General features: G+C 35.2%; 1 protein-coding gene and 1 non-coding gene across 2 annotated transcripts; both read right to left on the bottom strand.

The window, feature by feature from the left end:
* Window positions 1-11,699: 11,699 nt before the first annotated feature.
* LOC149083035 (uncharacterized) lies at window positions 11,700-245,969 on the bottom strand. The gene is made up of 9 exons (XM_089236780.1): window positions 244,184-245,969; window positions 41,697-45,332; window positions 28,082-28,432; window positions 26,504-26,769; window positions 26,323-26,390; window positions 23,637-23,803; window positions 16,132-16,265; window positions 12,899-13,087; window positions 11,700-11,971 (listed from the first exon to the last, which is right to left on the bottom strand). Exons 1-9 carry the CDS (start codon window positions 245,967-245,969, stop codon window positions 11,849-11,851), a joined length of 6,720 nt encoding a protein of 2,239 aa, XP_089092906.1. The 3' UTR covers window positions 11,700-11,848.
* TRNAA-GGC (transfer RNA alanine (anticodon GGC)) lies at window positions 114,759-114,830 on the bottom strand. The gene has a single exon. It is a non-coding gene; the product is annotated as a tRNA-Ala (tRNA).
* Window positions 245,970-246,517: the final 548 nt, after the last annotated feature.

The raw sequence follows: 246,517 nt of genomic DNA, 5'->3' as shown, positions 1-246,517 counted from the left end.
GCCTCAGACGACGGTAGGGGGGGGGGGGTGTCCGACAGGCGGAGCCCAGGATGCTCTTAAGACGATCCTGGCGACAGGTGCATCCGGCCCCCACGTTTTTGGAATCCCAGCACTTATGGTAATGATAATTTGTTTCGTAAATTCTGAATTTTGGCCAATTTTGTATTTCTGAAATTTTATGAGAATTGTGGAAGTATATCCTTCATTTTTATTCAGAATTTTAAACAACTTGCAGAAATAATTCTTAAACTTATTCAGAATTTTCATGGGTGCTGGTATTATCTGTGCCAATTATTTTTGTTTCATCGATTCTGCATTTACATTAGTTCTCATACAATTCCTTTCATTAGGTTCCAATTTTAATTTATTATGAAGTTATTTCTTTCACCAATTTAAAACATTTGTTCTTTAAGACGGGAGAAAATACTTCTAAGGTGAAAAATAAGCATATACTTTTGGTGTAGGAAAAATCTGTAATGTATCATATGTAACACATCAGAGTCTAGTATATTATATGAAAGCAATATATTTAGTATGACTTGCCTGCTGCTATTGTAGAATATATTTTTGCATGTTGCCAAGAAATTTTGTATATAATTTCTTGTACGACCCACGGATTCGTGCCCGAGTGGCATGGTGGTAAGATGCTCGTCTACCATCGTGAAGGTTATTGTCATGGTCCCGTGTTCGAACCCAAGGGAGGATATAGGTAAGATATTTTCCCAAACGAACTCGAGGTGACCACCGATAGACAGCACCTTCACTTCCAACCCATCTCACTAATGGCAGTAAATTGCAATATAGCGATATAGTCAGAGTTGGTGTTTGGTGACCCATGGGAGGTTATTTATATCCCGTTGGATTGAAAATTGTTCATTTATAATTTATTTTCTGTTTTGTCTATTGTACTGTCTAAAAAATATTTCATTAATCTCTTTTGTTAAATCAAATATAATCGTGTCTATACTTTTTGTATGGAAATTTTTCAGCATTCCTGTATATTTTGTAATAACGCTTGAATTTATTTGGAAGCGCCAATTCTCCACCCCCTTTCCTGCAGAATATACAATATAAAATCGGGGATAAAGGACCCTATGTATGGTAAGTACGGCCCTCCTCAGAGCCTAGAGCAGTGGATCTCAGACTTTTGTCACTTGCGGCTCCCATTCCCAATTCATGACTCATCTGCCCCCCCCCCCCGCACCAGAATAGTATGATAGATATTTCTCATTTTTTTTACAACAACAACAATAACAGAGAAAAGGGAGGAAAAAAATTATCAAGAAACCCAATGACCTTTACTGTCATTCACAAATTACAATTTGATATGAATCATGTAAGTACAGCATATAAATAAATAAAAAGGTAAAAAAATTAACACAAGAAGAAAAAAAACAAACAAAACTAAACACAGTATGAATTGATAGGTCATGGCGGCCGCAGGCAGGTGGTGATAATATTCAGATTGTAGAAGAAAAAACAAAAGGGAAAGTCCATTTTAATGTAAAGTAGGTCCAAATGAAGTAAGGGAGAAGAAGGAAGTTATAGGAGGGTAAATTATACACTGCACTGGCTTCCAAAAGTTAAGCACGCGACTGCTTATATAACATAACGACACCACTTTAATCTTCTTGTCCCTCAGGATTGTACGGTCTGTGAGCCATGGTACCTCGGTCGTACAGTTCCTTAATGCGGGACCTTCGGCTCACGCAGGTACTGTCTGCTACGCAAATGTTGTCTTTTCAAGTGATGCTGCAGCCATGAATGTAACAGTTGTCGTCACTCGTCGATTCCACTTCGCCACTATAGCAATTTACCAATCATTAGAAGGGGTGATAACCCTTGGTCGACCGGGCACATGTCTCTAGTCAACTGTTTGATTAGTTTGAAATTGTGTCTATTGTGTCTTTGTTTGAAATTGTGTTTGAATGTTTTCGTAATCGGTATACTGCTATAGTAGCCAAGCGGAATCGACGAGCGACCTCCACAACTGTTACATACCATGGTTGCAGCACCACTTGGTAAGACAATATCTGACAGTACTGTGCGCCGAAGGCTGCGTAAGAAGGGACTGTACTGCCGCGAACAGTGTCTGTGCTCTTCTAAAATTCCAATTCAGAAGGGCAAGATAAAGTAGCATCGTAATGCCATAAGCCCCGTTACGTGCTTAACTTTTGAAAGACTGTGTATGAACCTATTCCATTATTTAATATAGTATTTGATTATTTGCGAATAAAATTTGCATATATGTGGATTATACGACGTTGTTCTCTAAGTAGTAGAAAGTATTCGCAGGAAATTGCAGCACAATGAGACTTGTACAAAAAGAGCCATCTTCTCTGCTTCAAAAATATTGGCCATTGGTAGATGGGCAACATAATAAAGGTGCTCTTTCAGAGAGGTTTCAGAGTATATGTTAGGTAAATGTGTCATTATGCTTAGTCACAGAGCATTTTGGTAAGTTTGATAAATTTCTTTATATAAAAAATTTGTCTCTTTTACCGGCGATTATGCATAGTACCGAAGCGTCGTTGGTAAATTTGATAAATTTCGCTAAATTAATGATTTTGCTAGAGATTATGTATAATACCCAAGCGTTGTTGGTGATAGATCGTACTACATTGTATACCACACATGGAAATTCATACATGTATTATATAATTATGTCGGGGTACGATCGTAAAATTCGTTATCATTGTATAGGGGTCTGACTATATTCATCGCCCATAATAGAAAAAGCATCATTTGGAATTTTTCGCATATTTATCAAATTCACCAATTACGTCAGGGTATTTATTATGTATAATCACAGAAAAAAGTGATAAAATTTCAAGTATTTATCAAATTTACCAACCGTTATTGTGCATAACCGCTGTTAAAAGTGTCAATGCTTTCAGTACTTGTTGAATTTACCAACGACGTTTGTGTACATAGGCGTACGCAGAATTTTCTCAGGGGGGGGGGGGTTTCAATTTTTTTTTCTTCTCAAGGGGGAGGAGGTTTCCGATTTTCCCTGCAAAATAACGCTATAATCTCGGCTTGAACCTCCCTCCACTCTTTGCGTACGCTAATGCTTGGGTATTATGCATATTCACCGGTAAAAGAGATAAATTCATCAAACTTACCGAGACGATTGGTAAGTATGCATAATAACTGATTAATCACATTTACCGTAACATATATACTTCTTTAATATCCAAGAACAAAAATGGAATAAATCACTCGACACACAATTCATTATTTTTTTAATACGTGCACACTTTTATTAAATCAGAAAGCAGTACGGAATGTACGTTTTTATCACAATCAGGCATAAGCCACGGGAATAACATCATACTCTCATTGAGAGGGTTTCCAATAAAAAACGTTTTCTTTAATATCCATCGAATCATACACATAAAGTGATTTTTTTTCTTTTGATAATTCATGCCATAACGTCAACTCAGTAACATACAAAAACAAGCAATAATAATAATAATAGTAATAAATAAAAGTACGAAACAATCGAACAAAACGACGCGACATGAAGAAAATCATAGATATAATATTCATTGTAAAAATTTAGGTTCAATATCTTCGCGAATTATGTGTTGCTTTTTTCTCTCATATATTTATACGCAACTTTCATTCTGATTTTTAATTAGATTAATTGATCGTAATAATAATCATTGTGATGTTAAGATTATACAAGGGGACACACTATAACTCCACACATGTGATTCCTTGAGAAAAACTAATATGGAATATAGTGTTATCAGTTTTTTTTAATTTGAACAATAATTATTGTTTACAAAATTGATCGCGTCGCTTCATCATAATCCAAGTTCACAGAACTTTCACCAAACGTAAAACTTGGAGTTTTTGAAGCTGACAATTATATTGGCCCTAAAAACAAAATCCAGAAAGCAAACCAGTTTTTTTTCTCCTTGGTGTGTGTGTGAGTGCATCTTTCAAAGATTTGCATGTTGCATCATGGCTTTTCACACGATTCTGCAATACATTTATAATTTGATTAATACAATAAGCTTGTTGAATGATATAGATCACATTTGTTGTGATAAAAATCATGATGAATTCCATCAAATCCAGTTTAAAATTTTTACGGCATCTCATTTATGTTATGAGTGTGTGTGCGTGAAACAATATTAAAAAACATATTTAGAACAAACAGTAAAGAGATCGCTTTCATTTTGCAAACTGAGCGCTAAGGGGGAAGGGCCATAATTTTTCGGGAATAAAAACATGAGAAACGAAACATAAGAGCATCTCAAAGGGACTGCGAAATCAGTAGTGCTTAGAACGGTGAAATATTGAAGTCCGTGACTGCTAAGAGAGGCCCAAGGGCTATCAAACCCTTATAAATACGCCCCTGAATGAAACTTGACGTGAAAAAATGAACAAGTTCTGCGTGAATCGTGCAGTCTGAAATGAATTTCTACGTCGTCAAAATATTTCTTGTGAAAAATTAACGTAAATAAATTTATTAACATTTTTAGCTTGATAATAATCAATTACAGTCACAAGGAAATGAAAATCTTCATTGCAATATGTAGAAATTCAGTATGAAATGGACTGGATGAATAACCAACAGGGGAAAAATCCGAAACCACTAATTATTTTGAATATCTCAATTCGTAAATTAAATCAGTTTGATGAAAAGTTTCTGATTGAATTGCTGTTATTAGTTTACTGTTTCCACCAGTCACCTTCGTCCAGCTACCGTTTTTACATACTTCATTGAACCTTTCACACGTAACAGTTTCGATAAAAGTTTAAAATAACTCAAAAAATGGCGCCCTAGTTTATCGATCAACATGTAATCTGATTAAAACGACGGCATAAAAGAAACGATCACGCAATAAACACAATGCATTGTATGCATTGATCGATTGAAAGTGCACACAATGCATACAATGCATTGTGTGCACTTCCTCTTAAAAATTTTGACTTGACAATGAACGAGAAAAAATGACCACATTTTTACCGCAAAGTGTTGAGTTTGCAAAAACAATTTTTCAAGTAGATCCATTTGATCTGGTGATAAATTTGCTTATATAGTGGGTGAATTTATCACGTAATAACAAGGTTATAACGTTACTCTTCACGAAGAAAAAAAGCGCCAATCGTAAAAGAAGACGATGGCTTCTAACGGGATTGTATATTTCAGTTTATTTTCAAAAAGCTGCAACCCTCTGTTAGGGAAAAAATCTGCTTTATATGGGTGTTGGACGGGTAACTGACCGTTACAAAATTGAAAAAATGGCCAAGGAACATTTAAATGTTTGATGACACATCAATAAAAATTCAAAACGTTATAACTCGTTAAATATTCACCTGATCCTGAAACAGAAAAAACATTCCAATATTAGTTTATCATAAGGAATCATGTTTATAATTATTTGGTGGTAGAGTGTCCGCCTTATATATTTACCGACTTACAATCTATTACTCAAGTAATCACAAAATTAGATGTAATTATTAATTGGTTTTTTCCTCATTCATGGCACATCAGACCCAATCGCATCTCAGAAAAAAAAAAGAGCAGTTAATTACGGCATTACACATACATAAACAGTAACACTACGACTATATAATAATTGTAATGCCCAATATCCACAAATGTGCATTGATGCACATATCTAAAAAAAGAAAAAAAAAAGATTCCAAGAGACGCATACACACAAAATAAATCAATGCATTCCTTGTGTCCAGCACTGTACAAATACACGATGTATCATTTGAAAACATGAATGGACATCAAAATTACAACACGAAAGCATATTTATTAAGAAATATATCGATTTCGGACATGACTCGAGATATTCTTCAACGTGATCGTCAAGTCTTATTAAAGAGACTCCCAAAAAATTCTATTATAGTCATTTTAAAATCAAATTTTCTTTAAAAATTTGGTGAATCTCGACGTCTATGAACATCGTTAGGGAAATTGATTTGGATTAGTCATACATAGTTTTAATTATGAAATTCACATATATATATATATACGGTAATTATTGGACTCAATTTCCAAGCATATCCGGCAAAAAATAGCACCAATGCAATGATTAACTTTTCAACGATAATTAACAAACATGCAGCTACATTCAATACATAATGCGGGAAAAAGCAAGTATATCAATAATTCATTACAAACTGTAATTATATAGCACGAGAAAATGGTTCGAAATTCGGCAGTTTCAACGACTAGAACTCATACATTTATTTCAAGTTATTGAGAATCACGTGTGTTTCGGTCATTTCTCAAATCAACACAAAATTCGAATAAAACCTTATTCGAAAAACGTAACTCATACAATGGCATGCACAAACGAGGAGCTTATTTTCAAAAGGGAACATTGCACCCACCCACTTTTTTTCCAAACTTACTTTTCAATGGTTTCTGAAGCTTTGGGATGAGCTCTGTCGGATTACGCAGCAGGGTTTTATTCAGGAATATATTTTTGGTAGATATTATAATGTAAATAAAGTAATTCGTTTCTATCAAAGGAGAACATAACCATCTTGTTTATTCTCTTCGGCCTTTTTGCATCCAAAATGAACATAAGGCGGTTGTCCTTACTTTTTACGTTAAGAATTTTTTTTTTTCTCACAACGGTAAATTTTTCATAAGTGCTTCCAAAGTTGCAATTTGCAATAGAGTCTCTCGATAACGGACACCCATGGAACCAAATATTTTGTCCACTAACGAGTTCTGTTAATGGATAGTAAGATACATTGAGTCCCGTCGACGTAATTCAAAAAAAGTGTCCGTTTGTAGAGGTGCCAGCTAACGGAAGTGCCCGTTATGTGAGGTTCCACTGTAGAATGTTCGTGTTTCCTAATTTGCTTACGAGGGTACTTTCCTTGGCTAGGCGAAACCTTCTGGAATCAACAAGTCGAGTAGAAAGCACCTATTTTTCAGACTTGACTAGCTCCAATTTTCATCAAAAGGAAACATATCCAAAATTAAAATGTATATAATCCCCTTGAATGTTGATCAAGATACACAGTATTTAAACGTGCATCCACTATATGCTACCTGTTAGGCTATTTTCCGCTTTTCCGACGTCTATTCCGAAGGAAAGTCTCGCCATAGAGAGCAACGAGCCTACAACGGTATATATTCAATTATTATACTTCAGTCATAGTTGTAAAAATAGATGGTAGATGGCAGCACTTCATTATACGGAAATTAACTTCATGTTGGGTTTACAACGCGTACACGCACATTGCAATAATTCGTTAGAAGCTCTACAGAGGAATAATATAGACGAGGTGCATATGTGGTTTTAGTAGTTGTAGTAGTTCATTACGAAGGAATGCGTTTTTTACCTCGACCATAAATTCAGTAATTGTGGAAATTTTCCCGTTCGAAAATAAGCTCTTCAAATATGCTCGAGGACGAAAATGGAATGGCGATGCAACAAGTCTCGAAACGTAAAGAACATACAAAGGAAAGCAATAATTAAATATTTCTCAACTTTTTTGCATTTCACATGACCAGTAATTTCAACGTGTTGGCGCAGGAAAAATCAGAACAAAAAATTGTTCAAGCTCTTGATTTACATGACTAGAAATTTTTGTATGACATATGCACATGTGATTTCAATTATATTATGATATTATAGAAATTAGCACTAAAATGTTGAAACAAATTAAGAATTTTGGATCAGCTTTAAGCACCATAGATGAAAATAGAGCTCTAGTATTCATTAAATTTTCGGTGGTATAATATTGACTTGAATGGAATCGGTACGGGCATATTGATCTGTTCGATATAGAATGGATAAAACTCGTAATACAATTGGACCAATATCATGGGAATCAGTTTATATATGATTTTAGATTGGAATAATGATTGTGGTACGTTTGTATAACTCGATCATGAAATCATTATACATTTCTCTATATTATTTGAATGATATTCAATGCAAAATTTTAAAATTGGACCTCTTCAAGATCATACCGTGATACCGAAAGAAAATAACCTACTTGAGCGATTTTTTAACAAAATTAATTTTTTTTCCCATTAAATTATTTTTAATATGCATCAGAAAATTATGCACATATTACTTTTAACATGTAAATTTGTACTATGAAAACGTTTTCTACAGGTGTTGTGGAAACAGGTGAAAAAAGAAAAAAAGTGAACCATAAAGTATCTACTTAGTGTTATTTACAGTCAATTCGCGATAAGTCGAACTCCGATAACTCAAATATCTGATTCGAAGTTTTTACCCAGCCCCTGAGTTTTTTCCGTATATTTTAGTGTTAAAGTTTTCCCTTTTGACTCGAAGTTTCCTTCATTTTAATCGGAGTTTTCGGGAATGAGAGAAATTTAAAAAATAGTATTTAGCAAAATTGAGTTTAGCATTTAGTAATTGAATTTAGCATTTAGTAATTGAGTTTAGCATTTAGTAATTGAGTTTAGCATTTAGTAATTGAGTTTAGCATTTAGTAATTGAGTTTAGCATTTAGTAATTGAGTTTAGCATTTAGTAATTGAGTTTAGCATTTAGTAATTGAGTTTAGCATTTAGTAATTGAGTTTAGCATTTAGTAATTGAGTTTAGCATTTAGTAATTGAGTTTAGCATTTAGCAAGAGAATTTAGCATTTAGTAATGGAATTTAGATTTATTCAGCAGATTCATTTGTCTGTTTGCAAAAAATGAATGAATCACGGAAGGACAAAAGAAAGATAGTCAAAAATCACTGCATTTTTGGACAGAAAATTATTATTTTTTTACACATTTTTTATAATTAGTTTCATTCATAGAGTATCGTGAATGCGTCCGTTTTCCATAGCACGGTAAGTGCGTCTAGTTTATTTCTAAGCATTTTCATTCAATAATTAAATATGACTGAATTAGAATAACTTATCTTCGCGGATTTCTTCATCTCCAATAGTTTGATATGTTTTACGAATACGATATTCGTAAATAGCGCTGTTATTTTAATAAATCTTCCCTTTTTTTCGCTCTGAGATCGGAATTTCCAATAATTCGAACTAACGATGACTCGAAGTTTTTGTCGGCACAAGCGCATTCGACTTATCGATATTTGACTGCATATTGTATCTGAAGATTTTGTACTGCCAAATAATCATTCAGTTAAGTGGTTGTATATTCGCTGGAACAGCTCTAATTATCCGAATTTTTTAATATTAATTAGTATGGGAATGAGATGGGACTAGAGAAGATAATAGTCACGGTTTATCTTATTATTCGGTATCAAATTATGGAGGTCCGACTGTATCAGTTTAACAAGTATTTTCTGAAAACTTGAATTAGAACCACAGATTAGATTTAAAAACAATGGGTCCATAGAGAAATTTAAATTCTTTTTAACAAATAAAATTTTAAAGCAAAAACTATCGCTAATACTCGGATGAATAATCCCCTGAATACGAAGGATAAGATTTTATCCGAGAAAAAATATTTAAATTAACAAATTAAATTTGAAAAAATCCTTGATAATAAAAGCTATGCAATTTTTTCTCGAAATAATGGATAATACAAAGTGGGTGGTTTCAAAGCGTTATATATAAAAACAAAATTAATTTCTACCACACCACTGATGACATCAACAAGAAAAAAACTACAGATAGCAAATGTATATACAGTCGGCCCTGCTTAAACATATATCAACGGTTCCAGCACACAATATCCGCTTAAGCGGGGAACAATTAGATTGTTGTTCAACACCGTTATAATAATTTGTATATTTAAAACTGATGAAGGATCAATATTAATAAAGCTTCTGGAATAAGTCAGACATCAAAATGAAATCACAATTATATTTGAATTAAAATGATCGAGATTTTTACTTTTGATTTAAAAAGTTAGCGCTTTCTATGGGGTGAAAGGAGAATAAAAATAAAATAATCAAATGTTCGTACTGAAGATAATTCAGATACTTCGAGACCAGTATCCACTCTGTCTAGTCTGAGTTTTTCCAAGTCTTAACTTGGCTACATATTTTCCATTAATCTTATTATTTTCATTATTATATTAATCATTATTTTCCAATATTTTATGAAATGAAAGCATCTTATACATAGTGGTTGATGTGTATTAAACGTAGTTGCGTTAACAATAACATTCTATTGAGAAAGCTAGGCATTAAATGAAAGCAAAAAATAAAACAAGTGTACTTATGTCGGTAGACTCGCTCAGTCAGGGAGCAAGCAATTTCTTGCATCACTATAGCTACATTTAATTGCGATGGTAGTGAATGAGCCGTTATAATCTCACCCAGGCCACCCCGATATTTGAGTGAAGTTTCAAACGAAAGTTATTAAATTATTCCATTATTTATATGAAGAAGGTTAACATGGTCTGTATGGGAGAAATTTTGATTCTGGAGAATTTAAAATAAGCGAGGCCGACTGCATTTATGCTTGAAAAAAAGTATGAAACATCCACGCAAAAAAAAAAGAGAATAAATTACCGTCATTTTGTCTTCTATAATAAGGTGATTGCATCGTGATTTTGATATCACTTAAATTTTGGGTGACCAGATTTTAATATGACCAAATTCGGGGTTATAGCCAATTTCCGCCAAATATCTTAAATTCTCGTAACATATTGCCAATGCTTTTGTCAAATATTTCTTATTTATCACCTATTATGCTGCTCCGGTGCGACTCAAAAATCGGTCGGAACGTCCGGTCACGCTATATATAACCATCGCTACTAAGCATGTCATCGATTTAAAACAAACAATATCAATCAATGATTGACAATGTTAATTACATTATAGGAGAAAATAGGAAACTACATATGTTCTAGATAAAATAAGTTAAAAGCGTTCACATAATTTTGTACCCTGGTGTGGATAAATGTAATCATTTCTTCGAAAAATATACTGTATACGTCATGTAGAGCTATTTTATATAATATTATTTAGAAGTCTATGAATAGATTAACTCATAACTACGGAATCGGTATAGTATATAAATTCGAGTTTGAAATTCATTCATACTCATCTGAAAACTACTCACAGGAGTATACCAACAGTAATATTAGATCTCTTAAAACTCGGACAACTATTTATATTAATATATATTTATATATATATATATATATTATTATAAATACAATAATTTTCTAATGTGCGGTTTTTGAATACCTTTACCAATATTTTAATATAATTTAACATTTATCTCTTTTTTTTGTATTTTATCAGGTAGAAAAAGGAGAAAGCTATACGAATCAGTCAGCATATGCGACGCAAAACTAAGTGTAAAGTGTAAAAGTGATCCAAAAAAAGTTCAGATTTCTTTTCAATACAATTTAAGCCGCGGACGCAGTGATAAGAAAACAACGTGTGGTTAAATTACAGCTACTAAAAATCATCGCCTAAATTATCGTCAATTTCCTTTGCGTAAGAAGCCAAAAAATCATTTTAAATGCATGCATCTTGAGAGAGAGATTAAAATAGTAAATTGAACATTCTGTAATATACAGTATATATATATATGTCAGGCAATAATATATATTTTTCACAAACTTTCTTTTGCACTTGGGTAATTGATTTAGGGCACGTGATAGCAGCTCTTCTTGAGTGTGTGTGTGTGTGTACACATAAGTTTTATAGTTGTATGTAGATAAGCGTGACGTCACTTATGTACAAAATGTTATCCGATTTAAATTAATTGCACACCAGATTCACGCATGCGTGGGTGGGGCAGGATAAATGTACAATATTATATATAAACGGCGTTTATATAAATCACTATACGAGTGCATATACGTACAATACAGACGCCAAGACAGACACACGGGTGCTATAATTTTCTTTTGTTTTTTTTTTTCTTGTAATGGGTTTCTTTCTTTACATATAATGAATCAGTAGATGATGTGTTTCACTGGTATTCGAACTCTTTTTGGTGGTTCTGACCAATTAGTCCGCCAACTGTCGTAGTGCTTCATTCTTGAGTTTCTAGGTGGATGTGGTGGAACGAAAGTTGTCTAGACAAATTGATAAAATGAAAAACACAAACAAATTAGGAGCAAATATTAAGCAAATGATCAGGTTTTCAGGGGAGGAAAGTAGTTAACGTTAGTTTCAGAATGTATAAAAAAAATTTCGACGGAAAAAAATTAACATTAGAAAATCATCCGATAACTATAAACATTTTTTTCCCATATTATCATATTGATTCGTTTCGTTCTTTGCAAAAGTGATAACTGATAAGAATACCCAAATGATAACATTATCAATGATTTTAATAACCAGCGTGAATGTATATAATTCCCTAAGTTAACAATCACACACACATCCATCCTCCCTCAACTATAGAGATCATTTTTAAAGTATTAAAATAGTGTGGAGGTGGGCTATAAACTATATTCCGTTAATTCCGTGCTATTCAGAAACTACGGAATATCGTTCAGCAAACCATCGCCATGAATCTACAAAATATTCAATGACAGATTACACCATGCATTTAAAGCCCTGTTTCATCCATCACCAACAGTGAATGTGCTAATCAGTCATCAGGTGTGAATTTCAGTAATCGAAATTGGAGGCAGTGCCACATAAGCAGACCCTTTAAGTGCACACAGTGCCTGTACACAGATTAATAACACAAAACGATTTACCTCTTATCAATCCACCAAATATGTCTGCATGAGGAGGAGAAAAAGAAAACAATGTTTCAGAGATAATTATCACAAATATGTTAATTAATAATTAAAAGAATTATTACGAAAGTTCCCATTCAAACAGCATCGCTTTTCTTAAAGTTTAGATAATAATAATTAAAGAGGGATATGATCAAAATCCCCATCCTTTATCTTCAAATTACTCATACAGTAATGTTAATTAAAAAAAATGGTAATTATCATAATTATTAATTATGCAACGTATCATGTCTATTGGCAGTGTTCACTCACCCTTTTCATTTTTTCGAGCGAGCCGCTGCTGTGTTCCTCGGCGTCATAGATGGCGTCAGCGGCCAGGTTCTCGTAAGCAGCTGCTCCAGGTCCTAATTTGTTTTCCCATTCCCTGGAGTCGACGGAACGTTCCAGATCCTCGTCTAATTTGCTCATGTATCTCCTCCTCATGTGATGGCGGCCATAAACCTACAAAAATGAACCACCATTTCACATACAAGTCCAATATGTGTGTGTGTGTAAAGAGAAGGGTGGGGGTGGGGAGAAAGAATGTGAATTCCGAGGAAAATCTCCATGATCATCACCAGGGGAAAAAATACTGTCTAATTAGTCGTCCGCGGTCTTCCCAGTGAGAGAAAACGGAAAAACAAAAATACAGTTTGAATCTCATTAAGAGATCCACACGTTAATTATTATTCGCCCTTCTTTTCCTCTTACACCGTAAAAATGTTTTTTTTTTGGTACTTGGTATTGAAGAAATGATTATGGTTTTGTCGATTCTGAGAAAATCCAATCATGTGTGATTTGTAAAATTTCTGTGAATCGGAAAGTCATTCCGGAATCTTGTCTCAGAAATCTAAAAAAAAAAGCAATTTTTAACGAAAAATTTGCAGTTTTATTTGAGAAACTTTAGCTCTCGCTAATTAAACTTTCGTATGTCTAACGTATATAGAGGGTGCAACATAAATTCGCAAATAGTTGAGTGAATTGGTATATTTGAATGCGTTTGAGAAAAAAGGTATCACGAAGGTGTCAGAAAAGGCTCACCAAGAGGGATTTATTTTTGGTATAAGAACAAAAATTGTTCAAATTTTTGTCGACGGAAAGCGCTGCACGGAAGCCCAGTGACAGTGGAAGTTCTTGAACCTTTCTTAAATCTCTTCTTAGTCCGAAACGTTTGTAATGCCTCGGTGTCAGTGATTCGTGGCTGAGATAAACCAACTTCCCCAATAGTGTTTGATTCATCAACTAACTAGTTTTACCTACTGTTCGCTCGCGTGGATTTGGTAATCTGAAAATTCTTCCTTAAGGCACCTTTAGGGATTCGATTTTTAAAAACTCCTTCTCAGCGAATCTCTACATATTCAAATAAATCAACTGACCATATTTCATACTCATATATACTTTAGAGTTTCTCCATATAAACAAAAAAGCGCCAGTAACAGGGAAAACTCAGAAATGAGCGATCAATCGTAAACCTTGCATTTTATAGGACTCGGATTTGCCTATGTCCATGACAGGCTTGCCATTTGGGAAGGGGATTAAAAATACACTAGAGAAATGGAGTGTATATATATAGGGTGTCCTGTAAGTGCTAGCGCGGCCTTTATCTCATCAATTGTCCGTCGCAGTGGTATCATTCCGATTTATAAGATGATCAACAGGCGTTCAAAAATTACGCTGTACCACTTTTGAGAGTGAAAATATAGTGTTTAACAAAATAAAGAATCCTTATTTTTATACGCCCCCCCCCCTACGTACTCCAACTTCCAATTAGAAAGTTGTTGCCCGTCTCTCCTACTGCCATCAAAAAAAAAAAAAAAAAAATCCACGTTTTTAAGTGTTAAGAGTCACAGAGATATTCGAATTCGAAAAACGGAGGAAATTTGGGAAAGAACAGCGTTAAATGCTGATAAAAAAGGGGTTTCACGCATTATATAGCCGTTCTTTCCAAATTTCCTCATGATATTAATGGTTAGTGTTGGTATGATGGAATACTAGTACAAGCGATTATGGCTATATCGGCGATTATAGTTGTAGAGAGTATCGTTATACAAGATTTCAGTGTATTATTGGAAAATAACAATATAAACGATAGGAGAGAAGATACGAACACGATCCAATAATTTTCTTTTTTAGTATTATAGCTTAGGGTGAATGAGAGCGGCATCCCAGGTCGCTAAGATACTCGCCTAAAGTACCAAAGGATGTTTAGAGGTGTCGCGAGTTCGATTCCCGGTTCGTCCTTGTCAGAAAACTTTCCAAACAAAGGGGTACAACAGACACGGCGACGTGACCACAGAAAAAGATTGCTACCGCAACGGGAGTCCCACATTGAGGGGTTAGCGCACCAACATATCGGTGAGTATAAAAAAGGCTGCCGTTCGAGGTCGGCAATAAATTGTAGGTAACGGTCCAATTAGCTCTCGTGTACAAAAAATGTCCGTGGTGTGACACAATGTGATCGGAACTTCGGTTAATTCTAATAAATTTGGGTGAACAGTTTTATCCATTCCCCCCCCCCCCCAATACGTTAAAAAAATAAATAACTTTTTGACTTCAGGACTATGTATATCATACATGCTCAACCAATGGTCCGAGGGATAAATGTGGCCCTCGGATTCATCTAATGTAGCCCACAACCCCAAAACCTAATTTTTAGAACTGAGGTGCAGTTCCACATTATTTAGAGCCGTATTCACCGACATGGTTTAAACTGTAGTCACAATTTTTGGATAAGAGATCGACATAGATTGGTTAAAAATCTGAATTTAACCAATCCGTGTCAAAAAATTTTGTCAAAAACCATAGTCTCCCAAACTTTCTGTTCCATCGCCCCCTTCATCAGAAATTTTTTCATCTCATCGCCCCCCAACTCACGTAAACCCATAGGATCCTATGTTAAATCAGTACGTTCTATCGCCCACCAGGGGGCGATATTGCCCACTTTCGGAAACACTTAAACTTTAAACCATGTCGGTGAATACCGCCCTTATTGACTCGAGACACAGTTCCAGAGCATTGAAGTAGCTCGTGGGGCAGTTTCACATCACTCAAGTACCCTGCGGCATATTTACAGGCCTCTCAAGTGAACCGCGGCATATTTACTGATAACTTCAGTGACTCACGTTTCTAGAGCACTCATTCTGCCCGTCGTGCAGTTCCACATCAGTTAAGTTACTCACACCATTTCCGAATGTTTTAAATATCTCGCGACACGTTTTCAAACCAATGAAGTGGCCAGCACTCCCCTGAAGGCTGAGCATTCTTGGTTTAAATACATATTTCTTTTTGGATGCTTGATCACAATATTTTCTTATTCTCTACAATAAATTACGCAAGTTGAACATTCAAAATTTTGTTTTACTTATATGAAGCTGCGGCGTGTTTAGCTTTTCTCTCAAAAAGACTTTTTTCGGATTTTTCTTAAAACTACGGTTTTTTTGAAATCTTAAAATAATATTTTGGTGAAAATTCTACGTGATAATGATGATACTAGAATCTGTACTTACGGTGACAGCCGCGAAAAGCACAATAAAAATGAAAGACGCCGCACCGATCACAATCACCGCTATCGCCCATTGAGGGATCGGAGGCTCGATGTCGGGTTTCTCCGTAGGCTTGTGCAATTTCTCTTCGCTTATCACTAGAAGAAAGACAACAATAATTTTTAGAATCACGTAAATGTTGAAGAAAATGAATGGAAATATCGACACACACACACACATGATAGTAAAAGAAAAGTAGGTTTAAATCGGCCAACAAAATACTTCACAATAAAATTATTGCGTATATTTGTTACGGTGAATGTGATCAATTGGCAACTACGCATAAAAATACGTTATTATGTGTAATTGCCAATCATCTCGATAAGTTTGATGAATTTATCGCTTTTTACTGGCTATTTTGTTTAATACCCAAGCGTCGCTGGTAAATTTGACAAATGTTTAAAAAGTTGTCACTTTTATCAGTGATAACACATTAAAAAATGTGAAAAATCATTTAGCCCGGAGACCCTTGATGCCCTTAAGACGGCCCTGCGTGGTCCGCTGATCATTTTCAGAAAATGGGTTAAAAACATTGAAAAGTGAATAATTCTAAAATTAATGAAAGAAATAATTTCGGAATTGATGAATTTTCAGAAAAACTGAAAGAAATTATTTTAGAATTTTTTAAAATAATTATAATTTCACAGAATCATTAAAAAAAAAGTAACTTATAAATCAGTGAGAGAAATAATTTCGTAATTTCTGATAAAAATTTCTTCGCAGTCAATAAAATAATAATTGAAAGAAAATAATTTTTCCTCAGAATTACTGAAATAAACAGTTACAGAATCATTTAAGAGGACAAGGGACGTTGAATGAAAAATTCTTATTACTGTATATTTCTTGCTAAAAATTCTTTAATGACATTTCAGTATCAATATAATGACAATTTCAGGTCTCTTAGTTTAAAAAAATGTTTCAACAAGCTTGGCGCGTTATTTAGACACCAAAAAGTACCAAACTGGAACGGAGGTTTTTGTGGTGATCTCAAATTTCACTGAAAAGCGTAAACTTTTTTTTTTATTTTACTCTGTGTAGGCGTATATAAATAATTTAGTCCATTTTACTGTGGGATTTTATTTTCATGATAACTTTGGGAAAAAAAGTTTAAAATTATGAAAAATTTGCAAATTTATGCCACAAAAACAGGTTTATATATTTTTTATTCGTTGATGATTTCTCATAATACAAAATGCTATAAATCATTGATATATGCCTAGAGAGCAAAATAAAAAAAAAATATCCTTTTCAGTGAAATTTGAGACGCAGAGAACAAAAAATGACCGTTCCACTTTGACGCCTTTTGGTGTCTAAATAAGGCGCCAAACTTGTTGAAACAAATTTTTTAAGCTAAGAGACCTGAAATGGTTATTATATTGATACTGTCGTTACAGCATTTTTAGCAAGAAATATACCGTAATAAGAAATTTTCATTTGAACGTCCCTTGTTCCCTTAAAATGATTTCAGACTAAAATTGATCTCAGAATTAATTAATGTAATCATTTCAGAGCTAATCAAAATTTATAACTATTAAAGGAAACAATTTCATAATAAGTAAATCTTTAATGTCGTCCTCCGTTAAACTCGGGTCCCCATTGGCCCCCATCAATTAAGATGCCATTAAATCATACATGTTAGGGGCTCGCGGGCTTCGTGGGAAGTTTCAATTTGACCATACTATAGGTGGAGATAGACTTGGAAGTCTGGAACGGTCATTATTGCTGGGGAGGGCACGATGATGATGATGTCAATTCATATATACATGTATACATTAGATCAGCTGACTCCACCTTTGACGCTGTGCGGCCCACCCCCGTAACTCCGCCCATGATCACGACCCATGGGAATGTTGACCCATGGGAAGTCTGAAAACCGCAGAACGGATATACAAACTAGACGGTGATTCCACGAATTTAGAACCTAATTTAAAGTGACAAATATTGTATTAAATGTACAAAAATGGGAAAAAGTACTAAGCAAACTAAATATTTAGAAATAAAAATTAAGGTATCCGACTACCTTTCTCGTCACTTTTTCTATAATATGGTACTAAAGTGAACTTTAAGAACATTTTTTGATGGAAAGTGCCCATAAAAAAAAATGGTGAAAACAATAAACGTCTGTCATTTTCATGCCAATTTTAAGCGAAATTCATGTGATGTTCGAAACACGAACGCAAAAATTCCTATGAATGGAATGTTTTGCTCCTTTCACAGTACGTTCATCTAGTAATGATGCAGGTTACGAACCAACATTTAAGTATTGTAGTGCACGCATATAAGTTACACTCAAATCTGTTAGTGTACGAGTGAATTTTTTGAAATTTCATTCTACGTATCAAGTATATTACTGTAATTAGACAAATATATATATATATATGATAAACGTATGCCCCTCCCCGTATTTCCGCCCATGGACCCGACGTGTTTGAAAGTTTGAAAACCCCTGTAATAAGCTGCTACGTATGCACGAAGAACAAAATGACGGATATCAATTAATGACTACCTTTCTAAAAATTCACCTCTAACTTCCAAGAAAGTTCGTCTTTCTTTAGTTCCCGAAGCGATCAGCACATCACCGCAAAGAAACCTCAATAAACATGGAGATCGTGGAAGCGAGCATTGATTAGATCGGCTCCGAGTGGATACCCCATCAAAGGCACCCGGAGAAAGTGATCCTTCTCATCAAGTCCAGGCAGATCGTTCCTTATTCAGTTCTTGCTGTTGTTGTCGTCTCTCGTCTTTTTATTTCTATTCCTGAGAACAGAAAACTCCTGTTTCTACTCTTTTTTTTCCTTCTTCTTCTTATTTATATGCTTCTGGTGACCGATGGAACGCATTTATATCCCTTGTGGCGCACACAAAGAGGAAAGTACGAGGATGTTTCTTAATTCCCTCGTGGCTTTCGCTACTTATTTGCACACCGCTGAGAGAGCAGAAAGAAATTAAGCCTCGCCCCCCCGAGGATATCGGGTCAATAATAACTGCATCAAGTCTCCCTTTCTATCAGGAACGTTTCTTGCGACTCGGGAAAAAAAGTTCTGTTGCGTTATCAACACAATTTTCGTGCATAAGCAATATACATTTATGACGGATATTTTCTGCACTATCTGTTCTTCAAAAGAAGTATAAAAAGTCCAAATTACTTGAAGTAACTTCGGTCTAACTTGTTTATAACGACACCTCGGATAGAGCATTAATATGGTAATGGCAATTTTTCATTTATGCCAATCCCATAGAGAATGATTTCAATAATTAATATTGATATTTAACGTCAATGAAACATAACATCTTCCGATATAACGACGAATTTTCCAGCATTACCGTATTTGTAATAGCACTTTTTTTTCCCCCCAAAGTTCTTGGAATTAGAGGTCAATCAACGGATGACATGTTGGAGATGCGAGCCAATCTCCCGTTTGAAAAGCAGGAAAAAATTGAAAAAAGTCTCTCCGCAGAGAACTGGCAGACCTACAACCTGATAGTTACGGAACTTGTAAAATTCAAGCATTCATCATCTTCACCGGAAGGCAGATGGCAGCGTCATCGGGAAAATGATACAGGCATAACCCTGACAAAATAAATACGTCAGAGCAGTGGTTCTCGAACTTTTGTCAACCACGGCTCCCTTACCCTAATTCATGGTTCATCTGCAGCTGTCCAGACGAGTTTAGTAGAAATATTCCCTTATAAAATAAAACCACTTCAAAGCATAAAATCGACATTTGCAGCTCGCTGGGACGCCTCAAAGCCGTGACGAACACTTTGAAGAAACACTATACATACACAAGTTTCGGCATGTACCGATTCGCTAGAAATCCGCAGAGGAATATGCACGAGGTGCATGTACAGTTAAGTAGTAATAATAATAGTAGATGCGTTTGTCTGACTCTTTATATCGATAATTACGCAATTAAAAATTCGAGTTGCATAACCGTCGATCAGTTGCTTGCTGTTAAGTTGATTGTTCAATTGCCGTCAGTTTTACGAGGAAACATTGGCAGAGCTTCTAGGAGCTCTGGAACCCCCCAAGTTCCTTGTTTTGTGTATCCATCGTAAGATAAAAGTATAACTCCGGGGATAGAGGTTCACTTGGAAGCCTACCTTAAGGAAGACGTTATAGCAAGGGTTTCCAAAGTGTGCATTGCGGCTCAGAAAAAAAAAGAGCCGCCACACTCCGTAAGCTGGCGATCTTGATACGTGCCTATTCGGTCTTTGAAGTGGTTCTTTGTTAGACTATTCTCGGAGCCGCGGACACATGTGGACTAAGGCACGCGACAGGCGAAAGTTTGAGAACCGCTGCGTTATGAGATCGAAAAGCTTTTATTATCAATCTGACTGCCAGAAAATCTAACATTAGAACTCTCTTCATCAATCCAATGACGAGAAATCTCGCCTAACTTGATGCTTTTTATTTCGGCAATCGTGAAATATTTCGCCTCCTTAAAAGCCTCTGATTTCTGAAACGATAAGCCTAGTTACTGCATTGTAGTTGTTTTTCATGCCCCCTCCCCCAATCTGTCAGGTCAACTGCCAGTGGGCGGAGTTAGCTTGTATTCAAATTTGGATACTAGAAGAAGAGAGCGGTGTTCTTCCTTTTTTTGCCTTCAAGGCAGTATAGGAATATGCGGGCAGTATACATTTTTTTGAAAAGGACAGTATATTTTCTTTTTCTGGTTATTATTATTTTTTGTTATTATTGATCTCGGTGTAGGGGGGAAAAGCACTTATCACTTGCACGAGACCGGAAAAATATTCTTCTTGAAAACAGATGGCGTTTGTGGCAATGCGGATCAGGGTAATTTATAAACGCTTAAAGGGCTAATTATAGTGATAGATTATTCTCTGACAACGTCTTCTTGAAAAATATTTGAATCAGATATCTGAGCAAATATATTTCAATCGAATCTATCGAGCCATTATCATTAACTGCCAATTTTCAACTCGAATGTTTTTCTGCGCAATTTTTAATTATTTTATTGACTTATTTCTCTACATGATGCACTGGACTTCATGTATATGAAACAAAAGAAAAAAAAAATTGGGGTGGACTGCGTCATAGATACGGTCACAAGTTTTGACGTGGATACGTTACGTTCTTTGCGTGGTAGGTACTGACATAATAAGATTGGCAAGATTGGTTGTCTTTGGAATAGCTGACAGACGATACCAATGTTGTCTATTTCGTTGCGAACTTCGCAAGATACAGCGTAAAACGAGTTTGTTAGAAAGCGGACCTTTGTTCAGGTGGGAAGATTTGTTAAAACCGGAGTGGTGTCACTGGAATTGTCTTAAAAGTGCCTATAAGACAACGCCGTTGTCTTTTATTTGAGTTGCGAACCTCTTGAGATAAGGCGTAAAATAATTTTGTTACGAGAGCGGGTCGTGAGCCTGGTGCCCAGACCGGAAGAGGTATTAAAACCGGAGTAGAGAATCATTGAATTTTCTTAATATGATCCACACGTAGACGTAAAAAACACCGATACACTATGAATACTCCCTGAGATATGGGGTGTTTGAAGGATATTGTTACACAACTTTTTGGGGATGCACCCAGTATCGTGATTTAAAAAACGCATTCAAGTCAAAAAGCCGTCTTTATGCTCTTCCAGAACAAACATCCAATAGCAATCAAGCAAATCTCAATAAGGTGTAACAGAGATAATATGCAGGGAATGCAATAATGGCGTCATCATCACTTCATTCCCAGCATCAAAATACTTCCTTTAGAGAGCTAAGAAGTGTTTCGTTGTTGGACAGTCTGTCTGTCTCCGGAATCGATTTCCTCATTATCCTTATCATCGTCTGGACATCGTTTCGAGTCTGGGGAAATATGAGTCTGAAACGACGAACGAGAAATGGGCTTTTGTTGCTGAAACTTCCTTGGAATCGTGCCATAACATGGCACCATTCCAATCATACCATCTTCCCCAAGTTCTTATTTTTTTTAGGTGAAAAATTTTTAAGATCTTTATTTTCATGTATTTCATGAAAATAAAGAATTATAATATAAAGAAATATGAATTTCATGTATCAAATAATGAAAAATTCACTATATTACGCTTTATTCAATTTGACAGAACAGTTTGTGTGAGATATTTTTTTTTTTTTCAACTTACGCAGCAGCTGCAAAATTTGCATTTTTCGATGTGAAATACACGAAAACGAATTAGCAAATAATTAAATTTGAGTAATTTCTGAACTTTTTCTAGCACATTTTAGAATTTCTTTTTTGACGGATTTCACCAAATCGCTGAGAAAACGAAACTTAACATTAAGAACTGATGGTTTATTCTCATAATCATTATAATATAAATATGTATCTTGGAATCTCTCAAATGGTGAAACGACGGTCTTCGCTGAGTGCAGGCTTAGCCGGCCTTCAATTTATCATATTCCTTCCGATTTGTAAATAACCAGATCAGAATCAAATTTTTTTCCCCCATGCCCAGCTCAAAGAGGCTGATTGCTCTGAAACCCAAGTGATACGTTATTATGCCGTGGATCACTTAGATAATCTGGGAATGTGCAGCAGTTAACTTGAGTGATGTTGAACTGCACTGGAAGCTGCTCAAAGTGCTCCAAAACTGTCGAACATGTCACTCAAGGGATCTGTTAATGTGTCACAGACAGCTTTAGTGTTCTGGAACTGTGTCGCAGGTCACCAAAGTGATTTGTGAATGTACCACGGGCCCACTTGAGGGATCTGAAAATGTGGTACGGGTCGTTTAAATGGGAATCGGAATTATCTGGAAATATTCTACGGGTCACTTAAGCGATCTGTAAAAAAGTGCCGCTTAGTTCATTTTTCAAAAATTAGGTTATGACGTGGTGAGCCACGTGAGATAACCCCGCGGGCCTAATTTGGTCCGTGGGCCATGGGTTTAGCGTATGTGGCTTAGAGGGTGGATTGTAAAAGTCGAGTTTTGCAGACTTTTGCAGAAGTGGGGGGAAGAGGATCAAAATTGGCTAAAACTCTACTGATGTAATACTTGAACGGTCCATAATGCCATAATTTAATCTAGATTCTACTAACGCATAATCTAGCAGATTTCGTAGAAGTTTTTCAATTTAGAAATTTCAAAATTTATACAGGGTGATTCAAAAGTCTACGTACAGACTGTAGGGGAAGTAGAAAACACAAAAACAAAACAGGATCATCCAGGAATGTATCACATTTTTTTTCTTTTGTGCATAGCTGTGTATGGTAAGAACTTTGAACAATTGTTGTGAAACTTAACGTGTACACACACACTGTACTCATGTAAAGTATCGACAAATAAAGAGTTTTCCCACCCATTATTGGCTTGTCATTTCTGCATCTCCGTTTATCCTCCAACTGATTAGGTTGGGGTATCTGGTCATATATTTCTATGTGATTCTGTTCTGTTTTTGTGTTTTCTACCTTTCCTAAAAGTTTGTGCGTTGATATTCGAATCACAATGCATATCTTTCGAGCAACGTCTCACCTTGGAACTGCGTGAACGCCGGGTCAAAGAGATATCTGGAGAAAGTGTTATTGACGAGCCGATCGTTGAATACTCGGACCAAGAGATCACCATGAACAGGAAGCGACGTCTTCACCAAATACACCGTGTAATCGACGACTATACTGCGAGAGCCCGGGTAGGTTTCACTGTAAAACAAGAGATAATAAATTATTAACTCATTAAGCTGAGACATTTAATCCATCATTTTAGTTGGAAATATTACGTGTAGAGCTCAATCATAATTTAAGTAAGCCTTATACTGCTAAAAATGATAAATTGCCTATAATCCCACATTATCCCCAATCTCCCTTATCACATTTCAAAACCTGTGTGGCAGCAAGTATGCGAAAATATTTTTCCCATCTCATTAAAAATGGTTTCTTTTTAATCTCATTATATTAAACTGTTCCCACCGCTTATAGACAATGTTCGCAATAATCTCTCGATAATCCACTAACAATGTTTATCATTCGAGGTTTCACGAGTTCTTAAAATCGAGGATATAAGTTCTTGAAATGACGGATAGATAACATACGGATTTGGCGTAGCTAAGGCACCTACAAAGGAAAGTGGACTCATCGTCTGTCCATCTTGGAACAAAACATTTGTTTGTCACTACAAGTGACGTCCAGGTTGTTAAAAATCAGAATAGGGAAAAATCGATTGGTTATAGCGATAATACTGACGTCACCGCTATAAGTCCGCCTAAGGTTTCAAAGTGATCCAATTGTAGCCATCTGGGGTTCACTACAACCCTAGGCTCACTCATCCACTATCTCCGAGTGCAAGTGTGATGTTAGTGCTATCGCTACAGCAAATCGATCTTCCCCATCCTGCTTTTTTTTGCAAGACTACACGTGACTTTGAACAAAAAACTGGTTCTGCCGCTCCAAAATGGAGGCTTTGGGGCAGATTCACGAATCCGCCGGCACTTTAAAAGCCTTAGCTAAAAAAACCACTGCTCCCTATTTTTCTTCTTTTTATTCCTTACCGTCAGCTGTAGAAACAAAACGAGTTTTTCTTTCAAAGATGGAGGACGCGATGAGTCCGTCTTCCACCTCTCTTTAGGTGCCTTAGATCCACTCGTACACCATCTGCTCATTGCAGCTTTTCATTGCCTCAAGTGAGTAATAATGGAATGGTCCACAGAAGGCGGTGGAATCTATATTTATAGTAAAGGATCCCGTGATTTGGCTTCAGTTGTGGGAAATAAGAAAACATATTTCTGAAAAGGGCAGCGATAGAATGAAAACGTTCGGGAAACTCCGATGTGTAGGGGGAAAAAAAGATTTGTTCTTTTCGAAAACACTTTCTTTCTCTTTTGTCTCTATTTTTTTTTAAACAAAGCAGAGACGAAAGGAAATTGAAGTGTCGAAACCGTTGATCCTTGATTGGTTGAAACGAGGTGCCGACTAAAATAAGAAGTGATTGCGATACGTACTGCTGTGATTGAGAAATCGGGAAAGGCGATCAAGTAAGGTTAATAAGGTCGAATTCTCAAGAACCTGGTTCAAATCTGGCCGTGGCCGGCTGAATTCACTTTGGTGCCAGAGTAGTGCTGTGGCAAGATGCATTTCATACGGAGCACAACACGTTATAATAAAGTAAAAGGCTACGCATGTAACATACTACCTGCACTAATCGATTCCGCAATCACAGTAGTACGGGGGAACTAGGAACCTCGTTGCAACCAATCAAGGATCAAACGTTTCTCAACTTATATAGAGGTGCGAATGCTAGCCGGTCTTCCATTTGAAAACGCCTCTCCGCAAAGAGCAGGAAGACCCTCAACATGATAGTGACAATATGACATGAAAATTCAACCATTTACCATTTTACTTCCAAATATGGATGACAAATACAGATGGGAACATCAGCTAGAACATGAAACAAGCACAACTGACAACAGAAATACGTTAAAGTCACACATACACTCAGAACACACATTCCGACATATACCAATTCATAAGAATGTCCGTAGAGGAATGTGTATTAGGTGCATGTGCGGTTGGGTAGTAGTAGTGGTAAGAAGCCCGTCTATCACCATAAAGGTTGTCGTCAGTTCAGGTTCGCAGGTTCGATCCTAGAGATAGAACATAGATAACATGTTTTTCCCTAAATGGACCCGAGGTGACCACCGATAGATGGCACCTTAATTTAGGACCCGACTTAATGGTTAGAAAATTGCCGTAAGTGATATGACCAGTTTTTGTATGTGGTATATTGGGGGGGGGGGAGGATTAGAGTTCATGCATAGGGTTGCAATAAATCCTCGCGATGATGAGGTGAGAGGAAAGAAAACACAGAGAACTGAATGGATTTTTTCCCGCTGACGTGTGGACGAAATGGACGAAATATTTCGTTCGTGATCGTGAAGCGCTTAAAAGGTTGTCAATTGCGGCGATTCTATTTCCTCAATTCAATCGTGCCCGATCCGACATTGCATTGGTGAATAATACCTTCGGTATACCAGAATTTCATACACGCGCATGCGTGGAGAAATTAGAACGCTGGATTGGCCAATCATCTCTCTATTACTTTGCGAGCGAGAAAAAATAGAATGCCGATAATTAGCGCAGCTAAAGTGTTGAATAGATTTCAAACAATCCATTACTGCGCAGTAATCTGAACTGATTAGAGTCGCGAGTTCAATAAGATTACTTACATGAAACCATCTATATCCACTTTCCAAAGACTGCTGCCAACTGGTGTATCCTTGAGTATTTTCTTGAGCTGAAATATTGAGGAGAGTAGGAGGAAGATATTATTCGCTACATCTAATAAAAATGTCAGGAATGTTATCGAACTATCTGCGAGATTTAGAGATGTCTTGGAAGGAAACTTACGGTCCGTTGCATTCGCTGGGATTGTTTCACGTACTCCGGCGAATTTCTGATGTTCAGTTGACTTTTCCACCTGATACCTTTGTCGACGACAGCTGCGGCGCCTACCTTCAGCAAGATTATATCGCTCTCCGGTGTCTCCGTCGAAACGGAAGAGTCGTCAACATGAGAACTCGTGGTAGTTTCTTCGAATTCGGGCTCTTCCTCTTCCTCCTCTTCTTCTTCTTCCTCTTCTGTAGTGGTGGTCGTTGATGGAGTCGTTTGCGGTACTATATAATCAACGACATAATATTAGAGTGATTATGTGGAGTTAATAAAAAACGAGCCCAAGTACCACGATGCTATATAAAATTCCTAATTAACAATTCTAAACATTTTTTTTAAATATTTTAAGGACTTAATTTGCCCCTGTTCGAGTATGAATAATTGCGATCTCCAGCTCCAGTATGTGTGTCTCTCTAACCTTCCAGTGGCAAAAGTTCCCGATTGAGAAAATTGGTTCTATCGATTAAAAATGTTTGTTTTTTTTCCCAATGTTTTTGTTGCCGATCGACTGCTTTTACAAGAGACACCAGTATCGATTGGTGAGGGACAATGTAAGGCTATGGTGTCGCAGGGAATTTTTCTCTAATAGGGTTGTTAATAAATGGAATAGCTTACCCCCCGGAGGTAGTAAATTGTAACACAATTGACACGTTTAAAAAGAAATACGGTAAACATGTTGGGGTAAATCGAGATATCCCTGGAGGGACAGAGCCTGGGCCGCGACTGGTTTGTCGGGGTAAATCGAGAAGCTATCCATTCTTAGAATAAGGCAACCATAAGTATTCTTTATGGGCATTGTATAATATTTTATCATGTGTATATGTTGTTGTATTTGCATTTGTATTTGTATTTGTATAATTTGTGTTAATTGCATTTTTAATTGGGTTTCTGTATTTTTGAAATATATGACAACCATATTTTTATGGGCATCTTTTTATCAGCCACCTCGTTGGGCATTTTGCCTGTTGTGGCGTTGTATTTGTATTTGTATTTGTATTTTCGTTCATGGAATTGATTTTTTTCTTCATGAAGGTGTGAGATTCCAAAATTGATTTCTAAAACTAAAAAAAAAAAATTATCCTATTTCATCATTTGTGTTATAAATTGGATTTTTTTCAAATCGCATACAATTTAATTTTTCCGTTTTTAATTTTCTTAAACAGAAAACATACAGAGAATTATTTTTTCCATAAATTTTTCGGTTAATATCTCTTAATCTCAGACTAATATCTAATTATCAGAAGGAAGAGGGAAATAAAAGGGCAAAAAATTATGAAAATAAATCTGAATCTGAATTCGGCCTGTGAAACTGCAAGTTAGGTTGTATAAAATCGCAAATACAGTAAAAGTCGATATAACGAGAATCTTGCTATAACGAGACATTGATTATCAATTAGGTAATATACAATGAGGTAATTGAACATGAGAAAGTTATGGCGATTGCCTTAGAAATTACACTTTTTAAGTATGGCTTAAATATAATTTTTATGGGAATTTCAAAATATATTTTTTTTTCAGAATTTTTTTATTACTCACGGAGAGACATGTCGAAAACTTCTGTTCCAGCGAAATTGGCTGGTTTCACATTGATTGGTCTGAAACTGTATCGCGTCGTTGTACCAGGTGTCGTCGATGAGGTGATAGATGGTGCCCTTGTCCTATTCTTTCTGAATATCGAAACAGGTTCAGAAACTTCGGATTTTCTGGGCCGTTTTGTCGTAGTTGTCCTAGCAGTCGTAGTCCTGGTCGTTTCCACGGCGTTTCCAGTGATACGAAGTTTAGGTTTTCGGATACGGAAAGATTTAGCCGTCGTCGTGGGAGGAGCCGTAGGCGATGTATCCTCCGAAGTTCCATCCGAAATAATTGCAGTATCATTCGAGAAGTGATCTAAACAAAATTAAAGGTAAATCCAATAATCAACAAAAATTCTGAATTTCTAAATTATGGAAAATTCCGATTCATCAAGTATTTAATAATGCAGTGGTTCTTATAAAATTTTTTAACATTACTTCATTATTTTAAAGAAGAGAATTTTGCATTCGCGAACTATTTCAGAAAATATATTCATTCCCCTGAGATAACCGGGGTTGCGAGATTAGAAAAGATTACGACATGTTGACTGAGACTTAAGTAAAATTGAAATGATGATAAAAATTAAGTTTTTCAATTCTTAAGGAAACATGAAACCTATCAATATTTTGACATCTCATCTTTTGGCTTTCGCTTGTAGGAATGTGTCATGTGGAATTTACGTTCCAAAAGATTCTTTTTCCAATAAGCGATAGCAATTATTTTCCATTTCGATGAAAAAAAAAAACATTATTACCTAAAACCTTTCGTGGTTTGTTTACATTTTTACCTCATGCTGTAAGCACGCCACGCGCAGATTATATACTGTGATGAGTTTGACTCAGGAAAATGTAAAGCAAATTTAATGAAGTGCCACACAAATATTTATATTGTTGTTCGGCTGGAATCAGTAAATGAAGAACTATTCACTGAATATTCACTGCTAAATTTTGAAAAATGTTAAAAAATTGAATACTTTTTTTTAAATTCTAGTTTTTGAATTACTTAAAAATGCCGACGCGTTTGCTAGTTTGTGCAAAGTACCGAGCACATTGAGCTCTTTTAATAAACAAAAAAGAAGATAAATTAACTATCAATCAAATAGCCAAAAAAGGACACCAAATGTATAAGATTGTAAAAAAAATTCTTAAAATACTTTATAGAAACGAGTTATAATTATTGGATTAATTATAATTATTGGATAATCAATTCAATTAATTACATAAAAAGACTAAATTTTCTAACAGAAAACGCATTACCCACGCGGGAATGTGTGTCATAATTCACTGGGGGTGAGGGATGAGAAAAAAGGTTAGAAACCACTGATTTAATGAAAGAAACCACAGTGAAAAATATTACGAGATTACGGAAACTAGATAAAGTTCGCACCTACATAATGTAATTGTACAAAAGAACGGAAAATACCCCGACAAAATGTCCGAACTACAAAACGCGAACAAAGGTAATTTTTATAAAATTAGCTCAAATAAATTATCACCATGTAATTCGGAAAAGATCATTCAAGCATTTTAACTTGTCGTTGTAATCAAGAACTTCCATTTATTTGATGGAGCATGTAATTAGCACGATTGGGAGAAGGTGCATCGAATTATCTCGTAATAGCCATGTTAAAGTTAGCAATAACAATTTTATCTCTATTAGCTCACGATAGAAAGGAAACGAGTTTTAATAGCGCTATCTCGTTCAAAAATTCGGTTTTTTCCCTCCGTAAACCAAAGCAGAGAGCCATTAATATTTCTCCTTCAGGAATTTTCTCATCTCTCTCTCTCCTTCACCCTTGTTTTAATATATGTTTTTACTAAGTTTTGCTCAATTGTATGGAAGAAGGGTAAACGGAAAATGATTTCAAATCGTTCGCTTGATTACGAGTTAATCTCCTCCATGTATGAAGAGGAAAAAACTAGGTTTACATACAAGAAAGTACAAATTTCCTCCATAAAAACAAATTATTTCCTTCAAATGGGATGAAATGCTATTAATTCGAACTTCTCTTTTTTATTTAATAGCTCTTGTAAATTAATAGCCTCTGTAAATGAATATTATTCTGTTTTAACTATATTTTTTCACATATAACTAATTTGCGAAACTCCACGCTTTCTACACGAATTTATAAATCCACTTCTACAACTTTAATGGGCAAAACAAATGATTTATTACAGAAAATTTATTTATATTTTGTAATTAAATGATTGTGGTAATCACAATAAATTAGCCTTGATTAGTTTGATAGTTAAATTAGTTTTGCGTTACATATATATTTTTTTAATTGATAAATGTTGATACAGTCATACCCCGACTTAAGCTATTCAGATTTATGTGATTTTCTGTAAAAAATGGCTGGTTCTTGAATTCAGCGCATTTCGTATTTCGGGATTATAGTTCATATGGAAACACAATGCTTTAATTATGATGTTATACTTAAGTAAAAATATAAGGATCTTCTTAGTCCTTGTCTTGTCCATTCAATCAGAACAACAAATACAGCCAAGCATAGCTGATTTTTTGAGGCGGTAAAAGTAGAAACCTTGAAAAAACAGCTTAAGATCTAAACTTTGCCAGCGATTTTAAAACCGAATTTCGACAAATTAATTTATGGTATCATCACTGACACTATAAATTCTACTGATATCATCTCTTCTTCTGTAAATTTTTGGGGAAGGGTTCTACTTAAGGGTTCTGCATATAATAAAGCATTATTATCCAAAACTAGAATTTCTTCATCTTGTAATTCTTATTTACTTTTTCTTTTTCAGCTTGTTACGTAGAAGAAGATTGTAAATGCTATGTTTTTTAATAATAGGTTGAGTATTCTTGGCTATTTATGAACATCATCACGTCACTCTAACTATATGTTCTTGTTATTTCTCTTCCGTGTTAAGCCTTGACCTCATTTTCCTCTCAGATTCGGCATCATGTCCTTCGGCCATTTTGTGCATCATTGAAATTACACACGCATAGCATGTACAGATAATTATTTACGGATGAATGAATAGAGTTGTTAAGACATGATAATCTTTGTTGTATCTACAATTATTTTTAATTCAGTGAAAGGGAGGAAAAAATGAAAGTAATTATACAATCGACGAAAATTAAGTCCAATATTCTCCCCTTTAAAACTGATCTTAATAGACTTTTATAAGTGGTTTGTAAATAGCGTTAGTTTTTTCAAGTAGTGATTTTTCACACAAAAATCCTATTTTAAACATGAGTTTTTCTAACTGCTTCTAGTATTTTTTGAGAGAAGGTTTTGAAAATTTCTCATATATTTTGAATACAGTAATTTCAATTTCTTGCAATGATAAATTCGTTCTCGAACAAGTAATAAAAGTTCTGAAAATAATTTTTTTTTGTATTTTAAAGGAACGAAAAATTGCACGAACGTTAAAATATTTGATAACACAGACCTACGCAATCTTTACTAAATAGGGAATCTTTAAGTATCTTTGAGTAGGTGTTACGTAGGATGTGGGATATTCCATTTTGTGTCTGCTGAGTCATCACGGAAACTATTGCATAATTTTAAAATTTTTTTGCCAGTTAAGAGGCGGCACAAATTTTTATATTTATTAAAAGTTCTTAATAAATCTATCGACCCTGTTTTGAAGATAAATATTGATGATTAATTTTCCATCTCAGTACTCAGTATGAAAATAATGGAATATATAGTAATCACGCTCCATCCCTGAAACTTATAAACTTATATTGTAATTGAAATTAGAATCGGTCAATCGAAGATTTTGACGTAGCTCCGCATTTGAAGTGCTTTCCCTAGTAACAAAATATTTTCAATTATTTTTATTTTTTGCATTTCAATTCCCTCTTTCATTCTATTTTAGTATGTTTTATTTTTAAGAATTTTTCAACAATTTGAATTTGAATTTATACTTATATTTTCATTTATTTTTTAGCGTATTTCAATTTTTTTTACTGATTTTTATTTTAGCATTTTTTTTTACTTTTATGTCATTTTACATCTTTCTCTCTTTTCTTTTACTTTGCATCTTTCTCTTTTTTATTTTAGCAGCTTTTTTTTAATTCCAGCAACTCCTTGACATGGTTTGCTCCTTCTAATTTTTAATTGCTTTTTCACTTTAGTATTTCTGATTTCAGGGTGATACTATCTCACCAAAACTCTTTACTGCTGTTTTAAAAGAAGTATTCAGGAAATTGGAAATTGTGGATTGGGATGAGAAAGGAATTAAAACAAATAGAGATTTTTCAACCATTTGCGTTTTGCCGACGACATTGTTATTATCAACAGTAATCCAAACGAACTAGAAGAAATGATAAAAGAATTTGCGAATGAAAGTATTCAGGTGGGGCTTGAAAATGAATCTGCAAAAGACTAAAGTTATGTGCAATCCCTTTGCGTTGAAGAGGACAATCTTGCTCAACAACACGGAGATAGAAGTAGAAATCTATGTATACCTGGGACAAGAAATTGCTATGAACAACGGAATTATTAATGAAATAAACAGAAGAATCGGGATTGGATGGAGCACTTTTGGCAAAAACTATTCTGAAGCACCACATGCATTATGCTTGAAAAACGAATGTGTGTGCTACCACCGCTGACTTATGGAGCTGAAACATGGACACTCACAAGAGCAAGACGATATAAACAACACAAAGGAGCATGGAAAGATGCATGTTAGGTATCACAAGGAGAGACAGAAAACGAATCACTTGGATGAGAAGCCACACAAAGGTACATGATACCATGGAAAAAATTAAGCGTTTAAACTGGAAATGAGTTGAACATAATGCAAGAAGACGGGACAACAAATGGACCACAAGTGTCCTAGATTGGTACCCCCGTTGTGTTAAACGTCCGAGAAGGCGTCCCCGCGCAAGATGGATCGACGAAATCAGAAAAGTGGCTGGAGTCAACTGGATGGCTAAAGCATCAGACAGAGTAAAATAGAAAAATTTTTAGAGATCTTCATCCAGCAGTGAATCGAAAATGGTTGATGATGATTTCTCACTTCTTAGTAATTGTGTATTTGTATTTGACCGGTGGTTTTTTCTTGACACGAGTTTTTACATTCCTGGTGTTTATGCTTTCATGCTCAATGTAAGAGCTTTCTTTCCTGCTTTTCAGGGTTGTAGATAAAATAAAATAGAAATAAATAAATAATTTTAAATTTTATAATAAATAACTTAATTAATAATATTTTTTCTAATTTTCTGTATTTATTTGCGATAATTTGCATTTATTCACGACAAATTACAATCGAATTTCCTCATTAAAATAATGAGATAAAAGCTTTCAATCATCAATTGGCTAGGGACGATTCCCGGTTTTAGAGTCGAATTTTTCCTTTTATCAACAGAGTTGTGGATACATGGAATATCTTTCATTTTGCTGTCGTAAAATTCTACAATAGACGCATTTCAAAATAAACATGAAACTCATGATAGTTATAATCGAGGAATTATCCCGCTTTGATGATAACCGTTTGTTTATGAACCCTATTTTCTTTTCCAATAAAATGTTTCATTTTCACGTTATTACTATATTTTCTCGGCTCAGGATTGCTGCATCAAGGTATAAATGATAACTATTTATATAGCTATAGTATTCTTTTTTCTTTCTTGCATGCGGTTTTTTTTTTCATATTTGTGTATACGGGATGATTATAAATTCATGGGAAATACTTTAAGATGTGATAAAACAAGCTAAACAAGCCCCTAAACTAACTAGCATTTTTGGTCACAGAATGTGTGGTCAAATCGCAATAGCAAAGGCGATAGAGGGTCTTTTTTTTAGTGAGTGCACAACGCACTTCACCAAAAGCAAATATCATTTTTTTCCGACGTATTTGCTGCGGCAAGTGCTATCAGTCATGCGAGGGTGCATGACTTCATCATGGTGCAACCTGGGTAACTCAAAATCTACAAGTCATAGCACCGCTTGTCACAGCAAGGATCCAAAGAGAGGCGATCACTTCTCCCAAAAGCTGAATAATACGGGAAAAATTGCTGCATCCCGTATTTTATAGAGAAATAAAACTAAACCTACACAATTAATCGCCTCCAAACATATTTTTCGGGATACCTACCTGGCTAGTCGTTATTTGGCGCAGCATGAAGTTGATGGTCCACGCGTGAATAAAAACAAAAATTTAGGTTAAAAAAATGTTTGGTTTTTATTGGTGCACATGCATTTTCTGATGGGATAGGAGTTTGGTTTTTATTTGTGTGAACACCATCATTATACTGCTCCAAACAATGACACGTAATATAATGTCTTGTGGTAAATTTTGCGTTACCTACGTTGCACCATGAGAAGGCCTACCACATTTCAACCCCCTGCACCCTTGAAAGATTGAAAGCACGTATCGCAGCAAATACATAGGAAAAATATGATATTTTCTTTTGGTGAAATGATGTTGCGCACACTCCCTAAAAACACCCTCTACCGTGTTTGCTATTGTGATTCGACCACACATTCTATGAACAAAAATGCTTGTTTAAGTGCCTTATATTACCTCTTAAAATTTGTCCCACGAATTTAGAATCACCGTGTAGTATGTTTATTTTACAAAAGTTGACGTATGTAAGCGGCGAAAGAAAATTCATTTGAAATCAGTCGAGAATAGAAAAAATAATAATTTTTCAAAGTATGTATATTTTAACGAAATCAATTTGCATAATATATTGCGCTTCACTTAATTTTTTATCTGCAAATAAAGAAAAGTATGAAATAAATAAGCTTTTAAAAAAGCAATTTCAAGAGAACTTTTTTTTTTAAACGAATTGGCAGAATAATGTTTTAAAACTTCTTTTACCATGTATAATACAAAAGAATACTTCCTTATTAATATTTAATAATTTAATTTTTTTAGAGGCAAATACATATTTGAACACAATAAAAAAAAAGTTAGTGTTTTTTTATACAGGGTAACTCATTTCCCAAATTCTCTGGAGAGAAAACATTCTTCTTATACAATTTTATTTCAGTGCGTGGGCTATTATTTAATTTATATTTACTTTGATCCTAATCGGGGAAAAAAATTTCTTTCGAAGCATTTGTGAATTTTTTCCAAATAATTTAAACTAAAAAAAAGTGAGGGAATAAAATAAAAATTATAAATTCTTTTAACCAGTTTTAACAAATATAAATGAAAAAACGCATGCTATCTAAAACCGTGATAGTAAGAATAAAATTTGAAGTAAAAAACTATACTGTAAAGTAGATGATGGAATTTAGCTTAAAAGAAAATAGAGATTTAATTTTTTTTTTTGTTAATTAACGGGAAAAAGAAAGGAGAAACATTTTGCTTTTCTTTCAATTTATTATCTTGTCACCATTAATTGGATTATTTGGTTCAAAATTTAATTAGATATGGCGTCATTTCTCTTTTTTCTTTACAATCTGGATGCCAGTTTGGTGATTTTTCATCTGCTTGAGAATTAATTTCCAGGATGCATTTTTTCTGGCTAATATGGAGTTTTTTCTGCCAGTGCTTTTTTCCCTTTAAATGGAGGGAAAAAAAAGATACATGTTTTCATTATAAATGAATTTTAGAGGTAACCGAGTACGTGAGAAGTTAATTACATGATTTATTGCATGAGTATGTAATTCCCCCAAGTAATTGTTTGCTGGATTTGCATTTTTTGTTATCTGTGAATCGTTAGATATCTGCGACGTATGAACTCCGGCATAATTTTCCCCGATAACTGTCAGAGTGATTGTGAGAATCGGGAGCACCTGTGTACTGTGTAGAAATATATATATAGACTAGAGTCCTTTTGTATACCTTCATGTATCATGTATATGAAGCGCGTCTTGAGAAAGACGTCGTCTCCTTTGTTAACACAATACATATACGGAAAACTGGCTGTATGAAGATACATTGATGCTTTGGGGAAGGAAAATTCATCTCTGCCCTCACGGGGAAACGAATCCCGGTCTGTCGTATGCTGAACGAGTGCTCTATCAACTAATCCATAAAGACAGAATATTCATTTCCCTTATAATACTCTGAATAGTTCTATTAACATTCTGCTAATAACTCGCAAATGACACCAGGGCCACCAGATGGCAACGTATATGTGGAGAAAGACGTCTTCTTTCGTTTGCACAATGTAAACGGAAAACGTATTAGCAGAATGTTGCCGCCGTCCATCGTGCAGAGCCATTCAGCATATACATATGCTCCAATGAGGAGATGTTTTATCTTTATTCTTAGCTTAGACGATTGAATACTTGTTCGGCATGCGAAAGAACGGGGTTCGGGTCCCCATGAGGTCAGGATACATTTTTTTTTCCTACACCATCAATATATCTTCATACAACCAGTTTTCCGTGAACAGGGTGTTGCCTTGAAGTGGGGACAAATTCAGAGGAGTGATCTTGGGCATCAAGAGGAGCAAAAATTGCCATAGAACATGCTATCGCAAACCACGTTAAGTCTGTGAAAGTCGCAAAAATACCTATTAAGAGTGTGACGTCGAATGGGAGAAAAGGGCCAATAATAAGCAGAAAGCACATTCCTTTCCAACCCATCTCATTAATGGCAGTGAATTGCGATACGGCCAAAGTTAGTGCTTGGTGAAGAAGAAGTATGCCTATACAGGGCATGTTTTTATAAATTATACATAGACATTATTATCAAAATACAACTCATAAAAAAAGAGTTAAGAAAAATATCTCCATACACAATATTTTAGTAAATATTATAAGTTCAAATAAACTTTGGTGAAAAAAATTAGACAATTGTGTCGGAACGACAAAAATTATGTGAAAGAACGATAATGTCTCCTGAAATACTGAATACGTGATCGGTCCACTCATGCTACTAGTACTAAACCGCACATGCACCTCGTCTACATCATTCTTCGGAACTTTTATCGAAATGGTACATGTTGGTATAAGAGTGTCCGTGTTGTGAACCTAACGTAACGTTTGTTTCTGTGTAGTGCTTGTTATGTGTAATGTTGCCATCTGCCATCACTTTTTCTAACTATGGTGAAGTCTAATAATTTTCTTTTTGACGAGACTTTTTAAAGGGGAGATTGGCTCGCATTCGTGCCTCGGAAGTTGGTAACCACAGAAAACCAATTTCAGCCGACAACCGCTGTGGCTACGGTGTGGTTTGAGCTACTGCATTCTACCCATGTTGTGTGTAAGTGGTCCGTTGAATTATTTCAGACATTTTCCTGGTCCTTTGGTATAGAAAGGTTGAGAAACGCTGGTCTATGTGAGCATTATTATTATTATTATTTTAATTTTTTTAGCTTTCTCTTATTGATTCGGTATCGCCGAATATAATGGCATAATATATAAATAATTCTGTCACTTCACCTTTACAGATGTATTTGAAAATAGACTGATGAGGTAACCGCAAGGGAGAGGAAATGAATGAATGCTCCGGTCATTTAGTACTGTTTCAATGTCCGATCTATTTTCGTTCATAAGTATACGATATCAACCAGAAACAAACGGCCATTGACGAATGATTGATCTGATCCTTGGTGAAATAGGAATTCTTCTGCTCTTCATTACGATACGTAATGGCCGGTTGCTGACCATTACGGAAGCTTTATCATCCCGACTGTAGTTACCATTAACTAGTGGATTTTTTTGAAGAAACTATCCGAAAATATAAATACAGTAGAAGTCCGAAATAACATACGGCTTATAACAAGACTCTCGCTATAACGAGTGATTTTCGAATAGCTTCGGTTAAATATACACAGAATATTCTGTTATAGTGAGTGGAAATTAAGAAGCAATCATTAGAAATTCAGTTTTCCCTTCCCTGCCTCCAAGAATCGAACATGATGATGCTCATCATAGCACATGGTCCTCGTGAAAATTACTCTGAGGCACTTCTAACAAAGAATGGGCACAGAGAAATGAATTTTTTCAAATAGCATCTTCCTATTTTCGGGCTTTCCCACTACAAACGCGGGATATGTGATGATTAGGGATGCGCAAATTTCGTATCTACGATGTTTATGCGATAATATATATATGCCTTAATATATACGCGATAGATGTGAAATTTGCGTATTTCGACAAATACAAATACAACGCCACAACAGGCAAATTGCCCAACGAGGTGGCTGACTTAAGAACATCATGGATCCCCGAGCCATTTTTTGGAGGCCCTACCTACTACTGCTACACCACACATGCACCCCCCCCCCCCCGCGGAACCCCCCAACGAACCCCCAACGAATCGGTACATGCGGGAATGTGCGTGTACGTGTAGTGCAACCTGACGTAAAGTTTGTTTCTGTATAATGCTTGTTATGTGTAGTGCTGTCATCTGCCCCCAGTTTTTCTAACTATGAGTGAAGTGTTATGGTTGAATGATTTACCGTTGTAGGACTGTTGCTCTCTGTGGCGAGACTTTTTAACGGGGAGACCGGCTCGCATTTGCGCCTTGAAGTTGGGAACCACAGAAAACCAACTTCAGCCGACCACCACTGTGGGGTTCGAACCCGGATCCTCGCATCACGAGTCCGGCACCATAACCACTCGACCACCACAGCGGCACTCGACCACCACAGCGGCGAAATACAGCGGCCACATAAATGCGAAAAATTTTACTTTTCATTACTTCTCCGCGAAATCTCGATAATTTGCAGTTTCAAAAGCGAAAATTAGTCATAATTTCGCTCAGTACTTATACTTGTGACTTGCGTTTCATTGTACGGCAGCTTGACATGCATTTGGTTATGTCATGCTGACTTCAAATGCCACCACCCTGTATTACCCGAAACATGCATAACTTCGGCAACATTAATATATTAGAGCCACGCATACATTCATCAATTCGTTAAAAATTAACCAGAGAAATGTTTACTATTTGCATGTAAGGTTAAGTAGGAGTAGTAGACTCTTCAAATGTAAAAACAATGTTGGTACTTGATCTTTTAAAGGGTAGCGATTCATTACAATGAAAAACATGTCCTAATTTAAAAAACAGCAATAACTATAACTAGAAAAAAATTATTTTCGTTGTTTGAAAAATTTTGCAAATGCAAAAATTTTGATTTGCAAAATGCCAAATTTCCAATTTCAAAATCCGTTTTTTTGTTGTTGTTGCGAAATTTACGTATTTGTGTTGATTTCATTCAACTTTTGTCCCCTCCCAGCGACTGAGAGGCTACGGGACCCGATCTCATAGTACAGAGTTGTTTCAAAATGACTGAAAAAATCACGCTAAAAAAAAATTCCGCTTGGCGGAAAAATGACGAGTCCCTACAGTCATGGAAGTGAGCAGTGATATAATAATTGAGAGTTTTGTTTAGTGATCGACTAAATCGCATTGATAATACTAAAGTCTATGCAAGATGTCCCAGAGATAATTAGCTGCAGCGTCAGAATAGCGCAGGGGTAAGATGCTGGTCTTTCACTATGAAGGTTCCCGTTATGGTCCACGGTTTCGAATCCGGCCGAACATCAGAAACAAGTTCTTCACTCTACCGATCCTGCGGCGACCACCGGTAGATGGCGCTTTTATTTCCCACCCAACTCCGCTGAATGGTAATTGTCGTATGATGATATAAAAACCGGAGTTGGTGCGCGTTAAAGTAGATGATTAACTGCTGTGAAACAAAAAAGTCAATTTCATGACTAAAATTCTGTTCATTCGTTTAATAATAGAACGAAACGATCTCTATAAAACGGTATTTCTCAACCTTTCTGAAAACAAGAACCAGTGAAATGTCTAAAACAATTTTACGGGACATTCCTGTAATTTTCATTTTCCCGACTTTTTTTATGCATTTGTCACGGTATTAATTTAAATTTGTAATAATTACCGAAGTCGTAATGCGCGCTCACATGCGCAGCGTTTACATAATATCAATTAGATGTGATATTTATGGTAAAAATTATAAATGTTCATCTCGCATGTTTGTCCCGCAATTTTAATTACAATCAGTGAGTATGCTTACTTTTGGCAATATTTTTTGATGACAGTTGGTGATGTCCCGTATTTTAAGAATTATTATTTATGACCCCCGTCTACCGTATTTTTTTTCAATGAAAAATGGTCACCAGATCAGTTGAATATATATATATATATTTTTTTTTGTGAAATCCCGTACAGAGAGTTCTGAAAACTGATTTGTAGCAGCCATTTATTTCCACACCCTTCAGCAATTTTAGCAGTAATTAGCAAAATGCATTTAAAACAATAAATGACAAAATTTTTGGCAAAATTTAGGGATATCCCGTATTTAAGATCGATATTTTCTGCATTCTTTCGATGGCATATGATGAACCTAAGTATGAAGGTATAATTTTATTTGAACCCATATAGATATTACTATTATCATTTACAACGGGTGAATAATTTTATCAAGTCTGCCTGCGGACCACCTTTGCCTAGGACTGCCTCTTGACCTGGCAGAAAAAATTGAGTATTCGCTTATAACGAAAAATCCGCTATAAAGAAAATTTTCCTCGTTATTGTGAACTGTAGTTATAACTAACAGACTTTTACTGTACTAGCTAAAAATATATAAAAGTTTGCCTGATGCTACCCACGTGAACAGAATTCATTAGATATTTTTGAGCGCGGAAAGAATTTTCAGGGCTTGGTCCAATCGATGATAGACGACGGGACAAAGGACCTGCCGTCAAAATAATGAAGAAAACGAACTCGAATAGAGAGAGAAAGTGAATAGCTTTCTCTATTGACCTGTAATATTGGGTTCAGTTTAGGGAAGTTCCGGTTTTGTGGAAGCCTGCTTCCGCTCAGGGGATATCTAGCGTGATGATTTCCTGCAGCCGTTTGCAGTAACCACCTACCCCAACCAATTTGTTTCACTTCAACTCACAAATGAAATTCTCTCTCGTGGAATTTCTCTTCACAATAGAATGCATTTGCCGAACTATTTACGGCGATTTCCAATGTTTTCACATTACGGCAGTTTTCATTGTTGATGGAAATTATGACCAGTATGGTTACGTTTGTTACGTTGCAAAGAACATTTTGGGAATTTTAGACATAAATTATTTTTTATTATTATTATTTATTCATTATATGAAGCCAAAAATTTTTGTTCTTTTATATTCAATGAAGATTTTCTGATTTAAAGGGTCGATGAGATGACTAAAAGAAGTATTGTAATAGCGTACTATTCAAGATCTAAGAAACTTAAAATATACAGGATGTACTTAATTATAGTTCACCTATTCAGAGCTGTCTGTAGCCGCGACTATTCACCACAGACCATATATGTATACAAGATGGGAATAAAATTAAGTTAGCCAATCAAAAACGTTCTGGTTTTATGTACTGTATTTGACGGATGCGCTCATTGATTCTGCAACGAAAAACAGTTACAAAATCATTCGATAGAGTACGCTTTATTCCAGTTTATCGGGAGTTCATCTCCATATTTACTCTATATTCCAGCTCTCTGCGGAGAGACTTGTTTTATGTCAGAAAAACCTGAAAATTCTGCGAATAAGTCAACTTTATGCCTATATTGTAATACTTTATTTAAAAGCGACATAGAGAATTGTTCTAATTTTGTTTGAAATAATAGAAATTTTAGTACAATGAATTTTAAAATGTAAATGTTTACTCACTATTTACTGCAGCTGTGATTTCTGATTTGCCAGTTGAAGTGTCTCTAGACGAAGAGTCAGTAGTGTCCGACGAACCCAACGTTGGGATCGCAATTTTCGTTTTCTCAACTATCTTCGTTGTCGTTGGATCGAAATTTCCTTGAGCTTTCTGTGTGTCAACGGATGTATCAAGGTTCGAGGGCGTACTGGCAACAATTTCTTCGTGGCTGTGATCGCGATTATTAAGCTTCTCGTCGATGATAATTTCCTTAGGTGGAGGAGTATATCCCGCCGGCAAGAATTTGCTAATATCTACAGAATCGGAGTCGATGTTGTGAGTCGATTTATCCGCATTTGATTTGCCTGTATTAACGTCTGTCGATGAAGGAGTATAACCCGGAGGAAAGAATTTACTGATGTCTGCTGAATCGGCTGCTATGTTATGCGTTTCTTTATTGGTGACCGACTCTTCTGGGATTTCCGTGGATAAGAGAGTGAAGCCAGGAGGTAAGAATTTGCTTATATCTACTGGATCAACGACGATCTTATCCGCAGTCGGTTTTTGTGTCGTCACTTCTGTCGATCGTGGTGGTGTGTAACTCGGAGGCAAGAACTTACTAATGTCAACAGAATCGACTGCCAAATTGTGAGGTTTCCTATTACTGTCCGACTTACTTGGAATTTCTGTCGACAGGAGGGTGAAGCCCGGAGGCAACAATTTGCTTATATCGACTGCAATATTTACTGCTTCTTTACCAGTAGTCGATGTGTCTGGAAGTTCGGTTGACGGAGGATTGTCAACAGAACCGACTGCAATATTATGAGCTTCTCTATCGGTGGATGTTGACTTACCTGGAACGTCTGTCGATAGGAGAGTGAAGCCAGGAGGCAAGAACTTGCTTATGTCTACCGAATCAACCGAGATCTTTTTATCAGGGGTTGACTTTTCTGGAGCTTCTGTCGACGGTGGCTGTGTGTAACCTGGAGGCAAAAATTTACTAATATCAACGGAATCGACTGAGATAATTGGGGTTGGTTTTTCAGAAGTCAGTGTGTCTGTTTTTTCTGGTTCTGGGGATGTATATCCAGAAGGAAGAAATTTGCTGACGTCGATCGGATCGGGAGCAACATCAAGAGCCACTCTTTCAGGGATTGATTTGTCCGGAATTTGCGTCGATGGTGGTGGTGTGTATCCCGGAGGCAAGAATTTGCTGATGTCCTCAGTATCGAAAGCTATGCTGTGGATTGATGACGCTTCTTTCTCGGGGGTGTGAGTGTTTTGACTCGTTCGTCCAATAGTCGAAGGGTTTTGCCCAATTTCAGAAGTATTCGGCTTTTCGACGATCTCAAGAACATGTTTTTCCGATGGATGTGAATTGCTCAATGTCATAACGGATTCATTAATCTCTCCGGATGATAATGAAGGCGAATCATTCATTATAATATACTCTTCAGACAGAACTGTTTCTTCTGGTTGATAATGATCATGCGTTGTTGGATGTGACGCAATTGTTGATGCATCTAACCCATGTTCATTAACTTTCGAAATCGATGATGGTTGAGTATCCATTGATATTTTAGAAACATAACTGGTTTGTGAAAAGTCTTGCTTTGTTGCTTCAGTACCCGCAGTCTCTTCTAAGTGGCCTGCCGGTTGATCGCCCATCATGCTATCATGGATATCCAAACTCTGTGAGCTTGACTCGATTTTTATAGCGGCCTCCGTGCTGGGGGTACTTGGAACTTCTACGAGCCCCTTTCCAACAGATAAGGGTGCCAATACTATATGTTGCTTTGATTCTTCCGGAACGTTGTCGGTTATTTCTTGCGTAGGCGACGATGACGACTGCTCCTCCTTAATAGAATTCGTCGTGACAACATCGAATTTGTCGTTAGTACCTTTAGTTTCTGAAGCAGCCGTGCTCAGGATGATCTTCGAGGGCACAGATTCGGTGTGTTCTTTCAAACTACCCTCAAACTTGTCTGATTGTGAAATGAATTGTGAACTTGATGGCATAGCAGAGTCCCTTTCGGTGTTCCCGACAGACTCTGACGGTGAATGCATTGAATCAACATCAGTTATTACTATAGCACCTGGTTCTTTAGAATTATCTATCATTTCTGTTTCGGTAGGCTTTTGCGTTGAGACAGTGTAAGATATTTTGGATTCGGAGCTCCTTTGTCCCCGGGAGAGCTTTGTTATACCTGGTGTATTCGCTACTGAAGTCTCTGTGTTCGCAGAAGTGCTCAATCCATTTTCGGAGTTCTCGGTAGATTTTACAGTATGAGTGCTACTACTGATGAAGATTGGGAGGACAACGGTGCTTACTTCGTCAACGTTTTTCGAATCGGTCTGTTTGTTATCAGTGTCTGTCGGTGAGTCATCGGGCATAGTTTTATCTGTCATGGCTGTAGGGTAATGCTCACTGGAGATTTTATCAGTTATCAAAATTGGTGCGTCAGCTATTTTCGTAGATATATATAATGCTTTATCTGTTGGGACGATTAACGTCGTTTCTGTTTGTAACATTGAATCTGTGGATGTTGCAAGATTTTCTGAAGTCAAAATCTCAGAATTTTTTTCAATTTTCGGAGTAGAAAAGCTCTTGGACGTCTCCGGTCCGTACGATGAGGGTTCAGTATCCACTGTACTAAACGAATGAGATACACTCTCTGGATTTTCGTCGTGCGAAATCAATGGCTCCATGGAATAGTTATCGTCAGCCTGTCTTTCAGTCGTAATTTCAGTTTCTGAGAGCATCATTATTTTTTCAGCAGTGAGAACAGTCGAAGATTCTGCTCCTGATGTGAAGATGGATGTTAGTGAATCGCCTGATGTAGATGAATGTAGATTTTTTATCAATAATGTGGTATGTTTATCCTTCGTCGAAACTTCATCATCAACTGGTTTGGTCTCTGTTTTTCCATTGTTTGTGACGATACTCCGCTTAGCAGTCGAATGTAAGAATTCCTTAGAATCTTTTGTTTCGGAAACATCGCCAACTTTTGATGTCGTGCCCGCTCTTTGTGTCGTGTGCGACTTCACAGAAGTTTCTGTTACGTAAGTGCTTGATAAATAACCAGCCCCAGATTCGGTATTTTTTTCTGATTCATCACTGGTGCTTACATCATTTATTCTGGAGGTGTAGTCGGTTTGGGTTGCACCAGACGAAACAGTGGGATCCGTGATTAGTTTGGAATTCACAGTAGTGTAAGATGCATTCTTCAACGTTGATGAAGAAGTTTCTCCTGTGAATACGTCAATCAGTTCCGTAGTCAAATCTCCAAGTAATGTCGCTGGTTCTTTTTCCACCACTGTTTGTTTTGTTGATTTCTGTGACTGAAAATACTCTTTATGAGTCGAATTGAAGATTTCGGTGCTCGATTGACTCGCTGTTCTATCTAGATCTGTTGCAGCTGAGGAAATATTTCCATCTTCGGGACCAGTTGGCAAAGTCCCTCCTGTGACGGATTCGATCTTTGAAGTCACATTTTCATCCCCGTTCGTAACTCCCGATGATTTTTGGCTATTGGGCAAGAATGTCGTTGAGGCATCTTGATCCGTTAAAGCCGGTGGACTTGTCGCATCTGTGTTAGCCTTCGGATCTACTTCAGAAGTATATACGCTGCTGTAGTATGGGGCGATGCAGATAAATACTGGAAGAATAAGAAAAATAAGTGTAAGAAAAATAAATAGCTACTATCACAATTAATAGATCAGAAGAACATTTACGTTTATAATTTCATAACACAAACTATATTAACGGAGTTTCTGGAAACCGTATAATAAAGTGATTGGTTTTATCATTAATTAGGGAATGGTTTTTCGGGCTGTAGCTCTGTCTGAAAAAATTAACTCGACTCTTCTCCTACTCCAGTTAATTCAGACGTTCAGTTTTAATACCGTACTTATTGGTTATCACTTGTTACATCAATGTATTCATGTTTGTGCGAACAGCAAATGCAGCAGTCTCAGGCTCGGTGAAATGGACCCTTCTATATTTCTCGCAGCGCACATCCATCACTAATGCTAACAGGAATAAAAACAGCGAAGCTCGCAGATAAACACGCACCGTTGGAACGGTATAATGGTCACACAAGCGGGAATTAAGAACAGGATAAACAAGGACAGAAAAGAAATATCGGGAAATGCGAGAAAAGAAAAATAAATAAATAAATGGGCGATATATCTCTCGACATTCGATTCCATTAGCGACATAAATCTGCTTCTACTACGAAGTAGTATTTGTTTTTTTTTGCTCTCAGGGTATTTATTTTTCCCTCTTCGTACGGGATTCACAAACATTCGAAAAGTACTTGCATGATACAAAAGAGGGAACAAAAATATAAAATCTTGACATTGATCCATCGGGAATAACAAATGCAAGTAAGACAGAAAAATCAATAAATCCATGTCTTCCTGTCGATCCGAAAAGACACCATTTTCACATCGTGTTTAATTAAAAAGTGCGAATAATTTGATTCACGTCCTGGTTGTCATCCCGTTGGAGAATTTCTGTAATTTTTCGAACACTTTTTTAAATATTATTTACTGGTTTGTTTTGAAAAAAAAAATATTTTTTTTATACTAATTTTGTGATCACTATTTGAATGATTTAATTTGGACATACTTATGTCGGTTGCTGTTTCTGACAGGTTTTACGCAGTTCTGGTTATAACGACCATGCGGTATTGCGACCGTTACATTATAACAACCGGTACGAAAAGTCTCAAAGTTTTTCTTATTAATCTCATGATACTTTTTATCCAATATAATGATCTACTAAAAGACCAATACAACGTCCGCACTCTGCTCCACCACATGTATAAAATGGTGTTTCCTTTTGCCAAAATTTTGTTTGACCATGATCGTTGGTATTAGAAAATTCGGTACATAGGTGCATGCATGTAGTTAATTATTACAATTTAATTGTTATTTTCTAACCAGATAAATCTTTTTTTCTGCAACTGCTTATGAGATAAACAATTAATAAGAAAATTTTTGAATTTTCCGTCCAATTATGAATTCTCTAAAGATTTAAAGAACTAATTTATTTTTCAGACGTTCGATATAATAATAATAAGGGGAGGGGGGGGGGTTCGTTCTCACGAATGTCGAACATATATGAACATATACCGTAAATATTCCACGATTTATTGTTGAGCAGTGTATCTTTGAGAACGGATGCTTAAACGCTTCCTCACTTAAACTTACGTATGAAAATGCTATCGCAGCTAACCACACGGCTGCGGTGCCATGCCCGTAATTTAGGGCCCTGACTTTTGAAAATACACTAAAAATTATATATATATACATACATTGACTACATGTGCTTTGCCCCCCCCCCCCCCGGAAAAAGTTGAAATAACAGCCCTGTGTGCTGTGCGGACAGATGATGATTCACCAAAAAATAATACTCTTGCCATTAACAAAATATTCCTGTAAGGAATTTATTACGGATAATGCAATATCTACTAGAAAGTACTATGTGCTATCACAGACCTTTATGTAAGACTATATGTCTGCCTGGTGCTGTGCCTGTTGTGTGTTTAGTAGTACTTAACCGTACATGCACCTCGTCCGCATTCCTTTCCGGGATTTCTAACGAATCGGTGCATGCGGAGCGTGTTCTGCGTATATGCGCTTACTTGACATTTTTAGGTCATCAGAAGTGCTTGTTTCGTGTTCTTACACCGAAAAAAACACGAAACTAGTTTTTCAGTGTACATTTATCCATCATTTTAATTCCAAGTTATGAAGTATTGCGTATAATTCCACCAGGAACCAAAGGGATTCGATTCCGGTGATTAAAGAGGCCTCGCATCCGAATAACCTCTAGATATTACACGCTTCCCCCCCCCTCCCCCTCCAAAGTTAGCACATAAAGAAGTTTCTCACCATGTTCTTGAAATTTTATTTTCTTTGAAATCCTTTAGAACGACGATATCTACGCAGCATAGTTCAAGTTTCTACCGTTCTGATAAAAATTGTTTTAACAGGAACGCAGACTGACTTTCAGGCTCCAAATATAGACTTTTTGTAGATTAACGTCATTGTCATTTACTTTACGTTCACACATGCAGTACAGATAAGGCATCATCTGGTACTCCCCAATTTTTTGGAAATCCCCCCCCCCCCCGAGGAATATTTACCAGGTGCGTGTACGGTTCAGCAATACTCTTATCGTAAAATTTACTTATTTATACATGGATATTTCATCAAAATAACAATCTGGACATCAAGATATAAATTAATTGTTTTATTTTCATTCCAGAAATCTCTCCCTTCGCCCCCATGATTCACTTCCGAGTTTCATCAAAATTCAATGAGTAGTGAGATCTGAATAGGATTAATTTATTTATAATTGCCCAAACTTTCTACTTTTTGCGAGAATAATGGAAATATTTCAAAATGTAAACGACAAGCACGAGTCCCATATCCCTTCCTCCCGCGTACGTTTCTGATCCCACCAATATGGGTTAGGAGGTAGGGGGGCAGTGATGACGAAATTTTGCTGACAACGGGGGGAGGGAGGAGGGGGTTAAAAATGGCTAAAAATTTGCTTACGTAATACTTGAACGGCCCCTTACATAAAATTCACAATACGCGGAGAAAAACCTCACATGATATTGGAAAATACTTTCTTAAAAAAAATGTGATATCCTTTCACATGTATTCAAAAGCAATTTTTCGAAACGAATTTTCATTTCGAAAACATTTAAACTGGTTTGAAGTATGTGAAAATACACCTAGCATGAAAAACCTTGATATATATGATTACATAAATCACATAAGAGACAAAATACGAGAAGGGGTTTATAGGCATTAGTGGAAGATGAAGATAAAGAGATTTAAGTGAAAGACATTTCTCGATTCATTTCATCGCATTACACTCATTTCAAGTTGTTTCTAGGCGGGAACCAAATCAATAGTCCTTGACAAAAAAAAAGGCGTTGGAATCCGTATTTTTGTTATTAGTAGACACTAATTCTCAAAACGCCCCATTTCCCGCTATTTAGTGCCCGCCCTTGAACAGATATAACTTCGCTTTCTTCATTTATTTATCCATTGAATCATAATAATCGATGACAGCTAATCGAAAACAGCGAGTCATTTAAAATTCTATAGTTCATGCAATTCTAATTCCGATACCTCACTCGGAATTAATGTCACAAAACAACAATTTAGCAAAACAAGTTTTCATGCCAGTTGTTGGTCCAGACTAAATCGATTAAGAATGGAATTCACCGACGGGGAGTCTGGATATATCGATACAAATTTAATTAGAGTCCGTCGCAATCGAAGAGAAATTTCTAAACGTGATTTAGTGAGAAATACGTCGATAATTAAGTGCTGGAAAAGAATCTTCAGTAACATTCATGAAATTGGTAGTAGTTTGAAATTTCAATTAAGTGCTTTATAACATTCCTTTAGCAATTGCAAAATTTTTGTCATTTTTTTATGTATACAGGGTACACAGCAAGCAGAGGGTATGACATTTTACTGGCGAACCGTTGATTGTAGAGGTATACTTCCAGATAGAAAAAGTTTTTCCAAATAACTTGTAGCATTTTTCAAGGGGTTTAATGTGTTTTTAAAATAAAAAAGATAATAAATTGTTATACAGTGAACCCTTGTGCCCCAAAACTCAAGTAGAAAGTTGTTTTCCTGTCTTTCCTGATGCCAAAAAAAATTCAGCCACACCAAGTGCAATATTCACTGAAATATTCGAATTCGAAAAACGGAGGAAAGTTTGGAAAACTCGAACAAATTACTGTCCAACTCGATGGGCAGTAAATTGCTGTAAGGCGATATTCTCCCATTTAAAAAAGTCTCCCGGCGGAGAGCAGGCAGACCTACAACACAATACTGACATAACATGAAAATTCAAGTTTTTCCATCCTTACTTCAGAAAATGGAAGACAGATGGCAGCATGAACACGAAGCAAGCGCAACTCTACAATATAGATAAGTTAGGGCCACACATTCACTCAGAACAAAAATTCCTTCATATGCTGATTCACTAGAAATTCCGAAGAGGAATGTGTACGAGGTGCATGTACGGTTAAGTAGTAGTAGTAGTTATAAGGCCGGAGTTGATGTGCGGTAAAGTGTTAGTAGTACCATTCATAAAACACTAAACCTTGTATCTATTAAAGAATTTCCAAAGATTAAACATCAAAATTAAGCCTGTATTTGTAGGATCCACGGAATTTCTTAGAAATGAAATCAACATCAATGACATTTGTTTTAAGTACATCATCCGTCATTGTTCAGATTAAATCCTTACAAATCCTACGCTCTGATTGGAGAGCGAAGGGGGGGATGTGGAAAGAGGGTATCTCTTCCATAGCATCATGTGGAATTCGCTACTACAAGAATGGCCGCTCTGCCTGAGGATCCAGAAAGTGAAAATACCCCTATAACGACCAAAATCCCTCGTAACGAGGGCCCATTCCATCCGCATTTGCTTCCTTTCTCTCCTCAGAAATGACAAAGGGAAAAATAAATAAAAATAGTTCACCTCGTGTGTGTGTTTCTTTTTTATATAATATGGTTTTGTTGTCCATTTTATTTTATTGCTTATTCTTCAAATGACCATTCACTTCAGTTGAAGTTACGAGTAACGTGATTGGAATAACATTAGGAAATTTCTTTTAGAGGTGAAGTTGTTTTCATCTTGCGTATAAATCGGTATGAATTTGCGTCTACATCCAAAGCTAGATTTCATTTTAATAAGTTGTTATTTCGAAATAAAATTTCCGAAGTTAAAAACCTCGGATTTCAATATTTTACGTCATTTACGTGATTCACGTGTTTGTTTTTCGAATGTTTTAGTTCTAACTAAGCCTTAGAAATAAAAATAGCATTTTTGCAAAAATTAGTTAGCATATAGCGAATTAATTGACGTTTTACTTTAAAGTACTACCGTCAGCACTCAATGCTTACAATGGAAATGAAAAATACAAATTCAAATGTGTTGAATAATATAACTACAAGAATATTTATTCTTTTTCACCACGAAGAAAATCATAATTTTTTTTATTTACATCTGTAGAAGGGCACTTTGTCGGTGTGCAATAAACACTTATTGCACACATCGAATTGAATTTATTAATTAATCTATTTATTATATAATTTTTTGGTCGCAAATTTTAATATTAACGGCGGTACTAACAACTTGATTTGGAAAATATATCGAGAACGGAATAAATCTGGAGGTTCACGGTGATGATGGTCTGTGAATCCCGATACAAAGATAATCTCTATTACAGATTTTTTTTAGGATTGTCTTTTAGTCCGCGGAGTATCCTTATATCGAGATTACATTTAATAGTTCTAAAAATTAAATAAAAACCGCACATTCAAATTATAATTGAATTTGAGTTCACCATTGTTTACGCACAATCTACACCTCACCTTATACTGACGATGCTCATAAGTATCAGTTGAACACAAATTTGCTTGGTACTTAAAACATAAATATTGTTTTACAAAGATGGCGACATGAACCGAAATGTGGATTAACATATAGTAAGGAAAAATATGTTATGCATTCACCTCAACTATGTCCTTCGTATTGCGCCTCTGCAAAGTTGCAACTGTAACTACTTACAATGATGTGTGATATCGCGAAAGTGAATTTTTATTCATAAATCTTCGTCATATTTAAACAGAACTAGCTGTCTCACAATTTTGCTGTGATCTGGTAATCATAGTTATTCAGCTTTCACATATACTTCAAAATCTCAACCTCCAACAACGTATGTAAGGGGTGTTACGGGGTTAAATGTTAGTGGTCAGAACTGAAAGGGTTAAATCCCGTTCTGAGGTTGTTTTAATTTTCCTACTTTTATTCGTATTTCTGTTGGATGTCAGCTACAATGAGGACCAACAGTCAAGAGACCTTTTAGAAATTCACAAAAAATTGCACAAATCGTAGTAAAAATGCATCTACATTCGCTTGATATGCGTTGTCCTTGGATAGTTTGCCGAGATTTCCCATCAATGTGTCACCATCGTACTTATTTAATTGCGAGCACTAGACGAACATCAAACTTGGGACAAGCAGCCGACGGTCGGCACATCAAAGAGATTTGGGCTGCGCCTCCTGGATTTTGTACAGCGAGGGCTATTAAGCTGCGATTGCAACAGGGTTGTGCGTGAGGAAGAAAAGAAGGAAAAAAGAAAAACAAAAAAAAAAGAAAAGAGTCCGGTGTATTTACTTAGAACTCCACGGTCAAAGCGAGTAAACATATGGGGGCGTACTACATTAGGAGTAGGCGTTTGCACAAAAATCCATAGCACGAAATTGTGGTCAAATCGACGAATATGATGAGAGTTCGAGACGTTCCCAATACGGGATGTTTTTTTTAGAATCATTCATATAGAAATAAAATAAATTTTTATCAAAACAGCTTTCTACGCATAAAAAAACTGTTTTTTTTTGTTAATATTTGCCGACATTTAGAAATTTTTGTAACTTTGAATGGGTTAATAAGGTAAAATAACGTAATATGACTTGTTTCCTTTAATTATTGTCCCCCCCCCCCCCATGTTTTTGGACAAAATATTCTATATTTCCATGGGAATATTGAGCCTATGGACATTATGCGAATGACTTCAATAACGTGCACTCATGCGACCAGACATTTTGTCCCTTAAATACAGGCATGTCCTGACTCGGAGGTAAATGAGTTTTCATTCAAAGGGATACCGTCCAGGACACACGTCCCTTAAACAGAGGGTTGACTGTGTGTATATATTGACGAATCATTTCAGGTGATCGATCGTACCATCTCTGAAATAAAACTAATCATAATGAAGAGACAATACTGGAGGAAATAAAAGTACTATGTACTCACAGTGCATACAATCAATGGCTACCGATCAATTGTTAGTCACGGTACAAATTCTTAATTTATTATCATTATCGATATTTAATTCGTGCTACAATAATGAAATCATTATTTAAAAATATTGCAGCTGATTTTTTCCCCCCATAAAATTTTCACCAAAACGGCAAAATTTTACGAACAGAAGGTTAAAATAAATAATAAGGATGCCGTCGTTGATTCTAATTACCGAGCTCGAAGTCCTCATCTTCTCCATCATTGCCTCCACCATAAATTTTTTGCTCAAAGATGGAAATTTGACCACTTAAGAATGGTCAATCTTTATTCATATGATAAAGCTAATCACTCCTTGGAGCTGAAAGCTTTGGACTTTCACTCGTATATCGGAGTGCCGTAGAAAAGACTATAACAGCTCATACCCCTTCCATCATCACTCTGCCAATTAAATGCGGGAGTGCATTAGAGCCACGGTTGGTATAAGAGAATAGGGATAACGACAATTTAAGAGTCAGTGACAATTTACACCATGTCAAAGATGGTGAAAATTTTAGAAAAGAAATGTGGCTGGAATTACATCTTTACCCCGGCGGTCATCAGCCCCCTCCGAAGGTATTAATGGACAACATAAATTGATAATAAATAGATGCTAACTAATGATATGTGACTATATGGTGCAATATATGATAAATGTGATGATAAAGTCGCACTATATGATGAATAAGTTGCTTGAGATTCAACAACTTTATACGGTTAATTAAATCAATGCTATAATTTATAATACTATATGGATATAATGATGAACATATATGTTAATATTGATTAATAATATTTTATTTGAGGTAAATGGGGAATAAAATATGTGTAGTCATGAAGTATTTAAAATGACATATGCAGGGGATCAATGCTGGCAGTACCAGAATGAAGATAATTAGCCATACGTACAAGTACATGTCAAAGCCCCAGAACATTGAATCTGGATATTTAAAGAAAACTCAAAAGCCTGATCTTCGAGATTTTCAAATCTGAAAGTACCAGTATTTTTGTAATTGGAGATTTCACGAAGGTGTTTATAGTCGAAGTTTAGAAGAGAATCGTAGCAGAGTTTCTGGAGAGCTTTTTTTTTGGCATAATCCATGATTGTTCCAATCTTGGTATCTTTGCGTATATTTTTATTTGTGATGGACCTATCTCTACACATTCCGATTCGATTAATTGTACTTAAAATTTTTACAGTGATTAATAATTAATTTATACAAAAATTGCCACGTTTTTAAGACAAATAAATTCAATTGGTCGAATGGTCGACGCGTTTCGGCTCTTCCATGGAGAGCCGTCATCAGGACCCCGTGGTCAGAATACACACGAATGAGTCGTGGAAGAGTGATGTTTACGTCTGGTCGTCCGAAGAGTTCGCCTTTGTATTTGCTGCGTCCGAGTGGTCTTTGGATGCGAATTGGGGAGCCATCTGTTGTAAAGTGTTGAAAGTTTTTTCACGACTGAGGTTAATGAAAAAAGTCGTGAAAAAACTTTCAACACTTTACAACAGATGGCTCCCCAATTCGCATCCAAAGACCACTCGGACGCAGCAAATACAAAGGCGAACTCTTCGGACGACCAGACGTAAACATCACTCTTCCACGACTCATTCGTGTGTATTCTGACCACGGGGTCCTGATGACGGCTCTCCATGGAAGAGCCGAAACGCGTCGACCATTCGACCAATTGAATTTATTTGTCTTAAAAACGTGGCAATTTTTGTATAAATTAAAACCAGGCAAAGTTACTCATTTTTTGTGATAATAATTAATTGGTTAATCGGACAAGCCGAATTGTGTAGCACAAGCTTTCAAACTAAAAATGTGAGTTTTAAGAACTCTCAAATATAGCCCAATAAACTGGAATTTTTTTTTTTTTTTTTTTTGATGAAACACCCTGTCTATAATCGAAAATTATTTAATTTTCTTGTCTGTGTTTCTAGTAGAAAAGCACTCCCAAGCGAGAAAAATTTAAACTCTTCTTTTTCCTATATTTTTCAATTGAAATCCGATTTCATAACACGTAAATTGCATATTTGATTGATTTTTGTGAATTTTTATTGCTCCAATGAATTTAGGTTTATCCTGCGATTAAAATTCAACAGAAATATAAACGAAAGCAGGAAATTTAACACGATTTAGGAAAACAAAATCAAGATTTAATTGGTGCAGAGTTGAAATACAAAAAAGAAGCATACGATTCGCGTAAATGACGTCGAATATTGAAATTGAAAATCGGAAATAACCACTATTCAAATTTATTAAGCCCTATTTCTGGGATAACAACTTATTAAAATGAAATACCGATTTCCACATGTAGACACGAATTCATAGATTGCATAATGTTTAAGGATTTCTACGGAAAATATACGAGGATTTATGGACTCCATTTGTGCATAGTCTATACAGAGTGTAAATTTTCTAAAATAAATGCTTTCTCTAAGATGGGTTTAGAAGCAGTCTTGTTGGAAGATGATGATGTGATCTTACAGCTGTTTACAGTGGCAGAGCACACAAACGTGATTATATCACAAGTTTCCTGACACTCGATACGACACCTAGCATGCATTGATGGGCCAACTAGTGTCGCCACACATGACATCTGCTGTCTCTTTAATCTTCCGCTGTTCACCCGATCTTCATAGATTCATCGATCGAATTCGATGTTAATAGATTACACTTCAAGTGCCATTTTCACAGTTCAAGCAGCTTAAGATAATGACTATGATCATCTAAATTTTTCTCCTGTCAAGTTACTTTTGACTCACACTCAGAGGCGGATAAATGGTTTTGTGCGTATGGGCTAGACGAATTTTTCCGCCATTCTCATATTCTAATCTGATTTTTTCGACCACTCATTTCTTGGATTCACCTCCTTGGATTCACCATCTCTGCCTCCTCCCCTGTGAATACGTCTGTGTCTTCGGATCACTTCCACGCTCACACACTCTCTAGATAACTCTTTTAGTCATTCACATGCTTCACACTGTTTGGGGATCCCCCACATGCTTGAACATTGTTTTGGCCTCCAACATGCTATCACCTAGGTCACTCTTTTGGCACATTTTCTTGTAAAATCTGTGGGTCACTCGTTTAGTCACTCATTGATTTAGTCCCTCACTCTCTGGGTCTAAGCGGATTTATGGTTTTACCACCTTTGTGGGCTATAGATAGATAGATAGAGCTGCTCACAGCCCCGAACTGATGCAAAGCACCTTACTTCCGTTACCTCAAAAGAGGCAGAAATGTATAGGAAAAGTTAGCAAATATTTATAGTGATGGCTCCCCTTGCCCCATGCTCGCAAGTATCGAATCACTCGCGTCGTTCTCCCCATCAAAGCACCCATCAACTCGATACAACGTACAAGCCATTTGACTAAAATGTATATCTGAACCCAGTGACTAGGTAGGAAAATTGTACGTGCGCCCAGTGGCACATAAGAGCCGGAGACCGCAGCTTAAGATTTCACCCTGCAGCGAAGATCAATTCCACGCACCCCCTCCCCATAAAACCAATAAAAGTCAAAATGTATTGTTCAAGTGCTATGCATAGTCTCACCAGTCAGAGATACATTTCAAGAATTCATCAAGTCCACCAGTACTCTTGAGTATGTTGCATAATCACCGGTAAAAAAGTGATCGTTTTCTAGTATTTATCAAATTTACTAGCGACGCTTGGATATTATGCATGATTGCCGGTAAAAGTGGTGAATTTATAAAACTTACCGAGACGATTGCGGTTATGCATATTGATTGGTTATCATGCTTGATTATCGTTTATTTTTATCGATGTATAACATTTACCGGAACATATACGCATTGCAAATGCATAACTCACGGAAAATTCAAGTCAGCAATATTTTTCATGTTAAAAAGAGATATTTTTTCACTTTCGTCGAGTTGATGCACTTGCACATGCGCATGATATGCTCCGTATTTATTCATATTTCTTTTCCCGGGTTTTGCATAATCAGATCATTTTCTCCTTCCCGACCTTTGACCCAGCAGGTGGCTTATGTATAAATCGTTCCCACCCAAAGTTATAATAACGCTGACTCAACTCGGTCACTGACCACTATGGTAGATCGAATAGATGGCCATTAACTTCGAGCAGACTCGTGTCGGCGGTATATGTGCGAATTCCCTATATACCAATGAAATAACTTTATCCCTTATTTTATTGCCTTTGAGAAGAGGAAGAAAATTATAGCACACCGGCAAAGAATATCTATCGATCGTGTTAGATGAGAAAACGGCATTTTTACTATTGCTCTGAGCCTACGAACTACGTCATGGGTGCAAATATTTTACGGTTTTCAGACGTTATTTCGGAAAGGACTATTTTTGAGGGACGTTCAAGTCCTAAATTATTTCTTTGAGGAGCAGATAGGGATAAAAGCAATCAATATCTTACAATCAATGTATTAAACTAGGGGTCTTCAACCAACACCACCTATAGAACATATTCTATAGGTAGTGTTACTTCAACGCATAGCTCACAGTTCACATGCGACCCTTAGAGTTTTTTACCTTACATTTTTTTTGTCCCCTTTCCATTTAAAGAAAATAATTAACATTTGAAAGACGATTAAATTAAAAAAAAACTGGAAATGTCCTCAAGTCATTGAGAGCTACACTGCTTTTGGTGCTTAATCCTCCGGATGCGCCCATCATCCACAGATGATGAGTGTATCATCATTCTGTGATGATTTGAAATGTGTGATTTTTTTAAATGAAATTCTCCAAGTGACGTATAGATGGCGTACGAATATATATTCTAGTTTTTTTAGTATTATTATTTCTCTATCCTCTGACAAGTTTTCTTGTACTGCATGGGATAGGTGTATGTTGTTGAGTTCTGGTTATATAGAGTTCCTCCCTGTCTCCAATCGCTATATATACAGGGTGATTCAAAACTCAAGGTACAAACTTTTAGGGGAGGTAGAAAATACAAAAACACAAAACAGAATCATATAGTAAGTATGAATGTCCGGTTATGCAGAATCACATGTATGACCGGAAATCCCAACCCGATCAGCTGGAAGATAAACGGTGATGCAGAAATGACAAGTCAATAATGGGTGGAAAAACTCTTTATTTAGCGATGACAAGTTTTATGAAGTAGGGAGTGATGGGACGAAAACTTTGGGAAACACTGCTCTGGACTCTAGAGTCTAGACGATGCTATGGGAATTGAAAATAATAATAATTTCATCAGATTGACGTACCACAAATAATCGTGTGAATACAACAAATCAGATTCGTGAACGAAGGCCAATGTTTGAATCACAGACTTTCGATCATTTTCAAGACAATAATAAATGATTAAGGTTCATTCCCATTGACGTGAGAATAGACAGGAAAACTAGGTCAGTGACTTGTGCCAAGAAACATCAGCTTTGCCACAAACATTGCATTGTCACTCCCTTCTTTCGAAACCATTTATATATTTTTGACTTTTCTCTACATCGATATAGACCAAGGAAATTAAATACGGTATATTCATATTCACGACCACCTATAATTTTTTTTTTTTGGTTTTCTCGCGACCGAAAGGTGCTAAGTTATCTGACACTCAAAGATAAGGAAATAAAATTACTCGGTTCGCGTGAACGATGAAAACTCCACCGTCGAAGTTTTAAATAGCGGCAGAGAGACAGAGAGAGAGAGAGAGAAATCCTAACTGTTAGACTCAATTTGCATAATTACCGTTCGCCTCCAGGGAGCCGATAATTTTTCACCCGTTATCGCATAGCATGTCACGAGAACAACATTCCCATCCTCAAGAATTTTGGAGAATGGAAGATCCACAGGAAAAGGAGAAGACGTATCCCTTCACATTATTACCTCTTTCTTCTCAACATACTTTAATCTTGTTTGGCCACTTGAGTGAAGAATGATATTCCCGTTTTCAAGGATACATTCAAGACCTTCAGGGTGAAATGGATATCAACGAAGAAGACTCGCAGCAAAACTACTAAAAAGACCACCGAGAAAATTCTATTTTCTCTGTGCACGGAAATTTTATTATTCTACATGAAGAAGACGAGGTCAGTGGTTATTTTCAGAACCAGTTCTTCCATTAAAAAAAATAAAATGAAATAGTAGAAGAAAACGTTATTGAAAATTCCAGTCATGATAATTTATTCCAGAAAAACGGAGCCCAATTATGAAACCGCTACTCATCAAGTCGAGAAAAGAATCAGTTAACGAAGTCATTTTTCAAATGCCACCGTGAAATTGCATTCGTTTTGTCATAAGACCTTGTGGAATTTTTCTGTCGAGGGAAATTAGCTGTCAAAAAGTTTTCCCCACATTTTAAAGTAAATACGAATTCTTGAGAGCTTCTCAAACTTTAAAGTTTGCACACCGCATATTAAGGAACGGTATTTGTACAACTTGATTCTGTTTGTATTAACCCAGATATACAGGTTGCATAGCTAACAGCTCGCGCACCGCAAATTGCTAAAGAACTGTTCATCCTAGAGGCATAATTTCAATTACAAAAAGTATCCAAATAACGTGCAGACTTCAGATGCATAATTCCTTGTAATATTGCAAGTGGTTGTATAGTTATTAGAATATAAAAATTAACTTTTTATACGGACACCCTGTCCTCATAAACCAAATTAAAAAGTCCCTGCTCTGTCTCTTTTGATTACAACTAAATAAATTTAACTTTTCCAACTGCCAGCTGTATTGAGTTTCATCTGAATTGCACCCAAACTTCCAACACGTTGGTTTCAAAATTTCAGAAATCTGGGGAAAAATCTGGGGTCTATGTTGCAATAAACATAGGACGGACAAAACTTCAATCGGAAAACGTTATACAAAGGCGATGCATGTAACTACTGCCACTTACCGTACATTCATCTCGCACACACGCCTCTGCGGAATTTCTAACGAATTGGTACACGCTGGAATGTGTGCTCTACGTGTATGTGTAACCCTAACGTATTTTTTTCTCTTTAATGTAACAATACAAACATATACATAGATACAAAAAACGTAAAAAACATACATTTTGCGACCGCGAAGGACCCGAAGGTCCTTCTATCAGGTCTACGGGGTAAGAATTTCGAATATCTTTCAAGCAATAGCTTATATAAAGACTGGACACGTCATATCGTTGCTCATGTATTTACGATTTCAGTACACTGCATGGCCTTAATGTTGTAATTGTTGATTTTGTCGTCAGAGTTGTGCTCGTTTTCTGTTATAGATGGTGCTTTCATCTGCCTTCCACATGACGGTGTACGAAACTAATGTAATGTATTTTGTTACACAAATAGTTTTCAAATTATTGAAGTAGTATTAATTATTTTTTTCCAGAAAACAAAAGCAAAATATCAAGAACTAGCCGTTAGTTGTTGAACTAAAATTATAATTTATTTTAATAAATAAATAAAAAAAATCCGACAGTTTTCGACGAGTTGTTTTAACTCACGTTTTTCCCCATTTTGCTTATTCGATCGAAAAGCAAGGACAAAATTAACTGCATATAGTCCATTTCACATTCTACTCTCTTTCATATGCCCAGAGGAAATAAAATTATATAATATAGAGAAGCGGAGTAAAACACAAGCGGAGGTTTTTTTTTTTTAATGTTCCGTTATTTCCCTTATTTCCAAAGAGGCTCAATTGAATTTTTGAAATCAAGAATTAAGATTATTTTCATGAATATTTATTAGAATTATTCAGATTATTTTCGAGTCAAATAAATAGATAGATAGATAGATAGAACCGCTCACACACAACCCCGGACTGATGCAAAGCACCTCACTTCCGTTACCTCAAAAGAGGCAGAGTTGTATAGGAAAAGTTAGCAAAGATTTATAGTGGTGGCTCCCTTTGCCCCGTGCTCGCAAGTATCGAATCACTCGCGTCGTTCTCCTTCTGAGAACAGCCATCAACTCGATGCAACGTACAAGTCATTTGACTAAAATGCATAGCTGAACCCAATGACTAGGGAGAAAAATTGCACGTTCGCCCAGTGGTACATAAGGGCCGGGGACCGCAGCCTGGGATTTCAAAAGAAATGTGGAAAGATTTGTGGGGCAAGTAAGAAGAAAAGGAATTTGGCATGTTCGAGTTGGAGAGATTTGAGAATGCCAAATACACGATATATACAAAATATATATGTACAGCGCCTCAACTGTGACGGGAAACGAAGAAACAAAGCCTCTGTCCACAATGCTGGGCAGTTTTGTTTCCCTTTCCTTTTACGGAATATGCAATGTACACAAGCAGAAAACACACAGCGCTTCCGTTGATAGTGCTGGGCATTCACATTTGAAGCCAAATAAATATATTAATCTCACATATTTATCAAACATATACTTTTTTTTTTTTTTTTTGGTGAATTACGCGTTTTCACTTATAGTGCCCATCATTTTCCTCGATTGGCAATTTTTCAGCAATTTTAACGATAGTTGGCAACTTTACTTGGTTTTGACAATTTTTTGACTGTGATTGAAAACTTTACTGGCCTTGACAAATCCTTTAACGATATACCGTATTCTTATAAAAGAAAAAGGGTTAGGTAATCCTAAGTATTTATCGTGTTGTGTATATTGATACTTTTTACTGTTGAAACTGGCAGCATGGAAATGGCATGCATGGAATTCCTTGGCGGGCCGCATTTGGCCTGGAGGTTGTTCACTCCCCTGATAAAAACATTATCCCCCCCGAATAACTAAAAAATGATTTTGGAACATTTCCTTCTTTTGATATACAAATAAATTATTTTTACTTAAAAGAAAAAAAAAATTCACTTCAGAGGAAAAATTCTCAAATCAATGCATAATTTACAAAAATCCGATTGGTTTTTTTTTTCTCTTTTGCAGTTTACATAAAATTTCAGAAACCTATAGAAAAAAAATCTCGGACAGAAAATATGAGAGTCATATTTTTCAGAATAAATGCTTCAAAAAAATCTGTCAGTCCACGGACATTGAATTCTTTGGGATAGGGAAAAGAACAGAGGAATTCCTCGTATAGAGATAGATACACGTGGACCCCTAGGGTAAGAAGATTTGCTCCGTCCCCTAGAAATGCTGGCTTAGTAGGCCATCGTCAGTGGAATTCATGAACTTCCTCTACCAAAAAATAAAAAAATCCACGAAGTGAACAGAATATATATATACCTGTACATATATAAAGTTTCTTCCCGAAACGAGCCCGCTGCCAAGACGTGACTGAAATTTCAAAATACCCATGGAACGTCTTTACTGAACCGACCCCCGCAGAACCTCACAATCATTCCACTATTACAAACTCAAATATAGAATATAATCAGCCGAGAAGAAATAGTATCAAAACCGTTAAGACCAGAAGTGCCCAACCTTTGCAATCCGCGGGCCAGAAACTCGTATAGGTAAAACGACCCGTATTTTACAGGATATTCTCGTCATTTTTTGATCGTTCCGCCTTTTTCATAAAACGTCCCGTTTTTCACCCTTATTTTCAATGAGGCGTAGTTACTTAGTTAAATGTGTGACGTCGGAAAAAAATTAAGGTTATTCTCATGACATGAATTATTGGCTTCGGACATATGTTTTTTTCTTTTTGACTGTGATTGGCAACTTTACTTGGCTATGGAACTTTTTTTTTGGCTATGCAGTAATTAGCAACTTCAGTTTCCTTTGAAATTTTCTTGGTTGTGATTGGCAACTTGACTAGCCTCTGACAATTTTTTGGGCTGTAATTTGCAACTTTACATACCTTAGACATTTCTTTGCAGATGATTGACAACTTCACTTTCCTTTGAAAATTTCTTGGCTCTGATTTGCAACTTTAATTGCCTTTGTTAACTTATTTCTTGTGATTGTGAAAATTAATTTTTCGGCTATAATTGACGATTTTAGAAGTTCCTTCGAAAACTTTTTTGGCTGTAATTTGCTACTTTACCTACGTCCTGAAAATGTTTTCTGTGGCCATTGGCAACTTTATTTACCTTTGAAAATTTCTTGGCCGCAATTGATATTTTTACTTGCATTTGATAAATTTACTCTATTTAAAATTACTCCATTTGATAAATTTTTGGCGACAGTTGGTAATAACCCGTATAGCTCGCGATCTCCCATATTTTTATAAAGGCTATATTGGTCAGTTTAGAGGCATTTATCGCTTTGGGTGAATTTGTACTCTTACTCTTGACGAACCACGTTCGGCCCGAGGTTGTGCACACTTCGGTCAAGACATTTCTTACAAAAATCCAGCAGCAGTTTTATCGACGAAATAGAAAAAACTCCATAGAGAAAATAATTAAAATCATTATTATCATTATTTTTGGCTATTCTTTTACATATATACACCCCGAAGGCATCCACGGAACCCATTTTCAGTAGGAAGATACTTGTTGGGAACGCCATTTCTATCTCTCTCTCTCATGGAAACAGCCCGAGGTCTTTCTCGAAAACATTAAATGAAGAAAATACGGCAAAACAAGCTTCTGGTCACGGAAATAGGATAGGGTTGTTGGATTATTTTTGAAAAAGATAACACAAAACTGTTCTTGTTGTTGTTTTAACCGCCTTTATATTTCCTTTCTGGTCCGTGAGTGGCAAAAAAAACTATATACCCTTGCTTGTAATTGCTTCTGAAAAATAAGGGTGAAGTTCCCGTGGTGTCACACAGGTTAGAGGTTTCCTCGTGCGGCCTTTTTTAACAGGTTGCTGAATAAATACTCGTTTCCTTGTGTTATATTTTTCTCTTCTTTCGGTGTAAATATACGTGTGAATATTTTTGTTCACTTGCATTACAAAATGGAGGGTGAACGACCGATGCAACCTTAAAATAAGCACTATCGTCATAAAAATATGATGTATTATACAGGGCGGGGGGGGGAGGGGGTTTCCAACATGGGCGGATATGCAGGGGGGCGTGGGGGCATTGCCCCCCCCCAGCGTCAAAGTGCAATCGACTGATCAAATGTATATATGAAATGACATCATTATCATCGTGCCCCCCCCCAGCAATAATGACCATGCCCCCCAAACTTCAAGTTTATCTCCACCTACGGGCTGCGATCAATGGTCCATGAGCCAAATGTGGCTCCCCACGGAGTTTATTGCCGTGGCCCATCGAACTTTTCGAGAAAATAGATATGTTGCATAGAAAAACAATTAAATTCCACAAGAAAAAACATGTACTAAAGGCCACTGAACTCTGCACTTCTCTATTTAGAACTGTGAGGTACTTTCCAGAGTAAATAGTAATGCTGTGTGCATTTGATACATTGAAAGGGCCGCCGTCGTAACGAATTTAAGGACCCGGAGCCAAAACACTTTTTGAGGCTCATGATTTAATACATTTGGAAAAGTAAAATTTGGCATCCACAAAGGGTGCACATAATTATAGAACTTACAGAGAAATATTTTTACAATTACTGAACGAAAAAAATCATAACTGATGAACATTAACAATTAATAAAAAAATAGTTGCTGTATTATTGATAGAAATAGTTTCAGAACGATTGAGAGTAATTTCAGAATTGTTGAAAGAGATAATTCATGAGCAAAAAAATTAAGAATTGGTGAATGAAATAATTTCATAATTATTGAGAATTTAAAATTAAAGAAAAAATAATTTCAGAAATAATTTTAAAAAATCGGAGTGAGTGAAAGAAGTTACTCCAAAATAAATAAAAATTCAAATTTAATGAGCAAATTTCAGAGCAAATAAAAGTGGTCAATAATTTGGGGAACCCTGTTTGTAACGGAGAATACCACAGTACCAACTTGGTGGCCCGCGGGCTTCATGGAATGTTTTAACTTGGCTGAAAGTTTGAAGACCCCCTGGTATAAGAAGTCCTGTAGTTTCGAATTCACCCTTTATCTCATTAACCGATCGTCGTAGAGGTTTTGTTTCAGTTTAAAAAATGCTCAAAATATGTTCAGGAATCACCTTGTACCAGCTTATAGAGTGTCTTGAAATAAAAAATCTAAATTTTTATACGGTCCTCCCATCCTCTAACTTTTCGTTAGAAAGTTTTTGCCCTGTCTCTCTTAAGGCCGACAAAAAAAAACTACATTTCTAAGTGCAATATTCTTATATTCGCTGTGGGACGTTTGAATTCAAAATAGGAAAAAAAAAGTTGGGAAAGAACAGCATAAACTAACGGACAATGCTTCTTTCTCTTATTTATGCTGTTATTTCCCCACTTTTCACTGATTTTCCAAGAGAATTTCAAAAGAGACAGGGAAGCGACTTTGTTATTGGAACTTCGAAAACGGGGGGGACAGGAAAAAATTTAGATTTTTTTTATTTTATCACACACTATATTTTCACTCCCGAAACTAGTACAGAGTGATTCCTGAACACATTTGGAGCATTTTTTTAATTGAATCACCACAACAGTGGTAAACGGCCTCCGGTCCGTGGGACAAATGCGGTCAGCGCGAAAGTTGTTCCTGTAGAAAACAACTGTCTATATGCCCAACGCCATAAAAGCCTATGCTGACCACACTTCTTTCATAAAAAGACGGAAAATCTTGATCCATATGGGATATTTGCCAATTATCGTAAAAAAATTGTCAAATGGAATAAAAGTTGCTAATTAAAGCCAAAAAAAATTATGAAATACTTGTAAGGTTTCCAGTTAGAGCCAAAATTGTCCAAGTCAAGAAAACTTGCCAATTACAGTAAAAAAAATCGTCGAAGCCGTACATTTATGTCATTAAAATATTATGTCCATTCTTATTTTAAAAAAAAAAAATTCAAGTAAGCCTCGTTGAAATTGTGAGGAATTTTCCCGTTGAATATGGGTCACACGATCACCCTATATAAATATACAATTTTCTGTCCTGCGAGCGGTAGAATTACAGTAAAACTGGCCCGCGGACTGTAAAAGCTGTACATACACTCCTGCTCTACAACGAACGGTTGATGAAATAAAGGCCGATTTAGAACTTTACAGGCATCCTGTATGCCAGTGGTATAAAGTTTCCACTTTTCTCAATGATTTTATCCCGTCCAAAGGAAAACGAAAGGGTTTCGTGGGCACTTGTGTTTCTAAAGTGTCTGTGTCCTCTGAAATGAGGGATCACAGTATGTAACATCAAATGTATTTTTATGCCTCTAAATTTTTAGATCTGGAATCCTCCTCATAACATCTTCATTCATTGAAAAGAAGCCGATTTATGTATACTATTTTAAGATAAAACTGATGACCGAAACACTAAACAAACGCGGAGTACCAGTAAACACTATCTTCGAAAATTTCGTGTGCAATTTTTCGACAGGGCAAGTACTACGTAGTGTCATCAAAGGCATACTCAGGATCGACCTTCTTTTGGGGAGACGACATGTCACTTCTTCCTTATTTTCCTTTTGGTATCATCACTATTTTATTATACCACCATTATTTTCCTTTTGGTATTAATCCTCGAGAGATGGTGGTAAGGAAGGCATTCTCAAACAGATGGTTCTTATGAAGAACTCCGTATTCTAACAGGCATAAGGAACCCCCTTCCTGATTTTTTGGGCTTAAAATTTGGAAAAAAAATTATCTATAATTCTGACCTTGTATCAGAAACCCTTCTATTCCTTTGTAGGGCTCAATTTAAAGGCTAAAAGGTTCCTCATGCGCGTTAAGTACAGTACATATAAAATATATAAATTAAAGTTCTATGTAGACAATACATAAATTCTAAAAATATAAAACTTCTATTTAATTGCTATTTAGTTAAAAATTAATTATTAAAAGTTCTTAACACATAAATGGCGTGAAAATTTTCTTTTTCTTAATAATAAAATAAAGTTCAAATTTTTCCTCACAGATGGCACTATAACATAAAAAAAATTGACACGTGAAATCCAAACGGTAAATAATTAATGTTACTTACGAATTTATATTGCATAAAACTACCACATTTAATTATAAGTACCCTGACACCCTTTCTATAGGTTTATGGATAATTTTAGTGAGCGTGTGGCTGCATTAGTAGCCGTAACCTAAATGCAAATTTCAAATCTATTTTTCACACTTTTCTTCGAGGAATCTACAAGTGTGTGTTTGAATCCAATATGACTTTCCTTTCAATTCATCCCGTCATATGCAAACCCTATCATATCAAATGTGAATATCATTTGTTTGAACACATGTTTTGAATATAATTTTCTCACTCGAGTATTCATGACATCGTTCCAGCGCATGAGTTGCTAAAATGAAAGTAAAAAAAAACATCGAAGAATGATTAAATGTCCGTCCACAGACAAAGAGAGTTCATTCCAGCGAGTAATTGAATTTCTATGGAAAAGGACTTTTTTTTGAACAAAACTCCCAAAGACTGGAAACTGGATATAAATCCTCGAATCGGTACCGCTTTTCTGTAAAACTTTCGTAACAACAGTGGCAATTTCGATTGCGGATATTAAAGAAAGCTTCTGTTATTCTTTTTGGTTTCATTCTCTAAACTTCGTGTCAGACAGGCAGATAGACAGACACAAAAGACAAATACCGGATAAGACGCTCAAAAAAACATGTATGTCTGTGATGAAATTTATCTTATCTACAGTGAAGGTCCCTTTTCTGATGAACTTATCGTTTTACGACGGAAGAGACTGTGCCATGAAGTAATTCCCAGAGTTGAATTACTTGAAATTGTTTGATTATATAATACTAAAAAAATTACTTTGAAAGAATCCATTGAACTGAATTTAAAATTTAGTATATTTTGTGTTTTTATCTCACATTTAAAGCTCAATAAGGAAAGCGTATTGTCATTTAATTAGATTTCAAACTAATTTACGTTAACTATTTATGGTTCCGTGTATATATTTACATGGTTAAAACAAAAATCCATTGTACTAATTTTTCTCAATTTCATTGGTATTTTGTAAAGAACATCTTTTAGTACCATTTCAGTGCAAAATACGGCTGTATAAATAAAATACTTTTTTATTTAGATAGAGTTGATTTCTTGTTGGTGTCATTTTTCGATACCTGCTGAAATTTTAATTTCTCAGAGACACAAAATCATCGCACCAAAGTGAGTAGATAAAATTCAAGGCAACAACTTTCCGACTTTGCTAAGCAAAGTTTTATTTGTTTACAGGTAATAGCAATATAAAGGGAAACTATATATTCTAACTTTTATTGCCCACTGTGTAACTTAAAAAAAAATCTAGTCTAATTAACGAACTTGCTGTGCTGATGTATTGTTTCAATTAAAAATATGCTAACAGCACCAATTTACATCCGTTTTTGTATTTTTATAAAATTTCGTAATAAATAATCTTTACACCAAAAATTCTTACACTCGATACTTCTTTATTTAAAACGTGGTAACCTCGTTAAACTCTTTATCGTCCCGATTGCACAAAGTTCTGGATATGACCCTACTTCAAGTATCTATCAGAAAAATGGCGAAATAAGCCTACCGCGTACGCGATCTTCATTCAAAAAATGACTATCCTTCTCCACCAGGAATAAAAAAATGTTTCTTTCCTACTCATTCAACCATTATACCAGTTGAGTATACATACTCAGCATAATCATGATCGAATAGAAGAACAATCTAGTTCTGACAGAAGATACAAACTCATTTTTCTCCGGGAAATTCTCTTGGGAGGGGGGTTATAGAACGAAATAGGTTAAATAAATGCTGCATTCATCTCCATATGTATTGACTGACAATGGTATATTCTATATACAAGAAGATCCGAATTGGAACAGTATCCTGAATTTGTTATTACCTGAATTCTTAAAGAATAAATTCATCGAATATTGATATCTATCTGCCCATAGAAGAAAAACTTGATTATATACTGTATTCTCATTAAGAGATCGTAAAAACATCTTGGATAAAAACCTTTTTTAAATTCAGGAATTGAGAGGAGTTCCGATGGAACTGTCTAATGTGTATTGTAAATTACTATAAATTCTCTAAAATAATAATAATATTATAACGGTACGTTTCATAGATCCCTAGTGAAAGTGTTCCGGACGAGGAACCGTGAATTGTTCAGTTGAAAAAACTGACTATGAACGACTTATTTTTTATCTTACACATGCCTTCATTATAGTGACACAATTGCAAAACAAGCTCTACACGTACCTTCGTACTTTGACCTTTGAAGACCGGACACAACCCGCTTCCCATTTCAGACAGATATCAAAGCATTCCCGAAGGATGGGTGTATCCGGAAAATTTTATTACATACACCGAAAAATTTTCGCTGCAGGCGAAGGCAATAAAAAATAAAATATGCATACAAACAATCGTCCATCTGAAATCATATAACACATAATTAAAATCTAAACAATACTAATGGGCAATCAAGTTATAAACAGGATTATAAAAGATGGTGGTGTATAGTCCATCACATAAAGAATCTAGCAATCTTCAATTAATCGAATGATTGTCAATGTACCCTCGTACTGCCAGGTCTATACCAAATGGACTGCAGTGGATGCTACACATTCAAGTTCCTATCAGGAAAAGTAGCGGAATAATTCTACTCCGTAGATCTTCATTTGAAATGACTATCCGACTGCACCAGGAATCAAAAATGTCTCTCTTCTACTCATTCAGGCATTATATTACTTGAGTACACACTCAGAAATCATGATCGAATAGAAGAACGACGATACACAGCCCCGACAAAAGATACAAACTCATTTTTCTCCGGAAATTCTCTTGGGGGTTCTGAACAAAACAGGTTAAACAAATAAATGCTGCATTCATCTCCATATGTATCGACTAACGTAGATATCTTCCATGCACTAGAGATCCGAATTTAAATAGTATCTTGAATTCAGCAATACCGAATTCCTAAGAATGAATTCATCTAATACTGAGTCTACCCAGAGTATAAAAACTCGATTATTCTCGTAGAGGTTCTTAAAAAGGATCTCAATCGATAACTTATACAGTACAAACACAACTCTTCATATAACATCGAAAAATTATCATACTCAGATAAATTTGATAAAGTACACGACACGACACGGTATTTTTCACTTGTACGTATTATGAACGCTTAATCTATTCTGTCGTTGAGGGGGGGGGGGGAATCGTTTATCGCTCGGATAAAATAGGAAATGAATGTCAGACGTGATCAGAATATTTCAAGGAAAAGAAATGATTTTTCGGAAAGAATAAAGAATAATAATAATAATTGAGGCATGAAATAACTCTATTTGCATTGGCTGTGATCAATGATCCAATAAATCTTATCGAAAATAGAATCTTGTATTAGTGCTTTGTTTGCCTTAAACGCAGTTAAAAAAGACAGGAGCTTGCGAAAGGCCTTCCTCTATATTTGGCAGTTTTTATTGCGGTTATTTGCTCCGGTTAATTTGACATGCATAGACAAAGCAGTCGGTACAATGAGAGGACAAACAATAAAATAAAATAAAAGAAGTACAAAATGGTATCCAGTGGTGCGATAAAACTGCAATGTCCAGTACCCCTTTTATTTTCTTTCACCCTTATATAGTATATAAAACCTATCATTAACATTTCGAAAGATTCGAAAACATGGTATTTTCTTGAAAAATTCATGCTCTGTTTCGTTCGATGGGTTTCGATATTAGCGTCTGGTACGACTGACCATTACCGAGTAAATGCCTGGTGGTGATTTTTCAGTGGACGAAACGCATGGTTAGGAAAAAGACAATAGAAAGAAAGGAGTGAAAGGAGACGTTATGTCACACTTCCTTCTTATGTGTGTGTGCTTTTTGGTATTACCACAAGTATTTATGCTCGAAAGATTGTAAGCAAGGAATTCTGTAACTGAGATGTTTGTTATGAAGAATACATAGATGTTACTATAGTTCCATAACTTCATGCATGTTATCCAATCGCAATTCCACACCACGTTCCGTTGTGCGTACGAGAGTACGTGACTTCGGTGGCACGGGAAATCAGTTTTAAAGGGGAACACTAATTGTTTTATTCCATCATGTCAGATCAGATCAGATCAGAATCAAATTTTTGCCAGGACTTTTCAGGACTTTGCACACTCGAGTATGTCACAAGTTGAGTTGGAGCTGGCCACTGAATGGTCAGAGTCCGGGGAGAAAGGATGCTCTTCTTGATTTTTGTTCACGTAGATTCATTCTTCAAGTCAATAGATCCGTTTGCTATGAACTTATAGGCGAATGTTCACTAATGGCTGGACTCCTTTTTCCATTTTTGCGGAATGCTATACAAACATTTCGGGACGAAAAGGGTGGTGTTGGAATATTTTTTTTTTATTTTTTTCGAACATTGTAGACTTTCTGTGCTTGTGATATTTTTTCAGTTCTCTTTTGTAAACGTCGCAGCCTGGAAAATTGCTGGGACGTCCAATTTTCATGCAATTGTCAGACGATGGCAAGTCGACGCCACGAATTTTACCACACTGTTAGACTTGATGTAAATCCAAGCAATTCACACAAAGCTGGGCGCGACCACAAAGCGTTACATATGAGTATTATAAAAATCCAAAATCAATTATGGCTTGTCTAATGACTAATTACCAAAAGGTCCATGGCATTGTGTAAAAAGTTAATGAAAAAATAATTCGATTGTCATAAACCAAATGCACTTTGTACTGAAATATATATCGTTGCGTAAATTTTTTTGCTGATTTATATCCTAATTAAAATATTAATTTTTTTCCTGAATAAGTTATGAAGAGATGGTATTTTTTCGCCCTGAAATATACTGAGAAATTGACTTTTCTGAATTCCTCCTCCGGCATCCAATTTTGAACTATTTTTTATTATTTGTTACAAAAGAAACTTTATGATATAATAAGTATTTTTAGAGCAAACACTTTTTAGAGCAAAAGCACTTCTTTTTTATGTCAGTTTGATTTTTTACCAACTTTTAAAATGTGTCATGAAATTTACACCCACTCAATGTACTAAATATAATGCTAGTTTATCACCAGTAATGAGATTGAATTATACTGTAGTGTATATAGATGTACACAAGTTGAGATGAACTTGCCTCATACGAATAAAACATTCTTCACGTTGGATTTGCGAAGGAGGAAAAATTTAACAGCACAATAATATCTTCTCTTGTTTCATACGAACATTTAAACCACCAACACTAGTGGGAAATGGAATGGCAATCACATCTCATGAAAGAAACCGAATTCTTCTCTTTCGAATTTCCCACGAGGTTCGACTGTATGTACTCCCAGAACCCTTCATACAAAAGCTGGGACAACCAGACAAAACGTTTACATGGGAACCACCCGATTGAAACAGCACGTCTGGTCACTATCAATATCATATGGTTTTTACCCAGAGTTTTTATGCATGAATCACACTGGAATATGACATGCCAAGGAGATAGTTTCCAATTGATCATTACTACTAAGACGCAACACAGAGAGAAGAAAGTATCATGTTTAGTATCACGAAAGTATATCGTTTTATAATATCAAGTGATAATGCTCAGATTTGTCTTACAGCCAAGTTCAAGACCCAGAAATCGGAGAACCCTTAAACTCGTTAGAGAAAAAGATCGTCGAATTTCTTTCATTCGGAGCGAAAAATTTGAAACAATCTGGTGCGTGCACCTTCAATTTTCGTAAAAAAAAAAAAATTCAGGTGGCTCCTACAAATGGTGTAGCCTTATTCAGACTCTCAAAGTATTTCCGAATTTGGCTATACCACACGTTAATCTTACGCCATCAAATCTTATACGTCAGTAATGCACGGTCATCAGCGTAATATCTACTAAAATTCCTCTCCTAGAGGTCATTTTCTATGTTATTTGCTACACATAACACAACACTATAGTCGTAGGTAAATTTTGCAAAATTTCTGGATCACGTGGATAAATAATAGCCGTATAAGGGAACATTGCTTAATGATTAGGTTTTACCATAAATATTTCAAAATACTTGTTAGTTCTCATCCTCATATTTCCATTTTTTCCCTAAAAGAAACATTAGAATTGACCCTTTATTTACAATTACCTTATCATCCATGTCTGTCCCTAAGTACAAAATACAGAGTGGAAGGCGCGTACTTCAAATGAGACTTTTCTCCCCAGTAGTCATACTCAGAATCTCAAGGCTCATCATGGGGCTGTATTTCTTTTTCTCCAGATATTGTAAGGAGCAAAGAAAAACCAATAAGATAAGCTAATCTGATCTTTGGTAATGATTCACCTCATTTGCCACGAGTGTGTTTCCGAAGATACTGTCGTGGATTTTCCGTCGTTACTAGAGGATAAGAAGGACAAAACATCTTTATTTTGTTTCCAGAGCGTTCGATACTAGTCGAGTATCGGTGATACACACGACTGTATATATACATATACATATGCAGATTTTTCTTCTCTTAATATTTTTACATTGTTTGCATTTGAAAAACGGAATATTGACTCTATGTGATCGTAGACTGTTTTTTCAACTTATATAGCTAAAACTGTATCATCGTTCCAATAACCAGCTACATAACGACACGGATTTATAGTAATAATATGCATGTTTCTTGGTTCCCTATTCACTGTCTTGTTTTCGGTGAATTTCTTCTATTTTTTAACTCCTGCTCCAGAATTCTAAAAAACTAAGTTTAAAAACCAATTTTTCTGTAATCCAGGAGTAGAGAAAAATTTTCGCTTGCGAGTCTTGTTTGTTCGGAGATGAATTTGTCGTTTAGCATATGAATCTGTTTACATACTGAATGAATCTGATAACCTTCTACTGTTTCTATATAAAATATATTTCTTTACAGAAACATATATATTTGCTTGTAAAAAAATGTTTCTCACTCCATAAAATACTTCATTCGAAATTTATTTATCCTGAAGTTATTGAGTTTGGAATTCCTTTTGGACCATTACTGATCGGCTGCCATTATCAGTTTTTGGGACACATTATGTACTTTAATGAACTGAATTTTACAAAGAACATTCACTCACACGAAAAATTCATTTAACTGGCTGAATGCACACTGTGATTATTATTAAACCTCACTTTTCCTGGCATACCGGGAAGAGAACAGACCCTAACATTCAAAAAGCTGGTGTCCTTCGAGTTTTACGTCGTGCCGGCTAATGCGAGGGGAGTACGGTATATTTTCTTCGTAAATTTAAATTATTTAAATGCTTTGCCTGATTATATCAATTTCTTCTCCCATTTTTCTTCTGATAGTTTGAGTAAAACGCAAAAACTGTAGTCAATCCTTACGAACATCGTTTTCGACAAAATATGGACAAAAAAACATGAAGGCATCGAAAACTGCACAGCTTTTATTTCCTAGTTGTATTCAAATCACGTAATATACAAGAAAAAAAAATTTTCCACGTCGATTCATGTATAGTTAACGAGTTATTTCGCGAAAAAATTTTCACGAGTTTTTTTTTTTTAAAACGCATCGAAGTACTGAAATAAAAGTGATTCTTCTCTTCCCGAAGGCAAGAAAAACAACAGATTTTTGCATTACTTCTAACACAGCATTCATGCAGGTAAAAGGAGAGAAAAAAAAAAAAAGGCGCCGCTTCGAACATAAATTTATTCTGTAGCCATCGGTGTGGTGTGAAGAGCTTTAAAACCCTTACCGTCGGTGCTTTTAGACTGGAAAATTCAATCTTTTCGCAAACGTCCGTCGCTCCCATCCGGCAAGGATTGTGTTTTAGCCTTCGGGGCGTCTTCCAATAACCCCCCCCCCCTCTCTCTCTCTCTCTCTCAATATATCTCTGTATGCATCCAGGATCGCTGGTCCTTCTCCGAGCTTAAAAGCTCCCACTACCGTTATTTATATGGATTTGACTTTCACCGAATTCATCTCAATTCGTCACGTTTTCCCGAAGGAAAGCAAATACTAAACTTAGTGCATTTCAGTCGCTCTCCTTCCTTTCCGAACTGAGGCGTGAGAGTTATTATTATTATCCCGGCAACAGCTGCGTCATTTTAAAGAGCATTCCTTCATCAAGGGCATTGACTTCTGAAAAACTTCAGGAAAAAAAAATTGTTATCCCATAAGAAACGCTTTTTGACCATTACTAGCCCCATGAAATAATCGAGCCAATGACACATGGCAAATTGAGAATAGAGATTTTCTTTTTATCGATTAGAACTTATCCGAGGACCTGTTGATCACTTCAAAGAAACCAAGGATCCTTCTTCTCGAATATGATGTAGCCCATACATGCTCGCTCAACCCACGGCCCGCGATCTTAATGTGGCCCTCGGAGTTATCTGATGAAGCCCGCGACCCCAAACCTGATTTTGTGAAAACTAACTAAGAGGCACCGTTTTCTATATCCCTTAAACCTTCATGTCCGACATTATGAAAATTAGAATAAGCAGAAAATTATAACAAATTAAAATAAAAGTACAAATTTAATAGTAATAATATAAATAGTTGTCATGTAAATTATTTAGTAGGTCATTTAGTTTTAATTAAGGACAAAAATCAATGTTTTTCAAACAAGTAGGTAGTTCAAAACAAATGATCTAACGTGGTACTTTAAAGAACCGTCAGGATATAAAACGTTATGACATACACGACCCAGATCACTTAAGCAGCCCGCGGCACATTTACAAATTACTTAAGTCGCATGAGGTGCATTTTAATATCACTGAAGTCGTCCGCTGCACATTCCCAAATCACACCAGCGGTCTGTAGCACATTTGCAAATCACTCAAGCATCATCACTTAAGTGAGCTGCGCTAGAGTTCGGGAGCACTCCAGCGGCCCACGCACATTTCCAGACCACTTAAGTGACCCGCTGTCGATTTATAGATCACTTTAGTGACCGAAAGCGCTGTTCCAGGTCACTTAAGTAGCCCGTGACACGCTTTTAAACCAATGAAGTGATCCATATTCCCCTAAAGGTTGAGTATCATTTATGTAGCCACTCAGGATATCGCCTATTGGGCGGAATGCTATATGAGAAAAAAGTGCTTCGCCGAGATCTGTCCTCAAGACTGTTTCATTGTCTTAAAGATGGTCCTAGCATTCTAAAGCATTTTTGTAATAATAAGTTATTATAATTTCTGCTTTGTTCTGATAAACATCCCGCGGGAGTAAAGGTATTTTATCTACTGCAGGTATGAGTAAAATAGTTTCTAAAAAACTGATCAGATTTGGGGTGGGGGGGGGGCTGTAAATGAAACAGCAATATCCCATGCGTATAACAAAAACGATTTATCTTTTCTGATAGTGACTGGAACCGAGAGCCACATAGGTTCTGTCACGCTAGGTGATGTAATTACATCACCTAGCGTAACAGGTGATCTAATGCTAGGTGATGTAATCACATTGTCACAGAGGAATCAGGTGCCTCCGGGAAACCATTTAATGACCTATATGAAAAGAACCATCACTGAATTCTTGAACAAACCTTATGTAATTGGGCAGGTGCATTAACCCCGCACGTACATCGGCAGTGAACAAGTGTAAAAACAATTTATAATCACAATAATGATGTTAGAGGTAAATAAATAATATAAATCTTCATGATCGGAGAATAGTTCTTGATAATTGATATAATTTGATCAGCTTCGTTCTCTCCTGGGATTTCTATAGAAGATTTATCTTATCTGGTTGTATTTATGCGCCATCGTCTCAACTCTAGAAAAGTCTGGACATCAATGGCTGCATAGCTTCCATGGATGATTCTGAAAGAATCCTCTACTGCTGGTATGGGTAGAACAACATTTATAGGGAGGGAAACGCTGTTCTTTTAATGGTTGAATTTATGAAAGAGAAATCAAAATCGTAGGGACTCGTGAGTGAATATAGAGAAAGAGTATTCAAGTACTTTCCATTCTCTCGCTTCAGTTCAACAACCGTACACGCCCCGATCCATTCGGGCGATTTACTATCATTTTACCTCTGGAAAGATGGTTGTATAGGAACTAACTGTTGTAGACCCTAACAGTGAAGTTGTTTCGTGCGTGTATGTATTCAAGTGCTGCCATCTATTCTCTACAGATGAAACTGAAAATGAATGAATATTCCTTTATGTGCAATTTAAATGTTGTAAAATCGGTTGTACTCGCAGTGGTGAGATTTTTCAAAAAATTAGAAAGACCGACACGCATTTGACCCCTGAAGTTTAAAAAACCATAAAAAATCCAACTTCGGCCGACCACCAACGTGACACCTGTGGAGTTCAAACCTTGGGCATCATCGCTATTCGAGTCCGTCAAAATGCCCAGATTACTGCGGACTGATGAAACCAGTCCCGACTGAAGCCGCAACGTCAGTGGCATTGCTATGTAGGAAAACAGTCTACCGTGATTCCAAAACGGGCAACCATCCAACATGGCAGGTTTTTATTCAAGCAAGCTTCTCGAAGACTAGCATGACATTTCTTAAAGTTACTGCCGTTCAGAAATTCAGTTTTAATCCATACACGCTGCTTCTGATTTCCTGTAAACCTAACAAATTTCACTTCGGGGAATCACAGCTGTATATCCAACTATCCACACATGCACAATACCATTAACAACGAATATTTTGGAGAGCTACAACTTTCCTATGAGCATGCTGGGGAACCGCACTCACGTTAAAACGCGACGTAAAAAAACACCATCATTGATACTACTTTGTTTTTTGCAGCTCACGTACAGAAAACCGGAAAGAGACAATATAACGCTGCAGTAATTCTGATTCAAAATGCACAATCATGCGTATTATATAAGGATATGTTGAAATACGTTTCAACATCATAAATATTACAGAGTTATGCCAGTGATAATTAAACTAACTCAACATTTTCTCACACAAATGTCACCGAATCAGAATCTCAAGATGGAGAATCACGAGTACTCGTAAAGTCTGGACTCTGATCCTAATGATAAGAGCACGTAACCATTAAAATTCCACACATTGCAAAAGCAGCGATGTCCATTCCTGACAAGGAATCGGGTCGGCGACTAATTGTTCGCGGCACATAATTGAAAAGCCTTTTCCCTGTCTACGCAAACGTACTTTCGTGGCCATCCATTTCCGCAGAAGCAAAATCGCGGAACCATCGTGTTACATATTGATCGGACTACACTCAGAGAAAGGTCCCTCGCACGCACGTAGCTGCTTAAGCTATTGTACACCAGAAACTTTTGAACAAGTGCCAGTACAGAACATGTCGTAGCTTCGTGGAAAAGGCTTTTAGCAGGGAATGTAGCGGCTCTTCACTTTATTCTCCACGCATGTACTCCTGCCATTTCGCAAAAGAGAGGCCTCCGCTTTCGAAGCTGTATTCGCTTGTTTAGTATATGTATATAATGAAAGGTCCGTCTCTGTGTATTTCCACGAAGTCTTCGTCATTTTCCATTTAAGACATTTATCACACATTAAGAGTTTTCGAAAATTGAATCTACGCGACGCTAATGGGATGGAAGACTTCCTTTCCCCTTTCGGACTAAATCATTAGCATACACAAGGAAATATCCACGTTCTGAAACCATTTTTGTCCGAAAAAAAAAAATATTCAGTTTTCCAAAGATAGGAAAATGCATGTAGACATGTTATTTTTGATAAAAGAAATCGGAAAAGCAATCCAAAAAATCGATAAAGCTTTGAATCAAATACCCCAAGGGACGTTGGGTCTTATTTCTTCAGCCTTGAGAGCAATTGACTGCAGGGGAATTCCAGTAATTAAAAGGCATAATTAACACCATGAATTGATAATAAGGCGTTTTATCTTATTATTATTTTCAGCTGTATATGAATTTCGGTTATCAAGTTGTGATTCCAAAATAACCTGAAATAAAAGAACCCGGAGTCACAGAATGTTTTGAAATTTTTGTGAATATTCGTGTAGCAATGGAATGTTGTTTGAAGAACGAAAAAAGAAGAGTTTAAGAATTCGCCTCGCGGGAGAAAATTAGTATTTTGTTGCAGTTGAAAGAGCAATACAAAAGCAATAAACGTTTCGGATCAGCGTGATCAATGTGAGAGTATAAAAATATATAAATATGAATAAATAATAGCTAACGTGTCATATTATGTCCTTCGCAATCTGAATATCTTAGCAAACAAAAATTGAAGCTCCTAAGCAACTGAAGTCTGAACATGGCAGGCACAATATAGCATGGCCGTCCATTATTTATTATAAAGTTGTTGTTTTTTTCAGCCGCCTCGTATGTTTTGTCTGTCATGGTCTTTGTACTGGTTTTTTATGTTAAGTAAAGTTGCAGAATTTAGTCACCGAAAGAACATTTGCATGCTTCATTTGTCTCATCCATTCCAGAAAACTCCCTGATTTATTCGGAAATGAATCCCTTTTAACAACATTTACATCAATAAAGTTGCTACTTCGAAGTCATTTTGGAAATGACTTTATAAGAATATTCAGCAGTCACCTTTCTAATATTGCTAGCATGCCGATCAAGACTGTGTTCATGTGATTTTTAGTTGAGATCTGAGGAATATTGCGTTTGACGTACATGTCAGGCATTTGCCCGAAATTAAACCAGCACTCGCAACATATCAGCTGCTGATATGCTGGGAGCTCCGTAGTAATATTGATTCACTCATGGTTAGAAAAATTGATGGCAGAGATGGAAGCACTATACACACAACAAGCATTACACAGAAACAAACTTCACGCCATGTTCGCAACACATACACACACATTCCAACAAGTACCAATTCGTAAGAAATTCCGTAGCGGAATGTGGACGAGGTGCATGTATGGTATAGTAGTAGTAGTTATATTGCTGCTACGGAACAGAGTTGGACAAATCTATTGTTCGATATTGTCAAGCATGTATAATATTGATTCGGCCATGTATTATTTTATGTCGGGCATGCAAATTTTGCAGATTTTATCAGTACTGCTAAGGAAACACTCAGATCTATTGCTCGAACGTGATATTTCGTGATTTGAGTCCATATCAGAATGCAGATGAACATCTCTTATATCATTATTTAATTTTTACTAATTTTTAATTGCTTTCTATAATGATAAAATATTTTCACCCTATCGTCAATTTTTATAGTCCAATTCTTTTTTTCACTGAACAAAACGTCACTTCACTAATACCACATAATTTTGAAACATTTTGATCATTCATTATGAAATCAAACTTTAATTATTATTATTCTGTATTTTTAGTGATTTCATTGCATAAAATTCTTGGAAAAAAATTGTTTATGATCAATAATTTCCATCTTTATGGCCTTTATATCACCAGAAAACTACGTGTCATAAATCTGTGTGCCGCGAGATACACAACACCGTTGCTCAGATTATCAAAAGGTGCTATTCATCATAAGGACACAATAGGTGTTCTCCATCGTATAATAAACGCTTCGGGGACTCGCAAAACTGCTTCTCCAATTTGCATTTAAGAGCCCAGCTGTTTATCACGGTACATAGTCATCATTATAACTGCTTATTGCGTAGATAGGAAATCTGATGGTGCAACGTCTCCGGTGCAGTTCTGAATAATAACATGCTGATAAATGTAAGATTTCGGTTATAATAACTGGCACAAAGTTTGCCGAGAAACTTCATTCCTCCTTATCGAGAACGAAAAATGATCCGGAGTAATGTCATTCGACATTCGTACGAAATCAGTCATTCTAAAGGATTCGATCGATAAAACGACAATACCATGTGTTTCGTTGAAAGACACACGTTTCAAATGTGAAAACCATAGACAATTTTGTTGTCCTTTTAGTCAAAAAGCCTTTCCCTGTGACGGATTTTTTTCTTTCAGATTTTCAGAGAATTTCACGAGAATGAAATAATACTATTGAAACGAAGACTATAAATATCCGAGAGCGACCATGACAACTTATATTTTTTTCATTTGAATGGATGACATTCCAATACACTTCCGAGTCCAATAACGTGGGATATTTCCTCTGCTCTTGAGTGAAACAGACTGATATTACACAGTCACATACACGTGTTTCATGTATACAGTACACGAGAATATATATATACACACATCTTCTTATAGTTCCTTCCTAGCACTAGAAAAACCCTCGCGCCGAATATAGCGGAATAGTTATTGAATTTTTTCACAGTAAAAAAATTTATTCCCTCTTCTCTACATACGGGAAACCATAACAAAGCAGTTTTCGTGTTTGATCAGCAGGCCGTTTTTGTCACAGCAGACAGGTTAACTTCATTTATTCAAGATCGAATCAGATCAGGACTTATAATCAGGGCCGTCTTAAGAGCCTCATGTATGATATTTATGCCGAGTGATCATATATGATCAATGCCGAGTAATATTTCTAAGACTCTACCAGGCAAATTCTTGAAATTTTCAAGAATTTGAAAGAGGCCCATGCCTTAAGACGGCACTGCTTATAATTTCAGGCTGATTTAGAACGGATGCACAGTACACACCACCAGACAAACCGTGACCAACGCTCTGTCCCCTTGGGGGATATAAACTGTTACGGAATAATAACTATATCCGAAAAATTCTCGTTTGCAAGTACGATAACCATACATCGTAACCGTATGGTAAACAAATACTGATAAAACGGGACAACTGTTTTTCTTTAAGGTCTATATATGCGAACTCAGTCCAGTTCACACACATTACCCTTCCAAGGCCCGAAGTAGTATAGCTTCTCGTGTAACTTCGGAATTTGATAGATATGTAAAAGATTGGCTGAACATTTTTTGAGCGCACCAGTCAGACTGGAGATATTGGTCACGGCCATTGTTATGCGAAAATATAATTTTGGTGAATAAAATTTCACTCCTCTCCAAAATGTTTAATGGGCATATTCGTGAAAAATAAAGTGTTTTTTTAATGAAAAACAGGAATAACTTCATTTGGAAAAATACATACTTGAAATTTAAAGGAGTATTTTCACTCCTCAATGAAATTTGGAGGTAACACTTAATTTTCATGCGTGAATCACGCATCTACATGAGTGTTGATGAACACTGGTCATGATATCTGTAAAGAAATCTCATTCAAGAGAAACTCATCGTTATCCTAATTCTCTTCTCGCAATTAAGATAATTAAAATCGAAATCAGAAGAATGGACCAGTAAAATCCTATGGCTTTTTCATTAATTCCAATGCAATTTCGAATTATTAAAGTGTTCGAATAGTTTCCGAAAATTACTCTCGTTCGTTTTTATAAATTACCTAAATTTTTACTTATTAGTTTTTGTTTAATTTGGATTTTTTCCCCATTTTCCTTTACTAATTTAGATGAGAACAATACAGGGAAAAAAACAGATAGAATAAATACGTTTTTTTTAAAATAAAAATTTCATTATTACGGTCTCTTGTACGAAATGAATTGAAACTTTAATTAAAAAAACTCGTAGCCTTCTTTCACGAATTCGTTTAATTTGAGGAAAATTGACTTTTTTTCCCCCGTTTGAAAATGGTAATTAGAATCAATTACTGCCCTTGTTGATTTTTCTTCTATTTTCCTCCCAGCAGCGAGATTGTGTCACAACCTGTAATCAATCAATACATTATATGAAGCTTAAAAAAAATTGTTTTTCAAAGATGAAATATTTAAACGTGAACGAGAGTGAGGAATTTTTACGGGAAAACACTTCACACAGGCACATACACAAGAAACTTTTTCAAGAGTTTCAGATAATCCCTACGAAATATGCCCCGCTCATTCCCGATAACAAAATCCATACTTGATAGACTCGTTGGAATATCCAAGTGGAAACTCCATTACCCCGTATATTTCGACCGAGAGTATAATTTTCTGACAACCTACACTTTTGGAAAATTCTAGAGTGAGGATTAATTTAAATATGTGATACGAGCTCGCATGCATGAGTGAATCTTCATCAAACATCACCGCACAGACGTATGCAAATGATGCATGCTTGACTAGACTATGAGTCAGTGAATGCAGATTCTGTACATTTTTTGTACATACTGTAGAAGGGATATTTTTTAATAGGGGCAAACACTGCTGTGGAAATGCTCTTCAATTTCGTTTACACCACAGAATATATAAGTGCCCCTATTATCAGAGAACAAATATAATTTCCTTTTTCAAAACCTAAGCCGGCGCATTGAAGATAAAAGACAGCGGACAGTCTAACGCAAGTTTTCTCAACCTTTTGGAAAGTACAGGCTACATCATCGGTTCTCAACCGGTGCTTCTTGTGCACTCTCGAAGGGCTCCGCGGCCGCTTGTGGTAAATAGATAAAAATGATAAAAACAGTGAAATTAAAAAAATTATAATTGTGAATATTCTTAAATAGTAAAAATAAATCAGTAACTTTGATGAATAATTAAATAATGGACCTATGGGGCTCCGCCATAGAATTTTTTGCTGAAAAAGGCTCCGCGAGTCAAAAAAGGTTGAGAACCGCTGGGCTATATCATTGGTTTGAAAACGTAACGCGGGTCACTTAAGTGATCTGGAGCAGCTTCGCAGGTCACCTGAGTGATCTGGAACTTCGCCGCAGCTCACTTAAGCCAGTGTCTCGCAAACTATTTGAAGTGCGATCCCCTTTTGACCGTCAAACCGAAAGATACCCAGGCCACATCGCCATATGGCAATATCGGCTCATTGTTCTCACGGACTCTACATTATATACATTACAATCATAACAACTATAAAATCATAATCTAAGTATAAAATCATAATCTAAATATAAATCATAATCTAAATATAAAATCATAATCTAAGTATAAAATCATAATCTAAATATAAATCATAATCTAAATATAAAATCATAATCTAAGTATAAAATCATAATCTAAGTATAAAATCATAATCTAAATATAAAATCAGTTGCGAGATCACAATCTACGTATACAATCGGAAATCAAGCATATAATCCCATATTCCATATTAAATCTCAATTAGAATGTAAAATCCTATGTATCGCATATTGAAATCAATAATAAATCAGATAAAATTCATAATCGATTTCATCCTCAATTTAAATCGTTCGATTTCCACGGCATTATACTGTTCTTGTATAATGACCCTTAGAACCAGAATTTTATCGGTGACTCCCCCCTACATACAAGTGTGAGGGGAAGCCATGACAGGTGGTTGAAGAAGCCATAGCGCAGAGTGCTTTTAAAAAAAGCAAAATGCGGAATAAAGAAATAAAGCTTTTAAGTGAAATGTGTTGGAAAAAAAGTATGACTACCTTCAGAATCGAGAGCAGCCCATAGAACCAGGGCCACCTTAACGAGCGAGCTCATCTGGACATGACCCAGGGTCCGTAACCTACATAACGAGATCTAGTGCTTTTATATTCGAGAATAAGTATGGAAATATATAAGTTGTTGCTTTTCCAGCTAAGTAGGGGTCCCCAGAATATCACTACCTGAGGTGCCATGATGATGAGACGGTCCTGCATGAATCCTTTGAAAGAGGGAAGCTCACTGGACACCTTGAGATTAACTTTGTTTATGAATTTTTTCTTCCATGTAATTTAATGAAAAACAAAATCATGTCAGTAAGTATGACTGACGAGGGAAGGATACTATGGGATTAAAATGTGGTTCAAAGAGAGCCATGGGTGAAAAAGCGATCATTCGCTCAAAATGGTCTTTGATCTTGTCATTACGAATGCACGGTAAGTTCTTTTACTCTAGAACAGAGTAGGTTTGTAAATCCACTGTGGTTCAACTGACATTGCCTGACTCCATTGCATTGCGTTGCCACCATCGAAAAAACTATTCTCCTAATGCACGTGCGAAGAAGAAGAAAGGGCAATAGATGACGTATTTCTATCAGTGTAACCAAAGTATACGCCCATAATGGCTGCGCCATCGCAAGGCAACAGTTGGGAAACCTATTCTTAATATAGCAACTTCGACCACAAAAAATGAGTTTCGTACTCGTTCCAACCGCACGCAAAGTTCCCTTGAATGTATTTTCTACGTGCGTGCAGGTACCTCAATAACCGTGTCTCCACATGCTCTTTTTTTCCGCCATCGATTTCCTTATGGCATCACACACACACATTCGGGGGCAACCAAACCATAATCGTTATATTCCGGCTTCGAAACTTTGCTTCTTAGTGTCTTTTTCGTCGGAAACATATACATTACGTGTTGGTTCCTCAAGTTTATCGAAGAGAAGAAAACCATTGGTGTCTTTTTTGGATCCATTTGGAGCACGATAATTCAGTTTTGGAACTGTAAATAGCTAACATTCAGAAAATGAGATGCCGTGGACGTGAATGGTGCTCCGATGATATACCACGTTAACGTTAATGCAAATAAGATAATGTTTCTGGTTCTCTGGTTCCACCAACTCAGTTACTTAGTGTCGATCGCTCACTCGCAAACTCACCCATTCGGTCACGCTCCCACCATTTGATGATGCACTTACTCACCGGTATTCAGTCACTCGCTCGCTCATTCACTCACTATCTTGTTCAGTCTGTTAACACTCACTCTTTCGCTTGTTAACTCACTCACTTATAATTATCTATTTCCCTAGCTGACTCCCTCACTTACTCAGTCAGTCAATCACTTACTTGCTCATTTGTTCACTCACTTGATCATTTGTTCACTCACTTGATCATTTGTTCACTCACTTGATCATTTGTTCACTCACTTGATCATTTGTTCACTCACTTGATCATTTGTTCACTCACTTGATCATTCGTTCACTCACTTGATCATTCGGCTGTTCTCTCACTTATTCGGTAAGTCACTTGCTCACTCACTTACTCTGCTAGTCACTCGTTCATGGTCCTTCTTACTCAGTCACTCGTTCATTGGCTTTCTTACCTACCCACTCACAAGGTCACTCGCTCATTCCCCCATTTAATAACTCACTCACTCATTGGGCTGCTCACTAACTCATTCGGTGATTCCCTTGCTCACTCACATTCTGTCAATCACTCCTCATTCGTTCATTCATTTACTTCCTCGATCATTCATTCCCTCATTCGGTCACTCACTCAGTCACTCACTTGCTCACTGACTTTTCATCACTCGGTCACTCATTTTCACTAGTGCCAAACTATTGTCAAAATTTTCGTCTTGGACCGTCAATCTTTTCCTCTATAATCGAAGGCAATAGAAATATAATATAGTGTAAATGTATAACACTTTGAACGTAATTTTTCTCAGATTGCAGTTTTTCAGTTCATCCGTAAAATTAAAAAAATAAAAACTGCATCAAAAATTCTGACACTTCACAGAAAATGTTTATTCAACATGTAAAATGAACCTTCGATCACAGAAACTGATCTAAGAAAACCTCGTTCAAAGTGATTTTTCTTCTGTATATGTTACGATAAATGCGATAAATCCTGTTATTATGCATATCGCTGAGCATTTTGTAAATGTGATAAATTTCCCTAATTTTGTCACTTTTTCACGAATGCATAGTACCCAAACGTCGTTGGCAAATTTTATAAATTTCCCTAAATTAATCCCATTTTACTGGTGATTATGCATAGTACCCAAGCGTCTTAGGTAAATTTAATAAGCACTAAAAAATTATCACTTTAACTGGTGATTCTGCATACTACCTGAGCTTCGCGTCGCTGATATCATGATAACGTCGTTGATTACTATACATCATCGGTTTTCAACCTTTTTCATTCAATTTTTAGATTTTTATTTCAGCCTCTTAAGCCTCTTTTTTAATTAATTAATTAAATGTACAAATTTATTTTATTTTCCTCAAGTGTTCGCGGAGCCCCTGAGAAGTGCTCACGGAGCACCGGTTGAGAACCGCTTCTATACATGATAATAGACACATGTAGGTTATTGCATCATTATACCGTAAAATTGATTATCATGATATTCGGGTCCGAATATATTCATGTCACATGCAAGAGTCATTTGGAATATTTTTCATATATTTATCAAAGTATAATAGTAAATTCACTAATCTCACAATTATTATGCATAATCACAGATAAAGGCGACGAATTTCAAGTATTTATCAAATTTACCAACGATAAATGGTTATTATGCATGATCTCCGATAAATTTCTTTTTTTTTAGTTTTTATCAAATTTACTTACGAAGCTTCGGTATTATGCATATTCGCATACGATTGATAAGTATTCATAATAACTGATTTATCACATTTACCGTAACACATCTACACTTATATACTATTTCAAATTTATTTTCTATTTTAGATGGAAAAATTGGCAGATTGGTACGAAATGTTTTGCATTGGGTATGCGTTAAAACGGAGTATTATCCGAAGTCATTTTTGAAAAATTTACTTAAGAGGTCGTGATACGATACCGCCCCCCCCCCCCACAAAGCTTATTATTTATTTAGTCTCCTTGCAGCTGATCTTTAAACTTGAATGCAGGGACGTACCCAGGATGGACCTTTGAAAGGACCATGGAATTCTCTTCAGTGATATTTTGAGTTACTAACCATCAAAAATACGTTTAAAGTAACAGAAATTGATCAAGATTTATTTGATTTCGATATTTTAATTTTTTTGCAAAAATATTTCAAAAAAATTTCTCGATTTTCGATCCGCATGGCCCCCTATGCCTTTTAACTGAATTTCCTTTAATAGCCTTTTCCGAGGTATCCATCACGTTTCAATCAATTTTTTTTTTCCAAGTTCAACAACCGTTCAAAATTTTTAAATTGAGGTTGTGTCGCATGTTTAACTTTTCGTCGTTTCCATGAATTTAAAATCGAATTTGGGCTTCGAAAAATTTGAATAGAGATTGATATAGTCAATGCGTGCACGCATTCAATCTGATTTGGAATGAAATTTAGAAAATAATAACAATAAAATAACGGAACTTATATTTAGGAAGCAATATCCTTGAATATCGATCTTGTTATAGATATGGAAAACATGGAAAATATGTGTTTGATGTTATGCTCGGAAAAAGTCAAAACAGTTCAAAGCCGAGGGACTCGAATACATTTATAGAGGAGAAATTCTTTTGAGAGCATTCCCTGAATCAATGGAGATTTCCAGCTCTCATACCGAGAGAGTATAGCGTTACAATATTTCCATTTCGTGCATTTCTTCAGAGATGTCTTTCTTATACACTTTGCTTTCATTTTCTGTATATCTAACGGTGAATTTGATGAATTGGTTATTATGCATAATCGCCAACTATCTCGGTAAGTCGGATAAATTTATTACTTTCCCTCACCGGTGATTTTATATATTACCTAAATGAGTGTTGTTGATAAATACTAAAAATATACTTTTACCGGCGATTATACACTATTCTCAAATAGTGTATAACTGTTTAATATTGCCAACTTCGTCGTTGGCAAATTTGATAAGTATTAAAAAATATATATATCACTTTTATACCGGTGATTATGCATTATACATACACACACACACAAGCACCGTTGGTAAATTTGATCAATGCTATTAATAAAAATTATCACTTTTACTAGTGATTATGCATAATACCCAAGCGGTGTTGATAAATTTGATAAACACTTAAAAAAAATATCACTATTTACCCGATGATTACACATTACACCCACAAGCGCCGTTGGTTATAGTCAAGTTACAGTTAAGATTTTTGAATGCGAGTTCATTATCCAAGGGTGATGTCACTCTCCGCTATCAATACGAATAGGGTTACCAGATTCGAAAACTGAGAAAGGAGGACGCCTGCGTGCTCACCCTTAGTGACATCACTTATTCCAGTTTTCACAATTGATGGCACCGAGGTTCTGACCAATAACACCGGCCACAACACAATAATTTTTCTCAACTCTTAAGACACATAAAAAAAAGAGGAACAGAAAAAATTCTGGGAATTTTGACGGCTATTGGTGAATGCGTGGGGGGAAAAAATCACTCACAGCAAAGAGGAAATATATGTTTCAAAGTGTAAAAAAAAATTTCTCCAAACAAGAAAAATAATTCCGGAAATATCTGAAAATGAGGACAAAGGGGACAAAATTTTCCAAAACGTAGGAGGACGCCTAAAATGACGTCAAAAAAGAGGGCATTTCTCCCTAAAGGGAATTGGCTGGTAACCCTACGTACGGATATGATTAGCTGATACCGTATGGATGGGGGGGGGGGGGGTAAGGAGTGACATCATCTTAGGATAAGTCGCAATCTAGTGGGAGTGTCAGCAATTGTGAGCGTTGGCCTGCGTTAGGTCCGACCGTCCATGTACGGTCCCGTTCAGTGCGTACGAGCTCTAAGGAAAGATTGATGTTCGTTGTCTTTGTAGGCTATTGCTCTAGATCGCTCACCCGACAAATGAGAGAACGTGGGTTCGATTCCCCGCGAAGGCAGAGTTGAATTTTTTTTTATTTCCTAAAAGTTCATCTTCGCATCAGCCAGCTGTTAAAAACCTCGTATGAGAGTTCATTATATCGGGGTACGATCGTAAAATTTGTTAAATAAGAGTTCATTATAGATCTGTGATTATAGTATTCGTTAAATGGAGTTTGTTATATTGAGGTCTGATCATAGCACACTAACGGCCGTATTCACCGACAGCGTTCAAAATACAATGTGAGGTAAAAGAATAACAGATTGGCAATCCTTTTATCAGCGGTTGTAGTTTAAAGTCTGTCGGCCGAAATTCTTTTAATCAAAGAATTTGTTGAAGGGTTCGATAGCAAAATTTGTTAAATGAAAGACCATTATATTTGGGTACGATCTTGAAATTTGTTAAAGGGGAGTTCGTTATATCGAAGTCCGGAGTTCAGAATTCGTCGGATGGGAGTTCGGGGGTGTTCGGAAAAATTAATTGGATCAGAGTTCGTTATATCTAGTTCAGACTTTGGCTCGCAATAACGGTCTTCTAAATAACAAACCTCATCACGACAATGGTACCAATTTTTCATATTTATTGATACGAAATAGTGAGTATGCATAATAACCCCGGCAAATGTGAATAATTTAGTACGATTCATCACGTTTGCCAACGATTGGGTATTATGCACAACCACCGGTTAAAGTGATAAATTTAAAGAAATTTATCAAACTTGCCACAAAATTATTTTCGTTTATACATAATAGCTGGTTTAATATGCATAATAACATGATTTATCACATTTACCGCAGCATATATATGGAGGAACAGATGTCTCAGTGTCATTCCAACGTTTATTTAGAGTGAATATTCTCTAATATATTTCATATGGTAGTGGGAAGATTGTCTGCTTGAGATTTGGAACTTCTTTTCTTAGACATTTTACTAAATTTAGAGGGCGCTGAAATAAAAAGTGATCTCTTATAAATTTTTTTTCTTCAAATCTTATAAAATGATGATTTTTTTTTCATGTTCCTCCATCCAGTTAAATGCTGTTTCCACTCTTTTGACAGAAATCCAATTTTCTTCCCTTCGAGCCAAACTGTCATTTGGAAATTCACTCGACATCCTTATAATCTCTGCTCTTGTCATCAAGAAAAGGATTGATTCGAAAAGCTTCTCGTAGATCTACCATGTACAAGTCTGGTGAATTCTGTGGTTCCACTAATTTGATTACTGACTGGACACATTCATTTTCAGATAGGCAATTTTGAGTGATAGCTTCATTTAAATCTCAACAGGAATACGTAATTTTGCGCATCTAACGTCTGGTGCAGCCTGGACGTGTATATTTGAGAGAAAGGTTAAGGTACAGTCTTTGGATATTCTCAAGAGGAGACGAGATTCAATGCAATCCGTAGATTTTCCAATGGAAAAAAAAAGAGGATCTAATCTCTAAAAACCTCAAGAAAGAGAAGATTTTAGAAAAGAAGAAAGATATTTTAATCTCAAGAAGAGACGAGGTTCAAATTCCGCTTATCCTCAAGAAATGGTATTGTTCAATGTCTGGTTATGCTAAAAAAAAGATAGGGATCAATCTGTGGTTATCCTTAAGAAATGGCAGGGTTCGATCTCTGGTTATCCTCAAGAAATGACAGGATCCATGGATATCCTCTCGAAACAGCAAGATGCGATATTCGAATGTTAAGAAAAGGGAGGATTTAACCATTTCACGTACAAGCTTTTGGCAAGAAATTGTTATTACCTGTATTTGATGAATCAGCGATAAATCTGGTAACATTGTGCTAACTTATCCGCACGTTAGAACGAAAAAGAAGGGGAGAGAAAGAAAAAAAAATATGAAAGTTAAAAAGTAGAATAGATAAGGTAGATAAGAGAGTTTTTTTTAGAGTCATCTTTTCAACCACACCCTACGTGCTCTTATTTGCTGTTACGTGTACAGAAGAAAGAAACATTATATGTGGGGGGGGGGGGGGAATCATAAACAGTAGAATAGAAAAAAAAGAGGGAAAGAAGAAGCCACTTCCGCACAGATAGTGTTACTTAAAAGCTTTGTGACGTTGAAAAGAGAAGAAAGAAAACATAGAGAACCTGTTTTTGAAATTATTCCACTGGTGTTTGGACGTAATATTTCGCTCGTGATTATAAAGGGGCCGTTCAAGTATTACGTCATCATCGATGGGGGGTGGAGGGGGTTTCCGATGTGCTGACTTTTGATAACAAGGGGGGAGGGGGGTTTGGATAATGCTTACGTCATCAACCACCCCTTATGAAAATATGAGTTACGATTCAGAGGGGCAGAGCTGATGACGAAATTTTGCTGACAAGGGGAGGGGGAGGAGGTCAGCGTTTTGCTGACGGGGGGGGGGAGGTCAAAAATTGCTAAAAATTTGCTTACGTAATATAAACGGCCCCAAAGAGGTTAATCCGTGGATAACTTCAAGAAAGTATAGTATTCGACCTCTGGATATTATCATTAGAAAAGACAAGTGTTATGCGTAGACTTATGCTGTGCATAAGATACAATTGAAAGGTCCGTTATTTTTAAATGTCTATTACCTAATGCAATATTTTACCCCTGATGTAGGCCATTTTTAATTACTGCCACAAAAATCCATGCTCCAGTAGTGTTTCAAATAAACTGAAAAATAGTTGCGTTCGACGCTCCAATACATTTTTAACAATAAATCAGAGGAAAATATATCAATGATTATACAGTCTCGGCATGCCACACATTTTCATCATCATTTAGCCGCCGTCGACGAATTCAAAAATGATCAGTTTGGGCTTCTTAATGGCAAATTACAAAACATCTGTTACATACCAGAATTTAGAAATAGCTCAGTCAGAAATGGGTTTTAGAACAAAACTGCAGTAAAACCCGATTTTAAAAAGAAATAGTGAGCAATTTTATAAACGCCATTTTGTTGGCGCCACTCCAACATGAAATTATTTTCTTATCGGACGTCCCTCATATATATATACAGCACAAAATTACATTATACACTCTCTTAACACATGAGCATCAGTCAAGTCTTGAATGCATAGGAATAACACACACGCACTTTTAATGACTTTTAGCAAGCTCAAGCTTGAAAGTACTTAATACCGGCACTATCAAGGGATTGTTCGGATCTCGCCTATGCTCATTTCATGATAATATCTCGAGATGAATATTCAAGTAGAGGGAGAGAAAAGTATCTCAAGGGAGCGGAAACATTTGTCATCCACGTGAGTCTATTAAATGTTTTAAAACTCGCCGAAATGTCCTTTGGAACGAGGAAGATGATGACGTTGAGGAAAAATCATCTTCCAAAGCCCCTTAAGGCAAGTACCGAAGACAAACTCAGAATCTGATGTCAAAACGCAATCTCGTATTCAATGGAGACGCTCCTTTCCGAAGATTTCGCTTTACAAATAAAGTTAATTCAGTTTGACAATGTTTTTCTTTCGTCACGTCCATTTCCATCTTCTGTGACAATTCCTTGATTTACCGCTGGCTCCATTCGTAAACATGCCATGCACCACCGCCATTACCCACATGCGAAAGTTCATTAACGCTCAGGATCCCGCAACTGGACTGTTAATTAGCGGATTTTTCTTTTCAAAGCCGGAATAAATGACATCAATTTGTTTTTTGGTGTTTGGGGGGCCCTTAACTGTGACCTAATGGAGTCGACTTTTACTTGTGTAGGAGCAAAGCCTTAAGCGACGAATTTATTCAACTAAACACCGTTCAGTGGAGAAAAAAAAACCCCGAAATAATCGAGTTCGGGTTTTGTATTTCGTTTTGTTTGTCATTCTATAGAGCGGACGGACGAACAGTAAAGAGAGCAGTTTTTCTCACTATATTTTACCGAAATAAATTGGGTTCTTTTAATTCTGATGGAAAAGCCTTACGTTTTCAACGTTCAATTAATTCACTAATTTTTTTTTCTTAAACAGAAGAAACTTAGAGTATTATGTAAAGATATTTGTAACTTTTTTTAACCTGATATGGACTTAGTAATCATTACTTCATGCTTTTTTAATACGTATAACCTTACACAAATTTCAACAGTCTCAAATATTTCACCCATAGCCCTAGTTTTTTTCACGAACTCTGATCTCTAGATTTTTATTTGAAAACAAATGAGAGAGAGAGAGAGAGATGAGATGGCTATTCGACCTAAATTGATTGATCCTGATTTCGTAACTTTCTAGTATTCAGATTTGCAGCAGCTAATTATTCGCATAAGATATCACAAATACGTTAGGTTAAGGCTGCGCTCATGGTGGAGCGAAGACGTACGAGTTACAAGAATTGCGACTTGGAAGGAAAAAATTCATACTGGTGGAGAACAGATGTCCACTCATAATAAAATAGGAGGAGGATATGGGAAATTGCTAGAAGGGTTCTGAAATCGAAGAGTATGATAATAACTATCTCTCCGCAGAAGAGGGAAAGAAAAAAAAAAGGAGAAACCGACTAATCAGCAGATAAAGGTGAAAACAAACAGGTTTTTTTCAAATCACGCACCTCGTTGAGTGGCCTCTTTCTATCTTTCACCTCGCTTCTCAAGTGTGTGCGGTGTAGAACAATACAATACACATTGTTTTCGTCGCTAGTCTCTGTTATGCATTCTCTACCTTTTGGTTGCAGCACTGTGTGCATGGCCTTACGCATATGCACAAACAGCATTTTCTGGCATGCACCAATTCATTAGGAATTCCCTAGAGAAATGTTTGCAATGTGAAGTTACGATTTTAGAGAGCTAATTTCTTAGAACTTCCCGGCACATTACAAGCTTCCAGATGCAATCCGTCATCATCTGAACTAAAACTGAGACATCTAGTTCGGTTGTACATGGGGAAGAATGATGGATTTCCTAGAAGCTGTGGTTCCCGATTAACATATTTAATTTCTTTAGGTATTCATAGAAAGCACAATTATTGCTCCAGGGATCGGACTTCAGCGTGAATGTGTCATATGTTCAAGGGCATCTGGAATTCACTGCAAAGTCCAATTCAAGTTCAAGATGCACGTCCTTCAATTCAGACTCCAAAGGTGTGGTCTATCTGTGCGTGTGTGTCTGTGTAACATACGACTACTTTCTTCTATGTGTGGTTCAAGTTTTGTTGATTTCTCCCACATCTTTATTAGAGTATGATAGCATCTGATAATTGATTTCAAATCCTTTTTTATTACGATCTTCCTAAACTAAAACTCAGTTCTAACACGATTTCGCTGTCTCTTCAATGCCATTGGAACCAACTTGGACTGTAATCCACTATTTCAATCGATAAAGATACCGTAGTTTTTGGAGAACAGCCACGTGCGCGTATGCGCCGTAATTTCGAAAAACACACACACACACACACGGAAAAACGTAAAAATATTCTTTGTTTTTATGTGAAGCCTGTTCCAGGGCCGCAGCACTGCGCAATGCAGAATGGGACAAAAACCGGCTTTTTAAAGCAAAATCACCTCAATCAGATTTCAAAAAAATGGGTTTTTGAGTGGCTCGGCTCGACAGAGCGCTGAGGGCGTGGAACCGGCTTAAGCATAGTATCATTGTATCCACCATACTTAAAGCGCTTAGAATCGACTGACTCTCTCACACACACACATCCTTCTTCCATTTAACAACCAAAAACTGGTTTTGCCAATCCAAGTGAAGTCTAATCGTTAGAAAAAAAAATCAGGATATAGGAACCATATAGGGCTCCTGAAAACCTAGATTGACTTATCCATCATCTTTAAGCAAAGTGTTCAATATGCAGTTTTTTTAACGATAAGGCGTCACTTTGAATAAAAAACAGGTTTTTTTTTTCGCTCTAAGATGGGCACGATTATCGAGACAGTTTAAGCAACACCGATCGGCTATAGCGATGATACTGGCGTCATACTTCCCTCAAAAACCGTGGATTGAATTAGTCAGCCTGAGGTTTAAGGATCCTTAGCTGTACCTTGTCAGGGAAAAACCAAAAAACCACAGCATTTTCCTCAGGCTTAAAATTCCACAGGTTTTCTCATAAGGGAAAAAAGTGTAACTCGAAAATCGAATAAACTACAAGTATCATATACATTGCGCATTGCCCTTCGATTTTTCCTTTTTGAAATTTTTGTAAAAAAAAATGGCCATAGAGCTGTAACATCAAAGAACTTATCATTGCTGAAAATTCTTTGAAAAACTTTGTTAAATGCACGAATTTGACAAGGTATCATAGGATATTTTTTCTCTGATTGTAAGCATGTGTCTTGTGGTGTAACTTTCATACCTTCTATTGTGTTTCTCACATGCTCTTCTTTTTCTGTTCACCACTAGAGAAGATTCCATTTTTCATCCGTTTTGTTTTAAAAACCTCTTTTCGGCTTTATTTTTTCTTTCCTCTTTACTTTCGTGCCCAAGTCATTTTATAGATTTGAAAATTCTATTTTCCATAGGGGATTTTTTTCTTCTTTTTTCCAGACCATGCGAAGAAAAAGATGGAGGAATAAGATGCTGAAAGCTCAGAGATGCTGCAAAAAATATCGGATTTATTTTACTCTGGAAAACCCTCTACTCAAAATGTTTCCCGAAAAAAATGTTTTTCTTTTTTTTGGGCTGAATTTTTTTTCCTCCCAGGAAATACCCTTTTAGATTTATCTCAATTTTTTCAAGGAAAAAAAATAATTTATTTCGGGACTTTCCCACGTTGTTGTATTTCGTTTCATCCGAAAGACTAGAGGGAAAAGCATTTTACAGTGAAATATGGATTTTTATATAGCCTCTGACTTTTGGAATATCCCAGTTGGTTTTTGAAAAATACTCCAATTAAAGAACGCTGTAGTCTAGGACTATATTTGCTGCTGTTTTCAAACTTCCAGGTGAGATTGAGAGAGAACCGGTCTCCCATTTGAAAATATCTCTCTTTAGAGAGCAGGCAGACCCTCAACACGATACTTATATAATACAAAAATTCGAGTATCATACATTTTCCACTTCAAAATATAGAAGTCAGATGGCGACACCAGAACTTTCCTCAGAGAAATGTTTTCGAGAAGCATGTACAGTTAAGCCTACTGTGGAACCTTCGATTGACGAACCCTCCTCATTGACACCCCATCTCCAGTTTTTGTATACTTTTCTGAATAATATAATTCGGCGGGTGCCTCAATTTATATTACAATTCATTAATGGACACTGCTCTTCAGCGGGCTTGTAAGCCATTCTTGTTATGTGAAGGGCAGCGCAATGGAAACTAAACCAACAGCAACAAAATTTTGAAGAATGTGAAACAAAAACAGACGTTCGGCCATAATGATGTCAATAAGTGGATTATAACCAGAAAAAAATGTACTCCAAAAATTTTTTCTCTTTGCTTTCTTATCATTTCTTGAAATAAACTAGGCTCGAAAGCGTTCTCTGTAGAAGAAAATTTGATAACCATTTTTTATAAGTCTATAACAGTTCGATGAATCTTTTCTTCGTATCGGAGTTCGTGAGAAACAAACAATTTATTTACTTGAAGAAATACGGAAAATAAATCTATAAATATCCTTATATAGTTTTAAAAATCATATACTTCTCCAAAGTTAAGTCCTTCAAGTTCTCAAGAATTTAATCTATGGAATGGAACTGTTATCTGTGAAGAGTGCGTGTCGTCGAATTTAGTTCAGAAAATTTTATGAATAGCATGGAAACATCGATTGCTAGAATTTGTCATTAAATATTTTATATGCACATCGACTTTTTCACTATCAGTGCGTTTGTATGTATCACAGATTTTAATTATGCCGAAAAACTTCCTCTTTCGCTTGGTATTCTTATTCACAGTTAATCCCGATTTAATACGATAAAATTCTTCAAAGGAGAAAGATAAAACGCAAAACGCTCCTTCACATAATAATATAATTCTGAATTTTTGAGTGTTTAACCTTCTTAAATTTTGCTAAATCCCTGCGATTTTTTTGTTATGCATTTGCTATTTCCATAAGTAGATTAATTCTTTTGAATTCTCATAGAAAACATTTTCCTCGAAAAACTACGGTTTTCTAAAAATAATGCAAATATTTTTGTTCGCGGTAATGTTTAAATCCCTTTATTAATATTTATCAACGATGTTCTTTCTCATTTTACGAACAAAAATTCTGTTCAAATATTTAATATCATTCAAATCGAAAGCTCAAAACGCAATGCCAATTTACCACACACTCGAAATAGATAAACGCTCTATTATATATCTTTCTATCAATAACCTCCCGTATATGCGTTTGTTTTGATACAATTCCCTCAGCTTTATTTACGGATCTATACCTACATATGTTGGAATATCCAATCGATACATTTGATGTGTGCGTGAAAGCACACAGAGCGTTCTTGGTTGAGCTCTTCCGCTAAACTGAGCCCAATGTCACCAGCTATTAAGGAATATTCATTTCTATCACATCGCAGAAGAAAAGGAGCAAACGCTAACGCATTAACGACTAATACATAAAAGCTTCCGCTTCCATCTCGTCAATGTCTACGTTCTTTATCCTTTTATTGAGTTGAAGAATGGCGTGAATGCTTTTGTTTTCCTGCTTCAAAGCGTTTAATCGTGAGCCGTAGAGAAAAAAACAATAACCACAGCCAAAAATAAAATGTTTACACACACATTTTCATTTTATTTTATGTAGTAAATGTGTTTCCAACGGGGGGGGGGGGGTGTTAGGGATATTTCGCTCCTAAAAGTTTCACCCCAGACATACATTTCACCTGCCCTGACCGTGTGAGTGGCTGAGTGAGTGGTTGTGTGATCGTATATGTGACCATTTGAACGGGTTAATGACCGTATGAGTGAATAAGTACATGGGTGAGTGACCGTATGAATGAATGATCATATGAGTAATGAAGTGAGTGACAATATGGGTGACCAAATCAGTGATGAAGTTAGTGACCGTATGCATACCCGAGTGTGTGCCCGAATGAGTGACCAAGTGAATGCGTGAGTGACCATATTAGTGACCAAGTGGATGCGCGAGTGACCGGAAGAGAAACCAGTTGAGTGACCGTATGATTGAACAAGTAAATGGGTGAGGGACCTTGATCAGACATACGGTCACTCACTTGATAAACGATTAATTGTTCTATTAAGCTTGAACATAGACCACCTTCGTACTCTACCTCAACACCCCCTTTCTGTACAATCTTGAGAGGAAATATTAACAAATTTATCAGCAGCTCTTTACGCAAAAGACACTAACTAATACTCCACTTTCTTGTAACCTGTATTCAACTTTTGCTATCAAATTCACCACTGGTAACATAATAAATGGTTCCTTACCTTGAAAAATGTATGTTTAATCATGTTGACTTCGTATATAAAGTCAAATACGAACCAGAATCTGTTAAAAAAAATTCAAAAAACATCCGACGGTGATAAATGTATAAATTATATATGATTGGTGAAGGTCTGTGGATATTGTGTGATTTGAAACATGGAATCGGAAATAATTATCATCCTTCTCAAACACACATTCTTTTCGAATTTATTAATGCTTAATTAACCATCGAGTCAACATGGAAATCTTTATTATTAGAATCTATGTATAAACCTGGTGAAGATTATAAAATAAAAATACACTCGGTGAGTAACTCAATGAATAAAATTGGAAATTTTTCAGGAAGTGTCCTTTTGTTGGTAAACAATGAAATTATAATCATCTATTGTTCGATGGCTCGAGGGCGGAAGCGCCACGTAACAAACACACACACACATTCGCCACTGATTGAACCAAAACGAACAAAAACAGCTTTCCAATGAAAACTAGATTCATCAAATAGTTACGCAATCATTAAAAGACTATTGCCGAGTGAAAGTAGCGAAGGCAGTCACAATGGCTGAACAAAAAGAACAACAGGTCCACTTTCTTTTTTTTCGCTAGTTTTCTTTTCAATGACCTGACTTGGGAACCAGTTATTCCAGTGATTTCTACTTTCGCCCTAAACGATTTCCGAAGCCCCGTTTTCGACCTACATACTTACATACATACATACATACAACGGGAGACGGAAAAGAAAAGAAAAACAGACTAATCATTGAACACCATCTGACACAGCTTTCTGGTTTGTTTCTTCATTTCTATGTCAATTATTGGCAGCACTGAAACTGAAGAAGGGCTCATTTATCGATTCATCGGCATGCAATACTTTATTATAAACATTCCTTAGAGATTTATGCGTTTACAACCGAAACTAGAGAACTTTGCGGCCCGGTACAAAAAGCATTTGGCTGCATTCCTCAACAGAGATGCTCAACCTCCGGTCAGCGGGCCAAGGAGGTTCATTCGGCCCGTGAAAGGTGTTCCGATGGAAAAGTATCAACAAACACACATATACACGTCTTCCATGTTTGAAAATATTTTCTCCATCAGGAATCCACACGGTAAAATGCGAGACGTCGTCAATTATCGCCGAGAAAGTTGTTAAAGCCAGGCAAAGTTGCATTTATTACTAAAAAAATCTTCATAACAGGAAATGAAGCACCAGTGGATTCAAATGTAATTTTAAAAAAAAAACCATTTGATTTGACAAATATGAGTGTTAGTAAGATGGATATTTATAGTCCTAACTCATAATTATCATAATATAATTTATAAGATATTAAAATTACTTCGATCCTGGATTTCAGTGAAGTTTCTGGTCCACGAGAGGTGTATCGCATATCTGGAAAACGTACTAAAAACGTTGCGCACCCTCTACTCTTCAATTCAAGTCTTAAGTGGGTGCCCCTAGAGAATCTTTGACGAGGAATAATTGCCCTGCTATAGACCATAGTCCCTACACAGGCTGACAATGCTCCAGTCTGAGCTCTCCCCCCACCCCTACTGCTATCGATCTTTAAATGCATTACATTGATAATACTACTAGCGCCGAGAACAACAAAGGCCTATACATCTAAATATAAACCGAAGAGCCAAAAAAACTGGTAAAGGCATGCGTATGCAAATAAAAAGATGTGGAACCAATCAGAGTACGCCACTGCGGTCGGCAGCACCTATATAACACAACAAGTGTCTGGCATAGTTGTTAGATCGGTTACTGCTGCTACAATGGCAGGTTATCGAGATTTAAGTGAGTTTGAACGTGGTGTTATAGTCGGCGCACGAGAGATGGGACATAGCATATCCGAGGTAGCGATGAAATTTGGATTTTCACGTACGACCATTTCACGAGTGTACCGTGAATATCGGGAATCCGGTAAAAAATTAAATCTACGACATCGCTGCGGCCGGAAAAATATCATGCAAGAACGGGACCAACGACGACTGACGAGAATCATTAAACGTGACAGACGTGCAACCCTTCCGCAAATTGCCGCAGATTTCAATGCTGGGCCATCAAAAAGTGTCAGCGTGCGAACCACTCAACGAAACATCATCGATATGGGCTTTCGGAGCCGAAGACAACCTCGTGTACCACTGATGGACGTGTACGGGTATGGAGACAACCTCATGAATCCGTGACCCTACATGTCAACAGGGGACTGTTCAAGCTGGTAGAGGCTCTGTGATGGTATGGGGCGTGTGCTGTTGGCGTGATATGGGACCCCTGATACGTCTAGATACGACTCTGACAGGTGACAGGTACGTAAGCATCCTGTCTGATCACCTGCACCCATTCATTTCCATTGTGCATTCCGACGGACTTGGACAATTTCAGCAGGACAATGCGACACCCAACACGTCCAGATTTGCTACAAAGTGGCTCCAGGAACACTCTTCTGACTTTAGACTCTTCCACTGGCCACCTAAATCCCCAGACATGAACATTATTGAACATATCTGGAATGCCATGCAACGTGCTGTTCAGAAGAGATCTCCACCCCCTCTTACTCCTACGGATATATGGACAGCCCTGCAGGATTCATGGTGTCAATTACCTCCAGCACAACTTCAGGCATTAGTCGAGTCTATGCCACGTCGTGTTGCGGCACTTCTGCGGGCTCGCGGGGGCCCTACACGATATTAGGCAGGTCTGTCAGTTTTTTTGGCTCTTCAGTGTACATGCATTACACTGATAGCAGGGGGAACCTTATAAATTTTTAATTCCCCTAAAGTGAAATATAAATTTCCCTGAAACCATCACAAGGGGCCCACTAAAAGTCTTAGTTTGTCGAAAAGCCCGGCTTCCCTATGAGGCCACGGGTCAATATCAACACAAGGTATAATATGAACATCTTTCATATGACACATTCATAAATTCATAGAATTTCAAACCATGGCTCTGTTAAGCAGTTAACATCAAAATGCTATACACAATCAATATATTAAAATCCGGTAATACGGCCCTCAAATTTTTGCGATCAGTTACAATCATGCCGTTCACACCTGCTCAAGTCCGGATCTGTATGCATTGCGCACCGCGTATTGCTCTCCAATCATAATACCTTCGAATGAGTAAATCTCTCGCTGCCACATGATATTCCCAGCAATAGTTTCTCTTTATTGTCATCTACCCAACCAATCAAAGCTTCTCGATATCTGTCTGTAGAAATCCCCAATGCAGAATTCAATTACTTCACTGCCCTTCAATCCCGACAGCGAGATGTAAGTGTCGAGATGAAGGGTTCTACGTCAGGGGGGTACTTGATAAACCAATCGTCGCGCGTGTCCGTGATATCCACCAACCCCTCCCCCTTAAAGGTATCTGATTGATTTATCGTTTGAGCTTTTGTCGTCTTATGGTCAAGAAAATTAATGGACGCCCTCTAAACACGGTACACAGAAATCAAACTTCCTAATCGAATGGATGCCCGCATTTGGGAATCTCTTGTGTCTACTGCATCCAATATAGAGAGGCGGAATTCGCTAACGATCGAGTTGATTAGATTGAGCTTGTATCTCACTGCATTTCCCTCTAATAGTATTCATTTTAAATAAAGTCATACAAAACACTAATCAATGATCTTCCCGGAATAACGTGGCTGTTAAAGGGTTTTATTGATCGCAATAGCTGAAGATACCACTATAAAATTTCATGTGATAGCGTAAATTTCATAATTATTTTAACACAGTAAAACCTCTCCGTAGAAGCTATCACTACCAAAAAGGTCTTGTAACTTTAGGGGTGTTTTTCTTTTTTCTGGTCCAGGGATGCCATCTATAAATTTAATGTCAGCTATTTCTATCCATTAAAGGGGTACTTGCACCCGGCGTTCCGAGCTTAACAGCCATTTTTTTTCCAACCGATTGTTTCATTTTTACATTATTTGTACCGCACTTAATGTCATACGTGATCGGCAGATATAGGAGGGATGAATCCATGTAATTATGGCTATTACTAAGTTGTATAGCTCAAAGAATTCGCCTTATTTCTTTGAATCTGTAATATACAGTTGCTGTATTAAACGCTTCAGACACCCAAACCATATGAATATAAAAAAGTTCAAAACAAATTTGCCCAAAATCTCGACTTAACTGAGATAAAAACTTTATATCCATTGTGAAAATCATTGAAATTGCGGAGTATTATGATTATTATGAATATTATGATTATTATGATTATTATGAATATTATGATTATTATGAATATTATGATTATTATGAATATTATGATTATTATGGTTACATTAAAATATGTGTGTATTTGATATATACGCGGTAAAAACAATCTTATATACCATTACCTTATATCAATATTATACCATTTTTTTCTGGATTTTTTCGGTATTTTAGAAAGTACATCTTTTAATTAATGTATTTTTAGTACAAAATACGGCTTTATAAGCACAATAATGTTTTCATTCAGAAAGCGTTGATTCCTTATCAGTGTCATTTTTTGAGAGCTGCTAAAGTATTACGCGTTCAGAGATTTGTCAAATCAAACCGAATTGAGGTTATTGAAAATAATATTCGAGGTAAGAACTATTCAGCTTCACTAAAAAAGATTTTATCAGTTTATAGATAATAGTGAAACTAAAAGAAAACTATATTTTACCTTGAATTTTTTGGCCATTGTAACTTATTTTCGCAAACCACTTTAATAATTTAAATTGCTTCATTGATGTATTGTGTCAATTAAAAATATGCTTATAACACCAATTTAAATCCGTTTTTGTAGGTAAAAAAATTCTAATAGTTTTTATTGGAGTGAACCATTAAGGGTTAAGCATGAATATGTATGTGTTCTAATTACTCGAAATTATTATCTGATGTTAAGATTTTAATGAGATTCAGACTAATCGTGTTTCGAAATTGTAAGTCATCTCAGAGAATTTTCATTCATTATTTTGTTCATAATCTGGAGGTTATAGATTTGCATTGAGAGAGCATTAAATGATGAAAACAATATATTTATAAATTTTACTAGCATCAAACATGATTTTTATTCTCGTCCATCTCTATCAAAGAGCCACGTATCTGACATGTTGGGTTTCAAAGATATAAAACGTGGCTTTGTTATGGAGATTTTAATATTTATTCCTCGTAAGAAACCAATTTCACTTCAGTAAAAGCTTTCATATCAGGAAACAATATTACAAAATTTATGAAATGTCAAAAACAAGGAAGTTGAAAAAAAATAAATCGATTATTTTTTAGTAGAAATGTACTTTTAATAAAACCATTAAATAACAAACAATTTGAATTTTGCAAAAATTTCAAAGTAATACCAATGATCTAGACTGGAATTGATCTACGGAGCTTATGTGTATAAATACTGGTAATTTTCTTGTGATTTTAAAACTTGGGTACAATATTTTTCTTATCATTATTTATTTATATATAAAAGCTTATTCATATTATATATATAACCCCCTAAAGAGAAAAAAAAAACCTCTTACAAAATCAGTTGTGAAATTCATTCCAATGGAAATCTAAAATCAACAAAACTTTTATTCCGTGTCAAAAATGATTTAAATAATTGATTATATATACATTTCTTATTGAATGAATACTTATTATTAGGTATTTGTGTTACTCTTGAATGTCTTTTATGCGAAATCTTTTCCTCGCAATTCGTATTTCAAAGATTAATCCCCAATTCGATTCGTCTGCTCCAAAACAAAAATTAGAATGAATAAAGCTTCGTTGAATTAGAGCAGTGAATATTAATTCGAATAGGGCATTGAAGTATGGTTTAATCGCAAAATGATAAATAGGGCTCTTGAATCCCGAATATAATGGAATTCTGAAAATCTAATCCAAGTTTTAAATAGCCTCCAAGCCCTTGTTTCGAAATGAAAAGCACTTTGAATAGCCAAATAATGTGTAGAGGTAATCTTTTCGCTCACGATTTGTCCGCTTTTGAATTATAAGAGTCGAAATTAAATTCCCAGAATTTAGAGTTAATCCTTACTTTTCCTCTATTTACTCAATAATTGATTTATTTGTTGAGCGACAAACATTTCTCGACAATCGGGATATTTTACCCGTGTCTTCGGTGAATACACCGGTAGTTTCCGAGCCTCGCTATTCAATTTCTTCGCTCTTATCCTTTAAATATTCAAGACTCTACCTCTCAGAATCCTTGAGACAGGAATGTCTTAATAATATACGTTTTCGTTAAGGTAGTCCCTCTCTTTCTTCGTACCCACTCATTGAGTAGTCGTCCAGAGTCTCTTTAGATAAGAGATTATCCTCTCATCTCCTTCTTTTAAGTTGGGAAAGTATTTTAATGAATATCTAGAGATAAGAAATGTCTCTTATTAATGTTCAAATTAACAGCGGTGAAGTATCCTTCCACAAACGCCATCTTATTAATGATAAGAAAAATGTGTTACGACAATATGTTCATCTCTTTCTTCTTTCACTAAATGAAATATGGTTGATCAATTGAGCTCGTGGAGATTAATTCACCTCGCGGTATGCCTCCCGTGCAATAAATTCCAGAGATTTTACATGTTTTAATTCGATGCAGCATATTTCTGGGAGAAAACATATCAAACTCCGTTACCATAATGAAAATGATGGGGGTTCTATTCTTTGCGTATTCGTGTTTGAGGTTTATTACAGTAAAATACCTCATAACAGTCACCTCTCAGATATGTTCACTGACATCATTTTCATCATTCGTTCCATTGAACTAAACCCTTTGAAGGGACACCAATCGTTGCAATATTGGTTCAAATTGTGCTCATTAGATGGTAGCACACGTTCTAATATTTGATCTACCTTTTGGCTGCTTTTGAATAAAATTTCGTGAATGGCTTGAATTTTATTTACAATTCCCTAAATTTTTAGTGAGATTTTATAAATCTCTGAGCACGTAAAATTTCAGCAGCTATAAAAAATGACACCAACAAGAAATCAACACCTTCTGCATAAAAAAAGTATTGTACTATTTTACATACACTTTATTTTATGTAGCCATATTTTGCACTCAAATGACACTAAAAGATCAATTGTCTAAAACACCAAAATAGTAAAAAAGAGAAAGCAGTATAAGGTGTATTTTTTTTTTCAATTTTAGTGTATTTGTCATGTATTCAAATATAATATATAATAATATATATTATATAATAACGGGACCAGAGGGTTTACTTCCAATACAACATCAAAGTTATGCAGAAAAATCATATAAATACAAAGTATTTACGAATATCTGCAGTAGATTTTGATTACTCATACTAATGAGACTATATGTATTTAGTAATTACCATAAATATTTATCATAGGATGGTATCATGTTAACGGGGGTAGAAAATAAACAATTCAGGTACATATGGAATCAATAACACTCGGTGATCATTATTCGATGTGCAGAAACATTAAGCTACCAATCTTCTTAATTGCGGAAATTATAAACGCTTCACCGTTACATCTTATTATTTTTTTTTTTTGTAAAAAAATCTTGTAAAAAAAATATTTAAATTTTTCATTATTTTCACTTATTGACAATTCCCGTATTTGATATTTACTTTATAATACACTCGACAGAAAAAGTACGTAATTGCTGTATATATTACTATTTAAAATTCAATGTACTCAAAAAGACTTTATTTCAATGAGAAAATGTCTCAAATGTTTGGACATAAATTTAATTAAGATCAGAGTAAATTGTTCAAACCATCAAATGCAAAGTGACAGTAAATTCTACTGGCAAAATTTATCCCACAATATTATGGCAAAACGAAACTATTTTTCATAAATTTCTAAATCATATACCTGAAAGCTTATTTTAAAATTCTTATATTCTTATACTTTTTTTATTGTAATTTCATGTCTTTATACGTATATAAAGTGATCAATACGTTTAAAGTGAATTTTTAATTACAGCTATTTACAATCTATGCCATAAATTCGTGAATAGTTTTAAAATTTATAAAAATTAAAGGAATCTGTATATTTAATGGGGTTTGTGAAAACATTATTCTCACACGAGGAGGGTATTTTGGTACAGAAAAAATGTAGTTCAAATTTTTGTCGATAGAAAGCGCCGCAAGAAAGCAAATCATTGGAAATATGCAAATCAGAGTCCTATAAAATGGAGCGTGTACGATTAACAGCTCATTTTTTAATTTTCTTTTTGTTTGGAGCTTCCATAACGTTTTCATTGTGATGTTGATATTAGTGGATAAAGTACTATTGGTGAAGTTGTTTTGCCTCAGCCACGAATCGCCGGCTAAAACATTACAAACGTTTCGGACACAGAAGAGATTGAATTTTTTTGTGCTGTGTCCAGCATTGACAAAATTTTCTACACCAATAAAAAAATTTCCTTCGTGAGAAAAATTTTTTTTCGCAAACCGTATCATTTTCTTCAATTTTTATGAATTCTTAAACTGCTTAGAAATTTGTTACACCATGTAATGTAATATTATGCGAATATTATTTTATTATAAAACGCCATCAAGTACATAACATACATTACGTTTAGAGAAATCCAATGGCATTTGCCCCCGTTATATGTACAGGTTTAGGTGTTTGAATACCAGACCGGCTATAATGTATCATCGTGAAATTATTTTACGCTATACCTCAGGAACTACAAACTACAGACAAAAGATAGGGATATTTAACATCCAGTTTTGTGATGAAGGCACCTTCAGGTTTGGTAAAGCCAGGGCCACACTCATGTCAAGCCTGGCTCAGTAGTCATTCGCGAATATTTGCTTCTAATATTTTCCTTGCCCTGATGTAAAGAAGCAGCAGTGGTATAGTCTGACAACACGCTGGTACAGCCAGGTGTAATATTCCTTGGTGAATATTTGCTTCCACTCTCCAAGGAAATAATATGCCAACGCGTATTGTGATTGTTGGCGTTTCTCGGCCAATGTGGCCAGACGGATTGGACGTTCGTGAAGAAAGGCGGTACCTTTGACTTGGGTTGCAACCTGGAAGGTACTCGACCAGTCTTTCAAACCCTTCTGGCCTCCAACAGTTGACAATCATTGCGAATGTTGGAGAGGCCACACTACTTGCCTATGATCAAATAACGTTTTATGTGAGTCTTGACACGAGTGTAGCCCTGATTTAAAAAGACCGGTCATGTTGTTGCACAGATTTTACACCTCGCTGCACAGTAACAAGGTGTGAAACGCAATTGGCATTTAAACTTGCAGCTGTATTGATAGCATATCATTTTTAATTTCAAGTTCAACGATGCTTATCAAAGTATGATTTTTATAATTATATTTATATGGATGACGCGTTAGTTAAGAAAGAATGTTTATTTTTGAATTATTTTATGCGATTTCTTGAAAGTCCGATATTTTTATAACAACGATTGAGTTCTCGCATTTCAGAACCCAACACGAAGCTGCTCCTTACACGTAGAATAAATTCTGGTATGTATATTATGTGTTCAAGTTACAAAACATCTTGAAAACTATTTCATAGAGAACATTCTTTCTTTCCTGGAACTTCCAGAAACGCAATTTCCTTCTTCCTTTGACATTGCATTTATTTTCTCTCTCATGCAACGAATGGGTAACGATGAGTTTGTACGTAGTTCGTTTTTCTCCTCTTTTCAGAATCAAAGAACAGCTAGGCAAAAGCTTCTGAAGAACTTCTTTGAAAGTTCTCTCGAGAAAGTTTCTATTCCTCTATTTCGACACAACGAGAAAACTCGATGGGGAGTAAATATTTCTCTTACGATGACAGAGGTGCAGTGAAACTTTGCTACAACGATGCTCGATACAACAATAAATCCCTCTACAATGATATTTTTCCAAATCCAATTTGAAATTTCTAATGTTAAACTCTTCTACAGTCTCAACGATGTCCTCTACTACAATAAATCCCAAATCCCTCTATAACGATATTATAGAGGATATTTTGATAACGATATTATAGAGGATATAAATATATTACTATATTTATTTAAGGATATTTTGAAACCACTTCAACGATATTTTTTTAATATTTCGTTCAAAATCATCTTCAGTATATACACGGTGAAACCTCCCAACAACGACCACTAACAGGACCAAGCAAATGTGACGTTATTGGGAGATAACCGTTGTTAAGAGGTTCAGAATTTCTGAGACATTTGGTTGCTTGCAAAATTATAACAACTCATGCTATAATTAATTAGGAAAAAGATGTTTTGTAGCACAAGACATTTGTTTTGTATTGAAGATGCGTGAATTTTTTTCATGAAGAACGTTATTTGTTATTTTTTGTTGAATTTAATTCAGAATTTTTATGAAGAAAAAATGTGTAAGCTGGCTGTGATCCTTGTATCCTGCGACATGCGTTCTTCAGATCATCCTTCGAAGCGATCAGCTATTTCTTGTTGTTATCTGGTCAGCATTTTCAATTAGTGCATTCGTGATTCATTGGTTTATGATATAGCCATTTGCCAAATTTTAATCCTAATTTCTGTCTTGTTCTTTTAGAAATGCTTATAGCGCACCCGTTGACATCTACTTGAGGAACCTCCGGGGTCCGCGGGCCACATTTTGCAAACCACTGGCGTAGAAAAGAACCCGTAGAGAGTTATTTTAAGTTCGAAAGGGAAAAACTTCTTCAAAGTAAATCTTGAGGGTTATTTTTCTTGTATGAAAAAGTGCATAATTTTTCTCTCGTTCAAATTTCCAAAAGTGGCCGTCATGTAGGGATCTGCCGTTGTTCGGAAGTTAACCTTAATTTTAATCCAATAAAATGGTTTTTGTTCCAAAAAAATCTGGCTGTTGTTCAGAGTTGGCCGTAATGGGAGATCTTGGTGTATTTAACCTCTTTACATCACGACAGTGGAATAAATTCAAACAAGTTCTCTGTGTTTTCTTTCCTCTCTCTTCACCATTGAGAAGTTTAAAGCAACCCTATTACCTACGGAAGATGCTTTTTCTTTCCCTCCTTTCTTCATGATGTATTTTTTTACTATACGAGTGCAAGAGCGAAAGAGAACACGTAAGGTGAGGGTGAAAAAAGGACTCTCCAAAAAGAATCTCTTATCTATATTATCAATTGTACTTTTTCCCTTTATTTATTTTTTATCTTTACTTCCTTTTTTAACGTGTGGTTAAGTTAGGACAATTTTGCCATATTTATCGCCGATTCGTTAAATGTAGAGGAATCCAATTTTTTTTCCAAAAGCTTGTATGTGAAGTGGTTAAATTTCTTAGCAGTTTTTGATGTTTGAGAGTGTCTAATAGGGTATTTTGCACTATCTAAAAGTGTCGGGGGAGGTTGCCGTGAAGCTACTTTTTAGTGGGACACAAAAGTACTGTGCGGTAAACTACTTTAAAAACAAATGAATTTAATCACCAACTAATCCATTAGAATATATGGTGCGAATAAAAACTTATAAATGCATTTCATCGTGGTACTAACAACGACGGTTGAGAAGCGATGCCAAAAATCATAAATTTGGCGATGCTTAATGATAATTCTATTTCTCAATATAACGATAACCTTTGTACAACGATATATTTTTATAATTTTTTTCTTGGTCCGAACAGTATCATTATAGCTATGTTTCACTGTATTTTACAAGTTATCGAAGTCCAGAAAGCCTCACTGAGGATTAAAGCGCGAAATCATGCGGGAATTGGCAGACATCATGGAACGTTAATATTCAAAATTTTGACGATTTCAAATATAATCTCAGCCATTCTCGAATAATGCCTAATAATCTGAGCCACTGACTTAGAATGAAGAATAAAAGTTTTACGTAAATTTAGAGCAAAAAAAATCCCAAAAACTTAGGGCGTTTATTTTTCTTTCCTTGAGCATTTTTACTCATGTAAGACAAGTGGAAACGCTTCGCGTGGAACGCAACAAGGCATTTATTTCATTTCCTCCGCTTTTGTTATCCTTATTCTTTTCTCATCCTGCATAATTCAACCATAAGGGAAAAAAAAGAATGAGTTATGGAAGCAAGTTATCTTTCGCTCGAGTTATTGTCTTTTTATTTGCCAAAAAAAAAAGCATGCTCACAAACTGAAGAAAACTAAATTCCGTCATTATAACTAAAAAATTAGTGCAGGAAACTAGCTATTAATAAAATTTCAAAGAAAATATTCTTACTGACCAGGAAAATCCGGGTAACCGCATGATATGTCATTTTATTCAATTATTACGTCCGAACCGACAAAAATATATATTTTACTCCTTCAAGCGATAGTGCTACTGTTGGTGTCACCGGAAGAGAAAAACGCGGATATGCATCACCGATGTCCTTAGGGCGACCGTGTGACCGCTGTTTTATGGGGCATTCACGTATGTCTTGTGTTTTTTCAGCGAAAGTACCTTATTTTCGACCGTTTTTCTCAATGAAGAAAGATATCTTCACTATATTCATGAATATAGATAATATCTTCCACTTTGAAATTACTATTCATCATTTATTGTTCCTTAAGGTTTGTTCCGTGGTTTTGATTTTGAATAGAGATCAGCCAATTATTTTAAGCCAATTGATGATTTTTGAAAATTTTTGTCATATTCTGAAACAATTGGTGATATTTTTTGCGTGCATTTTCGTATTTAATATCATAAAACTTCGGATTTAACTAGATTGAGTATGATTGTATTATTTTCAAACGCCTTAAAAAAAATTATTTATGCCTTCACAAGCACTAAAAAAATTCCGAGAGAAATTCCTACTTGCAATTCAAGTTCTACGCTATTATTAAGGTTGTAAAGGAATTTGAGACTATCGGTAGAAAATATTAAACCTATTCTCATAATTCAAGAAATTATCCAAAAAAAAAAATTTCCCTATTCAATAAAACTCTGCTGCTGGTATGACAAGATTTTCAGCAGCCGTGACTTTCAGTGACCATAATTCGAAAAGTTTCTGATTTTGCCCGCAAAAATTAAAAAAAAACGTTCCCTTAATAGCATTTCTTATTTGGATAAAATTTCAACTGCGATAGTAAAAGTGTTATATCGTTTCTCCTAGGTGCAACACTGGTGCAATATTGCAACGAGTTTTAAGTGCCACTAAGACGAGGTTAGACTTGGATCGTAGTCTGTGCTTGTGATGTGTTAAAACTGAGGTGCTTGACCTCTTTTGGACATAACCCAAAATCGACAACAACAACAACATCAGATTTGCGACCAATGGGACCATGTTTTATCTTAGAAGTTAGTGAAACCAGCGAAGCAATGAGTACATTTATAACAGACCGTCAGTGGATTCGTACTACTCATCTAGGAAGCCCCTGCGAATCAAGTTTGGGTCATGACCCATAGCTCAAGAGTCCCGGGTTGTAAGTGTGCATTTGTACGACCTATCTCGGAAGCTCCCTGTGACCAAAGTTTGGGCCACGACCAATAGGTCAAGAACCCCTGAGTGAAAAGGGCATACTTCATATCAGCATTGAACAAGTGCTGATCCAAGGTTCTGAGAGCTGATTTAGTTCTTCCCTTTAAGAAAAAAATATAATTCCGAATTCCAAACTCTCCAAATGTTTTTCCCCCTCTTTTCAGGTTGTTCCTGACTATATTACAAACAATTTTCATACCTCCCTGACTTTTCTTGAGCGCTTTTCGTTCCCCTGACTTTTCAGGTCGCTGGAAAAACCCTCCATGAGGACAGCACGAAACATCCGCAGAAAGATTTATTTCTCAATTAAAACTACAGCTACTCTCTCAATCTATTTCGACAAGCTGAGCTGTCACAATAACCTGACATGAGACAATCGCATCGCCGATCTCCAGTTCAATCTACCAACGACAAGAACTCGTCCTTGAAAACGAAATTTGAAAGAAAGTTTACGACCGAGTTTGTTCTCATTCCTCTCGGACTCGTGCATAGCTCACGTGTACGAATATAATATAATGACAATAAGAAAAGTATGTATATATACAGATAAAAAAGAGGTTTCTTGTGCAAGCAAGAATCCTTGCGCTTGAAGCCATCGCACACTATACCTACATAAATATGTATTTAATAGGGGCTCATGTGGCACGCATGTTATTGTTTTCATAGCTTCGAGAATCCGTGACTGGGTTTTTAATGAACGCTTTCATCGTAAACCGAAGGAACATGACGACATGAAAATGATGAATGATATCTGATGAAAAATCTCTCTTTTATATCTCTTTGCGTTATCTCTTACCAAAAGGGTTGGATGTCGATCGATTATTAAACACCGAAAACCAACCTGAATTAGCGTAATTGTGCGGCGCTATGATTTCACAAATAAAATCTCTATCCATTGCTCTTTCTTTTGTCATAACTTCACTGTTGTTTTACCAGAAATACCAATTTTATACATAAAAATATGTCGTGATCCTTCCACAAACTATCTGTAAAGATTTTTGACAGAGAATAACATTCAAAATTTCTGAACTGAATAAATATTGTTGAAAAAATCCAGGTCTGCCTTTACCAGACGCGGGCCCGGTGCGAATATAATAGGAAGCCTGAAGCGTCTTGATAATTTGGAGGCCCCCATGAAAAAATTTGGAGGCCCCCATCAACCCTGATATTATATATATTTGGGGAGAAAGGAAGTCTCTTTCCGAAAATTGAAACATACACTAATACTGAGAAATATTTACAAAAAAAAATGTATGAAAATACAATAAAATGTAAATTAATGAAAACTTCGAATTGATGAAAGAGATAACTCCAAAACTGATGATAATTGGAACCTTGAAAGAAATGAGAATCATCAATTACAGAATTGATGGAAATTCAGAATTAAAGATCAAAATTATTCCAGAATTCATGAAAATTCAGAATTTCTAAAATTGATGGAAGAAATAATTCGAAAATTGATGAAATAATAATTCAAAAATTGATGAAATAATAATTCAAAAATTGATGAAATAATAATTCAAAAATTGATGAAATAATAATTCAAAAATTGATGAAATAATAATTCAAAAATTGATGAAATAATAATTCAAAAATTGATGAAATAATAATTCAAAAATTGATGAAATAATAATTCAAAAATTGATGAAATAATAATTCAAAAATTGATGAAATAATAATTCAAAAATTGATGAAATAATAATTCAAAAATTGATGAAATAATAATTCAAAAATTGATGAAATAATAATTCAAAAATTGATGAAATAATAATTCAAAAATTGATTAAAGAAATAATTCAAAAATTGATTAAAGAAATAATTCAAAAATTGATTAAATATAATTTCAGTTAGGGGTTGCCCTCAATAATTTGGCACCCCCCCCCCCCATCCTGTTTGATTCCCAGCTCTGGGCTCCTTTGATCCACAACAAGAACCAAAAATGCATTTGGTCACCTGAAGCAAACATACTTGTTTATTTTCGAGATTCGTCTGTGATTTTCGATGAAAAATTAGAAATTCCGCGATTTTTTTTAATGCACGCCCCTCCCCCAAAAAATGAAGAACCCAGTATGACGGCACCTGTCGTATACCCCACTTACTGGCAGCTCTTGACAAACTCACAAAGCATACAGGTATGTAATTATTTGATGAAAGTATGACAAGAGTTTTGAAGTCTCTCTAGAATTTTGAAGTTTTCTTGTCATTTATTTCCATTAAAAGTTATTGAAGTGAAACAAAGAGGGGCTCCCGAATAACGTCAAATGATTATACATCAAAAATAAAAACCAAATTCCGCTCTCCATCAAGTGGAATCGAACCCGAATTGCATCCTGTTTATGCTTGAGATATGAATTATTGAGATGAGTGTAGAATACTTTAAGAATACCTCATGTGGGATCTCGATTCTCTTTATATGCTAATGAATACAGAAGACCGTCTCCATTAAAATTTGGGGTATTCCTCTTCAACTTGAAAATACTCCAACATATCTTCAGGGAATATTGCATTTCTGTGAATTACATCAACTTTCACGTGATTGGTTCAATAAATTCTAAATTTCATCACTTGAAACATTGATCGACCATTGTTATGGTATGGAATTGAAAATATTTATAACATATTATTTTTATCATACAGGATGAAAGTCTTGTGGAAAAATTTTAAAAATTATCAACAAATCAACTAATTGACATTAAAAGATGCGGTTTGCACCTGATGATACTTTTACATTTGATAAAATTAAAAAAAAAAAAGTTCAAATTTCGCAGATAGGTGGCACTTTAAAACGGAAAACTCGACATAATACATAAAATACAACACAAACAGTACATAACTAATGTTTATTGGAATTTACGTTGTATAAAACTATTGCTTTTCAATATTTACTCCCTTTTTTGCTACATCTTAACGAGCTTAAGTGTTCTCATGTTGAAATAAGGTAGTTTTATGTGTCGGAAATTGTCATAATTAATTATACAAATACAAATACAACGCCACAACAGGCAAATTGCCCAACGAGGTGGCTGACTTAAGAACATCATGGATCCCCGAGCCCTACCTACTACTGCTACACCACACATATACCCCCCCCCCACCCCGCGGAACTCTCAACGAATCGGTACATGCGGGAATGTGCGTGTACGTGTAGTGAAACCTGACGTGAAGATTTGTTTCTCTGTAATGCTTGTTATGTGTAGTGCTGCCATCTGCCACCAGTTTTCCTAACTATGAGTGAAGTGTTATGATTGAATGATTTATCGTTGTAGGACTGTTGCTCTCTGTGGCGAGACTTTTTTTAACGGGGAGATCGGCTCGCATTTGCGCCTTGAAGTTGGGAACCACAGAAAACTGGAACCACAGAAATTGTGATACAAGATTCATCGAAAGACTGGTTATTTGTGGAGATGAAGATTACAAGGAAGTAAATTCATCACTGCCCCCACGGGGACTCGAACCCCGGTCTCTCGCTTGCCGGACGAGTGCTCTACCATTTAAGCTATGGAAGCAGATAGAATATTTCAACCTTGGAGCGTATATATATGTTGAAAGGCGCCGTACACGGACGGCGTCGACAATCAACTAATAGCTCGTGAATGACAAAGGCCAACCAGATGGCCATATGCATATAGAAACGTCCTCTCCACTTGTCAATACAAGATTCATCGAAAGACTGTGATGAATTTTCTTCCTTGTAATCTTCATCTCCACAAAATAACCAGTCTTTCGATGAATCTTGTATTGACAAGTGGAGAGGACGTTTCAATTTATTATGAACCTGAAACATTTAATTACTTTATGTTTGTGCTGCATTTTATGTTATGTCAAGGTTTCCGTTTTACAGCTTCACTTGTGAGTGGAAATCAAACTTTTTTTTAATTCATCTAAAAAACTCTAGGCCATGATGTGTAGTTTAGTGCAAATCGCACTTTTTCATGTCAATTGCTTGATTTATTAATCAAGCAATTGACATGAAAAAGTAACAAAGTATGAAAAAGTAACAAAAGTAAAACCCATTTAATGACAAAGAAGTCGTTGGAATTACATTTAGCGGGGAAACTTTAGTGCCTGGAGGTTTTATCCGTTTAACCGTTATCCTATTAAGCGGAGCCGTATTCTTACAGTAGAGAGCGTATAAGCAGAGTTAACACTTGTTGCTGTTTTGCAATGTGTAGATGCATTTGTTCTCATGGCGGGCCTAACTCAAAATTGTAATTTTCTGAATTGTTGCCTTTCTCATCTGGGCCATCAATGTGCAGTACATTTTTTTCCCCAGTATCCATAGCAAGTAACGCACAAGCATCTAACGGTTATCAGGATTCTTAACCCGGTCTTTTATTTGAATTCACTCGGAAACATAATTCAAGGAATACGTTGGGGCAAAATTATTCTTTACATATTTGTACTTTTATCATTAACTTTTAAGTTTCATAGGGCTATTTTGCGTTTCCATACACAAGGACTGCCTCCAGGAGGTGATGTAAGCTTTTCTTATTGTATTTCTGCTTTTTCTCATATTAGGGTGAAATAACCACTTCATTGTATAACATATTTCAAACCATTTATCTCAAAAGAAATCAACTTCGGTCTCAACAACACGATTTCGTTGGCTCTTGAATGTCGTTCTTGCGATTTCTGGAATTCCTTAACTTATCCTTTCCTTCATCCGATGACAGTCATTTTATATAGGATGCAAAAAAAAAACCGCATTATTTCCCACGAATTACGTTCACCATTGCTTTTGTTCGACTTATATTAACGAGATAGTGGGAACCGGAACCATTCGACTATCTATCGAATGTCTCTACAAACGAGCTATGTATTATGGATCACCTCTCACACCGTCGACCGCATTTCCTAGTTATCAGTAATGAGACATATATATACTCATTAATCAATCAACTAACCAGGTAGACAGTCGACCAGCCTGTTAACTTTCGATGAGACAATTTCACAGGGTTTATTTGCTTTTTGGTTTTTTTTTGGGAGGGAGAATCCTCAAACAATATCCATTTAATAAATCCCGGGGAAAAAGTGAAAAAAAATCGACTGGAAGCTCTAGAAAGCTCTGAAAATAAAGACATGAAACTCGTGTCTCATTTTTTTTTTATCTTCTCTTGATACGTGTTCAACGATACCAAGGGACTTTCGCGACGCTTTTTAATACATCCCATAGGAGTAATGAAGAAACTAACGTTGAAACAAAAATACAATAATGCTTTCTCCGTATATTTCGGGCTAATACTCTTATATTTTTCATCCCTTTGGAAGCAACAAAAAAAAAAACAAGATGGATGAAAAAAAATAGTTTCGAGCGGTAAAAGCAATGAAAAAGAGGAAAATACTAAGTGCCATTGCGCGTATGAAAATTCTATTTTCAAAAATATATATTCCTAGTCCGTTGAAAAGTACTCAAGGGAGATTAAAACCGAACAAAAAAAAATGATCGTGTGCGCTTACATTTTCCGTACGCTTTTCTACCGAGAATGTTGAATAAACGCTGGAAATATATAGTTTTGAAGATGGTCATGGTACTTCGCAAGAGATGCTTTAGAATCTGGCTTCGAGAAATTCATCCATTGCTAACTTGATGTCAAATATTTAAAAGACAAATTTTAGTCCTGACGGAATTCAAACTATACGAATAATGCCTTCTAAAAAGACTTTTACGATCTGTGTACGACTCTGATGTAATGATTCGTTTCTGAATAGACTGAAAGCGAAAGTTGCTGGTATAATTCCTCAACTGGCTTCTTTTGTGAACCAGGGGAGGGGGGGGGGTCAAAACAAGTTTCTTACAACTTAACCGTAACCGTACATGCACGTCCTACACATTCTTCTGCGGAATTTCTAATAAATCGGCAGTAACGTGCTGTGCCTGTGTATATGCGCGCGCATGCGTGCGTGCGTGTGTAAATGTGTGACTCCAACACAAGTCTTCTTATAAATGTGTGTGTTGTACAAATTCACTTACAGCAAGGAATTCTTGAGCTGTGTCCTGATCTAAATTTGATTCGCAAGTGCTTCTGAAATGGGTCCTACAAATCCATTTATAGCCACGGATTCTTGAGCTATGAGTCAGACCCAAACTTAATTAGCATGGGTTACCGCGATGGGTCGTACAAATCTACTTTCATCAAAGAACTCTTCAGCCATGAGTTACGACCCAAACTTGATTGGCAGGAGTTACCGAGTTGGGTCGTACGATAAACTAAAGATATATTATTATTATTACTATTTTACTCTATGGGTCTGACAAATCCACTTACAGCCAGGAATTCTTGTTATGGGCCATGACATGGGTCCCACATCCGACAGCAGGGCCCTAGGCTAGGAACTTCAGAAAAAATTTAACGGGCCCTCTATATATAGAATTTCTAGTCTGAAAAATAAAAAAAAATGATAAAACATCATTTTGCCCCCCCCCCCCGGGATTAAGCCCTGTCATCCCCGCCCTTGCAGGGGTCATTGGCTATGGCGCAAACTTGACTCGCAGGGTCTTCCTAGATATGGAATTCACTTACTAGTCCTGTTATAAACGCACTTCTTGCTACACTGGTTTCACCAATTTCAAAAACAAACAGTCCCACGAGTCGAAAAGCTGGTCTTGCTGTTTATTTTGGGTCGTAGCTGAAAAAAGTTTAAGAACCCCTGACCTAACGTACTCAAGTTGTTAGAGTTGTGCTTGTTTCATGTTCTTGCTGGCGCTGCAATCTGACTTCTATGTTTTGATGTGAAGATGGTAAATGCATAAATTTTCATGTTATGTAAGTACGTATCATGTAGAAGGTTCTGCCTGAAAAAATACTTTTTCAAATGGGAAACCGGCCCACATTCAAACCTCGAAGTTAGAAAACCGCAGAAAACCAACTTCAGCTGACCACCACTGTGTCGTAAAACGGGATTCGAACTTGAATACTTCATAAAAAAATAATAATTTCAAAGTGGGTAAAAACTCTGAATTTATGAAATAAACAATTCTATAATTATTTCTTTGCAGGTGAAAATGCAAAATTTCGGTGTTCATAAAAAATCAAAATTCGACAATTCGTGAACATTCAAAATTTCAGAAATAATGAAAATTCAAAATTTCAGAATTAATGAAAATTCAAAATTTCAGAATTAATGAAAATTCAAAATTCCAGAATTAATGAAAATTCAAAATTCCAGAATTCATGAAAATTCAAAATTCCAGAATTCATGAAAATTCTAAATTCCAGAATTCATGAAAATTCTAAATTCCAGAATTCATGAAAATTCAAAATTCCAGAATTCATGAAAATTTACAATTCCTGAATTTATGAAAAAATTCAGAGTTTATGAAAAAAATTATTATCATCGTAAATGCGGGGGCCCTTCAGAACTTGGAGCCCCAGTGCGACTGCACCTTTCGCGCACCCATAAGAGCGACTCTACTTAGCTGGATAAAATAAACTACTCTGCAGAATGATTTGGAATTTTCACGCGTACTCATTACTGACACTAAAAAGAGAATGTCGATCGCAAGTTAACTCGATGCGTCGAAGAAAACGCCGTTCAAAAAATTACGCCAACCCACGATTTATAAGCTCCTCTGATTCTTAATGGATTATTACAAAATTATGTTGGTTTTCTTTTCTGAAAAATTCCAGCAGATTGACAAGTTCTCAGGGAAATGTACGTCAATTTTCGTGTACGTTAATTCGCTAGTCTGAGACAGGAGCAAAAATAAAAAAAACCTAAATTTTCAACTTCCTCAGAGAAATTCGTAAACATTTTTCCCACCGTCTGGCACGAAAAAAAATCGCGTGCATTTTTGTGTGTTCCTTAATCTTGGAAATCGCATTCATGAAATTAACTCTACATCACGAAGAATTTAACAAAGAAGGGAAAGGCATAAATTGCAAGATAAAAGAACTTCAACGTGCGTGTCATTTCTCACTTCTCGTTGAAAAGTGCTCAGAACAGATGCGAATATACAAAAAGAAAAAAAAAAAAAACAAAGCTTAATAACAGACATATTTTTTTTTCTCTCTCCCGCTCTTCTTTTTCTAGCTTTTATATATCTTTTCTCCTGGAATTATAAATTCGAATTTTATGCAGATGGAGCACGGAATACAACTCTGCTCACGCGAGCTCAGTTCAGAGAATCGCTCCGATATAGTTGGAAAAATTTTTCTCTCCCGTCTCCTTAGATTCGTAAAAATGCATTTTTCCGATAAAAAAAAAAAGCAGATGCTTCGAGGAAAATTCTCTTACAGAAAAATTTCGTATGATAGTCAGGAATAGTGCTACAAGTTTCGGGAATTGAGTAAAGAAGCTGGTTACGGTCGATTCTGGAATAAATTCGAAACATCTAATGCTGAAATATTCATGGAACATCGCACTATTTTATCAAGTATTTTAAAGAGCATCAATTCGAAGACATCATTAACGGACCAAGAATGTTTAAAACTTCGAATGAAATAACCTGAGCTTTCAATGAACAAATCCTGTTATTGAGAGACACCTAAGGTGGTGGAATAAAGTTTAAGGACAACCGATACTCATGTCTCGAAAGCTTGTGGTTGTAAATGAATGAAAATTTTAGAGCGATAAATACAAGGGGAACTAAACATTTACCAGTGAAAATAGTTTTGATGAGTGCTGCACTGTTCCAGAAAAATATTTTTTGAATTATAGTAAAAGTTGAAACCTGGAAAAAAATATAAGGACACGCGTGTTTTCTGACGGCGAGAAAAGAAATTTGAATTTTTTTTTTTCATGTTGGCGTAACAGTCGAGGCTGGTTTCATCTTTAATGCTCTGTGGAATCGAATTTTTTTGTGAAAGTTTCAAGATGGGCAAAGAGAACGTATTTATTGGACATTGAAAAGGTAATACTTGCTCTTAGAGAAACGGCGATGCTTAGTCATGAAATGTTGAGAAGAATTAAAAGATTGAAGACTGTTGGTTATATAAAGTTTCATAAATGGGTCCGAAAATTATGCACTGAAATCTTGCACAAAAAAGACGATTATTCAGTTTTCACATGAAAACATCTCTATCTAGTTCAGAAGATATACAAATCGCCTTGAACATATTGAATTGGGCGTAATGGGATTTAGAAAAAAAATTAATGTCTGTTTGTGAAACCAAAAAATCCAGCTTCCCCTTATAAAACAGCACAGAGAAAAGCGATGTGAATTGTAGAAGAATGAACATAAGAAGTGTAGAAGTGAATTGAACAGAGCCATATTTTAGAATTATAGGCATATCAAGACAGTATCCGAAGAATTTATATTTTCTGAGGCACCTCTCATAACTTTTAGACAGTTGTTGCTCCAATAGAACAATGTTCTTGTACATGTTTCAAAGTCTAAAAAATGTTGCTTTGAAGCTAATTCAGGTGAAAAATTTCGAGTGGTCATTGAGAAGTCCTTTTTATTAATCCTCCAGAGCACTCTTGTGTTGCATTCTGGCTTATGAAGGGTACAGAAAAGGTACGCAGTACGAAAAAAATCTTCTTGCAGTCATCAAACAACCTTGGAAGACCATAACATAACTAGTTATTTACGGCTTGTTTCTATCAATGACATTCCTAATGATAAAGACCATAAAGGTGAAAGGTGTCTTTCATGATTAAAACAAAATTTTTGCACATAGTTTTCAGTTCCCCTTATATTCTTTTGCTGGTATGCATCTCTACTATAATTCAAACAATTACTTTCTGGATCAGTACAGCATTCATCAAAATTATTTTCACTGGAAAATTTTTAGTTCCAGTTGTAGTTATCGCTATAAAACTTTGCTATATTTACATCCACAGGTTTCTGAGATATGGTGATTTTTTGGTTGTCCTCAAACATTTTTACACCATGTTAGAGATGGCATAATATTTATTCACAATTCTTCCACAATTTTCTTCACAATCTTCCCACAATTCCGTTTTACTTGATATTGTAGGCTTTTAGGTTAAATTCATTTTAACCTTTCAACGGTATGGTTTTTACTAGTAAGAAAAAAATATTTTTTCTTCACGAAAGCACTTGCTTTTTTTTCCTGAATTAGTGAGATTCCAAACTTAATTTCCACAAAACAAACATTTCAACACACATATGCTATCAATTTAGTTTTTTTTTTAAATCAGCGTTTTCAAGTAAGAATAATTTTTTTTTCGTTTTTAATTATAATGTTTCTATGGACATGGACAAAGCCTAGAAAACATACAGGGAATTTTTTTTATTGATATGTCTAAACTGAAATATCAGAAGGAATTGTATTGTGTTTTTGAATGAATTTGATTGGATAAAGTTTGTGACTGTGAAAAAAAAATGATAAAAATCAATCTAAATCTGAATTCCGCCAAGCAAAGCAAACCGAGAACGCAATTTTATTGATTGCTTTTGGGCTTCAATGTAACAAAAGATTTTCCAAACAATTATCAAACATTGAAAGATCCCAAAAATAATTTTCATAAAGACCTCGAGATAATGCTGTTGTTTGTAATAAGTGAATTCAACCTATCTTCATTTCTATGGAATGAACTGAATCCTCTCTGGACAGAAATCGTTAAATTAACAAAAAAAATTATGCAGGAAAAAATGACGTTTTTTTTTAAGTTTATTTGGACTCCTTCCAAGTGCACAGATAAGAAGCAGAGAGATTTTTTAAATGTTATAAAAGAAGGAAAATCTGACGTATGGACCACTGAAAATATCGGAACTCGATTGAAATTAGTTAATCAGTTTCTGCAAATAATCTTCACTCTGTGCATTTTTGCATGACGATAATTCAGCGAAGCAGCTGTTAGTTTAATTTTTGCAGCAATTTTAATTATTTGTAAAATTACTGCAATGTTTCTTTGACAGATACGATATATATGCTACGGTAAATGTGATAAATCTAGTTATTATGCACGATTAACCAGTTATTATTCGTAATTACTGATCATTTTGGTAAGTTTGATAAATTTTGCTAATTTATCAAAGTTACCGGTGATTATGTATAACTTCCAGCTCGTACTGGTGAATATGCTGAATTGCCAATTAATTACTTAAATTTACAGGACATTCTGCTCAAACTTCAGTCTAGAATGATTAATTCGATCGGTAATGTGGATTATGTTTAAAAATGTTGATAAATTTGAAGAAAGCGCTAACATTACGATGCTGATAATAATTTATGCAATTTTATCCTTATAACACTTTTTATGTGTTATAACACCAAATATGTGTACTGCACCCATCACTTACGGAGAAACCAAGTGGTTGGATTTAAGCGATATTTCTCTGAATGATTTCTTCCATATTTATCATTCTTACCAGCTTCAATCAAGAAATGTGCATAATCACCGGTAAAAGTGGTAAATGTAAAAAAATTACCAAACTTAGGGAGACGATTGGTAATTATGCAATAAAAGATTTATCACTTTCACCTTAAGAGACGTACAATAATTAATTAAGGTGAATCTCTAAACAAAAATTGAGAAAACATCTGAACGGAAGATGAAGTTTTATTCTACGAGTCACGAATATTAATATTTTTGACCTACATATAATAAGTAACCGGAAGACGGTGGTTATTAACTACTTTTCGAGCAACAAATTCTCAATTTTCTTCGATGTTAATATGCAATTTTACTCATTTTAAAAGTGAAATCATTTTGAAGTCGACATCTACATTTTTAGACTTTTAAAATCGCAATTCTTTTTCAAGTATTACATAACGAAGTTTCCTTGAATATATTACAATATATTGAAAAAAAAAAGATTGTTATCGTTTATACTCAGTAAGGTTAATCTCAAGAAAAAACTCGTTATTTGGAAATTATGAAAATACTCAAGTAATTAGAGAGAACTACAGCTATTCAACAAAGTAATAATAATACCGCTAGTATGAAATATTCATTCAGCGTTACACGATCTAAATTTGTAAAAAGCTTCTATCTTGCAGTTCTTGCTATTTATTTATATAAATGAACCTACGCACTTTGAAACTGCACCATTTTATTGGAATGACTCTGTTCATATTGGAACTTAATTTTATTATCGGCGATCCTGTCTAAATTGGAAATGAGATCCATATAATTTTTTGCAATGATTCTGATCAAGTTGGAATCTGAATCTTTTTTTTTCGATTAGCCCATTGGAACTAAATCGTGTTTTTCAGCAATTTTTATGGAAACTAGATTATTCTTTTTAAAAAACGAGTGCATTTATACTATTAAAATCATATAATTTCTTCCATCAGCCTGTTTATATTGAAAACGTATCTTTTTTTTTTTTCAACGAGCCTATTTATTATACCAAAGTGCATCTAAATATGCTTAATATTTGATCAATTAATTAATTTTTCTTGGTCTTTTTAACCTCTCAATTTCAGTTTACTCGATTTTGTGAATTTTGAAAATGTATATGTATATTTTTTGCATAAGAACGCATATATGTACATCTTGTATTGATTGCGCAGTAAACAAATATTTTTATCAAAATTTTAATCACTTTCGCTATGTATATGACCAACTTTATGTACTGCATTATAAGGGCTCCTGCCGTAAAAAGTTATAAATATATATGTACTTAAAATATATTATGATACAGAATTCATTTCTATAAATGTTCACTTACCTGCAGTCACGAATATATTAATCCCAGTCATCTTCATGGAATGTATTTAGTCTTTGAAGAAAAAAAAAATTGAAGAAAACAAATATTTCTTATGAATTCAGTCTGTCAAATTGTGAAGCAGATTATTTCAAGTCGATGAATTCATCTATTTCCAGTCGAACAATAGATTTTTCACTGCAAGGACAGCAGCTACTGCTCCCATTACTTCCTCGTGAGTAAAAAAGAAAAAAATCGAAAACAAATATATATTTTTTTTTGGCAAAGAAGGGAACAGAAAAGAAAAATCCAATAGGGCGTCAATAAAACCGGCAGCAGCAACGGATACGAACGGTAAAAACTTTCACTTGATCGGCTCTCTCTCTCTCATAAGAGAAAAACCGCACGTTTCCGAAAAGCTCTCTAAAAACAGAAAAACAAGATGACACACGGAAAAAAAGACGCGCTCACTTTTGGGAACACGAGATGAACGAACGGTTTCATCCGTTAAACTGAGGTTAGGTTAGGGCTCTTTTAAAAGAGAGCGCGATCTCGTCGCCAACGCAACTTGCTCCAACTTGGCGACTCGATAATCACGCGCCGATCGCCAAAATGGATTTCGTGTCCACAATGGTACATAAAAAAAAATTGGAAGGCCATTCGGCGAGAGAATGTGTACATTATTATTATTTTTTTTTTTTTTCGATCGACCTGCCAATATATTTATTGTCCTAGATGAAAGAACGCGATCGTAAAGTAATGAAAGAGCGAAAATAATAATACAGCTCGTGTGACATGTCAACAATAAAAAATGCGAAGGGCAAACATACGAGTATTTTCTGAGGTTATGTTTCTCTCGCAGTACGAGCAAACACGTGGCTTAAGTAAATTTTAATATGTTTTAGCACAGGGGTGTCAAACTCAATTGCTTTCTTAAAGATTAGCTTTAAAGTGGGCCGCCAATAATTAAAAATTAATTATTAAACAATCGGTTAACTTACAATAAAAATCAGTTTATTAATTACAAAAATATGTTATATGGTTTGTTACGATTTGTTAATTAGTAATGAAAAATTAGTTTCACATTTACGAAGATTGTTCAATAGGAATTGAAGGAAAGTATAAGAATTATACAAGAAATTATACGTATTACATACGAGAATTACACGTGAATAAATCATGAAACAATTTCTCAGGCCCCCATATCAAGATTTTATTGATCAACTGTTGACACAGAAAAATAATTTAAAATATTCTCTTCTAAATGGCTATCACGCAAAAATCCAATTTACCTGTATACCTAAACTTTACCGTGAAGTTGGATATCCAAGTAACTCAAAAATATCCCGTAATATCAATTAAGAATGTCGCACCCGTGTCATCATTAAGAAATGGTGATTGATCTTCGTATTTCGGAACTATTTTGCCCCTTTTAAAAGTAAAAACATTTTTTTTCTTCAAAACCATCAAGTACCTTGGTAATATTCTTATTTATGAACAGAAAATTAAGTTGAGTAACTCCTTCCAAAAAGAAATGATGATTCTTAAAATATGCATCGAATTCAAAATTTCAGTCGAACATTGAAAGCTTTGGCATTCTTATCAACACATCACTTTTTGCCGTTCCGCTTTCAAAATTTCTTCGTCGTTTCCCATGTTCACATATGCTCTATTACACAAGTGCAAAAACAAAGGCCACAACATGTAAATTTTCATATTGTTATGAAGATTTTTGTGCTCTCACAAGGAAAGCTTATCACTGAGTTTCAAAATTCCGAGTGTTCTCGTGCCTTCTCCACAAAAAAAATTCTGGGTGCTCACTCATCATTGTCCGATGACAAATTCTTAGCTTTTAGTCTTAGAGGAAAATTTAAATTACGAAAGTTTTTCGGAGATTGTCAGACGTCATCCTAGAAGCCGTTGAAGTCAAATAAATTATTTCTTCGAAAGTGAAAAACATTACATTTTTATATGGTCCCCGGGCTCTATAAGTCATAGCTAGTAAAAAAATATAAACAGTTCGTTGCGATGCATTCATTCACAGTGTAAAAAAATGAACTCAAAATATTATGCAATGTGTGCACATGACATGTATGGGAGAATAAAAATTTCTAATTTATATTCTCAGCTCTTCTTATGCATAGGGTGCTTCATCTAAAACCCTTACGACGTTAATGAGAATTGGACGGTATGGTGCTATCTGAAAGCTATGTAAAGCGGAGATGGAAAGTCTATCATTTCTATGCCCAACATCAATTTTCCTGTCTCTCAGAACCTTACGCCTATTTGCGTTCAAATATTGGGGGACTCACTGATCTGAATCGATACTGGGTATAAGTCGACTGCCCTCACGCTCAATCGTTCATCAGAAAAAAAAAATCGATTTCCTTTAGCCTATTTCGGAAAAACAGGTTGTTTGCCCTCACCTTCTGAATTCTAAACATGACAGGTGCACAGAGTAAACTCTTCATCTAAATTAATATTAGACAAATTATCTTTACTCGGGCAGCAAGCGAAGCGTCGCTCTTATAACATGCAACACTTGATATAAATACAAATTTACCAGACAAAGTTTCATCCGAGATATTTTTTCGTTGTTTCTCGGAGTTCTACTTACACCATTAAGACAGGGGTTCTCAAACTTTTTCCATCCGAGGTGCCCATTTCCCTATTCAATACTTATCCGTGAGCTCCACCGACTCCCCGTAGTTGTTTAACAAAGAATATTTTTCTTTGTTAAAATGATTGCCGCGGCGCACAGTTTGAGATCTCCTGCCATAGGGAAAATACCGTGTTTTATTAATCTTCACTTCTGTGGATGAAATTCGTTTCCAGTAAGCACGGGAAAAAAATTGATACTTTATTTCAATTACTGTATAAATATCGCAAAACGAACGAATGCACTAATTGGATATGTACAAATAGAATGTCCACGCCGATGAAAATGGTACTAGAAATTTTTAGTTCGGAATAAGTTCATAATCACGAGTCGGAAAATAATCTCAGGGGACTAGGAATCTATAATGAGCCTGGAAGAAAAGCGGTGGGAAGGGTTTTTGGAAAATCATCCAAAAAAGAAGAAACCAGTGCTTCTCGTCATTTCGAAAATATCAACGTTAAAGATTAGGATTTTTTTCAGCATTTAGAAAAACTATGTGCCGAACGAAGGGAACATATTAACGCATAAAAAAATGTATACCTGGTCAATATTTTTACATGCGTCAAGCAATAGATTATTTCCCTCCTCCTGGTTCCACATACACAACATAATAAACAAACACTACCAAGTACGCGTACATTGCAATAGGCATTAATTTTTTAATGTTTTTTAATGATTCGGGCTCACCAAGACAGGAGAAACACCGTATTAACCGACATTTCACTGTATCCGGTTATTTAATAACAGAGCACAAATTATGAAAATAATTAGTTATTTTAGAAATTACTGATAAATTTATTTCTCTCGCATAAAAGGAACGACATAAAGTGAAAAATTATGGCCGAAACTCGCACGTGTAAAATTAGAAACTGATATTTAAAGTCAAAGATAGATGATGCTAGAAAACGAAACTAATTTATTTTCACTCGTACAAAATTGAAATTTATATTATCTTGAAAGAATGAATAAAATTCGTCCACCAAAACAAAATAAAATAAAAATGTATTAACTGATATTTGACAGCATAAAATTTCTCTATGATTGAGTTCGTCTGTGATAAACTTTATTGAAATAATAACTTGTGCAACATAAACTCTCCAAAGAGAGAGATAAAAGTATTCCTATATAATATGCATCAATTTTCATAATGTTTTAAGTTAACAGCAGAGGACGCTAGCAAAGCATTTCTTGTCTGGCACATATAAACACATTTCTGATCGCTCTTCCAATTTCTTAACCAAATTGCACATAATTTTTACACATGATATCTGATTACTTAAGTTGAGAAATCTCCTCCTCCCCCTCCATCACCTACAATGATCAAAATCAGACTGAGAACAGTCGACCTGTTGACGGGAACACGAAAATTCAAACCCTTCCATTTTGATGGGGGCAGTTGACCAGGCCCTTAATTCGTACTAAGGGTTGAATATTTTAATGATAAAAATTATTTTGAAGTTCTCAATGCTAAATAATATCGAAGTTCTACAGTACAAGGTCTTTGAAATTCACGAATAGACACAAAACAATGTCGAAACAGGCATTCACGAAAGGAAAAATTCAAAAAAGACATTTTTACAGAAAAAAAGCTTGAAAATTGTTCACAAAAACGCATTTATTTTGCCCGAACTTCCGAGCATTAGTTATTAATGATATCATATTTTATACGGCCACTTAAACCGTGAGTAAAATGAATTGTTCCAGATGACAAAAATGCCCTATGTTCAAAACTTGATCGGTTTTAGTTTAAAATGCACTGAATGAAGATTTTAAAGATATAGGATGCAACGACTTTTCCTTTTGAACTTGATAAGCTTATCGCATTTGTGCTCGAATGTAACCGATAAGCTCATTTGTTGCATTTCAAGTTTTACAAAAGAATCTCTTTAAAACTTTTATGGTGTAATCCTAGCCTAAGATAATGAATGACGACGTTTGAAAAGAGGTCTGTAATTAAGGTAGATATCAGTAAAGGTCTAAGACTAACGGTTTAAGAAAAAGCTACTGTATATCTTCAATATTTAATACTTTTCTAACAAATAAAATTGCTGTCATCAATCGACTCAACTCTCTCTTGAGGCCAATAAAAATATTCCACATTTCTAAGTCCAATATTCGCTTAGATTACTGAATTCAAAAAATGCAGGAAAATAAAAAAAAAAGCTTAAAGGAGGAGGTGGAGAAAGCATTTTCCGTTAGTTCGTGCTGTTCTTTCCCAGCTTTCCTTCATTTTTTTTACTTCGGTATTTCAGTGAATATTGCACTCAGAAAAACGTATAGTTTCTCTTGTTGTCCTAAAGAGAGATAGGGCAACAACTTTTTTTTTCTAATTTGATTTTTGATTACAGGGAATCCGTATGCAAAGTTATTTTTTATTTATTAATTATACAACCCCTTGCAATATAAATGACATATCTGAGGTTCACACGTTATTTGGATACTTTTTCTAATTGAAAGTATACCCTAGTATCAACTGTTCGCCAATAAATTGCTGTGTGAGGTGTTAGCTATACACTATGTATATAGGATAAATTCGACGAATAATCAGACTTGCAACAGAAAAACCACAATACTTAGACAGAGATTCGGATTCTTAATCTTCTGTGTTCCGTGGTACCTTGGTGCCAATTATTTCTGATTGTATACGTAGATTTGTGATGTCGCAATTGATTTTATACTTAGGTTATGATTTTACACTTAGATTATGATTTTATAGTTGTTATGATTGTAATGTATATTTTGTAAGGTATATTTTGTAATGTATGCTTTATTATGAATAAATTGCCAGATGTATCCAGTCCGTGTGGACAATGAGCCGATATTGCCATATGGCGATATGGCGTGGGTATCTTTCGGTTTGACGGTGCCAATTAGGTTAAACCCACGGATAAAATTAAAAGAAGTACACGGACCCCTTCCGAAAATAAAATGAAAGCCACGCGTCAAATTATATTCAATGCTGTACACAACAGTGTAAAACTAATGAGTTTATTTTTTCTCATAAAAGTTCACGGGGAATCTTCCCGAAATCTCTCCGAAGACCCCCCCCCCCCCCCAAGTAGACTATGGACCCCAGGTTGAGACTTTCTGATTTGGTCATTCAATCTTCTAGCTATATCTTACTTCCCATTTGGAATATCAATGGAAAAAACTTCTTATAACACTCTAGCATGGTGTTTAAAACAGTATAGCAAAGCAATGTATGCAGCGTGATCATAAAACAACAATAAGGGATTTTTGAATGAAAGCTTTCAGAAAAGATTCAGTATTTGTATGTTTTATGTCCACTTCCTTCTAATATAAACAGATATTTGTGGATTCCTCCACCAAGGAGCTTTCGTACATAAATATATACATACTGCTATTTTTAGAAATAGCCTTAGGGTTCCATTTGTCGAACGACATACCTTTTGTGTACTGAAGATGTGTTTTTTTTTTAAACTATGCAGATGTTTCAACCATCGAAACTGAACGTAAAGAAAACGGGATGGAAAAGCATTTCCTACTTTTATGAAGTTTTTTTTCCTTTATACTCAGTATAAATCACGATTGTAGATACGACATAAATGTAAGAAATACCGAATCTTAGACGGACCATGAAATTAAAGCTTCGAAATCTTCAGTGAAAATGCGCGGATATTATTGCTCTTTTAATGGGTCCTTCTCGTAGAAAATTCAAATGGGTGTTAAAAGTGTTCTGGTAAGTACGACGAGAGACCATTAACGCACCAACGTATTGTATGTATGTTTCAGATAATGATAAATGCCCATTAAAAACCGACTTATGCTTGCTGAGAATAGCTGTGTTGAAATGGTGAAATCATTGTTAGATATCTCTCAAGAAAAATATCTGTAGATATATATTTATTATTTAAATAGTAAGAATTTAAACCCAGGGCTATATACACATTTAAAAATTCAGTTTTTAATGTTACATTCCATTTTATTTACACTAAATATAATCATTATTATCAATCTCATTTTATGAATGTAAAATGAAAAGCACAGAGATAAATATTTTCTATGCTATCTTTATTTTTCAACGCGCCAAGTACATCAGTGTTTCATGTTATTGCTACAACAAAAGTTGTTAAAAATGCACTGTATTTTTGTTTGGAAGGAGGGCATTTGACCTGTTGTGGCATTGTATTTGTATTTGTATCCAGGGTGGACACTATCGACAACCCAATATTATTTACACACGTGAAACAGATTCCTTGTGAGAAGTGTTTTCCGTTTTAAGACCTCACGAATATTTAGGGAGTTTTATCGTTTTGTTTTTGTCACATGTCAGTTTTGTAACGGTAAGTTACACGCCAAACACCCAACGGAAGTAAATCTCACCCCAGAAGAGTGTTACAGCTTTTTTTGAAAATGAGCCGAAAAATTAAATCCCGTTAGAAGCTAACTACGACATTCTTCTTTCACGATTGACGCTTTTTCTCTCCTTGTAGTGTAATGTTATAACCTTGTTATTGCCGCTGTGGTGGTCAAGTGGTCATAGTGACGAACTCGCATCCGGGTTCGAGCCCCACCGTCGCCACAGTGGTGGTCGGCTGAAGTTGGTTTTCTGTGGTTCCCAACTTCGAGGCGCAAATGCGAGCCGATCTCCCCGTTAAAAAGTCTCGCCGCATAGAGCAACAGGCCTACAAAGAGTACAAATATTCAGTCACTACACATCACTTACTTCACTTCTGAGATATAGATGGCAGCACTGAAAAATCATACACAACACTAGATACGCACTCAGACTGTTAGGTACACACACTTACAATTCCGGCACAACTCACTAGGTAGTAAATTGCCTATGGCGATAGACCTGAGTTGTGCTCAGTTTGGAAAAAAAAAAAACCTTGTTATTGCTCTTGTTAGCTTCGCCCACTATACTACTTCACCAAACACCAACTCTGGCCATATCGCTATATTGTAATTTACTGCCATTAGTGAGATGGGTTGAAAGTGAAGGCGCTGTCTATCGGTGGTCGCCTCGAGTTCGTTAGGGAAAAAATCTTACCTTGGATTCGAACCCGGGACCCTAACAGCAACCTTCACGATGGTAGACGAGCATCTTACCACCATGCCACTCGGGCACCGTGGTCTCGCCCACTATACTAACAAATTTATCATCAGATTTGTAGAGCTTCAGCCAAATGAGATTCATTTGAAAAATTGTTCAACCAAATCGATATTTTTTTGCCAAAATGCGGTAATTTACTCTCCTTCACTGAAAAGTGAAATTTTTTTTTTTTTTAAAAAGTGCATAGTGTTTTACTGCTCAATCGTTTTTTTTTTTACCCTTTCCTTTTCGAATCAGATCACATGTCGGTCATAAAAACAGGGCAAAAGTTTGTAGGTTATTGTAAAATTTCATCGAAACTGTTTCATGTAAAAAAGCTTCAATAAAGAATTTAAGTATGGTATTGTGACGAAAGGATGGTTGATGGAAACAGTAAAATAATAACAATGATTCAATCAGAAACTTTCAATCAAACTAATTATTTTATGATTTGACATATTCGGAAATTGTTTTTTTTTCGGTTTTTTTTTTCTTCTATTGATTGAGTCACATTTTCATACCGAATTCTACATGTTGCAGTAAATATTTTTCATTTCCTTGTCGCTGCAATTGCTTTTTATCTCGCTGAAATGTTAATAAATTAACTTTACCCTTTTAAAAAATTTTGATGATTTCGAAATTTATTCCAGCTGCATCATTCGCGCAAAGTTTGGTCTATAATATAACGGTTGCCCTGGGGCCCGCTTAATGAGACTGATTCCAAACTCTCGCCGTCCTAGGCACTACTAATTTTTCCGCCCCTTTGAGACTTTCTTATATGTTTCGTGTTTCTTAGTTTTTTTTTCCTAAAAATCACGCGCCCCCCCCCCCCACTAAGCTCTCAATTCTCGAAATGAAAGCAATCTCTTTATTGTTTGTTCTCCTAAATATGATTTTGAGCGTTATTTCATACACTCTAATAACATAAATGAGAATAATCACAAAAGGGGTGTTCTAAGATTTATTGAATTCCAAACCCAGTCGCTGTCCTTATCCGAATCTTTACTATAATCGGGGTAATAACTTCAATCATTGAAGAGAGATGATTACACGTATGTATGACTGCCTCGGAAAATTTCCACAGCGAACGGTTAGTGCACCACGTTCTTAGGTGATAAATATGGAAGAGGAAAAACCCATTAATTATAAAACTGTAGGTATAGGTCTGATTAGCCCCCCCCCCTCCCGGGTAAAGAAAATGACTGGTAAGACATAAATTAATTTAAAATTTAATGGTTGAAAGACATGGCCTTTCTCTAGAAAGATAGTTTAAATATTAAATACAGGGTGATTATAATTAAAGTTCCCGTACTCATCCGAATACAACCAAATTTTCAGGATACTTTAATGAGACCATAGGAGAGGGATTTATGCAATAAAAAATACTTCAATTTTTGATCGCCAGGTGAAAAGTTTGGCACTTTTTTAATTACATTTTAATTTTTTCCTGATGGTTCATATAGCCTATATACCAAGTTTCAATGGCATATGTCCTTCAGAACGGGCGCTACATAGGTGTGATCCGTGTCAGAATATTGAAACTACTCAGAACTATGTAGCGCTCGTTCTGGTGGACGTATTCCATTGAAACTTCATATCTACGCTATGCGAACTATGGTTGAAAAAAGGGAAATGAAAAAACAAAAAGCGCCAACTTCTCACCTGGTGGTAAAAAAAATCAACTATTTTTCATTGCATAAATCTCTCTCTCCCATGGTCTCATTAAGATATCCTAAACATTTGGCTGCCCTCGGATGAGTACAGGAACTTTAATTAATTCACCCTGTATCTTTAAAAGTAATATTTTAAAAATAATAATGCGATCCACAACGAAATATTACATACAAAATTCATTTACTGATACTTCAGACACCGTATTTATTATGCGTCAAAAAAGATAAATACGTCGTTCCAATTTTAACGTAGCTCACATACTCTTACAAGATAAACAAGCTCTTGACATAAAACATGGCCATGACAAAAAAAAAAAAAAAAATACACTATAAAGACGAAAAAACTATACGGTGAATGAAGAATATATAAAAAAGTGCATAAATATATATAATGTGTCCGGCGGGTACAAAGCAGTCCATAAAATTGAAAATTTCTTTGGCACGAGACAACAAACAACGAGGAAAATCGATCACTCGCTCTCACACAACCAACTGCTTAATCAACCAACATTCATTTTTCATGCGGAGAAAAAAAAATTTGCGTACACATAAAAAAGACTCTTTATTATTAACATTTCGTATATCGGGATAAATTAATTTATGAACTCAGTTTCTAAGTGATATAAATGGAAAATTTATTATTATTTTTTCAAATATATATGATTTCATTCTATTGGATGTTCTCTAATTTGAATACCTGTCACAAAAAAAAAAAAATTAGGTAATTTATTTCAATCAATTATTTTGATCGGAGAAATCTAATTACTCGGGCATTTATGAATTAAGCAAACTTCGTAGGATTTGTAGACGATTGAAATTACAACCCAATACCCCGGCTGTTGGAATGTGTCCGTTAGCATTAAAAATAATAGTTCCCAAAATATTATTTCGTAGAATTTTAGGCTCCTAGGAGTGGAGCGAGTCGTTTTGGTAATGCAATTCTTATATCAAGCAAAAATGTTCTAACTGTTCTTTTTATCTCTAAATGTATTTTAAGGTGCCTCTAAGTTCCTCCGGATTGGACGGGCTGAGGTTCCTATAGATGAGTGCGGACTCATTGGTCATCATTGTTTGCTGCTAGAGGGAGATGGGTTTTTTTTCTCTCTCAGCCCATGAAAGAAAGACATTTTTTCTCAATATTATGCCGAGATCACATTTTAACAGGTTCGCTGCTCCTAAGGCGCCTAAAAATGAGAGAGGGCTCATCGTCCCCCTTCTGAAAAAACCGGTTTTACCACACTGACGTTTAATCTTTGGGGAAAAAAGTAGGATAGAGGGAACAGCGATTGGCTAAAGTGCCGGGAATACCGAGTGGACTCATCGTCCTCCATCTTGAAGTGGCAAAGCGGCAAAACCAAATTTCCATTCAAAGCGGCATGCAATCGTTAAAAAAAGCGGCGTAGAGAACAGCTACTGGCTGTAACGATAATACTGGCTTCACACTTCGCACAAATACGGCGGATGTACCAACTTGGGGCTTCGAGGAGCTCCACAATTGGCTATAGCAATTATACTACCGTAAAAGATATCTCATTAGTCAGCGAGCGGTTTCAAGGAGCCCTAGCTACTTGAAACCGAATCGGCGGAAATCATTTGAAAAGCGCTATGGGATTAGCGATTCGTTATAGTGGTAATACTGAAGCCACCTGTTTTGAGCTGTGGCTTCAGTATTACCCGCTCAGAAGCCACCGCTCAAAACAGGTGGCTGAATCAGCCTATGGTTTTAAGAATACCCAGTCATGGCTATCTAGTGTTCTTCGAATGACCAGGCTGACTCATCCGTGTTTCATTTTTTTTGGCTTCTCCGGCTGTCTTGGCTCAGCGCGGAGTTGAGGCAGACTCATCCGTCATCTCTGCGCGAAAGTGTTATGTCAGTCTCATCGCTATAGCCAATTGCTGCTCCTTATCTTGCGTTTTTTCTACGAGTAGACATCACTTTCAATAAAGAACTGGTTTACCCGCTCCAAGATGGAGGACCATAAGTCTACGCGGCTCGCTAGGTGCCTTGGCTAATCTTGCAAAAAAGCAGGAAACATCGTCTGGCTACAGCGATGTCACAATTGCGCTCAAAGATAGAGCATGGGCCAGCCTCTCGTCAAAGGCGTCCATCATCGCTCCAGCCAGAAATTACTTGCGGCAATCTGGAAAAAATTATGATTCAATGATTTAATCAAATGATCTGCGAATGATTTCTGGAGAAAAAGTATTAAATGAAATTTTATTTATTGCTCTGAGGATCATTTGAATGCAACTACGTTGTCTTGATAATTGATTTCCAACACCACTGGAAGCCGTTGCGATCATTTTGTGAGGATAGTTGCCATACTCCTTCTACTAAACTCTATTGAACTTGTTGTTGCTGATGAGCATGGCACGACAGTTTTATCATGACAATGCCTATACATATATGTATATAATCAGAAAAGCGTCAAAAATAAATTTTAATCATTTTCATCAATCATCTTTATTACCATAATACCATATTATGGTGTTATCTCCATAATAGGCCATATAATATTTTTGAATTTTTATATTTCATTTTTTAGAATTTTATATTGAATTATTTAGAATATTTATATATTGCATTTTTCAGAATATTTTATATTTTTATCTTGAATTTTTTTGAATCTTTGTATTAAATAATTTTTAATAATTTTTGTCACCATGTGAAAGGTCAAACGGCCAGAGCAATAAAAGAGTGAATTAGAAATAACTACCATAATACTCAAAACGATCGTAAGTCGATATATAGCTGTTGTTTCTTATCGCTTTCAGATCCTGCATGTGCAGATATAGTGTGGTTCGTCCCGGTTGTGGTTACATTTTTTTTCTTCACTGCAGATTTTTTTTTTTTTTTTTTTTTTGCCTCAATGAGTTGAGCCCTGACTTAAAGGATTGAGTAACAGTCGAGTTAGAAATATGGTGAACATGAACACTTTGGGAGGGGAGGGGCTTCCATCAAAGGCATCGCTTGAAGCTAAACTTTTGGGGAGGGGGGGGGGGGAATTAAGATGGTTTCCCACGAGAAAGTGCGTCCGGGGAAATTTTGATTCATTACATAAAATTTAGCAATGAAATTGTGGAAAAAATTTTGTGTGTGAAGATGAATGTGTGTACCTTGTATCATCTTGGCTGAAAAAATTTGAACGAAATGAATTATTTCTTCACAAAAAATTAAAAATTTTAAAAAAATATATAAATAAAGATTTGCTGATATATATTTGTTTTTAATGTATTTTTTGGGTATCAAAAATGCAAAAACATATTCAAAATTCTAAAAAAATTAATGCTCGTTTCTGAAAGGGTTGAAAACGAGTTATTTACATTGTCGGAAATATTTGTATCCTCACTTGTCTTAAATCGCTGGTTATAATATAGTAAAAATGTAATTCCTTTGGATCAAAATCATCGTTATGCATGATACACAGTATTCACGAATTTTATGGCCCCTTTTTTGGAATTCTAATTCCATGAAAAACTCGAGATTTCTTCTTCGTCTTCACAGACATTCACATTGTTTTCGGTTCTTTCCCCCCCCCCCCTCCTATATAGATAGGTAATAAGAATAATGCCGACGACCTATTTTCATGGAAACCTGGGGTCCAATACTTCAGTGACAGAAAATATGACCAACGAAAAAGAAATTGTATCGGAGAGTGTCGCGAGGTCACATTCGGCATCAATTCCCGAGATAATTGCGGACGTTCGTCGCATCTGTATGTGTGAGTGCAGCACGTGTCATCGTCGGTGGTTATTTCGGATGCTTTGTATTATGTCCATGACCTGAAAACAAAATAAAAATGGATATATTTTTTGCAGAAAAAACACGAGAAAACTTTCAATTTTTTCTACTGACCGTTGAGTAATACAACATGGAAGAAATTCAATAATGTGGGTCTTTCGTGTTTTATGTGTTAACGGATCACAAATAACTAATCACCTGTTGATATAAACCCTTATATGGATATTTGATTATTATAATTGGCGTCAAGCGTTCACCTTCGGTATTAAACACGTTCGACTCGATATAGCGCAAATATAGTGAGTTGAGTGTAGTAGCCCCGCATAAAACGATCCGTGCGTGAGTAAATGGTCGCCTGTTGAAATGGACGACAGAGAAACAAAAAAATTAGATCAGGGATACGTCTCTGGTTATTGCCTCCATGATTTAGATGTAACTTAAGGCCAACACTGTAAATCATATCGCATGTTACCGAGTGATTCAATTGTCTGATTTCAATTCCTCACTGTGCTTATATTTATCGTAATTTTTAACGAGAAATAAGTCTCTTTCACTGGAAAAAAAAATTAATTTGCTCAGTGTCTCTCGTTTAATGGTAATTCCACAGTAAATAATGAAATTAAACGGATAGCGTTAACGTGATGACTTACTTATTATTGCATATAGTGACTCCTCCTCCTAACCAGATCATGGCCCTCCGCTCTGTCTCAATGAAGAGATTTTAGCAGGTGGTCGAAAACACGGGCCATGCTAGGAAACAGTCAGACTGGGTAAAATCGTTTGAAGAATTGTAGAACTTAGTCGTTATTGCCCAAGTTGAAGTAGAATCTAACCTTGTTAATTCGAAGTCCAAAGTCACTGAAAAAAAAGTTCGAATTATTCAATTAATCTATGCTGGATCTGTAAAATGACGACGAATTGTAACTTAATCATCAGTATTCACACGATAATAATTATCATAATTTTAATAATTATCAATTATTGAAACCCCGCTATGACGTGTGTGGCTTTCTAGGAAGATATTTTTTTTTGAAAAAAATCTTTTATATTATTTATATTGAGCGTATATTTTTCTTTCCCCTATTTTTCTCGCACCTTCTCTTATATCACCTAGAACAAGAGATGCCTCCGTCCACTGGAAGTTGTTTGGTTGGGGGGGAGGGTGGAAAACGTGTTTTACGGTAAATACCTTCAACACATTTTAAGGCCAATCATATCTCCAACTTGATTCGTAATGCAGACAGAATCGGAAAATCACGAAAATTTATCAGTAATATGACCTGAAATTTAATAAATGTCTTATGAAAAAAACCCCATACAATAGTCAGGTCATTACATTCTCATTGACGTTATAAAACGAAATTTATTAGCATTATTTATTAATCGTCTATTACAGCAGTTTATTGACGTCAAAGATTAGATTGAGGTCTTTGATAAAATTTAACCGTTATAATTAAGAGTTCGGCGGATCTTTTTCCCTGAAAAAGTAGACTTTACTTTCTTTTTAGACCGCATACTTATCGGCCTGAATTTTACATGTGATCGGAATGTATTCCTAAAACTCATCACTTACCCAAGTAACACAATTTCCAAGTTGTTTTAATGATCGTCTAAACAAGGGAAGCATACAAGAGGAATGGGAACTCTATGTAAATCGAAATGGGTATTTGGAAATCGCATTAGGGATGTCAAAGTTGGCATCCTGCGAAATTATCAGTTTCACAGAGAAGGGGTGATTGAGGAGTTATGAAACTCTAGCTCGCACAAAACTAATCGAAATGCGTCCGTTTCGATGCTAATTCTGAGGTTATCGATCCGTCAGAAAATCTTTAGGCAATATTAGAAAATATAAGAGATAGCCAAATTTTGTAAGGTTTACTAGAAAATCGAGACGTGAAAAAAGTTATTACTTCGTGAAAAGAAACAAGTCTACAGTGATACACACAGTCCACGCCGTTTAATGGGATCACCAGAGCCCGGATGTTCATAACATTTGCATTTTTTTGCATCTTTCGCGTTTTTCTGTTTTTTTATTTTTTCGCTGTTGAAGCATTTTTTGGCGCGTTTTCAGGATATTTTTTTCACTTTTTAAATTTTTTGACAATGAAAACGATTGAAAAAAATTATATTAAAACTGTGGTTGCATCGAGCGCTTACGAAAAAATATGCTTGCATTTCTTGGAAAATGAAATAAACGGTTTTTTTATGACTTCCTAACTATAGACATGCACAGGATTTCCTCGGAGGGAGAGGGTTCATTTTTTTTGTTTAGTACTGTAAAAAACCCTACTACTCCTAGTAAGACAGTGATGGCCCTCACATCTAGCAACAACCCCCCTTCCCCGGTCAGATTATACATGGGCTTCTCAATAGTGAATTTCTTGTAAAAAACAAAAAAAAAATGATAAGAATCGTCAGGCCCCTGGGACGGAGTCCTGTCAGCCCCACCCTTGAGGGGGGGGGCATAATGCCAGTGTTCCTAACCAACTCATGAGTTATAACTCATTTACTGGAAAAAATTGTTATTTTTGATGAAATCTGAACATTGAGAAAAAAAAAATTACATACATGCTTTCTTTTAATGCTGTGAGAACTTATTCTTTCGACTTTCGAACATAACTGGTTTTTCAAGAGAACTTTGTTGTTTTGAGGGCATTTTTATTTTTCAATTTTTAAGGCATTTTTTGAAGTTAGTTTTCAAGATTGTTTAGAGCAACAACATTAAGGACTTGGTGATCACATTAAGGGACTCGAAGTTTCAGGTAACAGTAACCAAATTATAACTAGGAAAAAACCTGTTTGCAAGTACGGTGACCATGCATCCCATTTGATCAAAAGGGATGGATGGTAAATTGACGTTGGTAAAACGCGACAAGTCTGTTTTTCTTTCCGGAATAATTGTTTGCAAAATGTTGAATCGTTCCGTTTTTGTTCCTTTTAATTCTAAAAAACAAGATTTTTTTTCCTTCAAGCTGAAATCCTGAATTTTTTATTCGGTCAATGCGACGCGTTCGAATGAGACTTTCTGATGTGTATCATGCACAACAACTCTTTTATGCACGATACGTTGCATGCACCGCTTGAGAAAGCTTCTCTGAAATAGAATTTTGAATATATTCAACTGAAAGAAACTGATCAGGAACTGAAGGAATTTTCTTTTCTTGTTGTCATGCATTTGTCTTTACCATAGGGAGGTCATCGTAAAAGCAGCTTCACACGTGCATGGACCACAACGTTTTCTACAAACCCACTACGGAGTACGGTAATGTTTGCCAACAACGGAGGGAGGAGCGAACACCTAACTTCCTACATAATCTTGCAGCCTGATAACGATAACTTACAGTGAAAAAATTAAGTTTGTTAAACCTCAGCTTCAAAATTCTCAAAAAAATGATATTATTCGAAGTCCTGATAACTATAAACAGATATTTTCCAATGTTATTTTTTGATTAATGGTTAATGGTTCGGTTGCTCTGTTTTTTTAAAAAAGCGACAACAATAACAGAAAGATAACATTATCCGCGATTTTAATAAGCTAACTGATTGGAAAATGAGAAGCCTGCGCTGATTTTCTTTGATCCCAGATGAAGAAGTTTCAACTATATTATGAAGATTTACACCAAACTCATGCGTCTTATGAAATGCGAGCAGCACATAAACCAGTAGGTAGGTAGGTAGTTCATTATCATCCCGTTTCACACAGAAACTTGCAGATTTACTCCCTGAATAAAAGATAAGAAGTATTTACCGTCCATATGAATATTTATGAAACTACATTTTTTAGATACATTATCATCTCTACGGTATTATATATACTGCAAGAGTTTTCCAGTTTCATTTTTCTTCTTTTTCGCAACATTTTCGTGAGTTCAAAAATAAGTTTATATGTGCGTGTGGGAAAGTATTAAATTATGAAATGAATATCGATTGCATTTTATTTCTCTTTTATGCTTTGGTTGAGTTATGTATTGATCAAAAAAGTGGATGGTTCATTAAATATATAATTACGGATGTTTGTAAGTAATCTAAAACATTTTGTAATGAAAATATAGTGGTTACCTTATATTTCATAGATTATTTAAGCGAACAAAGTTTTGCCTGGAATAAGAAGTCCATTAAGAAGTTCATGCATTACATATAATGACTAATTTTGTGTATAGGAGGATTATTTAAAATATTTGTAAAAGTCGATTTAATGAACTCTGCTCATCCTTTCATTTAATGAACTCTGCTCATCCTTTCATTTAATGAAATCTGCTCAGAGTAGAGAAAAAAAAATTTCTGTCAAGAAAATGTATATCTGCATTTGATGATGAGGCAGAATTAAGCAATCCGGTCTAAAAAGCAGCCAAAATGCACGTGTGTTTGTTCGGAATCGATATAGAGATCCAACTTCTCGAAGGGAAGGTAAATTTTATCCGGTTTTAGCAACTTTGTTCAGTTTGCTTGGATGACTTATTGGGCAAGCTGCATATAAAGCCATCATGATTAAATGATGAGGCATGCTTTCCCATGATGCGATTTTGTTAAACAACAATGTCCGTTCTAACTCGTATCTCTTTATATCTGAGGTTCACCACCAAAAGACCTTGGAGATTCAGCGAAGTCAGTTGATGTGGATCCTTTATGTGCAGTGTTAGAAAAATTTCTACTGATGGCTGGATTTTGAACTTTGTTTTCTTCATGTTTGCGAAACTTTTCCTGAGCAACTCCCGATAGAAATTTGGCATTGTGGCGCTTAAAAAAGAAATATAGCTTTTCTCAGATTTTTTTAAACGTGGTGAACTTAATCTTCTTCTGAGATGTTTCTGGATGGGGTTTTTGTTAGCCCTCTAGTTGATGTTGTCAGTTGCTCGCAGCACGGCCAAATCTTTCTTTCTTGTATGCCTCGCGTATGATTTTTAGTTTTTCTTAAAAATAAAATTTTTGTGGTAATTTTTCTCGTCGAGATTACAATCACTGCCCTCCGATGATTGTGCAAGAAAATCTGCTGATGTTACTTCCATAACTCCCACAGTAGGTTTTTGAAATCAGTCATGTGGCCTGTGTGTTTAAAGAGGCTTTGTGTTTCCCCACATTAACCGCAATTTGGACGTATGAAACTGATACCAAAAATATAATAGTGTTCCGGATAATGCGTCTCACACAAATCCTTGAAATAAGCAGAGGATGAAACAAAATGCAGGACGTCACTGGTTTATTTTACAGAATAGTTTTTACACGTATTCACAAGCAGCGATTTGGCAACACGCTAAATATGCATCCTCTGACATACAACTTCTCGTACATACGCAAGATATCTCGTTTTCAAAAACTCAACAAACGCCTCCTAGTTCCGCCCTGGATGCGCTTATATGCAGACGAAGAAAGTTTCCAGAACATTCACCAATATACTTACGAGATCTAATCCTTTCTTTTGGTGCCTTGACATCGACAAATCATCGGAGTTATCGGTAAATTCACCAAGTTTGCCGTCAACTCAGCGAAATTTATAGAGGAATGCGTTAATGACTATTACAGGTAAAAGATGACACAGTGAATGATAAAAATAATGCCTATTTACATATTTTCCGCAACAATATTTTGTTTTCATATTGTCGCGGGCCAGCTATTGACCACTCCTGACCTAGACTACTGTAAGTGGAAAAGACAATTAAATTAATATTATATCATTTGGGACCAAAAAATTAGTTCGTAAAAACGTGCAGTTCGTAAATAGAAAGTTCATGAAATCAAGCATCGACTGTGATTTTATTCTTGCCGGAAAAAACACTTTAAGGTGACGTCTAACTAACACGAGTGCAATAAAATTGCTTAATTTTGACACACTATCACGTACACTTTCTCGTCAATCTTGAAAGATTCACTGGATAAAAAGTGTACACAAAAGATAGTATTTGATGACACACTCTTTTACAAGAATATGCGACGTTTGGTTTTCCTGAAAGGAACTCACTTTGGATTGTACGGATTACGTATTACCTCACAATATCCCTTGATCCTGATTTTTGAGGATTCAATCGTATGAATCACTCTACATAGAAACAGACTTATTTTATTTTAATCTGCCCATTTTGACAGAGAAAATTTACTCCAGCTGACATTGAATGGATTTTTGATATATCGAAGTAATAAAGATGACTAATCACACGAACCCTTCTGGAAAGTATTGCTTACTGAGATAGAAAAGCTGGTAAATGTAATATGGTGCGCAAAATTCGACTTCCGAATGTAATAAAAGTGTATGTTTTACCAGATATACGAACCAACGATTATTTCAAACGTAGTTATAAATTTCAAAAAGAATTTTCGATTCCAATATGCGCTGCCCTTATTTATTTTTACCCTTCAATAACGTTTTTAGGAAAATGAAATTAAATACATGTTTGCAAAGAGGCGTTCGCTTCTCTTTTCGCGTCCTATTCACATGCTTGCTCCGATATATATTTTCTTGGCGTATTTTTCTTCTTTTATTTTATTTTTTTTGTTTCCTTTATATCGTTGCTTTTCTTTTCTTGTGACGTTATGTTCTTTCTTAAGTGAAATTGTTGCTTAGCAACCACACTTTTACTGTTGATGAAGATTAAGAAGGAAAGAAAAAAAAGAGCATCTTTTTTCGAACATCTACAGTAAGTATGGGAAAGTATATTTCATAATAAGAGAGTGAGTAAATAAAAAGTCTGTTGCATTCATTTCTTTCGAGACTACATTATAACTTGTCTATATGTCCGACTCTGTTAATATGAAAATCCCTATATGACAGAGCCGACGGGCCACATTCTTCCCAGAGCAGCTAACGCTGTAGCTAAACAAGTAATTTCAAACTGGCAAGAGTAAATATTTTACTAACACTGTAATATCATTTCTAGTCGTTTCAGAAACGGGAAAAGAAGGAGTTTTGTCCATTTTTTTTTCTATTTGATCCTATAGGTTTGGCTTTGAAGTTGTCTAATAAGCTACCATTTGCATTTCGAATGTAACCCAGATCTTTTTTTTCTCCTATGCGCTCGAAAAAGAATGTCAAGAAATGTCACCCAGGAACACGAAAAAGTTGGGGCACTCTTACTATAGGGCCAATTTCTTTATGGATCTAATTTTTCCCTTGAATTCAAGTTCACTTCTATGAGAGGCCATTTCTTAGAGAGATCAATTACAGAGGGCACTCTCTCAGAGGATTAATTTCTACAAACTCATACTTCAAGGGATGTCACGACGCTTGAAGATGAATTCTTAAAAATGACTTCAAAAAATATTTCATTCAATTGCACCATAAAGTTTCGTGTCAATCGGTTAATTTGTCCTTTCATGATAAAAGAAATAATGAATTATGGCGGAAACGTATACAAGAAAATACACTTTGAACACAATTTTCGCTGATTGCTGTTTTCGTGTTCATCCGTAAGATTTAAAAACGACTACCCCGAAAATTCTGAAAATTTCATAGAATTGTTTATTCTACATGCGTTCGTAAAATGAACCGCGGATTTCGAGACTGACTAATGGAAAGTGTTTTTAAAAAAATACTAGATATAAAATTTTAATGATTGGTCAGATACCTAAGTTCGAACTTTATTTTACTAAAGCATTTCCAATAAATATTCCTAAAAAATTTCAGATGTTTCTGGTGCAGTAGTTTCTCTCTTTAAATCTTATTGATGAGCTTAAAAACTGCAATCTGAGAAAGCCACGTTCAAAGTGTTTTTTCTTGTGTACATTTGCTTTACAATTCATTACTTCTTTTTTTTTTCTCAAAGAAAAAATTAACCGGTTGACACGAAATTCTTAGGATTTCATTTGCAATTGAATGAAATATTTTTTACAATTCGACTTCAAAGGTCGTGACACCCCTTAAACAGACGCTCTGGAATCTTTGATGTTCATATGCTTGCGACAATGTCACATCTTTCATGTCTTATAAGAAATTTATCATCATTTGTGAAAGTGGGGGATTTTCATCACTAGGCGATTTTCTTCACTTTTTCATTTTTAGAAAGTATTTAGGCTTAATGGGTGTCACGACTACCGAAGTCACTTTTTCAAAAATGACTGAAAAATATGTGACTCAATTGCAAATACAAAAGAAATTTTGTGTCAATCGGTTCATTTGTTCTTTCAAAATAAAAGAAGGACTTGATGAATTACAGTGGAATGGCAATACACTTTGGAAATGGAAATACAATGGAAAATACACTTTGAACGCGATTTTCTCAGATTGCAGTGTTTGAGCTCATTCGTAAGATTTAAAAAAAAAATTGCTGAACCAAAAAAATCTGAAATTCGGTAGGAATATTTATACGACATATGTGAGTAAAATGAACCTCCGATTTAGAAATTGACAGATAGGAAGTATTTTTTACAAAATGTTGAATTCAGATTTTTGAAATTCATATTTCTTTTCAACTTTTAAAAATTTATAAAACTCTAATGAATGCCAGATATCCAAGTTCGAGATTAATTTTACTAACACGTGTCGAATAAACATTTTCTGCAAAATTTTATAAATGTTGGTGTAGCAGTTTGTTTTTAATCTTACGGATGAACTCAGAAAGTGAAATCTGAGAAAAAATCACGTACAAAGTGTTTTTCCTTGCATACATTTACACTATAATTCATTACTTCTTTCTTTTATTTTGAAAGAAGAAATTAAGCGATTGACAGGAAATTTTTTGTATTTGATTTGCAATTGAATGAAATATTTTTTAAAGTCATTTATGAACAATCGATTTCGGGGGTCGTGGCATCCCTTAATTTAGAACCATTCTGTAAAGCGAGTAAAATTAATTTTTCATTATCAGCTATGAACTTGAAAAAGATTCGAAGACAAAGTTCTCGTTAAGGGCTAGAAGATGGTATAGGCAATACAATAGGGGTTAATTAATAAGACCCTTATCAAGTCACCTTAGAAGAGGGTGAATCCAGAATTTTCTTCCCGATCATGCACATCTCCAATACATTGATATGTATGATTCTAAAATATGTAAGAAAGTAATGAGCGATATAAAATGTGAATTGATTTGTAAAATGTCCGGTAAATGAATAATTTAGGGAAATATAATGACGGAAAACTTTGTGATCTTAATTTTAAAAAAATCAAAATCGATAAAATTTACGTCTGACTCATCGAAATATTGACTACTAGAATTATCGAAAAATATAATATTACTTTTTACAATAGTTAAAATAACTGCCATTAAAAGAAAGCGGAGATTGTAAAATTGTCAAAAAAGCAAAAAATTCATTTAGCGATCTTTCGCCAAATATTTGCTCAAATTTCGCGGGATAAATTTCTTTCGGTGTGATAGAGAGATTCCTCAAATTTAAAAATTAAAATTTTTCTGGTTAGCACAATATAAAAATTTTAATGCTTTTTACTTATTTCTCTACAGAATTACTCAAATCTCAATTTTTCTTTTTTCGGGTATTTTTGTTCTGTATATTTTTCCTCTATTTTTTTAAGTGACCGTAAAAATTTTGAAATAATTTTTTTATTAATTTGAATAATTGAAATAATATGAAAAAAATTGCATATCAATAAAACACGCCACATAGATAATATAATATTACAGCCACCATAATTATCACCCACCTCGTTGGGCATTTTGTCTGTTGTGGCGTTGTATTTGTATTTGTATTTGTATTTGTATTTGTATTTGTATTTGTATTTGTATAATATTAAAGTTAAAATATATTAGATGAATAATTATTGAACTGGGATAAAAAATATATGTGCGGTATATAATCATAGCAATAGATAAATTCTAAAAAGGTAGTAATTATGCAGGGTGTACTTTAAGTACTAATGTGGCCATTATCTCATCAATCGTTCGTTGCAGAGGTACAGTTTCAGAAATCACTTTGTACCAGGTTTTGGGAGTAAACTGTGTGTGTGTGTGTGTGTGTGTGTGTGTGTGTGTGTGTGTGTGTGTGTGTGTGTGTGTGTGTGCGTGTCCTGTATCTTTTGAGACTAAGATATTTGAATTTAAAAAATTGGAAAAGAACATGATAAACTAACGGGCAACGCTTCCGTCCCCTCATTCACGCTGTTCTTTCCTAACTCTTCTGAATTTTTGAACTCAAAAATCTCAGCGAATATTGCACTTGGTAAGGAGAAAAACTTTTGTTAGCCTCAGAAGATACAGGGCAACAATTATGTAACTGGATTTTCAAGGGCCGTATAAAAATTTATTTTTTTATTTTGCAACAAATTGTATTTTCACTTTCAGAACTGGTAGAGAGCGATTCATGAATACATTCTGAGCATTTTTGAATTAAAACTATACCTCTACGACGAACGGTTGATGAGATAAAGGTCGCATTAGGTCTTTCAGGACACACTGTATAATATATGAACCAAACACGCTTGTTGTAAATGAAAAAAAGGACAATGAATTTCACCTAAAAACAAAAGCAATAAAAAATACAGAAAACACGAACTTCGTTTTTTACAGGATTATGCACTATAGCGTCTTTTATAGCAGTCGTCACAAGAATCCTAAATTAAACTAGAACTCGTAAGAAGCCATTATTCACAAATAAAACTTTTTCCCTAGGGAACAGATAGCCGGCATTTATTATATATTTTTTTATCTTATATTATGTTATTTCTTTTGGGTTTTCGGTCATGAAAAGAATTTTCAAACTTTTTCGAACTTTCCGGGGGAAAAAAAGGCGTGTATGTGTTCTTGAAAAATTCTTATTCTTATCTTGATTCTTGACTGTCTTTCCACATCCATCTCATTTCTTCAAATAGAAAAGGATCGTCTCTTGTTATTTTATTATTATTGTACTATTCGTTTACCATCTCTTTCATCTTTTCTGTTTTTTCTCCCCTGTAATTTATCAAGATGAAAAAAAAAATTCTCTCTACATAGTATACAAGTTTTCAAGATCCGTCCTAACCAGCTGCGATTTATTATTACTTTTTGGAAATTTTTCCGAACTGAAAAAAAATTGGAAATTTCCCATTTTTATAAATTTTTTTTTTCGGTTCTAGAAGTATTTTTTCATTAATTTTTTTTTTTTTTATGTGTGTGTTAGATGAGATTGTTAATATTTACCGGGTAATGGTGATTATGAAGTAAAATATTCACTTTTTTTCCCTGTATTTAATGGCTGTCGTAAATGTAAATGGTCTTTTGAAGAGAGTATTTTTTTTTTATGATACGGGCATTTTGAATATATTGTTGCTCTTTTTGACGTTGGAATGAATATTCAATGTTGATAAATCATTTATGACGGCTCAATAAAGTAAGATTGAGAAGGATCTTTTACGCATATGATAATTCTGTTATTTATACACACACACCAGCAAATTAGAAAAACCTGTGATGCATTTTATTAATTGTGGTGGGAGTAATGTTTATACAAATCCCCATGTCATAAAACTTGTTTGCATTAGGGCCCTAACTGGGGGACTACGGGCTTCACAAGTATTGAAATTTCACTTCCGATGTAGGAAACAGATGGCGACAGTTCTCGAACACAGTGCCCGAGTGACGCAGAGGTAACGATGCTCGTCTTCCACCATGGAGGTTACTATTCAAGGTCCATGCGTACGAATCCGGGCATAGAACATTCTAAGCAAGTTCTCTACCTACCGAGCCGAAGACGACCACCGATGGATGAAGCCTTCATTTCTCACCCAACTCCACTGGTTGGAAATTGCCGAATGGCGAAATATGATCGGAGTTGGTGTAGTTTGATCATTTCATCATTTTTGTCGCAACACGGTCATTTTCTGCACACGAGGGCTAATTAGACCGGGACCTACAATTTATTGCCGATTCCGAACGGCAGGCTTGTTTTTCATACTCATCGAGCGGTTGGTGCGCTAACCCCTCGATGGGGGACTCCCTGCGGTAGCAATTTTTTGCTGCGGTCAAGCCGCCGTTTTTTGCTGTACCCCTGTGTCAGGAAAGTTTTCTGACAAGGACGAACCGGGTATCGAACTCGTGACACCTCTAACCATCCTTTGGTACTTTAGGCGAGTATCTTATCGACCGGGCTACCGCGCCCCGTTGTTGTAGTAGAACACGATCTACGCATAAATACGTTAGTTCCACGCATTACGACATGAACCACTCTAGTAAAAATTCCCCTGGCAATTATTTATATGAAATTTGCGTGTACAGTGTAGTAACAGTTAGTTCTGGAAAGCCTGCAGTCTTCACAGTCTCAATGACCAGTGTTGAAAATCAAGTTTATCCTGCGATGTTGAATTTTTACCAAACTGGTGACGACAATGTTGCTACTCATCGAGCAAGAATGGTTTGTAAAAGGCATGGAGCCCGACAGTGAGTTTTAACATAAATTTTAAGAAAAAAAGTCTAGATCTAAATAAAGTTTAGAACGTTCGCGGGGCTTGTTAAGGCTCATCTACATCCTCTTGAATTGTTTTCTGAAATTTCCCATCAATGTGAATGTCACAAAATATTTCATTGCAAGCCAAGCAACGTATACTAGATGAATGTCCATCTTAGACGGATCGAATCGCAATCGGCACATCAGAGACTTGCGTTGCACCTGCAGAAATTAGTATAATGGAAGTCTGATGCGGCGCTCTGATCGTAACCGGTTTATGTGTGGGCTGAAAAACAAAGAGATAAAAGGAAAAGGTGGATGTAATTTATCGCCCCAAACGGCCGAAATGAGTAAGCATACGCTGACGTACCTCTAGAAGAGTGGTTGTTATATTTTTTTTCCGTCCTCAAAACTCCCAGTGCAAAATACGACTTACCTTCTCGCACATCCCTTGGATGATGCGTTTTCTATGTATTAGAAAACTGTTTAGCAACATGCTGACAAAACACGAGGTACAAATGAAACAAACCGTATGAAATATTTAAATATTAATGGTATTGCTTTCCCAATATCGTAGTTAAAGATTATTACCATCGCTAATCGAAAACAAAACTCTTGCAACGCAAATTTCGTGTGACACATTTCTACAAGCGAAAGCCAAAAGATGAGGTGTCGAAATTTCGGTGTGATAGATTGCCAGACTTTTCTAAGAATTGCAATATTCGATTTTTATATCATCATTTAAATTTTCCTGAATAATCATTCAAAATGTTGTAATGTTTTTTTTTTTTGGTTTTTTTTTTTCATCTCACACTCCGAAAAATGCTCTCCTTGCATCCCCGGTTAATAACCACTGCTTTAGAAACACGTGACCAATGCAAGGGTCCTATTCCATCAAAGTTTTCCGTTGTCATGAGAAATGCTTGATCTTAAACTTGACTTGAATACTCTGCAGCACCTAATCACGAAAATACTGTAATTCGAGATAATGGAAGTTATTAAAATGCTGAATGTCAAAGTTTCTGAATTCACTGACCATTTTGCGTAGTACCCTCTTTACTTGGCATAATGATCAACTTGTATAGTTGAATTGGTTCTCACCAAATAAGTCTCAAATACCACCCATCTCTACTGTAACTGTGCCCATCAGCTTCATGTGAGTGCAGCTATGGACCTCAGTGCTATCATATACTGCCATTTCAAAAATTCGTGAGTTTCTGGATGTGAAATCTCAGTAATCGGATCTTATGGATAACTCAATGAAAGCAACAAGAGGAACATTTGAAATGGTCCTCGGGATAAGAACTGGTACCAAAAAACGGTATTCATCTAGAAATATCTAATTGAAAGATTTGAATGTTGATTTTCCTTTGAAAATTGCTTGTGAGAAACCTTTTTACATTTTAAAATTCTTCTAATATCCTTCTTTACGGATGGTACTGCCGTGAAATCATCGGTACTTCGTCATCATTATCGATAACCAATCGCATCCATTAACATTCTTTCGAACTTGAAGGTGACAGATGAAGATCGATGTACCTATCGCTGATCTTGCCGTCACACCAAATAAAATTATTCATTCTTTTGTTCTGATTATCAGCTTTCAAATAGTTACGACGTTGATATTTGCAATGACATTTCGTGAGGCTCTTTGCCATATAGAAGAATATCTGGTTTTTTTTTAGGTAAAAGAGTTGAAGGGGAAAAAATTCCTTTCTTTGGGGGAAAAAATCGAGTAATTTTTTGTTTGAAAATTCACCTCACTTACGTTTTCTTCCGGCAACGGGAAATCAAGTTAACTCAAAGTATTTGAGTTTTTGTCCCTTTAGCTATCTCTTTTCCAGTCTGTGTTTGTTCAGTGTTATTTTTGTTGTTTATTTCTTCCAAGTTAAGAAGTTTCTTCGAGGTTTTTTTTTTCTGAAGAAATCACATTTTATTTTATATAGACTTGAGTATTTTAAGAATTTGCTTTTCTTCCTCTCTCATTGATATTTTGTATAAGGTGAGCATAAATTATTGTCATCATTTTCAGCAATATCTTACTGGAACATAGTCTGGAAATTATTTGTTCAGTGAAAAATTTAATTCGCCTGAATTCGAGACGATGTTACACTCGATGATGTAGGAAAATTTCTTTACTTCTATTTCATCAAATTTTTCAAACGTTTCGTGATTTTTACTGACACTTAATGTCAGAGGTGTCACGACCGCTGATGTCGATTTTTCAAAAATAACTTTAAGAAATACTTCATTTAATTGCAAATCAAATGCAAAAAAAATCATTTCAATCGGTTAATTTGTTCTATAATAAAAAATTGTTTTTTGTTCTATTAATTTGTTCTATAATTCAAAAATAATTGATGAATTATAGTGGAAAGGCGTATACAACAAAATACACTTTCACGCGATTTTCTCAGATTGCAGTTTCTGAGCTCATCCGTAAGGTTAAAAAAAACAACTAAATTTTCTAAAATTTTATAGGAATATCTATATAACACGCGTCAGTAGAATGAACCTCCAATTTGAAAATAGGCTGAACAAAGGCACGAAATTTGGATATTGGCCTGGTCAATTCACAACGAAATTGACCAATTCACGAACTGGCTGATTTCGGGCTTTGGCAATGGCATATATAAATCGAAAGGTTGATTCGTGCACAAGAACCAACGTTAATATTGGATTGCAATAACGTTAATATTGGAGGTTATCCAGACTGTGTAGCTGGGTACTTTCAGTAAAATTCCATTGACAGGTAGAGTCCATGCCGCGTCGAGTTGCTATTGTGCACTGGGACCAATGAAATTCAGTACGATATAGGGAGAGAGATGATGGCACCCTCCACAATCCACACAAAGTTCAGAAAGAAGATTTCATCTCGCGTTGCACTCAATCCTCCTATACTTTGTTCCACATGATGTTAGGCTTAGCTTTTGGCATCCCTTAGCTTTTGGCACTTTAGTGTAAGTCATAATGTCCTCAGGGTGCGTACAAAAATAAATAAAAGTTCTGTTGGCATCGGATGACGTATCGATTTTTCGTGGTGATATCGAATATTATAAAAAAAAACATGGTTCTATTCGCAAACGAATGTTAATAAAATCAATATCAATATTAAATAGCTGTTAATATCCTGTATAACTACTGGGTGCGGTCGATAGCATTCCCCAAGGCTTTGCTTTAGGTCCTACATCGATAGGAAGTGGAGAAACACATAAACTGGTTCAATAATTATGTTTCATAAATGCAAAATGTTCGATTAATATTATACGTATTACGAGTAAGCTTCTCAAGGTTTTCTTATCTAGGTAATAAAAATAAAAATTAATTAAGCCATTTTTTTTTCTATTTTATTGAATCTGTTTCACTGTTTGAACACTATTCATCATCGCCTTCAAAAACTATTTTCTTCTGAATATTTTGGTAATTTGATTATAGCATCATGTACAAAAGGTTACCAGCAAGAATCGAACGTACTGGGAAACTACTCCCAATGTCATTCTGGAAAATGAAAATTAATCCTATGGCCTATACCCTGTTGAATTTCCAATTAATAATTTCTGCCCTGGTGATTCCAATGCGGCTTTCAGCCAGTTACTCGAAGAGAATGATGCCGATTAGCATTGCATATTACAGTTCCATTCTTTGCCGATAGATTTCAGTAGCTTACTGTTCCATCGCGGTCGGTTGAGTGTGAGCTCAACGTTACACATTCTCCTTGTTGATATGCACGTGTCATTTTGCTTTCTGACTGCCTGTGAAACTTTAAAAAACTATTGCAGTTATTTACTGTGTACTTGAATCATACCAATATTTGCTTTTATTTCTCATATGATCAGATAAATATACGCATGAACTGTGTTTTTTGAGTTTAAAATATTTAAATTTAAAATATATAAAAATTTCAATATATTTGCGTACAAAATGTTCAAAAATGCGAATCAAAATCGTTTCAGAATTTCAATACTGAAATGTACTTTTCCGAAAAATCTTTGATGTTCATGTTTTGTTGGACGTTATGACGAAATAAATTGATAACAAAGACATTTTTTTTCCAATTTTCTAAAAAAAAATTTAACTTAGAAAGAGTTAACCCATTCCCCGGAAAAATTTCTTCCATGGGTTCACATAGAAATGACACAGTAGAAATCCTAGACTGACTGTATAAAATTTCACATCTTTCCCACATAATTAGGCTTTCTAATAGCTTTCAACAGATGCAAGGTAAAAATAGAGCCGCCCTTAGAGGTGTGTGACAGGTGCGGTCGAATGGGGACCCGCGTTTTGGGGGGGGGGTCACATTCACAATAAAAATAATTTCTCCAATGAATTCTGAATTTTCATCGATTCTGAAAATCCGCATTTTAATCTAGAAAGAAATAATTATGGAATTCTGCATTTAATCCAGAAAGTAAACTGCACTAGTCAACAAAATAAAATTTTATTCTGTATATGCTTAGCAAATAGGTGGATTTACCAAATTTTGGGTTTGCTGAATTCAGTAAACAAAACAGTTTTTCGTTATCACGTCACAGTTCTGAGGTACACGACCATCACAATACAAAAATACAAGAATGGCTAATATTGACTGGTTTTGAATAAAATAAACCTCCCAGAGTTTACTGACGTTTTCCAGTTAATTTATATGCAAAAACACTTAAATTAATAATATATTTCAAAAGTTTTAGGTGCATTTGATTTGGAAAAATGTGAGATGAGACTTCTTTTCCTCTTGTGAAGGGCACCATCAATCTCCCTGATTAAAAGTCAACATTGATACCCTATCATTGAAGGGTTCCAATGTCTCTGATAACGATGCTCCATAGTGAGAACGCCTGCCGCCTTGCTAATGGTCGAAGTGACGAACTCGCATCGCGAGGATCTGGATTCGTACCCCACCGTCGCCATAGTGGTGGTCGGCTGAAGTTGTTTTCTGTGGTTCTCAACTTCGAGGAGCGCATGCGAGCCGACGATCTCCCCGTTAAAAAGCCTCGCCACAGAGAGCAACAGGCCTACAATAATACAATTAATTATTCAGTCATTACACTTCACTCATAGTTAGAAAAATTGATGACAGATGGAAGCACTACACACAACAAGCATTGCACAGAAACAAACTTCACGTCAGTTCCACTATACATACACACGCATTCCAACATGCACCAATTCGTTAGAACTTCCGCAGAGGAATATGGACGAGATGCATGTGTGGTTCAATAGTGAGGATGCCTTGATAAAAGTTTTCTCGTTGTTCATCGCTAAAAGCATCTAAAATTTTCGAAAGAAATCAAAGTAAAAGTGAATTTTTAGTGACATCTTGGATCCCACGTTCTTTTTTGTTGTCTAACAAATCACTCACTATGGAAACATGGTTAGCGCCCTTTCTATTGCCAAGAAAGCCGTAGATAACCATTTTGAAAGAGGACTGTGCATCTAATTCATGATTTCCCAACTTAGGATCGAAAGTTGGACCTCTCAACAGTTTTCTGATTTGTTGAACAGTTTTCTACTCCCAAAAGTCCGACAAATATGGTCCTTTTCAGCCTTTACTCACTTTGATTATTCACATCTTCCTGACTCTTCATGTCCCTGGTATACTCTTTTTTACCCCAGCGGTGTCCTATCGGTCCTCGGAATATGGGCTGGGTTTCGGTTAGTAAGTAAGTAAGATTTTCCTCACTAAGTTTGAGAAATATTTCTTTCAAAAGATTAAAAAAACTGATATTTATCGAGAGCTATTAGAAAATTCTCAATTAGGCCAACCTGATATGAAGTGAAAGTAAAAGGTTGTTACTTGGCTCAATCAGTGGAGTACAGTGCACTATTTTTTTTTACATTATCCTTTCCAATGACATATGATTTTCTTATGGGCCACTTCTTGGCTTTATAATGGTTTTTGGTGTCTGCTGTCCTATAGACAGAAAAGGAAACAATCGTACTTGGTGAACCCTGTAAACATGTAAAAATAGCAGTAACCATTACATGTCTGCACTCATGATCTTCCAGAACCATACTTTTATATGGTCGTCCACTACATAATCCACACTCACTGAAACTTGCTACCATTGCGCAATAGTACTGCTTTTAAGCTGATATTACTTGAATCAATGAATAGTCATCCCTCGTGTTGGTTATACTGAACGCCCATTTCCATCATCAGCCCTTTTATGACGAAACACACGCACATTGAATTCCACATTTCAATATCGATAGAAAAACAGTCACTTCTTGATCTGGAACTGGAATCTTTGTTCCTTCAGCAGAAGGTTTGATTTATTTTTTCAACTTAGAACTCGAAAATTCAGCTTGCATTTTAGAAAGCCTTAAATCGAAAAACGAAATCACTTCAGGTCCTTCTGTTCTATGAAGTTAGTTGATGTTTAATAATCTGATCTGTGCTCTTCTGAAGATCGTACGTCTTCTGATTTTCTCTCACCTGACATTTGTGGTTCATAGCTTTACAAATTACGGACCCACTGTGTAGTATGTGTGATAACAAACAGTTTCGGATAGTCAGAGATTTAATTTTATAAATGTATTTCGTCACGAAATCTACACAAACCAAAAAACTATATTTAAAAAAAATATATTTAAAAATCTTAATTACATAAAAAATTTACGTTTTAGCGCATTTTTAATGGCAGATACGGATTCTTTCTTTCTTCTCCCAAAAGTCCATAAGAACTGATACAGCACATGCCAGATACAAAATTGGCGGTTGACTCTCTTGTGGTATTTTAAAAAAAAAATTATTTCTTTAATAAGTTTTTAATTTCTAACATATCTGGAATTGTTTTTTTTTTTCAAATAAATTCTGAATTTTCACCAATTCTAAAATTCAGAATTTTCATCAATTAGGAAACTATCCCTTTCCTTTATTCTAAATTTCTCCCCATTCTAAACGTATTCTTTATTTATTATTTATTTTCGAATCCCGTCTCATAAAAGAGAAAAATCTATAGCTAAGGGGCACTACTACTATTTTTGCTACGGGCAATGGGTAGGTAGCATATCAAAAAACGTTCCATTGAGAAATCTGCTCTGAAAATGTTTGGGCTAGTCATTGTCGAAATAAAAGACCTAAAAAGAGTTGAGATATCTAGATCATTCTGGTTTCTTGCTCGTAAGCCGAATGATCACTCACAAGACTCTTTCGTCTTTTATCAAAATCATTTTTTCTCGTAATTTCAAATGATCTTAGGTCCAGGTTAGGGGGCTGTTTCACCCTTTAAAGTTCCGCTTGCCACCTTGGGTCAGTGGGCGTTGTCTCGCATCTACTAAACAATGCATGCACCTGGTCCACATTCCTCCGCGGAACTTCTAATGAATGGTACTTGTTGGAATGTGCGTGTTGCGAACCTAACGTGAAGTCTGTTTCTGTGTAAATGCTGGTTATGTGTAATGCTGCCATCTGCCGTCAATTATTTCTAACTATGACTGAAGTATGATGATTGAATAATTGTACCGTTTTTGGGTTGTTGCTCCCTGTGGTGAATCTCGGAGCTACTACGTGATGTCACCGCTCAAACACTTTTAGCAGACGACATCTGCAAAAGAGAAACGTGCTTTTTTTTTATATTTCAGTTGCTTAGTGATTCTAAGTGATTCTATTGTTCTAAGTGATTGTTCTCTCGTTCATGGCGCTGCTGCAGTGTCACAAATATGCGCGTGTTGTATTTTTATAATACTTTTAGAATCTATAATCTAAAAAATTGATCTAATCCAAGAAGTAGTTAGTAAATATTAATGGCTTTGCTATTAAGTATTCAAAATAATAACGCCAAATATTTTACATTAGGATTTGTTTTAATTATAAATTTAACTCCCACCTTTCCATGTTGCATTGGTAACAACGAAGTCTAAGGATTATAAAAGCTACACCTAATTCAAATGAAATCAAAAACTATTAGAAAGTTCAAAAGATGATTGATATTACCTGCCACATAAGTTGGCTTTCAATCAACCCAGTAAAAAATTTAAATAACGTACGTGATTCGACTGAAATAGACCGGAGAAAAATATTCTCAGTTAAAGTTACCTCGTAAGCAAATGCAAAATTTATTTATTTAAATTTTGAAATAACTATAAAAAAAACGATGAATGGACAAATACTAAAGACAATAATGGAAAATATAATTTTGGAAATAATTCGGTGCAGCGATTGCAAACTATCGCAATTGACAGGGTAGCAAAGCGGGCTCACATTCCGTTCTGTTTGAGCAATGGCGTCACACATGACGTCAGCTGGTACCGACTCCGGTGCGTCATGAAACAGCCCTTAATATATAGCCCCCGGAACCAGGTAACGTGGAAAAAGATTAAACTGAATGAAAGTGAAAGAGAAATATGAATATTTTCGTCACGCAGTATATTTCCAAAAGGTTTTTCATACGTGAATTCCACGTGATCCTCTTTTCTTTTTTTTTCAAGTAAATCTTCTCAGTCCATCACACTTTGTGAGTGTGTTTTCTCTTTCTTTTCCAATCGTAAACCTTGTGAATTGGGACTACAAATGACGCGTATCGAACCAAAAGAGCTTCAAATTCTCGTCAACTTGAGCTTTTACTGCTGAAGAAAGCAAAAAAAAAGGCAACTTTCATTAATCCAGTTCTTAGAAAACTCATTGGATGGGAGGAAAAAAAGTGACGGTTTTTCGTTAGCGGTTCTCAAGGACAATCGATTAATTTTTCTCAGCAATTTGGCGCCAATCTTTTCGTGAGAATTTTTCTCTAAGAACTCTAAATAAATCTCTCTTTTTTTTGTATCAACACGTACTTGGAGCATAATGGGGGGGAAAAACTTTTATTTGCGTATAATTTCCTGGTTCACTTATTTAGATTTGTAAATGACATTAAATGAATCAAACCTAACCAATATTGTCCATAATTTCATAGTCAATGAACTGATTGATCTAAATTGGTCGTAATCACATAAAAAAAAAACTCGTTTTTGACATGAAAAATTTATGCGAAATTTGAATATAGTCAAAATCGGTTATAACAACCTCGACTATAACTATAATAGTTGGTTGACCTGGCTGATTCCCATAGGAAATCGGATGGTTATTTCAGGACAAAGAAATTTGCATTTGAGATTACTAGCAATTATCGTGTTAGGAAAATTATATTATTGCCATCTGGGGGGTGTTTTATCAACTTCAGCTTGCACCGCTTCATTCTTAAGTAAATACCACAGTTCTTAATTATTTTATGTGACTAAGTACAAATCAACCAAATCTTGACTTACACCACTTTCATTCTCAACCCCCCCCCCTCCCCCCCAATTATGTTGCTAAGCCTTGCATATGACGTCGATCAAAACGCAACTATACGGATATAACCTCACTTTTCTAAAGATTTGGTTTCGTTTTTATTGTGTTTTCTACAGACATTTTATAGAACTACGGCTCATAACCTATAGCAGGAATGCACAACCTCTGGCACTCGGGTCAAATGCCTCCCACGAAAGGTGTTCCGGTAGAAAATTATCAATGCACATAACACCTTGGCTGACCATATTTACTTTATAAATATACGGGAAAAGGGGATCCACACATGAGATGTCACCGATTATCACAAAAAATTACCAAGTGCAGGTAAAGTTGCCAATTACAATGAAAATAATTGTCAAAAGCCAAGTAAATTCACTAATTATAGCCGAAAATTTTGTTAAATTCAAGTAAAGTTGCAAACTACAGCCAAAAAAATTGTCGAGGGCAAGTATAGTTGCATATTCCAGCAAAAAAATAGTAAAGACATTCATTCAGAGAAGTCATGAAAATAATCTATTTTTTTTTAAAACTTCAAGTAAGTCTCATTGAAAATGAGGGAGGAGGGGGAAATGGGACACACATTTTATGAAAAAGTTGGGACAACAAAAAACAATTCCTGGCGTGGTAATTATAGGTTATATGGTCAAGCCATATATATACAAATTTTTGACCCGCAAGCGACAGAATTACAGCATATCTGGCCCGCGGACTGAAAAGGTTTTTCACTTTTAATGTATAGTATTCGATTACATGCGATCATATTTTTCATGCTTAAAATATCTTGGAAACATCAACCTCTGTTATAACGGCGAAATTTCTTGGAATCTTTAATGTTGTTATAACTGAGTGTTCGACTGCATTTTTAACATACATTCTAGTCCTGAAAATACGAATAATAATTGATGATAATGAGCCTCACGATCAGGTGATCTACATATTCGGCTGCAGAATGAAATCAGCCATTTGACCCTCGTTGACCATTTATACGGACGAAATCAGAAATAAAGAACTCTCGTCCTATATTTTGCTCATGTTAGAATATGAATCAGCTCACTGATGCAGCATAATTTATGCCAAAATCCCGTAGGAAATATCACACCTGTGCGTGTCGAATAAGTCGTGATAATCCCGGTTTGTAATTGTGCTAATCGCGCGACCGATGCATTTCTCATGAGCTCCGAATTAACTACCACTGCTCATGCAATTTCCGTACTTTCCTGTCATTTGGCATGGAATCTGGTGACGAGGAAGAATGGGGCAACATCGTTTTTGGTAACCATACATCACGGGGGGAATTAAACCTGGCTTAATCTCTGTGTCTAGTTTGACTTTTATTACAGGAAGGATTAGCCAAGTGACTGGCGGCATGGGTGACACACACACACACACTGGAAGTAAAATGAGATTCAAGCTCAGACTAAGGATTTATGAAATAACTAATTAAATAAAGTGGGGTGAGTTCGGGACAAATTCTGTCTGGCGATGAATTTTGCTTCAGTTTTGTATGTTTTTCGTATGATTCTACTATTAACTGTGGCTATGAGAGAATGAAAATTTCCCGTGGTAAAAAAGTGGGAGTTTTGCTCTGAATAATGAAAATAATTTAGGCATGGATTCAGGAAGGGAGGGGGATTTCATATATATATGTGTACAGGGTGTCCTAAAAGTCCTGATTTGTCCTTTTTCTCATCAACCGTTCGTCGTATGGTTTTGATTTTAAAAGAATGCTCAAAATCTAACCAGGACTCACCCTGTCTTGAGAGTGAAAGAACAGTGTCACACAATATTCAATAATTACACTTCACCCACAATTTGAAATACAGATGGCAACACAAAAAACAATATATATGCACTCAGACTGTTAGGTACACACACTTACACTTCTGGCACAACTCAATCTGTAGTGAATTGCCCATGGCATTAGACCGGAGTTGTGTTCGGTTTGAAATGAAAAAGAAAGTTTGTCACAAAATAAAAAAAAAATCTAAATTGGTCACCCTGTACAGAAAAACCCGATTAGAAAGTCATTGCCCCTGTTTGTTGTTGCCAACAAAAAAAAAAACCACAGACCTATATCTTCAGTTTTTTCTCATATACTGGGACAAAAATGACTGCACGTTTATGTAATTTAAACACACCAACAATAATGGACTGTGAAACTTATCAGCAATGGAAGTCGTCTAGTGGTACAATTATGTTGTGTGGATGCACTGGCTTCCAAAGGTTAAGCACGCGACTGCTTATATAATATAGCAACACCACTTTAATCTTCTTGCCCCTCTGGATTGGACGGCCAGTAAGCCATGGTATCTCGGTTGTACACTATACAGTCCCTTCATGCGGGGCCTTCGGCTCACGGTACTGTCTAAACACAGATGTTGTCTTTTCCATTGATGCTGCAAACATGAATGTAACAGTTGTGTTGGTCATTCGTCGATTCCACTTGGCTACTATAGCAATATACAGTGGGACTTCGGTTAACGAGCTTGATACGTTCCGCCAACGTGCTCGTTATACGAATCGCTCGTTTTTCGAATCACACTTCCTCATAGGAAATAATCGAAACTTGGATGATTCGCTCTCCAATTATTCATTTACATGAAAATGACTGATAAAAACGTCATTCATCAATAATGCAACACAATAACAATATAATAAATAGTACAATAAAATATTTAGTAAAACAATAATGCCATAAAAAAACATACAAAAAAATACGATAATATTTACAGATTAACTTACTCTGAACATTACAGACAGGAAGACTATCGTTTAGGACGGCTTACGTACTGCACTATGCACTCACCGTCTGTAAACTTTTTCTTTTTTGTGTGACTTTAAAAAGGAACCGTATCTATGACACTTGGTTTTGCCCTTTTTTTTTTTTTTTTTTTGGTGTTTCGGAAATGGGAAATCGCACAATCGTTGGACAGATTTATTGTACAGATTTATTTATTTACTGCTACAACTTTATTTGAGGTGATTCTTTTCCAGATGCTTACGTTCTGCTCACCTCTTAATCTCATTTGAAGTGACGGACTCCTCATTTGTCTCCTCGTCTTCCTCAGACGAGATCCCGTGCATAAGTTCTTCCTATAGCACGCAATGGAGATCCATCAGTTCGGCTGTGGATATGATCATGTTCCTCCACTAGTTGTTGAATGTCGGACTCATGCACCTCTAGTCTCATTGTCTTGCTCAGTGACACAAAAAAAAGACTTCAGAAATGGTAGCCCTTGTTCATGAGCAAGCACTGAAGTCACGTTCAATAATGCAATCAGCCCACAGATTTCTCCAAGAGAGAGAGAGAGAGAGAGAGAGAAAGAGTGCACATACAAAATGCTACACCTAGTTTCGTATTGTGAACAGTCACGTTTATGTGTAAGGGTGTTCAGTGTTCATTTTTCAAGTTAGGTGTGCTGAACGAAGACTGTATGAAAGAATAATGATATTTAATTTCGTAGCAGCACGTATGTGAACGAAAGTGAAAAATCATCAGCTCAGTTGTGATAACGTCAATATAAATGAATGAAGCTCAAAAGTTTTGCTCGTAATGCGAATCATCGCTCGTTAATCGAAACGAAATTTGTTCAAAATTTTTGCTCGTTATGCGAATTGCTCGTTAGTCGAAGTTACATTGTACCAATCGTCAGAAGGAGTGATAGCCCTTTGTCTCCAGTGAATTGTTCGACTAGTTTGAAATTGAGTCTTTGTTTGAAATTGTGTTTGAATGTTTTCACAATCAGTATATTGCTACGGTGTATATATGGTGTATATCGGTATATTGCTAATCGGTTTATAATGTTTCTAATTACATTTTTAATTGGGTTGCTTTATTTTTGAAATATATGACATCCATATTTGTCATGGGCATCTTTTTCTCAGCCACTTCGTTGGGCATTTTGCCTGTTGTGCTGTTGTATTTGTATTTGCATTTATAGTTGCCATGCGGAATCGACGAGTGACCGCCAAAACTGCTAAATACCATGGTTGCGGCATCAGTTGGTAAGACAATATTTGACAGTACCGTGCACCGAATGCTCCATAAGAAGGGACTGTAAGGCTGAGTACCACCTGTTTGTTCTCCACTAACCCACCAATTCAGATGAGCAAGATTAAAAAAGCATCGTAATGTTATAAGTCCCGTTACGTGCTTAACTTCTGGAAGACTGTGTACTTGCGATCGGTATTATTAGAGCCGACTTAGATAGGCGCAAAGTTTGCGGCGACATTAATTATGTTCTTTGAAAAATGAGAACGCTGATGAGCATATACCCCAAAGCAAACTTTTTAGCAAGCTAAACCTCAATATTTTTCAATTCAATGTACAGAACAAAAGACAGAGTTGATGGGTCGTCTGATCTACAGCCCAGTCATCTTCTCCCTTGTATGAAGGGCTAGAACCCTTACTAGCCTCCTTTTTGGATAAGCCATGGGTAGGGTGCAGCCCTAATCTGCAAACAATTCAGACGTTGAATTGAGATAAAAAAATAGGTAAGGTATGTACGAATACTAGGTCTCGGAAGAAAAAAAGTTAGAACAATTACTTATTATAAAATAATGACTGACGTGGTCCCAGCCCGGTGGACCGGGCATGGACGATCATAATCTCCTTCAAAAATCCATTTTCTACTATTTTATTTTACATAATCTTTCTCCTCCTCTTAGCCAGATAATGGCCAACCACTCTGCCTCAATGAAGATATGTGTTGTGAACCTAACGTAAAGTTTGTTTCTGTGTCTTGTTATATTGCTGCCATCTATATTTCGAACTATGAGTGAAAAGTAATGACTGAATATCTGTATAGTTTTAAACCTGTTGCTCTCTGTAGCGAAACTTTTTAAAGGGGAGATCAGATCGCATTCGCGCTTTGAAGTTGGGAACTTTTAGATAATACGAGTTTTCAGATATCCGATGTGCTCTCAGTTTCGTTCACATCGGATTGTTCAGACTTTCTTGTACATCGCTTTAAAAAGAAGTCACAGTTGCCTTCATCTAAGCATGGATAGCTTCTCGAACTAATCCAACGTGAATATCGTAGGACATCAAAGAACCAAATGAATTCATATGTGTAAGAAGAACGCTAAAAACGGATCCTTATGAACCTAGCTCAAAGCAGTTTGCTGTAGGAATTGATCACTGTGGAATGAATTTGTATTCCTGCTAACAACAAAGAAGCCGTCTCTAAATATACCGTGTATTGGCTGTATGGCGAGACATGGATCATATAACGGATGACTGGTGAACAGCTTTGATCTGGATGACGTGGTACATCGATTAAAATATGTTGATTGAAGTCATTTCGGACTTGATGAACCCGATATAGACTATAACAAGAAATCGAAATCGATACAAACAAGTATCAAAGCTTCCGAGATTTACCCAAAACGGCGAAATATGACAATCACACTCAAACAAACATTGGTAATATAACAAAGGAAAATCACTTCAGTCGTATAATGCAAACTACACCAATTCACTTTGTAATTACGTAGTAAACACGCAAAATCCAATTAGAGAATCGCGGTATGATTTCACCGCGTTGCCCGCGGTATCAAAATACGAATTAGTTTAAAGAGAAGCTATTATTACATGTTCCACCCATTGTTTACAACGATTATCTTGAAAACGACAAAACAAAAAGTCGCTTAACATTTGGAAAACCGAACCTCTCAGATCAATATTAAATTACACAATAGCTTCAAATCAAATTCGTAATCCTGCAAAAAAAAGTAAAAAAAAAAAAAATTGTTTTTTTTGTTGCCGATTTGAAATTAGATTCTATTCGACGAGAGCACCAAAGGTATAGCACGGAGAGAAGTTTTTTATTACTTTATTACTTTTTTTTTGGAGCTTATCGCTCGGAGCTATGGAGACTAACCCAATTCGATAGATAACGTCCGGATCGATCGATCGATGACGAGGCCGAAAAACTTTTTATCGAATTGAAAAGCGACAGTTTGAATCTCTACAATAAGGAGAACGGCAAAAAAAAAAAATGGATATGTACTTTTTTCTTTTATGTTTTTCATTTTCTTCCCCAGTTCGCGATCGATTGGCGATTGCTCCAATAAAACTGATTCACTTTCGAAACGAGTGCTCCTTTTTTTTTTTTACTATATTTTCCTTTCGGATACTTTCTCGGAAAACGAACTCTTGGCCTCATCAAATAAAGAAGAACTTTGAATTTCGAAATCTAATGTAATAATAGTAATAAAAAGAGATTTTTTTTCTCTCTTTTTATTTTATGCTTCAATTTTGACTCGTAATACGATAACTCGCAGCATTTTTACCAGTTAAACAAGGTACATTCTATCTTCTAACGCTCTGAATTGGGGTTTTTTTATATATAAAATTAAAGATGTTTTTGAAACGGGTAGTATATCTTCAAGACTCAACAACTCTCGTAGGTGCTTGTAAAAAGTTTCGAATTCTTAAAACAATAGTGTCTGATTTACTCATGCGATTTTTCGAGGGAAAAATTTAACGGATGGTTGATACCTCTCCCGATCATTATGAGCATTTCTGAAGACTTAATAAAACAATTAGAAAATAGAGATGTAAAAAATTGATTACAATCCCAGGAAGGATTATAATTACAGTACAAAGAGGTCACATTGCCTTTAATATGGTTAAAAAACATAAAAACTATTCTCTAGTAGAAATGGCATTAAAAATTGAGTAAGACCCCTCTTTTGCGAACACCGACGGAACAGGAAAGTTCGTCCGTAAAAGAGAGTTGACCGTTAATCATGGGTTTGAAATTCTTATTTCTATTATAAAAGGGAAATTATTCTTTAGCCGTAAAAGTGACCATTATGAGGGTTTTACAGAGTATTATTTAAAAAAATCTCGCCACGGGAACAACAAGCTTATAACGGTACAAATATGCAATCATTACACTCCCCTCATAGTTATGAAAAGTGATGGCAGATGGTAGCACTACACATAACAAGCTTTGTACGATAACACACTTCACGTTAGGTTTAAAACATGCACATATCGGCACATACCAATTCTTGGGAATTCTTTAGAGGAATGTGTACGAGGTGCATGTATGGTTAAGTAGTAGTAGTATTTTATCACCGATATATTTCAGATTTGGTACAAATACTTTTATTGCAATGCTATGCTTTATTAATAAAGTGATGCCTCGGCTAACAGAGATGACATCACGGTCGTTACCCGAAACACGATTTCCCATAGGTTTCTATGGAAAACTGTTTAGCTCGTTCCAGCTAGTGCCCGAAATTTGAAGATAAGTTTTTTTTTCAAAAAGCAAGGAGCACTGTAAAAAAGACGAAAAGCTGACCCAAGGAAAAATTTAACAGCTTCAAAACTGAATAAATCAGAATTTTACAGGAAAAATTATACTGACGATCTTTTTATTATGCTCTATGTTACACAATCAACACCTGATTTTATTTACTCGAGTTGGATAGGTCAACGCTGGTCAAGTTCGCGAGTGTTTCCATCCATTTTTGTTTTGATCAGCTAATTTCTGCGCCTGATACATCCAGATGGAAATGATAAGGTCCTAGAATGTTCAGACTGTTCAGCTTGATGTTAAGAGTTTTGCACTGAGATAACACGTGCTCTAAAAAAATAAGCTTCTTCTTTTCTTTTCGTTTTAAATTCATTTTCTAATATCTAAATCTTTCATTTTGCATGAAATGGTTCAAAGACTTTCAAAAATAAAAGTGGAGGCGCATGTTCACGCAAGATTCTGGCGTGAACATGAATAACTCGGGCTCGAGTGACAGTATTACTCTCTCTCTCTCTCTATGATGGTGATTGGCACGAAAATTCAGCTTACAATGCGGTTGTTGTGAGCGCGTGCATTCATATGAAAGAAAATGTTTGTAAGCTGAATCCGTATTCGTTACCCGAGGCAGAAAAATCACGAAAAAATATTCGTTAGCCAACAAATTTCATAAGCCGAGGTATCACTGTAAAATGTTTTAGAAAAAACTCTTTCAAACATTCAGGTGTTCATTCAATCAAAAAGAGACGAAATATTTGAAAAATTCATAAATACTTGCGATTTAAAAAATATATATTTCTTTTTTGGTTTTTAAAAATTTTAATTTTAAGTTTAATTTGAAGTTTAATTAAGATTAAATGAATGAAATCTCAATCTTTTGCCTCATTTTAAGAACTGACACCATTTTTTTCAAGTCCCGGCAGAGACCAGATGACTTTTCTATCCCAGTTCACCTCGGCATAATATCAAGAAAATATCTGTTTCCTGAGTTTTATTGGGTTTTTAATTAATTTTTATTCAATTACATTGATGTCGCGCTATTTCATAATAGCGGAAGTTGACAGAAAAGTGGTTGGTGGGCCAGTGAATCGATGAGAATCGAAAAAGAAAATACTGGAATACTGGTTCTCTGATTATCATAAGTATGGATTCTAAATGCTATCGGTCTGATTACTCTTTGAGGAGAGGATTTACAAATATTACATAACTTAACATGCACCTCGTAGTAATTCCTCTGCGATATTTCTAACGAATTGGTGCATATCAGAACGTGTTGTGGGAGTGTAAGTTATGTACATGGCCCTAACATATTTTGTTGTGTCGGTATTTATTGTTCTTGCTGGTGCTACTACTACTGCTACTACTAAACCACACATGCACCTCGTCCATATTCCTCTGCAGAACAACGAAGTTACGTGTTGGAATGTGTGTGTGTGTACGTGTTGCATACCTAACCTAAAGTTTGTTTTTGCATATTATTGTGCTGCCATCTATATTTCGAACTATGAATGAAGCGTAATGAGTGAATATTTGTACTGTTGCAGTCCTGTTGCTGTGTGTAGCGAAGCTTTTTAACGGAGATATCAGCTCACATTCACACCTCGAAGTTGTGCTGTCTTCCATATTTTGAAGTGAAGATGGTAAATGCTTGAACTTTCATGTTATTTAAGTAGCATGTTGGAAACTCCACTGCTTCACGTTAATCAACTAGACTTTCTATGGTGGCTCGTGTAAACATTGGTACACGGGACACCTGTACCACTTCTATAGATAGAAAATCCCGTAATGAAAATCCACGTTGCTATTGACAATATCAGCATCACATAAAAAATATGTATGTATAAAAGGATTTGCTCATTCGCCGTCGTGGGATGTTTAGTGATTCCGTAGAGAAAATTCTGTGAATGTTGCTGGTGGCACGTATTTGAATGATAATAATTTAAAACATCAGTTGTTTGTACGAGCGAATTGGCCCTATAGAGTCATTAGAATTACCCTTATAATGAGTATTCCATTACTTTTCTTTTTTTCAACTTTTTTTTCTTACAATCGTAATTTCTCAAAAATGTCAAAATTCATGAAATAGTACAAAATACATATATAGCGATAAATAAATATTGTAACACCATTTTTTGAAAGGCGACATTAGTTTTTTTCATTGAGTCTTGGGTATAAAACATCTTTCTTTTCGCAAGAATTTAAAGAATTACGTAAATTTACACTCCTAAAAGGCATTCTTTTTATGAAAAACATACCTCAAAACTAGTATTTAAGTAGAGTAGCAGGTTGAAAACTCCACTGCCGCACGTTAATCAACTAAACATTTCATGGCGGCATGTATAAACATTGATACACGGCACACCTGTCAATTCTATAGAAAATCCCATAATGAAAATACCAAGTATATACGCTCTTCAAACAACAACAAATAACAATTACAAGTACTTTCTTGTTCTTCGGATCAATAGTTTCTTTTAAGAACCCTGTCATCAACGTCTTTGAAAATTACCAAAGTTTTAGGTTTAATTGGCATCTCAAATATTTACCCTCCATCACAAAATTTCAGAACAACAAGTGATTGATTAAAAAAAAAACAAAGAAACGTATAGTCTTAAAGAAAATAGAAATTAATTAAAAATTCATTAGCAGACGCGTGGTAATTAATTTACTTTCGACGGGAATTATAAATATTATCTCGTGTTTATTAACTTGTTTAAAATTTCTGCTACATGTATCAAATATACCGAGTGAAGGAAAAAAAAATACTTATTAACATTCAATAGAAAGATTTCAATATTCAAAGTTCTCTTTATTCAAAGAATAAATCTCTTCCCTTTTCTCCGAATAGTTTTGATCAAAACATCATCATTTGCATATTGTTCTTTCTGCTTCAGTAAAGTCATTTAGAATTAGTTCTCTCTTTTTCTTTCTCCTTTCGTTATAAACGTAATCCAAACAAAAGATCCACAGAAAAGACGACGCATTGAAATAAAATAGCTTATTTTCTTTTTTTTTAATTTAGTTTTTTTAACATTAGAATTTATCTACAAATGCCAGGGCTACAAATTAGTTCTGAGGATCCGATCAATACATTGCTTAAATAGCGTCTGAATAGAAGAAAACGAAAAATAAAAAATTATGTTATAATAATAATGAGTTTTCCCTTCTGTCTCTTGTGGATTCTCATTCTCAACAAAATTAAGAGAACGTTGTTTTGTTTTTTTTCTTTTCATTCTCTTTTCATTGCTATTTATTATTCAAGATTTCTTTTTTTTTTTGCTTTTAATGAGAAAAAGAAACCATTTCTTTTCTCTTATCTCAACCAAAGTTTAAGTGATTTTTTTCTTTTCTTTAAAAAGTTAGTAGCGTTGTAAGAGAATTGAATTCATGGAATAATTCTTATATAGTTACAAAAGAAGTTAATTCTATGTTTCCAGATTAATGGTTTTCAAAAATTAAATTTTAGTTGCTGTGAAATGTGTATTTGGAATATCTTTAGAACCCGTTTATTAAGAGATTACTTTAAAATTTCAATTCAATTTTATTGCTTCGGCATAAATGCCCTAACGAAGTATCAAAAGGTCTTAAATATGTCTTACAGGATGAACACTCAAGTCCCATGGCTGCAAATTGCTAGTGAACTGTTGGTTATAGAGGAATATTTTCAGTTAGAAAAGTATCCATAAGTACGTTCAAACTTCATATACGCCATTCACACACACACATATTACAAGAGATTTTATACTTATCAAAATATATAGGAAAATTCACTTTTATGTAGTCAACCTGTCCTAAAAAATCCAATTGGAGAGAGAAAGAAAGTTGCTGCAGTGTGTCTCCTAAGGCCAACAACAACAAGAAATTCACGTTACTGAGTGCAATATTATCTGAGATATTTGAATTTTAAATATCTGAAAATGAGGGAAAGAACCTCATAAAATAACGAACAAGCTCATTATGAGTTATGAAGTTAGTAGTTCTGAAATTATTTTCTCATTCATTCTCAATCATTTTTTCAATAATTCTCGAATAATATTTTCATTGATTTTCAAACCTTTTTTGTCATTAGTTCTGAAATTATTTTTTTCGTTAAATATGAATCTTCATTAATTCTATTGAAAATATCTTTCAGTAATTCCAGACACATTTTTGATTATTTATCAAAACATCTTTTTTTCATAAATTCCTTTCAATAATTCCGAAAATATTTCTTTCACTATGTCAGAAAATAATTCTGTAAATATTTTTCATTATCTTTGAAAATATTTCTTCACTAAGTCTGGTTGTGTTCTCTCATTGATTCTGAAATTTTTTTTAGTAAATCGTCAGTTATGTTTTCCAATAATTCCAAAATCAATTTTTCCAATAATTTCGAAATTATTTGTTTCAATAATTCGGAAATTATTTCTCATTTAATTTCACTTAGTTTTATGTTGTTTTTTCTGCATACAATTTAATATCTTTCAAAATATTTTGTCATTTTTTTAAACCTTTTTGATTCATCATCAGTCGTTGGTGTCTCAAGAGGGAAGAGCTTAGGCAATCTTACCCATTGCTCTGACACCAAGTAGTATAACAGGAATCATGTAGTTATGAAGAAATATCATTCTGTGGAGATTTCCCAGAAGTTTTGCATCTGTGTTGGAAACGGAAAAAATATGGTAACTCTGCTACCATTTCGTCAAATACTAGACCCTGTAGTGGGACATTATGATACCTGCAAATGATACCGGCCATATATAAATAAACGAGAAGGCTGCTCCTATCTGCGATACCCTTTTTAAGGGAAAGAAAGAGCAGAAAAGATCGCCTAGGAATTTGGCCGGAATCTTATGGATAACCAGTCATACCTTTTGTGAAATTATAATGCTACATAATTAAATTTTTCTCTTACCTCCCAGAATTGAAATTCAATAGTTCGTCTGAAACACTTTAAACTTTGAAACAAAATTTTCTGTACGCAGCGAAAAGTAATCGCCATTTCACATCACGCAGCTGAATTCTAACCCCAAATGTATTAAACATTTTGCTTTTGTAGCAGTAGAAGTAATAAGATTTGATGGGCACTTAACGGAATATGATATCGGTCGCTTTGATGTTGCTTTTTTTTTTAAAAATAGCAGAATTCTTCTTCTTCTTCTTTTTTTTTTTCGGCAGCAGCCTCAAAATGCTTTTACTGTTACAAAGACTTAAGAATTTATTGTTCCCAAAGCCTCGTGTATATAGTAAGCATCCTATAAATCTCTTTTTCACACCGCACACACTGAGATGAACGACTTTGCTTCGTAAGCATCAGCGGCTTTGTATCTGATAGCAATTTATAGCAGTGGAGAGGGTGGCCATCAACTTCCATCCTGAGGTGGAAACGACGTCAAGAAAAATGTTCATGAAATGCCGTGATATTTATTCATTTTTTTCCATTATTACACACATATTTCATGTTTATCAACAAAGTAATTCCTTATAAAAATATATTTAGAATACTAAAAATTATCAATTCGAATTGATATTCAAAAATACAAAATTATGATTTATGTTATAGTAGTAATTCTCTCATTGAGTTATTTCGAATGAATTTATGATTTTCTAAATTCAATTGGAAGTAGAATTTTTTTAGCTGAATTTTTTCATTTCAGTAACATTGTTATATATATATATAGGATTGGGCACAAAATAAACTGCCGAGTTAGTAAAGTTTTGCACACAGATAGCTACAAAAATTGAAGATATGTGCTCAAAATTTATGTAAGAAATGTTCATACAGGTTGCAAAATAAAGTCATACATATTAAACACCTTTTATCTTTTGAAGAGTTAATTATAGCTACATATTAAATACTAAAAAGTAAAATGCGCGTAAATCTCTGGATCATTCATTTCACAAGAAGCTGTATAAGTATTGATGTACGAATTTTATAATTTTATATTGTTTTTCTTAAAACTATGACCAACATTTAGGAGGTTTTTTTTTTCGTTAGCGTTCTTCAACCTTTTCATACTTGTCGACCTGTTGAATTAAGTGAACAATTTCGATTGATAGGATGAGAAAAATGATTTGCTAACCCGATAAAAATATGACAGGAGACAAATCTCTCAATCTCCCTCTCTCTCTTTCTCAACCCTGGTCTATTATACATTTTTGAAACAAAGTTCAGCTGGGAGACTCGTGCTGCCACCTATCAAATAAGAACAAAACTTATGTGTTATAATTCTGGAATTGAAATTGGTTGTCGTTTTAAAAGCAACATGCAGCATCAAAATGAACAATTAAAAATGGTATGATACTATTTTTTGTTTTCTTTCATGCTACTGCACACCGATATACATTTTATACGCCATTATGTTATTAATTTTATACGTTTTTATGTTTGCCGCAGAGCTTCGCAGTTGTTACTCTTTTTATTATATTGCTGTATTGCGTTACATATATTATTAAATAAAAATTTACTTTATACTTTTTGATGTGTCGAATATAAATATAGTTGAAACTAACTGGCTATTACTTAATCTGGAAGCTGTAGTTTTATATTACAATATGAATACAGTATAATATGCATATAGTATAATTTGCATATATATGTAATATGCATATTGTAATATGCATATGGTATAATTTGTTCTATTATCATTCACGAAAAAATGGGTACTTCCTGAAGCATTTCTACATTGATGGGAAAAAAATTCCTACGAAACAACATGTAAAATATTTATAATATCGAAAATACAAAAAAATAGTTTTCTCAAAAATTTAGAGAAAATTCAGATTTACAAAAATTATAGACTTTTAATAGCTTTTCATTGTTTTCTAACAACCTCGAACACACTAGCCTCCATGGATCTAATTAAATTCTGTAGGGTTTCAATATCAAAACTGTACCATGCTTCCTCGATAGCCCTCTTCATTCAGTCATCAACAGTCAAATAGTGTATATCATTTGCAAACACATTTATCGTAAGCATGCCTCATACATTCCTAATAGGATTCAAGTCAGGGCTCATCATCGATGGCCAGTCTAAAACCGACGCATTTTTGCTAGTAAGGAGCTTTTGTTGGCAGAATATTTTTGAATAGACACGTTATGATGTTGACATGCCAAGTTTGGTTCTCCTAAATCTTCTCCAGTCAATAGCAAATTCTTCTCGAAGATCTCCTTAAAGCATCAAAGTTCTGACGACCAATTTCAAAATTTAAGGAAGCCTGACCATTACAAGCAAATGATACCCATACCATTATCGAAGCTCCACCTTACTGTCTCCTGAAAACATCCGTCTGGAACATATGAGTTCCTTTCTTTTTTTCTTTTTTTTTGCACCACTAAATATGATACTAATCGATATGATAACTACAGTACTAAATATACTATTTGTCTCCATAAAACATGTTATTTTGTGCCCATTTCCGACTCTCTTCTCCATTCCTCTTTAGTGCTTCCTTCTTCCTTGTGACAGGCGATTTCCTAACCACTATTTTATGAAATGGATTACCTTTTGGGTTTGATAATACGATTAAATAATCGACGTTTGGGTGTACCCAAAATTCCAAAACGAACACAGCTATACGCGTTTCCGAACTATATGAAGTTCCTTCATCAGTAGCAGAAACAAAGAAGAAAAAATATTGAAAAAAATTTTTACTCTTGTCTACAACAGCGAGTAACTCCCGCTATAAGGAGTTTTTTTCAATATTTTCTTTCTTCTTTGTTTCTGCTACTGATGAAGGAACTTCATATAGTTCTGAAACGCGCATAGCCGTGTTCGTTTTGGAATTTTGGGTACACCCAAACGTCGATTATTTAATCGTACTATTTTATGAATCAAATACAAGCTTCTCTGATCTGTTTATGAACTTTATCCGTTGAAATTTTCACTCCAGGATCTTTTATAGCTTCATGCAAGGTCATTTTTTGCGTTGAAGCCAGTCTTCCAACGGTTTTGTTTTCGCGTAAACTTGTACTGCGTTGCCTGCCACAACCAGGCTTTGGGAACACGTTCGGTCAATAGACGTCAGACACTTCTTTCGACCTACTCAAAGCAATGTCTTTCACAGTCTTTCTTTTTGCTTTCAAATGAAGTACTCGAAGGATTTCATCACACATAGAAAATGTGTGACGACTTCGGCAATTTTTCTTAAATGAAAACCAATCCGCTAGCTTCCCACTTTCCATATCACGTTTCTGATACGCCATATAGACGCAACCTTCGAAATTTGCATGTAATCAGAAGATTTTATAAACTTTTGAGACAGCTATTTTTCAAAATTTTGAGTTTAAAAAATTCAAAACTTATTTTCCTTGACAAAGACCGAAGTTTAAAGTACGTTTTCGAATTCTGATCACAAGCAAAAAAATGAAATCAAAATTTTTGACAGTATCCATGCCGAGTTAAAAATCTACAGTGTCTAAACTTTTGAAACAGACTGTAATAATAACGGTTGCTATATTTCGATTTTATTTCGCAGAATTTCAGCAATTAGTTTTTGGTGCGCCGAATTAAAATTTTTAGTTGCAGTGGAATCCGCTGCTTTTCTCTGCGGGAAAAAAAATTATATATGTTGTTATATTGTGACAGACCTGCATTAAGTTCCATTCGATTTTTATTACTGACACGACGGAAACTTTTTTTTCACATAAATAGAAATTACAAAAGCTCTCAAATCATATAGTAGCTTTAATAATTTGGGAAATGTTTCGCGAACCAGCAAAAAATTCTCACGGACCATCTGTTGAAGAACACCGCTTAATTTAGACAGAACACAAAACGTTGCATGTTTGCAAGGGGAGCATTTGCCAGATATTTGAACTAAAAGAGGGTGATTTCATTTAATGTTGAAACCTCGTGTTTCAGTAAAAGAGTTTCCACGTCGAGATATAAGCTACGATATCAAAAAAATTAAATGAGAACTTTGTTTGTATGAGAGCTAAACATCGTAGCCTTGAAATAGATAATGTTCAAGATTCAAAGTAAAATCTCCATACATACACATGAGAGCCAAACGCAAATACATAGATACAGTTATGAACGAGGTATAGGCATAGTAAAAATATACTCTAGTGTCAAACTGATCTTGCTTCTGAGATGTCTCGATAAAAATATCAAATGTTTCATGCATGCGATATCTCGGCGGTTGTTTCAAAGGCAGGCTGCATCGCTTGCAGAGAGAGAGAGAGTATCGCCCCAGTGTACACCTTGCCTTAGAAACATGATTTACAAATACTCAAATATCGCTGAATATACGATACCGCTTTTGTGATTTTTAATACTGAAAGCAATTGTGAATTAAATTGGTCTGGAATGGAATTTTTTTTATGGCATTTATTACTCGGTGGTAATTTCCCAGCTTGTAATTACTTCCTTTACGTATTAAATTACGTACGTATTGTACGTAATAAATTACGAACAATTCCTTTAGTAGTGTTCTCGACCTGATCTAAATTTTTATGAAGATTTCACGAAAATCAGAAATAAAAATTAGTTTTCAAAAAAAGCTCCTTCAAAATCGTTGCTTTTCACTCCACCATTTTTTCTGCCTCAGTCGATTTTCTCGGTATCTATATTCAATTAAAAATGATATACATAAGTAATGCGTAAAATAATAAAATAACTGATGAGGTTAGTTTTATTTGCTGTTACCACCGAAATATATCAATGGTCAACTTCATATATCCTCCCCCTCATTCTAGAAACAATAATGTGCAATAGTCATGGAAGAAAAAAAAAGAACGTGAGATATAGTGTTTGAATGTTTACTGTACCCATGTTACTCTATGGAAGTTATTTTCCTAAAATGGTAGAGCGAGACGATTATTTTTTCTAGTTTTTTGTTCCAATTCAACTTTAATTTATATTTTGATTACATGGTGGTTTGAGATTTTTTTTCTTTCATCAAAAGTATGTAACCGTTTTTAAGTTATAATTATAACCCCAGTATTGGCAATTAATTGCCTCTTGAAAATGATGTATAAATATGTATGAAATTAAGATCTAATAAATGAAAATGAAAAATTTTTGTAACATATATTTCTTTAGTAATACATGCTGGCGTTTCAGGAAAAGCTTACATAGCAAAATAAGATATATAATCAGCTGATGAAAAAGAAAAGATAAGTGAAAATTTTCACATATTCGTGCTTCTAGCATGAGGGTGCAATATGTGGTATTTATTACTGGTTCAAAATTGTTATTACTGGAAAAGACACTGACGATCTCAGTATTTTTGAAGAAAATTTCGTACAATATCTAGTTCTACATCATGACTCAAAATACAGGCTTCTAGTAATCGGCCAAACACCTGTTTTTACAAAAAAAATACCTTCTACTCTCATTATCCAAGCAATATTCGATTATTTCCTCTTATATCTGTGATCGATCGATACATCGATTTATCCCTGCAGAGTGATGACGGAAAAAAACGATTTCCGACTGTTTGTTGTAGATACGACTCTTAAACTGCTCGTTGCCATGTGGAGAAAACATTAGCGGTGACGTCATCACTGAATTAGCTCATATTTCCTTTATATGTAGATTAAGTATGTTTTTTATCATATTTAGGTAAATAGAATATAGTGTAACCGAAAAAAAATAATGATTATTTAGGTTAAAAAAATAGTTCTAGTTTAGTCGATTCGGCATAATTTATAATGATGGGGGGGGGGGGGGAGGAGATCTCAACAAAAATACTTTTCAATCAACCAAAATTCTAATTTTCTTCAATACACGAAAATATGTAAGAATATATTAAAAAATGAAGAATACGCTAGTACGATAAAAGAAAAGAACGGGAATGTAAAATATTTATTTCGGTGCATTTACTATTAAGTAGCTAAGCATTTTAAAAACATATTTGATTATACATACTCTTTTCTTTAAAACATGAATTCTTGAAGCATCTGCTGAAAACAAATTGTCAAAAACATTTGTTATTCCCTTAATAAACAGAGAATTGCCCGCCTAGAGCTTAATTAGAAATTTAGAAATTTAGCTCATCATAATTATTGTTTTTGAGTACAATGTGTTTGCGTTGCCATAAAAATGAAAGCATTTTCATGGAAAATTTAATTTTGAATTTACTTTTTCTCCTCTAGACACTAATAAACACTGAAAAAGAAGCACGTGATTACCTGAATTTAATTTTACATGTTGTCTCTCTGAATTAGATTTTAAAGACAATTCCTTAAGGACTTAATTATTTTTGTTCCATAAATTCTTAGATTTCATTATGATGAACTAAGAATAGAGGGATTTTTTTTTTAAATATTGAAGTCAATTTTACTGTACAAACATAATACTGTATTATTATATTAAGCTATTTTTGGACAGCTGCCGGGGTGAATATTCCAATCTCTACTCGCGCAGGTTCTTAAATTGAAGGTGTATGAGTTTTCGGAAAATATTTAATTCAAATCTTGCATTAAATTTTATTTTTTAGCTTCTTTTCTCATTGTAAAGTTACCTGAATTTTGAATAATAAATTATTAGTAAATGAGTGGATATTGTCGATATTATAGAAGTCTTTACTATTTTAAACAAAATGAATAATATAGTGTCGTGTTCTGAGCGACCCGTGCTCTGTGTGACTAAGATAAATCTAATCGTGATTTGAGTGACTAAATTTTGTGTTATATTTGGGAATAGAGCAATTTTTTTCGTGGGATTTGTGTGTGTGTGTGCAGCTCGAAATTTATTCGAGAAATCAAAAGTAGAAATTTTCTGCTCAGATTTGAATTTAATTATTAATATCAAAATTTCTGCTGCATGACTGATCGATCTCTAAAGTGTCATGCGACACACCGATGGAAATTACCGTCTTAATTGTTATTTTCAATGTAATTTCTCAAGATCGCTCTTAAAAAATCTGTCCAGCCAACCCATGGTACCCTAACGCGCGTGTACTATTCGGAAAATATCACACTTCCATTAATACACACAAAAATTAACCCTTAAATGCGTAGCTTCGCATATATGCAAATGGTTCTTTACTTCAGCCAGTTTGAAGATAAAAATTCAGAACTGACTATGAACATAAGGTGAAGTTATATTCTTTACATTTCATATTTTGAGTTTGCTGGTCCTCATTAAAGACATCAACACTTCGCTTGTTACAGAGCATATGTGACTGTTATTTTTCTGATTTGTTAAAAAATGTCATATATTCGCATTCCTCTTCTTTTTTTTTTTTTAATCTTGAAGTTTGCAATCCAATTTTTTTTCCTTACTGTAGTTTAAATCAGAAGAGATGGGCAACAACTTTCTAATTGAATATCAAAAGAAGGGGAGACCTTATAAAAATGTAGATTGTTCTATTTTGTGACACACTGTATTTTCATTCTCAAAACTAGTACAGAGTGATAGGATACGAACTGTGGGGCTTTCAAATACAAATATTAATACAAATACAACGCCACAACAGGCAAATTGCCCAACGAGGTGGCTGACTTAAGAACATCATGGATACCCGAGCCATTTTTTGGAGGCCCTACTTACTACTGCTACACCACACATGCACCCCGAACACCACCCCCCCCTCCCCGCGGAACCCCCAACGAATCGGTACATGCGGGAATGTGCGTGTACGTGTAGTGAAACCTGACGTTTTTTGTTTCTCTGTAATGCTTGTTATGTGTAGTGCTGCCATCTGCCACCAGTTTTTCTAACTATAAGTGAGGTGTTATGATTGAATGATTTATCGTTGTAGGACTGTTGTTCTCTGTGGCGAGACTTTTTAACGGGGAGATCGGCTCGCATTTGCGCCTTGAAGTTGGGAACCACAAGGCGCAAATGCCTTCGAGTTGAACTTACTCTTTTTTCAAGATAGCTTCCAGGAAAAGGTGCCTTCGGATTGAGTGTGTGATGTATTACATAAAATTTATCAATAAAATTCTGGAAAAAAATTTTATGTGAATAAAACTATACCCTATATCATCTTAGCTGAAAAAATTTGAATGAGATGAATTATTTCTTTGTTTATGAAGCTTAAAATTTCGATACTAACAATTGTGCATGTCGAGACTGGATTCCGTTTGTTTTATAACAAATACGTTTTTGAACTTTCTGAAAATTTTAAAGCAATTTTCGTTGCTAACTGATATATTTCATTTTTAAATTAATGTACGGTTTTTGCATTCGAAGATAGAAAACAGTTCACATTCCTTGTAGTTTACAAGTGGATGGATGGAATTTCATTCGAAAAACGTGTGCTTTCGAACACTAAAAACTTAATTACATAGAATTTTAAAAAAGAACTGTTTGGAATCCATACACATAGTGATGGGGTGTATGAAATATCCTACAATAAAAATGTATTGGCAAAGAAAGGTCAATTTTTGCCACTGGCCAATTGTATAGAATCTCAAATTTGCCAAATGTTGTAGACAAACAGCGTGTAAAAGAAGGACGAGAACTAGATGTTAAAAGTACGCCGTAAGTTTGTCTGAGCAAAAAAAATCGAACTGCTTTAATTAATCAACATCTCACCATGTCACATTTCACATACTGATACCCACACCACACATTTATGTGGGTGAGTGATGTATTTTCACTAAAATATGGGAAAAAAATAAAGATTTGCTAAAATTTATGTTTCATTGTATTTTTAATATAAATAATGCAAAAAACATCTAAAAAGGGAACGCGCTTGTCTGAAAGGGTTAAAAGGTTAATGTGGGCAATAAAAAGCAAGGTTTTTGAATCATTCTAAAATTAATATAACAATTTGTCAATTTTTCTGATCTTTCAGCCGCCTTGTCGACCATTTTTCTCGTTTTGGCCTTTGTGTTCACATATTTGAATGGAAATTGACTTAGACGCATCATGCCAATAATTCATCAACAGCCATCTCTTTTTTTTTTTAGAGCATCAGATTGTTATCGTATAAATCGCGCTAAATCATCTAACTAGTTCATTCATAATTGATGTGTAGGAGTTTTCCTCATCACGAGTCAAAAAAAGCCCGGTTTTTTTATGACCTATATGTGCGCTTTTACAAAATATGCGCTTATAAATAGCTAGTTTCTTTAAAAAAATCGGTCTAAACCTCTATAACAGCTACAAAACATTTGATTTTTATTTTCAAAATTTATCAATATATAGTAATTGACTTCAAAAAAGCAAAGATTAACTTATCAATAGATTGTTACACTAATCTAGCAACTGATGCGTACATAAAGTGTAAGCGCTAATGAGGCCTAACCGAATTGATAAAACATAATTTGATTGAAATGGGTCAAAATATGAGGTTTTGGATCAATTGAGTGCGGTAAATTCAGGGATTTTCGAATGTTTGGGGGTTTGAATAATATAACTTATAAAAAGAAGTATTATAAAATAGGACATGCATGATGTAGAAATTTTAAAATAGTAAAAAAAAAAAATTTAACATCAAAACCAATAATTTAATACATCTGATCACATCTCCGAAGGCAATAATTGATATAATTATTTTATTGAAAATGCTATATACCAAGACTAGAGTGGTTTAGTGTCAGCAACACTGATATCATGGTGCATAGGAACACGAGAGGGGCATTGCAGTCCCCAGCACGGTGGAAAGATAGCTACAGCTGTTCAAAACGATCAATTGTGTTTTATGCTGTGCATTTGAACATGCGATATAAAGTAGTAATTTTGTAGTTCTAAATTGAGGCAAAAAAACTTGCAATCTGCAAGGAAGATAGCACTTCTCGAACACGAAATACACTAATCACTCTAAAGTTGAGCAACAATCCGATAATTCTCAATTGTAAGGTCTAATGATCTGGACAGAAATTGCTATTGGCACCCGCATCGACCTTCATGCCTTCACTAGAGATTCAAAGAAGGTATTGAACTATCGAGATGACACCCATGCACCATATGCTGGCGCCATTTTTTTCTGTCACGGGATCTGATGCCATGTTTATGGACGATATTAGAGGAATGTTTACGAGTTGCATTTATGGATTAGTACTATTAGTAGTGTGAAATTCCGAATATAGGCGATGTTTTTGAAGAATTAAAATAGTGCGTAGATCATACTTGATATTTTTCAGTCTATGGTTACAACAGATGGTGACCAGTTCAGTATCCGTTATCCTGCGAGATCGACTAAAACGGTCGAAGTCGAAGTAATCGAACACTTTTCGCATTCCAGACTATGATTCCCATAGGAAATCCAATGAAATATTGAAAGAACAGCTTTTCCTCACTATATAACGCCAGAAGAAAACGGTAAGGCGCACCTTCACAGGCATACTTGATTACGGCTCTGTCTTTGGTGTCTAGTGGCTTCCAGACTTTTATAACATTAATTGTATCAATACGTTTCTAATAAGAGTAATTATCTGAAAATCTTGGGAGTATAAAAATAATCATATAATAACTGATAGAAAAATTCGCAAAAAATGTTTAATTATCTACATCAGTTGCTCTTAATTGGGAGTGCCTGGGTAAGTCCAGGGTCCAGTTGTAGAATTATAAAAAAGAAAACTAATTCAAAATTTAAAAAATATTATAAATAAAATATTTCAAAACCTTTTTAATTAAACTAACGCGAAAATGCACCTCTGCGAAGTTGGTAGACTGCAGTAGTAATATTGTTATGATTTGACAAAAACTGTACATGTGGTGACATCTCTCGATACGAGTATGAAACAATGTTTTTTTTTTGGTTTTTTTTTTGCAGGCCAGTAGATGACATTGCTATCTCTCATCGCATTTACTAGTACATACTGGGAAGACTATCCTCCATTGTTCGATCACATCCTCGCTGATAGATAGCTGTAGTTTCTGCTGCTGTTAATGGAGGGTCCGCGGCAGACACAGATTTCTGGGAGTCCACGACTAATATTATTTGGGAACCACTGATCTACATAGGTGTAGGATTTCGATTATTCAATTTATTTCAAGGCGGGAGAAGGGCACAACATGCTGATTCGACGGCGTCTTGTATCAATAGTATTCGCAAGATGAACAGAAATATCTTGGACGCCATCATAAACTATGAAAGACGCGACATTCATAAACATCATTACATTTATAACCCGATGGATATATACAATATATATATATGACAAAGATAACGTCCTAATCCGATCATTTTTCTTAGGATTACATGATCTCAATCGCCTTCTTGTTCGAACACTCGAGACGATCAACAGCCATAACGCCATCAATATATCTTATATCCAACCAGTTTGATTCTGTTCCGTGTCGTGATCAGGGTATAACAAGAACAACAAGACTTTTTAAAGCGTTTCTCACATGTTATATTATAGCCTCCTTTTATTTTCGAACTCGCGGGGCTCTATTCGAGGAAAATAAAGTTTTGCTTGAGGAATTTTCTATTTTCTTTTCATTTCTATTTTCTATTCATTTGACCTGCAACTCTGAGTTATTTTATGCATTGGAAAGCTAATTAAAGAGAGAAAGACACACATTTCTTTTCTTTATATTCAATTCCAGCAACGTTTTTCATCCACGTATCCAACCGAGATGTTGGTGCGCTAATCGCTCGAATTTGTAATCGCTTTAATGGAGTAGCCATGTGCTTGGATCAGCATCTTGACGTCATCTCTTTTCTAAAAGTGGAAATAGTGCTTGTGTATCAAGAAAGATTCTGGCTGTTAACATGGAACTTCTGGATGTTAGGGTGATGGTATTACTGACCGAGGCTAACCACGCCCTACGATTTTAATACAGTGTAACCTCCCTTAACGGACAATCGCGTTAGCTGACACCTCCCGTTAACGGACACTTTTCTGATTCCCGGTGCCATGGAATAGGGCTTTAATATATTTCCCTTCCCGTTAGCGGGCACTCTCGATAGCGGACAGTAAAATCAGGCAAACTCTAATTTGTGAACTTTTGTTCATAAATCGGGAATTTATGATATTCAAGGGTGATTATGTATACTCCCAAGCTTGTATTGGTAAATATGGCAATCCGTCAATTTATTACTTGGTTAACTGAACATAATTGATTAACTGAACATAACTATGGTCCAGGATGCCGATTTCGAATTGTAATGTTGGTTTTGTTTACGTATGTTGATACGTGTGAAGAAAGCCAACATAACTGATGTTATGAACGTTTATTTCTTCCTCTCACTCAATTTAATTCAATTTTCATTGCAAAATATGTGTAGTGCTCGTATCATGTACAGGAAAAAAATATTTATTTGGTTTATAGTTGAAGAAAAGAAAGGTTATAATTTTTTCTATATATATATGAGACTTCCCAACTTCGTTCGGCAATTATGCATAATCGCCGGTAAAAGTGATAAATGTAGTGAAATTTAATGAAACTTTATCGAGACGATTGATGATTATGCATAACAACCGGTGTATCATTTTTACACACAGTATTTCTTTTATTACGTTTTTACTTGTTTATTTATTTTACTTTTTTCACTTTAGTATTTCAGTACTAATATTTAGTAGTTTAGTTTTCAAGTTTACTTTTTATAATTATTTATTTCAGTATTTTTCTATTTTACTTGTGTTTTTTGTATTTTGTTTTATTTTTTGATACAAGTAATGATTTGTGAAGTGCGAATTTGTCTGTATTTGGTTGGTTTTCCTTTCACATGAACATTTACATGTTTTGTGTATGTGAGCATTTTTTCAATGACCAGTGTAAGTTCATTCATGCCTTCTAGGGTTGTATGTAAACAAATGAGGGGAAAAAGTACATTTCATTCCATTTTCACTGAATTACTAAGTATGAAAATCCCTGTGTGTGTATGGAAAATGTCAATTAATATCGCTTCTTCGGGAAGAATAATGAGTTTCATGTATACGAAATTATAACAGCTTATAATTTAGATTAATGCTTCTCACGTTTTCCGTATAAACGAATATTCTACGGGCGAAAAATTCAAAGCTAATTAAATTACGCTGTTAATGCTACGCTTTCTAAGGGAGCTATAATAAATGGCTGCGTGGTAATTTTCTTCGACTAGACTGTCAATTATGGACATTTTACGCTGCGTATTGTCTTCATTGTGGATAAGATATAAAGCTCTTGGCAAATAGAGTCATCTCCACATGCGGATAAGTATAATTAGTCTTCTACTTTTCACTTCGAAAATGGAAACCAATATGTATATTTTGTGTTTTGGAGGATATTAGATTATGTCTCATTTATAATCAAATACCAAAGTAAAAATCGAATGCCATTCTTCGGATTATATTACTGCTTGTTTTAGCGAAATTTAGAGGCAGAGTATTCCCACAGAAACAACCGTCTTCATTATAAATAGATTCCGTTTTCTCTCTTTGACTTCACTGAAATTTGTCTACCCATATCGTGAAATGGCAGCGAAATTTATTTTCAATATTTTTTGGGAATTGAAGGAAAAATTTTATACGAGGCAATATCGCTTTGAATGCGACAATTACCAAAATTTCTGGTAGATGAGTTGTATTAAGAAAAACGACAGGACTAAAGAAGAGCAAAAATTTCGTAGAAACACAATTTTCATTCAAAATTACAGAGAGAACTTTGCATCTTAAAAAATTCATATGAAATATAATTTTTATTAATATATAAATGAATATACTCTTGATTTTCTGCTAATTTTATCGAAATAATTTTTGAATTTAATAGTCTTTCAATGATTTTAGTTATTTTTTAATGCTATGCGAACGCCGTCAAAACGCTCTGAGGGCCATGTGCTAACCCGTTGAGTGGTTGTTACCAGGGTACGCTGATGTAAATCGTGATTAAAATCACAGCCGCTGTGGTGGTCGAGTGGTCACAGTGATGGACTTGCACCGCGAGGTCCCGGGTTCAAATCTCACTGGTGTCACAGTGGTGGGTCGGCTGAAATCGGTTTGCTGTTGTTCCCTATACTTCAAAGCGTGAGTGCGAGAAAAGACTGTTGTGCTGGACTCGTCAATGCCGAAATGATAGCGTTTCAAGAACCCAAGATATCTCGCGCTTAACTCTGTAAGGGTTAAAGACCCTTTTTTCAAAGTCGGAACATCTGAAAAAATAAGCAGCTGGACAAACCTTGGCATATTGAATTAATTGTAAAAGTTGACTTTTAAAGCTATTCAAGTCCCGTTTTTATATCGGGAAAGTATTGTTATACAGGGTGCATAGCTAAAAGCAAATTAGCGGCAAATCGTTGAACCTAGAGGCATTAGAAAAAGTATCCAAATAACGTGTATACCTCAGATAAGTCATTCACATTGCAAGAGGGGGGTTGCATAGAAAATAAAATTAAAAACTTTTTATTTGGACACCCTGTGCTCAAAAACGCAATTGCGATGTTGTTGCCCTATCTCTCTTCAGGCCCAGAAAAAAAAATTGCGTGTTGATTTGAATACAATAATCGCTAAAATATTTTAACTCGAAAATCAATGAAGGAAATTACACACTTCATATGCTGTCTTTTCCTTCAACTTCAATATTTTTCGACTTCAAATATCTCAGCGAATATAGCACTTGACATGGAATCTATAATTTGGTTGGGCTCAGGACAGGCTGGACAAAAACTTTATAAATGGGATTTTTAAGAGAGGGTGACCAAATGAAAAGTTGATTTTCATATTTTAATAACTATAGGCTGGACATATCGCCAAAAAAAAATCTAGGCGCCAGAAAAAAAATTTCCCTGAAGAAAAAGATCCAAAATAATGCTTCTTTTGACTTTTTTCAGGCCATAATGACCGTCTTTGCCAGATACGCTACTATAAATTCCAAACATTTTGTGTTGCTCTCAGCCTGCAATTTATTCACTACACAAAGAAAATATTAGTCAGCAATATCACTTTTTCAGTCACCGTGGTGACCTGGCACCTGGGATTTGTGCATCGCTGAACTACACAACGCCTTGCAACATGAATGACTTATCTGAAGTCTACAGGTTATTGGTGTGGATACTTTTTCTAATTCGAAATATGCCTCCAGGATCAACAGTTCGCCAGTGGTTTGCAGTTCGTGCTATTAACTATGTGCTCTGTATAAATGAATAAGATTTAATTTTTTTTTAAAAATTGCAATACATTTTGTGCAGTCTTTATTAACTTAGCATAACATGAAAATTCATATATTTTCATCTTTACTTCAGAAGATGGAAGACAGATGGCAGCATGAGCATGAACAAAGCGCAGCTCGACAACATAAATACGTTAGGGCCTCACACACACTCATAACACGCATTTCGTTTCGTTAGAAAAACCGTAGAGGAATGTGTACGAGGTGCATGTACGGTTAAGTAGAAGCTGTCTTCGTTAACTGAATCTGTGATGAGAAAATGCGAAACTGAATTGGAGCAAAAGATTTCCAGTTACGAGGAGAAAAAATCGCTAGTGCCAGAAAAATTCCTTTCGATAATTCAACAATAGAAACCAAGGAGGAAAAAAAATGCGTCTGTATGTCGTCGCCGATGTCGTCGGGAAGTCGCTTTGAAATAAGAGTTCGACTTTAAGCGTCCATTTTATTGAAGCAGACAGAAACTGAAAGGTCTTCAGCTGATTCGGTGACGCATTCACGAAATTTAGTGTCTTCTTTCATTTGGTGTTTGTCTGCGGAACGGTGAACATTCGCTACGTCACCTGTACATCAACCCGACATTCTTTTAAGTCGAATATATTTATTTTTCCTGACTTTGAAGAATGGTGATTTTTCTGTTTGTAAGAACAGTAAGATATTTCAGGTTTTTTCGTTAGGGACAAAATTTACTTTTAGTCACTTGTCTATATCTACACCTTCTGTATAAAATGTTCCTTGAGACTGATTTTTCCCCCTTTTTTGCTATATGTTAAATCTAGACGGTACAGAATACTTTGAAGTGTCATCAAAGCCCACGAAGTTTTGTGTATTTTGTTGTTTTCATTCCATGGCGTTCTTCTTCAAAAATTTCGCTTCTATTTTTAAATGATAGTTATCATATTTTTATTTATTTAAGTTGATAAATCGTGCCCAAGGGATTAAACTTTATTTCTCTCAAACCGAGCACAACTCCGGTCTATCCCCATTGACAATTTACTACCGAATGACTTGTGCCGAAAGTGTGATGTATACCTAACTGTTTGAATGCATATCTAGTACTGCGTGTGAGTTTTCATTGCTGGCAATCTATGTTTCAAAGTGTGAGTAAAGTGTAATTATTGAATACTTGTACCTTTGTAGGCCTGTTACTCTCCGTGGCGAAACTTTTTAACTAGAATACCTGCTCCTATTCACGCCCTGTTTGTAAAATCTGAGTTTCTTTACCAACGATCCACGGTCACGGTTCACGCCCCAATCAGTCTATTACCCAAGGGTAAAACTGCATATCGTGTACAGATATTTCCTAAGGAGCTGTACCAGTCTTTCAAAGATGAACCAATGGATAGAACCTTCGTCCAAGAGAAGGTGTTAAATTTGGAACAAGATCACAGCTTTTTTTCAGAAAAAAAACATTAATATGAGGAAGATGCTATTTACTCTGCCCACAACACATGAAAGAAAGGCACATTCTGGATATTAATGCCAAGATGAGCTTTGGAAAGAAAAGTTCGTGGTATCCACCGGGAACGAATCCTTATCTGCTTACAATCCAAACAAGAAAAGCCATACCAATGAGGAAAGAAAAGTACTCCAGTGGTATATAGGTTAGTGTCCTTGCCCTTATTGCAAGATGACCAGCAGGTTCCATGCGAAGACTACCAATTTCCCCCTCTAAAGTTCATCTCGGAGTAAATTTCTTTCATTTATTCATTAGATTACTCGCTGAGAAGCTGGAATCAGTAATTCGCTCAGTGCACATAATCACTGATGTGCTTTTCAAAAGAAATCAGTGAAAAATATTCGGACTGAAATAGGACACTTATCCACGAATGTAGTTTCTCATCAAAAAACCTATGAGAGCGATAACTTAAGCAGCTTATTCGCCAGACTAGTCAACCCGCAGGCATTCCTTCTTTCCGAAAATTGAAACTGGAAATGGTCAAGAGATTTCACTCTCTCCTATACATTTATAACAATGTAACCAGACATGTGCGCAATGTTCCAGAAACAGAACTCTCCCCCCCCCCAAAGCATATGACGAACTGATTCTATGAATGAGTCGAATTTCGTATGAGAAGCGGAGGATCCTCTTTAGAAGTACAATATTAAATAGTTGGAGTTTTCAAGTGGCAGCCTGAAAGATTTCTCCACTGTTGATATAGTTCAGTGGTTTTTAACCAGATGTTTGGGGGTGCCAGATGAAGGAAAACATTTTTCCTTCATACTTCAAACATACAAACAAGAAGGGGCGATAGGGTTTTAATATATCAGGGCTGTGTTTGGTGGTGGATTTAACGGCACGCGCAACTGGGCCCCGATATCTGAAGGATATCGCCAGTAGCGATACCAGCCCAACAATTTCTACTGCTCCTGGGTCCTCAACCGACTTTAATTCTTAATCCACCTATGCGTATAAGAAGTGTTAATGATGGAATGTAGTTTTCCGGATAAATTCATTCGGTTCTAGTATACTTGGAAATTGCTTGAATTCGTGTTCAGATGAGTGCCGTATACACGAAAACTTTCCCAGATCAGTCAAAACTTTTAACACACGACACCGCTAGAAATAACGGAATCACTAATAACTACCAGTTCAGTTTCTTATAAGGTATCATTTTTCGCGATTTCGGTAGAAAATCGCACGTGATCCTTCATTTTCTTTCGTCTTGTCTCCTGATAGTTGTTGCCCATTTCCGGGATAAGTGATGCCTTTCTCTTCTCTTCTTTCATCTCAATTCACGCCACAGAGATGAATAATGATAATGCATTATCTCTGGTTTTCTCGGAGTCTAAACCTCAGAAAAATTCTTATCGGAGTTTCTCCTCTTTATACACATTATTCTTCTTAATATATCTTTTATTTGCTTATTTTTTTTTTCTAGTGGATGGATGAGAAATTTCAGCTTCTGTCTTCTGAATATGCAACTTGATGTACCTCCTACGAAGCCAGACGTCAGCAGGAAAATGATCTTGAATTTATGGTTTGTTCGGGCACAAAAGGAAAAAGCTGAAACATGACGTTGTCTTTATTCTTCTCCCAGAAATTTTTCTCATGTTGTTATGTACCCCTACCCACCATCTGTCCTATTTTTTTCTCTCCACTGTACATTTCTCTCTGCACTTCCAAATCCTGGCAGGAATGAGCAGGAAAAAAAACCTTTTCTCTTTTTTTCCCCCGGAGTAATGGTGAAAGACAGAAAGGACTTTCCGAGTTGACATGCTTCGGACAGCCCTCCGCTCCCGGACAATTTATGAACTGGCCCTTATATGTGGCTCTAGACAAGCGATATTTCACGAAATGGCGCTAAAGATGCAACAAAAGAGTTGTCACATAAATAAGTAGCCGTTGTCTTTATGTTACATTTGTATCTGCTTCTACTGTACTGGATACGATCAAATAAATTGTTTGATGTGACCTCCGTGTTACATATTCTGCCTCCGTTCGACGACCTTTACATACAAAATATTTTCATTAGCAACATAAGACAGCAATGATTGATTTATTTTCGTTCGCATTAATCAAAAACGAATTACTCTTATTCTTTTTGCTGTTGGAAATTACTGAAATGCTGAGGTGAATTTTTTAACATATCTATTCCATGGCTCTTTTAAAAGCTTAGAAGTTCCCTAAAATTGTTTAAATAGGTAGTTTTTAGTGTTATAAATACAAGGTAAATTGAAATGATTGTCCCGACAGAAATTAAGTATAGTAAATGACAGAACTAAAAAAAGGATTTTCCATGAAGATTTATTTATCAATTTATAAATATAGTCAAACTCGGTTATAACGACCTGAGTTTTTACTATATCTAAGCTATAACGTCAATAATTGGTTGCAAAAGCTGATACCCATTGAGAATATGGTTAATGAATCTTATGACGTCGAAGAAAAACATAACGACTTCAGATTTAACGACACATGTATCGTCACATCAAACTTTTAGTTAAAGATGGCGTATGGGTCAGCCTAGTATTTCAAAGTACTCTGAGAGAGAGAGATTGGAAGGGTTGGCCATTTGGCATGATCATCGATTAGTTCTTTTTTTCTCCCTCTGATCATCACACACATACACACAACAGACTGCGTTTTGCTCCTACCAATATATATCTTTTCATTATCAGGAAGATCAAGGATCGTGTGATCCCGATTCTTTATTTCCTATCCTATCTTATCCAGATGACTATCGTTGACATTTCGCACAGCCGTATTTTCGAGTAATGTTACGTATGAAAACGGTGATCTGAGATCATAAACCGGGTTTACGTGGATTTCTTGCTTAAAAATATAGAGACTGCAAACGTGTTGAGTGCTGTTTGCACTCTTCATTCTGATGAAGTTCGCAAGACCATCGAGAAACAACTGGTTGGATCAACCCGTGAAATGATTGTTTTAAATATTGCCACCTAAACTATAACAGTTATTCACACATTGGGAGATCACTTTATTATATCGACCAGGTGATTCTCAGCTCATCGTTCTTCTTCGTTCTCCATTTCTAAAAAGCCTACAAAGACATTCAATACGATACTTACATAACATGAACAATGCAAGCATTTACCAAATTCAATTCAATACATGGAAGACAGATGGAAACACCAGTACAACGTGAAACAAGCATGGCTCTGACACTATAAATACGTTAGGGATACGCATGTACAAGGTACATAGGAAAGTTCCTGTATCTTGGAATAACTATCGAAATGATGATCCCGTTATTTGGATACTTTTATTTTCCAATTGGAAGTATATACCACAGAAACAAAAAATGTTATTCAGCTCACCTGTAGCAGGATTCTTTAAGCAACCTGATGTTTAGTATTTTTTAAATTTCGTAGATGGCAGCAAGGGTTCCAATGTGTGACGCCGTTATTTATTATTTACGTACTCAATAATCGAGAAAAAGCGTTGATCTTGGTTATCCTAAACTTGGACATGAAGACGAATGTGCACACATTCAAGGCTATGTTTCTTACAAATGTGTACAAGAGATGGCGCCACTACACCAAAAATGAACAACAGTTCTTTTTCAATCAAAACAGAACCGCACCTCCAGTGCTTTTCAACGGAAGGGTATTTTTTTGAGTATTAAGCATTGAATGCTGTTTCACACATTTTTTTTGTTTCTTAATTGAAGGAGGAAGATATAGTCTGTTTCTTTAGTAAACTGCCCCAGGGCCGTCTTAATGCATTGGCTCGCAAATCACGTGGCGGCACCTGAGGAGGTCTTCCGGGATGTTTAGGGGGCACTTCACGGTAGTTAGGTCAGATGCGATGATAAATAGCAGTTGCCGCTTTGTCAAATGTCAAATTTTTCCACGCGGAAATTCAAGTAATTAACAAGATCCGCATAATTTTATTAGACCCCCTCCGGAGGTGGATTTATAGTTTTGTTAGTTGTGGGCTATACAAATTCTGCCGCCCTTCACCCATTCTATGCTTTCATCCCTCGCTCAACAAGTCATTCTTCGGTCACTCACATGCTTGCACACTGTCTAGGTTAGTCATTCCAATGTGGTCTGGATTTTTTTAAACGAATATATCTCGTTAAAATTCTGCACAAAAAAAACAACTTTGAGAATATCAGTAACATGAAAGTTTTCTTCTCCGAAAGCTCTAGGGGTTCCGGGATTCCTCGGGGGTTCCGTGGAGTTTGACCAAAAAAAGCTGTCATGGAACACCAGTTGGAAATCCGTGGCCTACACAGACTTCAATAGCACAAGCAATTTAAATCTACCTTTAAAAGTTGTCTTAAAATTGAATTAGTCTGGGGATATTTATTAGAAACACAAACTAATATTATTTAATTATGTTTTTATGCTTCACAGCTTTACAATTCCGAATGTTTGCTACATATTCTCTCTGATACATGTTTATTTATTCAAAAACGGAATTTGGAGTTGGAGCCACCTGCGTCTGTCTCTCTCTCACTCATCGTAATAGCGCAATATTCTCCAAACATAAGCCGATCCTTTATTCCTCCAAAACAGCATATGAAATTATGAGCATTACTCTCTTCCTCCTGAAATCTCTCGTTCTCCAGGAATCCATCTCTCTTTCTCTCTCTCTCTCTCTCCTTCTCTGACTTGCCAATGGAATTTCTAATGAAATAAAGGAATGCCAGGCGTATGAATTTCGTAATTTATAGCCTTCCGCTCTTATTTTATAGCTTTTTTAAGAGGGACTTTGTGGAGAGCCTTTTATCTAAGGCAAACAGTTTGCACAGCACATATGAAATTTTTCTTTTGTGTGTGTGTATATATATATAAACAGGAATATTTGAGAAGCGATTTAATAAAGCCATACTGTAAATATAAGTTTCAGCTCTCAAGTAAAATACCGACGCCACTTCGGAGTAAAAAGGTTTGCTCCGTCTCATTGAATATTTTATTCCTTTGGGGGGGGGGGGGGGAGATCTCCATTGATTTTGAACTTTTTGAATGCAGACAGCCACATTGCAATCTACATGATATCTGCGTATTTACGAACTCAGCAGACCATTGTCATTGGTTGTTGAGGTAAATTCGAAAATTAATATGAATAAACGTACACACATTAATCATTATAAATATTCTTTGAAAAGCGGGAGAAACTTCTATCAATTTATACAGGGTATCCCTGTAATGGTAAATACGTGCCAGGGTAAGCATTATTAGCAATAAAACCAATCTTCCCACTTATTTGGGGAATATGTGCTTCCTTACATTTCAGAAGTTGCCAAAATATGGCAACCTTACTCGCATCGTATAGAGTGGCAAAGAAATCTCTTTCACGGTGTGGAGAGGGAGAACATTTTTCTTCAAGGAAACAGATTTTTTCTGGATATTATTCTAAGGTGAACTCGGAAAGAAAAGTCATCCCGTCTCGGCCGGGACACGAACCCAGGCCCGTCTTGCCAGAATGACTTTTCTTTCTGAGTTCACCTCAGCATAATATCCATATGTATGTTCCCTTGATATCTCGGGCTGAGAAAAAGCCGTCTATCTCTCTCAACCTTTTTCTTCCTTTCAGTTGCATGCATTTACTGAGAAAAGCAAAATATCTTTCCCTATTCCTATTATGCGTTGGAAAGTGAGCGATATTTTTTTCGCTCGCTCCCAAAAAGGTACTACAATTCTTCCCCCCTCCCCCCACACTCTTTTTTTAGTGCCAATGGCTTCAATTCCGCGTTAACAATCACTAAATAAAAGTCATTTGCGATCGTAGATTTCACTAGGCTTATGGAAAAAAATATCTGTCTTGACGTACACTATCAACTCCTCTCATTTTGGTGGTAGAGTTCTGAGACACCCTGTAGATATGTCATAATTAGTAAACCTTATTTTATCCTCTTCTCTTCAGAAGTATACATTTGTACCTTATTTTTAATCGGCTTAAATGGTTTTAATTATTCTTTTTTCAAGTTAAGACCTGAGGTACACACATGTATATATACCCATCTCAAATGGTCCTGGTAAACATATAGACTCAAACTAATTAATTAATTTAAAAAATTCTTGGTATTTTGACATAGAGTATTGTCAGTTTTGGCTCAGGTGTACAAGCTTTTTAATCAATATTTGTGCACAGATAACAACGTGTGCAGATAATATAAAGGAATGCACACAAAATATTGTTTTCGCACGGGGCTATAAAAATTTTTCAGACTGGTCCGGCGTGAAATATGAGATTCACCTTGATTGGGTTTCAAGGCTTTTTTGCTCCAGCGCTTCCTTTTTCTCTGTGATCATAACATTATCAAATAAATCTGACTCTCTTTTAAAACACATCTTTGATGGCTTCCGGGATCGAAAGCGAAACACCATTAAGTGATCTTCATTTATCATATTCTCAGAAATGTTTTTCTTTTTTATATCGAATATTGTTCGATGAAATTTCGATCTCTCATCAACCAAATCGCTTTACTTAATGCATATTCAAGTTGCTTCATTATATGAAATTCATTATACAAATACAAGACCACAACAGGCAAAATGCCCAACTAGGTGGCTAAAAAAAAAGATGTCCATAATAAATATGAATGTCATATATTAAATACATATACATAATTAAAAATGCAATTATAAAATACCAAAGACTATCCAATATGTACATGTGATAAAATATATTACGATGCCCACAAAAAATATTTATGGTTGTCTTATACTTAGCTCATTAATATTTAAGATCGTGTATATCTGTAGTGAACTTGAACGAACTGGTCCGAATCCGAATAAAGGTATTCCAGGAAAAATAATAATTCTTTTTTGACACTGGAGTCCTCTCAAAAATTTATTTAACTTAAAAATCTATGAGTTGAAAGAATAGTTAAAGTTTTCTGAGTGTGAAGACAAATGTGGAAAGCGTCTTTTCTGTGTTTCTAGTTTAAGAAATAAATCACAAACACATGAGTAAACAGCAGATGTTGTTGAAAAATGCCAAGGAACTCTCAGTTTCTGCTGAAGTCAACGACACGCTCCGTTTGCGTTGGTTGTTGCTGGTACTTACGGAATGTATTTGGGCCAAACTGGTAACATCGCCCACGCGTCATAACGCCAAATGCTAAAGCAGGGATAGATCTTGAACTCGTTTTCGCTATCACTGGGGGCAAGGAAGTGTCAAGGTAAGCGGGTGAAAGGCAAGAGGCGTACTTTCTCTGTCTTTCTTTTTTCATTCACTTTTCTTGGATGTTGTTGGCGTCTCGAGTTATGCGACTTGTTCCGGTTATGAACACCTCTCATTCCTTTGGTCGCACCCAATTTTTGAACAGACTACTTTCTAGGAATCGCTTCCTGCCCCAGGGAATAAATCATCTTATACCCTGAATATAAAATTAAATACATAATAAATTATGTGATAAAATATATTACGATGTATTATAGAGAGTATTAGAGAGAGTTTAAAATCTTGAGTTAATAAATGATTCATTCTCTCTTTCACTGCTGCCGAGTCGAGTAAATAACAATACTACATACATCGTGTGCACAAAATGATCTCGCACTGAAGCTTCAATAAAAAATGAATGTACTATACTTTTTTAAAAAATTCCAGCTAATCATTGTCAACAAGTCTGATCAGACACACTTTTGTGATTAAAAGTCCATTGCCAAGTGACTATTATGTTTGCTAAGTTGCGTGTGGTATCACTGTCATCCTCTGTTTGTCGAGAAAACTGCACCCCAATTATCAATGAAGTGTGCAGGAACAAGCCCCGTTTCAGGAAAAAAATTTGGCAACAGCTTTTCACTTGCCAATAATATCTATTGTTATTATAAAAATGCAGCCATTATGGACATTCACCTTCTCGGTAAATAATATGATGGTCAAATATCGATCTCCGATGAGTTACACGACAAGAAAAAACCAACGATCAAGGCAAACAGCAAGGAAAACTGTAAATCATATTTGCTTTTGTCTTTTGGTTCTTTTTTCTTTATTCTGTTAGTATCTGCAAAAAAAACTAATTTCTCCATCTGCATTCATCTACTAAACCAGACATGCACCTCGTCCATAAACTGCATTCATCTGCAACGGTTTTTCTCAGTGACATTTTACTTGTGGACAAACATGATTTGGGAAAGGCACTGATTATTTAGGGTGTTTACCACCTTCGCTCACCCTGTTTTTTTAATAATCGTACATGGTGATTATATTTCATCAAGAAAAATACGGGAAGTGGTGATTGCTGATACGGGACACCGCTAAATGTGCTAAGAAGTCACAAATTGTTTAAAAAATTATCAAATATTCTTTAAATTGCTTAAAAAAAACTTGCTTTGAGCAGGAAAAAAGCTTGCAGAAACCTGTTGTGACTCAAAACGTATATCGCTTTTTAAGAAATAAAAAAAAAGGCTTGAAAATAAATGCGTGCAATACATATTTGTATCTCTAATCTTAATAATAATTAAATAAATACAAATAATTAGCTGCAGTATTCTTTCATTTCACAAAATATTTAATATTGTTTTCTTTACATTTAAAGTTTAAAGCCGTTCCTATTCACCCGATTTTCCGGTATCTATAAAAATTACGAATTTAAGTAAGCCTTTTGTCAACAGAAAAATAAAGGGGGATAGTTTAACTGTACGACGGAAATCAACACCACGCAAAAGCCCAGCTGATGGTTACTTCTGCAAAAGCTTGCAAAATATCATGTTTATTTCTTTGTAATGAATTAAAACCCGAATCCTTCTCAAGTTGTGCAAAACGTAGTCAAATGAAGCAGTTTAGTTGTGGGAACGACTAATACAGGTAAGTAAAACGGTGCAGCAAATTTTGAGCAACTTTCTTTCTTGCTACCGTGATCATCAGCTGATCATGAAGCATATCTTGTAGCAAAGTAAAGTTGTATTTGGATAGCGCATGAAAGACGCCACATCACAAACAAATAGAATTGATTTAGTTGTATTCGAAACTTTACATATGATGTCAAAGGAAGAGATGGGCTTTCTTTAAAGCATACTTGCCAACTACTACCGAAAAGTTTCTTCTACAGTATGCAAGTATGCTTTACTTTCTACGGTCTTCTACCATAAATACGAAACTACGGGGAATCCTGAAAAACTACGGAAGTCTAGTTCTTTTTTTTTTGTTTTTCGAAAATTCTTCTGTTCAAGAATATCTTTTAATTCCATTATCCTATCGAGAACAAAATGGCGTCACGCAAATGCCGCATCTCCAAAGACTAAACATCAAGCCAAGAATAAACATCACATTAGTAACAAATCAACCAATTCACATAAAAGGTGCGGTTTGTACTAAGATAACTTATCATGGCCTAGAGTTATTTTTGATAAATAAGAGAGAGTTCAAATATCACTGACAGATGACGCTGTATAACGAAAACTCGACATCTATATATATAAAATTGATTTTCTGTGTTTGTATGTCATTTATACAAATCTATATTTTCAGAACCAGTCTTTGCCGAATTTTGTATATGTATCAAGCAGGCCCCAACATTAAAAGTTCATCGGAGTTGGGCAAATGCCCTATAGGGTCAAAAAACCGTCCAGCAACAATGACTCTTGGAATGTCTACTTTGGTTAACTTGGCTAAAAAATTAACCAAACATTTTTTTTTTTTTGAAGTGATAAGCAAGTAATCCCAAGAGATCGTTACGATCTGTCCAGGGAATTTGTTAGTGTTAGTAGACATTCATGCCCGTCCCGGGATTCAAACACAGACCTGCACAGTCATAAGCTAGCTCCCTTACCACTGGACTGCCAGGCGGCAATGGTTTATCTATTACCTTTTTAATGCTCTCTCCCCCCCCCCCCCAGTATATGAAGAAAGCCCGGGCAGTTCCAGGTATTAGTGCTAGTTTTATTTAGAAAATCAGATCACTCACAATTATTTTCTCCTGAAGTTGAAGAAAATTGATTTGAATTTTAAAGTAAGTCCTGAGAGAAACATTTAGGGTTGCGGGGGGGGGGGGGGGGGTTGAGCATTGTGCCACTGCGGAGAGGCTTGTTTCCAAAGTTGGCATGTATGCTGTAAAGCCAAAGCTCTCTAAGAAAATATAAGCCAATAATGGTGCTTCAAAAAGAAAATATGTGATGTTGGAAATATAAATGTTGATGTCGTAGAAAACGTGCATGATGACTTGAGATTATTTCTTGCTAATAAAAAAAATTTCCCTCAAAATTTCGCAGATGGATGAGCTTACTCTTCACAATCATATTTTGAATAACATTGCTCTACTAAACCATCATTGGTTTCACAAACACACAAAGTTCATGAAAAGATTAGTATTCTTAACGACCAAATTAATCATCAGTCACATTCCTCGTGTCACTAAAATTAAACCTATTTTTAAATCAACAGCTTTTTTTACCTTCAGTCTATGTCTTATATCGCAAATATTGGTACTTTCACAACGCGATATTGATTAATGTTTATCACTGTCTTGCGACGTATGAAATCTCATCGGCCATCGATCACGAATCTCTTTAATAACGGTTACACGAACTCATATACACTCACTCCATATTGAACACGGTCTGGTTATTTCTCATCTCTTCCCCTTAATCATATGTTTGTTTGTTTTTAATTCTTCCGAAAACGATACGATACCCCAGAGAGAAAGGCGAGACAGACTTATCGATATTTCCCGCCAGCAAACAAAGTGCAGGCACGCTTAACTAATTCGTCTCTAATGAAAGCCATAGTCTCAAAAAGACACAGAAAACACAGGAACGGGGTAGATACGGACCGAGAATAAATGACCAGTAATTCTCATTTAATTCAATCTAATACCGCGGAGTTTCTCTAAACGTGATTAACAAGGATAGAATCAAAGGGCTGCTACGAAATTAATTAACATTATCTCGGAAGTTATTCAACGTCATTAAATATGATGGCGGTAACAGCTTGCCAAAACATTGGTTATCCCCGTATAAAAATCAATTTTCTCCCTTTACTTAAAACCAGAGAAGTTCATAAGTCGAGTTCGAAAACTCGCTGGAACATAATGAAGTTGTTGGATGTTTACTTATTCATTATACGTGTTCGATGCTGGTAGTTCTTACATCGTCTTAAGGGGTTTGGAAATCCGTGTTTGTCGTTGACTAAGGTACGGTCAGTTTCTACGAGGTACACCTACATGTACCAACACTAATCTCGCTAACGAAGCGAGTCATTTCCGATTCTGTGCGATGGTAAAAGATTCCGTTGTTTCCTGTGATAGCAATCCGTGTTTAATGACGACAGGCGGATTCCAGAATGTACGTGGTTGATTCATTAAAGCCGCACTAATGAGAACTTATTCAGAATCATGAGTGGGGGACATTGAACATTTTTCTTTTCCTATAAAAAAAATTCAAATTTACTTGAAATCTCAATGTAATTTATTTCCAAAAATATTTACATATTGCTACTCTAAGAGTTTTCTGAAATTTCAAATATGTATTCATTTCTCAGTTTTTCCTTTCTGTTGAAAAGCAGAGAGAAAACTATGTACAGGGTGGGCGAAATATCCTGGAAACATTTAACTAAACATTAAAAAACTAAGAAAAAATCAACCAATCGACATAAAAAGAGTAGTTACCATTCGCGTTACATAAAGCTACCACCTTCCAATATGAGCACTCTTTCGAGCTCGGGCTACATCCAAACTCACGAAAATGTGATTGTGCCCTGCTTGCGTCTCATTTTATGTATTATGCCGAGTTGCGCCATCTGCGACTAAAATTTTTAAGTTTTGTTATTGTCCATCAAAAGAAATCATCGCCTCGATAAGTAGTTTGGTGCAAAGTGTACTTTTTATGTCAATTGGTATATACCCAACGTGAAAATGATTATCTGGATAATGCTTTGCAATGCGTTTGAGAAGTGCTGCCATCTGTTTTCCGAATTCATAAGAAAAGAATTTGCAGGTTGCCTGTTCGTATTATGCGTGCATTATGAATATTGATTCGTCTGATTGTTTACTGCGTGGGAGACATTTTTTTTTCAATGGGAGACGAGGTTTTCCGAACCTCGAAGTGGAAAAGAGTTTGTCGAGGGTGTGAGAAAAATATCTGATTTCAATAGTCCGTTACAGATAATACGGTTTCTCCTTTTTATGCCCGAAATTTTTTAATAATTTTGTTAATAAAAATAAGTTTAAATATAGTCATTTCTCTATTCTCATCTCTTTCTATTAAGAAATAGATTGGTTCAAACAAGACAAATTCAAAGATATATCAGAAATAACGGAGCACAATTTCAAATCATTCTTCCTCGTAAAATGATAATAAAAAAAACCAATTTATATCTATTTAGGAATAAAAATTTACAATACCTCGGATTCACACATAAAAAATGAAAAATGCCTAAAAAAATATAAAACTCTGATTAAAACATGTGGAAAATACGAATACCATGAATAGTATATAAAGTTTTAAGAGAAACCAATAAACACATGCTCAAAAACCTTTGTATTCAATTTGTGTGTAGTTTATGTGTTGTGTTGTTTCTGTTATGTCATTGTATATGTATGTTATTCATACAATATATAAAAGCCTTTCTCTCTCTCTCTCTCTCTCTGTCTCTCTCTCCCTCTCACGCAAAAAAAGATCAGTTTTCTCACAATGATATCAGCATTTTGGAAGATACAGCCCGAATTCTCGATAGTTGAAAAATTGAACTTTCCTATCCCAATGGCAGTGAAACTTTTCATTCAATATTTTTCAGTGCACATATATTTAGAAGAAAATTTTAAATAAACAGCAAAACAAAACCAGAAATGATGAAGCCCAGAGATATCTAAAACAGTCATCATAAATTTTTCCAGATCGAGTAAGAATCGAAAATGACAAACGTGCCCGTAGAATAAATAATGCAAAGCACAAAAAAATATCGATCACATATACAAGAATACAAATACTCCAAGTCAACAGACCATTGTTTTATTTTAGAATAAAAACAAAAAAATGAAGAAAAAATTGGAAACAAAAACCATTTTTAATGGAAGTTAAAAAAGAAAAAATCTCCTCTAGTCACTCATAATAAAGATCAATATCCATTTTACCGAGATCCCGGAGGACTTTGTTTTGTACTTTACTCCTTCTGGGATCAATACAAGCGAGGGAATCGTGGAGTGTTTTATTGCCGAATGTGCAATGTTTTTATTTCTTGTTGTGTTGTATTCCCACGTATGTTTTACACGCCGAGGGAGGAGGGGAGTTCCCTGCGTGTACCCCCCTTCAATCTTACATCCAAACTTAACTACAAATATTTTGTTGTTCTTGCTTTTATGGTTCTTTCGTCTAACCCAAAAAACAGGAGAGAGAGAGAGAAAAAAACTGAAAAAGAAACAATCTTCGGTAACTTGGGCTTTTTCCATAATTGATGAAATAAACAGCTTGCGGCTTGTGCTCCAACATCTACTCCACTGCTCTTCTCTTTCCTTCGTCAGTGGTGTAGCGGGACTTGCTGCTTCTCTTTTCTCTTCATCTTCTCTTCCTTTTTTTGCTATGGGAAATACATAGAAGATGAGTTCCAATTGCTTGAGGTTATTGTTTCCCCCAATGTGACAAAAAAAACTTTCAATTTATTTATTTTTCCCCTTTAAATAACTTTGTACACTACTCAAAATTGAAGATTATACTACGTAAATTTTCTTTCGAGCAGTGTTTCTCAAACTATGTGGTATCGATTTTTGAATGATTACTTTTATTGAGAATAAAATGGGATCGCCTTCTTGAAAAGACACTTTCATAAATCTTTTTTTATAAATCCTTAAATTAACATCTCATAGTTGTGTGATATTATATGATTTATTTTAAGGTTTCACGAAAATATAATGGTTGTTGAAGAAGTATTCTCCGTTCGAACATTAAATGCTGCCTCTTCCATCTATTCAACGATACAACGATAACTCCTTCTACAACGACAATTTTTTTTAAATCTTATTTGGAATTGCCTATAGCAGTGGTTCTCACATTTTCGTCAACCTTGGCCTTCTTGTCCAACTCATGGTTCATGTTCGGCTCCACAAAATAGTTTAGTGGATTTTTTCAATAAAAAATCTCTCTAAAATCCCTATATAAAATTGCTTTTCCTAACCACTAAACCACACACATTGTTCATATTCTTCTGCGGAACTTCTACCGAATTGGCACATGGAATGTGCGTACGTGTTGTGAATCTACCATGAAGTTTGTTTCTGTGTAATGCTGCCATCAAATTTTCTATCTATGTGTAATGAATGAATAATTGTACCGTTGAAGGTCTCTTATGCGCTGTGGCGAGACTTTTAAACTGGGAGATGGCCTTGAAGTTGGGAACGCCGAAAACCAACCTCAGCCAGCGAGGATGGTGTTCGAACCCGGGTCCTTGCGATGCGAGTTCATCACTATGACCACCCGACCACCACAGCGGCAACCAGTCCTACCACTACCTCCTATATACAGGAGGTAGTGGTCCTACCCAGTTTTTGTTCTTTTGCGGACATCTAATAACATCATTGTTTTGCGCAACGTGGCCCCGAAAGTAGTAATGAAGTTTCCATGAAGCTTCTTTTTTTGATTTAGTCCAAAAATTTAAAACGATGAACTTCTTTACACACGGACTAAAAACATCACTGAATTTTATTTTTATTATAATTGATTATATATAATTTTCTCTTGGGAATAAATACTTATAAGTGCATTTTCTGGTAGTACTAACACTGCTGACTTATAGGAGATGCTGGGAAACAGCATAAATTTGGAAGCGCATGATGCTAATTTTACTACTCGATATAACGATGATCCCCTTTACAATAGTGTTTCCCAACGTGGACAATAACACCCTTTGCGGGGCGATGGAATGGTCCGGAGGGAGGCGATAGAAGATACGGGTGTAACATAGGATCCTATGGGGTAGTTTGCGTGGTTGGGCGATGGGGGGGGGGGAAGTTTCTTAAGAAGGGGGCGATAGAACAAAAAAGGTTGGGACACTCTGCTCTACAACGATATATTTTCTGGGTCCGCCGAGTGTCTTTATATCAAGTTTTCACTATAATTTGTTTTCGGTTGTTGATTGTGATTATGGAAGTTGAGCCATTGTTATCATTGCATGTACAAAACTGTTTGGTCTAATTATAGAAATAAAATTGTTTTTTGTTCTAAGAGATCGATGTACAGCATCAAAATGAACATTATATGCTATGATATCATGCATTGTTCATTTTCATGCTGCAAACCAGTGATTCCCAACGTGGGCGTTAACGCCTCCTGGGGGGGGGAGGTGATAAAATGCTCCAGGGGAGGTAGAAACTACGGATATAATTTCATAACATAGGATCCTATGGGAGGAAAAGGTTGGAAAACTATGCTGTAAACCAATGTAAACTTTATATACTAAAATAGCTGTTAAAATGACTATATGTTTGCTATATTTGATTTTACTTTAAAACGAATATACATAGTTGAAACTAGCGAACATTTGCTATGAATTTTTTATTTATTTCTTGTATTGTAGAAAGACGCAGTGGTTCGAGTATAACTATAACGTTATGTTAATTTTTTTTGTTATACTGTATTTTTGTAAGCGGAAGGAAATTCGTTGCGATGGGACGTCTGCCGCTGCCTATCGGATGAGCAAAAAGTCTCTCATAGTTCTCCAACTTAAATTGGTTGTTGGTTTTAAACCGGTGTGTGCATCGTGAAAATGAACAATATATGGTATAATACATAGTGATTTTAATATATTGGCGGAAATGTTACGTGAACCAGCGGGGAATTCCCACTGTCCGCGAACCAAATTCCGGAGAACAGGCACCGATCCACGAACCAGCGCTTGAAGAAACTCACTGTTATGAGGAAATATTTTCAGTGACTAAAAAACTTTTGAAGAGACACTGTATTTTTGATCAATTCAATTTGTGGATCGATTTCACTTCGTAGCAACATAAATTTATTCTTAATTTCTGTGAATTAACAGGATGACTAGAGTAACTAGAAGTAAGTATATGCGGATTCCGTGTTATATTTTACAAGAAATATTTCTTATTTAGAAATTTTTCACAAGATCTTAAAGAATTTGATTTCCTCTTTCAAACTGTTTTACTATTTATTTAAAATAAAATATGCATGTATAGGAAATTCTTCTCCGTTTTCGAAAGATATATACATATAGTAATTTCTTCGTTAATTATGTTCTTCAGAGATAATTCTTCCTCGATATTTTATAAAAATGAAGATAGCTAGTTTAAGTCGAATAACCTGGTGGAAAAATCCGTATGTGAAATAGTTTCGGGATGTTTTTGTTCCTCTCGTTAACTAGTAAAATTACGAATTTCTCATCGTGTATTGTGATAGTTTAAATACATAAGTAATAATGGTACACGGAATTTCGAAAAAAATAAAAAAGACGTAAAATGTCTTAAGAGGAAAGAAATAAAGAGCAAAACGGGCTATTCTCTGTCATCTTATATTTCTCAAAGGTTATTATTTTTTAAGTAAGGAATCTCCGTGAGAATTTAAAATCTTAGTGCCGACTGCATTTAATAACATATAAACTTTCAAATGTTTTCACATTGGAAAAACAACCATGTATGTGATTGATGTTAAAAAAAAAGAGATAATCAATTGAAAAAAATCGTTTGTTTTGGTATTTTGAGTTGTTATCACTTTGTTCCCCGTGGCCATCGGACAGAGATTATCAATCAAAAGTGTTTTCCATTTCATAGGTGTGGTTCCCTTGGTAGCCAAACCAAAACATTCCCTAAAAATCCTGACCCTCACCAGACTGAAAGGGCATTTCAATTTTTTTTCCTGCTTTCTCACCAGAGGATGACAGTATCGGTACACATAATTACGGAAATATTATCAGTCATCATTGAACTTGAACGTCTTTTTCTGTTTTTAATTAGGTCCATGAAGGGAACATGATTCGCAATCGTTGTTCGTGAAAATTTAATTTCTTGTTAGTATGAATGCAAAAGAATAATTTCCAAAATTTACATTCTTTTCACATAGCTTTTTACAATATTTAAGTGATTAAATAAGTTAATTATATGTGAATATAAACGATATATATGTTATCAAAAATTTTCAAATTAGGAAAATTTCCCAAATCCCCTATGGAATGAAAAACTGGAGGGCACGGTAGCTCAGGTGATGCTCACCTAAAGTACCAAAGGATCAAGGCCTCCCTCATCAGATGCGGTGCCCGTAGCGAAAATAATTTCTGTGCTTCTTAGCCCCAATTTTATACACGGTGCATAGCAAAAAGAGGGTATGACATTTTACTTGTGAACCGTTGATCCTAGAGATATACTTCCAATCAGAACAAGTTTCCGAATAGCGTGTAGTACTCAGGTATGTCATTCATGTTTCAAAGGGTTGTACAGTTATTGAAATAAAAAAACAACTTTTTACACAGTCCCCGTGTGCCCCAAAACCCAATTAGAAAGTTGTAGCTCTGTCTCTCTTGATGCCAACAAAAGAAATTCAAATACTACACGTCATTTGAAAACTTTTTCTAACTGGAAGTTTGTCTCTGGGATCAACGGTTCACCAGTAAAATAACACACGTCCTGTTTGTTATGTATCCTGTATATTTTGGGCGGGAGAGAAATTGGCATCCAAATATTTATGAATAATCGCAGAATACGCGAGAATGCTGGAAAGTAACCCCTCAAAAAAATTTATGTAAACACACACACATATAGATGTAGAATAATTTAAACAAAAATGAATTTACGTAAATTATAATGAAAATTTTGAATCAATGAATAATTCGGAGCTGAAGAAAATTTTAAATTGATGAAAGAAATAATTTTAAAATCCACTGTAAATTAGGAACTAATGATCTGATAACCAATGAAAATTCAGAACTAAAGAAATAAAAAAAAATCCTAGAATTCATGAAAATGCAAAATAAATTAGGAAAGTAAGCAGAAGTGATGACATAAAGAAATTTCAGAATTGGTTGAAATTCAGAATTTGTGAACGAAATAATTCCAAAATTGATGAAAATTCCCCAATCAAATCAGTTAAAACTCAGACATCTTGTTTGCTGCAAAAAAATGTATTTGATATATATATTACGTATATTTTTTTTTTCACTTCTATTACCGTAAGTGCGGAGGACCCTAAAGGTCACGCATAATCCTAAGGACGCGCTCTACAAAGGATGTTTAGAGGTGTCTCAAGTTCGACACCCGATTCGTCCTTGCCAGAAAGTTTCCTTAAACATGACCACAGAAAAAAGTTACTATCACAGGGAGCCCCACACAGAAGATTTAGCTCACCAACCTCTCGTTGAGTATAAAAAATGCAAAATATCGAACGCTGCCATTCGGAATCGGCAATAAATTGTACGTCACGGTCTAATCATCCCGTGCAGAAAATGACCAGACCGCAACAAAAATTATCAATTAAAAACTGGCATTAAATGATTACTTTTATGAACGAATTTAAATGTTGTAGCTCTGATTGCTCCTTTTGAAAATAGTATTTCACCCTCAAACACATTGAAATTGATAATATTTGACGCATGAATACTGTATCTTCATTCATTAGAAAAAAAAATTCGGAAATCTCCAGAGTGATTAGTAAAAAAATTGTAAACAAAAAAAATATTTTTTCTCGTGCTGAATTAGGATTATAATTTTTATGATGAAATAAGAGCACTGGAATTAATTATTTTCTTGCATTTCGAAAACCTAAGTATACGATAATTTACCTCATAATTATCTTTAAAAAAAATTAGAGTTAACCATATAAAAAATTAACAGAAATTTTTTTAGAAGTATTTTGTTTACTCAATATAGAAAAGAAAATATTTTTGAGCTATTTTATTTTTCTCTTACTGCTAATTTTCAAAGTATACTGAGAGATTTGAATACCTGAAACTTTTTCTGCTTTAAAAGCACGATTTACATAAAACTCATTTCTGTCACAGAGCTAAAAATGTTTACATAAAGAGAGGGGGATCTGAAGCTTAGGAAAATTGTTTCTTTTGAAAATATAAGGTTTATAAAATTGGAAAAAGTGTTGTTTTAGTTGTTTGAAAGTTTTGCTTAGCTGAGACAATTCACACATGAAAGAAAAACATTAAAATGCACAAAAAAAAACTTTTTAACTGTATTAAATTGATCAAAATTAATGTATTCATAAAATTCTTGGCGATGTTTGCGGTTTTCTTTACGGTAGTAGATTACCCATAATGGTGATAGACAGAGATTGTGCTTGATTTAGAAGTAGATGACCCCTCTCCCGAGTTTTCGGTTTATTTTGTCACTTCAGCGATTTCTTGAGAGTTCACAGTGTTAGAGATTGTATTTTCATGAATAAAATATTAACGTAGGTGCCACATCTCTCTAAGCCTAGCAAGCCTGCAAAATTAAACACGTAGTATACTCGACGCTCGTTACAACGACCGGTTCATTATAACGACCATTAGGCGGGTCCCAAGTACAGGGTGGGAAAAAAGTCCGTAGAAAGTTTAAAAATTCATAAAAACCGGAAAAATAACCGAAATAAAAAACAGTTTGCAGGGTTAACATGGCTAGGTCACGGAAATTTTTTTTTAAGCTGGGAAAAAAAATAGCTCAATTAAGGCCGATAGGTGGCGCTGAAGTACACAAGTCAAAGAAAAGATACGCAAATAGCGAACAGAATGCCTCCAAATCGTTTTTTACAGCAGTATGTCTTCTCCACATGACGACCACCACAGGTGATAACACATTGCAGGCGAGTCAAAAATCCAGCAACGGCAGAGTGCAGCAGGTCCACATACACGGTTTACAATGGTGAATTGATTGCATATTTCCCCCGACGTCGCTCGTACCTGCGCCACCTACCGGTTGTGGCCTCGCGATGCTAACCCTGCAAACCGTTTTTTATTTCGGTTATTTTTCCGGTTTTTATTCATTTTTAAAATTTCTACGGACTTCTTGCCCACCGTGTATTATCCTATCTCCGTGGTGTTATTTTTTGTCCGGTAAATGTCTATTATCCATATACCCGGTATATAACGACCGGTAAATGTCTTTCAATCCATTACAATCACCGAACTCACGTTCGTTGCCTCCCCCCGTTTTTCCTTCGTGTTTTTTTCTTTTTTTTGAAAAACAAATGAAGAAAATCCATCTTTGAATGTGTTTACCCTTAATCTTTGATGATGGAAAAAAAAGTATTAATCAAAGATGGTTTAAAGATAAAGCGTTGCCATTTTTTAAGAGAACCGTAGGTTAACTAGCGCCATCACTGAAAACATCTCACATGCTATCTCAATCCCATTTTTCATTTTGATAGGTTTTTATCTTATTCCGAATTTCATTGCGCAATTTCTCAATGTGGAAACTATACCGACAAGGTAGTTAACTCATTATTGTCTTTTCCTGCATGTAGTAAAAGGTAAATGCAGGCCTTGGCCATATACACAGTATTTTCTTAAGTACAATCTACATACTGTATTATGCATTTAATTTTTTTTCAGGCCAGATACATTTTCATTGCAACATTATAACGAAATGCCTTTTTTTTTTTTTTCATTACGTCCCAATAGAGAATATACAACTTTCCAGAAAAGTTAAACTTTATAATTTTCGATATAACGACCTCTCAATATTGAGATATCGGTGATGGAAATAATTATTGGGATATATCGATGATTCCGTTTTGCGTGGAGAGAAGGGACTCGTTATAACGATCACTGACTGTACATAAAAGAAAGTCATGATAGATAGAACACAAGAAATATGATAAATAAACATCAAAATTTGCAATTTCTACATAATTAATTTCATTTATGCAAATTTGAAAATTTGACAAAAAAAATCCAATCGAGGTCAAGATGATAAAAATAAGACCAAAAAATTCCCAAATTTCAGTTTTCAGAGATTCCCACAGTTTTTTTTTGAATGTGAAATTCATTTCAAAAATGTTTTTGATTTTTTAAAGCGATGGTTTTGATTTTATAAAACGGAAATTTTATCATTCCATTGGTATCGATTTGATTTGGCCTTTGAATTTAATTTTATAAAGCAGTTGATTTTATTAACCTGTGTTAATCAGCGGCGGGTACTGTATCCACAAATTCTAACAAAATTCTTATCACATCTTCTTGAAATGATAAATATTTTATCTCATTTTTATGCTTGGATATTTTATATATGTGCAAATTTTTTTTAAATCGGAAAAACCTCTTTTTCCATTTTAAAATTGCAAAAAAATTGAGAGTAAAATTACTTTTATGATTGGACTTCCTCAAGTTTCTTTCAAGTTGAAGAAATCTGACAGATACAGACGTAGTATCGTAGATACATTGAGTGGAAAAGAGGAAAGCCCTCATCCCCACCCCCTTCCGTATCCATCGTATTTTATTTTCCGGACTCAAATATATTGTGACATTTTCCGATTTCACTATGCGAAAAAGTGTTTATATAAAGTGTGATGTCAGTCAAACCTATTTTCCATTTTTATTGAGCGAAATAATACGAGAAAGGAAAGAAGTTTCGTCCCATAAACCTGAGTTCAACAATTTTTTTGCTGTTTTTCTGTCTTTTTATCGCGTCGATAAGCATTTCGTATTGTATATATAGATATATGTGTGTCGAAGGGAATAAAAATTCAACGTTTGATTTAAAAATTAAAGTAAGACATGAGAAATAATCAGAGAATGAAAAGGAATTCAGCTGGGATAGTGTCAGTCTCGTGAAATGAAAAGCGAAAAGAAGAAATGAAAATTAAAAAATTTTTATGGTCCTCAATAAAAATCGAGGACCATATTTTTATTGAGGTATAAATATGGTCAATATAATCAATTTTCTAGTAATTGATTTTTAATAATCAATTACGAAAAATCGTGCATCTGTGCATTGTGCTTCAATGTATGTTCTCTCCATTATGCCGAAAAAATTTACTCCTTATTAGTTTGATAAAAAATCCTCGAGATATCGATGATTTGAATTCTTGATTCTTATCACTTTTTACTTTCTCAGATAAATTATTAGAAATGGAGGTAACAGAAAGGAACGGCCAAAATCGATAATTATTCATCATCATCGATATCTCAATAATTATTTCAATCATCGTTATCTCGATAATTATATCAATCATCGATATCTCAATAAATTTTTATTCAAATGTTACGGAGTAAATATCTTTCTTTATAGACAGAAAATTTTAAAAATTGACATTTTGACGTGAATGATTCATAAATCGACACGATTTTTGAGCGTCACTGAAATAGGTCAAACTTTGTATCCAAATAACTTTTGTACAACACATTTTTAGACACACACAATGTTCAATACTTTGTTGGATAGATGAAGTTTCAAAAATTTCTAATGAGAAGATTTTGATCTCTGTGTAACGTCATCGGATCGCACAATGGTGTCGCAAATATAAATTGGCACGACATTTGAGCGTCATAAGTCACCATAAAGCCCTCAAGTAGGCCAGACTTTTAATCCAAATACCTGTTCAATGTCTCATTGGAAAGATGAAGATTAAAAATTTCTAATTATAAGAGTTTGATCTAAGTATGATGTCCCATCAAGCAGCACAATAGTGAACATGAAACACACACAGTAGTGTATCGCAAACATGAAATACAAAAACTGTCGTGTAAAATATCAAAAATTTAGATTCGTCTTAGCAAGTTTTCCACAAGCATGGTGAAATAATAGCAAATAAGAAGCATTTGAAAATTGTTATGGTCCGAATATTGTGAGGTTTTTTTTTTCGACATAACGTGAGATATGACAAATAATTAATATACGACAATTCAGCGCGAGGCAGTTCAGCACCAACGATTCAGTGCAGACAATTCAGCATGGTGACAATTCACTGTGAGACAATTTAGTGCAATGACAATTCAACTCTGACGATTCAGCCATAGGCATAAGATTGACTGTTAAATTGAAGTGTTATATCCATGGATTTACCGCAATGATTATGTTTTGTAAATTAACAATTCCCTTCCCACATTTTCTGAGACTAGCATATGTACTTTCAAAATGCTTTGAAATGATTTAGAAACTAAATATAAGGAGTGGTTAAAGAGAGTTTTCTAAAGTTCATCATCGCAATACTTATAAATTTATAACAGCTATGCCGAAAGAGGAGAATTTAAAGCTAACAGAAATTAAATTAGAACAGTGCATGTTCGGTCATCAGTGAGTCTGGAAAAGTGCGGAGGGAATTGTTATTTACAAAACACAATCACACACTGCTCTGAATTCTCGTTGCACTGAATTTTCTCTCGCTGAATTGTCGCCGCACTGAATTATCTGCGCAAAATCATTGGCGCTGAATTGTCTCGCGCGGAACTGTAGTGATATACCACTCTCTCACTCTAATGCTTTACTACGTAATTAACGTAGTCGCGTTAAAAACTTGCGGCCCCCTCTACCAACTCTAATTTTTTGAGTTTTTTTTATTGCGAATGTATTATAATTTTTTTATGTTTCACCAAATTTTCATTTTGTCACGTGTTGATTTCCCTGTTTTGATGATTATATTTTATACTTTATCATAATTTTAGAATCAACCATAGAAATAGAATTTTCATTTATTTCGGACACTTTTCATGAAACATCTCGCATACATTTTTGAGCTTTTCATGTGTTTTTTGTCCAAAAACACGTTCAGGAAACATTGATCGTTCAAAAAGAAAAGCTGAAGAAAATTAAATTTATGCATTCCATAAAAAACTTCCTTATGAAAACCTGTCGAATCAGAGGAAAAATAATTTCATGAAAATAAAATAGTAAAAACTATAATTTTTTGGTGGAAATTCCATAATGAATTTTAAAAAACCTCTGTGTTCGGAGGAATCACTTTTCGAAATGGATTTCTCGATAAGCTCTTAGGAAGTACCTTGAAGGCAGTTTTTTTTATGTGATTTTTTTTAATCCCACGTTAAGTATTTTACATTTTTGTTTTAAAAGTTCTAAAAACAATTGATTCATAATCTTCAAATTAATTTTGTTTTCTCTCAAAATGCTGTTTATTTTTCTAACGCACACTTAGTTTTCTTGTTAATGCTTCTACATTTTCGACGATCCAAGCGGAGTCGTTATTAATCAGAAGTGTTTAAAAAAATTCTGTGTATTTTTTTTTTATAATTCTGTGTTTAATTTATTTTTAGTTATTTCAATTAAAACGGGTTTTTGTCAAAAAAATAATAATTCATTTTTGTGAGTTTGAATTGAACACTTTTAATGATTCCAATAATTTTAACAATATTTTAATGGCCAATGTTCCAAATTGGGAGTGTCAGTTTTATTGATTACAAAAATATATTTTTTGTTCATGAAAAGCACTTGATTTTTTTTTCCCCCTTACGGTGTGAGATTTCAAACTTAATGTACGGAACAAAAAAATTCATTCATTTCAGCATTTATGTCATCAATTCAATTTTGCTAATTGCCTATTTCCAAGAAAGAGTAAAATTTAATTTTTGTTTCTGATTTTAATATCTATTTTATGGACATGTGTGAGTCCAGAAAACATACAGGACAATTTTTTCTCGTGAATTTTTCAATTAATGTTTCTTAATTAAACTGTATTCGGCGTGTAAAATTTTAAATATTTAAATGTTAAAACTTCCCACCGGAAAATTTTTTTAATTACCAGTCTCCAAAAGAGAAGAAATTTCAATTTCAATTTTATTTTGAAATTTTTCTAGCGGTTGATTAATGGTAATATCGATTGTTCTTTTCTGCTGTATAAAATAGAATTTTTGGTCACACGTTACAATACCAGGGCAAATAATTTCATGCGCCTCACTTTAGGACCTCAATTGGTCTTTCTTGTGCAATAAACAGGTTTTATATAGTATTTTATATAATAGTTTACTAGTATTTTATATAATGCTTCACCAGTATTTTATGTAATGCTTTACCAGAGAAATTTCATATATTTACTACACCTATTGATAAATTCAAAAAGCTTCTTCTCTCCGATTGATGAGGGGTTTTTTCTTTCGTAAATGCGATTGCTAAATTATTTTGATTTTCAAGGAAACAGATATTTTCTGGATTTTAGGCCGAGGTGAATTTGGGGGGAAAAAGGTCATTTGGACTCCACCGGGACTCGAACCCAGGCCACAGTGCGTGAATAAGGAAGGCGGGGTAGTGTCCGATGTAGATTGTTGCATGCTTGCCCAGAATGCATGTGGGCCTGGGTTCGATTCTAGGCGGAGACCAGATGACTTTTCCTTCCGAGTTCTACTCGTCGTGAAATCCGGAAAATATGTTTCTTTGATATATTGGGCTGATAAAAAGCCATCTATCTCTCTATTTTTTATGGTCGGATGTTTTTATTTTTAATTGATCCGGTGATTTTACATAAGCCTTTATTTGGCGTATTTTGTTATATACTTATATTTGTTTTTATTTTTTTATTTTTTTTTTTGTATTTCATATCTGTGTATTCCCTTTTATCCGGTTTGATTTCATTGTATTTACACTTCTACGTCTAACTTTGCTTCGAATGGATTGCTTTCTGTAACTTTGTGTATTTAAATAAATAAATATTATCCACAGAAAAAGAGGGTCTACAACCAATGGCCCTCTGAGCTTTTTGCCGTGACCCACCGGTCATTTTGAGAAAATAGCTACTTGACATAAAAAAAACGTATAAATTACAAAAAAATACTTCGTTAATGAGCCCTGACAAATTAAATTTGTACTGCTGTATATTTTAAAAATATGACACACTTTTCAGATTCAATAGCAATGTTGTGCATTTGACACATAAAAAGGCCGTAGTAACGAATTCGGGAAACCCGTGACAAAGCACTTTTTGATACCTATGATTTCATAATACGAGACAGTATTTTCGAGACGTAAAATTCGGCATCTCAAAGGATGATATAAAATTACAAAATACGACATAATTACAGAATTCAAAAAAATATTGAAAAATACCATAGAAGAAATTGGTTAGGCGTTTCCAGAAATAATTTTAGAATAATTGAAAAAAAAATAATTTCATAATTGATGAAAATTTACAATTAATGAAAAAAAACAGTAGCAGAATAATTAAGAGGAATTTTTAAAAGCAATAATTCATACGTAGAAAAAAAAGAATTGGCGAATGAAATAACTTCTCTCAAAGTTAATGAAAATTTATAATTAGAGAAAAATAATTTCATAATTATATATATATCGGGAAAATTTCGGAATTAATAAAAGAAATAATTAAAAACGTTGTAATCGATGAAAAAGATGTATTTCAAAATAAATAAAAATTCAAATTTAATTAAAGAAATAATTTCGAAGTAAAAATAATTTCCAGGACCCTGTTTAATAACGGAGAATACCATGGTATGACAGTGTGGTGCGGACTTCATTGATAATTTTAATTTGGCCCTCAATGCTTGAAAGGTGGAAGACCCTTGAGCTAAGTCCTTTATAGCTCAGAAGCAGGGCAACCATACCAGATGCAAGGCCCGGTGTAAAAATATTACTGAAGCCAGACAAGTCTTGATAATTTCTGGACCCCTTAGCCCTGATTTTATATATTCTGTGGTACAGGGGAACCGGCATTAGAAATAATTACATTATTATACAAAATATACAGGAACGGTGAAAAACATCCATACAAAGAAAACTGACACAACAAAGTGTAAATTAACAAAAAATAAAATTAATGAAAATTGCCAAACATATTAAAATTAGGATCTGATGTAAGAAGCTGTCTGAGAGAGAACTAATGAAAATTCAACCTCCATGAATTGAAAATAAGAAAACAAATTGTAACAGAGATAGTTCAAGCATCCATGAAAATGCAGAACAAATAAAAGAAATTATTCCAGAATGGATGAAAATGCAAAATTCCAGAATTTTAATAAATTCTAATATAACGAATAAATAAATAATAAATTCTAATATGTATTTGTATTTGTATTTGAAGCAATCCTAGAATTTATGCATGTTCACGATTTATAAAACAAAAACAATTTCCAGAATTGTTTCTTTCCAGATCAAAATGCAGAATTCCAGATATCTTTTTTCCAGATGAAAATATAGATTTCCAGAATAGATAAATTTTTTTTTTCAGATTTGAAAAAAAAATTAAAAATTAATGAAAAAATAATTTTTCCATAATTGGCGAAAAATAATTTTAAAAAAATAATTCCAGAACTTATCACAAAAATTAGAACTTTGCCTGGTTTAAATTCATACAAAAATTTACACGTTTTTAAGACAAATAAAATAAACGCGTCACCATACGACCAATTAAATTTTATTTGTCTTAAAAACATGTCAATTTTTGTATAAATTCCAGAACTGATAAAATTTTATAAAATTCCAGAATGGATGAATGTTCAGAATTTACGAAATAAATAATTCCAAGATTTTTTATGAAAATTTTAATTTATGAAAGTAATTATTATAACCGTAAGCGCAAAACGCGGGGCCTGGTGCTACCGCAGCTGTCGCACACCCCCTAAGGACGGCTCTGCTCAGAAGTTTTAAATGACTAGACTCATTGGAACTTATTCATTTTATGTGTTAGTGACATTAAGTATTGTTAACTGATACTTGATTGAAATTTACCAAGGAAAAAAATATCATTTGAAAACGTGTGTCTCAAGATTAAAAAAAAGCATCGTCTATCCCTTTTACTCAAAAGCATCGTGAATAGAAAACCTATCAACCGAAATCTTTTCATTGCCTGTATCGAGCGGAAGAACGCCATAATTAGGAATCTACTCTAATTAGCATTGCAAACCAGCCGGGTGAGCGAGGCTAGCCCTGCCTAATTTCTTATTGGTTAACTTCACTTTGTCTTAGGGGAAGGATTACTTTGAGCAGCCAGGATTTTCGTGCAATTAGAGTTGATAGTCTGTTCTCTTCGTATCGCAAAAAGAAATCTCTCTAATAAGAACCCTTGCCGTCGTTTGTACGTGAAATTCAGTCCTCCAACATTGTTTCAACGCGAGTACTTCTATCTTCTCGTTAAAACGGACGGATAATCGAGCTACCGTTTCACTATTTCACCGTCAAAAGCAGTCTGAATATCAGTAGAAATCATGCAATGCAGAATCAATCATTCAAATACAGGGTATCCCATCAATTCTGAAATAATTTATAAACTCATAAAATTGAAAAAGTTGCTAAATTCGAATGCGGTTTCCGAAAAGGTAATTCTCACGAAAGGATATTTTAGTGGGTACGAGATTTTAGTGATATAACGCGCTATACGAAATCAAATCACTGGAAATATGAAAATCAGAGCCGTATAAAATGCAGGGTGCACAATTAACAGCTCTTTCATCAATATTCCTGTTACTGGCACTCATATCACCTTTTCACTGTGATGTTGATGTTACGGTAAATGTGATAAATTCGATCGCCGAGCATTTTGGTAAGTTTGATGAATTTCGCTAAATTGCTAACTTTTATCGGCGATTATGCATAGTACCCAAGTATGAGCGGGTCCGTTCCGCTCATAATTATTCGTAATTATTTGAATATAAAGGTAATTAGTTAAAATTACAAGATTCATCGAAAGACTGGTTATTTGTGGAGATGAAGATTACAAGGAAGAAAATTCATCACCCCCCGGGGACTCGAACCCCGGTCTCTCGCTTGCCGGACGAGTGCTCTACCATCTAAGCTATGGATGCAGTTAGAATACTTCAACCTTGGAGCGTATATATATGTTGAAAGGTACCGTACATGGACGGCGTCAACAATCAACTAATAGCTCGTGAATGACAAAGGCCAACCAGATGGCCATATGCATATAGAAACCGGGGTTTGAGTCCCCGTGGGGGCAGTGATGAATTTTCTTCCTTGTAATCTACATCTCCACAAATAACCAGTCTTTCGATGAATCTTGTATTGACAAGTGGAGAGGACGTTTCTATATGTAGTTAAAATTAGTTCTCCCCCAGGGTATGAACCTAGAACCATGACAGCATCTTTCACGGTAGTAGACAATCTTACCACCACGTCACTCGGCCACCATCACACATACTAGACTCATTTGGAATTTTTTCATAGTTATCAAATTCACCAATTATATACCTTGGGTATTATGCATAATCACAGATAAAGACAATAAATTTTAAGAATTTATCAAATTTACCGATGACACTTGTTATTATGCATAATTCACCGGTAAAAGTGATAATGATCAAATTATCAAATTTCCCAGCGACACTTGTGTATTTTACATAATCTCCGGTAAAAGTGATAATTTTATCAAACTTATTAAGGCCATTGGTAAGCTAAGTATGCATACCAACCGATTATCCCATTTACCGTAACATTGACATTAGGGAATAAAGCACTATTGGTGAAGTGGTTTTACCTCAATCCCGGATCGCTGGCTGGAGCTTCCCGAACGTTTGGGACACAGAAGAGATTAATGAAAGGTTCAAGTCCACTCGCTCCTGCCGGACAGACGTGCAGCGTCCCCCTACAGACAAAAAAATTTAACTATTTTCTTCTTCACCAGAAAAATAATCCCTCTTCGTGAGAATATCTTTTCCTAAACCACATTCAATTATGTATACCAATTCCTTTAATTTTTATGAATTTTTAAACTATTTAAGAATTTATGGGACGCCCTTTATTTCAATATCTAATATGATAAGATAAAATTATTGATCAAAATTGCATTTAATGCAAATAACCGGATAACCATTTTAAATTTTATCTGCAAAAGTTTTTGATCAAAGTCTAACCAATGGAGTGATCAATTTTGTTTTCGTAGGTAACCTACATGATTTGCTAACCGGACGTTGGCAAAAAGTGATCTAATAGAGTGTCATAAGTCGCAATGAAGTGAAATTCTTCAGAATTTTAATTTTGATAACATAATTTTTTTGTTTCCGATTCCAGTAAAAATTACGAATTAAATTAAGTTTCGTTGAATGAAAATGGGACATTTTTGTCTAAAGCAAAAGGAAAGACGATTTGGGCAAAATTAAAGGAATCCGAGTTTAATTTTATTTCATCTCATACATTACATGTGGGTACATGAAAATATTGATAATATTTACATATATACACATAAATATAGATGGGATGAGAGAAGGAAAAAAGATCGTAATATGATTCGACGAGTTCAGTCTTTTTACGGGAATGTCCCGTATAGGAGTCATCAACCCAAATCGGAGCGTCAAACATGTAATAGTGTAAATCTTTTTTTTTTTTCAACATTAGGCACCAAGAGAACAAGGCAAACATTGCCTCGATGTGATGAACAATTGTTATAAGCTGGAGAGAAAGCCATAAAAACTGAAGCAAAACCGACGAAAAATGTGGTGTTATATCCGAGGTTGTCTGTGGTTTTCATCGTTGTTATATATAAGCAAGGTCCATTAATACATTTCTTCATGGCAGTGTTTCTCAGTCTTTCTGAATACAATGACCAGACCAGTAAAATGCCTGAAACAATTTGACGAACCACTTTTGTCACGCATAACGGGATATCGCTATAACTTTCGTTGTTCATATTTTTTTATACATTTGTCCCGTTTTTTTCAACGATGCTTATTTGAATTAGTAATATTTACTCAAGTCGTTACACACATAGCGTTTTCATTATAAAAATAATATTATGAAAATCCTGGAAAAAATTATCAATATTTATCTGACGTATTCGTCAGATTTAATGCAGGTTTAAATCAGGTTTAATTTTTTTTCTACAATTTTTTTTTTTGAATCTTAATTATGATTGGTGATTGTTCTGCCTACTTCTTAGAATGGCTTTGATGAAAATTTACGATGTCCCGAATTTTACAGATTATTGTTTAAAATCCTAGTTTGCCGTATTTTTCTCAATGAAATATGGTCATGAAATGAAGAATGAAATCGCAAATTCATTTTCACATGTATACAGAGAGATTTAACATATATATATTAAATATTAACTTATTTGGATGAATTGTTTGAATATTTCCTTTACGTAAAATAGTTTTGTTTATTGTGATATGTAGCAGCCCTTTATTTTCACAACCTTCAGCAATTTGTGCAGTAATTAGCAAATTGCATTTAAAGCAATAATTTGAAATGTTTTGGCAAAATTTAGTGATATCCCATATTTCCGATCCCAATTTTCTGCATTCTTCACGATGACGTACGGTGAACCGAACCTAAACTATGAAGGTATAATTTTATTTGAACATACATGGATATTACTACCATCAATTGCAACGGATAAATAATTTTATCAAGTCTGCCTGCGGACCTCCTATGTCATCGTCGTGGACTAAATGTTGAGAAACGCTGCTCTATGACAATCATCTCAACCCTTATTATTATCAAATAAATTTATAATTATTCGAGGAAACTGGAAACAAAACTATTTTCAGTTTCAATTTCCTTTTCATTGATATTTAATTATTATTTATCCCGATTCAAGCAACGTTTGAAGCGAATTTTAATGATTTCCTAATTTCACCTATCCGTTGGAATAAACATTTAATTAAGTTTCTTTTAAATAATGTTGAATTATTCAGCATTAATCAAAGTAGAGAAACCCGGAAGCAAAATTTGCAATTATTCGAACATAAACATGAAGTCAAGCGGTTGGAATTTCAGATAAATTTTTAATTACATTCATTTCCAAAAACGCGTCCCATTAACTGTGTGGAAATTAAAAATTTCTCTGGAATCTAATCGATATATTTACTAATAATTAATCGAAAACCTGAATTTAACCGATTTCTCAATCAAGAAACTGATGGCCAATACTAATTACACTTATTTAATGGCGTTCCGCTTTATCCAGACTTTGATTAGATTTTAAGAAAATTATGTACACTGAGACATTCCATGTTTTTCTTTTAAGTAAGTAATATATAATTCCAGTAATTAATAATTCTGAGTTGATGATTTTTTTTTCCAAAAAATAAATTATCTTCTCAAACGTAAATTGGTTATAAATTGTTTTCTTACATCTTTTTCATGGAAGTAATGGATCCGATCAAAATTGATGTTTATATTTAAGAAGAATTATATTACTTTGGAATTCATTAATCATTTCTAATATTAATCATATGCTTGGTTTGATTTATTTTCGATTTTCTATTTAAAAAAAATTTTTATACACTATTTGAAGACAATAATTATACGACTAATTTTTTTATTATTTTTTAAATCTTCGTTCAAAAATAATTTCTTGAAATTTGGTATAAATAGAGAAATTTTTTTAAATGATGCAAATATTGAAATTTTAGTAAAATATTTGGAAAATTAAGTCAAGTGAGCAAAATCCCTCTTTATAAATTTTAACTTGAAAATTTTTCACTCAATTCGAATTTCAACTTTTTTTCACTTAATTCCAATTTTCAGTTTCTTTTCACTTAATTCAAATTTTCAAACTTTTTCACTTTATTCAACTTTTCATTATTTTCCCCTCAATCAAGTCTTGATACATTTTTCACTAAACTCAAATTTAGACATTTTTTTCAATGTACAGGGTGTTTAAAAAAGAATCACCCGATGTGAAATGCGTATATTACGAAAAATATTGAACACAACTACACTTAAGATTAAATTTATATTACATGTGGCTAATCATAAAGTTCTTTTACAAACAATATTAAAGGTGCTCAATATGTCCGTCCACCTTGGGATGCACGGCATATGTCTATACGGTAGCCAAATCCGTCCCAAACTTTTGCGAGCATGTTTGCATCCACTGCGAGTGGATTTCTGCGGACTACGTGCGAAACTCTGTCGGATGCGCTCCACATTTTCGTCTGACATACGGAAACGGCCAGAGGATTTCTCTTTACACAGACAACCCGTGTCTTGGAATTGTTTATACCATCGCCTAATGCTCTGAGCGATAGGAAGTTAAACACCAAGGTATTGTCAACGAAAAGCACGATGAACAGTTGTTACGGACTCACAATTCGCGAAGATTAGAACAAAAAACGATTTCTGTTGTGCAGTCGCTATCTTGACAAGCACTGAAGTGGCGGCCGAAGGAAGAGCGTTAGCGCTACCTGTCGGCAACTGCATGAAGCTCGAAATTCCCCTCTTTGTACCTATACATTATTCGATCAAAACGGATTAAAAGCTGAACAGTTATGATTTTTTTTAATCCGATGATTCTTTTAGAAACACCCTGTATTTTAATTTTGGCATTTTTTCACTTAACTCAAATTTAGAAATTTTTTCACTGTATTGAAATTTCGACATTTTTTCCACTCAATTCAAATTTCGACATTTCTCCCAATTGAAATTTTGGCACTTATCACATAATTGAAATTCTGATACTTTTCACATAAATGAAATTTTGACATTTTTTCACTTTATGGAAAATTTTGAATTTTTTTTGCACAATTAAAATTCACCCTTTTTTTCACTCAACTAAAATTTTTACATTCTTTTACTTTGTTCAAATTTTTCTAGTTCGCATTATTTTCATTCATAAAAAAATTCCTATTGAGAGAATTGTTATTTTCTCTCTCTCTCTCTCTCTGTAATATTTGAAATCTTACAATTTCACACACACACACAACAGAATTCTTAAAAGTTTTATTTTGATTCAAATTTGACTAAATATGCAAATTTAAAGTTCCCAAGAATGTGGGTGTGCTATGAATATTTATCCTGCTCCGTTTCAAGTTTCTATTCAATATTTCGCATTTCATTTTCTAAGAAAACACAGAGTACGAAGGACTTGTACAAAACAATACGATACACTTTTTGTATCGTATTCAAAATTTGCCTCGAGTAATTTGTTATTCATCTTCCTGGAAAAGTTATTCACTTCATTAGTAAACGAAAAAGTACGAGTATAATTTTTCCTACTTTCGTTGAATATGGATGAAAACATGTGAAAACATTTGATAGTATCCCATCCGAAAAATGAGATTATTCTTTTGCTTGCTGGCTTTTTGTAAGAAGTATTCATGAATTTCATATGAATCGCAATTTTAAATATTTATTATTGTAACACTGGAAAAAAAATTATTTTGGTTATATTTTTTTTATCAACGTTTTGAATAGGATTTTAGATATTTCAATATCACGGCGAAAATATGCTGAATGTTTTATGAAGAGTGTTCATCAAAAGAAATAAAAATTCTACAGTTGATTTTAAAATTTATGTAAAATGTGAAAAATAATCACTTAATAAACAATCTTAAAAAAAGTTCAGCAAAAAACCGTAAAAAAGATGAGAAAAATCAAGAATTTTAATCATATATATCATATTTTAATCATATTAATGTCAATAAACTTTTATTAAAATTTTACGGAGTTAATTTTTTTGCAGCATAATGGATACAGGTGCAAATATATGAAATCCAATTGGGACTGTATATGATATATACATATGTCCATAAATTAAGGATAATTCAAAATCACACGGAATTCGAAATCTAAAGTAAAAATTTCCCCTAAAGAATTATCACACACATCTGCAAGAATGATATGCAAATTTCAGGAAGCCACCAGATGATGCCGATAGTACATCACAATGACGAGAGTGTAAGAGGGGGGTATATAAGGAATGGTGGCAAAGAAGTGAAATTGTTCACAAGAGTTCTGTAAGGCGCTCAGTGCCATAAGGGAATAGTTATGACACAGAGGACGCATGTGGATGATCTTCCCCAAGATCAGATCGATAATTTGATACTCAGCGTACCTAGGCGTTGTACGGACTGTATTTCATCGCATGGGAGACATACAATGTATTAAACCATCATACCAACCATGTAATAGTAAGTTTTTTGTAAAGGAGATATTTTTTACAATTGCTCCAGGGAGCAAAAATCATAGTTTTTATGAATGGTATCATACATACACCATTGTTTTTGTTCTTTATCTTTTGTTTAATAAATGGGCTTTATGAATAAGTAACGTTTGTTTTGTTTCTGAACCTTTATTTGCCGGAGCTGGCATTATCCTTAATTTATGGACATGAGTGCAGTTTTAAATTATATTTTTTTACTGATTATCCTATCACGGAGATGGAATTCTATCACTGCTCTCAGGGCCGTAACTAGGCATGTGCAATAGGTGCACCCGCACAGGGCCCACTTGGAAGGGGCTGCGGAATGGGCATAAATTCAAATTCTCGCACAAGGCATAGGAATGGCTAACTACGGCTCTGACTGCTCTATTCATTTGCTTAATCTTATACCTTTTAGCATAGTGATAAATTGTGCTGTAGTTGAAATGTCATTAAAAATACCAATTAACTAATTAATTGATTTATTTCTGATTTGTTTTTTTTTACATATTTTTGATTGTATACGCTATCCTATGTCAGTATAAATTTTTACGTATCGCTAATAAATAAATTAATTAATTGAACAATGTTTTACAAACTTTCAAAAAATTGCATTAAAAGCAGTTTGCGTGCATGATAAAGTAACATTACATCAATGTAATTGAAAAATTATAAGATTAATTCAAAATAAAGGAAACTGTTCACTGCATGAAATGAAGCAAAAAATTGAGATTTCATTGATTTAATCTTATCTATAATATAAATTTCAAATTTTACATTTTAATATCCAAAAAATTCAAATTTAAAATTTAATTTTAAATAAGATTTAGCCATTGAGCGTGGGAAAAATTTTGTCCGCTAACGAGGTTCCTCCATTAATAAACAGTGAAATACATACATTGAGTCCCGTTGATGTAATTCGAAAAAGTATCCGTTAGTGCAAGTGGCCGCGAACAGGTGGTGTCCGTTATGGAAGGTAGAATGATCGTGTTTCTTATTTTATTCACGAGAGAGAAGTAAAGGTCATTAATTTTTTCCAGCAAAAAACGTAACATTTCCACTAATTTTCTTTCGAAACGGAATGTTTCCAAAATTTGAATGTTGATAACTCCCTTGAATATTGATCAAAAAACATAACATGTAAATATTGTTATACCACTCCCTTATGTTTTCTGTAGGAAAATTTTCTACTTTTGTAAAGTATAGTCCATTCCAAAGAATAGTTTTACTTCTACTGCAAATTTAGCTAAAGTGGAAATATTCCATTACGAAAAAATAAGATCCTCATATATAATTTTTATTCTTTTTAAACAGTCCTCATCACACAACCTCATTTACAGGAAAAAAAATTATCACCACAATTTTTAAGAGCTCTAATTTTACTTCATGTTTATTCAACACGTGAGAGCAACATTTTCCTAAATGCTGTTTCTTGTGCTTGATATTAAATTCCGCAGTGAAGTAATCTTCACAGGGTCAGGATAAACTTCTCTTACGAATGCTTCAAAGATTTCCATTCATTCCTATCCTTCGTCTTGTGTTAAATATTCACTGTTGGTGAAACTCTTCTCTACCTTTGAAATTTATATTATCATAGAAAATATAAATATATTATTTGATTGAGAAAAACCTCTGTATATAACAAGATTAAAAATCACATTTCAATGCGCTACTTCCTAGATCTCAAGAAAATGAATCTGAATCGACATTAATTACAATTACTGTATTTGTATATCTACAAGCCTTTTCTATTTTAGGGTGAATTTCGACGTATTGGAACTTCGCGACAACGATAAATCCCTCTAGAACAATATTTTTCTAATCTTTTTCAATAGTTTCCAGTTACCTACACTATAATGTTCAATTACTCCCGATTTAACGATATCTTTTACTATACGATAAATACTTCTCTAACGGCATTTTTTAAGAGATTTTGAAACAGCTTCAGTAATAGTTTTTTCAATATTTCGGTCAAAATCGTCTTGATTTTAATTTTAACTGCGTCTCATATTTTTGATCTTCCGAGGACGTCTAATAACACCGGTCTTTTTCACAACGTAATCACCAAAACTTTTGATGTTGGCTGTGCTGTTTTTCTCTGTAAGACACATGAGCGCGATGAAGGAAACCGCTATACAGAGGTGATACAGTCGATTTCCGTTTTAATGAACATCGTTGTAGCGAGAATTTCGTTTCAAGCAAAACCTTTTAAATATCCCAGCAAAGTTTACATAGGCACACTATAAAAATCTGGAGTTTCTTCATAACGAAATTTCGTTATTTTACGAAGTGTGTTGGTGTTCGTTATAACGTGATTCCACCGTACTTACTGAAATTGGTTCATCAACTAATCAATATTTTTTCCGCGAATAAATACTCAAAAACGCATTTTCTAATGGTACTAACAACGGTGATTTAGAAAAGATGCCAAAAAAAGCATAAATTCGAGGACACGTTATGAAAATATTGTCTCTCGATGTAACGATAATCCCTCTACTATGACATTTTTTTCTTGGTCCGCAGAATATCGTTACATCATTGCATCGTTATACAGATTTAGCTGTATCTGTTTTTATCATCATTTAATTCTGATTGTCACTAGAAGTTAATAGTCCCATTTCACTGTTTTCTTTTTTTCATTCACTGTTACACTTCCCAATTTACCTCGCTTTTTTTATTATACATATTGAATTTTCCCCTTAACTTTGTATGCAGAACGTTTTTCCTATTCTTTGAATTCAATCGATTTTAATTTCACTGGGAAAAACACTGGTAAAATTCCGATATTCCTCTATTTTGGAACAACAAATAAAATGAGGGCATTTAAGAGAATGAAGGGAGAGAATCTAATATATATACTTCTTTCTCTCCCATCAATGGAAGAAAAATCGAACTAGATCTTCTCTAGGATGTTTCCCGGACGTCCAGGGGAGGACGTCTTCCTGGCGCCCCGTCCGGGAACAACAACTAAACGCCATCTTCCAGTCTAACATTCTGACTAACTTGATCGAACGAATTGCTCTTGTTTTTTGTGCTCTTATTTTTATTTTCCATCCATTTCAGGTGGTTTTTCGTTTATCAGGGCCGATAAATCAAGTTAAAATAGGAAAAATAATTTAATTTCTTCCCCCTGATACAGATGGGTGGTGTGTATTTCAGATAAATTTATTGCATTCTTTCAAAATAAACACTGGAAATCAATAGTCATGTGAACGCCGACGTCAAGATAAGTTCACTAATGCTTGATTGTTGTGAGTGTATTTTTTATTTTAAAAACGAGTGATAGATACCTGAAAATAGTGAGAATTTTTTTTTCTGTAGATAAGAGAGGGCGGTACATCCGCCTGTTCCGACTTGGTGTATGTACGTGGCTAACCTCCACATCCTCCACCGGGAAACGTCCTTATATTCGCGTCTTTCATTGAGCTTCCTTGATTCCCTTCGACAACTGATTCGAAACGATGTGTTTCATTTTGGAAAAAAAGAACAGTATCAAAAACTGTCACGATGCTTTGAAATGCTTTTAGAGAAGAAGATTTGATGCAGGGGTACGGTTTTGTTGGTCTGAAAATGGTACCATGTCACTTGAAGAGCGAACACGATCTGGGCGTCACGTCGTTCAACAAGCAGGAACGGATGAAAACATTCAAAAACAAAAAAATTCCCGATGCGATTAATGTTTGAATGCTTTCGAACAATCGACGAATTAGAGGCCCTGACTCGAAATTCTCTTGGAGCTCATGTCAATGAATTTCGGCCTTTTTTAACGAATTTTTTTCTCCGCTGTTTTCTCAAACTTGGGGCAAAGACGCTCGAACAAGTCTGCCATCGAAAAAGAAACGGCGATGTATATGCTCAATGACAAAGGTTCATTGTCAAAACACACTGACATTCTTAGTTTTTCTCTGCGATGTTTGACAAAGTAATGTCAAGGGTAATCACTATATGCACTAAATGAGGGCAGACGGAAGTACAGCACTGTTTTTCTCAAAAGTAATTTCTCGTTACTTTTGAGTTCCCTCGTGTATTTCTAAATTGTTGATTAAGGAGTCATGCACAATAAATAATTACCATTTAACCACCGAATACGTTATAAACTATAATGTTGTGGAGTATACCCGTGATACTTACCTGTATTATTCAATATACAGTAAAAGTCCGTTATAACGACAGTTCACAATCAGAGGAGAAATTGACGTTATAATGAACTTCTCGCTATAAACAAATTTTATATTTTGCACTGTAGAAATATAAATGGGGGGGGGGGGAGCAACTAAATAAATTTACCTTTTTTTTTACCTTTTATTTTGAACAACTTTTGCTGAACTATCCATTTGAGTTAAATTTTTTTATGCATTTACAATGTTGGATTGTATAACAAAATTTTGCCTTTCCTGGAATGCAGCAGTTTCTTGCAACTGGAATATTCGTTGCATTATAAAAATGGCTAACAACACAAGGCAGAGATAACGATTAAGATATGTTTGCCCTGTGTGCAGTTTTTGAAAGATTCCGAGAAAGGATAAAGAGACGAGGGGGTGGGCAGATTTTTCAAGGAAAACAACAACGATGCTAAAACCATAAGTCGTATCCCCACCTACCCAACCATGACACCTACAGATAAATTGTGTTTTTTCACCTCCTATATAGATAGCAAGAAAATTAAATACAGCATGTAGTCGTCTTTGCTATGAAGAGGTACAAACATGCTCCGTTTACAAACACTATGAATAAAAAGTGAACAGATTTTAAAATAATAATTCACTCTGTCTAGTTCATTTTGTGTATAATTCTCAAAGAAAGGGAAAGGAAACATTTTTTTGAGAATTTCCGTTGTCGTTATAGTGATTATGTTCTGATTTTCGTTCAAAAAAACACTCGCTATAAGCGAATATTTTTTGTATCTTCAACATCAGCTCTTCGGCAATCACTTGCAAATTACTCGTAATAGCGAGTTTCTCGTTATAAGCCGCACCCCACGTTATAACGGACTTTTACTGCAGTTTCTGTCGGAGTGATTATACATGATGTTACTCAATCAGCGTCTATTCCCAGTGTGTCTTAGATTTTGGCATGATGTCCAATTTTTTCTTGATGAAATATGGTCAGCCTATATGTACTTGGCATTTTCCCTCAGTTGGGGCCAACCTTTATTAACCCACACACGCAAACAGCAAGACAAAATATCTCACTCATTCCAGTCTCCAACACGCAACATTTATCACGCGTCACTCATTTTTTACCATTACTCTCTATCGTTTAGGGGGTTGCTAGACATCCCTTATTTCATGAATATCATCCATTGCTTGAGAAAAAAATTTTATCAACATTTATTTACTGAGACTTTGAACATTGTCATTGATTCATTGATGGTTAAACTACGGCCCGCTTGGAGGCTCTATCCGGTCCACACCAGATTTTCAAATACTAGTGGCCCGTCATTTCAACGTTTCCCGGGAAATGGGGGAGGAAGAACATGTACTCAATATACGTATATATATAGATGTATGTATATACTGTATATTTATATATTTCAGCTTGTTTGTCCCCTTCTATTGTACTTTTTAAAGCAAGGTTTGCAATCGCCCCCACTCAAACCCCCCAAATGACGTACCTGAATTTCAGTCAAAGGGGAAGTTCCATTTTTTTTTATATGCAAAATATAGCTGTGGGAATTAAAAACGAGATTGATTTAAAAACTTCAGTTATGCAAAAAATGGAGCACGCCCTAATAAATAAATATAATGTTATTAAAATGTACTCTTATTTATTTTTGAAGTTATAAAAGATAAACTATTGTGTGTCCCATTTGCGATGAAGTCATAGCAGTATTCGAAGAATACATCTCCTGTACTCCACTTTTAAGCATAAAAATTCCAATTATGAATAAATGTTGAAATACGTCCAGCCCGCCAAATTTTTTTTGTTTTTTTAAATTTTTTTAAATTTCTTTCAGTTTTTTGGTCCCCACTCGTAAAAAAGTTTGCTCTTAACTGGCATAGGCAAGCAACGACCTTATCAATACAGTTAACATACACCGGATTAGCATCAAATAATGTGTCTTCATCTACATTCTACAATATAAGATTCTTTCTTACAGGTGTAACACAACGGTACGCGAAAATTTCTCCATCTTCAAAATTTTCGAAAAATCTTGTATAGGAGCAGCATGTCGTTCTTAGTACCATGGCATGCCGAAAGCTGGCTACTCCATTTTTCATCTCGTAAGTTATTTAAAAGCTGAAGCGGAAAGTCGTTGGCTTTAAACCTAGATTGAGATCACATTTCTCATTCTGTATAATTTCTCTGAGAAGAATCATCCATCAAAGTAATTAAACTTCCAACAAAGGCTTCTATTAACTGAATCGTTGCATGGGGAGAACAAACACGTAAGTGTCGTATCAAATGTTTATAAGTTACCGTATGATGTGATGCAGTACAAGAAGAAAAAATCAAACACGATTAAAAATTCTTAGTAAACAAAAATAATGAGCACCAAAAGAACAGTATTTGCATCAAATTCATTTGGAGAGACAAGATACAATGATACATCGAGAAGACCAAGCACATCGAATAAGGAAAGCAATATTTATACGGGAAAACACGGAATTCAGTATTATTTTAGATAGTAAAAAGCTAAAAATATTCCTCCACCGCCCTTCTCATCCATGCTATAGAAATCAACTTGAATCACCATATGTAGTATGTGGTATTTGTCTTGTTGATTTTCTTTTCTATATTTTTCGGTGATCCAAGGGAAAACCCCTTGTGGGCAGAGCAGAAACATCAGGAGCTTGGAGCGGAGTCTAAACCTGGAATATTTCCACCGAATTCCTTTATGTTTTGTTGTTTTTATGTAAAGAATAAAAACTACCTGTTTTTATGCTCGGTTGATTTCTTTGAAATTCCAGAGTACTAAGAAGAACTTTTTGCATGGAACTTTTGCCAAAGAAAAGCAGGGAGTCAAGGATAAAGTGAATCAGGAGAAAGATTCGAGAGATAGGCTGTGCGGTTTTGCGAAAGCTTGACTTTGATTGAGTATCACAAGGCCTACTTTTTCTTTTTTTAAAAATAATACCGAACTCTTTCCTAAATAAACTTTGACATAAACTTCCAAAAAGCTCAATAGAAATTCACCAAATTATTTTTGATAGTAAAAGTTTTATGGAAGAAAAATCCATTTTATCTGATGGTTAAAAGAAAAAATATTTATATAAATTGAGTAGATATTTTTCTGTGAAAATGATCATAAGTGAACATTATTGAACTTGACATCAATATTTATCCACTCGTTCTGAGCTCTGTCTAAACTGAGTTTTAGAACTTGGTGTAAATTAGATTAAATAAAAATTTTTGCTTGGTGCAACGAAATAATCAATGGTGCCGAATGAAGTTAAATCTGATTTTCACTGTTAGAATTGATAAGTTCAAGAAAAAAAAATGAACTTGTAAAAGTCAATAATTTGCTATATTCAATACTTTTGAACCTCATGAGATGAATTATGAAAAATAAAAAAAAAATAACACTAAAGATTTTTCTCTGTGCCAACAACCTAAATAACCTTATTTAATTATGTTTATGAAATAAGAATCAATTTGATTTTAGTACTAGCTCGCTTCGAAAACTTTACAAAAACCTATTCTTCATTTTTTGGTAATTATTGCTATTGCAATTTTTTTGTCATTTTAAGTTTCACTATCATGTTATTTATGGATTAGTTAAATTTTTCGTGTTTTCTAAAATCTTCACCGTGTTTCCCATGTTATTTTTTGAAGAAAATTTCAAAAACAAACAACTGACAATAATTTTCAATTCATCATTATCGCAGTCAACATATTTCGACATTTTTAAATAACATCTATAAAGTATCAAGGAAACATATATTTTCTGGATATAATGCCGAAATGAACTCGGAAAGAAAAGTCATCTGGTTTCCGCCGGGACTCGAACGCAGGCCCTCTTGGGTTAGCAAGCATACTACCATCTACACCACGCGACCTCACCTACCTTATATATATATATATATATATATATATATATGTGTGTGTCAGAATATACTTAAAAGGAAATTATTTGAAAAAAAAAAATGTATGCTGCCTATGGCGCTGGTATTGGGGAGTTTCGACAAAATAGTTAATTAATTTTTCAATATAATTTACATTTTTCGATATACTGTGTATATATAATGTTTTCGCATTATACACAAGAATCCAGTAATAACGATTTCAAGAGGAGAAATCACTTCGTAATAACAAAATTTCGTTACAAAAGAATTCTACATTTTAACATTGTTCACAATTGTTAATATGTGTCAATATTTAACATTGTTAACTATGTAAACTTTTCTGGGGTATTAACATTTTTGGTTAAAACCAAATTTTTGCTATAATGGTATTCGTTAAAACGGGAATCGAATGTGTGTATAAAACATTCTTATATATAAACTTATCCCTGCGGCGGTGATTACTTGAGAGGTTTAGATATTTCTAAAAGAGAGAGCTTTCTAAAGTGAAGAAAAATACTTTATTCTGTTTTTTTAATGTCCTAAATATTATATCAAAACTATAATATTATAATGTTATATCAAAACTATAATATTATAATATTATATCAAAACTATAATATTATAATATTATATCAAAACTATAATATTATAATATTATATCAAAACTATAATATTATAATATTATAATATAAACTGAAATACACCTCATGTATATTTGCATCAGAGTAAAATTTTAAACACCCATATTTTTCTTTTTCGTTTGAGCCCGGGTTCTTTAACACATGGCCCACAAGCCACATTAGGCCCTTGAGACTTTTCCAATGGCCCGCTGACGACTTACATGATAACAGGATTCATACAAATACGAAGAAAAAGAAACCCTTAATTGAAAAATGTGTTACATAGTAGATACGAGAAGTATAAATTTTTATTTTAAAAAATTTTCAGAACCAATGAAAAAAATAATTTCGGAATCAATGAAAAATAATTTCACAGGATCAATGAAAAGTGATTTCACAGAGTCAATGAGAAATAATTTTAGAATTAGTAGAAGAAAATTATTTCGTAAATCATAAGAATTTATAATTAATGAATTAAATTTTCCAGAATTATTGGAAGATGTATTTTCAGAATATAAATGAATATTTTCATAATTGATGGAAAAATAATTTCAGAATCGATGGAAATTTATATTCTGTGAAAAAATAATTTCAGAATGAATGAAAAGAGTAATATTTAATGTAAGAATAATCTGATAATAAATAAAATCTTCAAATAACATAGAGCTTCCTCTGTTTGACTCTGAGCCCTCGTTGGGCCCGCTCGTTGAGATGCCACTGTATGAATCTATAGTCCGTTTCAGGTTAACTTTGCAGTGCAGAGAAAAGTAGAGATTGTATTCCTTCTCCGCAAAATATGTAGTTCTCATATATCGGAGGCTTACGATGATCATTTATGTAGAATATTTCAATTTTTTCAATGATTGAAAATAAAATACTGAAAAAATATCGTTCTGAACCGATCTTTATTCTCTTAGAATTTTTAAATTAGAAAAAATATTGGTAACCATTAAACGTAACAGAAAAGATTTTTCTCAGTGAGATTGGCGAGAATCAGCCATACCTTACCGCGACCGCGCATCGATACATTGGTTGAAATGCTTTCGTCGTCATAGCAACGAGTGATGCGGTTCCCTCGTAGCTTCTCCTTTACTGCAAAGTCAACTTGAAACGAACCATAGATACTATAGTACGACTTGTTGGCCCGCGACCGATTTGATTTAATGTGAAATTTACTGCATCTTTTCTTTTTCCATTTCTATCGGGCATTTGGACAAAATAAGATGGCTTCTTTCATGCACCTGAAATGATTCTTTCATGCATAAAGGATTTTTTCATACATAACTGATCTTGGAATAAACCACGAGATACTGACAGTGAGTAGACTGCATTTACTCAGGGAGTGCCGAAGCGTCTTCGTCTTCCTTTATACCCTCAGTTGAATGCGGCTCCGTGCGAGCTGGGTGAAGAGTGAAATTTGAATGATCTGTCTAGCTGATACTCTGTGTAATATATCCAGTTGATATAGTGTGGTGTGTGTAAACTATGAGAGAGAGAAATATCACTAAAACCGTTCTTTCAAATTTGAGCGACCTAAAAATGTGAAATGCATTCGAATATACGAAGATTTCTTCAATTTCTGAAGGAAAGGGAGAGAGCCCCAAAATGGACGGGCCTATTTGAGAAGTGATTAAAAAAAAGACGAAGCAATAGAAAAATGCACTGTTTGTTGCATTATTGTTCAGGAAAACAATGAATTTTCATTCGGATAGTATATTTCAAAAATTATTTACAAAATTTTTTAACAGGTGGCACTGTAGTGTGGAAAAAAGGAAATCACGATACTATATTTTCAAAATCACCACTTGCAGCAACAACACCACGTAATCCCGGAACAAAATTCAACGTCTATGGTGAGATTTGGAAAATACTTTACGTATTTCAGTTTCCGAAACTGCAGTGACATCTATTAACGTACTTTATTATAGATTTAAAAATAATGTATGAATTCAATTGAGGCCATCCCGGCCTAGACGTTTGCACGGGTTTCTGCGAGTTTTGTTCTGACACTACGTCATGTTGTTACTCCGTATATTGGACATTTTGTAAATATCGTATTTTAGTTTTTTTCCAAACTGCTACTATCACTACTTTAACCGCACATGCACCTCAAGCAATTGTTACCAACCGTCCTCCTACGTTTTCGAAAATTCATCCTTTTGTCCTCCTTTTCAGGGGTTTCTAGAATCATTTTATTTTTTTTTCATTCTGTTTATATCTCTTCATTGGCAAGAGTGTTTGCTTGTCCCCCCCCCCACCTCCCCGCACACACACACACATTTTTTGCACGCTTTGACCGACGCCGTCGAAATTCCCAGACGAATCCAAGTTGCCTCCGCGCAAGGCAGATGCTATTCCAACCATGGCTCGGCTTGCCCCAGGATAACATGAAAAAGACAGTCGGAAATACAGCTATGGGAGAAAAACCCGCAATATCCATTTTGAGAATACTGTACTATTGCTTGCTCACTATAACAGCATATGCCGTCTTTAGGAGAGGGGATTAACTACTCCATTCAGAAATAAAGAAAATAGGATTCAAACAACACTCAATGCTGATTCCTCTGCAAACAACATTCCCAAAACACACACAAAAAAAAACTTCTGAGGGTATAGAAAGAGAACCCCGCTCAAGAAGCGAAGCAATAGAATTGACCAGGAGGTGGGCAAAATTCGTTAAAATGAGGGAAGACGGATCTTTAGAGAGATAGATGGCTTTTTCTCAGCCCAAGATATCAAGGAAACATTTTATTTTCTGGATATTATGCTGAGGTGAACGGTATGCAAAGAGGGCCTGGGTTCGTGTCCTGACGGAGACAAGATGACTTCACCTCAGCATAATATCCAGAAAATAAATTTTTTCCTTGAGACGTATCTTTCTTTATTTTTTTATTTTTCGCTCCAACTCATAATGTCTATGCTAGACACGTCAAAATGTTGAGACGTATCAAGTCTAAGACTACTGCATAGTTTTTTGGGCGACATCTTCCGCTTTCCACCTGTTCTGAAATTCTGAAGGGAAAAGAAATAAACCAATGGACGGCAACATTAAATAATCTTGACAACTGAAGTAGCGACGGGATTAGTTTTTGCAGATTATGGCAGTTATATACTTTACAAACATCTACTATATCATTAATATTTGTTCTTCTCTTTGTTGACAACTTATCGGATAAGTTCGAATAACCTTTTTCACAACTGGAGCCCGGATTATACCCAAATGCATACGTGCATATGCATTTGCAATTTTGACTTTCTGCACTATTAATGCACACAAATGCATGAAATTACTCGTCTTCTTCACACTTATTAACATTTTTAAACATAAGCAGCATCAATGATCGACTTCATCATCCTAGGCCAAAATTTGAGCAAAATTTAAAATCACCGGTAAATGTGAAAAACAAAATTTATTAAACTTACAAAAGTGATGAGTAACTATGTAATAGCGTAATAGTCGGTGATTTTGCATAATAACCGGGTTTATCATACTCTTGTAACATATGCAGGGGTTCTGTTTTAGTTAGGAGAAATTATTGTGGTGGTGGTGGTGGGGTAGTTTAATTTTTTGTTAAGAAAAATGGAAATTAGGGGAAATGACGTCATCAAGGATTCGCGAGCAGTCGTCCTCCTTTCTCAGTTTCCGAATCTGGTAACCCTGTTTCAAACACATAACCTCTGCGGAGTTTCGAACGAATCGGTATGTTTGTTCTGAATGTATATATCTCCCATATCGTATTTATGTCAGAGTTGTGCTTGCTTCGTCTTCTTGCGAGAGCGTCGATCTGTCTTCCATATTTTGAGTTTATTCAGCCCCCCCCCCCCCCGCGTCTGTTACAAAAATTTGTGACTAATTTTAAAATTCTGTCTAACAAAGATTAGGGTTTCCCAAAGCACAATAGACCAAACGGTGCATTTCTATCGCTTCCCGTTCTTTTTAGTGAATTATTATTCACTTTTCAAACACACCCGTCAAATTTCGGACACCCTGTACATTCCATATCGTGCCTATGTGATGAACATTAAAATCAGATTCAAAATTTATAATTTTAAGAGAATGAAAACTAAAAGAAAAATTGAAATTTGATACTTTCTTCACGTCTCTCTCTCTCTCTCTCTCTGTTGTGTTTTCCAATACCTTTTTTTTCTACACAACAGCAATGGGTATCTCGCAAATCGTGAAAAACAGGATTGGAAAGAATCTGAGTCCTGTAGCATCCTGATTGCTTCTCCAATTTCCTGGATAAAAGACCTGGAATAGAAGAGAGAAAGAGAAAAAAAAGAAGTCCCTTTTTCCTAGCAAGTTTCATTCGAGTCTTTTTAGAACGCGTGAGAACCTATCACATGTCCTGGAATCGACCTAACGGATCGTGGAAACCAATCCAAAGACAGGAAAAAGAAAACGATATTTGATGTAAAAAACGAAAAATAAATCTGTCTCCACACAACCGTTTCTCAATAAATACGTACTCCGGTCGATAAAGTTTCCGTGACACGGGCGTGAGTGGTCTTTGAATGAAGTACCTCGAATATACCACTGACCATTGGTCAAAGGATCTGTTTCTCGAGAAAAACACTTCTCAAAACAAAATAGAACTTTGTTTCTTTTGAATTTTGAATCAGAAACGTAAATAAATTCGAGTTTTGTGACTGACGCGTGTCTTAAGCACACACTACACTGACAATACCTTCTAAAGCAGAGAAGCTGCTCTAGAAGGTGTTGACACTGACGTGACATGATAATCACATCGCGTCAGAGACTTTGCGAATTCTGATTCGCGGAAATTTTGTGACGTTGAAATTATCTGACGTGAAATTCCCACGTCACAGAATTTCCAGAAATCAGAATTCACGACGTCTCTGTAGTGTGTTTCAGCCTTTACACATGTAGGTGTTAATATTTCCCTCTTTCTTGAATTAATTATATTCTCAAATGACAAGATTTATTCAGACTAAGATTCAATTATACAGGGTGCTTGGAAAGTTTCCTTTATCCTGGAATAACTCACGAATTGTTGATCCTATAAACATATTTCCAATCGGAAAAACTATCCAAATAAGGATGGACTCACATCTACGGACACGGCAAACGTTCTATAACATAAAACGGAGAAGCATAAACATTCGCTGAGATATTTGAATTCTAAATCACTGAAAAAACGAGGAAAAGAATAACATAAACTAACGGGCAAACCCATTTTGAGTTCTGAAATTATTTTTTCATTAAATATGAATCTTCGTACAATGGTGCCACAAATGTGTGTGTTGCTTTTACTTACTATACTACTACTAAACTATACACGTACATTGTATACTTTCCTCTGAGGAATTTCTAATGCATTGGTGCATGCCGGAATGTGCGTGTAGGTGTTGTGAACCTAACTTGAAGCTTGTTTGTGTGTAATGCTTGTTATGTGTTGTGCTGCTATCTGCCGTCAATTTTTGTAACTATGAGTGAAGTGTAATGATTGCTGATTGCTGCTTTTTCTTATTGTAGAATTTTTTTTTTTTTAACGTCAGGGAGCTAATCCTTGGCTTAAAGGATTGTGTAAGTTTTGAGTTAGAACATAGTGAGTATGAACTTTGAAGGCTATTATCAGAGGGCAGCACTTAAAGTGAAATTTTCATGGCTTTCAGGAGAAAGTGCCTCCGGGGAAAGTGTGATTTATTGCATAAGTTTTGCAAGAAAATTTTGGAAAAAACTTTTGTGTGAACATTAATATACCCTGTATAATCTTGGCTGAAAACATTTGACAGATATGAATCATTTCTTTACATAAAAAAAATTTGATAAAAGTAAAGATTTGCTGGCATCGTAAACACATTTTGAAAATCCAAAAAAATGAATGTTCATGTCTGAAAGGGATATACGGGCTGTCCCATAAATTCGCAAATAATTTACAAATTCATAAAAATTGAAGAAACTGTGGTATATTCGAATGCGGTTGAAAAAGCAAATCACTGGAAACATGTGTCATATAAATCTGTGTCCTATAAAATACAGTACGATTAACAGTTCATTTCTGAATTTCCCCTATTTTACTGGCGCTTATATAAGTTTTCCGTTGTGATTTTGACATCGATGGATAGAGCACTGTTGATGAAGTTGTTTTACCTCAGCCGCGAAGCTTTACGAACGTTACGGACACAGAAGAGATTGAAAAACATCTGGGTCCAGAACTCTGCTATTTTTTTCGTGCAGCGTCATCTATTGTCAAAATTTTGTAACAATTTTTTTCTCTAACCCAAAAAAATCCCTCTGCGTGAGAATAACTTTTTTCCAAATCGCCTTCAAATATACCGATTCCTTCGATTTTTCAAGAATTTTTGAACTATTTAACGAATTTACGGGACACATTTTTAAATAATAACTAAATTGTTTTAAGTTTTAATTAATTACATTATAATCACAAATAAATCTTTCAATGTGTTGTTGGTAGTTAATACGTTGATAAAACTGCATATTTGTTATAGTTTTTTCCATTTTCCATTCATATGTATGCTCTTTTTTTCCAATTATTCCCGAATACTTCTTTCACATTTCTTAGAGGGCAAACGTACACATACACGCCATATGTACTAAAACAAATAAAACACATAACCCGAATCCCAAGAAAAACATACAAAGTTATTGATTCGGAAGGAGATAAATCCAAAAATTAAACACAAAAGGAAAGCTAAAACAAAATGATACAAAGCAGAACAAATATGGGTATAGACAACACACATATAAACTAATAAACTAACGTAATCTGATACCTCCGGAAAGAACAACATTCCAAACACTGATAACATCTAAAAAAGAAACGTAATGTTTATCGAAGCGACTGATATCATATTTCTGTCCTGGCCATTCAAGCCAGCGAAACTACAAAAATATGGATGAAGCTCCTGGAACCGGAAAATGAAAGAAAGAAGCGGACAAATATAAAGTGTGTAAACTAAATAACTAAATAAATATTTGTTTCGCAGAAGTTTCCGTTCTTTATTATTACCTTTTCGGTGATAAAACCCAACGGAAAACAAAAAGAATCCCATCCAACAAAAAAAAAACTTAACTGAATGAAAATTTTGTACAAAAATGACTGGGAAAAATTATTTATGGTTAAAATCATTATGGGGTAACATGGCTTTTCACATAAAGAATTATATTTCTTGTAATGCTTCTTCATTATCTTATATATAAATGTGAAAGTATGTCTGTATGTATGTCTGTTCTTTATACAAATCTACAGTTTTAGACAGATCGTCGCCAAATTTTGCATATACAGTTGAATCCCGTTATAACGAACTCCAAGAGACCGGAGAAATAATTTCGTTATAAAGAAAATTCCATGTTTATGCATTGTTCCTAGGTAAACGTATCTGGAGGATTAGAAAAGTGTTCGTTAAAACGGGATTTGACTGTATACCAAACAGGATCGGGATTGAATCGTAGGGTACTTTAAAAGTTCGTCAGAGCTGGGCAAAAAACCGTCAGGCAACAACACACTTTCGAAATGTTTACTTCGGTTACTGTGATTCCTTAACAATGCGTTTAAGACATGCAAATGCTTTAAAATGGTTTTTGTCACTTCTTTTATACTACCAGTACCAGTATAATAGTTTATTTCTTTGTAATGGTCTGTCACTTTTTAAATTTCCCCAGTGTATGGAGATAACCCGGGGTTACACCGGGTATTTTTTGATAGTGAGAAATAAAAGTGAGATATTTTTTGGATTGAATGTTTTCTTTCTTACGTTATAAATGTTGTATAAGGAGTGTTTTCTTCTGTAATTCAAAGGTTCTTGACGAGAACGTCAGTTTAATTGGAAACTAAATATGTATGTAAAATAAATAAATCCATGGTTGTTTGCAGTGCATTTACGGCGCAAAGAACAAAACCAAAACATGATGAGCCCCAGAGCTCTGTCTGCTCCTACCGTGCTTCGTGTGAGCCATAACGTCTATTGATGACATATTAGGACAGTCATCTATCAGCTATACATATGCAATGCAGTCCAGGGCGATACATGTTATGTGAAGCATGTGGAGAAACAAAAATTTCTAATTTCCCTCCGCTTTTCTAACATGGCCTGCGTTCATCTGAAACGAAATCATTCACGTATTGAAGTCTTTGGAGAGATTTCAAGGGGGCCATAAGCTTAGATGAGAAAACACAATTTCTTAATTTTTGCATTACGTACTGAATATTATTCGAAGAAAGGATATAAAAATGCATGCATTTTATTGGAGAAAGGGATATGTGGCCTTCATTTCATTGGTGCAAAGGGTCATTGGTATAAAATTCATAGCCGAAAGGGAACATGCGCTTTTCATTTTATATGCAAAAGAGGCACGTGGCCTTCCATTCATAAACACAAGGAGAGGTTTGAGCTCCTCATTTCATAGGTGCAGTTGTTCCAGAGGTGAATTTTTTTCCCGCTGAAGGGGGAGGGGGTCCATGGAACACAAAGGGTTAAGAGTCCTTGGTGTAAATTGTTTTCAATGCATGTGAACATATTAACATTGATTATCAAACGTTCCGTCAATCTACGGCGGTCGTTGTCAGACGAGGGATAAAACATGCGGATGCAATTGACAAAAAGAAGCCCGTTGTAATTCCGTCGTTGATTAGTGCTGTGTCTTGATTGGTTGCTGTTCTAATTGGTTCACATGTATCTGGATGCAATTTTGATTAGTTCTCCAATTGTGAAGGTATAATAATGTCTACGTTCATTATAACGACCATATGTTATTGAGATAACCAATTAACAATCAATGACAAAATTTGGCAATCATTTTAGTCAAACGAATGGTCATCTATCATTAATGATTCTGAGTATGAATGTTATTACTAGAGCTCAGATGTTTGAGCACTAAAAATGGTTGAAATAGGCAGACAAAAAGTCACTGAGAATGCCTGAAATAAGCATTAAAAAAATTTTAATATGGAAAAAAAAAGCATAACTATATATAAACCTGAGGTATTAAAGTTCCAAAAACTAGCTGAAAAATTGGCTGCACTTAATCCGTCCACTGTTTTAATTATACAACCTCTGACAATAAAGTTCGGTGAATAGTTCTGTAACATTAACGTAGATGAAATGTTAACGACAGTTACCTTACTGTCCTTCGAAATAGTCACCTCCCATTACTATGCACCGCTGAGATCTCCTATACATGTCCTGGAAACTTTGCAAGAAGTATTCTTTTGGGATGAAGTTCAAAAGCCTCGTCACGTTTCGTTGGATGTCAGGAATATCGTCAAATCTCTTTCCTTTCAAAGCGAGTTTGAGTCGTGGGAATAGGAAGAAGTCTAGAGGATTGAGATCTGGCGAGTATGGTGGATGTTCAATTTGCACCACCCCCTTTTTTGCCAGGAACTGTTTGACGATATTGGCTGTGTGAGGGCGAGCATTGTCGTGAACGAGAAACCATGAACCTTGTTGTGCGTACTGAGGTCGTACCCTGCGTAGACGTTTCATGAAACGGATCAAAATTTCAATGTACCTTGCAGCATTCACCGTCGTTTCTCAGGTACTTTAAATTGATCTTTCGTTCGTTCATTTTCCTGTTCTCAGTTAAGAACCAACGCACTAAACAAGCACTTTGTAAAACGAGTCTTTCACGGAACACAAACGACGCTCAACTGAACAACGGTGGCGGCAGATGTTCAACACCTGCCGCTACGCATGTGCAGCGTCTTTCTTCGCCAGTGTTGCCAGATCGGCCGTTCTGACTTCATTCACCGAACTTTATTGTCAGAGGTTGTAGTTTACAATAACCGCGTTATTATCCAAATTAAATTGATCTCAAGCCCGAAATTAAATGTTAGTAGACCTTCAGGATTGGATCAATTTCAGGGCCACCATTGCCAGACGCGGAGCCAGTAGAGAAAATGATGTGTAGGGGTTTTTCGAGTTACGAATAATTCTCGTTTATTTGTTGTATTATTTGGAATAATAATTATCATTTCTATAGTTGAAACATAGCTACCTTGTTATATTCTTGTAAAAAACATTTAACCTTTTTTTTCATATTACCACACATGTGGGACTCCTTCAAGCGCAGGGCCCCTGTGTGGCCGCATCTGCCGCACAGGTCTGAGGACGGCTTTGGTCAGTTCAGTCGAAAGCTAAATATTTATATAAAATAAATAAAGTCGTGGTTGTTTGCAGTGCATTTATAGTGCAGAAAACAAAATAAAAACAACATGGGCCCCCAGAGCTGTCTGCTCCTACCGCTCCTCGTGTGAGCCATAACGTCACCTGATGACACTGCTTTTCTAACATGGGCTGCGTTCATCTGAAACAAAATCATTCACGTTTAATACCATTTGGTCAAAGCAAAGTTATTGTATTTTTCAACACCCAATTCCCTGTCTCTTATTAGATCATTCATTCGCGTTTAAATGGGGATGAAAGGAGTGGGGGGATGATAAATAGTACTGAGAGTTGGAAAATTAAAAAAAAAGCAATTCTTTTGCTCTCAATTCTCAAAATATTCAAGTTTCACAGATTATGGCCTCTGAAATTCACTAATTAGCTTAAAACGATGTTAAAATAGGCATTTATGGCAGGAAAATTTCAAAAAGGGCATTTTTTTTAAAAAAAGTTTTTGCTTGGACTTCCAGGCTCTAGTTATTATAGGTTCGTCCGTGTGAAAGATGATCATCTTCTCGGTATAAGATTCCTATAAGTGCATTATAGTAGCAAAAAACACTCGGGATGGTACCAATAATTTTTTCTATTTGTCCTTGTGTACCGCATTTTTCCACGAGAAAATATAAACCAGCCAAACGGAAAAAATATTGCACATTAAAATCATACATTAAAAAAAATAAAAAACAGAAGTGAAGCTTAATCTCTGGAGGTAATTAAGATAATTATATTTCCTTCGGTGATCATTCATAATCAAGATACAGTGCTTGTTTCATAGAATTTTTTCCCAAGGAGGACATCATTTTTTCCCAAAAATTCTTAAGGCGCGACTGGACATGACAAATTAATTTTAATTCAAGCCTCATCAAAACTAATAGTACACGCGATTACAGGAAAATTATACTACTCATCATTTACAGCATTACTTCACACACAAGTCGTAATTAGAAATCAGCAGAACTTTGACAGATAGTTGATTCTTCTTCATTTGATCGAGATTTCTAAAACATATGAACGAAAATTATGTTCAAAACTTAATCAGTCCTAGTTGTATAATAATCATCTTAAAAGATGACGGATCTTTGATTCAAAAGACGTTAATTACATTACTGCGTGGATATTATCGCGTGAACAGCAAATCTCAGAAAAGATTATTTTTAGAAACTTCCATTCGGAGAATCTCAATAATAACTGCTAGCAAACAAAGAGTTCCTTGTAATTTTATAACATTTATCACATCATCAAACGCTCAGAGTTACCATTAAATTTCACAAAAACTGCCTCTAAATTTTGGTGCAACCTCAAAACTTCGTTTTAATGGTTGATGATATATTTTTTAAAAATGAAATGTATAGTGATTATACATATATAGATATATGAACCATTGTAAATAACTTTAGATTTCGAACAAATTCATCTGTACTGTATAACTTGGTAGCGCGCGGGCTTCGTACGAAATTTGATATGGCCCGAAATCTCTGAAAGACTCCTGCTCTTAGAAATTTTCATTAAAAAACCGCTGAGAAAAAAATGAAAGAAACAAAAGCATAAACTAACGACCAAGCTCATATTCTGCACTTCACATGCTGTTCTTTCCTTCCTTTTCTCGATTTATTTTCGATCCAAATATTTTAATGAGTATTGCGCTTAAAGAAATTTATATTTTTTGTCAGGGGAGGGCGGGGGGGGGGGAGCTCAGAAGAGAGACAGAGCAACAAATTTTTAATTAAGTTTAAATAAAAAGTTAGTTTTTTTAATAACTACACAACCTCATGTGACATTAATGACATTTCTGAGGTTCACGCGTGTTATTTGAATACTTTTTTCTAATTAGAAGTGCGCTTTTAAGTTAAACGGTTCTCGAGCTATTCTAGGATAAAGGGATTTTCCAATGCACCCTTTATATTTATAATACGGTCGAATCTATAACGAACTACAAAAGATAGGAGAAATAACTTCGTAATAATGAAATTTCTTTATAAAGGAATTCCAGATTTTTATATTATTCCTATGTAAACCTATCTGAGGGATTAAAAACGTTTTCGTTAAAACGAGATTTTTTGCTCTAACGGTATTCGTTAAAACGGGAATCAACTGTAATAAATATAAAGGGTAGTTAGTAAGAAAAGATCCTAGGCCAGATTTTACTTGCGGTCCGTTGATCCTAGAGCCATACCTCCAATTAGAAACCTCAGATACGGTATTAATGTTGCAAGGGTTGTATAATTATTTAAATATTAAAATACCAAAATCAACATTTTATACGAGCATCCTGTTCTCAAAACCCTAATCAGAAAGTTGTTTTTATGTCTCTCCTGAGGCCAACTAAAAAAAAAATTCCACACCCTTAAGTGCAATATTCGCTGAGAAATTTGAATTGAAAAACTGGGACACAAACAGCATAAACTAGCGAAAAACGCTATTTTCCCAATTTTTCTCCAATTTTTTAATTCGAATAACTCAGTGAGTATTACACTTAGAAACGTGGAATTTCTTTCGTGAAATCCTCAAGAGACACACGGAAAATTTCTAATTTAGCTTCTAAAGACAGCATGTTCCGTATAGATATATACATATAGTAGTAAGTTTTTGTATTTTAAGAGATATGAATGACGCATATGAGGTCATTTTGATACTTTTTCCGATAAAAAGTATACATATAGGATAAACGGTTCCCCGATAAAATGTGACCAAGGGGCTTTCTTTAATACCCTGCGTATAAATAAAATACATAATTTTATATTTATAATATCAAAATACAATAATTGAATTAATAATTATATTGTGGCGGTGTTTCTACGGATAATTTGTGATGGCATATCATCTGCAGAGAGAAAGATAGAGAGAGAGAGAAATGTAAGCTTTGAAAAACTGTCAATTGTGGCAAGCATTGATAGAAAATTATGATTTGTTCACCAGATTTAAAAACTGAGAAAGGAGGATATGCCTGTGCTCACCTTTGGCGATAGCACTATCCCCGATTTCCACAACAGATGGCGCCACTATTCTGACCAATAAAACCGGCCATAACAATAATTTTTCCCGACCAAAACATAACCGCAAAAAAAAACTGGGAATTTCGATGGCTATTGGTCAATGGGGAGAAAACACAAAAACACTCATATTAATAGTAAACTTTCTCCCGATTTCCTATCGGTCGTAGGTCCTCGGCTGTACCTCCACTACGATTCCAGGACGAAATAACTGGATTCTACACTCCCAAAAAAAAGAAAACAACACTTTATTTAATTTATTATCCAACGCCTCCAATGAAACCGTCCTGTCTCTTCCGTACCAACTTTTACACTAACTCTCTTTTTCGAATGTCTCAACTCGTTCTCGTTTCTCTCTCTCGCGACTCCTGTTTCTCCTCGGCCTTTTTCCAACCTCTTTTCTCCTGAACCTTACACGTCCCATCATCGAAAAGCACATCCATCATTTTTAAATGATGATGATGCTTCAAGAGCGTAACTCGGTTTCTCACTGCTACTGTAACAGGGCGTCGGCATTATCTTGCGTATCACCCTTTCGGGTCCCCCAGGCCAACGCATGACGCTATCCGGTAGGCGAGTGTTGTACCGTGCAGTAGCAGCTACTTTGGCGGCGGCCATACCACCCTTGAATGGCAAATAACGGTTGTTCATCCAAGATTTTATGGGGTGGTGGTCACCACCGGCACAAGAGAAGGATGACCTTTCCCTGCCCTGATTCCTGGGTACGCCGTTGTTGACGATTGAAGATTTAGCCGGTTGGCTTCTGGTTTTCTCGGTCTTCGACTGCCGGTTCGTAGCTCTGTTGATTCCTTTGGCAAATGGACACGAAAACAATCGCCAGTCCGATTGCTTGGACGTTTCCTGCCTAGCCGGGAACTGGTTCGTTGCCGATCTCCTCCCTTTGACAGCATGACCATCGTCGTATCGTTTCGAGTTCATCTCCTTGAGCTGCGAGGCCTTGCCCTCGGATGCGGACGCGTCCCGATTGGTCTTGCACTTGACGAGGGCGAGCGTCTTCTTCACCATGTTCCCGTTGACGTAGGGACAGCGCCTCGTACAGACATATGGTATCTTGGATCCTCGATTGACGACTGCCACGTCGACGATTTCTCCGTGTTCTGATATAAACTGCGACACTAACTCGGGTGTTATTCCCTCGGACGGCATGTTGCAGACCGGGGTCATTTTTGCGCATCTGGTCTCGCAAGCCGGTACGGGCACAATACAGCGCACTTTAGTGCCTCCTCCGTGGACTTGGAATTTGTTCGAGTTCCTGAGACAGTACCGGACGACCCTCCAGTCCTTGGTCAGAGTCTTGACCTTCCTGAAAGATGAGACCAACCTCAGGCTGATGTAGCCCTCCTTGTTTCTCTGGATTTGTTTCAGCAGAAAGTTGTTCTTCATGATGTTGAAGTTGGTGAAGTAGCTCTCGACTTGGGATATGATCCTCTCTTCAAGTTCTTCGTTAGGTATGCAAAAATCGTTGTTATTGCCGTTGTTGGCCTTCTGTTTGCCATCGGCAGATGAAGTACACACACCGTCCCTATGGCTCGGCTCATTGATCGGACTTGGAACTGGTACATTTTCCAAGAGTGCGTCGTATGCCGTCGGACATATTAACATTTCATTTATCAAGCGACTCGACACTGCGCAAGTAATTGGCACGTATCCGTGTTTGCCGTCACTGATCTTCATCATACATATTTTGAGAGGGGCTATCTCACTTTCGCCAAATGCGGTCTTGATCCTTATTCTCCCCTCGCCTTCACTGTCGTCGATCTCAACCAAATCAGATCTAACGACTGAGATCTGGGTCCCAGAATCAACTACGCCTCTTATTGTCTTCTGACCACATTTCAAACTCACGGTCTGCGGTGTGTCAATGTCCGCACCAACACCAGCTGCCGGCACCGTGATATGTGCTGTTAGAACTGTGGTTTCTTCAATCGTGTCCCCCTCTTCTGTCTGGACAGAGTTCACCTGGGCCCGACTCAATGGCTCCTGCTGGCCTCTTGCAGAACAAAACCTTGCTATATGGCCTTCTGCTCCACACGCGTAACAAGTGACTGCAGCTCTCTCTCTAGAATTCGAACCCATCGTCGCCTTAGGTGGGCAGGACTCACCCTGAAGCCTCTGGTTTCCGTTGGCTTTCCATCTCGGATTTTGATGAACCGGTCTTGGGGTTCTCGTCCTGTCACTAGGAAAGGGTGTCTTCAGAGTCCTCTTCACATCATCGAATCTATCTAGTTTCTCCGATAGCTCACTTGGTGACACCATATCACTCCATTCGTCCAGATAGTGTTCCGTAAAATCTGCTGGAACGCGTTTTTTCATTTGATCGCTGATGATTAAATCTCTTAGTTGCTCAAACGTCGTGACCCCCAAAGCCTCCGTCCATCCATCAAAATAGGTACACAGTTCGTGGTAGAAATCTCTCCTCCATCTCCATCTCTTTCTCTCTACGCCTCTCCTCCATCTCTTTCTCTCTACGCCTCTCCTCCATCTCTTTCTCTCTACGCCTCTCCTCCATCTCTTCTCTTTCTTTCCTATTGCCTATGATCGTTTTCAGCATCTCTCTGCACGTCGCTTCGTTGTACAGTTCGCTTTCCTGTATGGTACTCACTAGTTGCATTAAGTTGAACTCCGGTCGGACTTCTACCCCCAAGTTGGCGGCCATGGTCTCCAGATCCTCCTTGTTCCCCTTTCCCAAATACGCCATCTTTATTTATCGTCTCGATACCGCCGTACAACACTTGCTCCTTTTTGCCTGGGCAGGATTGCCCCTCTCAGCACCGGTTGTCGGATTGACTTCACGAAAAAAAAAA

This window comes from Pholcus phalangioides, unplaced genomic scaffold (genome assembly GCF_987345545.1).
Source record: "Pholcus phalangioides strain wild (caught in Gottingen) unplaced genomic scaffold, Ppha-v1.0 ptg000009l_1, whole genome shotgun sequence".
Taxonomy (NCBI): Eukaryota; Metazoa; Arthropoda; class Arachnida; order Araneae; family Pholcidae; genus Pholcus; species Pholcus phalangioides.
Note: the sequence above shows the minus strand (reverse complement) of the source record. Positions and strands in the feature narration are given on the sequence as shown.

Bases quoted from the DNA above. Each gene is read 5' to 3' on its own strand.
- LOC149083035 (XM_089236780.1), bottom strand. From the start codon at position 245,969: ATGGTGTCACCAAGTGAGCTATCGGAGAAACTAGATAGATTCGATGAT. The intron at 26,770-28,081 runs GTGAGTAATAAA...TTGATTATATAG, and splicing joins AGTTTTCGACATGTCTCTCC to TACCGCAAACGACTCCATCA. The intron at 26,391-26,503 runs GTAAGTTTCCTT...TCAATATTTCAG, and splicing joins CCCAGCGAATGCAACGGACC to CTCAAGAAAATACTCAAGGA.